This window comes from Bos indicus, chromosome 11, assembly GCF_029378745.1.
Source record: "Bos indicus isolate NIAB-ARS_2022 breed Sahiwal x Tharparkar chromosome 11, NIAB-ARS_B.indTharparkar_mat_pri_1.0, whole genome shotgun sequence".
NCBI classification, from domain to species: Eukaryota; Metazoa; Chordata; class Mammalia; order Artiodactyla; family Bovidae; genus Bos; species Bos indicus.
The window spans coordinates 45,598,782-45,887,139 of record NC_091770.1 but is presented as its reverse complement, the minus strand read 5'-3'; the positions used below and the strand labels follow the sequence as shown (position 1 = coordinate 45,887,139).

At 45.8% G+C, this 288,358-nt stretch overlaps 2 protein-coding genes, 2 long non-coding RNA genes, 1 other non-coding gene and 1 pseudogene across 8 annotated transcripts in view; 4 read left to right on the top strand and 2 right to left on the bottom strand.

Moving 5' to 3' along the window:
- Window positions 1–72,780, top strand: part of LOC139185654 (uncharacterized) — a 92,468-nt gene extending 19,688 nt beyond the window's left edge. Inside the window, exon 3 of the long non-coding RNA XR_011569151.1 lies at window positions 70,683–72,780. This is a non-coding gene — a long non-coding RNA (uncharacterized lncRNA). The remainder of the gene's footprint in view (window positions 1–70,682) is intronic.
- LOC109565749 (tubulin alpha-1B chain pseudogene) lies at window positions 27,437–28,672 on the bottom strand (annotated as a pseudogene).
- On the bottom strand, window positions 55,295–76,935 carry LOC139185653 (uncharacterized). The gene is made up of 4 exons (XR_011569150.1): window positions 76,847–76,935; window positions 73,564–73,709; window positions 66,699–66,912; window positions 55,295–55,950 (listed from the first exon to the last, which is right to left on the bottom strand). It is a non-coding gene; the product is annotated as an uncharacterized lncRNA (long non-coding RNA).
- A 2,479-nt stretch (window positions 76,936–79,414) lies between these two features.
- Window positions 79,415–79,540, top strand: LOC139186012 (U6atac minor spliceosomal RNA). The gene has a single exon (XR_011569589.1). It is a non-coding gene; the product is annotated as a U6atac minor spliceosomal RNA (small nuclear RNA).
- A 69,593-nt stretch (window positions 79,541–149,133) lies between these two features.
- NCK2 (NCK adaptor protein 2) lies at window positions 149,134–264,293 on the top strand. Of its 4 annotated transcripts, XM_070798769.1 has the most exons (7): window positions 149,421–149,646; window positions 214,939–215,119; window positions 234,002–234,115; window positions 237,395–237,636; window positions 244,437–244,650; window positions 250,105–250,814; window positions 263,066–264,293. In XM_070798769.1, the coding sequence occupies exons 4-7, from the start codon at window positions 237,411–237,413 to the stop codon at window positions 263,071–263,073; spliced, it is 1,158 nt and encodes a 385-aa protein (XP_070654870.1). In that variant the 5' UTR covers window positions 149,421–149,646; window positions 214,939–215,119; window positions 234,002–234,115; window positions 237,395–237,410; the 3' UTR covers window positions 263,074–264,293. The 4 variants fall into 4 exon arrangements, with proteins under 4 accessions (XP_070654869.1, XP_070654870.1, XP_070654867.1 ...); XM_070798768.1 differs by lacking the exons at window positions 149,421–149,646; window positions 234,002–234,115 and adding an exon at window positions 149,134–149,308; XM_070798766.1 differs by lacking the exon at window positions 234,002–234,115 and having other exon boundaries at window positions 149,423–149,646.
- A 12,669-nt stretch (window positions 264,294–276,962) lies between these two features.
- Window positions 276,963–287,745, top strand: LOC109565553 (uncharacterized). The gene is made up of 7 exons (XM_070799823.1): window positions 276,963–277,071; window positions 277,345–277,449; window positions 283,646–283,727; window positions 285,258–285,344; window positions 285,949–286,094; window positions 286,553–287,019; window positions 287,128–287,745. The coding sequence occupies exons 1-7, from the start codon at window positions 276,963–276,965 to the stop codon at window positions 287,254–287,256; spliced, it is 1,125 nt and encodes a 374-aa protein (XP_070655924.1). The 3' UTR covers window positions 287,257–287,745.
- Window positions 287,746–288,358: the final 613 nt, after the last annotated feature.

The window sequence follows — 288,358 nt, the reverse complement described above, 5'->3', positions numbered from 1 at the left end:
GAGCATCTGGTCCTTGTGGGTCATCTTTCTCAATACAGTGTTCTGTGTATATGAGGAAGGAAGGAAGAAAATAGTCTATGTGGAATATCTCTTAGAGATGCACATTTCTGTGTATAGGTGAGAGAGAGAGAGATTTCTGTGTGCATGTGGAAGGGACAGAGGAAGGAAGGAAGCTGATAATCCTTGTGGATTATTATTACAGATACAGATTTCTGGGTCTATATTAGTCCCAACCTCCTAATTCATCCCAGGGCCTTCTTTTTTTTTTTTTTTTAAACTCTTGGTTTTAATTCGAATTCTCAGAGTTTGTCTTTGGGTTGTAAATTCTTTCTTTTGTTTCACTTTTTTTAAAAAAAATTTTGCCTAGAAGGGACATCTTGTGTTACTGTCTTCCTTTGGCTGAGTTCTTTTAGGGTATGGTCCTTCTAGAGCTATCCCTGTGGTTACCAGTGGCATAATTTCCTTACTTTGGTTTTGGTTTTTATGGCTAATAGTCCATTGTGTATATGTAGCGTCTTGTTTAAGTTTAATGTGCTGGTACAGATTTTGCTCTCTCTCTGTGTCTGCTGTTGTGAGTCGTGCTGCAGGGCTAGGTCGGGTGCATGTGGATTTTTGAATGGCGGGTTTCTCGGGATCTAGGCCCAGACGTGGGAATGTCAGATCCTAGGCTTAGCCTCTCTGGATGGTGTATTTTCAGGCATTCAGAGACTGTCCTTTATACTGCATGTTGTCACTGTGCCTTCCCACCTATTGTATAGGGGTGTCCCCTTTCCTCAGGCTCTCCTGCCTTTAGTGTTTGTGGCCTTCTGAGGATGCTCTGATGGGACTTGATTTCTTGTTTTCACTTTAATTGCCATTCCTGCATTAGGGATGCTGAGCATCTTGTCCTGTGTTGGACATTTGGGTCTTTGTTTTTTTTCCATAAGCGGTGTGAGGAAAATTTACCCGTGACAGTTGGCTTCCTGAAAGCTGGTTGTATTTGGAATTTATTTCTGCAATTCCTGCCCCCAGGACAGCTGAGGACAGCTGTCATTAACAGATTCCAACGCTTGAGAAATAGAGGTGCCAGTAAGCGCCAGAGATGCAGTTGTAGTTACAGAAAGTGTCCACAAGGTGTCAGCACGTCCCCCAGGCCATCTCTGGTTCCTTGGGCAACCAGAGCCTTAAGGCAACTTGGCTTCCTGGGCTGTGAATTGGAGTGGAACGTGCCTGAGCAATAACTTAAGGGGTTGTGTCTCACTTCCTCCTCCTAAAGCTTCACCCCTCCCCTCCAGACTCATTCCAGCCGAGGCCACAGCACCCTGCTGAGGGGCCTAGGAGGCTGCACTCTCAGGAAGGAAGCTTGAGTTGGGGACTCCAGCACCCGAGGTCCTGGGGACTAGGTGACATTTCCAAGGTCCTGGAAGACAGAGGGTTGGGTCCCCCATCCTTTGGGTGCACTAGAAACTCTGGTCTTAGTCAGGGAAACCAGACAAAAGAAGTTTAAGAAGGGTCTCAATTAAGGTCTTGTTTCTTGGCTGTCTCGACTCCACCCCAGTTCAGGGATGGGACTCCAGTCTGCTCAGGCTCCAGGGATGGAGCAGCAGTGCAAGTCAGGAAGGTTGGAGGGAATAAACAAGGCAATGCTTTTATTTTCTTTAATTCCATGCCTATGCTATGTTGAAGTATATAATTTTGCAGTTTTCTGTTTGCCGTCAGTGTACAGCTGCCTGATTCATTTATGACACATACATACAGCATATCTGTTCTATTTGTATGCTTTTGCCATAGAGGTTTTTGCAGAAGGTCAGCATAGTTCCCTGTGCTGATCATCAGGTCCTTGTGGAGTATCCAGTATAGACACAAATTTCTGTGTATGTGTTATTCCCAGTTCAGTTCAGTCACTCAGTCATGTCCGACTCTTTGCAACCCATGAACCGCAGCACGCCAGGCCTCCCTGTCCACCACCAACTCCCGGAGTCCACCCAAACCCATGTCCATTGAGTTGGTGATGCCATCCAACCATCATATGCTCTATCGTCCCCTTCTCCTCTTGCCCTCAATCTTTCCCAGCATCAGGGTCTTTTTCAATGAGTCAACTCTTCGCGTGAGGTGGCAAAAGTATTGGAGTTTCAGCTTCAGCATCAGTCCTTCCAAAGAATATTCAGGACTGATCTCCTCTAGGATGGACTGGTAGGATCTCCTTGCAGTCCAAGGGACCCTCAAGAGTCTTCTCCAACACCACAGATCAAAAGCATCAATTCTTTGGTGCTCAGCTTTCTTTATAGTCCAACTCTCACATCCACACATGACCACTGGAAAAACCATAGCCTTGACTAGATGGACCTTTGTTGGCAACGTAATGTCTCTGCTTTTGAATATGCTATCTAGGTTGGTCATAACTTTTCTTCCAAGGAATAAGTGTCTTTTAATTTCATGGCTGCAGTCACCATCTGCAGTGATTTTGGAGCCCCCCAAAATCAAGTCTGACACTGTTTCCACCATTTCCCCATCTATTTGCCATGAAGTGATGAAACCAGATGCCATGATCTTAGTTTTCTGAATGTTGAGCTTTAAGCCAACTTTTTCACTCTCCTCTTTCACTTTCATTAAGAGGCTCTTCAGTTCTTCTTCACTTTTTGCCATAAGGGTGGTATTATCTGCATATCTCAGGTTATTGATATTTCTCCCGGCAATCTTGATTCCAGCTTGTGCTTCCTCCAGCCCAGCGTTTCTCATGATGTACTCCGCATAGAAGTTAAATAAGCAGGGTGACAATATACAGCCTTGATGTACTGCTTTTCCTCAACCTCCTAATTAATTCCTTGGCCTTTCCTTTTTTATTTTTTAAAAATTCTTGTGTTTGAATTTTTAGCCAATTTTTGTGTTGTAATTTAATTCCTTTGTATCTCTTTTTAAATTTTGCCTAGAAGGCACATCATATGCTCTTGTCTTCGCCTGTCCGGCTGATTTCTCTTAGTATGTGATCCTCCAGCGTCCATTTCTCTGGCTACAAGTGGAATACTTGCATAATTTCAGGGCCATTTTTCATTGCTGAAGACTAGTCCATTGCCTATAAGTACCAGGTCTTTTTAAAGCTTTAATCTAACTGTGGACATTTTGCTGGCTCTGTCTTAACTCTTATAAGTAGTGCTCAAGTGAATGTCGGGGTGCATGTGACTTTTTGAATAATGGTTTTCTCAGGATATAGGCCCAGGTGTGGGAGTGTCAGATCCTAGGGTTAGCTCTCTTGAGAATTTTTTTTTCTGCCGTGCAGAAGCTGTCAGTTCTAGTGGCTATTGCTAGTGTTCCTTCCGCAGACCATGTGAGGGGTTTCCCATTCCTCTCTGCTCTCTCTCGCATATATGGTTTTAGACTTGTGAGAATGACCATTCTGACTGGTGGGATTTGATTTCTTGTTGTCGTTTTGATTAGCATTCCTCCTGCAATAATTAGGGGTGCTGAGCATCTTGTTTTGTGGTGGTTAGGGTTTTTTTTCTTTCATTTATTTTATTTTTTATTTTAGGAATGTGTGGAAAGTTTACGTTTCAATTGTAATCTTGCAAGTTGGGTGTGTTTACAATTTATTTCTCTAATATTTACCCCAGGACCTTGCTGGAGGCAAGCTGTCAATGACAGCACCCCTGCCCCCTTGTGAATTGGAGGTGCTGGTAACCGCCTTTGGTCAAGTTGTAGTTACAGAAAATGTCCACAAGTCGGCAGCACTTTTTTGATGCTCAGTTCAGTCAATTCAGTTCAGTCGCTCGCTTGTGTCCAACTCTTTGCGACCCCATGAATTGCAGAACTCCAGGCCTCCCTGTCCATCACCAACTCCCGGAGTTTACTCAAACTCACGTCCATCGAGTTGGTGATGCCATCCAGCTGTCTCATCCTCTACCGTTCCCTTCTCCTCCTGCCCCCAATCCCTCCCAGCATCAGAGTCTTTTCCAATGAGTCAACTCTTCGCATGAGGTGGCCAAAGTACTGGAGTTTCAGCTTTAGCATCATTCCTTCCAAAGAAATCCCAGGGCTGATCTCCTTCAGAATGGACCGGTTGGATCTCCTTGCAGTCCAAGGGACTCTCAAGAGTCTTCTCCAACACCACAGTTCAAAAGCATCAATTCTTCACCGCTCAGCCTTCTTCACAGTCCAACTCTCACATCCATACATGACCACTGGAAAAACCATAGCTCACTCCGGGGCAAACAGAACCTTAGGGAAAGTTGGCTTCCAGGGTTGTGAAACAGAGTAGAATGTGCCTGAATGAAAATTTAAGGCCTTCTGTCTCTACTTTTTCACCATAAAGCATCACACACACACACACACACCCATGGCTTCCAAACTAATCCCAGTGGGAGCCACAGCACCTTGCTGACTGTGCTTCAGTGCCTAGGAGTCTGCACTCTCAGGAAGGAGGCTTGAGCTGGGAGCTCCAGCACCAGGAGACGTGGAGGTTAGGTGACTATTGCCCCAAGGTCTTCAAGGACTCGATCCCACTCGGGTCTCTGGTCCCAACCAGAGCACAGCAGACTCTATAGGCTTAAAAAGGGCTCAGTGAACACCCTGCCAGGCTGTCACAAAAACACAGCAGCCTAGCCTGGAGACGCAAGCCTGCACAGGCTCCAGGATGGATCACACTCCAAGTCAAGGAGGTCAGAGGGAATAAAGCAGGCATTGTTTTTCTTTCTTTTTCTTTGACATTATGCTGATGCTATGTTGGAGGATAGTCGATTTGCAGTATTGTGCTTGTCCTCAGTGTATAGCCGCTGGATTCAGGTATAAGGTATCCATGGTGTATATATATTGCGTTTTTGGACTTTTAACCGTAGAAGGTCGAAAAGAGTGCCAAGTGTCAGGTCCTTGTGAATTCTGCATCTCAGATACACTTTTCCGTGTACATAAAGAAGGAAGTTAGGAGATAGTTTTTGTGGATTATCTCTTAGAGATACAGATTTCTGTCTTTAGAGATACAGATTGCTGTCTATATATGGAAGGAAAATAGAAAGGAAGGAAGGGGATAATCACTGTACATTATCTATTACAAGACAGATTTCTTGTGTACGTAGGCACAGACATCCTAATTCATTCCTGGGCCATCACTTACGTTTCTCTGGAACCCTTCGTTTGACTTTGAATTCTCAGTCTCGTTTTGGGTTGTAAGCTTGTCACTTTGTATGTCTACATTTATTTTGCCTGGAAGGCACCTCATATACTGGGTCTTCCTCTGCCTGACAGACTTCCCTTAGTATGATCCTTCAAGGACCATCCCTGTGGCTACTACTGTCATAATTACCTAATTTCAGTGATGGTTTTTATGAGTGAGAAATAGTCTACTGTATATATGTACCACACCTTGTTTCAGCTTTAATCCCTCGTTGGAGATTTGCTGGTAGTATGTCTTGGCTCTCGGAAGCCGTGCTGAAGCTTTGTTGGGGTGTCCGTGCCTTTTGATCAATGGCTTTCTCAGGATACAGACCAAGGTGTGGGAATGTCAGATCCTTGTTTTAATCTCTCTGACAGCATATTTTCAGGCATTCAGAAACTGTCCCAGAGACAGTTTAGGGGGATTCTTTCTCCTCCAGGCGCTCTCCCGCATTTATCAGTTGTAGATTGGCGATGATGACCACTGTGACTGATGGGGTTTGATTCCCATTGTCGTTTTGAATGGCAGTCCTCCAGCAACTAGGGTTCCTTAGTATCTTGTCCTGTTGGGGAGGTTTGATTTTGTCAGGCTTTTTTTTTTTCCCCCTAAAAGGTTGTCAGGAGAATTTGCCTTTGACAATTGGGTTACTGAAAGTCGTCTGTGGTTGGAATTTATTTCTCCATTACCTGCCCCATGACATTTCCCGAGGCAGATAATGTTGATTTCTGTCATTAACAGAAATCCAGCCCTCGTGATGTGAGTTGCCAGTGAACACTGGAGAAAATGTTGTAGTTACAGAAAATGTCCACAAGGCGGCAGCATTATTCAGGCCTACATTTGATCCCTGGGGTAACCAAAACCTTAGGGAAAGTTCGCTTCTTGGGCAGTGAAATGTGCCTGAGCTAACCTGAAAGGGCTTGAGTCTCAGTAATCTTTCTCCCTAAAGCATCACACAAACAGCCTGTCCGGGCTAATCTTCCCAGGACCGCAGTACACTGCCGAGGTGCTTAGGTGCTAGTGCTAGGAGGCTGCACTCTGAGGAATGAGGCTTGAGCTGGGATCCCCAGCACCAGGAGAGGTCGAGGCTAGCTGAACTTTGCCTTCAAATCCCTTGAGGCCTTGATACCACATGGGACTCTGGTCCCAGCCAGAACATAGGAGACAGTAGACCTTTTAAAGGGTCAACCAAGGGCACCTTGCCAGGCTGTGTCAACCATACCCTGTTCACCAGTGGGACAGAAGCCTGTCCAGGCTCCAGGGAACGTGATAGCATCCCACGTCAGGGAGGTCGGAGATAAGAGAGTGCGCACAGCTTTCCTCTCCTTTTTACCATCTTGTCGATGCTGCCGTGCAGTACACTCGATTTGCAATCTCCTGGTTTTTGCCCGCGTACAGCCTCCTGACTCAGGCATACGTATTTATGCGGTGGGATCTCTCTCTTTTTTTTTTTTTTGCCATATAAGGATGAGAAGAGTCCCGAACATCAGGTCCTTCTGAATTATCTATCTCAGTTATACTTTTCTGTGTATACATAGAAAAAACTTAGGAGATAATTATTGTGGATCATCTCTCAGAGTTACAGATTTCTGCATATCTGTGCAAGGAAGGTAGAGATCGAAGGAGAGAAAAGAATATACCTTGTGGATTTTCTATTAAAGATTCACATTTCTTGTCTATGAGGATAAGGACTTCCTAACTCATTCAAGGCCCTTCATCACACATTCTTTTTTTCCTGGAAGCCTTTGTTTGTCTTTGAATTCTCTGAGTCTCTTTGTGGATTGTAAATTTTTTGCCTTGTATGCCTATTTTTCTTCTGCTGGGAAGGTATATCCTATACCATAGTCTTCCTCTGCCTGACTGACTTCCCTGTGCCTATGATCCTTCAGGGTCCATCTGTGGCTAACAGTGTCCTTATTCCTTAATGTAAGTGTTTTTAATGAGTGAGAAATAGTCTACTGTATATATGTACCACATCTTGTTCCAGCTTTAACCCCCTTGTTGGAGATTTTTCTGGTTGTGTGTCTTTGTTATTGGAAGTGTAACCCGGAAGGGTTAATTTTAAATGTACACTGGGTCTGCTTCTGTGACTTTAGCCCTTTTTGTGACAGTAAGCAAACAAAACGGCCTGCCACCTGAGCCGCCCACCTGTGAAGGACTGCAGGAAGTGAAACTAACACATTCCCCTGCCTGAGGCTTGCCATTCGAGGGGACATTTGCAAGGATTGAATAGTCTTTTTTTCTTTATTATCTCACCTCCCTCCATAAAAGGACCTGGCAACCAGGCCCTGACAAGATGATTATTTTGGGGTGCTAGCCTGCTTTCTTCTCAGTCAGCTGGCTCCCCGATTAAAGTCTCTTCCTTGCCTCAACACCTCAGCTCTCAATGAATTCATTGGCCTGTTGTGCGGCAATCGGTAAAAATTCGGCTTAGCCTGCCAGAAGCCTTCCTACTCGTGGCTAGCTGGCCCCAATTAGGGAATATAAGGGCAAGACCCTAGAAGCTGCTGGGACAATTTGTTGTCCGAGGTTCTTTCCTTCAGGATTCCCTGAAGCAGCGCCAGCTGCCCCCAGGGCTTGGCAGCTGAGACAAGGAACGGACAAACTTCTAGAGTCAAACTCGGTTTGTAAGAGAAGTCTATCCAATTCTACAGCGTGTTCAGCCAGTTCGTTTGTTTTGTGTGTCCTTCTGTGTTAAGAGCCTATGGGCTTGATTCTGGAGGGTAAGTCACTCAGGTGTGCACACCAGGAACATTTTTCCCCCCTAAATCTGGGCTTTTCCTTTACAGGACAAGCCAATTTGGTTGGGGTACCCATTTGCAGAGGTGGGTTATTGTTGGACTCTATCCTGAAGTGGTTCATTGGGAATGAGTTCTCATGGAGCAAGCCCACCCTCAGTTCAGTCACTCAGTAATGTCGTACTCTTTGCGACCCCATGGACTGCAGCACACCAGGCTTCCCTGTCCCTCACCAACTCCCAGAGCTTGCTCAAATTCACATCCATCCAGTCAGTGATGACATATAACCATCTCATCCTCTGTCATCCCCTTCTCTTCCTGCCTTCAATCTTTCCCAGGATCAGGGTCTTTTTCCAATGAGTCCGTTCTTCACATTAGGTGGTCAAAGTACTGGAGCTTCAGCTTCAGCCAGTCCTTCCAATGAATATTCAGGACTGATTTCCTTTGGGATTGACTGGTTGGATATCCTTGCAGTCCAAGGGACTCTCAAGAGTATTCTTCAACACCACAGTTCAAAAGCATCAATTCTTCAGCGCTCAGCTCTCTTTATCATCCAACTCTTACATCCATACACGACTACTGGAAAAACCATAGCTTTGACTAGACAGACCTTTGTTGGCAAAGTAATGTCTCTGCTTATTAATATGCTGTCTAGGTTGGTCATAACTTTTCTTCCAAGAAGCATCTTTTAATTTTATGGCTGCTGTCATCATCTGCAGTGATTTCAGAGCCTAAGAAAATAAAGTCTCTCACTATTTCTATTATTTCTCCATCTATTTGCAATGAAGTAATGGGACCAGATGCCATGATCTTAGTTTTTTTAATGTTGAGTTTTAAGCCAGCTTTTTCACTCCTCTGTTTCACCTTTATCAAGAAGCTCTTTAGTTCCTCTTCATTTTCTGCCTCAAGGGTGGTGTCATCTGCATATCTGAGCTTACAGGTATTTCTCCTGGCAATCTTGATTCCAGCTTGTGCTTCATCCAGCCCGGCATTTTGTATGATGTACTCTGTGTAGAAGTTAGATAATCAGGGTGACAATATATACAGCCTTGATGTACTCCTTTCCCAATTTGGAACCAGTCTGTTGTTCCATGTCCAGTTATAACTGTTGCTTCTCGACCTGCATACAGGTTTCTCAGGAGGCAGGTAATGTGGCATTTCAGACTCTTGTTAACTATGAGGGCTACTCCATTTCTTCTAAGGATTCTTGCCCATAGTAGTAGATTTAATCATCTTCTGAATTAAATTCACCTATTCTGGCCCATTTTAGTTTACTGATTCCTAAAATGTCAATGTTCACTCTTGCCATCTCCTGTTTGACCACTTCCAGTTGCTGACTAAAAAAGATGTATAACTTGAGAATTGTGAGTTAAGTTTTATTTGGGGGTAAAATGAAGACTACAGTGCAGCAGGCAGCGTCTCAGATAGCTCTGAGAGACTGCTCTAAAGTGGCAGTGGGGGAAGGTCAACATCCAAGGTTTTGGTGAAGGGGGAGTTCAATACCATGAAGTATTCATTTTCCAGAAGGTTTGTGTTAGTCATGAGGATCTGATGTCACCATGAAAGGATTTAGTGGTTCTCTAGATATGAGGAAATGCAAGGATGGAGACCATAAAATCTGCCCCTGAAACATCTAACTATCTAAAGACCTGTCCCACCAGATTCCCTGGAGCACAGAGTGCCTCCGTCCACCTGAACTTTCTCCAGGGCTGTTGAAGGTCAAATGCTATAGCAGCATGGTGTCTAATCTCCCTAGAGGCAGATGGCAAATGCCTTTGTTGTTCACTGGTTGGCAATGCTCTTGGTAAGTGCCAATTTGTAGTTGACACAGTTTACCTTGATTCACGGAACTTACCTTCCAGGTTCCTATGCAATATTGTTCCTTACAGAATCATACTTTACTTCTACCACCAGACACAGGGAACATCACCAAATGGCCAATACCAAAATCCAATTGATTACATTCTTTATAGCTGGAGATGGAGAAGCTGTACACAGTTGGGAAAAACAAGACCTGGAGCGGACTGTAATTCAGATCATCAGCTTCTCATACCAAAATTCAGGCTTGAACTAAAGAGAGTGGGCAAAACCACTAGACCAGCCAGGTATGACTGAAATCAAATCCCCTAGGACTATGTGGTAGAGGTTCAAGGGATTAGATCTAATTAACAGTGTGCCTGAAGAACTATGAATGGAGGTCCATAATATTGTACCTCCAATATTATGGAGGCAGCAAACAAAACCATCCCAAAGAAAAAGAAAAGCAGGAAGGCAAAGTAGTTATTTGAGGAGGACTTACAAATAGCTAAAGATGGAAGAGAAGTGAAAAGCAAGGGAGAAGGGGAAAGGTGTATCCAACTAAACGCAGATTTCCAAAGATCAGCACGGAGAGGCAAGAAGGCCTTCTTCAATGAACAGTGTATAAAAGTAGCAGAAAATAACAGAAGTGGAAAGACCAGAGATCTCTTCAGGAAAATTGGAGATATCAAGGGAACATTTTGCCCAAAGATGGGCACAATAAAGGACATAAATGGTGGAGACCTAGTAGACACAGAAGAATAAATGTGTCTTCTAATACACATTTAATAAAAGATAACATATAATATAATATATATTATTTACATATAATATATATAATTATAAATTATATTATATATAATATAATTTATATTATATATATCATATCATATAAAATATAAAGATAATAAAATAATAAAAGACTATATACCAAGAATAAATGGAAGGAATACACAGAAAAACTGTATAAAAAAGATCCAAATGAACCACATGATGTGCTAAGCCACACAGAGCCAGACATTCTGGAGAGTGAAGTCATGTGGGCCTTAGGAAGCACTGCTGCTAATAAAGCTAGTGGATGTGATGAAATTCCAGTAGAACTGTTCAAAGCCCTAAAGAATGATGCTATCAAGGTGTCGCATTCAATATGTCAGCAAATCTGGAAGACCCAGCAATGAACTAGAAAAGGTCAATCCTCAGCCCAGTTGCCAAGAAGGGTAGTACTAAAGAATGTGCTAACCATCTGACAATTGCACTCATCTCCCATGCTAGTATCAGTTCAGTTCAGTTCAGTCGCTCAGTCGTGTCCGACTCTTTGCAACCCCATGAATCGCAGCACGCCAGGCCTCCCTGTCCATCACCAACTCCCGGATTGAGTCAGTGATGCCATCCTGCCATCTCATCCTCTGTCATCCCCTTCTCCTCATGCCCCCAATCCCTCCCAGCATCAGAGTCTTTTCCAATGAGTCAACTCTTCGCATGAGGTGGCAAAAGTATTGGAGTTTCAGCTTTAGCATCATTCCTTCCAAAGAAATCCCAGGGCTGATCTCCTTCAGAATGGACTGGTTGGATCTCCTTGCAGTCCAAGGGACTCTCAAGAGTCTTCTCCAACACCACACTTCAAAAGCATCAATTCTTCGGCGCTCAGCTTTCTTCACAGTCCAACTCTCACATCCATACATGGCCCCAGGAAAAACCATAGCCTTGACTAGACAGACCTCTGTTGGCAAAGTAATGTCTCTGCTTTTGAATATGCTATCTAGGTTGGTCATAACTTTCCTTCCAAGGACTAAGTGTCTTTTAATTTCATGGCTGCAGTCACCATCTGCAGTGATTTTGGAGCCCAAACAAATAAAGTCTGACACTGTTTCCACCATTTCCCCATCTATTTGCCATGAAGTGGTGGGACCGGATGCCATGATCTTCATTTTCTGAATGTTGAGCTTTAAGCCAACTTTTTCACTCTCCACTTTCACTTTCATCAAGAGGCTTTTTAGTTCCTCTTCACTTTCTGCCATAAGGGTGGTGTCATCTGCATATCTGAGGTTATTGATATTTCTCCCGGCAATCTTGATTCCAGCTTGTGTTTCTTCCAGCCCAGCGTTTCTCATTATGTACTCTGCATAGAAGTTAAATAAGCAGGGTGACAATATACACCCTTGACGTACTCCTTTTCCTATTTGGAACCAGTCTGTTGTTCCATGTCCAGTTCTAACTGTTGCTTCCTGACCTGCATACAGATTTCTCAAGAGGCAGATCAGGTGGTCTGGTATTCCCATCTCTTTCAGAATTTTCCACAGTTTATTGTGATCCACACAGTCAAACGCTTTGGCATAGTTAATAAAGCAGAAATAGATGTTTCTCTGGAACTCTCTTGCTTTTTCCATGATCCAGCAGATGTTGGCAATTTGATCTCTGGTTCCCCTGCCTTTTCTGAAACCAGCTTGAATATCATGAAGTTCACGGTTCACGTATTGCTGAAGCCTGGCTTGGAGAATTTTGAGCATTACTTTACTAGAGTGTGAGATGAGTGCAATTGTGTGGTAGTTTGAGCATTGTTTGGCATTGCCTTTCTTTGGGATTGGAATGAAAACTGACCTTTTCCAGTCCTGTGGCCACTGCTGAGTTTTCCAAATTTGCTGGCATATTGAGTGCAGCACTTTCACAGCATCATCTTTCAGGATTTGAAATAGCTCATGCTAGTATGGTCATGCTTAAAATCTTGCATGCTAGCCTTCAGCATTATGCAAACCAAGAACTTCCAGATGTCCAAGCTGGATTTAGAAGAGGGAGAGGGACCAGAGATCAAATTGCCAACATTCACTGGATTATAGAGAAAGCTAGGAAATTCCAGGAGAACATTTACCTCTGTTTCATTGACTACACCAAAGCCTTTGACTATGTGGACCATAATAAACTATGGAAAGCTCTTAAAGAGATGGCAGTACCAGACCATCTTAACATCTCTTGAGAAACCTCTATGGGGGTCAAGAAGCCACAGTTAGAACTGTGATGGAACAACTGATTAGTTCAGGATTGAGAAAGGAGTACAACAGGGCTGTCTGCTGTCACCCTGTTTGTTCAATCTATACACTGAGCACATCATGAGAAATGCTGGGCTGGATGAGTTACAAGCTGGAATCAAGATAGGTGGGAGAAACTTCAACAGCTTCAGATATGTGGATGACACGACCCTAATGGTAGAAACTGAAGAGGAACTAAAGAGCCTCTTGATGAGGGTGAAGGAGGAGAGTGAAAGAGTCAGCCTAAAACTAATTATTAAAAAAACTAAGATCATGGTGAAAACAAGGCCCAGTTGTGAACGTGCCTGGTGGTGGAAGTAAAGTCCGATGCTGTAAAGAACAATATCACAAAGGAACCTGGAATGTTAGGTCCCTGAATCAAGGTAAATTGGGAGTGGTAAATAGGAGATGGCAAGAGTGAACACTGACATTTTAGGAATCAGTGAACTAAAATGGACTGGAATGGGTGAAATTAATTCTGAAGACCATTATATCTACTACTGTGGGCAAGAATCCCTTAGAAGATATGGAGTAGCCCTCATAATCAACAAGAGTCAAAATGTGGTATATTGTACAATTTCAAAAATGACAGAATGATCTCTGTTTGTTTCCAAGGCAAACCATTCAATATCACAGTAATCCAAATCTATGCCCCAACCACTAATGCTGAAGAAGCTGAAGTTGAACAGTTCTATAATGACCTCTAAGACCTTCTAGAACTAATACCAAAAAATGATGCTCTTTTCATCATAGGGGACTAGAATGCAAAAGTAGGAAGTCAAGATACCTGGAGTAACAGGCAAATTTGGCCCTGGAGAGCAAAATGGAGCAGGGCAAAGGCTAACAGAATTTTGCCAAAATGCACTGGTTATAGAAAACACCACTTCCAACAACACAAGAGATAACTCTACATGTGGACATGACCAGATGTTAATACCAAAACCAGATTGATTATATTCTTTGCAACTGAAGATGGAGAAGCTCTATACAGTCAGCAAAAACAAGACCGGGAGCTGACTGTGGCTCAGATCATGAATACCTTATTGCAAAATTCAGACTTAAATTGAAGAAAGTAGGGAAAACCACTAGACCATTCAGATATGACCAAAATCAAATACCTTATGTTTATACAGTGGAAGTGAGAAATAGATTCAAGGGATTAGATCTTATAGACAGAGTACCTGAAGAACTATGGATGGAGGTTTGTGACATTGTACAGGAAGCAGGGATCAAGACCATGCCCAAGAAAAAGAAATGCAAAAAGGCAAAATGGTTGTCTGAGGAGGCCTTACAAATACCTGAGGAAAAAAGAGAAGCTAAAGGCAAAGGAGAAAAGGAAAGATATAAACATCTGAATGCAGAGTTCCAAAGAATAGCAAGGAGAGATAAGAAAGCTTTCCTCAGTGATCAGTGCAAAGAAATAGAGGAAAACAATAGAATGGGAAAGACTAGATATTTCTTAAGAAAATTAGAGATAGTAAGGGAACATTTCATGCAAAGATGGGCACAATAAAGGACAGAAATGGTATGTACCTAACAGAAACAGAAGATATTAAGAAGACGTGGCAAGAATACACAGAAGAACAAAAAGATCCTAATGACCAAAATAACAACAATGGTGTGATCGCTCACCTAGAGCCAGACATTCTGGAGTCTGAAGTCAAGTGGGCCTTAGGAAGCATCGCTACGAACAAAGCTAGTAGAGGTAATGGAATTCCAGCTGAGCTATTTCAAGTCCTAAAGATGATGCTATTAAAATGCTGTACTCAATATGCCAGCAAATTTGGAAAACTCAGCAGTGGTTACAGGACTGGAAAAGGTCAGTTTTCATTCTAATCTCAAAGAAGGGCAATGCCAAAGAATATTAAAACTATCACACAATTGCACTTATCTCACATGCTTTCAAAGTATTGCTCAAAATTCTCCAAGCAATACTTCAACAGTGCATGAACTGAGAACTTCCAGATGTTCAAACTAGATTTAGAAAAGGCAGAGGACCAGAGATCAAATTGCCAACATCCGTTGGATCATCAAAAAAGCAAGAGAGTTCCAGAAAAACATTTACTACTTTATTGACTACTTTGACTGTGTGGATCACCACAAACTGTGGAAAATTCTGAAAGAGATGGAAACACCAGACCACCTTACCTGCCTCCAGAGAAATCTGTATGCAGATCAAGAAGTAACAGTTAGAACCAGACATGGAACAACAGACTGTTTCCAAATTGTCTGTATGTCCAGGCTGTATATTGTCACCCTGTTTATTTAACTTCTATGCAGAGTACATCATGCAAAATGTGGGCTGGATGAAGCACAAACTGGAATCAAGATTGCTGGGAGAATTATCAATAACCTCAGACATGCAGATGACACCACTCTTATGGCAGAAAGCAAAGAGAAACTGCAGAGCCTCTTAATGAAAATGAAAGAAGAGAGTGAAAAAGCTGGCTTAAAACTCAACTCAAAAAACTAGATCATGGCATCTGGTCCCATCACTTCATGGCAAATAGATGGGGAAACAATGGAGATATATATATATATATATATATTCATCCCTAGGTCAGAGATGGGTTTCTTACAGACAGTGTATACAGAGATCTTTTTTTTCTTTTGTATCCATTCAGCCAATCTGTGTCACTTCTCGCCTGTTAATGATCTGTGGGATCAGGAGCTCTCTAGTGGTCTGAAGTCTTAGAGTTGAGCCTCCTCCCTCAGGGGTTCAGGCCTGACTTCTTACCATAGCATCAAGATTTCACAGGCCACACAGCACAGAAGACAAAATCCCTAGACTAATGGTGAAATCAATCTCTACAGCCAAGATCATCCCCAAAGATTCACACACTTGTACAGAGGAAGAAAGAGTGGAAAAGACGAAAAAGAAAAAAAGAGTCAAAAGAGAAGAGAGCAATCAAGCCAATACTCAAACCCCTAATGAATATAGATACTAAAATTTTTAAATAGATTCTCAAAGACACAAAATCAAAAGATAAAACAAAAATCAAAAGCACAGAAAAAATTAAACCTCAAAAATACAAAGTAAAAAATCTAAAACAAAAAACAAAAACATGGAATTTACTTAAAAATAAGGTTTTTTAAAAGAGGAAAAATTGGGTTATAAAAAATAAAAATTAAAGAAGTAATAAAGAGCCACATTAGGGCAGTATGAGAAAAAAAAATATAAAGGGGGGAAGCAGGTAAATATGTAGAGAGTAGAAGCGAGAAGAATGTCCAAGTAAATTTCTCCATTTTCTGTTCCAGTTGACTTGCCTACTCAGAAAGTCTTCCAATATATCTGAGAAGGTCTCTAGACATATTGTGGGCAGTGTGGGCTCTGCTCAGACTCAGGTCTTTCTCCAGTTTGTATTTGCTCTCAAAATCTACAGTTGTCCCTAACATACAGTCTCAGGCTAAATCCTAGAATTTAATTTAAGTCACTGCAGCTGTAACTTTTAGGACAGTTCCCCCATCTTTCCTTTGCTCACACAGCCCCTGGTGTTCTGCTTTGGTTTGGGGCCGCCTTTGCTTTTAAGTCTCTCTCCCATGTCTGTTCACTGCCCAGACACAAGGGCGTGTAAGCAGCAGTTTATTCGGGTTTACTTGCTCAGCTGTGCTGAGGAAAGAGGTGTGTAGGGAGTGATCACTGCAGCTTGGCTGTTCAGGAGTCGCCCCAGCCTGAAGAAGGTCGTGTGCTTCCCCAGGGGAGTTGGTCCCAGGTTGTGGGACCCTTTGCAGAGCCAAGCCACTAAGGTTCTCAGGAAGCTGTGGGTGGTGACACTCACAGCTTGGCAGTAGTTGTGATCTCTGGGGCTGAGTTCATAGTGGTCTCCTGCCTTCCACCTCTGGCACCATGCCCGTCTCTTTGTCTCTGGGGCTGCAGACCTCAAGCAGCTCACCGTCTTTCAGCATCTGCTTGGGAGGGGTCCTTTGTTCTGTGAGTGTGCAGAATCAAAGTGTAGCGTTAGAGCCTTCTGGGAGGAATGATCCTTTGTTTCTCTGGCAGATTGAGAGTTTTCCTGGTTTGCCTCTGCTGTGCTGTGCCAGGCCCCTTAAAGTATCTTTGTGGCAGTCGGCACTGGCCCCCTCTCTAAGGTCTGATTCCTGAAGCCTGGGTTTTGGCAGCTAGCCTCTGCTCACTGTGGGCTGATGAGAGCACTTGAGCCACTCCTCAACTGGGAAGTGCTGTTTGGCTCAATCTCTGTGGTGAATTTTCTCCATTTTGCCTTTGGAGCACCTGTCTTGCTGCACTGCACTCCCCTCTGAGGTTCCAAAGCTCCCCCTGATCCCGCCTGTGAGGGGTTTCCTAGTGCGCAGAAACCTCCTCTCCTTCAGGACTCCCTTTCCCAGGGCACAGGTCCATATTCTGAAATCCTTTGTATCCCTTTTAGTCTCTATCTTTTGCCCTACTTCATTCCAATGAGATTGGTTTGCCTTTCTGGAAGTCTGGGGTCCTCTGCCAGTGTTCAGATGTTCTGTGGGAGTTGCTCTACATGCAGGTTATTTTTCGATATATTTGTGAGGGAGAAGATATTCTCCCCATCCTATTCTTCTGCAATCTTGAAGGTCCTCTTGATCATATGGTTTTTAACTTTCAATTTAAAAATTTTTTAATTAAATTATTTGTTTATTAATTGAATAAAATTATTTCAATTTTATTGAAGAATAATTGCTTTACAGAATTTTGTTGTTTTCTGTCAAACCCCAACATGAATCAGCCATAGGTATACATACACCCCCTTCCTTTTGAACCTCCCTCCCATCTCCCTCCCCATCCCACCCCTCCAGGTTGATACAGAGCCCCTGTTTGAGTTTCCTGAGCCATACAGCAAATTCCCTAGGCTATCTATTTTACATACGGTAATGTAAGTTTCCATGTTACTCACAACATACATCTCACCCTCTCCTCCCCTCTCCCCATGTCCATAAGTCCATTCTCTGTGTCTGTTTCTCCAATGCTGCCCTGTAAATAAATTCTTCAGTACCATTTTTCTAGATTCTGTATATATGTGTTAGAATATGATATTTGTCTTTCGCTTTCTGACTTACTTCACTCTGTATAATTCTAGGTTCTAGGTTCATCCACCTCATTAGAACTGACCCAAATGTGTTCCTTTTTATGACTGGTAATATTCCATTGTGTTATCTTTCAATTTTTTAATTTGGTCTATCATGTTGATTGATTTGCTTATATTGAAGAATCTTGGATCCCTGGGCTGAACCCCACTTGACCATGGTATATGATTCTTCTAATGTGTTGGTGGATTCTGTTCATTAGAATTTTGTTGAGGATTTTTGCACCCATATTCATCAGTGATATGGCCTATAGTTTTCTTTTTTTGGTGATATCTTTGTCTGGTTTTGGTATCAGGGTGATGATGGTGGCCTCGTAGAATAGGTTTGGGAGTTTTCCTTCCTCTGCAAATTTTTGAAACAATTTAAGCAGGATAGGCGTGAGCTCTTCTCTGGGTTTTGATAAAATTCGACTGTGAAGCCATCTGGCCCTGGGCTTTTTTTTGTTGGGAGATTTTGATCAGCTTCTATTTCAGTGCTTGTGATTGGTCTGTTCATATTTTCTATTTCTTCCTGGTTCAGTTTTGGAAGGTTGTGCTTTTCTAAGAATTTGTCTGTTTCTTCAAGGTTGTCCATTTTATTGGCATACAGCTCATAGTACTCTCTTATGATCATTTGTATTTCTGCATTGTCTGTTGTAGTTTCTTTTTCATTTCTAATTTTATTGCTTTCAGTTTTCTCCCTTTTTCTTTTAATGAGTCTGGCTAATGGTTTGTCTATTTTATCTCCTCAAAGAACAAGCTTTGAGTTTCATTGATCTTTGCTATTTTTTCCTTCATCTCTTTTATATTTATTTCTGCTCTGATTTTTATGATTTCTTTCCTTCTACTAAATTCGGGTTTTTTATTCCTCTTTTTCTAGTTGCTTTCAGTGTCTAGTGAATTTTTACCATGCTTCTTCATGTGCTGCATGTTTCTTTGTCTTTTCATTTTGTTTAATTACTATGTTTGGAGTCTCCTTTCTGCAGACTGCAAGGTCCCAGTTCATCTTACGTGTGGAGTCTCCCCCCAGTGTGTGCAGTTGGACCAATGCTTTGTGAAAGTTTCTTCATGAGGGGACTGGTTCCTGTGTTCTGGTGGATGGAACTGGATCTTGTCTCTCTAAGGGGCAGTACCATGCCCAGTGGTGTGTTATGGGGTGTCTGTGAGCTTGGTATGACTTTGGGCAGCCTGACTGTTAATGGGTAGGATTGTGTTCCTGTTTCTGCTAGTTGTTTGTTGTGTGATGTCCAGCATTGAAGCTTGCCGGCCTTTATATGCTGCCAGGTCTTAGTGTTAAGATGGAGGCCTTTGGGAGAGCTCTCACTGGTTAATATTCCTTTGGTTTAGGGGTTCACTGATGATCCAACATATTGGATTCAGGTCTCTCACTTTGGAGGTTCAGGCCCAACCCCTTGCTGAGCACCAAACCTCCACAAGTCACATGGTACAGAATTGTAAAAGAGAGAGAGAGAGAGAAATGAAAACCAACCTTGAAAAAAATTAACAGGCAGACAAACCCCCAAGTTAAACCATAAAACAATATTAATTAGACAGGAACACACAAAGAAACTCAAACTCACACTCAGAAAAGAAAGAAAGAATAAAGAGAAGAACCAAAAAAGAAGAGAACAATCAAATCAATAAACAAAGTCATAAATGAAAACAAGCACTAAAAACTTGAGTAGCAAAAATACAAAGCCAAAACATGGGAAAATACATTATAATGAAAATGTTTTGTAAAAATAGGAAGGAAATAAAATAAATGTATTTAAAAATAAAACATAAAAAGAAGAAAAGGCAAGCAAAAGATAAAAATTAAATGATTATTAAAAAGGAATAAAAATAGAACAAAACAAAAACAGAAAAAACTATATATAGATAAACAGACAGAGAGGTACTGAGAAGAATATTATCCTGTGACATTAGTTGTCCTTACCACACATTTTGCTCCAGTCAAAGCGCCTACTCAGAAAGTCCTCCAATATTTCTCAGAAGGTCTCTGGGCCTGCTCTGGGCACTGTGGAGTCAGCTCCTACTCAGATACGCCCTAACTGAAGCTTGTTCTTGCTTCCGAAGTCCACAATTGCCCCCAGGGTCCACAATCTCAAGCTAATTGTAAGGTTTAAATCCAAAGCACCTGCTTCTGCAGGAGTGAATTCTTTCGTTTCCTTTATTCACACGGCTCCCGTGTTCTTCTTTGGTACTGGTCCTGCCTCTGCTTGCAGGCTGCTCTCCAGCATCTGTTCTCTGCCCAGAAAAGAGGGAGTGATCAGATCAGTCGCTCAGTCATGTCCAACTCTTTGTGACCCCATGAATCGCAGCACGCCAGGCCTCCCTGTCCATCACCAACTCCCGGAGTTCACTCAGACTCACGTCCATCGAGTCAGTGATGCCATCCAGCCATCTCATCCTCTGTCGTCCCCTTCTCCTCCTGCCCCCAATCCCTCCCACCATCAGAGTCTTTTCCAATGAGTCAACTCTTCGCATGAGGTGGCCAAAGTACTGGAGTTTCAGCTTTAGTGTCATTCCTTCCAAAGAAATCCCAGGGCTGATCTCCTTCAGAATGGACTGGTTGGATCTCCTTGCAGTCCAAGGGACTCTCAAGAGTCTTCTCCAACACCACACTTCAAAAGCATCAATTCTTCGGTGCTCAGCCTTCTTCACAGTCCAACTCTCACATCCATACATGGCCACAGGAAAAACCATAGCCTTGACTAGACGAACCTTTGTTGGCAAAGTAATGTCTCTGCTGTTGAATATGTTATCTAGGTTGGTCATAACTTTCCTTCCAAGGACTAAGCGTCTTTTAATTTCATGGCTGCAGTCACCATCTGCAGTGATTTTGGAGCCCAAACAAATAAAGTCTGACACTGTTTCCACTGTTTCCCCATCTATTTGCCATGAAGTGATGGGACTGGATGCCATGATCTTCATTTTCTGAATGTTGAGCTTTAAGCCAACTTTTTCACTCTCCATTTTCACTTTCATCAAGAGGCTTTTGAGTTCCTCTTCACTTTCTGTCATAAGGGTGGTGTCATCTGCATATCTGAGGTGATTGATATTTCTCCCGGCAATCTTGATTCCAGCTTGTGTTTCTTCCAGTCCAGCGTTTCTCATGACGTACTCTGCATAGAAGGTAAATAAACAGGGTGACAATATACAGCCTTGGCGAACTCCTTTTCCTATTTGGAACCAGTCTGTTGTTCCATGTCCAGTTCTAACTGTTGCTTCCTGACCCGCATACAAATTTCTCAAGAGGCAGGTCAGGTGGTCTAGTATTCCCATCTCTTTCAGAATTTTCCACAGTTTATTGTGATCCACACAGTCAAATGCTTTGGCATAGTCAATAAAGCAGAAATAGATGTTTTTCTGGAACTCTCTTGCTTTTACCATGATCCAGCAGATGTTAGCAATTTGATCTCTGGTTCCTCTGCCTTTTCTAAAACCAGCTTGAATATCACGAAGTTCACGGTTCACGTATTGCTGAAGCCTGGCTTAGAGAATTTTGAGTATTACTTTACTAGCGTGTGAGATGAGTGCAATTGTGCGGTAGTTTGAGCATTCTTTGGCATTGCCTTTCTTTGGGATTGGAATGAAAACCGACCGTTTCGAGTCCTGTGGCCACTGCTGAGTTTTCCAAATTTGCTGGCATATTGAGTGCAGCACTTTCACAGCATCATCTTTCAGGATTTGAAATAGCTCAACTGGAATTCCATCACCTCCACTAGCTTTGTTTGTAGTGATGCTTTCTAAGGCCCTCTTGACTTCACATTCCAGGATGTCTGGCTCTAGGTCAGTGATCACACCATCGTGATTATCTGGGTCATGAAGATCTTTTTTGTATAGTTCTTCTTTGTATTCTTGCCATCTCTTCTTAATATCTTCTGCTTCTGTTAGGTCCATACCATTTCTGTCCTTTATCGAGCCCATCTTTGCATGAAATGTTCCTTTGGTATCTCTGATTTTCTTGAAGAGATCTCTAGTCTTTCCCATTCTGTTGTTTTCCTCTATTTCTTTGCATTGATCGCTAAAGAAGGTTTTCTTATCTCTTCTTGCTATTCTTTGGAACTCTGCATTCAGATATTTATATCTTTCCTTTTCTCCTTTGCTTTTCACTTCTCTTCTTTTCACAGCTACTTGTAAGGCCTCCCCAGACAGCCATTTTGGTTTTTTGCATTTCTTTTCCATGGGGATGGTCTTGATCCCTGTCTCCTGTACAATGTCACAAACCTCATTCCATAGTTCATCAGGCGCTCTATCTATCAGATCTAGGCCCTTAAATCTATTTCTCACTTCCACTGTATAATCATAAGGGATTTGATTTAGGTCATACCTGAATGGTCTAGTGGTTTTCCCTACTTTCTTCAATTTAAGTCTGAATTTGGCAATAAGGAGTTCATGGTCTGAGCCACAGTCAGCTCCTGGTCTTGTTTTTGCTGACTGTATAGAGCTTCTCCATCTTTGGCTGCAAAGAATATAATCAATCTGATTTCGGTGTTGACCATCTGGTGATGTCCATGTGTAGAGTCTTCTCTTGTGTTGTTGGAGAAGGGTGTTAGTTATGACCAGTGCATTTTCTTGGCAAAACTCTATTAGCCTTTGCCCTGCTTCATTCCGTATTCCAAGGCCAAATTTGCCTGTTACTCCAGGTGTTTCTTGACTTCCTACTTTTGCATTCCAGTCCCCTGTAATGAAAAGGACATCTTTTTTGGGTGTTAGCTCTAAAAGGTCTTGTAGGTCTTCATAGAACCGTTCAACTTCAGCTTCTTCAGCATTACTGGTTGGGGCATAGACTTGGATTACTGTGATATTGAATGGTTTGCCTTGGAAACAAACAGAGATCATTCTGTCGTTTTTGAGATTGCATCCAAGTACTGCATTTCAGACTCTTTTGTTGACCATGATGGCCAGTCCATTTCTTCTGAGGGATTCGTGCCCACAGTAGTAGATATAATGGTCATCTGAGTTAAATTCACCCATTCCAGTCCATTTCAGTTCGCTGATTCCTAGAATGTCAACATCCACTCTTGCCATCTCTTGTTTGACCGCTTCCAATTTGCCTTGATTCATGGACCTGACATTCCAGGTTCCTATGCAATATTGCTCTTTACAGCATCGGACCTTGCTTCTATCACCAGTCACACCCACAGCTGGGTATTCTTTTTGCTTTGGCTCCATCCCTTCATTCTTTCTGGAGTTATTTCTCCACTGATCTCCAGTAGCATATTGGGTACCTACTGACCTCGGGAGTTTCTCTTTCAGTATCCTATCATTTTGCCTTTTCATACTGTTCATGGGGTTCTCAAAGCAAGAATACTGAAGTGGTTTGCCATTCCCTTCTCCAGTGGACCACATTCTGTCAGATCTCTCCACCATGACCCGCCCGTCTTGGGTTGCCCCATGGGCATGGCTTAGTTTCATTGAGTTAGACAAGGCTGTGGTCCTAGTGTGATTAGATTGACTAGTTTTCTGTGAGTATGGTTTCAGTGTGTTTGCCCTCTGATCCCCTCTTGCAACACCTACCGTCTTACTTGGGTTTCTCGTACCTTGGGCGCCCAAGAGGGAGTGAAGGTCCAGGCTTATTAAGGCTTATCTGTTCAGTCAGACTCGGGAGAGGGAGGGGTATGGCAGCCACAATTGGAATGTGCAAGGAGTGCCTGGAGGAGTAGAGACCTGCCACATGTTGCTAAAGTCTGAGGCAGGTCATGAGCTCTCCCAGAGGAATTAGCCCTAGGTCACGATCCCTAGAAAGAGGCAAGCTGCATAGGCTCACAGGAAGTTGTGTTTAGTGATATGTACCTGCTCACAGGTTGGCAGTCACTGAAGCCACCGTCACACCCACCTCTGGGGTCACAGACCCCAGCCTTGTCTCATCCACACTTCTGGCACTCATGACAGCCTTGGCAATAGCAGGTCGACAGGTGTGCCAGTCTCTGGGTTTGGAGACCACAGCCAGCTCATCCCACCTATGGCACTTGTGAAGGCAGGATCCTACAATCTGGGAACACTTAGAGTTACAGGATCCAAGGAGTTAGTCCCCATAACAATAATCTCTTGCCTCTCTGCAGGCCCAGAATTTTCCCTGGAACCCCTCAGCTTTGTCATATTAGTCCCTCAGAGTTTCTTCACAGCAGTCAACCTCAGGCTTCTCCCTGGGGTCCAACCCCCAAAGCCTGAGCCTCAGCACCCAGGGCCAGTTTTACAGCAATGGACTTACACACAGCTTCTTGGTTGTGAGTTGCTAGTCAGCACTGATCTGTCTGTCAAATTCTCTCCTCTTTGTCTTCCACACACTTGTAGCTGCACTTCCCCTCTGAAGTTCTGAAATTTCCCCTGGTCCTTGCCTGTGAGAAGGTTTCTAAGTGTGCAGAAACTTTTCCTCCTTCAGAACTCCCTCCCCAAGGTGAAGGATCCAAAGGAAGCAACTTCAGCAAATGGAGTAAATTATTATAAGAGCCTTTTCTGTTGCCTCTTATCTACATTGTCTTGTACAAAAGCTTTATCAACTATGTAGAAAAATTTGACAAAAGCAGATAAGAAAGAAGCTAAAGGGTAAACAAACGCATTTAAAAATTTTATTTATTTTTAATTGAAGGATAATTGTCTTACAATATTGTGTTGATTTCTGCCATTCATCAACATTAATTAGCCATATGTATATATATGTCCCCTCCCTCTTGAAACTTCTTCCCATCTCCCACCCCATCCCAACTCTCTAGTTTGTCACAAAGCACGGTTTGAGTTTCCTGCATCATACAGCAAATTCCCACTGTCTGTTTTACATATGGTGATGTGCATGTTTCCACGTTACTCTCTCAAGTCATCCCACCCTCTCCTTCCCCCATCATGTCCACAAGTCTGTTTTCTGTGCCTGCATCTCCACTGCTGCCCTTTAAAAGGTTCATCAGTACCATCTTTCTAGATTCCATATATGTGCATTAATACATGATATTTGTTTTTCTTTTTCTGATTTACTTCATTCTGTATAATAGGCTCTAGGTTTAGCCACCTCATTAGAATTGACTCAAGTGCATTCCTTTTCATGGCTGAGAAATATTCCATTGTATATGTATACCACAGCTTGGTTGTGCATTCATCTGTCAAAGGACATCTGGGTTGCTTCTATGTCCTAGCTTTTTTTTAACAGTGCTGCAATTAACATTGGAGTACATGTGTTTTTTTCAATCATAGTTTTCTCAGGGAATATGCCCACTAGTAGGACTGTTGGGTCATTTGGTCATTTTATTCCTAGGTTTTTAAAAGAATCTTCATACTGTCCTCTAATACTTTGACCACTTGATATAAAGAGCTGACTCACTGGATAAGACCCTGATGCTGGGAAAGATTGAAGGCAAGATGAGAAGGGGATGTCAGAGAATGGGAAGGTTGGATGGCATCACTGACTCAATGGATATGAGTTTGAGCAAACTCTGGGAAATAGTGAAGGACAGGGAAGCCTGGCATGCTGAAGTCCTTGGGTTTGCAAAGAGTCAGACACAATTTAGTGACTGAACAACAAACAGTACTGTTCTCCATGGTGGCTGTATCTATTTACATTCCCACCAGCAGTGCAAGAGGGTTCCCTTTTCTCCCCACTGTCTCCAGCATTTATAGCTTTTAGATTTTTTGAGGATGGCCTTTCTGACCAGTGTGAGGTGATACATCATTGCAGTTTTGATTTGCATTTCTCTAATAATGAGCAATGTTGAGCATCTTTTCATGTATTTATTAACCATCTGTATGTCTTCCTTGGAGAAACGTCTGTTTAGGTCTTATGCTCACTTTTTGATTGGATTGTTTATTTTTCTGGTGTGGAGCTGCTTGTATATTTTGGAGATCAAGCCTTTGTCAGTTGTTTCAGTTGCTATTATTTCTCCCATTCTGATCTTGTCTTTTCACCTTGTTTATGTTTTCCTTTGCTGTGCAAAAGCTTTATGTTTTATTTGATCCCGTGTATTTATTTTTGTTTTTATTGCCACTACTCTAGAAGATGGATCATTGAGTATCTTGTGATTTATGTCGTACAGTGTTCTGCCTATGTTTTCCTCTAAGAGTTTCATAGTTTCTGGTCTAACATTTAGGTCTTTAATCCATTTTGAGTTTATTTTCATGTATGGTGGTTTCATGTTTGGTTATCACGTTTGTTTTCATGTATGGTATTCTAATTTCATCCTTTTGCACATAGCTATCCAGTTTTCCCAGAACCATGTATTGAAGAGGTTGTCTTTTCCCCATGGTATATTCATGCCTTCTTTGTTGAAAGTAAAGTGTCCGGATATAATGCACGGGTTTATCTCTGGCATCTCTCTCTTGTTCCATTGATCTATATTTCTCTTTTGTGCCAGCACCATACTGTTTTGATGACTATAACTTTGTAATATAGTCTTGAGTCAAGAAGCTTGATTCCTCCTGCTCCATTCTTCTTTCTCATGATTGCTTTGGCTATTTGGGATCTTTTGTGTTTCCATATGAATTGTGAAAGTTTTTGTTCTAGTTCTGTGAAAAATGCAATTGGTAGTTTGATAGGGATTGCATTTAATCAGGAGAAGGCAATGGCAACCCACTCCAGTACTCTTGCCTGGAAAATCCCATGGATGGAGGAGCCTGGTAGGCTTTAGTCCATGGGGTTGCACAGAGTCAGACACGACTGAGTGACTTCACTTTCACTTTTCACTTTCATGCATTGGAGAAGGAAATGGCAACCCACTCCAGTGTTCTTGCCTGGGGAATCCCAGGGACGGGGGAGCCTCGTGGGCTGCTGTCTATGGGGTCTCACAGAGTCGGACACAACTGAAGCGACTTAGCAGCAGCAGCAGCAGCAGCATTTAATCTGTAGATTACTTTGTGGGGTATAGTCATTTTCACAATATTCATTCTTCCAGTCCTGAAACGTGGTATACTCTCCATCTTTTAATGTCATCTTTGATTTCTTAGACAAGAATATTTTGAAAACTTATACCAGAACATTCTCATGTGTCTCCTTGATTGACAGTTGCTTCAGTTTTCTAAAAAGCTTGCTAGGATTGCTCTAGGCAGATATAGTTCATAAGCTTAAAAACATTCTTAGGAGGAAAAATCTTCACTAGTGCAAGTTGCCAATTTAATATATTAGTTTGTTAACATCCCTTATTGAACTATGATAAATATATATCAATCTGCTTACATGTGTCATTTTTAAAAGATTTTCTTAAAATTTTCCTGTAAGTCTACAATTCATTTTGCAGTTTTGTGCATTAGCAACTTTAAGCATTAAGCTTAAAGCATTAAATCCTTTGGACTAAATTTTCTTAAATTAATCATAATATTTATTGAATCATTAAATGACAATCTCTAATGGCAAGTCTAATACTACTGTAATTTTTGAAATTAAAACATTTTTATTTTTAGAAACATTTTGGGTTTACAAAAACTGAGCAGAAAGTACAGAATAGATTTATTTTAAATTGATGCCAGAATTTTTTTACCTTCTAAATTCTACTTATGATCAGCTTCATTGTCATTATCATCATTCTAATCATCAGATTGTCTTCATTCCTTTTTTTTTTTCTTTAAAATCTTTATGTTTGAGACAGAAGTGTTACAGGTACACATGGGAAAGCAATACATGATCACAGTTGAAAGTGAAGACAATCTAGTCAGAAAGTTTTTACACCTGTCAGCTAATGCTGAAGCTCTGATTACGATATGCTGCAGGGCTCAAAGAAATGGTAATTAGTATTCCTCTCCTTTCTCTCCCTTTCCTTCAACAGAATCCACACCAACCTCATAATCCTTCTCAAGGGCAACCATGTCCTCACAGGTCTCAGAAAAATCTCCTTCCTCCATGCCCTCACCCACATACCAGTGAACAAGGGCATGCTTGGTATACATCAGGTCAACTTGTGGTCTAGGCAAGCCCAGACCTTGGTGATGGCTGTGGTGTTGCTCAGCATGCACATAGTTCACTGGACTTTGGTCAAATCTCCAGCAGGTACCACAGTGGGAAGCTAGTAATTAATGCCAACCTTGAAGTGGGGCACCAGGCCACAAACTGGATGATGCACTTGGTCTTGATGGTGACAATGGTGGTACAACATCTTTGGGAACCACGTCACCATAGTACAACAGGCAGCAGGCCATGTATTTACCATCACGAGGGTCACATTTCTCCATCTGGTTGGATGGCTCAAAGCAAGCATTGGTGATCTCTGCTACAGAAAGCTGTTCATGGTAGGCTTTCTCTGCAGAGATGACAGGGGTGTATGTGGCCAGAGGGAAGTGAATGTGGGGATAGAGCACCAGGTTGGTCTGGAACTCTGTCATATCCACAGTCAGGGCTCCATCAGACCTCAGGGAAGCAGTGATTGGGGACACTATCTGGCTAATAGGCAGTTAAGATTCATGTAGGTTGGGTGCTCAATATCAAGGTTTCTACAGCAGGTGTCATAGATGGCCTCATTGTCTATCATGAAGGCAAAATCAGATGCTCCAGGATGGTGTGGTGGTGAGGATGGTGTTGTAGGGCTAAACTACAGTTGTGGAAACCTGGAGGGCTGGGTAAATAAATAATTCCAGCTTGGGCTTTTTGCTATAATCAACAGAGAGATGTTCCATCAGCAGGGAGGCAAACTCAGAACCAGTTCCCCCACCAAAGCTGTGAAAACCAAGAAGCCCTGGAGACCTGTGCACTGGTCAGCCAATTTCCAAATTCGGTCCAAGACAAGATCAATGATCTCCTTGCCAATGGTATAGTGACCTCAGGCACAGTTACTGGCAGCATCTTCTTTATCTGTGATAAGCTGCTCAGGGTGGAGGAGCTGGAAGTAGGTGCCAGTGCGAACCTCATCAATAACTGTGGGTTCCAGATCTGCAGACACTGCCCTGGGCACACGCTTGCCAGCACCTGTCTCACTGAAAGAAGGTGTTGAAGGTGTCATCTTCTCCCCCAATAGTCTTGTCACTTGGCATCTGGCCATCAGGCTGGATGCTGTGTTCTAGGCAGTAGAGCTCCCAGCAGGCATTGCCTATCTGGACACCAGCCTGGCCAACGTGGAAGGAGATGCTCTAACATATGGTGGCTATAGGTCAGCAGGTGCAGGCAATACGAGTAGACACCAGGTCCCGGTTACCACCCCCGACAAGCTAAGAGTCAAGGTAAGTAATGCACCCTGTCTTCACTCTTTAGCTATGTATTCACTATTTAGCTAATTCTCCAGAAGTCTGATGGAAATTCTGAACTTGATTTTTTCCACCTTTTGATGTATAAAAGAATAGGCTAGTCAGGCACATTATCAGGACAAAATAAGAATCAAGACAATCTCTTTTATGAATGTTAATAAAGGTATACAGATGCTCAACTTTTGAAAAAATTCTTTTGTAAGTAAGTAAAAGCCAGAGGAATTGACAGGCTCCCAGATACCGCTTAAGATCCTTGTTTAGTCACAAAGTCACGTCTGATTCTTTTGCAACCCCGTGGACTGCCAGGCTCTTTTGTCCATGGGACTGTCTAGGCCAGAATACTCAAGTGGATTGCCATTTCCTTCTCCAGAGGATCTTCCCAATCCAGGGATAGAACCCATGTCTCCTGCATTGCAGGCAGATTCTTTATCTGTGAGCCATCTGGGAAGGACAAGTTTATTGAAAGATGGATAGGAGTTTGTTTTGTGGAAAATATTAGAGTACATGCTGGAGAGGGTACAAAATAGGAAAAAAGGAGTAAAATGAAAAAGACCTCAAGAGAAATGACATTTTTTTGATAAAATAATAAAAGGGAAATAAATTCTAATATTACTACTAACTCAAGTACTTTTAAACTTTCAGAAACAAGGGAAGGCTGTTGTTTCTGGAATGGAGATCATTCTGGATTTGATAGACAATCTGAGACTCAGTAGTTCTAACATTAGAATGGAAAGTATACCTGTCACTGTGATCCTTCTGTTCTGCACACAAGAAAGCAGAAATGCTTAAAAAAATACAGAAACATAACTCTGCTAACAGCATTGATATCTACAGAAGAACAAATCATTTGACGTTACTTTCTTTATTAACTTACTCACATTGGCCAGTACTCCATCCTCATATAGGCTCAGACTGGAAGATGGTGGGGATTCAGTCATTAAGAGTTCATCAAGTAACATGCAAACAACAGTCCTTTCTTCTGGTTTCTACCTGTAAAAGATGCCTGGTTGTCCATAAAAATAATAATCAGCTTATGATTAAATGCATCCACATCTCTACATATATCCAAATAACAATTTTGCCTTTTCATACTGTTCATCGGGTTCCCAAGGCAAGAATATTGAAGTGGTGAATAGCTGGCTTAAAACTCAACATTCAAAAAACAAAGATCATGGCATTTGGTCCCATCACTTCATGGCAAATAGATGGGGAAACAATGGAAACAGTGACTTTATTTTTTGGGCTCCAAAATCACTGCAGGTGGTAACTGCAGCCATGAAATTAAAAGACACTTGCTCATTGGAAGAAAAGCTATGACCAACCTAGACAGCATATCAAAAAGCAGAGGCATTATTTGCTATCTGTCTATTCAAAGCTATGGTTTTCCCAGTAGTCATGTATGAAAGTGAGAATTGGACCATAAAGAAAGCTGAGCCCTGAAGAAGTGATGCTTTTGAAGTGTGGTGTTAGAGAAGACTTTTGAGAGTCCCTTGGACTGCAAGGAAATGAAACCAGTCCATCCTAAAGAAAATCAGTCCTGAATATTCATTGGAAGGACTGATACTGAAGCTGAAGCTCCAATACTTTGGCCACCTGATGCAAAGAACCGACTCATTGGAAAAGACACTGATCCAGGACAAGACTGAAGGCAGGAGAAGAAGGGGGTGACAGAGGGTGAGATGGTTGGATGGCATCACTGATTTGATGCACTTGAGGTTGAGCAAGCTCTGGGAGTTGGTGATGGACAGGGAAGCCTGGCATGCTGCAGTCCATAGGGCTGCAAAGAGTTGGATACGACTGAGTGAATGAACTGAACTGAAATAGCAATTTTAAATCTGGATAATTTAAAAGATTTTTTCAATTGACTAATTTCAACTGGAAATCCCATTTGAGAACTGATAATATTAATAAGCCATTGACAACTGATGTTAGTTAAACCCATATTGTTATTTCTTTGAACAAGGATTAAATCAGTAAGAACAAGGATGGAAAACAAGCAAGCAAATAAACACAAGGCATGTGTGCCTTTGTATTTATGAATGAGTGATCATTTACAGAAATCCCTGAACTAAGAACGTGAATCATAGTCTACCCTAAGCTGCCATAGGCCTCTAAGTTCTTATATTGACATTATCAACCCGTAAAACTCACAGTTTGTCCAGAAAAGGCTATTAATAGAAGTTTAACAAAAAAGACAAGTGTGCATATGAAAATATTGACTTTTTGAGAGGTCCTCCAGAAGTTATCTCAGAACTAAAGTCAAATTTGAGAACCCAGCACACAATTCTGTTGCTAAAATGCTTGTAAAGCTTTGATATACCTGGATTAATGTCTGCTTTCCTCCTATTCTTCTTTCAATTTCACTTGAGGTTTTTAAATTAATTTTTATTGGAGTATAGTTGATTTATAATGTTTTATTATCTGTTATACAGCAAAGTAAATCAGTTATACATGTTGCACTCATACAGACACTCAGTTGTGTCTGACTCTTTGTGACCCCATGGACCGCAGAACACCAGGCCTCCCTGTTCATCACCAACTCCAGGAGTTTACACAGACTCATGTCCATTGAGTCGGTGATGCCATCCAACCATCTTATCCTCTGTCGTCCCCTTCTCCTGCCTTCAATCTTTCCCAGGATCAGAGTCTTTTCAAATGAGTCAACTATTCACATCAGGTGGCCAAAGTATTGGAGTTTCAGCTTCAACATCAGCCCTTCCAATGAACACTCAGGACTGATCGCCTTTAGGATATATACTACATCTTTTTTTATTCATCACTCCCTGATGGACATTTAGGTTGCTTCCATGTCTGGCTATTGTAAACAGTGCATATATCTTTTCAAATTTTGCTTTTTATCTGGTATATACCCAGGAATGGGATTGCTATATTATATGGTAGGTCTATTTTTAGTTTTTTAAGGAGCCTCCATACTGTTCTCTATAATGGCTCTACCAATTTACATTCCCACCAACAAAGTAGGAGGATTCCCTTTCCTCTATATCCTTTTAATATTTGTAAATTTTTTGATGATGGCCATTCTGACCCATGTGATATGACACCTCATTGTGGGTTTCATTAGTTTTAAATAAAACTAATTAGTGATGTCATACATGTCTTCATGTGTTCTTTGGCCATTTGTATGTCTTCTTTAGATAAATGTCTTTTCAGGCCATCTGCCCATTTTTGACTGAGTTGTTTGTGGTTTTAATATTCAGCTGAACACGCAGTAAAGCTGCTTTTGTGAGCTTGGGTATTGGGCCCTGGTGGCAAAAACATTATTTTCCCCTTGTGACAGCTAGAGAGTTGCAGCCTCAAACCTGCCTCTGATTCATTTATCTTTTCATTACAACAAAAAGTTTGGTCAAGCATTTGAGTTTTCTGAAAGAAACAGTCTGCTTGTCCCTACTTGTTGGGAAGTCAACTGACAGTACAGTTCCAGCTAATCAGGGAAACAACCGATATGGAGGTCAACACTCGCAGAACTCTTTCCCAAGACGTGTTTCCTCATGAACGGGCGCAGCGTGTTCTATGCGTGTCTTTTACACTGCTCAGAAACTGCAGGGCCAGATGGCAAAAGCGGTGTTTTCCCACCTTGAGGCTAGAAGGTTGCAGACTCAAACCTGTTTGAAAAATACTCTGGTTCTTTTATCTCTTGATGTCAGCAACAACTTTTGTCTGCACCTGAGTTTTCTGAATGAAACAGGCTGCTTGCCACTCCTTGCTGGGGTCTTCACATAGTAGAGTTTGGCCTAATCAGTGAAACAACAGGTGTGACAGTCAACACTCACAGAATACTCTCTCCATACACCTTTATTCATGAAAGTGTGTAGTGTGTCCTAGGTGTGTGATTTACACTGCTTGGAAACTGTGAGGTAAGTAAGGTAAGTTGTTTTTGAGAGCCTGGGTACAGGGCCCTGATGGTAAAAACAGTATTTTCTCCCTGTGAGAGCTAGAGAGTTGCAGTTTCAAACCTGCCAGAAAAGCAGTCTTGATCATTTATATCTTAATTACAGCAAAATCTTTGGTCAAGCATTTGAGTTTTATGAAAGTAACAAGCTGCTTGTCACTGCTTGCTGGGAAGACATAGATAGTACAGTTTTGCCTAATCAGGGTAACAATAGGTATGGCAGTCAACTTCTTATACACTGCTCAGAAACTGCAGGGAAAGCTGTTTTTGTAAGCCTGGATCTTAGGGACTGATGGTAAATTCAGTATTTTCCACTTGTGAAAGCTAGATAGTTGCGGCCTCAAATCTGCCTTGGAAAAAACCTCTGGTTCCTTTATTTCTTCATTGCAGCGACAACTTTGGTCAGCATTTGAATTTTTTGAGTGAAACAGACTGCTTGCCATTCCTTGCTGTGAAGTCTTCACACAGTACAGTTGACTTAATCAGGTTAACAGAGGGTATGGCAATCAAAACTCACAGAACTCTTGGCTCAGACACCTGTTCTCATGGAAGGGTGCAGTGTGTCCTCACTGTGTCTTTTATGCTCCTCAGAAACTGTAGGGAAAGCTGCCTTTGTGAGCTTGGTTATGGGAGTCTGATGGCAAAAGCAGTATATTTCCCCTGTGAAAGTCTGAGAGTTCCAGCCTCAAACCCAGAAGAAAAGCACTCTGCTTCACTTATCCCTTTATTTCAACAAAAACTCTGGTCAGTCATTTGAGTTTTCTGAAAGAAACAGGCTGCTTGCCAGTAGTTGCTGGGAAGTCTTCAGAAAGTTCAATTTTGCATAATATGGTAATAAATTGTATGACAGTCAACACTTACAGAACATTCTTTCCAGACATCTTTACTCATGAAAGGGTGCAGTGTGTCCTCATTGTGTCTTTTACATTGCTCAGAAGCTGCGGGGAAAGCTGATTTTGTGAGCCTGGATAGTGGGACCTGATGGCAAAAGCAGTACTTTTCTCCTGTAAAAGCTAGAGTTGCAGCCTGAAACCTGACAGGAAAACACTCAAGATCATTTATCTCTTCTTTACAGCAAAAGCATTATTTTACCCCTGTGAGAGCTAGAGAGGGCAGGCCACAAGACCGCCAGAAATACACTCTGGATCATTTATCTCTTCATTGGAGCAAAAAATTTGGTCAAGCATCTGACTATTCTGAAAGAAACAGGCTACTTGCTACTATATGCTCGTAAGTCATCAGGCAACGCAGTTTCACCTAATCAGGGTAACAGCAGGTATGGAAGTCAACACACACAGAACACTCTCCTCAGACATCCTAACTCATGAAAGAGTGCGGTGGGCCCTAGCTGTGTCTTTTACACTGCTCGGAAACTGCGGGGAAAGCTGCTTTTGTTAGCCTGGATATTGGGGCCTGATGGCAAATGCAGTATTTTCCCCCTTTGAAAACAAGAGAGAGTTTCAGCCTCAAACCTGCCAGAACAACACTCTGGATCATTTCTCTTCATTATAGCAAAACCTTTGGTCAAGCTAATTCGTTTTATGAAAGAAACAAGCTTCTTGCCACTCCTTGCTGAGAAGTTGTCACACAGTACAGTTTGGCTTAATTAGGGTAATGACGTGTGTGGCATCAACATATACTTAACATTCTCCCCAGACATCTTTTCTCACGGGAGGGTGCGACATGTCCTAAGTGTGTTTTGTACACGGCTCAGAAACTTCAGGGGAAGATGCTTTTTTTGAGCCTGAATATTGGGGCCTGATGGCAAAAGCCATACTTTACCCTATGAGAGCTAGAAAGGTCAGCCTCAAACCTGTCAGAAATACACTCTGGATCATTTATCTCTTCACTGAAGCAAAAAATTTAGTCAAGCATATGAGTATTCTGAAAGAAACAGGATGAGAGCCACTACTTGCTAGGACGTCATCAGACAGTATAATTTGCCTAATTAGGGTAATAACAGATATGACACTCCCCACTCACAGAAAACTCTACTCAGACATCTTTACTCATGAGAGGGGCAGTGTGTCTTGGTGTGTATTTTACACTGCTCAGGATCTGCAGGCAAAGTTGCATTGCTGAGCCTGTATATTTGGGCCAGATGACAAAAGCAGTGTTTTCCTCCCTGTGAAAACTAAAGCGTTCTAACCTCAAAACTGCCAGAAAAACACTCTGGATCATTTTCATTATAGCAAAAACTTTGGTTGAGCTTCTGAGTTTTTTGAAAGAAACGGGTTGCTTGCTACCCTTTGCTGAGAATTTATCAGACATCACAGTTTTTTGGCCTCATCAGGGTAACAACAGGTATGGCAGTCAACACTCAAAGAACACTCTCCTGAAACATCTCTTCTCATGGAAGCGTGCAGTGTGTCCTAAGCGTGTCTTTGACACTGCTTGGAAACTTCAGTAAAGCTGCTTTTGTGATCCTGGGTATTGTGCTTGATGGCAAAAGCAGTTTTTTTTTCCCCTGGGAAAGCAAGAAATTTGCAACCTCAGACTCCCCAAAGAACACTCTGTTTCATTTATCTCTTCATTAAAGCTAAAAATTTGGTCAATTAAGTGAGTTTTCTGAAACAGGCTGCTTTCCACTATTTTCTGGGAAGTTATCAGATAGTACAGCTTTGCCTAATAAGGATAATAACAGATATGGCAGTCAACACTCACAAAACACTCTCCCTAGACATCTTCACTCATGAAAGGGTGCAGTTGGTCCTAGGTGTGTCTTTTCACACTGCTAAGAAACTGCAGAGAAAGTTGCTTTAGTGAGCCTAGATTGTGGGGTCAGATAGCAAAAGCAATATTTTACCTGTGGAAGCTGGATAGTTGAGGCCTACCTTGAAAAACAGTCTGGTTCTTTTATTTCTTCATTACAGCAACACAGAGAGTGAGAGACTTTTGACTGCTGTATTTTGTCCTAAAGAAGTAGCTGTTATGGGTATTGGCCCTTATGGTATGGTAAAAAAAAGCTTTATTTTGCACCTGTGGAAGCTGGAATATTGGAGCCTCAAACTTGCCTGAAAAACACACTGGTTAATTTTTCTCTTCATTGCAAGAACAGCTCTGGTCAAGTCTTAAGTTTTCTTAAAGCAACAAGCTCAACAATCTGCTTGGCATGTTTTACTGGGAAGTCATCTGACATACAGTTTCACATAATCAGAGAAACAACTGGTGTGGTAAACAGGATTCACAAAACACTCTCCCCTGACATCTATTTTCATGGAATGATTCAATGCATCATAGGAGTGTCTTTATACAGCTCTGAAACTGCAGAGAAATATGATTTTCTGAACCTGGGAATGGGACTAATGGCAAAATAAGTGTTTCACCCAGTGAAAGCCGCATCTGTAATTACAACAGTTTTCATGATTTTGAGTTTTCTAAAATAGAAAGGATGCTTCCAACTTCTTGCAGGGAAGTCATCAGACAAAACAGTTTCTTGTCATCAGAGTAACAACATGTATGGCAGTCAGCACTCACAGAACAGTCTCCAATGACATCTGTTCTCAGGGAATGGCAGAGTGTGTTCTAGGTGTGTCTTTAGACAACTCTGAAATAGCCAGGAAACTTGGTTTTTGAAGATGGGAATAGGCCCTTATGATAAAAGCTGTATTTTCCACCCAGGGAAGCTGGATAATTACAGCCTCAAATCTGCCAGAAAAGCACACTAGATCACTTTTCTCTTTATTACAACAGTTGTGGTCTAGTTTTTGGATTTTCTGAAAGAAACAGGCTGCTTGTCATATCTTGCTGAGAGTCATATGACATACCATTTCACCTAATCAGGGTAGCAACATGTATGGCAGTCAACATTCAAGAACACTCATCCCTACCCTCCTTTCTCATGGATTGGTATATTGTGTCCTAGGAGTGTCTTAAAAAAAACTAAGATCATGGCATCCTGTCCCATCACTTCATGGCAAATGGATAGGGAAACAGTGGCAGACTTTATTTTTGGGGGCTCAAAAATCATTGCAGATGGTGACTGCAGCCATGAAATTAAAAGACACTTACTCCTTGGAAGGAAAGTTATGACCAACCTAGACAGCGTATTAAAAAGCAGAGACATTACTTTACCAACAAAGGTCTGTCTTATCAAGGCTATGGTTTTTCCAGTAGTCATGTATGGATGTGAGAGTTGGACTGTGAAGAAAGCTGAGCACAGAAGAAATGATGCTTTTGAACTGTGGTGTTGGAGAAGACTCTTGAGAGTCTTTTGAACTGCAAGGAGACCCAACCAGTCCATCCTAAAGAAGATCGGTCCTGGGTGTTCATTGGAAGGACTGATGTTGAAACTGAAACTCCAATACTTTGGCCACCTGATACAAAGAGCTGACTCATTTGAAAAGACCCTGATGCTGGGAAAGATTGAAGGCAGGAGAAGGGGTCGACAGAGGATGAGATGATTGCATGACATCACCATGAGTTTGAGCATGCTCCAGGAGTTGGTGATGGACAGAGAAGCCTGATGTGCTACAGTCCATGGGGTCTCAAAGAGTCAGACATGACTGAGCAACTAAACTGAAAATTGGCTACTTGCCATTTCTGCTGGGAACTCATCTGACAAAACTGTTTCCACTAATCAGGGTAACAATAGGTATGGCAATGAAAACTCACAGAACACTCTCCCTGAACATCTTTTCTTGTGGATTGGTACACTGTGTCCTAGGTTTGTCTTTACAAAACTCTGAAACAGCCAGGAAACATACTTTTGTGAACCTGGGCATTGGGCCATTATGCTAAAAAATCTATATTTTCCACCTATGAAAGCTCGGTAATTGCAGCCTAAACACGCCAGAAAAACACACTGGTTCACTTTGCTTTTCATTACAACAACAGCTTTGGTCAGGATTTTGAGTTTTCTGAAAGAAACAAGCTGCTTGACACTTCTTCCTTGGAAGTCATGTGTGGTACATTTTCACCTCATCAGTGTAACAGCAGGTATGGCGGTCAGCACTCACAGAACACTCTCCCCTGACTTCTTTTCTGATGGAATGTCACACTGTGTCCTAGTGGTGTCTTCACACAGCTCTGAAGCTGCTGGGAAACATGTTTTTGTGAACTTGGGAATTGGGGCCTGATGGCAAAAGGAGTATTTTTCCCCTGTGAAACCTGTATAATCACAGCCACAAACCTGCCAGGAAAGCATACTCGTTCATGTTTCTCTTCATTGTAACAACAGATTTGGTCAAGTTTTTCATGTTTCTGTAAGCAACAGGCTGCTTGCCTCTTCTTGCTGGGAAGTCATTTGACAGTAGTTTCATCTAATCAGAGTAAAAGCCAGTATGGCAGCCAACACTCACAGAACACTGTACAATGACATCTTTTTTTCATGGAATGGTACAATGTGTCCTAGCAGTGTCTTTACATAACTCTGAAACAGCCAGGAAACATGTGTCTGTGAACCTGGGAACTGGGGCCTTGTTCAGTACAGTTCAGTTCAGTTGTGTCTGAATCTTTGTGACCCCATGGACTACAGCATGCCAGGCTTCCCTTTTCATTGCCAGTTCCTGGAATTTACTCAAACTCATGTCCATTGAGTCGGTGATGCCATCCAACTATCTCATCCTCTGTCGTCCCCTTCTCCTCCTGTCTTCAATCTTTCCCAGCATCACGGTCTTTTCAAATGAGTCAGTTCTTCACATCAGGTGGCCAAAGTATTGGAGCTTCAGCATCAGTTCTTCCGATGAATATTCAGGACTGATTTCCTTTGGGATTGACTGATTTGAAATCCTTTCTCTCTGAGGGACTCTCAAGAGTTTTCTCCAACACCACAGTTCAAAAGCATCAACTCTTTGGCACTCAGCTTTCTTTATAGTCCAACTCTCACATCCGTACATGACTACTGGAAAAACCATAGCTTTGACTAGACAGAACTTTGTTGGCAAAATAATGTCCCTGCTTTTTAATATGCTGTCTAGGTTGGTAGCTTTTCTTCCAAGGAGCAAGTATCTTTTAATTTCATGGCTGCACTCACCATCTGCAGTGATTTTGCAGCCCGAAAAATAGTCTGTCACTGCTTCCATTGTTCCCCCATCTATTTGCCATGAAGTGATGGAACCGGATGCCATGATCTTAGTTTTCTGAATGTTGAGTTTTAAACCAGCTTTTTCACTCTCCTCTTTCACTTTCATCAAGAGGCTCTTTAGTTCTTCTTCACTTTCTGCCATAAGGGTGGTGTCATCTGCATATCTGAGGTTATTGATATTCCTCCTGGAAATCTTGATTCCAGCTTGTGCTTCATCTAGCCTGGCATTTCACGTGGTGTACTCTGCTAGATGTTAAATAAGCAGGGTGACAATATACAGCCTTGGCATACTCCTTTCCCAATTTGGAACCAGTCTGTTGTTCTATGCCTGGTTCTAACTGTTCCTTCTTGACCTGCATACAGATTTCTCAAGAGGCAGGTTAAGTGGTCTGTATTCCCATCTCTTGAAGAATTTTCCACAGTTTCTTGTGATCCACACAGTCAAAGGCTTTGGCATAGTCAATAATGCAGAAGTAGACGTTTTTCTGGAATTCTCTTGCTTTTTTGATGATCTAGCTGTTGATGGCAATTTGATCTCTGGTTCCTCTGCCTTTTCTAAATCCAGATTGAACGTCTGGAAGTTCACAGTTCGTGTGCTGTTGAAGCCTTGCTTGGAGAATTTTGAGCACTACTTTGCTAGTGTGTGAGATGAGTACACTTGTGTGGTAGTTTGAACATTTTTTAGCATTGCCATTCTTTGGGACTAGAATGAAAACTGACATTTTTCAGTCCTGTGGCCACTGCTGAGTTTTCCAAATTTGCTGGCATTCTGAGTGTAGGACTTTCACAGCATCATCTTTTAGGATTTGAAATAGCTCAACTGGAATTCCATCACCTCCACTAGCTTTGTTCGTAGTGATGCTTCCTAAGGCCCATTTGACTTTGCATTCCAGGCTGTCATGCTCTAGGTGAGTGATCACACTATCATAGTTATCTGGGTCATGAAGATTTTTTTTTGTATAGTTCCTGGGTGTATTCTTGCCATCTCTTCTTAATATCTTCTGCTTTTGTTAGGTCCATACCATTTCTGTCCTTTATTGTGCCCATTTGTGCAAGAAATGTTCCCTTGGTATCTCTAATTTTCTTGAAGAGATTCCTAGTCTTTCTTATTCTATTGTATTCCTCTATTTCTTTGCATTGATCACTGAGGAAGGCTTTCTTATCTCTCCTTGCTGTTCTTTGGAACTCTACATTCAGATGTGTATATCTTTCCTTTTCTCCTTTGCCTTTAGTTTGTCTTTTCTCAGCCATTTGTAAGTCTTCTTCAGACATTTTGCCTTTTTGCATTTCTTTCTCTTGGGGATGGTCTTGATCCCCGCCTCCTGTACAATGTCACAAACCTCTGTCCATAGTTCTTCAAGCACTCTGTCTATCAGATCGAATGCCTTGAATCTATTGGTCATTTCTACTATATAATCGTAAGAGATTTGATTTAGGTCATAACTGAATGGTCTAGTGGTTTTCCCTACTTTCTTCAATTTAAGTCTGAATTTGGCAATAAGGAATTTATGATCTGAGCCATAGTCAGCTCCCAGTCTTTTTTTGCTGACTATACAGAACTTCTCCATTCGGTTGCAAAGAATATGATTAATTTGATTTCAGTGTTGACCATCCGGTGATGTCCATGTGTAGAGTCTTCTCTTGTGTTGTTGGAAGAGGGTGTTTGCTATGACCAGTGCATTCTCTTGGCAAAACTGTTACCCTTTGCCCTGCTTCATTTTGTACTCCAAGGTCAAATTTGCCTGTTACTCTAGGTATCTCTTGACTTACTTCTTTTGCATTCCAGTCCCCTAAGATGAAAAGGCCATCTTTTTTGGGTGTTAGTTCTGGAAGGTGTTGTAGGTCTTCATAGAACCACTCAACTTCAGCTTCTTTGGCTTTAGTGGTTGGGGCATAGACTTGGATTACTGTGATATTGAATGGTTTGCCTTGGAAAGGAACAGAGATCATTCTGTCGTTTCTGAGATTGTATCCAAATACTGCATTTTGGACTCTTTTGTTGACTATGATGGCTACTCCATTTCTTCTAAGGGATTCTTGCCCACCATAGTATATACAATGGTCTCCTGAGTTAATTTTGCCCATTCCAGTCCATTTTAGTTCACTGAATCCTAAAATGTCGATGCTCACTCTTACAATCTCCTGTTTGACCACTTCTAATTTACCTTGATTCATGGACCTAACACTCCAGGTTCCTATGCAATATTGCTCTTTACAGCATCGGACTTTATTTTCATCACTAGTCATATACACAACTGGGTGTTGTTTTCGCTTTGGCTCCATCTCATTCTTTCTGGAGTAATTTCTCCACTCTTCTCAGGTAGCATATTGGGCACCTACCAGCCTGGAGAGTTCATCTTTCAATGTCCTATCTTTTTGCTTTTTCATACTGTTCATGGGGTTCTCAAAGCAAGAATACTGGAGTGGTTTGCCATTCCCTTCTCAAGGGGACCTCCTTTTGTCAGAACTCTCCACCATCTCACGTAGTTTGCTCAAACTAGCTAATCATCTCATCCTCTGCCACCCCTTCTCCTTTTGCCCTAGAATGCCAGTAATAGCTGCCAGTGGCAGAATCCTTATAATGTGTTGGCAATTTTTTTTTCATAAGATGTTGTGTTAAACCACAGGAGAACATTTTGACCAACCCAATATATGTCAAGCTTAGTTCTTAGTGTTGTATCTGTACTATTTATTTAACCCTCTGGGAAATTATATGGGGTAGGTTGTTATTATTATTAGCATTATTTTTTTTGGAAGGAAAACCAAAGCTCTGAGAAGTTAAGTAAGTGAAAGGAGCACAGATGTTATAACAACATCAAGCAATATTTTCACTGCTCTCAACATTTTTCCAGGTCATTTCATACTGGACTCCAGTCTGCCTACTTGAAAAGACTCATGCTAATTTTCTGTTGGTCCCTACTTACTTTATTTATATTTTAAAAACAATCTATGCAGAGATTTTCTTGTGCTGTCAGATTGGTTCCGTTAATAATTCCATCTTTCTCTTAATTGACCTTCCTGTGATAATTTTCGGTGTAGTTTTGGTGTGTCTGTGGAGCTGTATCTATTTCGAGTATGGAATCTCAGGGCATATTTATCAATCACATGTGTATGCACATGCAAAGCTCTAAGAATTACATCCACTTCTTGCCCCAGTGTATGCTCCTTAGGGAGGTCTACCCCTTCTTGTGATGTGGGATCTGTCACAGCCTCTATTCTCCAGAAAGCAACACGTTAAGATTTCCTTTAGGCATGTTCTTCTTCCTGCTCAGATTCTGATTTGGATTTTATGTGACAAGTTGGTGAGGCTCCTGACAAAGCATTTGTGCTTAAAGGTGGAGAGCAAAAAAGCACAACCACTTGGATTCTTTGTAAGGAAAATGCACTAACAAAATTCTAAATAATTGTCCTTGTCTGAGTGTTGGATAAAAGCACCATGTAAGAGCATTGAAACTAAACCAATTAGCACTTTCAGATGATGACAACCTGACATGCATTCTAACAAAATGGAACAGTCTGAACCAGTCTTTTGCTGGTACACTGAGGTCAGATTCCCCACTTCTGTGAGAGCCTCTTTTCTTGATGAGTCTGTTTCTCCATTAACCTTTAATGAGTCTCCTTGAAATAATTGTGATACAGGTGTTTAGAAAAACAAACAACAGCAACAAAAACTTTATTTCTTATTGGGCTCCCCTGGTAGCTCAGCTGGTAAAGAATCTGCGTGCAATCTGCTTCAACTCCTAGGTTGGGAAGATCCCCTGGAAAAGGGAATGGCTATCCACTCCAGTAGAATTGCCTGGAGAATTCCACTGGACTGTATAGTCCATTGGGTCACAAAAAGCCAGAGACAACTGAATGACTTTCACTTTATTGTGTAAAAGCAGTAGAATGTTTATAATATTTTTGTTTTTCATAAGGTTGAGAAAAGAAAGACCATATCCATAGAGAAAGGAAGGCTTTGTTTCTTTTACAAGTTGTATATGACTGTTCCTGTAATAGAAGAAACACAAGCTGGAATCAAGATTGCTGGGAGAAATATCAATAACCTCAGATATGCAGATGACACCACCCTTATGGCAGAAAGTGAAGAGGAACTAAAAAGCCTCTTGATGAAAGTGAAAGTGGAGAGTGAAAAAGTTGGCTTAAAGCTCAACATTCAGAAAATGAAGATCATGGCATCTGGTCCCATCACTTCATGGTAAATAGATGGGGAAACAGTGGAAACGGTGTCAGACTTTATTTTTCTGGGCTCCAAAATCACTGCAGATGGTGACTGCAGCCATGAAATTAAAAGACGCTTACTCCTTGGAAGGAAAGTTATGACCAACCTAGACGGTGTATTAAAAAGCAGAGACATTACTTTGCCAACAGAGGTCCATCTAGTCAAGGCTATGGTTTTTCCTGTGGTCATGTATGGATGTGAGAGTTGGACTGTGAAGAAGGCTGAGCACAGAAGAGTTGATGCTTTTGAACTGTGGTGTTGGAGAAGACTCTTGCAAGTCCCTTGGACTGCAAGGAGATCCAACCAGTCCATTCTGAAGGAGATCAGCCCTGGGATTTCTTTGGAAGGAATGATGCTAAAGCTGAAACTCCAGTAACTTTGGCCACCTCATGGGAAGAGTTGACTCATTGGAAAAGACTCTGATGCTGGGAGGGATTGGGGGCAGGAGGAGAAGGGGATGACAGAGGATGAGATGGCTGGATGGCATCACTGACTCGATGGACATGAGTCTCAGTGAACTCCGGGAGTTGGTGATGGACAGGGAGGCCTGGCATGCTGCGATTCATGGGGTCACAAAGAGTTGGACACGACTGAGCGACTGATCTGATCTGATCTGATCTGATAATAGTCCCAGTACTTATGTTAGCATCTAGAATCATGATGCTAATTCAGTGATGACTCTAGTTAGTGGAGTTACATACCTCACATGCTGAGAAGGAGAGCATCATGACAAAACAATGATAAGGAAGAGAGGAGAGAAATGAGAGGAAGAAGCAAGAGGTCATGGAGATCCACCTTTCTCCAGGATCTCACCTGTCAAGCCAAAGGACCCCTCCTCTACTCTCCTCCAGTTGCAGGCCTCCAAGATTATCTACTGTTTTGTGCATCTTTAAATGCTTGCTTCCTGACACACATACATCTTTATCTTCATCCTGTGGTACATGGGACCCTGGTCATGGAACACTTTCCAGGAGATATACTTTCTTTGTTTTAATCTATTTAAAAAATTTTTATTTATTTATTTTTGGCTGTGCTGGGTCTTTGCTGCTGTGCAGGCTTTCTCTAGCTGTGGCAAGCAAAGGCTACTCTCTAGTTGTGGTGCTCCGGCTTCTCATTGCCGTGGCTTTTCCTGTTGTGGCACATGGGCATGGGAGTGTGGGCTTCAGTAGCTGTAGCAGGTGGGTTCAGTAGTCACAGCACATGGACTTAGTTGCTCTGCATACCACATGTGAAATCTTCCCAGACCAGGGATTGAACTCTTGTCTCCTGCATTGGGAGGCAGAGTCTTATCCACTGCGCCACCAGGGGAGTCCTGAGGCATACTTTCTGGGATTCAAATACATACACTGTGCCTTGTCTCAAGAGATTTTTGCTGTTGGGCAAACAAGGCTGTGGTTTCCTTGACATATTTCAGCAATTCAGTGACATGATCGCCGCACAGGTGGTCCCATTCGGTCATCGTCTGTTGAACTGCTGTGATACATGAGTAAGACATGTGAAATTTGACCTAAACACTAGAGCACATGGGTCTGGAAGGAAGGATGGTGCCTGAACTAAATGAAAACCTCTGCAACTTTCCCCTCATTTCCTTACCACATCTCACATTATCTAATGTGAATCTTTAAGGTACTTCTTATGTCAAGTAGTCTCTGTGAGGAACAGTCAGATAAAGATAAACATCTCTTCCTTTGGACCTTTTGCAAAGCAGACCCAATTGGAATGGTCTTTTGTAGAGTCCAAACTCTAAATATCAAGGACTTCAATGCTCAGCTCACTTTCCACTGTGCTGAGATGTAGGGAAAGTTGGCAGCGGGGTTTCTTTTTTGCTTATTTATATTTAATTGAAGGATAATTGCTTTATAGAATTTCATTGCTTTCTGTCAGACTTATGAATGTCAACATGAACCACCCATAGGTGTACATATGTCCCCTCCCTCTCAAATCTTCTTCCCATCTCCCTCCCGATTCCATCCCTCCAGGTTGATACTGAGCTCCTGTTTCAGTTCCCTGAGACATACAGCAAATTCCCACTGGCTATCTATTTTACTTATGGTAATGTAAGTTTTCATGTTACTTTCTCCATACATTTAACCCTCTCCTCCCCTCTCCCCATCTCCATAAGTCTGTTCTCCATGTCTGTTTCTCCATTGGTGGCTGGTTGGTGTTGGTTTAGTCACTAAGCCATGTCCGACTCTTGTGACCCCATGGACTGTAGCCTGCCAGGCTCCTCTGTCCATGGGATTCTCCAGGCAAGAATACTGGAGTGGGTTGCCATTTCCTTCTCCAGAGGATCTTCTCGCCCCAGGGATCAAACCCAGGTCTCTTGCACTGCAGGCAGATTCTTTACCAACTTAGCTACATTCAGTTCAGTTCAGTCACTCAGTCGTGTCCGACTCTTTGCGATCCCATGAACCACAGCACGCCAGGCCTCCCTGTCCATCACCAACTCCCGGAGTTCACCCAAACTCATGTCCATTGAGTCAGTGATGCCATCCAGCCATCTCATCCTCTGTCGTCCCTTCTCTTCCTGCCCCCAATCCCTCCCAGCATCAGAGTCTTTTCCAATGAGTCAACTGTTCATATGAGGTGGCCAAAGTATTGGAGTTTCAGCTTTAGCATCAGTCTAAAAATTACATTTAAAGTAATTTTGACATATATGTTCCTGTTGCTATTTTCTTAATTGTTTGGGATTTGTTTTTGTAGAACTTTAACTTCTCTTGTACTTCCTGACTATATACATCCCTTTAACTGTTGTTATAAAGCTTGTTTGCTTGTACTGAATTCTCTTAACTGCTTGTTATAAAGCTTTTGATTTCTCCATCAATTTTGAATGAGAGCCTTCCTGGGTAGTAATCTTGGTTGTAGATTTTTCCCTTTCAGTACTTTAAATATATCCTGCCATTCCCTTCTGGCCTGCAGAGTTTCTGCTGAAAGATCAGCTGTTAAGGATTTCCCTTGGATGTTACATGTTGCTTTTCCTTTGCTCCTTTTAATATTCTTTCTTTGTGTTTAATCTTTGTTAGTTTGATTAGTATGTGTCTTGGTGTGTTTCTCCTTGGGTTTATCCTGTACGGGACTCTTGGTGCCTCTTGGACTTGACTGACTATTTCCTCTCCCATGTTGGGGAAATCTTCAATTATAATCTCCTCAAAAATTTTCTCTTAACCTTTCTTTTTCTCTTCTTCTTCTGGGAACCTTATAATTCAAATGTTGGTGTGTTTAATATTGTCCCAGAGAGCTCTGAGACTATCCTCAGTTCTTTTCATTCTTTTTACTTTATTCTGCTTTTCAGCAGTTATTCCCACCATTTTATTTTCCAGCTCACTGATCCATTCTTCTGCTTCAGATATTCTGCTATTGATTTCTTCTAGAGTATTTTTAATTTCAGTAATTGTGTTGTCTTTGTATTCTTTAATTTTTCTAGGTCTTTGTTAATTGATTCTTGCATTTTCTGCATTTTATTTTCAAGGTTTTGGATCACTTTACTATCATTATTCTGAATTCTTTTTCAGGTAGTTTTCCTATTTCCTCTTCATTTATTTGGACTTGTGTGTTTCTAGTTTTTTCCTTCATTTGTGCTGTATTTCTCTGTCTTTTCGTTATCTTTTAAAAAACTTATTGTGTTTGAGGTCTCCTTTTTCCAGGCTTCAAGGTTTAATTCTTTCTTTCTTTTGGTTTCTGCCCTCATAAGTTTGGTCCAGTGGTTTGTGTAAGCTTCATATAGGCTGTAACTTGTGCTTGGGTTCTGGTGGTAGGAGGTGAGTTTTTCTTTTCCTCTGATGGGCAGGACTGAGTGAAATGGTAATCCTGTCTACTGATGATTTGGTTTGTATTTTTGTCTGGTTTGTTGTTTGGATGAGGCGTCCTGCACAGGGTGCTACTGGTAGTTGGGTGATGCTGGATCTTGTAGACAAGTGGTTGCCTTTATGGGAGTTCTCACTATTTGATACTCCCTAGGGTTAGGAGTTTTCTGGTAGTCTAGGGTCTTGGAGACAGTGCTCCCATTCCAAAGGTTCAGGGCTTGATCTCTGACCAGGAACAGAGATTCCACAGGTGGTTTGTTATGGCATTAAATGGGATTAAGACAAATACCCAAAAATGAGAAACCAAAGCTGACCCCACACAAATGGCAATTACAAAATCAGGTAAATAATAATTAAAATAATGGAATATACATGCATATGTATAGCCATAAGCAAAATCAAAACAGTCCAATGACAATAAAGTACAGTAGATTGACCCAGTGAACAAAGGAAGCCAAAAATGATATTCACCAATTAAGAATAAAACTAACTAAAGCACAAACTGGAAAGCAAAACTAAACAAAGGTATCAACTGGGGAATAAAGCAATGAAAACAAAACTAACAAATATGGTGAGAAAAAGAAAGAAAGACTAGAAATGCAAAGTTAAATAAAGGTAGATAAGAAGATTTATATATATTAAAGATTAACTGCCAGGGGAAAATAATATTAAAAGCAAACAAAGGAGTAAATGTAGAAAAATAATGTTTAAATAATTTAAAAATTAAAATTAAAAAAGAAAAAGAAAACTCTATAGAACTGCACAAAGCTAACAGAGAGGCAGAAGTTTATAACAGAAATAAAAAGTCTGACTGAAAAAAAAATCTCAAAAGCTTAAATAGATTTCATAGTGCTAATAAAATTGGCAACTACACAGGTGGTCGGGAGGCGGCGAAGAAAAAGAAAAAAAAATCCCAAAGAAACTACAGAACAAGTCAAAATATAAGAATAATGAATGTTTTTCTTGAGTCTCTGCTGTCAGCATCCTTTCCTTTGCTGGGAGTCACAGTCCACCTCACCTGCCTAGAATGCCCTCCAACACTGCTGGTCCTACTCCTTGTGCAGCTGGTGGGAAGGTTTTGGGTCCTCTTCCTCAGCTACACTGCCCCTGAGTTTCAGTTGTGATTTTATCTCCGCCTCTGCATGTGGGTCATCCACTGGGATTTGCTCCTGAGGCTGGCCCTAGAGACTTGGGTCTGCCCCAGTGAGTGCCAGGTGTGGAGGTGGTGTGGCTTCTTGGGTCACAGGGCCCCTGGCAGTACCAGGTATTCAGTGGAGCTGGCACCTAGGGCAGCAGGAAATAAAATATAGTGCTCTAGAAGGGTATGGCAACCCACTCCAGTATTCTTGCCTGGAAAAGCCCCCCCTTACAGAGAAACCTGGCAGGCCACAGTCCACGGGGTCACAAAGAGTTGGAAACAATTGAAGTGACCCCGCGTGCATAGATGCAAGACTTTCTTTTGCCTGTGGCATCTCCGCTTCAGTGAGCATTGAGAGTGAAGCCCCTTGGGTCTTGGGGACCCTGGCGGTGCCAAGTGTACAGGGACATCCACTGCCTCAGCTGCAGGAGTTATGGCTCTATCAGTCTGTTTTCAAGCCTCTAGCAGCTGGCGATCATAAGGCCTCTTTGGCTAGTCTTTCTCCATTAGCTCCACTCGTTCAGGCACTTAGAGGGCTCCCTTCCCTGGGGTTCTCCTCTGTTGTTTGGTGCCTCTGGCGTTTGAAGCATCACCCTGGGTGGGGTCCTACTCTGTTGTTCTGGGCGTCAGGTGCTTGATGAGCCAGCGTTTTGATTGTTCAGCTGCTGATGTGGGGAGAGAGAGAGCCTACGGTGATGGCTCCACCCTTACGCATGAGTTAGCAGTATTGCCTTTCTTCCATGGCTGCCTGGCTTTCTTCCACTGGCATTTCCCACCACAATCTCCTCCCTCATGGCCCCTCAGTCCATCTCTTCACAGTCAACAGTGGGATTGCTCCACAATCCTTACACTCCACCCCTCAGATGCTGCACCTTCTTGGGGACCTGCATTCCTGTCTGGCATATGAAAGCTGTGGCAAGGATTGTCTGATTCTCATTCCATTTAGGCTGCCACAGAACAACTGCTTCACTCTCAGGCTCAAATGTTTCTCCTCTGACTCAGACAATTGCCCCGATGCGGGGATTGGACCCCTGCTTCAGTTCCCCCACCTGCCGAGGGCAGGTCCAGTCCTACTAACACTCCCATTTTTCCCCCTAGTTCCTTTGCCCTATCCAATTTTGCATGGTTCTACATATTCTTTTCCTGTGGTCAGGTACTCCTGCCCAGTCTCAGTTGGTGATCTGCAAGCACTTCTGTGTCTGAAGGTGTGTTCCTGATGTATCTGTGGAGAGAGATGTACTCTATGTCCACCATCTTGGCTTCCCTCTTCAGTGGGGCTTCTTTAGAGTACATTTGCCCAGCTAATGAGCCCCATGAAGCCATCACACTATAAAAGCTGAAGCCCATTTTTCCACTTACATTCAGATAATCCCAGCCACTCACATCATACAAGAATGTGGCAGGACTCCTTCAGCGCTGCCCCCAGGAGATGACAGCCTGACAGCCCATAGGTGCGATGTGGAATTCAGCCCTCCTCCTGCCACCCCTGTAGGTGGGGCCGGCCTTGTGCTGGGGCCTGGACCCTGCTGTGAAATCTCACTGACTTTCCTGGGTTTCCCTTACCAAGCTGGCTTCCAGCCTGCATCTGGCCTCAGGATGCAGCTGCTTTGGGTCTTCCTCACACCAGTAAACCCAGGGTCAAGTCTTTTCCAGCTGCCCCTGTCATGTCTGCTCCTGAGGGACTGGCCCTTGTCAGGTGTGACATATACAAACACATTCGGCTGCAGTGGATTTGGTTTCCAGGGGTTATTTTTAGTTGAAATTAGCACCTCCCCCAATTTCCCATGTTTCTGTGTGCTGTGCTCGGTCACTCAGGCATGTCAGACTCTTTTGTGACCCCATGGACTGTAGCCTGCCAGGCTCCTCTGTCCATGGGAATCTCCCAGCAAGAATTCCTTCCTGCAGTGGATCTTCCTAAACCAGGGAAAGTGGGTTCTTAACCACTAGTGCCACCTGGGAAGCCCAAATCTTTGCTCTTCTATTTTTTTTTTTTTACTTTTTGGTTGCATCATGTGGCACGTAGGATCTTAGTTTCTTAACTAGCGATCGAACCCACACTCCCAGCATTGAGTGCATGGAGTTTAAACCACTGGACCACCAGGAAACTCCCAATAAGGTTGAAAGTGAAAGTGAAAGTCGCTCAGTTGGGTCTGACTCTTTGCAATCACATGGACTATACAGTTCATGGAATTCTCCAGGCCAGAATACTGGAATGGGTAGACTTCCCCTCCTCCAGGGGATCTTCCCAACCCAGGAACCGAGCCCAGGTCTCCCGCATGGCAGGCAGATTCTTTACCGGCTGAGCCACAAGGGAAGCCCAAAGCTCAATAAGGTTGGCTCTTATTAATATTACACTCTCTGAAGAGAAATCCAATTTAACCTTTGCCTTTCATAGACTCTTGGTTTCCTTTCTTCATAACTATTAAAAACAAAACAAAACCCTGGTCCAGTGTGGATGTTCAAAGTGTATTAACTGCAAAGAATTGGTTAGTTAAAATGTCACGGGAAAAATGAACATATTCCACCCCACCATGTTACCTCCTGGAAGATGTCCAGCTCTAAGTATCCATCACCACTGTTCTTTATCTTGTCTTTAAATAAAAATCTTTTCTTGACTGACTGTAAAGAACTTGGGGTTAGAAAAATTAGCAAGTTTAATGTTCGTGCAGAGTCAGAGGCAGTTGTCCCACAGGTATATTTTGGGCTTGTTTTAGCCAAGTCAGCTCCAGTGTTTGATGAGATCAAATTTTCAGCTGTTCTTCCGTAACACAGAGACACAGCACTATAGTGTTCATTTCATAGAAAATAAACCTGAAGTCTCAGGGTTCCCAAGGGCTCTCATCATAGACCGAAGAAAAGAAGAGACCAGAAAGGCATTATTTTTATAACATTCTTAGTTCTGATCTTGGGCTAAGCACAGAGATCTGGGTTTAAATGACTTCATCCAGGATGTGGGATAAAGAGGAATGGAACTGTGGAATATTTGGGATGAAATGTAAGCATTTGGGGAATGTATGTCAGTAGACGTGGCCTCCGTCCTCTCACTGCCTGTCTGGGCGTCCATCCACACCGCAGCACCGTTGAGCATGTATGAGGGAATACGGCCCAGCATTCCAGGGAAACCAAGACGGCAAATTAACCTCCATGCTCCTAGCATAGAGCAGTGCTAAGACGATACATACACAAACAATATAAATGCCAACAGTCGAGACATGAATGAAGACATTTCATAGTCTCAAACTTTGGTTATAATCACACTGTTGGAGCCCAGGGCTAAATTCTGAAATGTGTATGGTAGCACAGTCTGTATGGATACTTGTGTCTGCTAAGTAGTCATTTGTTGCTGGAACCAGAGAGAAGCTCTATTTTATGATCTCAGGCATGTTGAATGTTTATTCTACTAGGAGTTAAAAAAGAATTTCTTTCTTCGTAGTTTAGTTTTTACTCTGAGTTTAATAGGGAAAAAATAAAATGAAGAGGATAAATAGCATGCAAAAGAAGGAACAATAGTGCAGATTATTAATAGTTCCTTATAAATGTTAAGAGTATCAGACATATATTTTCAAAAATGCATTTGAGGGGGAATTCCCTGGTGGTCCAGTGGTTAGGACTCAGTGCTTTCACGGCCAAGGCCCTGGGTTCAATCCTTGGTTTAGGAACTAAGAACCCATGAGCCATGTGGCGCAGCTGATAAATGCATTTGGGAAGCTGAATAGTCGAGGTTCTATAAACTATCGGAATGATCAGCTAACAGGTTGCATGTTGTTCAGTCGCTAAGTCGTGTTGGACTCTGCAACCCCATGAACTGCAGCACATCAGGTTCCTCTGTCTTCCACCATCTCCCAAAGTTTGCTCAAGTTCATGTCCATTGAGCCGATGATGCCATCAAACTATCTCATCCTCTGCCACCCCCTTCTCCTTTTGCCTTCATTTTTTCCCAGCATCAGAGTCACTTCCACTGAGTCGGCTCTTCGCATCAGGTGGCCAAAATATTGGACTTTCAGCTTCAGCATCAGTCCTTCCAGTGAATATTTAGGGTTGATTTCCTTTACAACTGACTGGTTTGATCTCCTTGCTGTCCAGGGGACTCTCAAGAGTCTTCTCCAGCGCCACAATCTGAAAGCATCAATTCTTTAGCACTCAGCCTTCTTTATGGTTGTATAATTGTATACAAAAAATTTAAAAAAACCACATGAAAAATTGTGTCAGTCGATAAGTCAAACACTTAATCCTTTGACAAAATAGGTATGAACTAGCCCAAATCACACCCTTCAGATGGCCGGAAATTCTACTTCTGCAAGAAAAGGCTCAGAGTAAAGGAATTGTAGCGTTTGATGTCCTTGCATGAAAAGGTGTAAGTCAAGTCGTATCCACCTGAAAGGGGCCAACTCTTTATTTTGGAATGGTTTTTAAAAGCCAAAGGAAAATCAACTCTGCCATCTGGTGTATAAACAGGTTATTGCAGCTTTTTTCTTAAAAAAAAAATAAATAAATAACAGCTAACTCAGGTCTCCCTTTACAAAGAATTTTCATGACACCATGATATTCCAGCTGAGTGGTTTTCCCTGGGTAACTGAAGCCTGTTATAGATTTTTAAAAACTTGTTTATGGGAGTATTTCTAAGACAAGAACTCACTTACTGCCCATGGTGAACCCAAAGGCCCCTTTCTTCCGAGACTCAGATGCTCATATGAACATCAGTTACTGCACGGTCCCTCTAGCTCAGGGTTTCCCATGTGGCTCAGTGGTAAAGAATCTGCCTGCCAATGCAGGAGACGTGGGTTTGATTCCTGGGTCAGGAAGATCCTCTGGAGGAGGAAATGGCAACTCACTCCATTATCTTGCCTGGAAAATCCCATGGACAGAGGAGTCTGGCAGACCACATTTCATGAGGCCGCCAAAGCATTGGATATGACTTAGCGACTAAACAATAATGACAACCCCAGACTTAGTGAGAGTCGGCCCTGCCCTCAGGGAAACCCTGGCCTACACTTTTCTGGAGGGCAGCACAGTTGGGAGCTGGCCAGGCTGCTGGGGCTGGGAAACCAGAAACCTGAAGCCATGAGGCAGGGATGGGTCTGGTAGGAAACAGGTGACCTCCAGATGGCGAGGCAAACCTGAAAGATGGGATGGAAGGTCAGCAGGTCAGCTCAACAGGGGACGTTTGGGACAGGAGAAAATGAGGCCCCAAAAGGATGGTGATGGAGGGAAGGGATGAAGGGAGACAGAAGAGCTCTTAGTGGGATTGTTGAGTCATATGGTAATTTTATTCATAGTTTTTTTTAAGGAACCTCCGTACTGTTCTCCATAGACGCTGTATCAATTTGCATTCCCACTAACAGTGCAAGGGGGTTCCCTTTACTCCATACCCTCTCCAGCATTTATTGTTTATAGATTTTTTGATGATGGCCGTTCTGACACATGTGAGTTGATACCTCATTGCAGTTTTGATTTGCATTTCTCTAATAATGAGTGATGTTGAGCATCTTTTCATGTGTTTATAGTCATGAGGGAGGGACATACATATACCTATGACTGATTCATGTTGATATATGGGAGAAATAAACACAATATTGTATAGCAATTATCCTCCAAATAAAAATAAGCAGTTTAATAAAGAAGAGCTCTTAGATGGAGTCCTGTAGCCCTGCCCAGCCCTGGCCCCCACTCTCCTCCACTGAGATCACCCCAAGCCCCACACCAGCTTCATCCTCATTGCTGCCCACGAGGGAGTAGCCTGAGGAGGGCAAGAGGTTGGGTTCAACTGAGTCCCTCCAAATTCACAGCTTAAAGACCTAACCACCAGTTCCCAGAATGTGACTCTGGGTGGCTGCAGATAGAATCAGTTAAGATGAAGTCATATTGGAGGAAGGTGGGCGCTTAATTCAATATGACTGGTTTCCTTATAAAAAATAGAACTTTGGACATAAACAAGAACACAAGGAGAAGACCAAGTAAGCATGAAGGCAGAGATTAGGCGGAACACATTACAAGGCAAGGGCTTCCCTGGTGGTCCAGATGGTAAAGAACCCACCTGCAATGCGGGAGACCTGGGTTTGATCCCTGAGTTGGGAAGATCCCCTGGAGGCGGGCATGACAACTTCACTATAGTATTCTTGCCTGGAGAATTCCCATGGACAGAGGAGCCTGGTGGGCTTCAGTCTACGGGGTCGCAAAGAGTTGCACACGACTGAGCAACTACGCACATATTACAAGTCAAGTCACTAGGAGACACTAGTGGGGGCGGAAGGGCTGGGACAGAGACTCAGTAAGGAGGGACCATGTCTGTGACCCCATGACCTCTGACACCTGGCCTCCAGAACCAGGGACAATACACTTATGCTGCTTGTCATCTGGTGGATGGGCTTTGTCACATCAGCCTTAGGAACCTGATACAGCTGGGGAGGGGGTGGTGATGACAAGGTGAATGGTTGGTTCTTCTTGCCTTCTCTTCTCACACAACACTGGCAGCTGGCATTTCAGACGCGAGCCGTGTCAGGGCAGGTAGGGGCAATGAGGACAGTGTTTGGACCACGAGCAGCTACGTGGACAGCAGCTGGCCTCAGGCTTCCTCCCTGATTCTCTATCCACATGTTGGTCTCTGGGAGATGTTCTCCAGGCCTCTAGAAACGGGCTGACTGGCATCTGCCATAAATTAAGAGGCTTAGGTTTGCCAAATGCAAACTCAGGTTAAAGAGAAAGGCCTGGCTTAGGGCAGCTGGTGAGAACTAGGCCTCTGAGGGCTTCACTCCCATCCTGCCCTGCAGCCTCCAGACATCCCACATGCTGGCCATCCTGATGTACCTCTCAGATCGCAGCTCCCATTAGCTTCTGCACAGCTGGGGCTGAACTCCAGAGCATGTCCTCACATGCCCCCCTGGAGGGGGCCAGTCTCAGGTGCAGGACATGAGGAAGGGGCCTTCCAGTCACCTCCCTGCAACCCCTCCACACAAGCCCCAAGTCTCCCAACTGCGGGGCCGTCCTACCTGCAGTTCTGCACACCTGAACCCTGGTGGAGGCTTACCTGTGCCCCAGGGATTCCTGCTCGCCCAGGGCCTGCAGACCAGTTCCTACCCCACCATTCCTGCCAGCAGCTCCAACATCCAGGGGCTGCAGCTGCACTTCCCCGGGAGGTCTGCACCGGCCTTGGGGCGGCCCTTTCCAAGTCTGTCCCTCCTTGGACATTGTCCCTCCACCCTGGGAGCCACGGAGAAATCTCTTTACATCTTACATTTACTTTTTAAACTCACAGCATCATAATTCTTTCAACTAAACCTCCTTTATTTAGACCACTGTGAGGTCCTGTCACCCCTTTCTCTACCTCTGTGGTCAGCATGGAAAGGAGGGCCACACTGAGTAAGGAGGATCTTGAGTAAGGTCCAGGCAACACAGAGGACCACGTGGAGCATGGCTGGGCACAGGGCAGATACTCGGTAACTTCCTGCTCATCGTCTCAGCTAATGATATTGATAGATCTGGGCAAATTACAATTAAGATGTAATTAGATGACAAGATGAAGAATCCAAACAGCCAACTGGAAACTATAAAAAGCAATCAGATGATGATTCATATTGTTGTATGGTGGAAGCCAATACAACATTGTAAAAATTAAACAAAGAATATGAAAAAAGAACATAGCTGAGTCACTGCTGTACACCAGAAACTCACATATCATTGCAAATCAGTTATTGAGCCTGTGCTGTGTCTGGGCCTTTGAAGGTCTGGAGCTGAGTTAAAGCTTGCGGTGAGTACACAGCTGGCTGGGCATCATGGGAGTTTCCAAAGCCCCAACTTGGCCATCATACTCGTCCTTGTCCCTGGGGAATTGAGAACCGACGAATCAAAGCTCTTTTCCAGAAATGTGCTACAGAAGGACAGCATCGCCCCTGACAAGTCTTTCACATCAAAGTGGCTCCACATGCAGGCTGCAGCTCTGGGGGAGGACTGGAGTGTCACATCAAGAATGTCTTCTGCAAAGAGGAGTATGGAGATGAAATGAAGCCAACTGTGAGAAAATGGCCCAGCAGGAAAGACTAGGATGGGACTCTGACCCCGGGTGTGCCATAGCACGTGACTCCTGGGTGTGCCATAGCAACAGAAGTGCGAGGGCTTATTTGATTCTAGACAAGTCAGCAGGGTGGGGCTGTTTCCTGGGGCCATTTGCTCAGCAATGTGGAGTTAAGAGAAAGCACAGAGATCCAGGGAAATCTGGGCTCCTCTGCTCAGCAGCTCAGAGACTTCAGGCTCAGTAATGACTTATCTGGATATTGAGGGGCTCACTGATCAAGTGAAGAGAATTCTCACCTCTGTCAAGATTGTCTCCTTCTTTGGGATAATGACTTGGGTCTCTAGTATGCCACCTGGAACCCTGTGACTGCCCAGGCCTTGTGGCTCTGTGCTGGGTCCCCTGCTCAGTCCACCCAGCCCAGTCTGATGTGTGATCCTATTCCCTCATCAGTGTTGTTGTTCAGTCGCTCAGTGAGTCCGACTCTTTGTGACCCCATAGACTGCAGCATGCCAGGCTTCCCTGTCCTTCACTATCCCCTGGAGTTTGCTCAAACTCATGTCCGTTGAGTCAATGATGCCACTCAACCATCTCATCCTCTATCGCCCCTTTCTCCTCCTGCCCTCAATCTTTTCCAGCATCAGGATCTTTGCCCCATCGGTTGTGTCCACTCTTTATTCTGGCTGCCTGACAGTCAACACCCCCTCTGGTGACAGACACAGCAGCTGAGGCTGCTCTGGGTGGTATCAGTGGAACTGGAATTCAGTCAAGCAATTTCTTCACACCTGATGCAGAGAGCCAACTCATTGAAAAAGACTGTAATGCTGGGAAAGATTGAGGGCAGGAGGAAAAGGGGATGACAGAGGGTGAGACGGTTGCGTGGCATCACAGACTCAATGGACATAAGTTTGAGCAAATTCTAGGAGATGGTGCAGTCTGTCGTACAGCAGTCCATGGGCTCACAAAGAGTCAGACATGACTGAGCAACTGAACAAACAACATAGCTGATTTACAGTGTTATGTGACTTTTTGCTGTACAGCAAAGTGAATCAGTTATACATTCATCCACTCTTTCCAGATTCTTTTCCAACATAGGCCATCACAGAGCATTGAGTTGATTTCCCTATACAACACAGTAGGTTCTTATTAGGTGTTGGGGGCACACGTGTCCTGTTTACTATAGTGTCCCTGGTACCTGGCCCAGGTTAGGCAATCAATAAACATTTATGAAATGAATTAACAAATTTATGGACATGGAGTGGTGAGGAGGAAGAGGGTGGGATGTATGGAGAGAGTAGCATGGAAACATATTCACTACCATATATAAATAGATAGCCAGTGGGAATTTGCTGTATGACTCATGGGAACTCAAACTGGGGCTCTGTAACCACCTAGAGGGGTGAGAAGGAGTGGTAGGTCAGGGGGAGGTTCCAGAGGGAGGGGACATAGGGGTACCTATGGCTGATTCATGTTGATGTATGGCAAAAACCAACGCAATATTGTAAAGCAATTATCCTTCGATTAAAAATAAATTAAAAAAAATAAATGAATGCATGAAGAACTACAAACCAAGCCAAGAAGGGCAGTGAAGATACATAGGCAGGATTAATTTAAACATTCAACACGGTATTCGTACAAACTTTGGATTTTTACTGCTACTGATGCTGCTAAGTCACTTCAGTTGTGTATGACTCTGTGCCACCCCATAGACGGCAGCCCACCATGCTCCGCCGTCCCTGGGATTCTCCAGGCAAGAATACTGGAGTGGGTTGCCATTTCCTTCTCTAATGCATGAAAGTGAAAAGTGAAAGTGAAGTTGCTTAGTCGTGTCCGACTCCTAGCGACCCCATGGAGTCCTACCAGGCTCCTCCGTCCATGGGATTTTCTAGGTAAGAGTACTGGAGTGGGGTGCCATTGCCTTCTCTGTGGATTTTTACTGGAAACATTTAAATAATCAGATACAAGTCGGCCTCGCTTGTGTGTCTTTCCCGTCTCCCCTGGTGTCTGTTGTTTTTCTGCATGAAGTGGGAACGGAGAGTTCAACGTCAACAAGAACCTGCCCATCCTGGCCCCAGGGACTTCAGCAACAATATCTTGGAGTCGGGGGTGGGGTGGCCCTGGAATATTTTAAAACCCAGCATCCCCTCCCAGGGAGCGTGGAATGTGATTACAGCCTGGCCTTGGGTACAGGAGAGTGTGGCTTTGTGTTTTTTGGATGAGCAGTGCTCATGAATATTAATTCTCCAGCCTTCGAATAAATGACACCCCAGTGGGCCATGTCCCCAAACCACAGAGATGGGAGTACTTACGCAGGGCCTGTGGATGTGGAAAAGTCAGACAGCGCAGAGCGGGGAATCAAAAACCAGGGTCTGAGGGTGTTTCTGCAATTTGGAGATGAGCGAAGTGTCCAGGGAATCTTGGAGATGAGCAAAGTGTCCAGGGACTCAACAGAGCTAAAAACAAAGGCGGAACAACCCTTCTAAAGGGAGCCCTGAGCCCTGAGCACCTCATGCCACCCCTGACTCCTGGAATTGACTCCCACCCCCTGGAGACACTGTTTGCTGTGACTGACCTACTTTTCCACTGGAAAGATGCGCTTGCTGAAGTGTCCTCCCCCTTCGGTTATTTTAAAGCCTTCTTTTTCTAGCTCCAGCACAGCAGTGCTGGGGAATGGCAGTGCTGGGGAATGGCGCACGTTAGCCGAAGACAGTGAGCCATGCCACGGCTGGGCTGCAGAAACTTCTGGGATGATGGGATGAGTGCACTGGTCAATCCAGGACCATGGCTGCAAGCCCACCAGCCTGCTGGATGCCTGGGCATGTGGCTGCTCGTGTGACTGAGGAACTGAATTTTTAAAATTCAATTTAATTAATTTAACTTTAGCTACTGCAGCTATTCCAGCTATGGTTAAATTAAATAAAATTTAAAATTTCAGTTCCTCAGTCACACATAGCTGGGGCTTCCCTGGTGGCTCAGATAGTAAAGAATCTGCCTACAATGTGGGAGACCTGGGTTCAACTCTAGGGTTGGGAAGATCCCCTGGAGGAGGGAATGGCTATCCACTCCAGTATTGTTGCCGGGAGAATTCCATGGACAGAGGAGCTTGGCAGGCTATAGTCCATGGGATCACCAAGAGTCAGACATGACTGAGAGACTAACACACGTCACCAGTGGCGACAGTACCCACTACATCAAAAGAGCCCTGTCAGCACCTTGACTCAACTTCCAGCCTCCAGACTGTGAGATTATACGTTTATGTTCTTTGCAGTCACCAATTTTTGGGTCCTTTGTTACAGCAAAAGAACATACCCTGTGAAGACTAGGGACAAGCCATGTGACCCAGGCCTGGCCAGCAGAGCCCTCAGCCATCCTTTGCCCACCATGATCACAGGCCAGGAAGGGGTAAGGAACACATGCCAGGCTGATGAGGGGCACCAGTGCTAAGTGCTACATCACTTCAGTTATGTCTGACTCTTTTTGTGACACCGTGAACTGTAGCCCGCAAGGCTCCTCTGTCCCTGGAATTCTCCAGGCAAGAATACTGGAGAGGGTTGCCATGCCCTCCTCCAGGGGATCTTCCCAACCCAGGAACTGAACCCACGTCTCTTGTGTCTCCTGCATTGGCAGGTGGGTTCTTTACCATCTGAGCCACCAGGGAAGCCCTAGCGCTTCAGGCAGGGGTGTGTGCTAGTAACTTCAAGAATATCACAGCTATTCACAGGTGGACAGGGCCAAGTCATCTCCCTGAGAGCTAAACAAAGGCACCAGTGTTTGCCAAAACTACAGAGAAAGAGAAGTGTTGTTTTCTGACAGGTTCCTCAGGTGCCAGTGTTGGCTTGGAGCATCTGTTGATTGCCTGGATCCAGCCATGCCTACAGCCATCCCCCTTTTAGACACACAAGCTCCAAATTCCTCTTTTATTTTTCTTGGGTCATGCTTCCCTCACTTGTGACCAGAGAGTGATTGTGTCAGATGGACATTGTCACTGCAGTTCTGTGCTGCACTTCACTTGTGACCAGAGAGGGATTGTGTCAGACAGACCCCATCATCACTGCGGCTCTGCGCTGGGAGCCTGATGGGCCAGCTACCTTCCTCAGTCCCACCTTCGGCACCTGGGAAGCTGATGCTGTGGAGTAGTCAACTAAGAAACTGTTTAGTGACACTGCCAAATCATAGCCTCTTAGAACAGCTCGTGTCTTTTTCTTTATGTGCTTTCCAAGCGGGATGTGAGGTTAGCATGTCTGTGCTGGTGACTTACTCAGCAGGACCAGGGAAGGAGGAGGAAGGGGGAGGGAGATTCAGTTCAGTTCAGTTGCTCAGTCGTGTCTGACTCTTTGCGACCCCATGAATCGCAGCACACCAGGCCTCCCTGTCCATCGCCATCTCCCGGAGTTCACTCAGACTCACGTCCATTGAGTCGGTGATGCCATCCAGCCATCTCATCCTCTGTCGTCCCTCTTTCCTCCTGCCCCCAATCCCTCCCAGCATCAGAGTCTTTTCCAATGAGTCAACTCTTCTCATGAGGTGGCCAAAGTACTGGAGTTTCAGCTTTAGCATCATTCCTTCCAAAGAACACCCAGGGCTGATCTCCTTCAGTGTGGAATAGTTGGATCTCCTTGCAGTCCAAGGGACTCTCAAGAGTCTTCTCCAACACCACAGTTCAAAAGCATCAATTCTTCTGTGCTCAGCTTTCTTCATAGTCCAACTCTCACATCAATACATGACCACTGGAAAAACCATAGCCTTGACTAGATGGACCTTTGTTGACAAAGTAATGTCTCTGCTTTTGAATATGCTATCTAGGTTGGTCATGACTTTCCTTCCAAGGAGTAAGTGTCTTTTAATTTCATGGCTGCAAACACCATCTGCAGTGATTTTGGAGCCCCAAAAAATAAAGTCTGACACTGTTTCCACTGTTTCTCCATCTATTTCCCATGAAGTGATGGGACCAGGTGCCATGATCTTAGTTTTCTGAATGTTGAGCTTTAAGCCAACTTTTTCACTCTTGTCTTTCACTTTCATCAAGAGGCTTTTTAGTTCCTCTTCACTTTCTGTCATAAGGGTGGTGTCATCTGCATATCTGAGGTGATTGATATTTCTCCCACAATCTTGATTCCAGCTTGTGCTTCTTCCAGCCCAGCGTTTCTCATGATGTACTCTGCATAGAAGTTAAATAAGCAGGGTGACAATATACAGCCTTGACGTACTCCTTTTCCTATTTGGAACCAGTCTGTTTGGAACAGTTCTAACTGTTGCTTCCTGACCTGCATACAGATTTCTCAGGAGGCAGGTCAGGTCGTCTGGTATTCCCATCTCTTTCAGAATTTCCCACAGTTTATTGTGATCCACACAGTCAAACGCTTTGGCATAGTCAATAAAGCAGAAATAGATGTTTTTCTGGAACTCTCTTGCTTTTTTGACGATCCAAAGGATGTTGGCAGTTTGATCTCTGGTTCCTCTGTCTTTTCTAAAACTAGCTTGAACATCTGGAAGCTCATGGTTCGTGTATTGCTGAAGCCTGGCTTGGAGAATTTTGAGTATTACTTTACTAGCGTGTGAGATGAGTGCAGTTGTGTGGTAGTTTGAGCATTCTTTGGCATTGCCTTTCTTTGGGATTAGAATGAAAACTGACCGTTTCCAGTCCTGTGGCCACTGCTGAGTTTTCCAAATTTGCTGGCATATTGAGTGCAGCACTTTCACAGCATCATCTTTCAGGATTTGAAATAGCTTAACTGGAATTCCATCACCTCCACTAGCTTTGTTCGTAGTGATGCTTTCTAAGGCCCTCTTGACTTCACATTCCAGGATGTCTGGCTCTAGGTCAGTGATCACACCATCGTGATTATCTGGGTTGTGAAGATCTTTTTTGTACAGTTCTTCTGTGTATTCTTGCCACCTCTTCTTAATATCTTCTGCCTCTGTTAGGTCCATACCATTTCTGTCCTTTATCGAGCCCATCTTTGCATGAAATGTTCCCTTGGTATCTCTAATTTTCTTGAAGAGATCTCTAGTCTTTCCCATTCTGTTCTTTTCCTCTATTTCTTTGCATTGATCACTGAGGAAGGCTTTCTTATCTCTCCTTGCTATTCTTTGGAACTCTGCATTCAGATGTTTATATCTTTCCTTTTCTCCTTTGCTTTTCACTTCTCTTCTTTTCACAGCTACTTGTAAGGCCTCCCCAGACAGCCATTTTGCTTTTTTGCATTTCTTTTCCATGGGGATGGTCTTGATCCCTGTCTCCTGTACAAGGTCACGAACCTCAGTCCATGGTTCATCAGGCACTCTATGTATCAGATCTAGGCCCTTAAATCTATTTCTCTTTCACAGAGGGAGATTAGGGCCCTGCAAAGCCTCTTCCTCCCCTGCCAGATCTCAACCTGCCTCCAACCTCTCACACTATTTCCCTGGGCTAGGACTTTGCTGCTTTGAGTGAAACTCCAAGGTGAAGCCACAGAAGCCCAGGTTGCAAATTAGTCTGGAAAGACCTTGCTCATGGAGGAGGGGGAGTGGTTGGAATGAAACCTGCTGAAAGAAGGAAGCACATGACCTTAACAGATGTGCAACCCTTGATCCTGCTGGAAAAAATTAGATCATTGAGAAACTATGCATTTTACATCAAAAATTGGTACTTTTATAAAGTGAGTATAATTTTAGTATTTTTATTCTGTGCCCTCAGTGCAATTTAAATATGACACACTGATCAGGCACTCAATTTTGTCCTTAAGAGAAACAGCCAAACTTGTGACTGTCTAGAATTCAGCATTTCCTTGAACAACCCATGTTAATTGGCAGAATTTTTGAAGTATATATACATATATATAAACTTGCAAAAGTGAGAAGCTGATTTAACTTGAACAGATTAGCAGTGGGTATCTTCTAATACAGGGAACAGAAAACCAAACCATTTTTGGCCTTCGACCTTGAAAGCTGTTAGACAAAGCATGATTAAAAACTTGAATTTGGGAAAACTATATGGAATGCTTTTAGTGGCAAAACATAACCTAAACAATATAGGAAATGTAAAAACTCACAAGAATTTCTTAAAGTCTGAAGGAATGTTGCCTTCATGTAAGGCTTGATCCAGGGCCTCCAATGCTCTGATCAGAGTAAGTTTCTGTCTTTCCTCTGTCTCATCATACCCTCCCTTTTCTTGGCAGTGTCCTCTCCACTCACCCAACCCAGTCTGTTCTCTCAATCCCTCCACTATCCTGCAGCCAGTGGATCAGGAAGAGGTGCTCAGAGAAGCTTTGAATCTGGAAGGCAGAGTATGTATTGGATTGACAATAGAGAGAGCACACTGCAGCAGAAAGTATCCTCCCCAAAGGCATGGAAGCTTGAGGAGCTTTGAGTGGCTCCTAGTTGCTGGAGAAGTGAGTTTTGGGAAGACAGTGAGTTTTGGGGTGGGTAGGGTCTCTGCCCCAAGCTGAGCTGAGGAGGAAGCACTGTATCCTGAAGGTGATGGAGAACACGCCACATTGGGTATACAATGATAAAATCTGTGCTTTAGAAGGAAAACTAAAGAGACTGGTTCAGACTGGTCTGAACAATAAGGAAGTTTATCATCACACACGAGGCAAGTTCAGATGGAGGGCAGGTCCAGGCTTGGCAAGACCCGCAGCTCAAAGATGCCCCCACAGACCTGACTTCTTCCTACTTCTCTGCTCTGCCAGCCTTGGTGTGCACTTCAACCAAAGTCTGGCTCTCCTCATGGTCACAAGAGGGCTGCATGGGACAGGCAAGGTTTATGCCATTCCCTACACACCCAGTAGTAGGTGTCAGGAGGCTGTGAGAGGGAGAACGGCATCAGGAGGGGAAGAGAAGGGGTAATAAAAGGAAGAGAGGGGGCAGCCAGAGAGATAAAGAGAAGCCAAAGTGGGAGAGAGAGAAAAATTCTCTTCCAGGAGCAAACTCGAACTTTTTCTCAAGGAGCCTCAGGTGGGAGACCAACAGTGGCCATACAGCGGGCCCTTGCCTCAGCTAACGCCAGGGGGCTATTGTACTTGGGAACTGGCAATGTTTTGATTTCAGAAAGGAAACAGAAAGCCTGTGAGTCATAACACAGTCCATCCCCAGGGGCTCTGGGCTGATGTCACACTCAGCCATGGGAGGCCCGGGCGGGGCAGTGGCTGTGGGGCTGGACAGCTGGGTGGACACAAGGGATTTGGGAAAATAATGAGGCAGACGTGGAGCCAGAGCACCTGGAGAGACAGCAAGCCCGCTCTCCTGCCACTAGAGGTCATGAAGAACTGAGACCAAGTCCGTTCGTAACTGTAACTATTGAGGTATCCGCGATTCATTCCTGTGAGATGCTCCCTAGCACAAGGAGCTGCGGCTTCTATTTGCTTTAACATTTTGTTTCATATGCAGAAGCACGAGCTCCCCAGGCCTCCCTGACCTATGGAAGCGCGTGTTCCCCTGTGTGCATTCACCTGTGCATCTCCTCCGTTCACGTGTCTGAGGACAGGCGAGAGAACACACCTGGGGCTCCAGGCTCAGGCCCCCTTCAGGCCTGCATCCCACACCTGGGGGTCTGCCTCTTGCACTTCTTGCCAGGTGGGGAGGCCGCCTGGGGTCGCAGAGCACATGGAGCAGAACTTGCCCATGATCGGTTCCCTGGCTGGAAGGACAGACCAGGAGCCGAAGCTACTTGTGTTTCCTCCACGGCCAGCAGCCCTGACCCCTCTGGGCCTCTGGTGCTCCCGTCAGATTTTAAACTCCTTTTCCCAGGGTTTTAACGGTTGCTGACTTACACGCTTCTTTTTGTGGACTTGGCCTCTTTCTCTCTGACTGGCTGGTTTGCAGCCTTGCCTTGCAACAGATACTGCTTCCCAACTACAGGCACAGGTAAGATCCACCACCCTCCTCCAAGGCTGTAACTGCCTGGTCTTTCCTGGTTCGAACTTCCTGTGCCTCCTGCCAGCAGCCCCCACCAACCACATCTCTGGATCTATTGTGTGATGCTGACAGATGGAAGCCACACTGCTATCTGGGCCAAGTCCCCACTCTGAGATGACTGGTGCGTTTCGTCACACATGTAACCCTGTATGGTGACTGTGTTGTTGTTGTTCAGTTGCTAAGTCACATCCGACCCTTTGCGACCCCATGCACTGCAGCGTGCCAGGTTTCCCTGTCCTTCGCTGTGTCTTGGAGTTTGCTCAAACTCATGTCCAAAGAGTGGGTGATGAGATCCAAAATCTCATCCTCTGCCACCCCCTTCTTCTCCAGGCCTTGATCTTTCCCAGCATCAGGGTCTTTCCCAATGAGTCAGCCCTTCATATCAAAATATTGCAGCTTCATTATCAGAGAAATGCAAATCAAAACCACCATGAGGTACCATTTCATGCCAGTCAGAATGGCTGCTATCCAAAAGTCTACAAGCAATAAATGCTGGAGAGGGTGTGGAGAAAAGGGAACCCTCTTACACTGTTGGTGGGAATGCAAACTAGTACAGCCACTATGGAGAACAGTGTGGAGATGCCTTAAAAAACTGGAAATAGAACTGCTTTATGACCCAGCAATCCCACTGCTGGGCATACACACTGAGGAAACCAGAATTGAAAGAGACACGTGTACCCCATTGTTCATTGCAGCACTGTTTATAATATCCAGGACATGGAAGCAACCTAGATGTCCGTCAGCAGACGAATGGATAAGAAAGCTGTGGTACATATACACAATGGAGTATTACTCAGCCATTAAAAAGAATACATTTGAATCAGTTCTAATGAGGTGGATGAAACTGGAGCCTATTATACAGAGTGAAGTAAGCCAGAAAGAAAAACACCAATACAGTATACTAAGGCAATGGCACCCCACTCCAGTACTCTTGCCTGGAAAATACCATGGACCGAGGAGCCTGGTGGGCTGCAGTCCATGGGATCGCTAGAGTCAGACACAACTGAGCGACTTTCCTTTCACTTTTCACTTTCATGCATTGGAGAAGGAAATGGCAACCCACTCCAGTTTTCTTGCCTGGAGAATCCCAGGGACAGGGGAGCCTGGTGGGCTGCCGTCTATGGGGTCGCACAGAGTCGGACACAACTGAAGCGACTTAGCAGCAGCAGCAGCAGCAGCAACGCATATATATGAAATTTAGAAAGATGGTAACAATAACCCTGTATACGAGACAGCAAAAGAGACACTGATGTATAGAACAGTCTTTTGGACTCTATGGGAGAGGGAAAGGGTGGGATGATTTGGGAGAATGGCATTGAAACATGTATATCATATATGAAACGAGTCGCCAGTCCAGGTTTGATGCACGATACTGGATGCTTGGGGCTGGTGCACTGGGACGACCCAGAGGGATGGTATGGGGAGGGAGGAGGGAGGAGGGTCCAGGATGGGGAACACGTGTATACCTGTGGCAGATTCATGTTGATATATGGCAAAACCAATACAATATTGTATAGTTAAAAAATAAAATTAAATTAAAAAAAAATTGGAGCTTCAGCTTCAGCATCAGTCCTTACAATGAATATTCAGGGTTGATTTCCTTTAGGATTGACTGGTTTGATCCCCTTGCTGTCCAAGAGATGGTGACTACATGAAGCCAAAGATGCGGGTTCCTTTAAGGTTGCAGTTAATCCATTCACCTGGATGGGCTCAGGTTGTTCCTTTCCAAGTAGGAATAATCTCAGCCCAGAAAGATAGACAGTTTTAAGGATGAATGTGTGGGTAGGGGGTGCCTCAAATATAGACAAGAGAACTCACCTGGAAGAAGACTTGTTCACAGTAAGCAGCATCACTATGTCCATCGGCGGTTCACTAACAAAATGTCCCATTAATCCTCCATTAGTAGGGCCCATTGGGCATCTTTAGTGGTCTGTGGTTGCTCATAGGAAGCCAAGGTGCTAATGGATTGAAAACAGGATCTCACAATCCCAGCACGCAACTACTGAAGTCTGTGTACCCCAGAGTCCGCGCTCTGCAACAAGAGGAGCCACTGCAATGAGAAGCCCAAGCACCACAAGAGTATTCCCCATTCACCACAACTAGAGAAAAGCCCGTGCAGCAACAAAGACCCAGCACAGCCAAAAAGAAAATAAATAATAATAATAATAATAAATTTTAACCCAAAGAAAACAGAACATAGTAATAAAGAGAAAATAAAATAAAAATAAAAACAGAAGCAATATTGTAAGAAATTCAACAAAGACTCAAAAAAAATGGTCCACACACAAAATAATCTTAAAATAAAATATCCCATGACTGCATGTATATGATTGTTTTTGAATCCCAGAAAGATAGCCTTCTGCTCAGAGAACTGACTTTTCTTTGCAGCCTTCTTTCTGCTGTGTTTAGACTTTGGCATTTCACAGCACCTCTTCTAGGGGACAGGGACTGATTTCACAATGTCATTTGTATTAGGCGTCGCTTTGTTATTCAGTTGAAGTCTTCTGTAGGTGGAAGACAGGAGTGAGCTCTGGCTTGTTTACTGTCTGTTTATCTGGCCTGATGACGCCATGTTTATATAACAGGAGCTCAGGAGATGAATCAGTATTTCTCATGAAGCAACATGCTGCTCCTCTGTGTACAGAATAACTAGGAAAATTTGGGGTGATTGTAAATGACAGCTGCTCTGGCCCCTTATTTTCTATATTGGAAGGGTTCTGGCTTTTATTCACTCTGAATTCTCTAAAATGTCAAGTCTTACCCCTGTTGAACCCTAGCTTGTGCTCAGACTCTCAGTCATGTCTGACTCTTTGCAGCCCCCCTGAACTGTAGCCCACCAGGCTCCTCTGTCCATGGGATTGCCCAGGCAAGAATACTGGAGTGGATTGCCATTTCCTTCTCCAGGTAAACTCTTGCTAAATAATGTTGAATTATCAACATGGGAATGGGTGCTTTCCTGAGATTTTTTTTTTCATACTCCAGCAGCTTTAATTTCCTGCATCTCTTTCTTGTTTTCTACTCTCCTGGCAGCCCTCCAGTCTTCACCTCATCGTTCTGTAACTAAGCTTCCAGAAACAGAATGGTCCTCCAGGTGTGGTCTCCTCTAGTCTCTGAGCAGTGAGGTCACTCTTCTCTTCATAATGGTACCTTGTTCTTACCTGGCACACACACTCCTTCCAAAAGCCAAGCCAAAGTAAGTTACCAGCTCCTTCAGCAAACAGAGACCTGCCAGCCAAGTGCCCCTGGCCCCAGCCCCATATTTTTAGAAACTTACTTAACAGGCATGGTGTGTTTCTAACAGAAACCAATAATAATGACCTTGGAGGTTCAGGGTTCCTTTACTCTTGGATCTCAAAGTACAGGGGAAACTTGAATTTATAACATCCCTGGGGAATAGCTCCCCTGCTGTTTGGTTTAAGTGGAAGGTGGGAGGCTTTGGGGAAAAGTACCAACCCCCCACGAAGGCCTGGAGAGCTGCAGTCCATGAGGTCACCAAGAGTCGGACGTGACTGGGCAACTGAATGACTGAACAACAACACCCACCACCCCCCAGAGAGTGGGGCTTTTGAAACTGGATCCTGGGTGACATCAGGGAAAACGTGCTTGGTAATGGGGCCTCTGGAGTGTCATTTTTACTAAAAGATTTACTTAATTACTGTCCAATTACCAGGTGACTCTAATGGTAAAAAAATCCCGCCTGTCAATGCAGGAGACATGAGACACAGGTTCAATCCCTGGGTTGGGAAGATTCCCAGGAGAGGGAAATGGCAACCCACTACAGTATTCCTGGCTGGGAAATCCCATGGACAGAGGAGCCTGGTGGGCTACAGTCCATGGGGTCACAAAGAGTTGGATACGACTGAAGGACTTAACAACAACAACCAGCAAATCACAGGAATGAAAACAGGATACAGTGAGAAGGAAATTATTTAAGAAATAACAAAGAAGAGTTTCCTAGAACTTGAGAGGAGGCTTTCCTAGAAGGATAATATTTTCTAGATTAAAAGGGTCCACCTTGGACCCTGCCTGAAGTCTGAAAATGAGCCAGTCCAAGGACATCACTGCAGAATTTTAGGACCCCATGAAGGAGGAGACCCCAAACACTTCCAGGGGTGAACCAGCCATTCACAGGTCAAGACTTCAGGACAGAATGGCACTAATTGCCCATCCTTGTACCAGGCCTGGAAGGCGGGAGACAATGAAGCAGAGCTTTCAAAATTCCAAGGAGAAATGATTCTGATCCTCAAATTCTGTCTCCAGCCAGAAAATCAACCAAGTGTCTGGATGGAATACAGACTTGCTAGGATGTGTGAGATTCGCGGAAATTTGTTAGGAAGCCGCTTCAGGGTATAGCCTCTAAAACGGGGGAGGGAACCATAGAAGAAGAATTGGGATTCAGAAAACAAGGGCAGGACAGGGCATTTCCTCGGGAAGAGTGGACAGACACCCTGACATGTTTGGCTATAGAAACAGGAGATTTACACTAATAAATTTCAGAGTTTGAAAGTATGGTAGTAATAAATAGTTAAATGTACACACACACACAACCCTGGTACAACGGTAAGCTGCAAAGAAAATGTTGTGTAAGAAACAAAAAAAACAAATAGCTTGCACTGTGACTCAGCTGTGAACAGCATTTACGAGCATCGTTCTGTAAACACTGAACTGCTGTAACCAAATTATGTGGAAACTTTATTGATGCTGAGAGGATGGGAAGCCAGGAAACATGTATGAGTGAGGCAGGGGCACAGCAAGTGAGGGGGAGCGCTGTTTGAGGACAGACTTGGCATCTCAGGCAGGGGAGCCCCAAGGCAACGCCTAAATGGGAGACTCTGGGAAGAGGAGCAGAAGCGTGTTTTCTGGAGACAGAAAAGGAAAAAACCAGGGATATGCTCAACTGGTGCAGGTGGGCTGCCTCCCAAGAGCAGAGTGTGCTCAGAGGCTCCGTCGCTCTTCATAAAAGTTTGTAGAACCCCCGCAGGACTTTAAAATTGCACATAGGTAATTTGTGCTGGAGAAGACTCTTGAGAGTCCCTTAGACTACGAGGAGATGAAACTAGTCAATCCTAAAGGAAATCAAGCCTGAATATCTATTGGAAGGACTGATACTGAAGCTGAAGCTCCAATACTTTGGCTACCTGATGTGAAAAGCCAACTCATTGGAAAAGACTCTGATGTTGGGAAAGATTGAGGGCAAGAGAAGAGGATGACAGAGGGAGGATGAGATGGTTGGATGGCATCACCAACTCTATGGACATGAGTTTGAGCAAACTCTGGGCGATGGTGAAGAACAGGGAAGCCTGGCATGCTGCAGTCCATGGGGGTTGCAGAGCTGGGCACGACTCAGTGACTGAATAAAAAGGTACATTATTGGGATGGAAAAGCCCCAGATAGCTAAGTTAGGAATGATAGGGACATTGCTCTCCAAGGGCACTCAGGGGCCAGGGTGAGGACTCAGATGGGGCAGGTGAGTCAGGTGTGGGCATCCTGACTTCAGGCTTGGGTGGAGTGAACCTTCAAGGGCTCCTCCCTCCTTCCAGGGACCTACAGACCTCACTCTGAGGAACTTAACGTTCCGTTGGGAAACCACTGCTCTCCAGTCACAGGACTGGTCTATTGCTGCAAAAAAAAAAAAAAGAACAGAAAAAAAGGTAAGAGTGTGTTTCGAGGGTAGGACATATGGATCATAATTAGAATTAATGAATAAAAATTCCAGTGTTAGTCTGGGCAGCATGAGGATTCATTACAGATTTGATGAAAGAGATTTGAGTTCATTAAAAGTTAAATGTTCTCATTCCTCAGGACGTGTGCTCTCAGTTGGTGAGATGAAGGTCTCCATTCTCCAGCACGTCCTGCCCAGGATCCCTGGGCTGAAGCTAAAGCAGGTTAAGTACTGTCTCATCTCCCAGTGCCCCAGCCGTCCTAGAAGCCGTGCTCAATTTCTACGATGAAACCTCTTTAATCCTCTCTGTTTCCCCTTAGCCTGGCTGCAGGCTCTCAACCCTGTGAATTTTTAATTAAGCTTGAGCTGGTGATGCACATGCAGTTCTGTAGTCCCTGAGACCCAAGTGGTTTTTCTGCACCTCTTTCAATGGCCTTTTCCAGCAAGGCCTGGGGTATAGTTCTCCAAGAGATGAATGAAGAAGGCTCAGGGTGGAGGAAGAGAGAGAGGTGGTTATCATGGTCAAAGGCCCTGGGACAAAGCCAATTCTCTTCTCTGCTGGTTATTTGCAGGTGCCCCACCACATGGTCCCATTTTCTGCCTCCACTGTGCTTTGAATCCCAGGATCTAAGCTTTCTAGGCTCCTTTGCTTGTCCCCTGGCTTCTTGACCTCTGGTTAGCTCTGGGGTCAGCAAGGGAGGATGGTGGGCAGTAGCCAAGGGTCTCTGGCTTCCAGCTCTCTTGGGGCCTCACTCCACACTCCCTCTGCTGACCCATCAGCTCCCCAGATGCCAGTCACCACAGGAAACCCCTCCACACCCCCTGAATAGCTATTTAATTAAACTCACTTCACTTAGACTTTATGATTGGGCCATCTGTTTCCTGCCAAGACCCGAGCTGATAAGAGTCTGGTTTTAGCGGTGTCATCTATTTGTCTCTGGGTCTCCCCACCAACTTATGAGTCCCCAAGGGCAATGGCTCTGACCTATTCATCCATGTGTCCCAGGATCTAGAACATGGCTGGCATCCACAGGCATTCACGGTATATGTGACAAATGAAACACGCAGCTGCTAGGGAGTGTCTGCATGTGGTGCTGAATTTCAGAGAAACACTGAAGCTATTCAACATATGCAGACTAGGAAACAAGAGCAGAGACTATGACTGAGAAAGAAATGTTTACCACTGTGCTATTTCACAGTCACTAATGTTTTTTTAAGATTTATTTTTCTTTTGAACTTTTTATTTTGTATTGGGGGGTATAGCTGATTGGGTTTCCCTGTTGGGTAAAGAATCCCAGATGGTAAAGAATTTGCCTGCAATGTGGGAGACCTGGGTACGATCCCTGGGTTGGGAAGATCCCCTGGAGGAGAGCATGGCAACCCACTCCAGTATTTTTGCCTGGAGAATCCTCATGGGCAAAGGAGCCTGTCAGGCTACATTCCATGGGGTCGTAAAGAGTCAGACACAACTGAGTGACTAGGAACATAGCCGATTAACAATGTTATGATAGCTCAGGTGAACAGCAAAGGTACTCAGCGATACATATACATGTGTCCATTCTCCCCCAACCCCCTCCCATCTATGCTGCCACGTAACATTGAGCAGAGTTCCCTGTGCTGTACAGTAGGTTCTTGTTGGTTATCCATTTTAAATATAGTATCGTGCACATGACCATCCCAAACTCAACATCCCTTGTATGTGGAACCTAAAAAGAAATGATACAAATGAACTTACAAAACAGAAAGAGACTCAGAAAAGAAACTTATGGTTGCCAGGGGTAGGGGTGGGGAGGAAAGGAATAGTTAAGATTTTTTTTTTGATCTGGATCATTTTTAAAATGTTTATTGAATTTGTTACAATATTTTTTATGTTTTGGCCGAGAGGCATGTTGGATCCTAGCTCCCTGATCAGGGATGGAACCTGAACCCTGTGCACTGGAAGGTGAAATCTTAACCACTGGACTGCCAGGGAAGTCCTGTCACTAACTGCTTAGGCCAAGCCCTTTTCCACTCCAGACATGAACATGAAGATTATCTACAACCTACTAGCCTCTACAACCAACTTCACAGACTCTCACCTGAAGATGCTGGATAAACGTGTGAAACAGAAGCCAAGGCATACAGAACCTAGGGTGGGTTTGGACAACAAGCCCACCATTCTGGATGCTTTCAGCCATTAATAAGATATTCCATTTCTAGGGGCTTACAATAAAGTTCATTATTTATTGTTGTTGTTCAGTCACTAAGTGGTGTCAACTCTTTGTGACCCCATGGACTGCAGCATACCAGGCTTTCCTGTCCATTACCAACTCCTGGAGCTTGCTCAAACTCATGTCCATTGAGTTGGTGATGCCATCTAACCATCTCATCTTCTGTCACCCGCTTCTCCTCTTGCCCTCAATCTTTCTCAGCATCAGGGTCTTTTCCACTGAGTTGGCTGTTTGCATCAGGTGGCCAAAGGACTGGCACATCAGTTTCAGCACCAGTTCTTCCAATGAATATTCAGGACTGATTTCTTTTAGGGCTGACTTGTTTGATCTCCTTGCTCTCCATTATTATCTCACACAAAATTCTGGAGGCTCAGGGTCTTCTCTGATGCCTCATAAGGTTGACTTTTATCCTTGCTGCCCGCCCATAAAACCCCCACATTCAGAGCCCACCACACGACAGCCACTGGCCCAGGGGCCACCTTCACACCAAAGACAGGGAAGAAGGTTCTTCCCCTGCCTGGTTTTCTCAGCAAGGCCTCAGTACACGTACCTTCTTGTCCATTGGCCTCAATTGGCTCTCAGGCCCATGACCTGGCCACAGAGAGGGTGGGGAACGAATGCCTGCTGTTTTCAGGCTCCATGATGAGAAGTGATCACCACCAGCAAGAAGAAGGGGCTGAGGAGGGACTATTGAATAAACAACCAAGAGTGTTGGGAACACAGACCCAAAATTCAGTAGAGCACAGGTGCCGGATTCTCTGAGGGGTGTACACACACTTCATTGAGAAAGTTATCTCATAGACATACTCACATCCATTCTTCACGTGGGTTGATTTATTTGAGCAGAGTAACTCCGGGCGCAGAAGCCACGCCGACTTCAGCCTGCCCCTCCGGGAGATGCTCTGCTGATGGCCGTGTCACAGAGAAGGACAGGTGACAAGCGAATGTTTCGAGGGGCTTTAGGAGGATACACACAGATGAAAGCTGTCACGGGTCCTAAACATACACACACACCTCTGTATCCAACGCGATTCTCACACTATTCCCAGCTGTATTTTCATGGTTTATTATATTTACGTGCATTTTATGGTAAAGGCATCTGACACACCAGAAAAGTCAATATTTGTCAGTAATTCTGCTGTAGGTCTCCTTTTGCCAAAGTGCTGTTTAAGCAAAAAAAGACATCTCTGGGTTAAAGCTTAGGGTGAATATATCATGAAAGTCTGTGCTGTGTGCTCAGTTGCGTCTGACTCTTTGTGACCCCGTGGACTGTAGGCAGCCAGGCTCCTCTGTGCACGGGATTTCTCAGGCAGGAATATTGGAGTGGGCTGCTATTTCCTTCTCCGGGGGATCCTCCCGACCCAGGGATTGAATCCGTGTCTCCTGCATTGGCAGGTGGATTCTTCTAGTGCCACCTGGGAAATTCAGTCATGAAAAGTGAGGTGCTAATATTCTCTTTTGATTAATGAAAAGATGTAAGCTTAAAAAAAAGTTGTTTGAAAGAGGAGAGATCAAATGTTTATCAAGTTCCAAATGTGAGTCAGTTGTGGTGAGGTGCATGAACCTAGAGCCTGTCACACAGAGTGAAGTAAGTCAGAAAGAGAAAAACAAATATTGTATATTAATGTGTATATGTGAAATCTAGTAAAATGGTACTGAGGAATTTATTTGCAGGGAAGGAGTAGAGACACAGAAGCAGAGAACAGACTTGTGGACACAGTGACGGAAGGAGAGGATGTAAGATGAGAACGTAAGATATTATATACGACCACGTGTAAAACAGACAGCTAGTGGGAAGCTGCTGTATAGAACAAGGAGCTCAGCTCGTGCTCTGCAATGACCTAGAGGGGTGATATAGGGATGGGTGGAATGGAGGCTCAAGAGGGAGGGTATATACGTACTCATAGAGCTAATACATGCAGCAGAAATGAACACAACATTATAAAGCAATTATCCTCCAATTAAAAAGTAAAAAGAATAAAAGAACATTTATCAGGTTCCTTCTGCAGGCTACATATTCTGCATATAATCTCATGGCCCCATGCGTGGGGTGCGTACTGTGTGTATGTGTGTGATGTGTGTATCTGGTGTGTGTGTGAAGGCATGTATGTGATGTGTGTGTGTGTGTGTGTGTGTGTGTGATATGTATCTATGGGGATGTATGTGTGTGGTGTGTGTGTTTGGTGTGTGTATGTGTGTGTATCTGTGTGAGGTGTGTGTGGTATGTATGGGCGTGTTGTGTGCATGTGTGTATGTCTGTGGTTTGTGTATAAGTGTGTGGTGTGTGTGCATGGTGTGTGTATTGTGTGGTGTGTGTGTATGTGTGTGGTGTGTATGTATGGTGTATGTATATTGTGTGTATGTGTGTAGTGTGTGTGTATGTGTGTGGCGTGTATGTATGTATGATATGTGGCATATGTGAGTGGTGTGTGGTGTGTATGTGTATGGTGTCTGTATGTGTGTGGTGTGTGTGTATGATGTGTGTGGGGGATATGTACATGAGGGGGTGTATGTGTGTGATGTGTAGTGAGGGGATTGTAAGCTGCTTTTTACAGTGAGGGAGCTGACTCCAGGACAAATCCCACAGCTCATTGGTGGCCGTGTCCAAATTCACAACCAGGTTGGGGCACGATTTTTGTCCACCCCTCCCCAGACAGAGTGACTGTGCTACAAACATGTAACCTCACCGGAGCCCTCACATCCGTGAGCCAAAACTTCCCTCTTCCTGAGGGTGGAAACCCATTCCCTGAGCAATAGAGGGTCCCTGTGACTCAGATGGTAAAGAATCTGCCTGCAGTGTAGGAGACCCCAGTTTGATTCCTGGGTCATGAAGATCCCCTGGAGAAAGAAATGGCAACCCACTCCAGTATTCTGGCCTGAAGAATCCCATGGACAGAGGAGCCTGGTGGGCTACAGTCCACGGAGTTGCCAAGAGTCGGACACAACTGAGTGACTAATGCTTTCATTTTCCTTGAGCAATGAGCAGCTCTGGCAGGAATGACCACTTTCATGAAATTCTGTTGTTAAGTGCATGGCCTGTGGCACTGCAGTGTCCTCAGGCCTGGCCTGTGTTGAGGAAGTCACCAGCCGGTTTGCTGACCCTGCATTTCCAGTGGTAGCTGCTGGGGAGGAGGGGAGGCTGTCTTGGTGTGGGAGGTGCTCATGTCTAATTATCACTCACAGATACTCCTCCAAACTATCCCTTTACTGATTAAAATTCTACAGTTGACTTCCTTACATTCTTACTTAATTTTTTCTTAAAGGAGGATAAGAGAATGCAACCTGTCAGTACCTCAGCCTACAAGTGAGAGGACAGGTTCTTCTGCCCCAGACCCTTAAGTCTGGCTTCTCAGTCAGAGCCCAGCTCCAGTCCTGGGTCACTAGCCAGGCTGGGCCTGTCTGGGCTGTGTGGCCTCTTCCCGGCTGTCAAGTCTCTCTAGGTATCAGTTTCCTCTTTTATAGGAAGAAAGGGCTCACTCAGATGCTCTCAAAACTTGTCTCATGCTTTGAAATGTTTGATTCTAAGATTTGGGGGAAACAATAGCGTTTTCAGATCAGGGATCACTTCCAGATCACAGCACAATCTATCCCCACATGAACCTAAAGGAACCTCTGGGACAAGATAGTTCCTTCAGCTCCAAGCATGCCATCTCTAAGGTCGCATCTGAGATCTCTCCTTTCATGGGAGACCATTTATCTAGTCCTTATGTGTCCTTGATTCAGTCTGGTATGAAATCTAAGAACACAGTAGTTATCAAGCCATGCCCAGGGACAGACCCAGCTGTAATCCCTCCCTAAGAACAAATGAAGAGAACAAAATTAAGCAAGGAGATTTGTTAACTCTCTACAAGGTTGTTTGCAAAAGAAAAAAAAATACATGCGAGAATTTTCCTCTAACTTACCTCTAAAATAGATCTGAATCAGTGGTTTCTTCCCACAAAGGCAGAGCTGTAAAACGTTTCCCTACATCTCCTGTGCCTCTGTCCTGAGAACAGAGAGGTTGGCAGGTAGTGTGATCATAACCAGCAGACAGGATACCAAGAATATCTTAGGAACCCATTTCTACCATTCCCAGCCTTCCAGGGTGTACTTACAATACACGGCACTTGTCATTGCTGTAGTTCAGTCACTCAGTCATGTCCGACTCTTTGTGACCCCATTGACTGCAGCACACCAGGCTTCCCTGTTCCTCACTATCTCCCTGAGCTTGCTCAGACTCATGTCCATTGAGTCGGTGATGCCATCCAACCATGTCATCCTCTGCTGCTCTCTTCTCCTCCAGCCATCATTCTTTCCCAGCATCAGAGTCTTTTCCAGTGAGTCGGCTATTGCCATCAGGTGGCCAAAGTATAGGAGTTTCAGCTTCAGCAACAGTCCTTACCAACTGATTATAATGCCTGGGTTGGATGTGATAAACCTCTTAACACAATAGTTTTTAAAAAGTCTGTGCTCAACAACATGAATTGTGGGGTGTCACCTAATGTGCCTAGCAAATATTCCTGCCCAGAATGATTGTTCGAAGCCTTGATAACCAAAACTGAGCCTTAATGACTCTTCCCTCCAGGCAGAAATGACTGAGTCAAAGAGGAAAATAAAAACTGAGCATACTTATTCCTCTTCACAACTTTACAGTGTTAACCATTTGCCCCAAGGATGAATCTCAAATAATTACACTGTTAACCACTTGCCCCCAGGATGAATCTCAAATAATTCCATGTGTAACTGTGACTGTTTAATAATTGGTTCTCTGTTTCTCACCATTGCCATGGAGATGGACATCTTGGGCCACAGTGCCAGAGGCATCTCCTGTCTAAATGCATTCTGATCATCAGTGCAATTCTTGATGAGCCAGAGGCAAGCGCGGCTCGAACAGTGTGGTTGATGAGCCAAAGACTAGTGGTGTGTGTGCCATCCGATTCCTTCAGTGACATTGTCAATGCCAAGGCGGCAACTTGAAGGAGTTTTCAGTCAGCGTAATGCTCCTTCAAACACAATCTGACTCAGAGAGCTTGTCCATCAAATAGAAAAGTGGAGAAGCTCAGGGTGAAGGTTGAAGCTCTGGGGAGAATGGCCAGGTTGGTGGGGGGTGGGGGTTGTTCCCTGGTTCCCTCGGGCACTTCTGCAGGGCCCAGGATGCTGAGATCAGAGGAGGTGAGCACATTCTGCCTGCGGTGCTCTGGGAGGGGCAACAGAGAAAGCAACCAGCCCTGATTCACTTCTTAGCTAGAAAGGTTAGAACTAACCAGTCTATTTTTTTGTTGTTCATTTTAAAATTCATTTATTTTAAATTGAAGGATATCACTTTACAATATTGTATTGGTTTCTGCCATACATCAGCATGAATCAGCCATAGTTATACACATATCCCGTTCTTGCTGAACCGCCCTCCCACCTCTCACCCCATCCCATCCCTCCATGTTGTCACAGAGTGCCAAATCAGTCTATTTTTTAATTTAATAAGTCCACTAGAATATATACACACAGAAACAAAAGCAACATTTTAAAGACTGAATCACAAAGGGACTTCATTTAGAGACACCCAAGAGCTCAAGTTTGAAGTACAACGTGGAGGAAGGGTGGGGACAGAATGTCAGGACAGAAAGGTGTTAAATCTGGTTTATGCCAGCTAACGAAAGCTGCTCAGCCTCCAGGAATTTTCCAGGACAACTGTTCAACATTGACTTTATTAAAAATTAAACTATGTATCCAGGAATCGCACCCCTTGGTATCTCTCCAAATGAGTTGAAAACCCTCACACAGATGTTTATAGCAGCTTTCGTTATAATCACCAAAACTTGGAAGCCACCAAGATGTCTTTTGGTAGGTGGTGAATAAATAAACTGTGGTGCATCCAGACAATGGAGTATGATTCAGAATGAGAAAGAAAAAAGAGTATCAAGCCATGAAAAGACCTGGAGGAAACCTAAATGCATGTTACTAAATGAAAGAAGCCAATATGAACAGTATACATACTGTGGGATTTCAACTCTATGAGGTTCTGGAAAAGGCAAAACAATGGAGACAATAAGAAGGTCAGCAGTCGCCAGGGGTTAGGGTAAACAGGCCAAGCAGAGGATTTTTAGGGCAGTGAGATTGCTCTGAATGATACTATAGAGGTGGGTACGTGTCATTATACATATGTTCAAACCTATATAGCCTTGTGGACTACAGTACATAGGATCACAAAGAGGTAGCAGAGCACGTAGATTACAGAGGGCTTCCCAGGTGGCTCAGAAGTAAAGAATCTGCCTGCAACTCGCAAGACAAGGATTTGATCCCTGGGTTGGGAAGATCCCCTGGAGGAGGGCATGGCAACCCACTCCAGTGTTCTTGCCTGGAGAATTCCATGGACTGAGGAGCCTGCAGGCTACAGCCCATAGGATCACAAAGAGCTGGACATGACTCAGTGACTGAGCACAGCACAGAGATTATCCAACACCAAGAGTGAACACACATGTAGCAGTGGACTCTGGGTGATGGTGTGTCCATGTGTGCCCATCAGTTTCAACGAAGGCACCATCCAGGGTAGGGTGCTGGTAACAGGGGAGCATATGAGTAGGGTGGAGGCAGAGGACTATGGGAAAATCTCAGTGCCTTCCTCTCAGTTTTACTCTGAATCTAAACGGCTCTAAAGAAGAAAGTTTATTAAAAGCGAAACTGTAGTGTTGTATGAAAGAAGAGAAGGTTAACACTCTCCTTGACAAGGAAGGAAGAGGCCCTGGGGCCTAACAACTCGCATACAGTTAAGGCATTGCCACCTACTTCGTGGCATCTAACTACTGTTTTTTTCTTCGGCAGTTTTGAATGATCTGTGGCTACATGCAGCAATATATTTAAATCTGATCACAATGCGATTAATCATGTATTACTATTTGGTAATTAAAAGATAGTATTAAAATTTAAAGAATTAAACTGTAAATTTTAATTAATAAAATACATTAAATTAGAGGTAATAAACACTCAAAAGTCACCACTTCCTCCTTGTTTACCACATTTTACTTTTATCTATGTTCTCAAGTTTACTCACTTGTATCATATCTGTAGAGTAGAATTATTATGTATTGCTTGCTACTGGACTGCTCTTTCCAGCTCTGTGATAAGCAGCCTCAATTGGGTAGTTTGAAATTACATCGGCTGTCGTGGGAATACTTACACAATAGAAATCACTATGTACAGGATTTTTCCCCAGGAGGGTTGGTTATTAAACACCACACCACCGATAACATGTACAGTATGAGCTCAGATATTGGGATAAGTAACACATGTACATCTGAGGATGCTCATCAAAGGACAGCTTTTGGGAAAAGATTATGGAAACACAGATCTTCATATATGATTAAACCAAGTAATTCACTCTGAATGCATCCAAAGACCTCTTTAAAATGGTTCAAAGGATTCTCTCTCCTGAAAGCCAGGAACCCTCACCAATTTGAAGAATTAAATCACTCAAATTTGAAGAAGAAACAGCTGCCTCAAGAGCAGCCCTCTTGCCATCAGAATTACTCAGATCTTGTTCTGAGAGACAGAAGTTAATTGCCAAACTGTTTACTGTAATTAAGTCTATCAGCATGGTTTTCTCCTGATGAAAATAAAGATCGGTATATTGCATCTTCTGCGAAAGGAGTCTTTTATCTCCCCTAAATTAGAAATCTATGATTCTATGCAAGTTCTCTTCAAGACATGGCTTCCCCCACCTCAAAAATATGAAGGACTTAAAAAGATTCATATTTGCCACAATAGAGAAGCTGGTTGCAGGTACCATTAATTCACTGCAAGCACTATTGTATCCTGATACATCTCATCGAGGTTATTTAAGTGTGTCTGAAGAATGTGTCTTTCACAAGCCTTTGCTTCCAGTGATAAACTATGAAATATTGAAATAGAGTTATTACATACCCCCTATTATCTATCTAAATGTATCTATCTATGTATCTACCATTTATCTGTCATCTATCATCTGTCTACATATCTATCAATAGGAGAAAGCAATGGCAACCCACTCCAGTACTCTTGCCTGGAAAATCCCATGGATAGAGAAGCCTGATAGGCTGCAGTCCATGGGGTCAATAGGAGTCAGACATGACTGAGCGGCTTCATTTTCACTTTTCAGTTTCATGCGTGAGAAGGCAATGGCAACCCACTCCAGTGTTCTTGCTTGGAGAACCCCAGGGACGGGGGAGCCTGGTGGGCTGCCATCTATGGGGTCACACAGAGTCAGACACGACTGAAGCGAATTAGCAGCAGCAGCATTATCTATCTAAATGTATCTATCTATGTATCTACCATTTATCTGTCATCTATCATCTGTCTACATATCTATCAATAATCTATTACCTATCTACTTATTTATCATATCTATCATCTATCCATCATACCTATCATCTATCTATCTATCTTAGTGTCACACTACAGTAGCAATAAAAAATAATTCTTTGAGGAGTGATAGGAGTAGAAATAGCTATATTTCAATGATAATGAAGACCACAGATTTGGAGTATATATTTCCAGATATCTCACTATGTTTTATCTGTATCAAAAATTGTTCTCTATATGGTACTTTAAAACCTGCCTTTCTTCTGAATAATTTATTCCAGATATCTTTTTCAGGTCAATTGACCTTGGTTGCCACATTGGGAGGCGGGAGAGGCAGGAATAGCCCCAAACTGGCCCCTGGTGGCATACCTCATCACCTGTGGGCTTCATGGGAGTCCTCCCACGGTACTTCTGCCTGGCTCCGGCAGCAGCAGCTCCACGTGGTGTGGCCAGGGGGTGGGGTGGGTTATGTGTGGGTACAGCCTCGGGGTAGGTTGGATTCTGTGTGTGTGTGTGTGGACACACGGCTCTGGGGCTGTGGAGGCGGGGCTGGCAGTGGAGAGACGGGAGCAGCTGCACAGGCTGCCCCCATCTTTGGGTGCTGGCACAACGGCTGAGGAAGCTGAGCCCTTAGGTTGGAAGGTGGCCTCCCAGTTTGACAGAAAGAGAGAGAAGGCTAGAACCTGTGAACTGCTGGCCTGGTTTAGAAATTAAATATTTAGACATGTTCTGGGTGAGTTTCCACCCCTCCTCCCCTGGACTGGAAAATACTACGGGGAGACCTGAAGCCTTGTCTGTCTTATTTTTGTGCAACTTGTCCTCTGGCAGCATTTGCAAACCAACTGGGAAATCATGTGTTTCTAGTGCCGCTTTCAGACATGCAAGTTCACGTACAACCCTGGATTTCAAATACCTTGAATCACACTTGCCAGACTATGAAGAGCTTTCAAACACAGTTGACCTTTGAATAACAGGCGTTTCAACTGTGTGGTCCATTTACACTTGGATTTTTTTCAGTAAATCTGTCCTACAGTCTATATGCTCCCCCAGCAGGTGTATGCTAGAATACGGACCCTTGGATAAGGAGGGTCCACTGTAAAGCTATCCTTGTATTTTTCACTGCATAGGGGTTGGCAACCCTGACCCTTAGTTGTTCAAGGGTCAGCTGTGTGCCGTGACTTTACTCAGGGCTCTCTTGCTTTGAAAGGACAGTTGCTTTCTGTCTCTTTACACAGAGAGTGGTGTCCAGATTCAACAAGGCTGCAGGAGCCACGTCTTACTCACCTGCTCTCCAGTTTCTTTCTTAATGTCCCCACCCTGCTCTACTTTATGTATTTTGACTTTGGTTCAGTTCTGTCCTTATTATAGCCTTTCTGGGGCTCTTATAATCACAGGTTCTCCTCTGGGTTGGTGTGGTGGGAATGGCTGGAAGCTGTTCTAATCTGGAAGCTGTTACTTCTAACCTCCATGCTGTTACTTTGCCTCATTGTCACTGGCAGTCCTGTGACTCATGCAAATCGCTTTACTTCTGAGTGCCAGTCTCTTCCTCTCAGGAGCCAGGTGACCTATGCCCTCCCAGATCCACCCAAGGGGAGGTGCTTTCTCAGAAGAACCTCTCAGAAGGTGTAAGAAGCAGATAGATGTAGGGCACAGGAAACTCCACTCCATGCTCTGTGGTGACCTAAATGGGAAGGAAATCCAAAAAGGGGATATTTGTAAACGTATAGCTGACTCACTTTGCTGTACAGCAGAAACTAACACAACATTGTACAACACACCTAAACTCTAATTTTAAAAGATGTACCACGAGAAAAAAAATGAAAAATAATAAAGAAGAATTTTTCTTGAAACTGATGGCAGAAGGGGATGCTTAAAACAGCATGAATTTTCTGGATCCCAATGATAATATCAGACTTCCCAGGTGGCTCAGTGGTAAACAATCTGCCTGCCAATGCAGGAGATGCAGGTCCAATCCCTGGGTCACGAAAATCCTCTGGAGAAGGGAATGGCAACCTGCTCCAGTATTCTTGCCTGGGAAATCCCAGGGACAGAAGAGCCTGGTGGGCTACCACCCATGGGGTCACAAAGCATCGGACATGACTGAGTCACTGAGCATGCACACAACAACAATATTGAAATATTAACAAACAAATCTTGTTGACATTGAGTCCCTCGAGTCCTTCACTTTGTCCCAGGTTACAGATAGCAGTGTCACGGCAAGATCTGGTCCAGGCGGCTGGGACCTGGGGAGTTTATCTTCAATCCCACCACCTTCTCCCCCAACCTAGGCTTCTTTCCTTCTTGACACCCAGACCTTCCTTCCTGGGTTCCCCAAGGGCTGGCTTTCTGTCTTCATCTTTCTACCAAGTGGACAGATCCCACATCTCTGTGTGGCTACGGCTGCCATAAGGACAGCCCAACTAACTCAACTAAGGGAGGAAGAGTGGCCGGGGGTTTATGTGTAGCCCTGTTCTCTCCTCAAGGTGTTGACTGACCACCGGCAGAGTGGACCCCAGAGGGCACCGTCTTCCTGAGTCACTCTCTGGTGACCATCCTTTCTCATGGATACTGCAAACATCTGAGCATAATTCTCCTAGCTTAGGGATGTGTTGTTTTTACAGCAGTTGGAAGCAGGCTTGGTACCCTTAAGGGCCCTCCTCACCCACAGCAGTGGCGTCTGTCTTTATTTAGAAAGGACATGTAACTGCCTCTCCCAGCCCCACATCCGGATGCTCGAAGATGTCTGGGATGAACGGGCCAGGGGGTGACTCGAACATTATGGTTTTCTCGAGATGTCCTGGAGCCCCCCGAGGAAGGGCGGCTGAGCAGTTCTGTGTCCTGGGTGCAGTCTCCCCAGGCGCCCCGCTGCCCCAGGATAGGGCCAGGCTGCTCCCATGTCACCACCAATTCCCCTGCCCCCCATCCCCACAGCCAGCTCTCAGCAACCAACAACTTCCCCAAGGGTCTGAGGCTGTGGAGCCCGAGGAGGGCTGGAGAGGATGTGGGAGGCAGGCAAGGGCTGAGTTTGGGAGGGGCCTGGCCTGGGAAGCAGCCAGCTTCCTATGTGAGTGGATGCTCTTTGGCTGACTGGCCACTTGACCTTGGCCTGAGCCCCTGGGAAAGCGCACCCTCCATGCTCTCGATTTATTTCTGGCTTCATGCACGCTTCCTATTTATGTTAACGTTCCGACAGAAGAAGGCTTTCTGGAGAATTCTAAACCCTCTGCGTGACCCACCCCTGCTCCTGTGGGCCTGTCACTCTGCCTGCCTCTCACCCCGTCTCAAGATCTTTCCATTTGGGCTTTTAAATTCTAAATGGGCTGAGATATCTGATGCACAAAACCTTCTGGGATGTGATTCTGGAACATTCAGTCACACCTTTTTTGAACACTGTGAACTGGGAGCGTGTGTGCTCAGTCATCATGTCTGACTCTTTGCGACCCCATGGACTGTAGTCCACCAGGCTCCTCTATCCATGGAATTCTCCAGGCAAGAATACTGGAGTGGATTGCCATGCCCTCCTCTCGGGGATCTTTCTGACCCAGGGATTGAACCTGTGTCTCTTACGTCTCCTGCATTGCCAAGTGGATTTTTTACCTCTAGCGCCACCTGGAAGCAGAGTGGAGCTAAACCCACTCATGTGATGAGTTTGCATGCAACCAGGAAAACAGTAGATGTGCCGGGGGAGCTTTGTGACTTCCCAGAACACAGTGAGTCTGAAACCAGGGTCTCCTGAGCAGGCACTGGTTTACTGTGGCCAGGTTTTTTTTTCTGTAACTCGTAGAACAGAGCGGGGGAGGCAGGGGAGCCAGGGGAAGGGTGTCAGCGTGAAGGACAGTGTCACATGAGACAAAATGACAAAAAGAAACCAAATTCGTATGGGATGATAAGGGCTTCAGTCTAAAAGTCAATGACCTTGGTATGACCTCTCCTCTGGCCCTGTGAGCAGTGGGGCCCCTGGAGCACCAGGAATGTGTGGCACAGAGACACAGGGACCCAGAGGTGACCTCAGGACAACATCCTCTGATGTGAAGGCCCAGAGACCAGAGGTTCCCATGCTTCATCTTTGAGGAGCAGCTGAGGGTCAGGAGCAGGGACTTGGGAAGCAAGTGGGGTCTTTGAGACCCTCTGAAGCCATCCTGATAGATGCTCCAGCCTGGTCACTGTCCTATGAGATGGGGATCCACAGGCAGAGCCTCTGTTGAGTGGGCAGGCATGCCTCCTGTTTGTGACCTCACTAGACAGATGGTTGTGGACCATGGCATTTTCCCAGCAAAGAAGGTTTTGCTGACTTCCTCTGTTCCCAGGCTTTGTAGGGAGTGCTGGGCACAGAGTGGGGTCATCAACCAGGATTCAGCTGCTCCTTCTGTCCATTGGGCAGGTGCTGCCCATGCTTCAGGAAAGGGCTCCAGGTGAAGAGGAACCTGCCCACGTGTTAAATCAGAGACACAAACTACCCAAGGAAAGAGTCAGTGAACACAGGATGCCCGCGTGCCGTGGGTCCCATGTTTGTGCTCCTTCCCTCCCCAGCCTGTGAGTTCTCTTCCCTCGTCCATGCTTGCAGGGCACGTGGAAGGCAGAGCCTCAGGGATCAACCCTAGGAGATCCAGAAAAGCACTGTGTCTCCATCAACCTATCAGACTTTGCTTGTCCCATCTCTCAAGGTCTCCAAGAAGAGGGTCAGAGAAATACGGGGCACTGAGGTAAAGGGTGATAATATAAAGATGAGAATATGTGCCTTCAGAGATGGCACCCAGGGATGCAACCTCACACAGGACAGCCTGGTTACCAGTTGATGAAAGCCACAGAGAAACACAGAGAAGACAATGTGTCAAAAAATTAAAGGAAACGCATGGAACTGTAGCCAAGTGCATGATGCATTAGAGACAGAATGAAAACTATTGCACAGGTTGAAACTTTGTGAATGATCCAAGATTTAAAACAACTTGAAATGTTTTCAAAGTATTCCTTTATTGCTTGGAAATAGTTAGAGCTTTAAAAATATTTCCAAACCCTACCAATGAAGGACATACCTGGATTCTTAACCAGGTGATGTTTTTGAAATGCAGATTGTGAAAGTAGCTCTTTTAAAAGAAAATAGAATGCCTTTCATGTTTGACTTCTAAAACTTGTATATGTTTTAGCAATAATGTAAGACTGCATGGCTTGAAATGTGCAGAGATTCAAGAGTTTTAAATAAATGTATGCTTTTGGGGAAACGATATTTTGGTGGTTTATCTTTGATCTTCTGCTTGTCAGGCCTTCACATCTCAATGAACCTGTGGCAGAGGTTCCTGCCTTGGCCACTCACTGACCCACAAACACTGGAGAAGAAGCTATTTAAAAAGCCTTGACCCCTCCCTTAAATACATGGTGGAATTTGGACAGGTAATTTTAGATTTTTAAGCCCCAGAGCCGAGGTCCCTTGGGAACACAATTCTGAAGCAAGCTTTGTCCAACTGGTCTCGGAATATGATGCCTTGTTTCCTTGTCTTTATGGATTTGCATCCCATATTGGAGTATAGTTGATTTACAACTATATTGTGTTAGTTTCAGGGGCACAGCAAAGTGGGAAGTTTGAGGGCAAGAGGACAATGGGGCAGCAGAGGGTGAGATGATTGGATGACATCACTGACTCAATGGACATGAGTTTGAGCAAACTCCAGGAGCTAGTGAAGGACAGGGAAGCCTAGCATGCTGTAGTTCATGTGCTACATGTGCAGAGTCAGATACAACCGAGTGACTGAACAACAATAGCAAAGTATATCAGTTATACACACACATATACCCTCTCTTTTTTAGATTCTTTTCCCATATAGCCTATTACAGAGTATTGAGTAGAGTTCCCTGTGCTGTACAGTAAGTCCTTATTAGTTATATATTTATAACAGTGTGTATATGTCAAACCCAATCTCCCAGTTTATCCGGTAACCATGTTTGTTTTTTATATCTGCATCTCTTTCTATTTTGTAGGTAAGTTCATTTGTACCTTTCTTTTAGATTCCACATATCAGTGATATCCTATGATATTTGTCTTTCTTTGTCTGAATTACTTCACTCAGTATGACAATCTCTAATTTTGGTTTTCTGAGCAGCAACCACACAGTTCTTTGTTATGTAGGCCATCCTTTGGATAAAGTTATTTTTAAAGTATCACAGTCTCTTAATTCTGGAACCCCAGGTGGATCACCTATGGGAGACGACAGGGATGAGCTTACAGAGATGGAGGTGCCTTGGGTAAGCCTCCCCACGTTCCCCCATGGGTGGAGGTGGACATGGGGCCCCCCTTCCCCTGGTGGCTTCATCTTCTTCCCACCAATTGCTCAGCTTCCACAGAGCTTTAGCCAATAACTCCTGAGGACTCAAGATCCTGCCTGGTTAGAAACAAATCCAGGTGCTAACCTGCAGACATAAGTCATATAATCCAAACACTGAGATGTCACAAATCATAGTTTACATTTTCCCATATTATTTGCAAATATATAGCCTGGACATAACTGTCCCAACGGTGAGCAAGGCCATCCCAGAGCAAGAATTCTAGGTCGACTTTTAGGCCATGGCAGCCTTGTGTTAGGACATGGGCAGAAAGTCTGGCTATACTTTCTGTTAAGAGAGTCTATATTTTGTTGTCTTTGCTCTGGGGTCTGACACCACCGCCCGCAATGCTAGTGTTTATTGACTGTTTACACTGCTGAGCTGGTGGCTCCTGGCTTCTCAGCGACACTTCTTACATCACTGCCAGTGTTAACCATCCTGGCATGTTGCAGGTGAGAAAAATACAGACTCTTAAAAGCCCCTTGAAAGCCCCTATTCCAGGCTTGAGAAGCCACTGTTCTCTCTGATATCTTCTGTCGTTAATTCCACAGGTATTTTCCAAGGGCATCCTGCTCACCTGCAGTGGCACATCCTGTCCAGGGGCAGCGCACCCATAGGGTCCCACCAGAGACCCAACCTGACACTGCAAGCAGTGTGGAAAGGTCACGTGTGGGGGCGGGAAGAGCAGATGAGTGTTGCACTGGGCCCTCTGTCCCCTACTTTGATGACTCCCCTTCACCCACGAACTGAACCCACATCCTTATCTCAACTCCTGGTCTTTTTGAGCTATCAGTGGGGACTTCCCTGGCAGTCCAGTGGTTAAGATTCTGTGCTTCCAGTGCAGGGCTGTGGGTTCCATCCTTCATCAGAGAGCTAAGCTCCCACATGCTTCATGGCCAATAAACCAAAACACAAAATAAAACATAAAATAGAATTTGTATTATAACAAATTCAATAAAGATTTTAAAAATGGTCCACATCAAAAAAATTAAAAAAGCATCAGGGTAACCACGCAGGAGACATAGGTTTGATCCCTGGCTGGCAAAGATCCCCTGGAGAAGGAAATGGCAACCTACTTCAGTATTCTTGCCTGAAGAATCCCATGGACATACGAGCCTGGCGGGCTACAGTCCATGGGTCAAAAAGAATTGGACATGCCTGACCAAGTAAACAATAGCAACAGAAGGGAAAGAGTGCTGAGGTCAGTTGTAACATCTGGAAGAGACATTTCACAACCCAGGGAATGCACTTGAGGCTCCTTGGATGGGATCTTTACCGGCCAATATGTTATCTTCAGATGGGGACGGCTGGACCATAGATGCCAGGAAGGGCGGGCAGACAGCCTGTGTTTGGACCAGGTCTCCAATCTGTGTCAGTTCATCTACTCAGTAAACCCCAAAGCCCATGTGGGGTGTCTTATGGGAGCCCCATATCTGCTAAACAGTCATCAAGAAGGAGCCCCTGGCATGGGACCAGCCCAGGTCCTGCCCTGGAAAAGAGACTTGGGCTGGGGGCTAAAGCTGGGGGTGGGGGTGGTGGGAGGGACAAAAGGATCCAGAAGGAACCTCAGAGCTGGCTGAGGGTCAGATGCCTTCTGACAGCTGCTCCTACCTCTGGCCCAGCCTTTCCCTCGAATAATGTCTCAACAAGGCCGTGTGTTGTCCCCATCTCCTCCCTATTAAATGTTTGTGCATGGGAGAACAAACAAGTACAACAACAAAGTTATGCCCGCATATGACCAGCACTAAGGTCAAGAAGGGGCAGCTTCCTGGGGGAGCCCGGGCAGAGGGGACAATGACGCCACCACTGGCAGTGTCGTTTTAAGAGTTTGGTGGTGCACACACAGGGTCCCTATATTACCCTCTGTGTATTTTTAAAATAATTTTACTTATTTATTTACTTTTGAGTGTGCTGGACTTCTTAGTTGCTGCTCAGTTTGTTGGTTTTTCTCTAGTTGCTGTGAGCGCAGGTTACTCTTCATTGCAGTGCTCAGGCTTCTCATTGTGATTTCTTGTTGCAGAGCACAGGCTCTAGGCATTCGGGCTTCAGTAGTTGTGAGACAGCAGTCAGTAGTTGTGATTCCCAGGTTCTAGAACACAGGCTCAGTAGTTGTGGTACACGGGCTTAGTTGCTCTGAGGCGTGTGGAACCTTCACAGACTACAGACTGAACCCATGTCTCCTGCATTGGCAGGCAGATTCTTTACCACTGAGTCACCAGGGAAGCCCAGGATTGTGTTTTAAATGTCCACAATCAGTGTATTATTAAGAAGATATCCCTTTGGCTTCTTGACCCCCTAGACTTCGGTTCTGCACCCTACCGAGCAGCCTCGGCACCTGCTGGGTGTGCCTTGCAATTTATCCTTATGCTGTGTCTACCTGGGATCTACAACATACTCTTTCAGAAAATGAAGAAAAGAGCAGCTCATGTGTCTTTCACTCTTACAGCCTGGCCCTTCCACAGTTTACAGTAACAAAACCACACCAGCACTTTTAAGAAAACTGCTGAGGATCAGGCTTCCCACCATCCAGGCTGGAAATTGCCTTGTGTGCGTCTGGGCTTGTTAGCTGTCTGGTGCAGGGAGCAGTCCTTTCATTTTGTGATCAGCGTCTGGATCATTTTCGTCTCCATACTACACCCATGGAACAGCCCAGCACCCACCCGGCATCTTCTCTAGTCACAGAGAAACACTCCTGGCAGGTCAGCCTCACTGCTTCATCTTCTGTAGTGTCTGGCTTTGATTTCCCAGAGATACATCAGGCTCCTAGCTTCTGGGGAATCAGCTGACAATAGTGTAAATCTTTGGGACCTCCCCGCTTTAACTGCTCCAAGCCCTGTAGATACCAATGTACCATTTGGACTGTGTTTTCTTTAAGGCTTGTCTGAGCTCAGGCTAATGTAACAAAATACTGCAGACCAGGTGGCTTTAAGCTACAGACAGTGATTTCTCACTGAGTCCCAGATCAAGGCACTGATGGGTTTTTTTTCTGGTGAGCACTGTATTTCTGGTTTGCACAGGACTGTCGGCTGTGTCCTCACATGGCAGAGAGAGATACCAAGCTCTCTGATGTCTCTTCTTATTGGGTGCTAATCCTGTCATGGGGGCCCCACCTCACAACCTTATCCAACCCCAGTTACCTCCCAAAGACTCCATCTCCAAATATCACCCCAGTGGGAATTAGGGTTGTAATGCGTGAATTTTGGGAAGACATGATTCAACCCAGAGCAATGTTCAGACCACCTTGGAGCTTCACAGTTTCCATGTCTTGGCGTTTAGCTCAGCCAGTCCCAGCATCCATGTGGAGATGGCTTCTTTTGCCTCTGGGAGGAGGGAACCAGGCCTTTCTATGCCTGGGGCTGTGAGTACAAGGAGATTACCATGTGAAACCAGGCCCAGAATCCACACTGGCCTTCCCTCCTGCTCCCTAGTAGCCCCACTGTGTGTGCGCCCCATGCTAGGACATGGTCACAGTGGTCCTCCCAGGCCCCTCTGCCCCCAGAGCCAAGAAGTAGCAAGTGTGACGGAGGCTCCCAGATCCGCCAGGGCTGCTGATGGCTCCCTGGGACTCACCCTGGGCCGTGGCCCTGCACCTTCTCAGAAGGAGTCCACACCTGATGTGGTCAGTGTGGGGTGTTGGGTGGCTCGACCCCCGCTTCAGTCTAGAACATCTCCAAAGGGCCTCCCTGCCCTGGAGCTCCCTGGGGTTGGCTGAGGCATGCGCCCTGTCCCTCTTCTGTCCTGTCCCCTCTATGCCCTGTTTTCTGGCCAACCACACAAAACCCACTGGAACTAAGTTTGAAGCTGGAAAGAACTATGTGGGCTGAGATGGCAGGTTGAACCCACATGTTTTATCTCCTCTCTGTGCCCCCTTCTCCTGTCCTCAATCTTTCCCAGCATCAGGGTCTTTTCCAATGAGTCAGCTCTTCACATTAGGTGGCCAAAGGATTTACGTTAAACCATCTGCATGTATTTCAGTTAAGCAACAATGAAACAGCAAGATGGAGGTTTTAAAGAAAATCCCTTTTCACTTCTCCCTACTCCCCCTGTGGTTAGAGGAAACCTCAAGCAGGTGATACAGAAGCAGGAGCCACATTATCAGCACAGCAGAACTCTTTCTCATGGCTCACTAGACCCTTCAGACCGTTCTGTGGGACCCCAGGACTCCAAGGACCGGAGTTTGGGAACCACAGCATAAACTAAGGGCTAGAGACTTCATCTTCTTTAGGCAGTGTGTTTCCTTTCTGGGGAGTGTGGTTTTCGGTTTTTACCCCACCAGTCCTGGGCATGTATGCATGCCTGCTAAGTCACTTCAGTTGTGTCTGACTACAGACTATGGACTGTAGCCTGCCAATCTCCTCTGTCCACGGAATTCTCCAGGCAAGAATACTGGAGTGAGTTGCCATTTCCTCCTCCAGGGCATCTTCCCAACCCAGGGATCGAACCCATGTCTCGAGTAGCTCCTGCGTTGCAGGCAGATTCTTTACCATTGAGCCACTGCCGGTCCTGTGCATGAGTCTAATCCCAGCAGCCATCCAATCATGGCATCATTTGAAACCAGAGATATGAGGGACTTGAATTAAAAAGAAGAACATATCCTACAATAGTTCATGGATGGAGACCCTTGAGATGCTCCTGGGGTTTGTGAAGTTCGTGAGCGTCCTTCAAAACCAGCGAAATGCAAAAGCCTGGCTGCACTCCAGAAGGACACCACTGGTGGGATTTTCCATCCCAAACACCTGGAGCTCCGTGGGGAGCTTCCATGGGGAGGGATCTGGTGAGAAAATATCACCTCGCAGAATGAAGGCATTTTAAAGAGGTTCAAATGGCGATAAGGACGTGGAAGAGATTTGGGTGGGCCAATTTACCAATGATCTGGAACAATCAGGAAAATTGGTGGCTGAGAGCAGCATGTCTGTCAGTCATTCCACAGCAGGTGTGGGGGAGGCAGGCGCAGTCCCTCCTGAGTGTCCCAAGCAGTGATGGGCAGAGAGGACGTCTAGGGAGACAGAGAGAGGGAAGACGCACGTGATGTTCAGTGAGCAGCATCTCAGATCTGTGTAACACAGGGCTTTTCACAGCATGTTCTGTGGAAACCATAAAGATTTGATGAAGCAAGAGACTGATGACCTTGTATGGGACAGCTGGCATCGTCAACCAGGGTCTGAATACAGTGACAGCGCAGCTTCTGTCGATGCTGTGCTGCCCTGTCTCCCAGTCCCCACATGGAGCAGTGTGTAGCATGGGTTTCACTTGGGTCCCTGACTCCAGGAAGATGGGCCTGGCAGGTGGTCTCCTGATCTCCGAGGGGGAAGGGGAAGCAAACTCCCAGGCCTGGGGTCTTCACTAGTGAGTGACTGCAGCAGACACAGAGCCGAGGTCCCTCCTCCAGCTGTGTGGGAGCCTATGTGCTGTAACAGCCTTTCAGGTGATTCTGATGCTCAAGTTGGAGAGTCCACACCCTCTCTGACTTCCTCCCAGAACAACTAACTCAAGTTCACAGGGACCATGAGGGAGGTGTGGCAGGGGACAAGGTTCAAGGTGATGCTAGCTTAAAATTGTGGTGTTGGAGAAGACTCTTGAGAATACCTTGGACTGCAAGGAGATCAAACCAGTCAATCCTTAAGGAAATCAACCCTGAATATTCACTGGAAGGACTGATGCTGAAGCTGAAGCTCTAATACTTGGCCATCTGATGCGAATAACTGACTCATTGGAAAAGACCCTGATGCTGGGAAAGATAGAAGGCAGGAGGAGAAGGGGACAACAGAGGATGAGACGGTTGGATAGCATCAGTGACTCAATGTACATGAGTTTGAGCAACCTCTAGTGATGATGAAGGACAGGAAGCCTGGTGCGCTGCAATCCATGGGGTCACAAAGAGTCAGATACAGCTTAGTGACTGAGCAACAACAATTAAGGTGGGAAGGTCCTGACACTGCCCTAAGATGAAAGTGCTGCCAGAAGTAGGATTAAGGGGAATCAGCACGAGAAAGAGACAGAAGAAGCCGGGGAAGCAGGAAGTCATCTTAAATGCACCTGGGATTTAGTTCTAAAGAGTCATGGTGAGCTGACAGGTCACAGCCGGAAGAAGACTGTTCTTACTCACAGTTCCCAAGAGGTGGGGGCTGTACAGGGGAAACACCAGGGGAGTGTGGAGGTGGAGAAGCCGGTGGAGGGCCTTTGTTGCGGTTTTCCTGGTAGGTGGGGAGGCAGCTTAGGGAGGCTGAGTAAACTCAGAATTAGAGGGTCTGAATAATGCCAGCAGGCTCTGGGCTGCAGGGCTGGTCTCTGGTCTCTGGGACCCAGGGGACCTTCAAGGAAGGGGGCATAAATGGCCTAGGGCATGAGTTACAGAGAGAAGATGGCTGAATGCGTGGGCTCTGGGCTGGTCGGTTGCACATCAAATGTTTGGTCCTCTAGGAAATAACGAAGCCTGGGAGGGGCTTCGAGGTCCCAGGTTGTGGAGGTCCTGAGGTGTCCTGAATGTTATTCAAATAAAGCATTAGGAACCCTCCAGCTTACACTACCAGCTCCGCATGCAGCAACAAAAAAGAACCAGGGTTTAGGACAAGGGGTTTGTTAGTTGACTGTAAAGGAGAAAGGCCTCTTTCACTTTTAATGAAAAATAAAGGAAACTCAGGTGTGAACAGTGGGGAAGAAGTCACACTCTGAGTAACTAAAGTCTACAATATAAACAAGAATGGAGGGAATCTGACTGTCATTTGTTTCTATGTAAACCTCTTCCACCAGAATAAGAAGTCCCAGAGGGGTAGCACGCATTCCCTGGAGGCTCAGCCAATGTACCTGAACCGCGGAGTGACTGAGTTCCTACAACACAGCAGATGCTTGTTAGATGTTGATTAAACCAACAAGGGGATCAACTTGGCAGGATTCTAGAAACAGCTGCCTTCAAAGTAGTTAGTTTGAATTTGTTATCACCTTTCAAACAAAAATATTTGGGAGTACACTTGTATGTTATAACATGAACCCAACTTTCCATTTCAACGATAATAAGGCCAATTATTTAAAGAAACTTCAAATATGTTGAGAGTTCTGTCATTCACTCGTGTGTGTGTGTGTGATTGTGTGTGTGCTCAGTCATGTCTGATCCTTTGTGACCCCAAGGACTGCATCACACCAGGCTTTCCTATGCTTCACCATCTCCCAGAGTTTACTCAAACTCATATCCATTGAGTCGGTGATGACATCCAACAATCTCATCCTCTGTCACCCCCCTTCTCCTGCTCTCAATCTTTCCCAGCATCAGGGTCTTTTCCAAGCAGGAAGGAAATCCAATGGGAAGCTAGGAAGTAGGTGGTGGTCGAGGGAGAAGCTGAAAGGAGATAACTCAGAGCAACGTGGGGTCCACAGCATAGGAACCAGTGCACTGTCTCCTGCAGGAGCCACTGTGCCTGTAAACCAGCTTCAACCTTTCCCACGAGTCATGCAACTCAAGAGTCGCATCCCCAGAGAGGAGAGTCCTATTGGTCTGACTCAGGTGGCATGTCCATCTCTTGGTCATTAGAGAACAGGACTGATGACTAAGCACCATCAAGAATGTTCACTGTGGGGACTTCCCTGGAAGTCCAGTAGTTAAGACTTCCCCTTCCAATGCAGGGGGTGTGGGTTCGATCCCTGGTCAGAAAGCTAATGTCCCACATGCCTTGAGGCCAAAAAATACAAGACATAAAACAGAAGCAATACTGTAATAAATTCAATTAAGACTTTTAAAATGGTTCATATCAAAGAATCTTAAAAAAAAAAAAGAATGCTCACTGTGCAGGAAGGGGAGTTACTCAGGAAAAAATGACAGGATATTGTGGCTCAGATGGTAAAGACCCTGCCTGCCAATGCAGGAGATACGGATTTGGTCCCTGTCAGGAAGATCTCCTGGAGGAGTAAATGGCCACCCACTCCAGTACTGTTGTCTGGAGAATCCCATGGACAGAGAAGCCTGGTGGGCTACAGTCCATGGGGTCGAAAGGAGGGACACAAGTGAGTGACTAACACATCAGAAATAAAGAAGGAATGGAGGATGAAGCGGCATTCATCAACCACGACCAGCAAAGCTTCATGTCACCCCAGTGCTTAGAAAAAGGAGCATTTGAAACACAGTCGTTCTGCACTGTTCATGGATCTGAATTTCTGCACATGCTCATGGATCACGTTCTCACTCTGAATTTGTGAGTTCTCCTCCTCACTAGATCGTGTTTGCGACCACCCTGATGAGCAGCCTGGTGCTTTCAGGTCCTTCATAGACATGTGTGGGGCAAGTCTGTGCTGCCTGGCATCAAGGACACCAGCTGGGGTGGACCAAAATCACGCCCTGACTTCTTGGTTTAGCTCCCAGACTGGAAACAAGTGTCTTCCTTCCAGCCTACCACTAAACTTTTGTGCTTTTTGTTGGTGACTTCATGTTTATTATTTTATTAATTAATTACTTTTTTGGCTGCATTGAGTCTTCACTACTGTGTGGGCTTTCTCCAGTTGTGCGAATGGGGGCTACTCTCTAGTTGCAGTGCGTGGGCTTCTCACTGCAGTGACTTCTTCCGTCGCGGAGCACAGGCTCTAGGGTGCGTGGGCTTCAGTACTGGTGATGCATGGGCTCAGTTGCCCCACGTCATGTGGGAACTTCCCAGAGCAGGGACCGAACCTGTGTCCCCTGCATTGGCAGGCGGATTTTTAACTACTGGACCACGAGAGAAGTCCCTGACTTCATATTTTAAATGGCCCTTGTGAGTTGTGTTGAGGTGCTGTCCGTGTTCCCAGGAACAAGAAGGTTGCAACTTGCTGTTGGAGAAAATGTGTTGTGAGTTGGATGAACTTCCTTCAGGTGTGAGTTACGGTCCTCTTGGCTGTGAGTTCAATGTCAGTGGATCAACACTATAAGTTGAATAAGGTGTCTTTAAACAGAAACACACATGAAACAAGGCTGTGTATTGCTCAGATGACCAGAAGCTCCCAGGAACTGAATATGGTCTTACTCCTGGGAGCGGCAGTTCAGTTCTCACCAGTTCAGTGTTCAAGGTGACGTTATAGATAGAAACCACAATGAATAACAAGATTAGGCTGTATGCATGTTGCGATGATTGGCCTTTGGACTTAATTTCCACGCTGCACCTCTCTCAGATTTATTGTGATTTCATTTCACTTCAAACTAGCCATTTTCTCACTGCTCTTGCATGTTTATGAATTGATTGCCATTTGATTGTGTGCTGTACTCTCATCTTGAGCCTCTCATCCCAGGGTAAGGAGGGGAGAAAAGATGGGGAGACAGGCAATACAGAAAGAAACATCAAGAGCCTCCCTGGCAGGTTAAAGAGACAGCAGTCCTCCCATTTAAGGAAAGCAATCAGCTGAGCTCATACAAATACTGCATTTCCCTTGCAAATGAGGCTCATCATCAGCTTCTTTATGATTTCTCTCTTAGCTGGAGTGAGCTTCTTTCTTACAGCTCACTGTGTCCTCCTAGAAAATTGTCTCAGACCTGAATTATGTTCTCAGCCACACTGAATTATGAAGCTTGCCACGAGGTTGTGTGTGAGCACGTGTGTCGGAAGGAGCTGTCTGGTCCTGTGAGATTTCTCCCAAGAAAACGTGTACCCTGGATTTATAGAAATATTCTTTTAACATATTTTATTTACCTTCAATATGAAACCTATGAATGCCAGGCTTATAATTATTAAGAAACTTTATCAAGTGACTTGGCTCAAAATAAAATCTAAACCAAAGAGAGAAAGAGTCTGAGTGCATGTAATTATCTAGTTATCTCCTGATAGCACCACCTGACTTGATCAAATGCCCCACTCTAGACAGACACTGTTTTACAAAACAGCTTGTGTTTTTATGGGAATTTTTTATGCAACTGTATGGGTAGAAAATTTGTTTTAAATGACAATATTTTCAAATTTCAAGTAATCTTATTCCATAGACATTAATATGAAAATAGGGTCGCCTGCACTGTAGGTAGATGCTTTACCAGCTGAGACACCAGGAAAGCCCATGAAACTAGGGAATGAGAACGTGTTAATAATTCACAGAATGAGAAATAACCAATAAGCACATGATGAGAAGACCAAACTCATCCATAAGGAAGTAACATGCAAATTTAAACAAGTTACAACTGTTCATCCGTTAAATTGATAAATACCATTTATTAAGTAATATTTAAGTAGTGTTTATAGAGGAGTAAACCAAGAGGCACACTCAGAAGTTGCCAGTTGGGGGGACTTCGCTGGTGGTCAAGTGGTTAAGACTTCACCTTCCAATGCAGGGAGTGTGGGTTTGATCCCTGGTCAGGGAGTTAAAATCCCACGTCACTTGTTGCCAAAAAAAAAAAACAAAACTCAGAAGCAACATTGAAGCAAGATCGATGAAGACTTTAAGAATGGTTTGCATCAAAAACAAGCAAAAAAAGAAAAAAAAGAAATTACCGTAGGTATGTTCTCATGATGGGAAATTTGGCAATGTATGTAAACACTTTGAATTATGAACATCTTCATAAATTTATCCTAAAGAATGTCAAAGCCATTTTCCTTAAAGAGCTGTATGTGTGCGTGCTCAGTCTTGTCTGATTCTTTGGGACCCCAAGGACTGTAGCCCTGCCAGACTCCTCTGTCTGTGGGATTCTCCAGGTAAGAACACCAGAGTGGGTTGCCACTTCCTTCTCCAGGGGATCTTCCCCACCCAGGGATGGAACCCATGTCTCCTGTAGCTCCTGCATTAGCAGGCAGGTTCTCTACTTGGGAAGCCCAGTTAAAGAGTTCCGTACAAGGATGCTCAATGAAATGTTGTTTACATAGTGAAAAATTGGGAACACACTGCATGCCCAATAAGAAGGGAAAACTCAATAAATTGTGGTCTCTCTTAAGGATGAAATGTCATAATGTATCTATTAAGATTTGTGTTTTGGAACAATGGGCAAGGTAATCAAACCACAGTGATCATTGCACTCATCAGACAGGTAAAAATCTAAACCTCTAACAGTTACAGTGGGAGGCGAAGCAAACTCTGTGCATAGCTCATGAGAATAAGGCTGTGAAAACCACTTTGGGGATGAATTTGTCCCCACTTTTCCGAGGGGGCTATGGTCCAAGGTCTCCAGTGGGGGCCTGATTACCAAATCCTGTACACACTACGGGCTTGGCTGGTGGTGCAATGCTAAAGAGCCCGCCTGCCAATGCAAGAGATGCAGGTTTGATCCCTCATTTGGGAATATCCCTTTGGAGAAGGGAATGGTAACTCAATCCAGTATTGTTGCCTGAGAAATCCCATGGACAGAGGAGCCTGGTGGGCTGCAGTCCACCAGGTCACAAAAGAGTCAGACATGGCTTAGCCACTAAACAACTACAACAAATACACTATGTTTCCTCCTATACATACTTATTATAAAATTTAATTTACACACTAGGCATAGTAAGAGATGAACAGCAGTAACTAATAAAATTGAACAATTATAGCAATATACTGTAATAAAGGTTATGTGACTATGCTCTCTCAAAATACTGTATGGTACAAATTTAATGTCTTTTCCATCTTAACTGAACTCTTACCATGCCCTGTGGCTCTAACTTTTTCCATTTGAGGTGTGACAGCAAAACCAGCACAAATGTCTTATTCCTCTTCACTACTTCACAAATAAGTTTGCTCTTACTGTAGATCTTAGCAACCTCAGGGTACTATATATATATATATATATATATATATATATATTTCTTATTGAGAATTTTGAGCTTCATACCTAAAGGAAGCTCTTTACTGCTTATCTCTGGTGTATCTCAGCTGCCATCTCACTTCTCTTGCACTTTGGGGTCATTATTAAGTAAAATAGGGGTCACTTAAACACTAGCCTTGTGGTATTGCGACAGCCAATCTGATAGCCGAGATGGCTACTAGGTGACCAATGAAGGGACAAACCGGACAAAGGGGTGATTCACAAAGGATATCCCCCGTTGGGACAGAGTGGGATGACAGATGTGGGATTTCATCACATTACTCAGGACGGTGCACAATTGAAACATTACAAGTTGCTTAATTCTGAAGTTTTCCACTTAAACATTTCAGATGGTGGCTGACCATGGCTAACTAAAACCTTGGAAAGTGAAACTGGAGATGAAGGGGAATGAAGGCAGGAAGGTGGGCTGGCAGCACCTTCGTGCAGTGAGTCTAGGGTGACCCACTGCATAGCAGGGAGCCTAGGGTGACTTGAGTCCACATGTGGGGAACTCCAGACAAAATACTATCTCCCAGAAAAAAGGTGGACAGAAAGCAAAACAGAGAAAACTGTGTAAAGACATCCTTTGTTTCAATTTAAAAACATGAAAAATGATATTGTATCTTGCACAAGAATATCAATATATGCAAGGCGGGTATGAAGAAATGTAATCACCAAAATCTGCAAGAAGGTTGACTCTTTGTGGTTGGGAAATGAGTAAGAACCAGAAGGCGGGGGTGCATAGGGAGATTCAGCGAGGTTAGAATATTTCATTTTGTTAGAAAAGTAACGCTTATTATTGACAGTTTGACAAATTTAGAAAAGCACACCCCCTAAGATCACTTATTCCATCTCCTGGGAGTATCTTTCTATATTTTATCTGTACACATAAAAAATATTTTTCCAAGATTAGAATCACACCATATAAACTGCTGACATTTGCTATTTTCAAATAACATATTATTTTCCCAAGTCATTAAAAAATTTACATTATAGAATATCTCATTTCTTTGCCTGGGAGGTATCTGCAAGGATATTCTTCTTATCTTTTGTGAATTTTAAATAATGTATAATTTTTAAAAGAATATGTGATGGTATGAAAAGATACAATAGAACATCAATTGAAAAAGGCAAAAGACAGAATTGCATTCAACAGAATTCTATGTGTGTATACACACACTCCCAAAATGTTCGCAGTCATTACCTCTAAGTGTTGGATTGTGAACGATGTGCACTTATTTCTTCTCACATTTATGCCTCTCTAAATTAAATATCCTCTGTCTACCACCAGAAAATGCAATTTTTATTGAAATACTTTGAATGTATAACGTGTTTGCTATTGGGCCTTTGATTGCTTTGTGTCTTGATCACAGTTTTGGATTAAACTGCAAGCTTTCTGGCCACTCTAAGTAAATATCTGTTATAGTAGAGCTGGAAGGCTGCAGTGGCACCTTGGAAGCCTCTCAGCTACAAAGTTAGATGCCCTCGGAGACAGAAATCATCATCAGTATCAGAATCAGAGCTAGTCTCCTATTAATAGTTACTGGTCTTGGAGAAACCATTCATTGAGCTGAAGGACAAGCTATCAAGGGGGCAGGAAGAATGCTAATTCCACATTGAAGTATAGTTGCTTAGGCTTCCCTGGTGGCTCAGTGGTAAAGAATCCACCTGCCAATGCAGCAGATCCAAGAGACACAGGTTCAATCCCTGGGTCAGGAAGATCCCCTGGAGAAAGAAATGGCAACCCACTCCAGTATTCTTGTCTGCAGAATTCCATGGACAGAGGAGCCTGGCGGGCTACAGGCCATGGGGTCACAAAGAGTCAGACATGACTGATCATGCACACACACACACACACACAAACTCATAATTGCTTTACAATGTCGTTTGTTTCTGCTGTACGACAGTGTGAATCAACTATCAGTATACATATATCTCCTCCCTCTTGGAACTCCTTCCTCACTCCCCCATCCCACCCCTCTAGGTCATTACAGAGCACGGAGCTGAGCTCCCTGTGCTATACGGCAGCTTCCCATTAGCCATCTATTTTACACATGGTAGGGTGTAGTATGTCAAAGCTGCTGCTGCTGCTGCTGCTAAGTCGCTTCAGTCGTGTCTGACTCTGTGCGACCCCATAGACGGCAGCCCACTAGGCTCCTCTGTCCCTGGGATTCTCCAGGCAAGAGTACTGGAGTGGGTTGCCATTTCCTTCTCCAATGCATGAAAAGTGAGAAGTGAAAGCAAAGTCGCTCAGTCGTGTCCGACTCTTCATGATCCTATGGACTGCAGCCTACCAGGTTCCTCCGTCCATGGGATTTTCCAGGCAAGAGTACTGGAGTGGGTTGCCATTGCCTTCTCTGATGTCAAAGCTACTCTCCCAATTTGTCCCATCCTCTCATTCCCCACAATGTCCACATGTCTGTGTCTCTATTCCTGCCCTGCAAGTAGGTTCATCTGTACCATTTTTCTAGATTCCACATACATTAATATAGGATATTTGTCTTTTTCTTTATGTCTTATTTCATTCTGTATAATGGATTCTGGGTCCATCCACATCTCTACAAATGACCCTATTTCATTCCTTTCAGTGGCTGAGTAATATTCCATACATTAAACCCCCTGCACACACTCCAGGGAAAGAAGGGGTCATCTTCTGAAAACAGCCTTAAAACAGTTCATAGTTTTGATGATCAATTGAGGGAAACACTCATTCAAAATGCTTTTGACCTGGTTTTTCATTTTTCTTTAGTATCTTTTCTCCAAAAAGCTTTCACACATGAGAGGATTTGAGAACAAAAAGGAATGACTGATGGTCACGTGCTGCATAGGTTAGACAAAGCCTGGAACCCCAACCCCAGAGCATCATTTGAGTCAGATTTGGGGAGTTCTATGCACAGAGGCCAGGGCACAGAAGGGTGCAGGGGCCTCCTGCATCTGTTTGTTCAGCCCCAGAACCTTCCTACCGAATTCTGTCACAGATCATGTGGGCCACACAAATCAGCAGAGTAACAGGGTTCAGCTACCTCTACTTATTAACTGCAAAATACTCCTGGTGAGCTAGAAACGTGCCATAAATAATTGAGTGCTTGGTGCTTTGTTTTCAAACCCAAGTTAGTGAGGCCTGAGATTCATATTCTTGGAAAACTGACAGTATTTTCCTTTCACCTGTCTGGGTCTGGGTTTTTCCCCTGTCTCTGTGACCTTATCACTGCTCCCCGTGGGGCTCACTCTGGAGTCACCCAGTGCTGTGGCTGCTGGGCAAGCCAGGAGCCAGGGCTTGAACTTAGGGCAGGTGAAGAGCAGCCACCTGTGGGCCTGTTGACACAAGGGTTCATGAATGCTGGTTCATGAATGTTCTGAAGGTAAGATGTGACACTCTTATTCACATCTTCATTTTTCAGGATTTTATTGGAGTCTAACAAATACAGAGGTTTCCCAGATGGCTCAGTGGTAAATAATCCGCCTGCCAATGTAGGAGATGTGGGTTTGATCCTTGGTTTGGGAAGACCCTCTGGAGGAGGAAATGGCAACCCATTCCAGTATTCTGTCCTGAAAAATCCCATGGATGGAGAAGCCTGGCGGACCACAGTTCATGGGGTCGCAACGACTGAGTATGCGGACACAACTGAGTAACTAATGTTTTGAGAGGTGAGACTACCTGCATCAAATTCCACATAAGTGCTTCTCTTCAGAGTGCAGACACTGCACTCCTAATATCTGCTGGAAGGGGGATTTTCACGGAGAAAACCATTCTGGGGGGTGATGTGGAGGTGCTGTAAGGCTGTGTGCAGAAACCCACACCACCTATTAGGAGCTGCCGATCCCGCCTGGTCACCCAGGGAGATCTTGTCTTGCATTCTGTTTTCAAAACATGCCTCCAGTTTACCACACAAACAGGATTTTCTTCAGTGCCTCCATATTATTATTATTATTTTTCTCCATTCTCTTCAGCCAGCTTATCTTTCCACATTTTCTCTTCTTTTAATCCCATTCCTGGACTGACATCTGGGTCAGCATGTCTTCATTTCCAAAGGACACGAGCTTACTAACCTTACAGCCAAAATACAGACACCCATTCGCCTCTTCCAGGCCCTAAATGCCATGGTGAGGATTAACGTTGTTACGGCCACTTTCTGGAGCAAACGTCCTCAGCTGTCAGTCCGCAGACTCTCAAGGACTGAGAAAAAAGTTCATCTTCTAGAAGGATAATGTTGCCCTACTTACAGCCTGAACATCAGTTTCTGATAGTCATTGTTATGATTTTTATGATTAACATTTGGCAGCTCATCCATTTATTCATTTGCTTACTTATTCATCCCAGACGTTGGGGTTTCTGCGTGTCCTTATGAGACTTCTCCAGTGCCTGTCAACTCTGAGCTGCTGTGCTGGAGGACAGCATCAAGGAGCTGATAGGAAAATCAAAGGAGTGTCAGTGAATTCCCTTCTCAGCACAAGGGGTGAACCAGAGAGTTAAACGGAGGAAAAAAGAAACAAAGAGAAACCTGGGGTCAAATTTCTCTTCAAACGTGAATGCAGGAGACCCCCAGCCCTGCTCCAGTCTCCAGGCTGGCCGGCCGGGCCAGTCCTCACCCTCCATCCCACACAAGACACACAGGCTGAACCCAAGTGCACTGGCTTGTACTGACCACTCTAAGGTCTCCCACAAAGGTGTCCCGCAAAGTGTCTTATTTCCCAATCTCAGTTTATGTCCTTTCTTCAAATTGTTCTTTTTTTAAACTTTTTATTTTAAACTGGAGTATAGCCTATGAACAATGTTATAGTAGTTCAGGTGAGCAGCGGAGGGACTCAGCTGTACATGCACACGTATCCATTCTCCCCCGAACTCCCCTCCCATCCAGGCTGCCACATAACACTGAGCAGAGTTCCCTGTGCTATACAGTACGAAATTGTTCTTATCTGTTTAGAACTTGTTATCATCATGGTATACCTTGCTTGAACATTATCTAAACCAACAAAATATGAGCACAAAAGGAAAGAATGTGGTTGTTTGAATGAGAAGAAAGTTGAAAGCTTTGGCAAGAAACACCAGGCTGAACCCTCCATAACCCACTGCTGCTGGTGCTGCTAAGTCACTTCAGTCGTGTCCGACTCTGTGTGATCCCATAGATGGCAACTCACCAGGCTCCGCCATCCCCGAGATTCTCCAGGCAAGAGCACTGGAGTGGGTTGCCATTGCCTTCTCCGCCATAACCCACAATTAGCTTATATTTATGAGAACGATATATTTCAAGCAGGCACTGTCCAGTCTTTTATTAAAAGGGCAACCTTTAAGATCTTTTGAAAGGGTGTAAAGGTTAATAAAATTTGTAACATATGCAAATAACAAGAAGAGCCAGTTCGTAAAAGAAGTGCATACTAAGTCCTGACCAAATCTTTGTGGCCCCATGGATTGTAACCTCTGTCCATGGAATTTTTCAGGCAAGAATACTGGAATGGGTTGCCATTTCCCTCGCTGGGGGAGTCTCCCCCATCCAGGGATGGAACCCAAGTCTCCTGTGGCTCCTTCATTGGCAAGTGGATTCTTCACCTACTGAGGTACCTGGGGAGGCACCTGGGAAACCCCAGCATGAATGCACAGCACATTGAAATGTTCATCAAAAGTAGTTATCACAGAGATACAAATTAAAACCAGAATTTACCATTTCATATAAAATTGGCAGATGAAAACTAAGACTCAGTGCTACAAAGGGCTAAGTGAGGGCCACTTTTATTCACTCTTGAAATGAATCTGTACTGGAAGAGATTCCTGAAAGGCACTTGGTTTACTTGTAACAAGAGCCTTCAGTTCAGTTTAGTCCAGTCACTCAGTCATGTCTGACTCTTTTCAACCCCATAGACTGTAGCATGTCAGGCTTCCCTGTCTATCACCAAATCCCAGAGATGCTCAAACTCTTGTCCATCAAGTCGGTGATGCCATCCAACCATCTCATCCTCTGTCGTCCCCTTCTCCTCCTGCCTTCAATCTTTCCTAACATCAGGGTCTTTTCCAATGAGTCCGTTCTTCACATCAGGTGGCCAAAGTATTGGAGTTTCGGCTTTAGCATCAGTCCTTCTTATGAACATTCAGGACTGATTTCCTTCAGAATGGACTGGCTGTATCTCCTTGCAGTCCAAGGGACTCTCAAGAGTCTTCTCCAACATCACAGTTCAGAAGCATCAATTCTTTGGCGCTCAGCTTTCTTTATAGTCCAACTCTCACATCTATACATGACTACTGGAAAAATCATAGCTTTGACTAGACAAACCTTTGTTGGCAAAGTAATGTCTCTGCTTTTTAATATCTGTCTAAATTGGTCATAGCTTTTCTTCCAAGGAGCAAGTGTCTTTTAATTTCATGGCTGCAGTCACCAACTGCAGTGATTTTGGAGCCCATGAAAATAAGTCTGTCACTGTTTCCACTGTTTCCCCATCTATTTCCCATGAAGTGATGGGACCAGATGCCATGATCTTAGATTTTTGAATGTTGAGTTTTAAGCCAGCGTTTCACTCACCTCCTTCACTTTCATCAAGAGACTCTTTAGCTCTTCTTTGCTTTCTGCCATAAGGGTGGTGTCATCTGCATGCAAGTGAAAGTGAAGTTCCAGAGTCATGTCCAACTCTTTGCAACCCAATGGAATGTAGCCTACCAGGCTCCTCTGTCCATAGGATTTTCCAGGCAAGGGTACTGGAGTGAGTTGCCATTTCCTTCTCCAGGGGATCTTCCCAAACCAGGGATCGAACCTGGGTCTCTTGCATTGCAAGTAGACACTTTACCATCTGAGCCACCAAGGTAATTGATATTTCTCGCAGCAAACTTGATTCCTGCTGTTGCTAAGTCGCTTCAGTCGTGTCCGACTCTGTGCGACACCATAGACGGCAGCCCACCAGGCGCCCCCCCTCCACCCCCGTCCCTGTGATTCTCCAGGCAAGAACACTGGAGTGGGTTTCCATTTCCTTCTCCAATGCATGAAAGTAAAAAGTGAAGTGAAGTCGATCAGTCGTGTCCGACCCTTAGCATGGACGGCAGCCTACCAGGCTCCTCCATCCATGGGATTTTCCAGGCAAGAGTACTGGAGTGGGGTGCCATTGCCTTCTCTAGGGGATCTTCCCAAACCAGGGATCGAACCTGGGTCTCCTGCATTGCAAGCAGACACTTTACCATCTGAGCCACCAAGGTAATTGATATTTCTCCCAGCAAACTTGATTCCAGCTTGTGCTTTATCCAGCCTGGCATTTCACATGATGTACTCTGCATAGAAGTTAAATAAGCAGGGTAATTAGAGAAAGACTAGAGATCTCTTCAAAAAAATTAGAGATACCAAGGGAACATTTCATGCAAAGATGGGCTAGATAAAGAACAGAAATGGTATGGACCTAACAGAAGCAGAAGATATTAAGAAAAGGTTGCAAGAATACACAGAAGAACTGTACAAAAAAGATCTTCATGACCCAGATAATCACGGTGGTGTGATCACTCACCTGGAGCCAGACATCCTAGAACATGGTCAAGTGGGCATTAGGAAGCATCACTACGAATGAAGCTAGTGGAGCTGATGGAATTCCAGTTGGGCTATTTCAAATCCTAAAAGATGATGCTGTGAAAGTGTTGCACTCAATATGTCAACAAATTTGGAAAACTCAGCAGTGGCCACAGGACTGAAAAAGGTCAGTTTTCATTCCAATCCCAAAGAAAGGCAATGCCAAAGAATGCTCAAACTACCGCACAATTGCACTCATCTCACACGCTAGTAAAGTAATGCTCAAAATTCTCCAAGCCAGGCTTCAGCAATACGTGAACTGTGAACTTCCAGATGTTCAAGCTGGTTTTAGAAAAGGCAGAGGAATCAGAGATCAAATTGCCAACATCCATTGGATCATCAAAAAATCAAGAGAGTTCCAGAAAAACATCTATTTCTGCTTTATTGACTATGCCAAAGCGTTTGACTGTGTGGATCACAATAAACTGTGGGAAATTCTGAAAGAAATGGGAATACCAGACCACCTGACCTGCCTCCTGAGAAATCTGTATGCAGGTCAGGAAGCAACAGTTAGAACTGTTCCAAACAGACTGGTTCCAAATAGGAAAAGGAGTACGTCAAGGCTGTATATTGTCACCCTGTTTATTTAACTTCTATGCAGAGTACATCATGAGAAACGCTGGGCTGGAAGAAGCACAAGCTGGAATCAAGATTGTGGGAGAAATATCAATAACCTCGGATATGCAGATAACACCACCCTTATGGCAGAAATGAAGAACTGAAGAGCCTCTTAATTAAAGTGAAAGAGGAAAGTAAAAAAGTTGGCTTAAAGCTCAACATTCAGAAAACTAAGATCATGGCGTCTGGTTTCATCTCTTCATGGCAAATAGATGGGGAAACAGTGAAACAGTGGCAGTCTTTATTTTTGGGGGCTCCAAAATCACTGCAGATGGTGACTGCAGTCATGAAATTAAAAGACACTTACTCCTTGGAAGAAAAGTTATGACCAACCTAGATCCATATTAAAAAGCAGAGACATTACTTTGTCAACAAAGGTCCATCTAGTCAAAGCTTTGTTTTTTCCAGTGGTCATGTATAGATGTGAGAGTTGGACCATAAAGAGAGCTGAGCACAGAAGAATTGATGCTTTTGAACTGTGGTGTTGGAGGAGATGCTTGAGAGTCCCTTGGACTGCCAGGAGATTCAACCAGTCCATCCTAAAGGAAATCAGTCCTGAATATTCATTGGAAGGACTGATGCTGAAGTTGAAACTCCAATACTTTGACCACCTGATGCGAAGAGGTGATTCATTTGAAAAGGCCCCGAAGCTGGGAAAGATTGAAGGTGGGAGGAGAAGGGGATGACAGAGGATGAGATGGCTGGATGGCATCACTGACTTGATGGACATGAGTATGGGCAAGCTCCACGAGTTGGTGATGGACAGGTAGGCCTGGCATGCTACAGTCCATGGGGTGGCAGAATTGGACACAACTGAGCGACTGAGTTGAACTGAACTGAAGCAGGGTGACAATATACAGCCATGACATCTTCTTTTCCCAATTTGGAACCAGTCTGTTGTTCTATGTCTGGTTCTAACTGTTGCTTCTTGACCTGCATACAGATTTCTCAGGGGACAGGTAAGGTGGTCTGATATTTCCATCTCTTTAAGAATTTTCCACAGTTTGTTGTGATCTACATAGTCAAAGGTTTTGGCATAGTCATTAAAGCAGTAGATGTTTTTCTGGGACTCTCTTGCTTTTTCTATGATCCAGCGGATGTTGGCAATTTGATCTGTGGTTCCTCTGCCTTTTCAAAATCCAACTTGAATATCTGGAAGTTCACAGTTCACATACTGTTAAAGCCTGGCTTTGAGAATTTTGAGCATTACTAACATGTGAGATGAGTGCAATTGTGCGGTAGTTTGAACATTCTTTGGCATTGCCCTTCTTTGGGATTGGAATGAAAACTGACCTTTATCTTTATGTGCATATACATAAGGATATTATATAGCCGTTAAACACCAGATATTTGAACTATGGTAATTGATATGTGGACTTTATAATTTTTAGAGAAAAATAAGTTTACAAAATTATATGGGCAAGATGATGTCACTTTTTTATTTAAAAATTACTCTATGTATTTATATTTATGAATCAGAAAAAAAAAAAAAAGGACTAAGGAAATACCCCAGAATATTGACAAGGATGTTGAGATTGTTTTTTTCTTTTTGTATTTTTACTTACTTTCCTAATTTTATGCAGTGAAGATCTGTATATCATATGTGCTACATTTATAAGAAAAATAGTTTACTTTTAAAAAGGAGCTAATAAGAAGCAAAATGTCACAGAGACACACAAACACTACACACTGCAGAATGAGAAATGGGTGAATAGAATACAGATTCATCTCTAATTCAGGGTTCCAAGAATCATGACTCCTGCTTAGCCACGTAAAACACACATTATTTTTAGAAATGGAAGTACTGAAAATGGTCTTTTTTAAAATTAAGTTACAATATTATCCAAGTAATGTAAGGTTCAGAAGTATACAACCTTAACAAAATTTCCTATCACACAATAACCACCCTTTTTTAACAAATAATGAGTAAAAGTTAGTAAATGTGATTCAGTACAAAGTTCAATTAGATTAAAATGCTTATTCACTGGGGAGACAACTTGGCTTCAGGCTTTCTCCCTGAAAAGGGCATGGCAGTTTTAGAAAACCACATGTTTATTTGGAGCTAAAAATGGGTCATGGCTGCCCAAAAAAGCTAGTGCAATTTTAAGCTGTATTAATAAGAGTACAGAGTCCATTACAAGGGTGATAATTGCCCCAGTGTTCTGGGCACAGGCTGGAGCACAGTCCCTCAGGGCCACTGCAGCCCACACCCACCCGCTGCACACCAGCATGGAGGCCTGTGCCTGGAGGACCTGCAGGTCAGGGCTACTCAAGGCTGAGAGGAGGCGGAGTGGCCTGTGAGATCTGTTTTCCAGATCTAAAGAGTAGTAAGGGAAAAGGTGAACACAGTTGAGTGTATAGCTTAGAAGGCAGAGCTAAAATCCAAAGATGAAATTTACAAGGAGGAAGATTTCAGCAACTACACTCCACTAAATTTAAATTAATTTAAAAAAACAACAAAACAAACCACAAAATTTGCCATATGAAAATAATTAGATGTTGTTGTTTAGTCGTTCAGTCATGTCTGACTCTTTTTTGACTCCACGCATTTTAGCCTACCAGGCTCCTTTGTCCATGGAATTTTCCAGGCAAGAATACTGGAGTGGATTGCCATTTCTTTCTCCACATTGGATGTTAAATTAGATATTAAGATGTAAGAATTAATAAACTTAAAAAAATAAAATAAAAGGAGGAAGATTTCAGCAACTACACTCCAATAAAATTTAATTTTAAAAAACAACAAAATTTAACATATGAAAATAATTGGATATTAAAACTTAAGAATTAGTAAACAAAAATAATAGTAAAGTAAAAGGAGGAAGATTTCAGCAACTGCTGCTGCTGCTGCTGCTGCTAAGTCACTTCAGTCGTGTCCAACTCTGTGCGACCCCAGAGACGGCAGCCCACCAGGCTCCCCCATCATTGGGATTCTCCAGGCAAGAACCCTGGAGTGGGTTGCCATTTCCTTCTCCAATGCAGGAAAGTGAAAAGTGAAAGTGAAGTCGCTCAGTCGTGTCTGACTCCTAGCGACGCCATGGACTGCAGCCCACCAGGCTCCTCCGTCCATGGGATTTTCCAGGCAAGAGTACTGGAGTGGGGTGCCATTGCCTTCTCCGTTTCAGCAACTACACTCCATTAAAAATTAATTTAACAAAACAAACAACAAAGTTTAACATATGAAAATGCTTAGATACTAAAATGTAAAAATTAGTAAACTTAATAAATAATAAAAAGAGGAAGATTACAGCCACTACACTCAAATGAATATTAATTTTAAATAACATCAGTAAAACAGCAAAAAATAAATTCAACATATGAAATAATTAGATCATTAAGTGCAAGAATAAACTTAATTTAAAAAATAAAAAATGAAATAAAAGGAGAAAAGTTTCAGCTCTGTTTCAGCAGGCCTTCCAGGAAAGGGGAGTGGTGAGCGCCCACTGTCTCTGCACCAGTCAGAGGCAGGGTGAGGCTGTAAAGTTGAGGTGATTGAACTCTTATCTCATGAGAAGGGAGCTACAAGTGCTTATTGGCAGACTTTAGCGTTTGAGAGACCTTGGCAGGGCTCAGTTGGAAACAATCTCCTCCCTTTGCAAACCAGAGCAGGGAGACCCAAGCGGTCTACTTCCGAGGCGGGCCCTTCCCCGTGGCTGAGGCAGGGAGGGTCTCCTCATGAGGACGTGGCTCTGCGACTTTACTTTCACTGGAAACGGAAGCCGTCTGTGTTTCCACCTTGCATGCTTGTGGGGGGATGTAGGGTGAGTGGAGGATAAAGAGATTCTCTGAAGTTCCTGATATTCTTGCAGCGATAATGTGAGGAGAGGAACAGGGTCCCAACCCTGACACTGGGGGGTTTATCTCTAGTTGAAAAGAGGAGAAGCTACACCGAATGAAAATAATCCCTCTGCAAGGCTATCTCTACGAGTCAAAGAGTTGGTTCAAACGCCAGGTCTCCAGGGATTCTGAGGAAGAGAGGCTGGGCTGGGGAAGGGGCAATGCATGACTTCAGGGTCAAGTAAGAGACCAGGGGCAGATGGGAAGGAGAGATCCAGAAGCGAGGATGGAGGGAGGCAGAGAGGAGGCCCAGGTCAGCCTGGTTGCAAGGACCTCCTTTCCTTCCCCTTCAGAGGTCCTGGGGTCAGAGGTCTGGAGTCCTGGGTCAAGTAGATGTGGTCCCAGGGGAGGCAGCTAACTCATGCACAGATGGCTATGAAGGCAGTTCTCACAGCCCCCTTCTCAGAGTGACACTGCTGAAGCCCCTGGCAGGTCTGGGACTTCTCACCAGGATGTTTGGGGATAAATGTGCTGCAAAGCCCACCAGGGGAGCCCACCAGAGAAAGTGCTAAGGCTTGAAAAGTGTATTGAGATCACCCCAGTACAGGGCAAGTGAGACAGGGGTTCATGGTGGTGATGTCTGAAAATGAATTTCTGCAGGATGTTGGTGGGATTTCAGAAGCTCAAATTTACAATGTTGAGTCTGCCTGCAAAAGTATGGAGCCCTATATTCCTGTTTTAGAAAAGTATTTATGATTTATTTGGCTGTGCCGCACAGTATGTGGGATCTTAGACCCCTGACCAGGGATCAAACCTGTGCCTCCTGCTTTGGAAGTGCCAGGTCTTAACCACTGCACCAAACAGAAACAGACTCACAGACTTAGAGAACAAATTTGCAGTTGCCAGTGGGGAAGAATAGGGAGAGGAGAGAGTTAGGGAGTTTGGGATGAACACGCACACACTGCTGTATTTAACATGGATAGCAAATAAGGTCCTACTGTACAGCACAGGGAACCCTGCTCAATGTTATGTGTCAGCCTGGATGGGAGGAGGGGTTTGGGGGAGAATGGATACATGTATATGTATGGCTGAGTTCCTTTGCTGTGCATCTGAAACATTGTTTGTTAATTGACTGGATGAACAATTTGTAGCTGTTGATGACCAGGATGAAAAATTTATATGGGGAGGTGTCAGGAGAACATTTCAGGAGCCCGGGACTCCAACCTGCCGGCTCTTTCCAAGCTGGAAATACCTTCTCCTGAGCCACGGTGATGGACGTGAGGAGAGAAGGACTCAGGTGACCCTGTAGGACCACTGTATGTGTGTGTGGGGGGCTGGGGCGATGGTGCTGGGTGCCTGCTGCTGCTGCATCTGAACCTATTTCCAGGTTTCTAACACAGGTGACTGGGAAAATAGTAACCAGAGGGGAGGTAAGTTTTATGTTGCAGAGAAGACAATGAAATTCACTTTCACACTTGACATTGGATCCCCTCAGGAGCCAGGTGGCCCCGAGGGTGTGAGTCCATCTCTTCACGTCCTTCACTGTCACGTGGCCGCATTTCACGTCTGCCTGGTTTCACGTCTCCCGAGGCCACACCCTCCAGGGCCTGTTTGATGGAGCCTCAGGCAGCCTCTTGGCTTCCTAGGTGGTATGAGTGGTGAAGAATCCACCTGCCAATGCAGGAGACATGAGTTCAATCTCTGGGTCAGGAAGATCCCCTGAAGGAGGAAATAGTAATACTCCAGTATTCTTGCCTGGAAAATCCCTTGGACAGAGGAGCCTGGTGGGTTACAGTCGATGGGGTGGCAAAGAGTCAGACACGACTGAGCGACTAAACAATAGAAAACTGTCTCTATCCTGCCCACCTTTCCTTTCAGAGGCTGTAAGTGAAGTGAAGTGAAATGAAATGAAGTGAAAGTCACTCAGTCACGTCTGACTCTTTGTGACCCCATGACTCCATGGAATTCTCCAGGCCAGAATACTGGTGTGGGTAGCCTTTCCCTTCTCCAAGGGATCTTCCCAACCCAGAGATTGAACCCAGGTCTCCTGCATTACAGGCAGATTCTTTACCAGCTGAGCCACAATGGAAGCCCAAGAATACTGGAGTGGGTAGTTTATCCCTTCTCCAGTGGATTTTCCCTCCCAAGAATTAAACCAGGGTCTCCTGCATTGCATGCAGATTCTTTACCAACTGAGCTATCAGGGAAACCCCTCAGAGGCTGTAAGGAGACAGTCAACCCCAAGTGCTGCCTGAGGGGGCTTCTGGAAAGTATCATCCTGGGGACATGACACCCTCTGACAACCCGCCTTCCTTTATAGGGCAGCGTCTGGTATGCTGACCCCAGCCATCGACGTGAGACGCTGGCCCTGCAGTGCAGCCCAGCCCCTCAGTGGTGAATCAGTGCATTGTGGACACAGGTACCAATGTCCCCTTTGCTTTCTTTTTATGAAGAACTCTGTCTTTTAGGGATTGTACTTACATGCTACTGTCAGGGAGATCTTCCACCCATCTCAGGAACTGAAGGATAAATACTCAGCAACGTTTCAGCACAGTTGCCTCTTTTGTTTGTTATAAAACAAAATACAGCGGGCCAGTTTCCCAGCCGGTAGAAAAATGCCTGTGTCTTGATAGAAATAGGCTTCGGTTTCATGCAAAGGAAATTTGAGCGAGGACAGGGCACACAGTCTGTACACAGCAGTTCCACGGTGCTGTGATCGCTCTAATATTCCTGGTCCCGGGGGCTCTGAACACAGAATCCTGCAGTTTCTTGAATCAGACATTGGGGAAACCAACTGGAGTTTCTGGGTGTTGACAGCAGAAGCGTTTCCTGGGCCATGCATCCCCTCTGGGTGGTGAGTGAGGGTGCATGGCTGAATGGATGCGAGAATGTTCTGCACCCCAGATGCCAGCCTGGCCTCACAGATCCATGACCCCACAGCCTCAGACCCACAAGTGGTCCCACTGTGGAGACTTCACTTAGAACAGAAAATTCAAACTCTTGAGCCCTTACTTTCCTTTGTAAAGGTTCTCTACTAACCACCCTGCAACCTTGATGAATTTGTAGTCAACAGGCCTTATGCCATTTCATCCTTTTAAAAAGTATTTATTTTATGTATTTATTTTATTTGGCTGCACTGGCTCTTAGTTGCAGTATGTGGGATCTAGTTCCCTGACTAGGGATTAAACCCAGGGCCCTTGCATTGGGAGCACAGAGCTTAGCCACTGGACCGCCAGGGAAGTCCACACTGCTCATTTTTGGGCATCCTGCTTTATCTCTATTGAAGAGAAAGTATCTAACTAATACATGGCCTTTCATACTGGAATGTTTTTCTGGAGCCCTTGATCTTGACAAATGGAATCCCAGAGGTAATTCTTGGGTTTTTTTCCAGAGCAGATTAGGAGGAGTCTAGAGTGAGTACTTCATTAGCAAGGCAGACTTTGCAACCCCATGGACTGCAGCACACCAGGCTTCCCTGTCCTTCACCATCTCTTGGAGTTTGCTCAAACTCAGGTCCATTGAGTCCATGATGCCACCCAACCATCTCATCCTCTGTCAGCCCCTTCTCCTCCTTCCCTCAATCTCTCACAGCATCAGGGTCTTACTAGTAAATATTGTACATTATTACAATCAACCATCCTTTAAAAGATCATTTAATCATGACATCTTTTCATGACTTGACACATCCTTGGTCTTAGCTGCTCAGTTGAAATAACGAAAAGAGGCTGCTTTGCTGGACTTGAACAGCCTTCACAAGACCCTCACATTGGATGTCACCTGACTGGGCGGGTCCCGGTCTGTGGGTTTGTAGGTTTGCAGTGTTTTTGCCCTTCCAGGCTGGTGAGACATCACCCCTGTTGGACGGGTGTCTATCTTCATGTGACCAGGACAAGAGGTGGAGCCAGGAAGATCTAAATGCCAAGGAATTTTTTTTCCAACCATATTCTGCAGATTTGGGAGGCAATTTTTATTTTTACTTCAAATTCTCTGAGCCATGGATTTCTCACAATTTAAGAATCTGCTTAGCATCTTTAACAGCCATTTTAGGAGAAACTTCTAAATTTTCTGGCCTCTACTCTAGATAGAAATTTTAATCTCAGGAGCTGAGTGCCTCTTCACCATGTTAAACTGTCCTCTCACCTTTTGACTCCTGGAAAACAGAAAACGTTAAGTCTGAGGATCAGCATATCGACTCCTGGAATGAACTTGGTTAGAGGAGCCTTGGAAAGATTCCTGGAAGAAAGAAGGTGAAATGGTCTATCCTTTTGACAGTCCCACCTGGTGTGTGGGTTATTGGTTGTTGTTTTTTTTTTTTTTTTTTACCCTTCAGAGTGAATGCACAGACTTGAGGATTCTGAGTGAGGTGAGTTTTTATCTTCCCAGCTTTAGATCAGATCATCTGCCCAGCACAGAGTTGAGATTTTTCCACTCTCTGTGGAACTGCTGAAGCATGGAAGGTAATCCTGTTAGCATCTGGACTAAAATACAACTAAAAAGCAATTCAAACCTACACATTAGGTTTGGTTAGAAAAAATTTTAAATTTTAGACTTTGTTTATGAAAACCAATCATTTGTCTCAATTTTTGTATTCTTCAAAATAAAAGTAAGGGAAAGAGCACTATATGAAGAACTGATTGTTTTTTCTGGGCAGTTAGTTCAGAGAGAAGAACTGGAGTTCCATGAGTGTTGTTTTTGTTGTTCAGTCGCTAAGTCATGTCTGACTCTTTGCGACACCATGAACTGCAGCACTCCAGGCTTCTCTGTACTTGACCATCTCCCGGAGTTTGCTCAGACTCGTCCTTTAAATCAGGGATGCTATCTAACCATCTCATCCTCTGCCGCCCCTTCTCCTTTTGCCTTCAATCAGCAGATAAAAAATCATAGAGCGTTAGGGATGGAAGACATGACAGGATCATTTAGCTGAAGTCCTCCTCTCTGGCAGAGGGATGGAATGAAGCTCAATGAGCCCAGCGAGTCTGCCATCCCCACGGCCCCTCATCCATGGACCTTCCCATCTGTCCACTCTCAGATATGGCCTGAAATCCAGTTCAAGAGGACCAGCACTTGTAAAAGCCTCACCCTGAAGCCTCCTGCTTAATTTGCTTGCAAACTAAACTCTCCCCAGATAAAAGAGCCCTCCCTCCCTGGAGCTCACTGTCCCCCTCCCCCGTGGGTTCTGCCGTAGTGACCGTGCTTTTAGCATCATACTCAAGGTTGGTGGCACCCAGTGGGACTTGTACCCAGCACTTCTGTGGCTCGATCGACGCTCTTTCCAAGCTGCCTCCTGCTGGAGGAAAACAGTGAACAGACACAACAGCCTGGGCTAAGTGGGCCTTCTTATTAAAGAGCCCCTCTGGGCTCCCCACCCTGGAAACTGTCCAGAGAGCTCAGCATCCACTGCGGCCCCTTGGCTGCCCCTCCCTCCACCCCATGTCCAGTGCCTTGCAAACCAGAAACATTTCTTTTTTTTTCTCTAGAAACCAGAAATCTCATTTTGAACCAAACAGTTCCAAGTACTCTACAATTCTTGACATCACCCTGAAGTGATTGGTCACCTGCCTTTCCAGTTAGTTTTGCCTTTGAGATCTTCACTGGGAGCATGTGATTCTAATGCCCTGGGAGAGAGACCGTGGTGTCTCAGAGATGTTTGGAGACTGTTTCTGCCTCTGTCTCTTCCCAAGGGTGCCCAGTCTGTTCTGATGCTCACATTTTATTCAGAGTCATCTCTATAATAAGTATTTGCTGCCAACATCTTGCGGCCTCTGAGATGAGCCGGCTTTTCTCAGGGCATCTTTACGAGGATGTCAGAAGTGCCCACTTCTCCACCCTCTTGTCCACTTCATCTTGGTCCTAAGTGATACGAAAAGAAGTAGAGGTTTGGCAAATATCCAAGTAATTTGATTAATATAGACAGGCTATGTGAATAATTTAGATTGCAAAGTGGACTTTTTTTAGACACTAAGCCACTCCACCTTGCCAGTGGTGTACATTTATCAAATTAGATGGAAAAATGCCAAGACTCCATTTGCTGTCATCCTGTGAAGTATAGCCTGAGGAATGGACGAGACCCTGGGTGGCCTGAAGCAGGGATTGGACAAGAACTTCAGTTTAACATCCCTCCTTTAAATTCGGGCATTATTTTCTTTTCCCCAGAGGTTTTCAAACTGGATTTCAGTCACGAAATCCTTTATACAAACAAAATTTTAGGGATAAGCCCAAGAAGTAAACGGAGCAGCCCAGGTTGGCCACACACAAAACACTGTCTCCCAGCCTGCCCGTGATTGACAAGCCCGTGCTTTTATCCATTTCCTCCTCCTGGAAACCTATCTCAGCTCTGTGGCACTTGGGTGTTTGTCAGGTCTTCTAAAGACGCTCTGAAGCCTTACTTCTCAGAAACTTCCACCACTTGCTCTTCAGCTAGGAGCAAGGAGTTCAGAGAAAGCCAGTTCTCTCACACAAGAGCCATTGGTTCCTGCATTCTAATACCCAGGCACCCAGTGTCCACCTCCCTGGATGCGCTCCACCCGCCTAGCTGATGGGCGAGCCCCACTTACCTCCCTGCCACTGCCGGATCCCTTGGAGTTTTGACTCTTGGCAAAAGAGTTTTGACTCTTGACCCTTGGTGGCTCTTGGCACACAGAGAGCCCTTGGGGCTTTGACTAGCGGCTCTTGGTGCCCGGAGAGCCCTTGGAACTTTGGTGGTTCTTGGTGCATGGAGAGCCCTCTACAGATATTCATTAATGAATGCCTGCGTCCTGCATCGTATGTGTGATTTCACCTCTGTGATACCCTCTTGTCTCAGTTACTTGAACTGAGTAATGTGTGTTACTCAGGATAACAATCCAAGGCTTGTTATCCTGAGTGTTATTCCAACTCCAGTGAGTTTAAAAAAGTTTTTTGAATCAGGGACTTCCCTGGTGGTCTAGTGAGTGGTTAAGAATCCACTTGCTAATGCAAGACAGAAGGTTTGAATCTGAACTAAGTAGATCCCACATGCCTCAGAGCAACTAAATGCGTGTGCTACAACTATTGAGCCAGTGTGCTAGAGCCCGGGAGCCGCAATTACTGAACGCGTGTGCTACAGCTAGCCTGAGTACCCTAGAACTTGTGCTCCACAAGACAAGCCAATGCAACGAGAAGCCGGTGCACTGCAATTAGAGTGGCCCCCACTCTTTTCAACTGGAGAAAGCCCAGATAAAAGCAACAAAGGCCCAGCTCAGCCATAAATAAATAAATAATATTATTTAAAACAATAAAATAAAAGTTTTCAAGCCAAATAGCCAAATCTTACAAAGATTAAGGATGTGTTCATTTTCCAGGGCTGCCATAAACAAGTACTGCAAACCAAGTGGCTTAAACAACAGAAACCTATTTGTTCACAGTCCTGGAGGCTGGAAGTCCTCAATCAAGGTATCAGCAGGGTCGGTTCTCCTGAGACCTCTCTCCTTGGCTCCCAGACGGCCACCTCCTCTCTAGGTCCTCATGTGTCCTTTTCCCTCTGTGCGTGCAAATGTCTGCAAATTTGGACACAAATGTCTGTATCCAAATTTCCTCTTCTTAAAAGGACACCAGTTGTTTTGAGCTTTAGATCCACTCTAAAGACCTCATTTTGCTTGATCATCTCTTTAAAGAACTTTTCTCCAAACACAATCACATTCTGAGGTCCTAGGGGTTAGGATCATATTAATTTGGAAAGCAAACAGCTCTGCCCAGGACAGAAGTCCACTTGACAAAACCTTTGTTCTGGTTTCTTTCCAGGAACATCTTCCAAACTATCAGTCTTAAACGTCCCTGCCAGGCACCTGCTGGGGTCCCTGTAAGGACAGACAGCTCACTTTTTGCAAGCCAGCACATTCTTTTTTAAAAAATTTTTTTTTTTTTTTATTGGCAGGTCGTTGATTTACAATGCTGTGTTAGCATCAGGTGTAGGGCAAAGTGATTCAGTTACACATGTACATATTTTTACTCTCTTTTAGATTCTTTTCCCATATAGGTCATCAAAGAGTATTTAGAGAGTTTCCTGTGCTATACAGTAGTCCCCTCCTGTTTATTTTATAAATGGTGGTGTATCTATTTAAGGGCTTTCCTGGTGGCTCAGAGATGCAGGAGACCACCTGCAATGCAGGAGACATGGGTTCCATCCCTGGGTCTGGAAGATCCTCTGGAGAAGGAAATGGGAACCCACTCCACTATTCCTGCCTGGGAAATCCCATGGACAGAGGAGCCTGGCGGGATGCAGTCCATAGGGTCACAGAGTTAGACACAACTGATCGACCTAACCACCATCACTAGAGTGATGAGAGCTAGATTTTCAGCACACTAGAGTGATGAGGGCTAGAGTTTCAGCGCGTGTAGAACCACAGTGATCATCCTTGAATGTTCTTTGCCCTCTTGCTCTGGGAACAACTGTGGGGAGGGGATCTGCTTCTTCAGCCACATGTGAGCTGCACTTAGCAAGGGACTCAGCTTCTTCCTGACCCTCAGCAGAGGAGGCACCTGGATCAGCCCGGCTGAGAGCCCCAGTTCAGAACTGCTGGTAGCACAGCCCGAGAGGCCCTTTCCTCATGCAGATGTGACACCAGCTCCCAGCCAGGATTCTCCCAGGGTGGCTGCAGCTGGGAACATCCCCCTCCACTTCCATCCTCCCCACCGAAGTGTGGTTCCAAGTCCCACGCAGGACACAGCGTCTCCATACGCCTCTGTGTCGCCAGCATTTCCACAGCTCCTCAGTGTTGACATGGGATGAATCCATCCCATAAATTTGGTTTAAGAACAGACAGGCCTTTGTTCTTGAGAATGGAGTCTTGCAGCAAGAGAAAGCCGTGCAGGCAGGCCAAGGTCAGGGCGCCTGCCTCACATCACCCACTTCTCTTGGCAATGTCTCCAGCCCCAATGACCCTGAGGGGCAGTGTGCAGACTGGAAATGGCCTGCTTCCTCCTGGCCTTGACCAAACTGCATGTCACTATCCCCCACTGACATTAATGTTTAATATCACGGCAGCTTAAGCCTTTAAAGGCTTGATTCTCATCCCAACAATCCTGATCAAATGCCTCCAATGCTCATCATGGTCTCCAGACTCAGGCAGATGGTGGACTCTTGCCTTTCACACTGTGGATTACATTCCATCCACCCCACCCACCCCCAGCAGCCTGGCTCTGCCTCTGAGAGGCCGGCCCTGTGACTTCTGTTTGAGTCTGGACAGTGAGAAGCAGCAGCAGGAGACAGAAATATGGGAAGAGAGAGGTCTCATTTTTCTGTCCCCACCCTGCTCAGGGTCACTCCAGGACGTCAGGGTGATGGGCTTCTGTCTGCACCCCATATCCGGATGCTCTTGCATCTTTCTCTGAGGCCCCCACCACTGCCCATGACCTTTTGATCTGGCTAAATTGGATTCAATTTCCTTCCAGGACTGTCATGATGCAAACCCTCTGGAGAAAATACTGGAAGAGAAAAATCTGGTCTTCATTCTCTCTGACTGTCCCAAGGTGAACCCTGGGCTTCAAGGAGATTCCTCTACCCCGGGGCACCAAAAGTCAGAGGCCTTCAGCTCAGCTGCATGTCAGAATTCCTCAACAGAAATGTCTTGGAATATCAGTTCCTGGGCCCCACCCTCAGAGCATCCTACCTCTGTTGATCTGAGGTTGGGGGGAATCCTGTGTGGCAGAGCACTGGGCAAGTGGACAAGGTGGGGCAGCCCCAGGCCCGGGCATTGCTGGGGACCAGCCCTGGCTGATCCAGGGTACTCGAAGGAGAGACGGCGTCAGCGAAGATCAGGAAACAATTGCTTAATTAAACGTTAATTAAGGATATAAAGAGTGATAGAATGAGGATAGCTCAGTAGGAAAATTCAGTGGAGAAAAGAGGCTGAGTAGCTTGGTTTACGCGGGAGACCAATAAAACTTCAAGACAAGAAGTTTGCACCACTTACGTAGGCCACAGGCGTCCTTCCGTTCTCCCGAAGGAGAGGAGACACTGAGGCCTCCCTGGTCGGATCTTAGAAGCCCAGGCATAATTAGTAAGCATGGTGGGTTCCGCGCTCCAGATGGAGACTCAGCCAGAGTGAGAGAGAGAGAGACATGGGGAGACCAGTATTTCGAGAAACTGATCCCAATTCTTTATTTTCCATGGTCTACTTTTATACACTGAGATGTTATGCAAAAGTCACGCGGGGTCAGCAGTCCTGACTTTTATCAAAGTCAGGTGCTTCATACAAATGTATACAGAGGTCTTAGGGGTGTTACATCATCTTCTGGCCAGGGGGGCCTGCTGACAATTTACGACCCTCTCCTTGTGACAGCGGTCAGTCAATCAGGACACTTATTTCTCCAGGGCTGATTATTCTCAAAACAGACGCCACCCAAATAAAGTTACATTCCTACAGGGTGAGGGTGTAGTGGGTTTTAGTTAAGGAAAGAATTTACTTAGCCTAAGGTCTAGCGTGATTAATATCAAAAGTTAATTCTATATATTCATTAATGTGTGTAAGGGCAGGGGATATGGAGACTTAGCAACAAACATTGGCTCAACAAATGAAAAACCCTTCACCAACACAATTTCTAATTAGCCCACTATACTTATAGTTTTCTAACTTCTCTAAAGAACCTGTTTTTAGAGGGTTTAAAGCATCTCGTGCCTCTCATGGTTGGGAGGCTGTGAGCAATCACATGTGGCCGGACGAGCCTGTCAGGCAGGCTAGAGAACCTTCAGAGGAGTTTGTAGGTTAAAACACTCTTATCACGCCCAGGAATTATTATTAACTGGAGCTCTAGGTTAACTCCTTCTCCGAAAGAGGTGGTGGGGGATAGCCCCCCGTAAAGTCAGAGATGTAGGTGAGAGCACAAAGTAGTAAAGTAGGCAGGCTCTGGTTATGGGGGTAGATGCTTGAGGATTTCCAGGGGGACTCCTGAGGCTCGATCCCGCCTTTGCGTATGTCGAGCCTCCTTCCTCATGACCTTTGTCACAGGCGGAGTACCTCACTCTGGCCCCCAACATCTCCCCCTTTTTTATTTCTTAAAACAACCAGATGCAGCTCAGTCGCGAGCTTCCGAATGCTCTGCCGGAGAATCCTGACAATACAAGGAAGAATGATTATGAGAAGTAGAATTAGAGACTAGGGATATTAGACAGAATATTTTTTCCAGAAATAAAGTTAGAGAAGGTGTTAAAAAAATCATTAGCTGCTCCAGTGGTGGTAAAATCCAGTCGAGAGTGTTCCAAGGTCTGTATTTGATTATGAAGTTTCCCTAAGTCCAGGCCAATATCAGAACTGTTCCAAACACCTGAGATATGATTTTTAATCTTTTCCCATTCATAATCTGTCTCATTTACCTTCAAAGATGTCATGCATATCCACCTGTAATCAGCGTGGCATGTCAAAGCCATCTTCACCTTTAAAGCCTGTAACTCAATCCCAATATGCATAATTGCTTCTTCTAAGGCATCTACTCTCATCTCCAATTTTCTCTAGAGTTAAAGAAACAATTTTAGACATGGTATCAACATATTGGGCAGTATGCACTTGTTGAGTCAATGATATTGCTGCCTCAGTAACAGAAATAATTGTTGCTATCAAAGCTGATATTCCTAGGATAAGCAAGACCACAAACCGTCACGATCACATTAAATCCTGCAGTTGTTGTAACACAGTAAGACCATAGCTATCATATAGCCGCCGCCTCCGTTTGCGCCTTCCAGGGCCCAAGAGTTCCTCACTCTGGCCCCCAACAGGGCATCACTTGTGTAAAGTCTTCCAGGTGATACTGACACATGGGCAGACCCAAGAGACACTGTCCTAAGCATTGCTCTTCCTGCCACTCTGCTTCAGAAGGTCCTTTCCCTTCGCCACGGAACAGCCCATCTGCCTCCTTCTCATCATGGAATCATCATGGAATCCCCTTCCAAGCCCGTCTCATGTGGGCTTTTCCTTGAAACTTTCTCCCTCCTCCAGCCCAACCAGGCCTGATGCCTTGGTCACTCGAATACTCATAGTGTTTACTTCCCGCTATTACTTCCCCTCTCGGGCCTCATGTGATGGTGGTTGGCCAGGTAGCCTGACCACACGATGATGGTGTGTGCTTAGAAAGGACCTCACGGACATCTTGCCCAACTTCTGGCTCTGTGAGGGAGCAAGGCTCAGGCAGTATTGGGTCTGAGTTCGCAGCTTGGTGTCCTGTTATCCCTTTTCTAAATTAAAAAGGCTGGAATTGATTCCAGTTCAAATTCTAAGGCCACTCTTCTTGCACCTCCCTAGCTGTGTACTTCACATCACTTTAAAATGCTTTGCAGAATGGGACTTCCCCGCAGTCCAGTGGTGAAGGCTCTGCGCTCCCACTGCAGGAGGCATGGGTTCAAGCTCTGTCTGGAAACTAAGATTCCACAGGCAGCACTACATGGCCAAAATAAATAGATAAAATGAAATGTTTTGTAGAAAATCAATTCTATAATCACGTTGTAGAACAGAAGCATGTTGTTCAGATATTACATCTGAGTATTAATTAACTGCTACAAATCACAATCCATAGCTACAAATACAATCCAATATTTTCAAAACAACCCAATTTTTTCGATAAAAAACCCTGATTGACTTAGATTTCAGTTTCTAAGTTTACTACATGAAATACACTTTTAAAGAATAAGCTGCTACACTTTGGGGGCTTCCCTGGTGGCTCAGATGGTTAGGAATCCACTTGCAATACACGAGACCTGGGTTCGATCCCTGTGTCAGAAAGATCCCCTGGAGGAGGGCATGGCAACCCACTCCAGTACTCTTGCCTGGAGAATCCCATGGACAGAGGAGCCTGGCAGGCTACAGCCTACTGGGTTGCAGAGTCAGACACAACTGAGAGGCTAACACATACTTTGCTTCTGGGAGATGAGGTCTTTTGCTGGTTTCTCTCACTGGGCTCGGGCAGTGGTTTCAGTTGAACAGTGAATGAGCAGCTCCATCATCCTTTCTTACCTTCCTCTCCTCCCCAAATGCTCTAATCCCTGTAGCTGTGCTCTAAAGTCTTATGTATTGGTCCCTGATACTGTAATTACAATAAACGGATAACCAGGGATGTGGAAAACGACCATTTGCTCCTTTGTAAAGTTCTTCATGTCTTGCTGGTCTGGATGTCAGTATTCCTACCTCCACGAACTTAGGGTACCAGGGGACAGAAGATACACCATTCTCTGCACCACTAAGGATGAAAGATCTGGGACAAATAAATGGGCGAGCTGTCCATGTAAGATGCCATTGACCAGCCACCTGCGCCTGAAAACATCAAAAGATATGTGTTCTAGGACCTCTGAGGTGGGGAGATCCAGTTCATCCTTGCTTCCTCCCTGGGAGTTGCACATTGACTCCATTTTCACCTCCCGTGGTTGTCCAGAGTGGATTCTGGATCCTAGGTCCAGGATCCTTAATAGTGGCCACGTCACCTTGCTCCTCCTCTTGTATAATTTATTGGGTTACTTTGCACCCAAAGAGGCATTGTGTTAATTGCTCAGTCATGTCCGACTCTTTGCAACCCCATGGGCTATAGCTCGCCAGGCTCCTCTGTTCGTGGGAGTCTCCAGTCATTACCATTCCGTAAGAAGGGAGTTTTTCATTTGGCACAAGGCGCTTTTATTGTGTAGCTGTAGCACAGTCCAGGAGCTTGAAGACGTGGTCTCTTTAAGAGTCAAGTTCAGTGGTACTCCATCAGCTCTTCTGGGAGCCTTTTCTGAACTCCTCAGTGACTTCCATGGCAGTAACTGAAGTTATTTCCTGTGACAGAAACTTCATTACATGATCCCCTTTTGAAACGCCATGATGTTTCTCAGTTGAAAAAGAGTAATGAATAGTATCACATATATTCTCATGTTACAAGCTGAAATCATTTTTTAGATTCAATTGCTTTCGTCTAAATTTTTTTTTTTTACTGTGCAGAATAAAATAGAAAATCTATTATTTTCAATGCCTGCAAATTTTTTTTGGGGGGGGATTTCTCACCAGTTCTAGAAGACTCAGATCTTAATAAATACTACTAAGGATGTAGGGGTGTATTTACTGTGACATGAAGGGCCATCCCCTGTGAAAATAGAACCAGATGTCTATTCTCAGCAAAACAACACATTCAATGTTGGAGGAGGCTCGAGGGCTGAGACCATCACTTGGCAGTAAATTTAGATTTCCCTTTCCTAGCTGAGGTCATGTTCTCTTTTGATGTTTAAAATAAACTGTTTCATTTGGTCTCTATGATCCTAATTTCTGGTAGAGGAAATGTTTGAGAACTTGAAAATCAAGTTCTTCTTTTTGTCCTTGGAGAAAATCAGAGACAGTACACACAGGGGTAAGAAGCAGAAACCTGGCCTCTGTTCTGGGCTCTTCAATTCCTAGCTGATTGCCTCTGAGCAAGTTGCCACCAGAGCCTTGTATTAAAGTAACAATCTCAGTGTTGCTGTGACCATCAAACAAGCTGGGTAATTAGGAACAGCCACAAACATTTTGTTGATTTATTTTAAAAATGTTTTTGAATTATTTGGCCATACCTCACAGCATATGGGCTCTTAGTTCCCCAACCAGGGATTGAACCCATGCCCCTTGCATTGGAAGTACAGTGTAGAATCTTAACCATTGGACCTCCAGGGAAGTCCCCAGGAACAGCCATCAGCATTTTACTTAATAAAGGCACCTACTTTTCAACCCAGTAGTTTTACTTGCGTTTTCTTACAGGAATTTATGTTACAGATATACTGACACGATTGCACAGATATGCGTGTGTACAGGCTTCCCAGGTGTTGCTGGTGGTGAAGGACCTGCCTACCAATGCAGGAGTCAGGAGAGATGTGGGTTCAATCCTTGGGTCGGGAAGATCTCCTGGAGCAGGGTATGGCAACCCAATCCAGTATTCTTGCCTGGAAAATCCCATGGACAGAGGAACCTGGCAGGCTACAGTCCATGGGGTCGCAAAGAGTCAGACATGACTGAAAGGACTTAGCACGCATTCACATGTGTGTGTATACATACCTGCTGCTGCTGCTGCTAAGTCGCTTCAGTCGTGTCCGACTCTGTGTGACCCCATAGACGGCAGCCCACTAGGCTCCCCCAACCCTGGGATTCTCCAGGCAAGAACACTGGAGTGGGTTGCCATTTCCTTCTCCAATGCATGAAGGTGAAAAGTGAAAGTGAAGTCACTCTATCGTGTCCGACTCTTAGCGACCCCATGGACTGCAGCCTACCAGGCTCCTCCATCCATGGGATTTGCCAGGCAAGAGTACTGGAGTGGGGTGCCATCACCTTCTCTGATACATACCTACTAATATGGAAATATTCATGTCTGTGTATGTGAAAAAAAAAAACACCAGAAAGAAAAGTAGAAAACCAATTACAATGTGCTGAAAAGGATGATTATTCTTAATATATGAAGAGCCCTAAAACTTAATCAAGGAAAAAACTCCATATTATAAAAATGGGCAAAGAATATAAGTTCAGTTAATTAAAGAAGAAATTGAAATACCTGCTATATAACACAGGGAGCCCAGCTGGTGCTCTGTGATGACCAAGAGGAGTAGAATGGGATGAGGGAGGGAGCCTTAAGAGGGAGGGGATATATATACTATAATTATGACTGATTCACATTGTTGTACGGCAGAAACCAACACAACGTTGTAAAGCAATTATCCTCCAGTTTAAAAAAAAACATATGAATATGTGTCAACATTCATCACACAATGTAAGTAAAATAAGTATATACTATGTGTACACTATAAAATTGGCAAGATTTTTAAACATGGTAATAATTATCATCAGATATGTGAAAATGAATTTTCGATGCCATATTGATGGGGATGTAACTTGTACACACTTTCTTGAGCATATTTTAACAGTATGTATCAGACATCCCAATCTTTGCATCCCCTCTAACAAAAGAGTTTCTCTTCTAGAAATCTATCCTGAGGAATTAAATATATATATACTCAGATATTTGCCTACTTTGGAACGATGTTGATAATAGAAGGGTGAAAAGGAAATGATTCAAACTTGCAACAATAGGGACTTTCCTGGTCATCCAATGATTAAGACTTCGCCTTCCAAAGCAGGGTGCGTGGGTTCCATCCCTAGTTGGGGAGTTAAGATCCCACATGCCTTGGGGCCAAAAAAACAAAACGAAAAACAGAAGCAATACTATAACAAAGTCAATGAAGACTCGAAAAATGGTCTACATCAAAAAAAATTTTTTTTAATTCTTCAATAAATTCTGTGTGAAAGTGTTAGTTGTTCAGTCATGTCCAACTCTTTGTGACTCCCTGGACTGTAGCCCACCAGGTTCCTCTGTTCCTGGTATTCTCCAGGTGGGAATGCTGGAGTGGGTAGCCATTCCTTTCTCCAGGGAATCTTCCCGACTCAGGGATTGAACCCAGGTCTCCTGCATCACAGGCAGATTCTTTACCATTTGAGCCACTGGGGAAGCCCTCAATAAAAGACAGAAACACTATTCAGTCATTTAAAATCAAGTGACACAAAGTGTTGGTTGATAAGAAATTTTCCCTTTGCCCTTTTCTCCATCCTGACTCTGCTCTTCTCTGAGATCTCAGTTTCCTCACTGAAAATCCAGAAAAAAAGTCCAGAAGACATAGGAAAGCCTCTCTTCCCCCTCCCCCTGCCCATATCTCACACTGGCTACATTCTGTGAGTCGGAAGCATGCTTCGTAACTGTCATTAAGCTATTATTTCATTAACTAGCTCTTGGTCTATGGCTCCAACTGGAATACAAGCTCTAGAAGGACCAACAGAGAAGTTGGGTCTGGTTCATTCCCCTTGTATAGTCTGGTACCTTGAATACTGTGAGCAGGAGAAAATAAACTTTAACATATTTCATTCTGGGGGGAAAAAATCTTGCTACGTATGCTGGAAGATAATACTGTGGAATATTAATCTTTGCATTTTTCTTTCTTAAAGTTTTTTATATGCGTGTTTCTCCAAGTTTCATTTCGTGGTGTTCAGATTGCTAAGAGGTAAATTAGAATTGAAGATGGCTGTAGCAGGAATGGAAAGAGCAAGAAACAGCCGACATAATTTTTTGATCTCTAAAATAAGTTCTGGAAGCTGACATCAGAAGTGATCATTTTGAAAGCCAGAGTTTCTGATTTACAAGTGTCAGCTTTTGGTTAAGAAAAGATTCTTGAGACTCAAAAGCGAAGGCCTAGGAAGATTAAGGTCTTGAGTTTGCCTCCACAAACTGAATGGAAAAATAGGAGATCCAGATAAAGGTCACCTGGGGAGGTGTGGGGGCTGGGAGCCACCTTGAGCGGGAGGAGGAAGCTACTGGGGCAGCTGTGGGGTGGAAAGGCCAGGCCACACAGATAGGAGCGGCACTTCTGGTCACCTGCCGTGGGGACCTGTGGATGATGAGCCCGCTCACCATCCACTCCAGGACCCTTATGCCAAGGGACCATGAGAGCTGAGCTTTCTTTGGGGTCTAGCAAGTAGAACTTGGCCAGGTTTTAGTTTTCTAACATATAAAATGTGATTAAAATGCCTGACTTCCAGGGCTCATGCAAAGAGTTCATTTGTGATACATATTTGACAAAATAGATGGTTGATACATGAATGCTGTGACAGCCCATATCCTTTAGACTTTTTGTTTTGATTAGTTTTGTGAATCACATGGACAGGGGAGCTTGGCAGGCTATAGTCCATAGTGTTGCAAGGAGCTGGACACAGCCAAAGCGACTTAGCATGCATGCACATTTTACAAGTAGCTCTCTGAGTCATTGGGTTTCCTTTGCAGTGATGTTCAAGCACAAACCACCTGTGGGCCAGAATCTTTCCTTGCAACAACCACTTGGTCTTGGGATTTCCTGATGGTCTAGTGGTTAAGACTCCAAGCTCCCAATACAGGGGGCGCAGGTTTGATCCCTGGTCTGGGAACTAGATTCCATATGCCACAACTAAGAGTTTGCATGTTGCAACTAAGACCTGGTGCAGTCAAATAAATAAAAATTAAAAAGAAAAGCAAAATCATTATGTCTTAAGTGCCATTAAACTGAATAAACCGAGGTAATTGACTTTTATACAATTCTCTCATAGAAAAACACTAGAAGACCTCAAGTATGGTAATTTTAAATCCTTATTTTTGTTATTTTTCTTATTGCACTGAGACTTCAAGTACAACAGGGACTAGAAAAAGTGTTAGTAAACATTCTTGATTCTTCCTGACTTTAAAGGAATAAATATATCAGAGATTACAAAGGGAAACCGAAGATCGGTCATTGGTTTGTTTTTCATTTGTGGTAATGAAAATGCAAAGGATAGAATTTCAAGTTCTACTTTGTCTACTTACCAGCTTTAGGATCTGATTTAGATTGGTTAAACTTTTCTGCTGCTGCTGCTGCTAAATCGCTTCAGTCGTGTCTGACTCTGTGCGACCCCAGAGACAGCAGCCCACCAGGCTCCCCCATCCCTGGGATTCTCCAGGCAAGAACACTGGAGTGGGTTGCCATTGCCTTCTCCAATGCATGAAAGTGAAAAGGGAAAGTGAAGTCGCTCAGTCGTGTCCGACTCTTCGAGATCCCATGGACTATAGCCTACCAGGCTCCTCCGTCCATGGGATTTTCCAGGCAAGAGTACTGGAGTGGGTTGCCATTGCCTTCTCTGAGTCTTCACTTATTCAGCTATAATATAAGCATAACACCAATACATAAAGTTGTGAGGAACACAGGAGAAAAGTCTATGAATAGCATCAGGCAGCTACATACTCATACCTGTCCCCCACCCCCGCCCCCACCACCTGATCCAGTGCCTTGTCCCATCTGTGCAATTCTCTAAGGGCTTAAGGCTATCTTTGAATGAGCTATAGAATTGGCCATAGACTCTTCCTCCACTGCTTTTACAAAATGAATTTATCAGTAAAAGTCATTTTCTAGAATGTCCAAAGACTCCCCAAGAGATTCAACTGTAGGGAATAGAATTGGCCGATGGATGTAAGAAAAGTGTAGCTGAGCTGTACAGGGAAATAAAAGATTTCAATCCTACCACCTTTCAAAGGCTTCCTTCTGTTTCTGGGCTCTTACGTGACATACCTGTGTTATAAGCCTATCTGATTCATCAGATTATTATTGTTCCCTCGTGTAAGTTATTTCCTCCTGCTATTTGCTGGTAAAATGGATTTCAAGGGGGTGCAGACTGCCTCCAGACCTCTCAATGGATTAACCCTCCTGTTGAAGATGGAACTTAGAAGCTGATGGAACCAGACTTCTCCTGTCCTCAGAAATTACCTAGTGACACACCCAACGGTGAGCTGAACTCACTGAGTTGTATGTTATTTTTTTTTAATTGCAGTAAAATATACATAGGGGTTTCCCTGGTGGCTCAGATGGTAAAGAATCTGCCTGCAATGCAGGAGACTGGTGTTTAATCCCTGGATCAGGAAGAGCCCCTGAAGAAGGGAATGGCTACCCACTCCAGTATTCTTACCTGGGAAATCCCAAGGACAGAGGAGGCTGGCAGGCTACAATCCATGAGGTTGCAAAGAGCTGGACGTGACTGAGCAACTAACATATTTTCATACTTTCAAAATATAAATAGCAGGAAATGTACAGTTCTAACTATCTTTGAGTGTACAGTTTAGTGTCAGTAAGAACATTCATGCTGTCCTGCAACTTTCACCACCATCCACTTCCAGAACTTTCTCATCGTCCCAAACTGAAACTCTGCCCATTAAACACTCACTCCTCCCCCTGCTCCCTGCCCCTGGCCCCCACCATCTACTTTCTGTCTCTATGAACCTGAGTCCTCTAAGCACCTCACGTAAGGAGAATCACACGGCATTTGTCCTTTTGCGAGTGGCTTCTTTGAGGACAGGTTCTTCATGTTGTAGCATGTGGTACAATGTCTTTCCTTTTTAAGGCTAATACTCCACTGTCTTTTTTTGTTTTTTGTTTTTTTTTAATGTGGACCATTTTTACAATCTTTGTTGAATTTTACAAACTTTATTGAATGTGTTACAATTTTGCTTCTGTTTTATGCTTTGGTTTTTTGACTGCAAGGCATGTGAAGTCTTAGCCCCTGACCAGGGATTGAACCTGAATTGCTAGCATTGGAAGGTAAAGTCTTAACCATTGAACTGCCAGGGAAGTTCCTACTCCTGTGTCTTTAAGGCCACATTTTGTTTGTTCATGCACCTGCTGTTGGACCCTTGGGTTGCTTCTTTTCGTGATTTTTGTAAATAATGTTGCTATGAACATGCCACTTGAGTTTTGAATAAAGATAGGTAAGAATTTGAATAATATTTTAAAATAGAAACCTTGAGTGATTAGTGTTGAACCAAATGGGACACGGAGTGACTGAACTCACAGGACTACTGGGAGGGGCTCAGCCACGTTCCCAAGCCTCTGGTCTTAGTCACTGCAATTGACTCATCATTAGCTTGGTCCGCGTTCTTTCTTGGGAATAATTGTGGGAGGGAATTGTCTTGGGGAACCTTCATTCAAGGTCTGCTCATCAGGGTGTTTTCTGGACTCCCTTCTGAGGGATAGGGGCTTCCTGGAGGGGAGATGAGAGGAAGCTAGATCCAGCTTCCAGGAACGTTTCATTTCATTTCGCATCACATGCTTGCCAATGTCACTGTAGCATCGTCTTGCAGGGAAGGATGCTGGTCTTGGGATTTCTCTGGGTTCACGCAGCTGGTGATTGGTGGAGCTGGGACTCAGCTGAATCCCAAACCAGCTCCACTCCCACCTTTAATTGAGCTCCACCGGATTTATAGAAATTAGGAACAATTCACAATTCATATCATATACACCAGTGATTCTCAAAAGTGTGGTCCACGGACCAGCAGTGTCAGCACCACCTGGAAATGTTAGAGCTGCTTCTCTTCAGGCCCACCCTCGAGTTTTGACTCTGACACTCTGGAGGTGGTCCAGGCATTCTGTGCTTTATGAAGCGCCCCCTGCCTCGCCCCTACTAAGGGATCCTCCTGTCCTCTCAAGTGTGGGAGCCCTGACCCAGGAGGCTCTGTTGGGGGAGCGGTGGATGCTCAGTCCCTCCACACCCTCCAGGTAACAGAGGCGATGGGCTGGGAACCCAGGGAAAGGTGATGGGTAGTGAAATTCCAACACAGCCTGGCAGTATTTTGATCCCAAAGAGCTTTAGGTCACCTAAAGGGCAGTGCTAACTCTAAATTTTAATTTAGCCAATGACCCTCCTCCCTCCACACCCCAGCTGTTGCTTCCTGCATTGACTGACCTCAGGCATCCAGCATTTATTGAATAGACAACACCTTCCATCTCTGAGGAATGTCCATTTCGTCATCAGCTGATACCTCTCCCCTCCCCCACCCGACCACCTTTTCCTGTGCTCATGTGCATTGGAAATTTTGGACACAAATTTTAGTTCTTTCTACACATGGAATTTGGGGCAGATTCCTAGCAAAGCAGAAGACAGATGCCCAGGAATTTACCCTCCAACCATCGGATTTGTGCCATTTCCTGATCGTCTCTTGGGGACCAGAAGCAATGAGATGCAGGGTTCAACTGTCTGAACGAGATTCAATGGCAATTTTCAGTCAGTCAGATGTCAACAGAGGTAAAATAGATGTATATGGTGACTTGACATTTCAAAGCTCTGAAGATATGATGGTGGTCCTTACACGATCACATGGAGAAGGAACACCCTTGCACATGAAATGACCCACCGTGACACCCTACAGCCTCTATCTGTGGAAGAATTCAGTGAGTGAGTGGAAGGGCTTGGACATGAGCTGGTGAGATGGTCGGCAGAGAGTGTCAGGGGTGAGTCTGGAAGGAGGGTGTTTTCTGGACTCCCTCCTGGGGACTGGGGGCTTCCTGGAGGGGAGATGAGAGGAAGCTAGATCCAGCTTCCAGGAACGTTTTGTTTCATTTCGCATCACATGCTCGCCAAAGTCACTGTAGCACTGTCATCATGCAGGAAGGCTGAGAAGAGCTGAGATGGAGTCATAGTGAATTAGGGTCTTTGAAACTGGGCAATACAACTGACTTAGCAGGAGCTGCCTGTGCATTTAGGATGCAGAAGCCTTGACGGGACAGGGACGTTCACACTCTACTTAGACCAGATAAACCTGCAGAGCCGGGGAGGTGCAATGCTTAGAACCAGGTCACTGGTCAAAACCCGCCTCTCTGGTTACTGACCAGACCTGGGGGGTGGGGCCTCCCCCAATCTTGAGGTTTGTTTCTCTCTGAAAGACTGTTGTGTAAACAACCCCTCCAGTGCCTGCAGGCCTGGCTGATGCTCTGAAACTGTTGGCCAGTCTCTTGTTATATAAATATGCAGTCTGATTATTTGAGAAGCACAGTAAATGTTCAGGCATCTCAGATATCCACAAACTCTTTATGAACCCTCTCAGCGTGTGGATTCATTAAATCCATGACACCTCGAATGTTATCACAGCCCAGCAAAAAGGAGAAGGGAAATTAACACTGACTGAGCGCACAGCACCGCAGGCACACGTGTGTCCCAAGCTTCCACAGACCTTACACACACACTAAGCCTTAGGACAATGTTTTCATTATTCCTGGTTGTAAATAAACAGAGGTGTAAAAATATGTGTCTGGGTTCACAGAGGCAAGAATTTGAGCCAGGATGCCTGTTCTCTCTGCCTTGAAGTTCTGTCCATTTCCTTTGGTAGTGTCTCACACTCAAGGTCCAGCCCGCACTTCTCGCTTTGTGCCCAGAGCCCAATGTGGTCATGCCCTCCCTAGCTTGGCTGGGAACCAAGCTCCCTGTCTTAATTGGAGTTCTTGCTTGGCAGAAAATGCCCTGCTGTCATTTTGGATTAGCTCACGAACTGGCTCATTTCAAATGCAATAAAAAATTAAATCACAAGCATGTAAGTCAAGACAGGAAGGCATCACAGCTGGACTTTTTATGACAAAGCGTCACCAGCAGTTGCACGTCAACTGGAAAGCCAGGGAATTCCCTGGTGGTCCAGTGGTTAGGACTCTGCCCTCTCACTGCTGAGGGCCCAGGTTCAATCTCTTGTTGGGGGAACTAAAATTCCACCAGCCACCAAGTGGTTCAGCCAAAACAAACAAAAACATACTCACAAAACAAACTGAAAAGCCAACACCCATATGTTACTTTTACAGTTAACTTTTCACAATTAATTTTGAAAAAAAGAAAAATAATAGACTTTGAAAATTTTTTGTTGCTCAAACAGTATAACTCAACCACAGAACAGTCTAACTCAACTACAGAGTTGGACGCAACTTAGTGTCTAAATAACAACAACGATTTATTCATTTATTTCTGTCAAAAAGCCAGAGATATGTTTCCAAGTCTTTAGAAATAAAGTGGAAGACATTTGGTGGGGAAGAAAACAACATATGCAAGCATGTAATAGCTGACACCCTGAAAATGATTCAAATCAGAGGTGTCAGTTTTAAACAATTCCTTATTTTGTCAATCCTGAAAATTTGAAGTTTAACACATCACATTTAAGAGGAGTGCAATTGTATTAAATGCAAAACTTCTGTGCTTTTATTGTTTATTTATTATAACACTTTGCAATCTGAACATGGCAAATGGAGACACTTAGGAATGATTTTGGGCACCCAGATGCGAGAAGCCTGTCCACACTCTGTCTGCCTCTCAGACCACCTGGCTCCCTTTGTCACCGGTCTGCTTTTGAATTCTCTCCTTGGTTTACCTCTAGGCTTCTTCCTTGGGCTTGTGTTGGCCAGCCTTCATTCCAAGTGGAAGATACACCCCCTGAGTTTACAACTCAGGAACAGAAGAGCTGAGTGTCTCTAAAGCACTGGCGAAGTTTACAAGCCAAAAATCACGCCTGTTTGAAGAACTGCCTGGAGAAGAATTCTAAATCTCTGATGCTTCATCTTGAGGGTCTGATGGAGGATATGTTGCCAACCGTTTGCATGATAAACAGCTGATTACCATAATTCAGAACCCCCTGCATTCTAGGTCAGGAGTGACTTCTAAAGACTTAAAAAGAAGGCTTAAGATGTAAGAGAAGGAAACACCAACTTCCTCCCATCATCTGTCTTGGGTTGAAGGTAATAAACATTTATAAATTTGGGCTAAAAATACATGCCCCTCTTTAGTTCATGTACAAGCCTTAAAATAGCTGCTGGCCTGACACCTTCCCCCTCCTCCCTCCCTCCTCCCTGCCCTGTCCCTTCACTCTGCATTGAGAGGTAGAGCAGCTGAAACCTCAGGGGATCCAATTGCTCTGGCCACTGTGATCACCAGACAGTCCTGCAGGATCCCAATGGCCCAGCAGTCGGGTCCAGACCAGCCGGTAAAGACTGCAATTCCAATGGAATTTTGAGCAAAAATAGATCTGCTCCTGGGTCATCTGGAACCATATAGGCTTTGAGTTTTAATGCAAATTGATGAAAGCCAGGGTGTTCCTCGCTCATTTCGATGTCATGCTCCAGGAGTGTTCAGAGGAGTGACACCCCACATGGTCCCCAAATTGAGACTCTTATCTCCTCTCATCTACTCTGCATTTCAGGATGTGAGTGAACTCATCACACAGGTTCTTCTGTGTTGATACACGGTTTCCACACATGTATCCAGGGTTTTATTTAACTGCATGTGGGTGCGTGCTCAGTTGCTTCAGTCGTGTCTGACTTTTTGTGACATCATGGACTGTAGCCTGCCAGTCTCCTCTGTCCATTAGATTCCCCAGGCAGGAATACTGGAGTGGGCTGCTATGCCCTCCTCCAGGGGATCTTCCTGACCCAGGGATCAAACCTGTGTCTCCTCATAGGCAGATTCTTTTCTGCCAAGCCACCAGGGAAGCCATTTAACTGCATCACACAGATGCTATTTTAGCAGTGGCAGCTGACAGGTAACCAAGCTTCGCCCAGGTGGCTCTCAGTGCAGTTTCTGCTAAGGGATGAGGCAGGAAACCGGTGCACAGAGATCTCAGCACTGTCAGATGCCACTTCTGTGGCGCTGGAGCAAGCCTGGTCCCGAAACCTGGGCATACACCGATTAGCAAGCTCTGGAAACTGCCATGCAGCCGGGTGGGACAGCACAGGCTCAGGTGCAGCAGACCTGCTGCACGTCAACCTTGATTTGGCACAGGAATTCTTTTAACCTTAAAAAGTCACTTTGTATGCAGTGAGGCATGGTAACATTCTGACAAGTGGGGACAAGATCTGATTACAGAGCAGGATTGGCCCTCTAGTACCGCGTGCCCTGCCGTTTCCACAGGGAGCCGTTGGGCTTGCTGTCTCCAGCTGGATGGGGGGAGGGGAGCGTCTTGAAAGGATCTTGGCGTCTGTGATGCTGAGAGAGGTTGTCCTCCTCCATACCCATGTTCTGACTCAGGCAGTTACAAAGTTCTGGCAAGACGAAGACAGGAAGCCATTGTTTCCTTTTCTCTTCTGAACAGAGTAGTGTCAGCCACACAGACAACGTACTGTGCAATGTGGCTTCCTCGCCCAGGTTGCTGTCTGCAGGTAGGAGCTGGATTTGCTTGGATAGTGGGGACCATCAGAGAAGACCAAGGATTCTGCATCTTACCCTGCAGGAGGCAGTCTCTGTGCTCAACGACATTTACCTCCTGATGTTAAAGCCCTTGTAATAGCCTCCTTTTGAGGGCACAATGGACCTAGTCCCTTGCTCCTAATAAAGAGAATATGGGGTGGGACTTTCCTGATAGTCCAGTGGTTCAGATTTTACCTTCCGTTGCAGGGCATGCAGGTTCAATCCCTGGTTGGGGAGCTAGGCCAAAACACCAAAACATAAAACAGAAGCAATATGTAACAAATTCAATAAGGACTTGTAAAAAATGGTCCACATCCAAAAAAAAACAAAGAGAGAGAGAGAATATGGGAAAAGTGATGTCATGTTCAAGATTAGGTTACAGAAAGGCTGTGGTCTTTGTCTTGGGTACGCTCTTCTGCATGGTCCTTCTGTCCATGCTGAGGGGAGTCATGGGCCATGATGTAAGCTGACCAAGAAGTAGTCCATGTGGGAAGGAACTGAGGGAAGCCTCCAGCCAATAGCCAGTGAGGAGTTTGAACTCTCAACTCAACAGCCTGTGTGGCTGAATCCCACCAACCATGCTGGTCAATATGGAAACTGGGAGACTGAACCTTGTACCCCATCAGATGAGACCACAGCCCTGGATGGCTGCATGACCATGCCCTCAGGAGAGACCTGGCTCAGATGCACCCAGGAAACCGTTCCAGGTGTTCATCCACAGAAAGTGTGATTTCACCTGTGCATGTCACTCTAAGTGTTACGTTTGGGGGTAATTTGTCACACAACAAGAGATAACTGATACATAGCCTGGGGCACAGCACCCTGATCGGAGATAGAAAAATTTCAATTGTGTGATACAAGGTTTGCCCAGAATTCATCCTACAGATATTTCACAGGGCAGCACGGAAGACTCAACTATTGTCCCACTTAATAATTCTAATAATTTACTCCACTAAAAGCTTTTTATTAATTAACAAACCATCCCCAGATGACCTGCTTTCCTTTTTGTTGTTGTTGTTGTTCATATTCTACCCACCCTTTGGTAGAAGTAGACAATCATCAGAGAACCAGAGCAAAAGCAGCTTGAGGAAAGAGACATGGGGACTTATTCATACAAAGTGAATAATCAGAAAAGTTGGCAGGTCTGATTCAGACAGTGACTGAATAATGCAACTAGATCCCGCTAGGTAAAGCAAAGCTGGGACAGTAAGACAAGAGTTTGTGTGTGTGTTTGGTATATATGTCCATTTGGGTAACATTTCTGTCTTCTTGTTTAATAATTTTGGAAAATTGAGAGGTTCAAGTTCAAATTAGAGGAACAGAGTCTTTAGAATTGAGGAAAAATCAATTAAAAATCAATTGTATTCATGCTCAGTCATTTCCAACTCTTTGCAACCGTTTGAACTGTAGCCTGCCAAGCTCCTCTGTCCATCGGATTTCCTAGGCAAGAATACTAGAGTGGGTTGCCATTTTCTCCTCCAGGGGATCTTCCCAACCCAAGGATTGAAACTGAGTCTTTTGTATCTCCTGCTTGGCAGGTGAATTCTTTACCACTGAGACACCTGGGAAGCCACAGAAACCAACACAATATTGTAAAGCAATTATGCTTCAATTAAAAATAAAAAAATTTTAAAAACCCAGTTAGTCTAAGGATTTCAAAATATTTTCCCCCAGAAGTATCTTACAAAGATAAAATCTTAAGTAAACTCTAATATGTTAAACAAAAAATATGGTATTTTGTTAACATAAATTTATTTACACATTGGAAAAGACTCTGATGCTGGGAAAGATTGAAGACAAAAGAAGAAGGGGATGACAGAGGATAAGATGGTTGGATGGCATCACCAACTCAAGACACATGAATTTGAGCAAACTCCAGGAAATGGTGAAGGACAGGGAAGCCTGGCATGCTACAGTCAGTCCATGGGGTTGCAGAGTCAGACACTTACACATTCAAATCCATAACACTGACTCATAAAATCAATCACTGAGATCTATAGAATGAATACAGAGTTTAGGATTAGGACTTATGGGTCTCAGAGGCAGTATGCCCTTTCAGTATAGCTGAACAGAATTCAAATGATGATAATTCACAAAGACAAGTAGTTTCAAATGGTAAACATTTTAAACACAACTTTTTAGCAAGTGAGGATACATATCCATTAAGCCAATTCAGGACCTTGATGGAGAAATAGTAAGGCATTTTTTATCTAACAATATCAGAGAAGTGCTGTTAGTTCTTAACTGATAGTTGTTTAATTTGATGGTGGTTGATCAAACACTTAGCTCATGTTAATGATCACTGGGAAGGAAATACTTTTCAAATGTAACCTTGAACAATATAAAATTATATTAATTTGAAAAAATCAGACACAGAAATGCAGAGTCCTTTGTCAGATGGTCATTTGAAGTTTCTAAATACCATGATCTGCTTTGTTTTGCATGCTGAGTCCAAACTTAAGCTCTCAGTTTCAATCCTGACATTGTAATTATAATTTAAGGCATGCTAGCATAGGGGGCCCTCAGTTGCCAAATTTAGTTCTTTAAAAATATCAGCAAGATGTGCAAACAGCACAGGCCTGCTAGGTTTGAGGATTTTAGCTAAAGATACTCCTGTTACATAATAGTAATGGTGCCTCTCAGTGTAACCCGTGACTTCAGTATGAAGAGAAAATTCTGCAATTCACCACATTTATCACCATAAATATCTGAGAAGCTCGCAGTGGGAAGACAATCCTTTAATAAAAGCCGTCAATTTGTATGATGCTACCCAACACCAAAAAAAAAAGTTACTTTCTTGGTAACAACCAAGGCCTGTTATACAAACACTAGCACATATATTGGCAATAATTTTTATGGGAGCAGTTTTCCTCCACTGCTATCACACATTACACAGACACTGCCACCTTTTTATAAGGTTATCTGTGGTGTGTTATTGGTGTTCTAAGCAGTTACAGCTCCCTTCTCCTAAAATGTCAGTGGTGAGTGTTTAATAAAATGATAAATAGCTTCTTGTTTGCTGCAAGAATACATACAAACCCATAAAAATGGAGAAACCACCAACATCCATATACTTGCCTATTCGCAATATAAAGATTTTACTTGTCTCACTCTTCAAGCCGATGGCTTCAGAACCTTGGACCTGTGTGTGTTCTCAGGTTCCACTTTAGACCCTGTCCTTGGACAGTGATAGTCAACTTATGGTACAAACTCTTCTACCAGCCTGAATCTCATTACTAACACCAATAGTACAGGATTCAGCAGCATTTTTTTTTTTTTTCTTTCAAAAGTTAAGTACTGCAAAGGGTCTGAGACTTTACCTGACCTGTGAGGTAATAAGTTACCTTGCATAGACTCAAGAATGCCACCAGAAGATACAAGATTCTTGGGTCAGAGACAAAGGGTTTAGTGCTCCCAGAGAGCAAGAGGTGTGGGCTTTTATCTGGACTGAAAACCCTAGAGCTCAGGGAACTTGAGCTTCTTACTACGGGCAGCAAGCCATCAAATCTGTCACCCACTGCCCTGTTCATAGTCCTTGTTACATTAGACAGTAAACAGACCTGCCCACTGGCCTGTTAGAAGATACTACCTGTGTTTCCCAAGGCTCTTTGCCATACAACAGCTTTGAAAGGACAGTCTGGAATAAAGGTGGTCAGAGCCTCTGGTTGCAGGATGAGCAGAAACACAAGAGACCCATAACCACCTCCCAGTGCCCACCAGCCAGTGAGTTCTTGCTCTGTCAGTTCTTCTCCTGATATTTCTGTCATTTAACTTGAATGACTCTGAGGGCACCTTTTTGTATTCACATTTCAGTTTTGTCTGGGTATCTGGAGAATTTTTAAAGTACGTCAGGGGAATTCTGTACTTTGAGAATTGCTTCTCCAGTTCAGACCCTTATTCCATAACATCTTACCAGTTCGGACCCTTATTCCATAACATCTTACGGAAAAACCTGAATTAACTTTTTGGCCAAACCAATACAATACAATAAGGGAGCTGAGGCATGAAGTTAAGTGGCTTGTTTGGTCACAACTATGTAAGTGTCAATCCAGGTAATGGAATAATTAATATAAATCTAAGCAGTACCCTTTTCTTTAAGCAGCCAAATACCCTTTTCTTTAATTTAGAAACAGATTGTTTAAAAGGTATTAGGGCAAAGGACTTCCCTTTATTAGGGCCAAAGGACTTAACTTGGAGTTCCCCATAAGCAATGTCTGAGATTGGGATTACAGCACAAGGTTATTTGGGAGTGGAGCCCAGGAAACATTATCAGGGGAGCAGCAGAAGGAAGGGATGACAGAAGGTTTTTTTATGAAACAAGTTACTACTGCGGACACCTGGAGGGTCATCGCACTGGGAACCCTGCGAGCCAGTGGAACACGCGCTCTGGCTATCCCACCCAAGGGAAGATGGAGCTGGTCTGTTTGGCAGACAGTTTCCATCAGTCAGTGGCTGGAGGACTCTGGGAGGTGTCCTATCCTAGTACCTCTAACCTTCACTTGGAGAGAACAGACTCTGAGCCAGGGAGAGCCTGGAGCACCATGCTGCTGGCTGCAGAAGCGGGGTCCACAGGCAGGGACAGGGTGCTTTCCTGGATGTGAGTGGATGCCAGCTGTGTCTGCTACCCTCAGCACAGCCAGCCTTCATGGATAGTATGCACCTGTGTGCATCTGCTCTAGTCTAACTCTCCATCTCTGCATTGGGGTAAGTTCCTCAAATCTGATAGGGAGAGTGGTAGATGATGATAACAGGAAAGGATTAAAGAATACAGAAAGTGCTGATCAAGGTGAGGAGGGAATGCCTCAGTTCAGTTCAGTTCAGTTGCTCAGTTGTGTCCGACTCTTTGCGACCCCATGAATCACAGCAAGCCAGGCCTCCCTGTCCATCAACAACTCCCAGAGTTTACTCAGACTCATGTCCATAGAGTCAGTGATGCCATCCAGCCATCTCATCCTCTGTCATCCCTCTTTCCTCCTGCCCCCAATCCCTCCCAGCATCAGAGTCTTTTCCAATGAGTCAACTTTTCGCTTGAGGTAGCCAAAGTACTGGAGTTTCAGCTTTAGCATCATTCCTTCCAAAGAAACCCCAGGGCTGATCTCCTTCAGAATGGACTGGTTGGATCTCCTTGCAGTCCAAGGGACTCTCAAGAGTCTTCTCCAACACCACAGTTCAAAAGCATCAATTCTTTAGTGCTCAGCTTTCTTTATAGTCCAACTCTCACATCCATACATGACCACTGGAAAAACCATAGCCTTGACTAGATGGACCTTAGTTGGCAAAGTAATGTCTCTGCTTTTGAATATGCTATCTAGGTTGGTCACAACTTTTCTTCCAAGGAGTGAGCGTCTTTTAATTTCATGGCTGCAGTCACCATCTGCAGTGATTTTGGAGCCCCCCAAAATAAAGTCTGACACTGTTTCCACTGTTTCCCCATCTATCTCCATGAATTGATGGGACCAGATGCAACGATCTTCATTTTTTGGATGTTGAGCTTTAAGCCAACTTTTTCACTCTCCACTTTTACTTTCATCAAGAGGCTTTTTAGTTCCTCTTCATTTTCTGCCATAAGGGTGGTGTCATCTGCATATCTGAGGTTATTGATATTTCTCTTGGCAATCTTGATTCCGCTTGTGCTTTTTCCAGCCCAGCATTTCTCATGATGTACTCTGCATATAAGTTAAATAAGCAGGGTGACAATACACATCCTTGACGTACTCCTTTTCCTATTTGGAAACAGTCTGTTGTTCCATGTCCAGTTCTAACTATTGCTTCTTGACCTGCATACAGGTTTCTCAAGCGGCAGGTCAGGTGGTCTGGTATTCCCATCTCTTTCAGAATTTTCCACAGTTTATTGTGATCCACACAGTCAAAGGCTTTGGCATAGTCAATGAAGCAGAAATAGATGTTTTTCTGGAACTCTCTTCCTTTTTCGATGATCCAGCGGATGTTGGCAATTTGATCTCTGGTTCCTCTGCCTTTTCTAAAACCAGCTTGAACATCTGGAAGTTCTCCAGGCCTGGCTTGGAGAATTTCGAGCATTACTTTACTAGCGTGTGAGATGAGTGCAATTGTGTGGTAGTTTGAGCATTCTTTGGCGTTGCCTTTCTTTAGGATTGGAATGAAAAGCAACCTTTTCCAGTCCTGTGGCCACTGCTGAGTTTTCCAAATTTGCTGGCACATTGAGTGCAGCACTTTCACAGCATCATCTTTCAGGATTTGAAACAGCTCAACTGGAATTCTATCACCTCCACTAGCTCTGTTTGTAGTGATGCTTTCTAAGGCCCACTTGACTTCACATTCCAGGATGTCTGGCTCTTGGTGAGTGATCATACCACTGTGATTATCTGGGTTGTGAAGATCTTTTTTGTACTGTTCGTCTGTGTATTCTTGCCTACCTGAAAATAATTAAAAATATAGGTAGGAGGAGTGGGATGAATTGGGAGATTGGGATTGACATATATACAGTATTGATACTGTGTATAAAATAGATAACTAATGAAACCCTGGTGGTTTTCCTGGTGGTTCGGTCAGTAAAGAATCCACCTTCAAAGGAGCAGACCACCTGCAATGCAGGAGACCCAGATTTGACCCCTGAGTCAGGAAGATCCCCTGGAGAAGAAAATGGCAACCTATTCCAGTATTCTTGCATGGGAAATCCCATGGACAGAGGAGCCAGGCGGGCTATAGTCCATGCGGTGGTAAAAGTCGGATGTGACTTAGCAACTGAACCAATGAGAACCTACTGTATAGCACAGGGAACTCTACTCAATGCTCTGTGGTGACCTAAACGGGAAGGAAATGAAAAAAAAAAGTGATAGATGCATACGTATAACCGATTCACTTTGCTGAACAGTAGAAACTAACACAACATTGTAAAGCAATTATACTCCAATAAAAATTAATTTAAAAATAAAACATAGGCAGAAGATGAGAGCAAGATAGAGAAGCAGAGGTCAAGAAGAACAGAGCAAAGAACCCTGGGTGTGAATCTAGTTGAAGGGACTCTGCAGAGGATGAAGGGCTGTGAACAGGAAGCAAATGGCAGACTCTCTCCTGAGTCCCTGTCCACAGAGCTTCGGCCGAGTCAAAACTGTCTTTCTGTTACAGATTAGAACAGTGACTCCAAAATTTTGAGTGGGAGGATACCTTTAAACATAAACATATTTCTTTTCAAATATCTTCATGTGTTAGTGACAGTAGTTTAAATATGATTAGCCAACCATGGGACTAAAAGCTACAGTGAATTCAGTAATATCACAAAATTTGTGCTTTATTCCTCATGATGGCATCTGCATGTACTTGAAAAATAGCAGGTAATAATGACTGTGCAAGAGGGGAGTTTTCTCAGATGGTAGGTGGGGAGAGCATGCGGGTCAGGGACCCACCACAGTGGCTCCTGGGTGAAGGCAAGCCTCGGTCTCAAAGGGGGCCATGGGAGGAAGGCCCTGAAAGGCCTACCACGGTGCTGCCTTAGACATGCATCCTCTGGGCTTCCCTCAGCGGGTTGTGAGGATCAGACAAAGGACTTGGCAAGTGGTAAGAATACAATGAATGAGCAACTACAGCATCAATAACTTAAGCAATATAAATAGCTAAACATATATTACATTTAAAAAAACACTATTTCCAAATTTGTTGTTGTTCAGTTGCTGAGTCGCTAACTCCGTCTCCTGCTTTGCAGGTGGCTTCTTTACCATCTGAGCCACCAGGAAGCCCTTTCATTTACTATAGTGCATTTTAAAGAGGAGATATCAACTTGCAATATGTATTTTTTAAAATTTCAACTTATGTTCCAGCTAAAGGGGCTTTCTGGTTAATCCTTACCCAAAATGAAATTTAATTTAGCAGAACAGCCCTATTCCTGAGGCACCCTGATTAACCAAGGTTTTATTATGAAATACAGAAATGTTTCATGTGTGATGTTCGTTCACCTAAAGGCAGATTTCAAAATGGAAATGTCAGTAAAATCCTCTTAGTTTTTCTGAAGTTATGGAGCTCCTGTTAAAATTTTTCCTATCTAAAATTAATTCCACTCTGCTGCTAATAACAAAAAAAAGTTTTTTTTGAAGTGTGATCACTTTTCTATCTCAAAGGAAGCATGCTTCAAGTTTTAAAGTTCTGATCTGTGTGTTTATAACCACAGGAAGTATTCCTTGGCAAAACACATCCATTGATGGAGGAATGCATAAAGAAAATGTGGTACATATATACAAAGGAATACTACTCGGTCATAAAAAATGCCATTTACAGCAACATGGATGGACCCAGAGATCGTCATACAGAGAGAAGTCAGAGAAGGACAAATATCATATGATATCACTTATATGCAGAATCTGAAAAAATCGTACAAAGGAACTTGTGTATAAAACAGACATAGGATAATGGATGTAGAAAATAACCTTATGGTTACCAGGCAGGGAAAAGGGGAGGGATAAACTGGGAGATTGGGTTCGACACACTATACATAAAACAGATAACTAACAGAAACCTACTGTATAGCACAAGTAACTCTGCACAATGTTTTGTAATGACCTATATGGGGAAAGAATCTAAAAAAAGAGTGGAGATATATATATGGATATATATATATATATATATATATGTACAACTGATTCACTTCACTGTACACCTGAAACTAACACAACATTGTACATAAATTATAGTCCAAAAAAAAAAAAAAAAAGATTGCACAGCACACTAACTTTCCTCTAATTTATTTTAACCCTAAATTGCAGTCGACTTTATGGTGTTGTTTTCTCTGTTTTTCTTTAAACAATTGGATAATGCGTATCTGTTTCCTGAAGTCCTGACCATAATTCAAAGCTAGAAGCAGGAGAATTATATTGATCAGATGGGGAATACAGCTTACTTTATTTGGTTTGTATGAAATTGACTCTGTATTTGTGTGTGTGTGTTTTTAAAGCTTAATCCTGTCTGTCCCTAAGAGATGGATTTCATGGGTTTCCAGCCAATTCTTTCTCGAATCTGAAGAGGTAATGGAGATGTACTTGGGAGTTTTGGTGAGAAATAGACAAAATGTGGATAAAATGAAGCACTGAAATCTGAAATTCCATCAGCATTTATTTTGAAACTCCTTTTTTTTTTAAGATTTTTTTTTTACCTGGACCATTAAAAAAAAAACTCTTTATTGAATTTGTTACAACATTGCTTCTGCTTTGGTTTATTGGCCAGGAAGCATGTGGGACCCTAGCTCTCCAACCAGGGATGACCAGAGATTGAACTCATACCCCTTGCACTGGAAGGTAAGTCTTAACCACCAGATGACCAGGGAAGTTCCTGAAATTCTGATAGTGAGTTCATCTAGTTCCAGTTCAGTCACTCAGTTGTGTCTGACTCTTTGCGACCCCGTGAACTGCGGCACGCCAGGCCTCCCAGTTCATCACCACCTCCCGGAGTCTACTCAAACCCATGTCCATTGAGTCGGTGATGCCATCCAACCATCTCATCCTCTGTCGTCCCCTTCTCCTCCTGCCCTCAATCTTTCCCAGCATCAGGGTCTTTTCAAATGAGTCAGATCTTCACATTAGGTGGCCAAAGTATTGGAGTTTCAACTTCAACATCAGTCCTTCCAATGAACACCCAGGACTGATCTCCTTTAGGATGGACTGGTTGGATCTCTTTGCAGTCCAAGGGACTCAAGAGTCTTTTCCAACACCACAGTTCAAAAGCATCAATTCTTTGGCACTCAGCTTTCTTTCTTTATCCAACTCTCACATCCAAACATGACTACTGCAAAAACCATAGCCTTGACTAGATGGACCTTTGTTGACAAAGTAATGTCTCTGCTTTTTAATATGCTGTCTAGGTTTGTCATAACTTTCCTTCCAAGGAGTAAGTGTCTTTTAATTTCATGGCTGCAATCACCATTTGCAGTGATTTTGGAGCCCCCCAAAATAAAGTCTGACACTGTTTCCACTGTTTCCCCATCTATTTGCCATGAAGTGATGGGACCGGATGCCATGATCTTTGTTTTCTAAATGTTGAGCTTTAAGCCAACTTTTTCACTCTCCTCTTTCACTTTCATCAAGAGGCTCTTTAGTTCTTTTTCACTTTCTGCCATAAGGGTGGTGTCATCTGCATATCTGAGGTTATTGATATAAAGGCCTCTTTTCAGTCCTCTTTGCTAATGCTCACAGCCCTCTGTTCTTGGCAAACTCATGAAGGTTTGGAGTTTCCATCCATCATTAAAGATGTATTAAGTGTCTGCCTTGTCCTGGGTCTGTAGGAAAAGGTGCTGGAGCCACAGAAGAGAATCTGACATGGTCCTGCCCTCAGGCTGTTTACATCTGAGTCGAGAGGGATAACACAATTCAAGGGCAATAAAGCTCTTTATACAGGTGGAAGACCCACAGCACTAATGCTAGTTTTATAGCCAAAAGTCACTTGAGGGCAAATACTATGACTTGCTCATTTCTGGCTTCCTGTGGAGTACTCTCCCATTTAGTAAGTCGGCAATAAATATTAATTAAATGTAACCGAATGACCAAAAATAGAATTGTTTATCCCACACAAACCAATTTACCCAACTTTTCTGTTTCTGATATGGGCACTTTTTCTTTGCCGATACTCACATCCAAATCCCTCGGCGACACTGGAAGCCTGTTCTTTTCTGCCCCCACATCCAGTACTGTCCATTCCTTTTGAGCTTCTCCTCTCAACTTTTCTAGACCTGTTCCCATCCAGTCACACCATCCCAGTTTGAGTTATTACCTTTCTAACTTCCAAACTTCTATTTTTATTAAAAAAAATTTTTTTAAGTGTTGTAAACTTCTGACAGCTCAGCATTTTTTGGCAAAGACACCAAATGAGTTATCCCGCCACCACAATGATGCCCACACTTAATTCCTGCTGCTCTGGAGCTTAGAACCCTGAAGACAGAGCCCACGCTAGGTCTTGCCAAGGACAAGCTTGGGGAGAGGGAAGGAAGAAGTCGAATTGCAATAAGGTTTCTCTCTGGAGCTGAGATGCCTGATGGCCTTTTGTTGCCTGTGATCATTGGAGGAGGAGCTCCATTGGGAAGTTTCATTTTGAACCTGATTAAACTCAAGAAATTGAGTTTCCTAGAGGAATGGCAGATGAGCTGGGAGCTCCCTGAGGCTGCAGGTTTGAGAGTTAATCCCCGAACATCAGACCGGAAATATACAAAAAATGATTGAGCCTCTCTAAAAAGAAAGGTAGACATTAATGAAAACAAACGGGCCAATATTGTTTCAGGTATATGACTGTTGGAGGTTAGGAGAACATGCCAAAGAACAGATGTGGGCAAGTCAGAAAGATAGTGATGTTAGATAAATGAACAGATAGATGACTGCATTTCAGGAAACAGCAGAAATGCCATGTGCACAGAAAACTGTGCCAGATAAAGACTGAGAAAGAGATGTTGGGTTTCAGACAGAGAATGTCCTTGGTGAGTTTACAAAGACCCAGAGAAGGAAGAGGAGTTCAACTCTCAATTCAGTGAAGGTTACAAAGCAGAGGAGTAGCAAAAAAACTGGGTCAATGTTGTTATACCTATTTTGAGTAAACTAATTTAGAACTGGGCCAGACCATTTACTATAAACTCTGCTTTCCTTCTTAGGAAGACAAAGTTTTCACAAAACAACAGACTGAGGGAGCTTCTTTCTCAAAGATGTAGAACAGGTGGCTGTCTCTGATACCCTGACCTTGGACTGATGGTGGCTCAGTGCCCTGATCCCCCTCAGCCACTGACCACTGAGTGCTTCCTACTGCCTGCAAGTATGCCAGGGACTTCCAGAGGAGCTGGGCAAATATTATCTCCATGTTGGATAGATTTTCGATAGGGTAAGAAACCCTTGTTCCACAGTTAAAGAAGCAGACAGTCAAACACTCAACTGGGACTTCAAAGCTATACTGGTTCCAGGACCCTCCTTGGGTACTTGTGTTGGGGAAGAGGCATTCATTCAGTGACATCACCTTGTCACCTGGGGTAAATTACGATTGCTTTAATATAATGAGAGGCCAGGAGCCTAAGGAAGACCCTCATTAACATGGATCCGGGCTATTACACCAGGATATCAGAATCATTTGAATAGTAGTATTTCCTTTGGGGAAGCCACATGGGGGGAGATTGATGACAGACATCTGGATACATGTGCCTGTTTAAGGAACCCTGTGTCTTGCCCCTCCTCTTGGGTTTCAGTCTTCCAAGTGTGTTTACAGGTAAGCATGTGGCCAGGTGGCCGGACGGTCCCACCACCAATGACAACTCTTGGGACCTACATTCCTGCAGTTCCACCCAGGATTTCGCCCCGTGGGCGGGTTCGAGCTGGACACAGAGGCAGGCACATTGTGGTTTCCTCTTCTGCTTTTAAGAACTGCTTCCGAAGATAATGAGGGAGTCAAAAAGTGTCTGGTTGGGAAAGTAAATAGATACGAGGAAAATAAATAAAAATGCCCAGAAGCAACTACACAGAGGAAGTGACATTTTTCTGTAAGTCACTTTTCTGATGGACCGCAGGCCTGCTCCGCCGAGGGTGTCGTGGGAAGGCTTCCGGGAGAGGGGGCGGTGGCCAAGCCCCAGGGCGTCCTGATAAGAAAATCAAACAAAAAGGGGATGGACCGACCACCCGTCGGTCCTTCGAGGCCGGGTTGCTGCTGTTCTCGCCTCTCCCGTCTTCCTATTCGCTCCCGGGCGCGCAGGGTCGGAGCCGGGCCTCCCCTCCCCTCGGCGCCCGGCACGGCCCGGCCCGGCCCAGCGCAGGGTCCTCTGGGCCGGGCGGCGCCCGCGTTTGAGCCTCGAACCAGTCCCGGCGCCGCCCGAGCCGGGCCGCCGTGCGCGCCCAGGTGGGTCCCGGGCGGCGGGCGCGCGGGCCTGGGCGGCCCCGGCGGCGTCACTGGGCGGAGCGGAGGAGGACGAGGAGGAGGAGGAAGGGCGCGCGGCGGGCGCAGCCGGGAGGGGCGGGGGCGCCGCGGCGGGAGCGAGGCCGGAGCCGAGCGGGCCGGCGGGCGCGGGGCTCGGCGGCTGGGGTCGGCCGGGCCCGCGGGGTCCGCCCGGGCCGGAGCGTCGGCCGAGCGGCGGGAGGAGCGAGCGGCGCAGACAAAGAGCGGCGCCTGGGCGGGCGCAGGGCGGCAGCCGCCCGGGACCCGCGCTGTTGCCCCGGCCTCGGCGGGCGGCGCGCGAGGTAAGCAGGGGCCAGGGGCCGGGGCCCGGGGGTCGGGGCTCGGGGGCTGTGGCCCGGGCGGAGGCCGCCAACTTGGGCGGCTCGCGGAGTTGCGGGGCAGCCGGGGCGGGGCGCGCCGGTGCCGGAGCCGGGGCTGGGGGCCGGGTCCCTTGCGCGGCCTGGCCTCGCGGCCGCCGGCACCTCCGGCTCGCCCCCTCCCCGGGTCGGGCGGGTGGGGCAGGCCTGTGCGGTGGTCCCGGAGCGGGGACCGGGGAGGCCGGGCGCGCCTCCAGTAAGAACCGCGTGGATCGCCGGCCCCGCGCAGGCAGGACCGGGAGGCGAGCGCGGCCCGCACAACTTCTGGGATCGGGACTGTTGGCGACCCCGCGCGGAGCTGCTGTCACTTGGCGTCCGGGAGGCTTCCCGCGGCCCGGGGCGCTTCGTGCCCGGCTCCGCGTCCGACCGGGGATCGCCGGCCCCGGAAACAAAGTTTCTCACGATCGCGCTGCCCTGGTAGATTATTCTGGGCGATCGAACCACCCAGCGGTTCTGGAAGAATTCGGTGTGTGATTGTAGGCGTAGACGGTAACTCCCTCGTGAGAGCATTCGGCGTGGAGCGAGTGGGGGGCGTGATTGCAAAGCGCTTTCGTGTGTGGACCGAGGCGGTCGCCCTGAAAGGGTTGCGCGTGTGCCGGGGCTCTGGGGCTCACTGGCAGCTCGTCCGCGTGGGGACAAAGGGGGAGCCGGCGCGGGGCGACCTCTGGCACTCAGGCTAGGTCGGGTCCCCTGTGTTTGCCTTTGTTTATTTTGCCAACAGGTTTGGGGCTGAGCCTGGCAAGTTTGGGTATGCGCAGGGGATGAGCAGGCCTCAGCGTTGGGCCCGCGCAGGCCCACTCCTGCCCTTGACCCCACAGAAAGTGAACCCCCGAGAGGCTACGGGGTGTGGCCTGGGGATGGGGAACCCAAAGGTAGGGGAGTCCCGCCTGGTCCCGGCCCGGCTTCCTCCTCGGCTTCGCCGAAGGGATTTGGCAGGAATGAGAGTAATTTGGGGCGTGTTTTGTCCCTCTACATCAGGTATCGTTGGCAACAGGGCTTTTCAAGGCTAAAAGCGACTGAAAATGAAATCAATCTGGGTGCTTTGAATTATCACAGCAGACCTAAACTTTGTTTCCAAACACTGCCCTTAATTCATTTACCCGGTGTCCCCAGAGATTAATAAACGGGTAAATTAATAACAGGAATCGAGCCTGGGCCAAGGGTTTAGTAAATAGGAGGGCAGTGGTGAACAGGAGATGAAGTGAGTTCAACTGCAAGACTGAGCTGTCCATGTAGGTTTTTAGATGGTCTGAACAGGGATTTCCCCAGATGTGGGTGTTAACCATGATTCTGAAGCAGTGACCAGGAGGGAAAATCCTACATTGATGTTTCTCCTCTCCAGGTTGATTAGATGTAGTATTGATTGACGGAGAAGGCAATGGCAACCCACTCCAATACTCTTGCCTGGAGAATCCCAGGGACAGAGGAACCTGGTGGGCTGCTGTCTATGGGGTTGCACAGAGTCAGACACAATTGAAGGGACTTAGCAGCAGTATTGATTGAAGAAAGTGGCCAGATCTTAGTGGTCCTCTGGCTGCAGCTAGCTGAGGCTGAAATTGGAAACTTAAAGCAGTGGTAAGCTGGTGGTAACAAAGAGGCCTCATCTGGGCTCCAAGCTTCTCAGCTGTTCCCTAGACACATTGCGGGATTGGTCCTGGAAAATGGGATGAAGTTGGGTGGTGAATTGCATCCAGAGAACAGACTGACCCAGCACCTTCTCTCCCCACTTAAGGTGGGGCCTGATTAAGGTGATTTCAAGTAGCTGTGCTCACTTGTCAGGCTCTGAGGTTTTCTTTATCACATGCCTTGCACTTCAGGTCTCTCCATCTCTCATCTCTTGGAAGCTGTGATGTTTCCCAGCCTCTGTTGTTTGCATCAGGCAATGACTGAGATTTTCCAGCAAACGCATCATATGTACACAGTATTTGAGAAGTGCACTATTATCCATGTTAAACATACCCAAAATCTTTCTTGTGTGTATACAAACTGAATAACTTTTTTTTTTTTTTTTTAATTTTTCATTGCTCTGGGTCTCTCTTGTCACCCACTGCTTCCTCTTGTTGCAGAGCATGGGCTCTAGGCACACAGGCTTCAGTAGTTACTGTATGTGGGCTCCTCATTCAGTTGCTGCTCCTGGGGTGTAGAGCACAGGCTCAGTAGTTGTGGCACGTGAGCTTAGTTGCTCCACGGCATGTAGGATCTTCCTGGACCAGGGATCAAACCCGTGTCTCCTACATTGGCAGGCAGACTCTTTACCTCTAAACCACCAGGGAAGCCCTGGATAAAATACCCTAAAGTCTTCTTGATTGTCTGGAATGACCAGATTCTCTTCCTTGGTCACGTCAGTTGCCCCAACTGGATGAGGCTGTGTTACACCATTCTCCAGGAAACATGCATGCTTGTAACTACCCAGCATGGCCAACAGTGTGAGCCGAGGGCGAGGGCCACACATGTTTGTCCCACACGAAGAATGGAACTGAAGGCTGCTCCCTAGAACTGCATGGCAGGGCAGTGGACCATGCTTGGAAATCTAGTAAGCTGACTTTTCAAAAATGGACAGGAAACTCCCCACAGCTTGCGAAATTAATTTTCCCATCCAGATGAGTGGCAAATGGCACTTCCAAATGGTTTCTCTTTCCTCAAATGAGTGATGGAAACCCCATGTTTTCAGAGGCTCAAAGTGATACTGTGATGATATTGTTAAATGCTTAAGGCAGCTTAGAAGGACAGGACAGCCTTTTAACAGTTTTAAAAGTATGCAGCCAAAGTAAAAACAGTTTATTTCTTTAGGCCATTTTAGTGGCATTGTTTTGAAAATTAGACTGTTTTCTTCTCCTGCATTTCACTTTGAATGGATCCCAAAGTATGTCAGTTTCTGAAGGTGTAATTGACGTTCGTCAATTATAACTGCTTCCCTCTCCCTGCCCTAACAACACACACACAGGCATTTGTCATAGTCGGCCCTGTGGGTTCTTTGTGTTCTTTCCAGAAAATACTGATTGAGCTCGTGATTTTGAATTCTGAGTCTGTCAGTCATTAAGGCTCTAGGTTCATAAGGTTTTGTCCACAGTGCATCCAGGTCCAGACAATGGGGGGATTTGGTCTGGTGGCCTCTCTGAGAAGTTCTCTGTCCAATGAATCATTTATAGTCCTGAACCTAAAACTAAAAAAAAAAGAGAAAAGGCAAGATGAAAAACAAACCCAACTGCATAACCCCCTGGTGGGATGACTGAATATTTAACTTTTTCAATAGAGTGTCTGTGCATGTTAACCTGAACTGGAAACTCTGGGCAGAGCATTTGTTATCCTGACCGTGGGAAGCTGGTCATTTAGTGTCCTTTTCTTTTTATACCGTTTGTGTTTTTAAATGTTTTTAAGAAAAGAAGCTTCAAGTGCACTCAGAAGGGAAATATTGCAGTTTCTCTTTTTGAGACAGTTTTGGAAAGTGGGATGTTTTTGCTGGTCGGTGGTTAACGTAAACCTGAAATGCCGAAGTCGGATAAAAATAATAGATGCTCATGTTCCGATGATAGATTACAGTTTACCAATTACTTTCCCATTCACCACCATATTTAGTATTAAGAGAACTTGGGGACCTGGGCTCTGGCCCTGACGTCAGTGTGAGGACCTGGAGCCCAGGGACAGTGGCAGTGTGACAGAGCCCCCTGCCCTGCTCAGGAGGAGGAGGTGACCCCAAAAAGTGCTGGGTGAGGTGGTCCTGGGGAGGCTGTGGATCTGCCGGCAGGTCCCAACGAGGCCAAGTGTGTGGCCCCTGCCTGGCTGCTGGTGGGACCAGGGTCAGTAGGTGACCTCATGTCCTGGTTTCAGTGTCTGAGCCTTGTCGGCCTGGATGGTCTCTGTGGGTTGAAGGGCGCTTGTCCCGGTTTAGCGTATGCACGTCCACTCAGACTGTCCTCACAGATCCACAGACAGCATCAAAAGGAAGCTGATTTCTTGCCATTCTGGAGGCTGCAAAGTGATCATCAAAGTTCGGGCAGACTAGGTTCTCAGTGAGGCTCCGTTGGCCGCCTTCACTTTGTGTCCTCAGGTGCCTTGTATGTTTGTCCCTCTTCCTAGGAGGTCACTGCTTCTCTTGGGTTAGGGCCCCACCCTTCTGACCTTGTTGAACTTCAGTTGCTGCAGAGGTTCTGTCTCCAGATGAGTCACTTGGGTGGTGGGAGCTTCAACACTTGAGTATGGGGACAGTTCTGTCCACGACAGTCACTCTTCAAAACCAGGCTGATGATTTAAGGCATTTCATGGCTTCTGTCTCCCAAGTGCTTGAAGACACCACTGGGGCGGGAGAGGGGGGTGACAGATCAGTTTCCCTCACAAAGCCTCATACTGCTGTGGCAGGTGGGTGCCGGGCCCAGATGCTTCAGGTCTTGAGAGAGGACAGCCCTGACCAATGCCCTTTGTGGACATTTCCCCTTAGCCCATGTTGGCTCAGCTGCAGCATGGTTTTGGGACCAGGATCAGCATCAAATAGGAGCTATATGCAAGTATTGAATTTTGTGTGGAGACGAAGGCGTTTCCTGTGAATGGAACCCACGGCCCGGAGTATCACTGGGACTGCCCTGTGACTGTGGGTTCGCCGGGAGCCAGGCAGGTACAGGCGGGTTTGGTAATGTTCACTCCGATCACATGTGTGTTTCTGGCCAGGGCGAGCGTGAGCTGTTCCAGGTGGTCACCTGTGTGACCACAATTGCAAACCTGTCCATTCATGACTCACTCGGTCATTCAGGCGAATCATGCGACTTCTCCCCACTCATTTCCACCGGAAACTCTGAACATCTTGGCTGGGAGTACTATCTCCTGACCTGCCTGCCTGGGTTAATGTCCCTAGCATTGCCTCACTGTGTCATCCTGGATTCTCCCTCACTTCCCAGATCCCACATCTTATCAGTTTTACCTCTGAAGATCTCTTCCATCTGAGCCTGAGGTACTTACTCCTCTCTCACTGGCGCTGGCAGACCCCTCTGTTTACCACACTCGCCTGATCACTGCACCCTGGTACCCAAACCTGGCTGAGGTCCCAGCATTGGCTCTCCATTGCCCTCGGGTCAGTGTCACCAGTGCTCAGCATGGGCCTGCACCATGGGCTCCTCCCTGCTCCCCCAGCCTCTACGTATACCTCCCACCCCTGTACAAGGTGAGTGAAAGCCTGCTAGTTGTGATAACAGAATACCAGCGTTTATTGTCAGCTTATTTTTAAAGACTTGTGTACTTCGGGGCTGATTCATTGCTACCCTTGTAATAACAGCCTCGTGACACACAGAAGCTTTGTACCCCAAAACTCTGCTGGACCCTTCAGGAAGGAGGAGAAGCTGGGGCCAGAAATGCTATGTCTTTTTTAACATGGGGTATTTCCTGCAAACACCCCTTGAAGAAATCAATTGTTAAGAGCAGTGCTGTCCCCTTCAAATATACACATGTGAGTCACAGATGGGATTTTAAATGTCTGGTAGCCACACTGGACTCCCCAGGTGGCTCAGTGGGAAAGAATCTGCCTGCCAGTACAGGAGACAGGGGTTGGATCCCTGGGTTTGGAAGATTCCCTAGAGAAGGAAATGGCAACCCACTCCAGTCTTCTTGCCTAGAGAATCCCATGGACAGAGGACCCTGGGACAGTCCATGGGATCGCAAAGAGTGGGACATGAATGAGTGAATAAACAACAACAGTAACCACATTAAAGATGTAGGAAGAAACAAGCAAAATTAATTTTCACAATGTATTCTGTTACCCAGTAGAGCCACAGTACTTTTATTCCCAGTGTTCAACATAAAACCCTGTTAATGAGATGATGCATATTCTTCTGTTCATGTGCAGCCTGTGAAAGCCTGTGTGCATTCTTCATCTGTGGCATGCCTCTTCCCTCCCCACATTGGGGTGTTCACTGGCCCCCTGAGACCGGTGACTGTGTGGGAGAGCACAGGTCTGTACACTTTCATAATTCAAGCTTCATTTAGTCTGGGTTTTCCTAAGTTGAGATAGCTAAGAAGACATAGTGAGAGCAACCTGGAATCATAATCATGGTAATTATTATTCTTTAGCGGAAAGGTATAATCTCTGTCATGCTAAGGAAGACTGTAATATTCCATGTACTCATGCAAGTTTAGAATATAGAACCTGATTTGCTTACCTATAATCAGAATGCTTGTATATTTTACAAACGTTTTAAAATGTATTTTGAATTCTAGAGGTTAAATTACCAATGTGAAATAACTGTTTTGGGGTGTTAGTTTTCAGTGTACTTCTGATATATGTCAAATACTTAATTTCTAAGTACAGAATCTAAAGTCATAGTTTGTTTTTTTTTTTTTTTTAATATTTTTTTATGTATTTATTTTTGGCTGTCCTGGGTCCGTGTTGCTTCTCCAGCTTTCTCTGTCTTTGGTGCAAGGGTTTCTCATTGCAGCATCTTCTCTTGTTGCAAAGCACGGGCTCTAGGGCTCTGGGACTTAGTAGTTGCAGCACGTGGGCTCAGTAATTGCAGCTCCTGGGCTCTAGAGCACAGGCTCAGTAGTTGTGGCTCATGGGCTTAGTTGTTCTGAGACATGTGGGATCTTCCCAGACCAGAGATCGAACCCACGTCTCCTGCATTGGCAGGTGGACCCTTCACCACCGAGCCACCAGGGACGTCCTAAAATCATAGTACTTTAGGGATCATTAGGTTCTTCCCTAACACACACACATCACACACATTGTAGTGATGGTACTAACCATATTACACACAATATTAGCTCATTCAGTGCTCACAGAAGTTGAGTGTGGTTAGTTGCTGTGTTTCTCTTCAGAGATGAGAGTAGAGAGACCTAGCAGGTTAGGCTGCATAAGGTTCCAGAGCTGGTCAGCAGATCTGGAATTCAAACCTGTCTGATTGCTGAGGTTCTGCTTTTATCCCCTAAGCCAGACCACCATCTCTTCATTAAAAGAAAAGACATAAACAGAGCTGTAAACTTTTATGATGGTGTAGGACTGGAGAAACATGATGGAGAATCACAACAGTGGGTGGAGCTTGGGCGTCACTCATTCTGGACCTCTTATCAGCCCTGGACTCTGGAAGGACGTATGAGCAACCTCGGCTGCTCCAGTGGTCCTGGTGGGTGTGCTCTGGAGGTGGTGCAGCGGAGAGCATCCCCGGCCTTGCTGCTCCTCCCCCAGCCTGCCTCCTGAGAACCACAGGCCAGGGAGCCCCAGACGGACCCAGCTCAGAGCTGGGTCTCAGCTGTTCCGCCACCCACCCCAGCTCAGAAAGCTTCCAACTCAGATGGCTGGACCCACCCCACAGAGCGTCTTCAGGGGTGCCTGAGAATTTGCTTTTCTCATGAGTTCTCAGGTGCTCTGGAGTTTTGGAAGACTGCTGCTCCAAGGTCTTGGTAGGAACCTTGACATTGACTGTCATCTTAGGCGAGGCTTGTAGTACCAGACCATCCTAAACTTCCCCTTCTGTTGTCAGAGGACCCTTGTGGCCCTCTGTGCTGGGCAGCCTCCCTTAAGGGCAGATGGAACTGAGGTATAACTGAGAGTCTGGTTCTTTGCATATTAGCAGGTCAGAAAGGCCACGGTCTCCAATGGGCTGTAGGGCAGGCAGGTGCTCTTAATTCACAGGCTTAGATTTGCAGTCCAGCTGCTGATCCTGTGGCATGTTCCAGGAGGAGTAGCAGCAAAGATTTATTTACTTAAACAAGCTTAATAATTCTCCCAGCTGCGGTGGGGGCGGCCAGCTGGGGAGGAACCTTCCAAGAGGGAGAGATGGGCCTGAGATGCTTAGTAAGGCGCCAGTGGCTGACTCCTTGGACAAGCCCTTCAGCATCTGCATCCATCTTCCTTAAAGGATGTGCCTTAGTTTTGTAAGCCTGTGAGTTTTGGCTGAGCATTTAAGGATGTCTGCAAGTCAACAGGTATTTTAATGATGTTACTTGTGAGCCTGGCTAAAGAAGAAAAGAACAGTTCTCCATCCCTCTTTCCAGCTGGGTTTGTTTTTGTTGTTGTTGGACTTTTTTTTTTAAGAATTAATACAAGAGTTTAATAAGGTCACTGGATACAGACCGAAGTTATACAAATCAATACCCTACCAGTTATGTAACATTATAAAATATGATACATGAAAAGTACTCATTTTATTAGAAAAATGTTTCTAATAAAATATATATTATGCTTCATTAGAACACTAGCTGTGTTCATTTTAAGGACAGTCCCTTTAAAAGCTCATGTCCCTGTTTTCAAATGTGTGTGTGTTGGGGGTGGGGACACGCTGGATTGGTGATGATGAGCTCTCTTGTTACTCTGAGTGACGGGAATCAGTTTGGGGACATGGGTATTAAAAACCACAAGCTGCTTGAGTATTTTTAAGAGACCAAGAAATATCAAGGGATTCAGGGAGTTACTTTAGAAACAGTTTCTGGACATTGGATCTAGGTGAATAGTGAGTTTTCATCAAACTGCTTTTTTTTAAGGAACATATTTAGGAACAGAATCTAAAGACAGATATAAAAAAAGACTTTTCCTTTCTTTTGATTCTTTTCTGTGTATTTCATGTTTGTGTATGACTTCCCCACCCTGATGGTGCGACTTCAGTCACCTGCCTTCCTATCTGCACTCAGGTGGTTTTTCTTTAGGAGTACAGTTACCCCTGTCCATGGACCAGCCTGGCTTGTGTGTACAAGCTCTCCTTCCTTTATTCAGCCATCTCTGCTGCTTCATTTCCCTTCTTGGAGTCTCCTTCATAGGTCTGTTTCATGTGGTTCAGGAGATAAGACTCGGAAGTGACTATAAAGAAATTATCCTCTTTCAAAAAAAAAAGTAGGGGAAGGACAGCAGACCCTCTGCTGTTGTCATTGTCAGGCTGAGGGGGGCCTGCGTGGAACTGAGGCTCTGTTGAGGATCCCAGGTGAGGACTCTGGTGTTTAATTGTTGCTGCTTGAACTTGTCTGTGCCTTGCACCCCCAAGCTCAGGGCTGAGTGGGGGGAGGGGAGGGAAGGGTGCCCCGCTTTCTGGAGGAAGGAGATCCTCTTTTTCTTCACGTCTCAGATCACAGAGGGTTGTTATCATCAAGAGCAGAAAATGTTTCAGCATAGTGCATCTTCCCACAGTGCAACATAGTGCAAATTCCCACCTGTGGATTTTCCTCGCTGTTAGGTTTGAATTGAGAAATAAGTGATTCACTTTTGCAAATACAAAGTAAAAATACCTTTTCAAATGTTGATATTAAAAAAAGAAACTTGAGACTTGACCCACTACTCTTGTATATAAATTAGTGGTTCTCAGCTGGGGGTGGTTCTACCCTTCTGGACAATTGGCAGTGTCTGGGGACATTTTCCAGTTGTCCAGACTTGAGAGTGGTCCTGGTGTCCAGTGGGTCAAGGCCAGGGATACTGGCCCATCTTGGCAATGCACATTACATTCCCGACTTCAAAGGGTTAACTGCCCAACGATGTCAGTATTTCAGCAGCCTTATTTTAAGTGTGTACTGCTGTACTTGGCTTAAACCTTTCAGTTAATGGCTCACGTATTCTTTCATACAGTTGCCCTCTTGGAGATCATCCCTATCCCGTCATCCCCAGAATTTTTATAAACATGAAAAATAATGCCTATTTAGAAAGCTGAAGGCAAAAGGGGAAGGGGGCGGCAGAAGAAGAGATGGACAGATAGCATCATTGACTCAACAGACATGAATTTCAGCAAATGCTGGGAGATAATGAAGGACAGGGAAGCCTGGCGTGCTGCAGTTTATGGGGTCGCAAAGAGTCAGACACAACTTCCCAATTGAACAACAACAGAAAGCTGAAAAGTATGTATCTCTGCAGTTAAATATAAAAAGGAGAAACTTTAACTGACATATCATGGTTTATCTGTTGGTGGAAAAGTAGGGCATGCATTGTTCTTTAAATTTTCTACTTCCGTTTGGACCATAGAAATATGAAATGCTGATTTTGTAGGACGCATTAGGAAATCTAGCTGAACTGTGGTGACAACACATTCTCCTTAGAATATCCACTAAAAGGAAAGTGATGGGGTCCCTTATCAATTGCTTGTAGTAAGTAATTGATTTTCAGAGTTTGGTTTGGTGAAATACATCTATTTACTTAGGCTCAGCATCCTTACAATTGGTGATGGTCTACAGAGAAAAAATTCCTTTGTTATTACTAAAGTTTATTAGGTTCTAGGTTTAGCCTACTCTTCTTTGAGCGAGTCACATCTGTTAGCTTTTGAATGCTTTATTTCCTTTTTTGTAAGGTCTAAAATAAACCCTTCAGGGGAGAGAGAATGAAAATATCACAAATTAGACGTTATCCAGGGAAAAGGAAGGGAAAAATGATAATTTGGCTGTTAGTTTCTGAGTCTCAGGGTCTGGCTCAGGGCAGAGCTGCTTGTTAGCTGCCTGGTCTGGACTATGATATTCTGTGTACGTTTTCTTTTTTCTCTTATGAGCAGGTCCTGACTTGAGAAAGTCAGAGAAGCCTAGATATCCAGAGGGCGGCCAGTTAGAAGTTTTCTTGGCTTAATCTTGATCTGTTTTCTGTAAATCATTTCCTGTTGCCTTGCTCTTCCTTTTTGCTTGGTCGCCTCTTATCTGCTCTCTTCCTGTTCTGTTACCAGGATAAACACAGAATCAGCACTCAGGGCGTTTTTGAACTTTTCTTGGTGGAGGTGGTTAAGGTACAATGAGTCTTTTCTTTCCTTAGCCTCCCATCCTCGAGGGCACTGAGAAAGACCTCTGAGAGCGTCGTAGTAACTCTTTGGAAAGACCTCTTAGACAGTCATAGTAATAAGTCTTTGGACAAGCTTGGAAATTTGGCAGTGGTGTGCTGGCGGGCTGGGTAACACTGTGTGTTTCTAATTGTTGTGTGTCATTGTATCATTCACTTCTGACACTGGTGGAGGGAGCAAGTGTTACTTGGCCACCGTGGAGAGGGGCAGCTGAGGGGCACAGGGGACAGGGGTTGGCTGCAGGAGCCCTGCTGCCAGGTGATGCCCCAGCTCTGGAACTACAGATGCAGGACTTTTGTAGGGCTTTGCATTTACAGTATTGAAATCCCCTCCTTCCTCAAAATAAACCATTGGCCTGAATGCAGTAACGTCTTGACTTTTGATTATAAGTGTGTGCCAAGTCGCTTTAGTGGTATCTGACTCTATGGACTGTAGCCCACCAGGCTTCTCTGTCCTTGGGATTCTCCAAACAAGAATACTGGAGTGGGTTGCCATGCCCTCCTCCAGGGGATTTTCCTGACCCAGGATCAAACCTGTGTCTCCTAGGTCTCCTGCTTTGGCAGGCAGGTTCTTTACCACTAGCACCACCTGGGAAGCCCAATTATAACAGGGGCTGGATTAAAACAGCCTCATCCTGAACTTCATAAATAGCTGGTCTAAATGTGAACTTGAAAGGTCTGGCTTCCTGTGAGCAGTAGAGGTACGCATGCTCTTTTCCACCTGCTAGTAGTTTTTTTTTTTTAATTAATTTGGCTGTATCGGGTCTCAGTTGTGGGACTCAGGATCTTTCACTGTGGTGCACAGACCCTAGCTGTGGTGCTGCATGGTCTTTGGTACCCCTCGGCATGTCGGATCTTAGTTCCTCCATCAGGGATTGAACCCCTGTCCCCTCGAATACTTAACTACTGGACCATCAGGGAAGCTGCTCGCCCCCCCCCTACACACACTGCTGGCTTGTCCAAGGTGCACAGCTCATTTCTAACTCCTCTCCACCTCTGTTTTGTGTTCTGGGAAGCAGAAGCTTAATTCTGATTTGTGTGTGTGTGTGTGTGTGTGTGTGTGCGCGCGCGCGCCTCTGTATACCCTGTTTAGGAATTGCAACTGTGCAGTTCCTTTTTCAAGAAGGGTCTTCAGAGCAGCCAGCCTGCATGGTAAACTGAAGATGCTGTTCCTTTTTTGTGAATCTGGCTGGAGGACCGCGTGTGTTGAGGACAAAGCTGGCTTCTGCATCCTGCTCTGACTCACAGATCAGATTACCCCCCAGTTTGTTGTCACTAAGTTGTTGAGTGGTGGCTGGAGAGGAGCTGTGGCAGGAGCTGCCAAAACACACAGGGGGACCATACAGACCTGCTCTCAGGGAGCTTGTCAGCCCAGCCTGGGTAACTTTACCCGTTCATGATTGACTCTCATCTCAGTTAACACGTTTCCAAGATGAGTGTCATGCCTCTGTGTGGGGTTCTGTGGGAGGTGCGAGGAATACCCATGCGAAGTCCCCAGGCCAGTTAATATTCATTTCAGATACCCCAGGGAGGGACTTCCCTGGTGGTCCAGTGGTTAAGGCTCCATGCTTCCACTGCAAGGATTGTGGGTTCAATCAACGGTAGGGGAACTAAGACCTCACATGTCTCAAAGCCCAGCAGAAAAATTTAAAAAAAAAAATTTTTTTTTTAAATAAAACATCAAATATTTCAGGGGGAGTGAGACAACCCTGAGACCATAGGGTGTCTGCTGAGCAGGGATTGTTTCACTTGCCCGTGGTAAAGCTCTGTGGTTGCTGTAGCTGGTCAGCACCCTGTCCTCCACCAACCACCCCTCTCCATCCACCCTTACTAGGATAGTGCTGTCATCCAGAGTCTGCTTGAGGCCATGCTGTCGGTTTACTTAGGATAAACAGATGGTTTTGGAGTCAACTAGTCCATAATTTGCAGATTATATAAACTCTGTTTACGTGTGATTTATTTGCTGAAGACTTTTATCTAAAAAAATAGCAAAACTACTTATTGCTGCTTTTAGTGGAATGCTGGGGTCAGGAAGCCCACTGATACTTCCAGTTCCCTTTTTTAAGTTGATAATGTTGTAAATGCAGTATGCCATTACATTTTAACCTAGGAAAGATTTATTTAGTCAAATAACTCCTTTGCCTGGATTCGTAATGAATACTGTAAGTCAGCCCGGATCAGGCATTTTGCAGGCTTGTTTTTTATCCTGATAGTCTGTTCAAAGTGTTTCTTTAGTTTGTTTCTTTTGAAATGTAAACTGTATTTTACTTCCTTATAGATTTTTTTTTAAATCTTTTTCAAATGCAGTGTTTCTATTTGTCGACCTCTGCTACATCTAGTACCAGATTGTTGTGCCCTGTTGACGGTAAGGTGGTGGACCAGTTTCTGTGTGTATGTTTAGCATCTGGAAATACTTGAATCCTTAGCATTCAAAACAATTCAAGTCACAATTAGTGATTTGTCTTTTTGTTTCACACTGAACCCGTTTACAGTTCCTTTCGCTTCTGATGAGGTGGATTAGTGTAAAATAGTTTTTGTGATATACTGTAATTAATTTGTGATACACTGTAATTAATGCTTAGTGTTTAAATAAACGTAATTTGAGAATAAAGAGAATTTAATTTGCAATACAGATTTTATGTTGCAATTTTAAAAATTGATTGGAATATATTGATTCCTGGCTCTCAGAGACCTTAACAGGAGAGAATTTAATGCATGCCAAATAATTTTTCTTGGGTCTTGTTCAAGGGAGCAAGATCTTTTGTTTATCAGTTCGTGTATTTATTATTTTACACTTTGTAGTACATTTATTGTTTTATTTATAGAAGCACACACAGATATTCTCTGAAGAACAAGAGTTGTACAAAAATTCAACCATATAATTATTCTATTGTGTTAAACTAATCAGTAAGTGTGTTTACGGAGAAGGCAGTGGCACCCCACTCCAGTACTCTTGCCTGGAAAATCCCATGGACAGAGGAGCCTGGTTGACTGCAGTCCATGGGGTCTCTAAGAGTTGGACACGAATGAGTGACTTTACTTTCACTTTTCATTTTCATTCATTGGAGAAGGAAGTGGCAACCCACTCCAGTGTTCTTGCCTGGAGAATCTCAGGGTCAGGGGAGCCTGGTCGGCTGCCGTCTATGGGGTCGCACAGAATCGGACACGTCTGAAGCGACTTAGCAGCAATAGCAGCAGCAACAAGTGTGTGTATCTCCTTCTGTTGAGTACAGTTTTTTTTAACTTTTCCAAAGTACACTTTGTAATTGTTCAAAGGTATTCACATTATGCTTTGCATGTATGGATTTATATATAGTATGTATAGTTGTTTAGTTGCTCAGTTGTGTCTGACTCTTTACAACCCCATGGACTGTAGCCCGCCAGGTTCCTCTGTCCAGGGGATTTTCCAGGCAAAAATACTGGAGTGGATTGCCATTTCCTTCTCCAATAATGTGTACAGTACATATATATTTAAAAATAAACCTTTAATTTTAGAAAAGACTTAGATTTATAGAAAAATTCCAAAGAGAGTATAGAGTTTCCACAACCACCATCCCGTCCCCACTGTAAATAGCATCTTCCATTATTCTGGTACATTGGTTGTTAACCAAAGTCCATACTTTTTTGGATTTTCTTAATTTTTCCTTAATGTTCTTCTCTTGTGCCCCAGAATCCCATCGTGGAAACCACACTGCTTTTACTCGTGGTGTGTCCTGAGGCTCCCTTGGCTGTGACAGTTTCTAGATTTTGCTTGTTCTGATGGCCTTTTCAGTGTTGAGGAGGACCACCAGTCAGGTGTTTTGTGGAATGCTCCTCAGTTGGGGTCTGTCCAGTGTTTTTCTCATGATTGAACTGGGCTATGGGCTGTTGCATCTTGTCAGGGTGCATGGTATCATCGAGGCTTATCCCCACTGACCCTGAACCCCCGGCTGAGGTTGTGTCTGCCAGGCTGTCTACTGTGGGTCCTCTGAGGGGTGACCGGGTACTTCCCTGTCTATATTGAAGTCTTGGGAAGGAAGCCTGATGCCCTCGGAGGTCCGGTGGAGGGAAATGGGGTCACATTCATGAACCCTGCCCTGGACATGTCAGTCAGGACCAGAAGAGGGAAGTCCTTTGGGCCAGGTTCATCTGAAATGTTTTCTTTTTCCATGTTATTGTAATAGATATTTTGTTTTTTATTATTAGAGGAAAATTGCTTTACAATGTTGTGGTTTCTGGCATATGACAATATGAACCAGCCATAATTAAACACATATTCCCTCTTGAGCACCCTCCGTTCCCCCATCCCACTCCTCTAGGTTGCCACAGAGCACCAGGCTGAGCTCCCTGCACATGTGTAAGAGCAAGTGAGAGTGTGTGACAGAATGTCTGTGGACTTTGTCCAGTTTGGGCAAATAAAAACCAGCAGATCTTCCTGGTTTCGGCACACGCCCGATCCTTGGTGCTCTGAGACGGACTCTTGGGTCCTTTGGAGCCATCCTGTGCTCAGGCGGACCCCTGGTAGGATGGGGGCCTGAAATCATTCTTCTGAGGGAGGAAGTGCTCTGTGGTGATGGTGCTCCCGCTGAGATCTCAGCCCAGAGCAGGTGTGCTCCCTCTGAGGATTCAGCCTCTCGGGTGGCCCCTACCACCTGCCCAGTTGCCCTGGTACAGCTCCAGGTGTGCGTGCCAGTAGGTGTGGGCCTGGGAGCTGGCTTGGGGAGGGCTGATCAGGGGAATGACCTTTCTCTTGGGTACAGAACAGGTCAGGGTTAAAGGCAGCAGCCTATTTCACTTTCCTGTTTGTCCCTCCCCTGCCCCCTAGTGATGGTATGATTCTGGGTAGGGGTGGTGGAAGGCCCCTTGTGGGGACTCGACTTACCCTTCTGCCCTCCCTAGAGCTACTCTGATTAGAGAGAATCACTTACATTTATTCACATAAATATAACCTATATTGGTGCATTTTGTTCATTAAAATTGACTGCAAATAAGCATCTACAGTGACCTTTTTGGGTGTTATTTTCTTTAAGTCCATGCCTCTGTGTTAAAGTATAATTTACAATTTCCATTTTGACCTGTGGGTTTCTGAAAATTTTTTAAACCCTTTTTCTGAGTTTTTGCTTTGACCGACATTGTTTCTGTGAGTGTCGGCGTTTGTGCGCAGAAGAATCATGACCATGAGGGCTCCCACTTTGTTGGAAGCATTTAAGGAACTGGCTGGTCTTGGTTTTCTTCCTGGCAAGTCTGCTGGAAGCATCCTTCCTGTGTAAGAGCAGGGGTGCACAAGGTGATCTCTTCCGCTTGGTGGAAGAAGCCTTGCCAGATTCCGGAAGCAGGCAGCAGGTGGGTGGCAGAGCGTCGGCCCCAGGGGGCTGGTCCAGCTGCCTCCGCACCTCCTGTTACAGCAGCACAGGGGCCTCTGCTCTGATGGGTCCCTCTGCAGCCCCACCTGAGTCTGAAATCTAGGAATTTGTTGAATCTGACGGCCCCAGTTCACGACATCCTGTGACATTCTGAGTGGTTCTCCAAAGTCGTTCTTAACCCAGGGGCCCTGCCCAGAGAGGATGGACTTTAGGAAGCCTATGACCTTGGCGTGAAAAACTCACATTTCTATCTTCATTGGCTATTAGCTGAAATTGTGTTTCTTTCCATTGGGATTGTACACAGCACAACCTCAATTCACGGCCTTCAGAGAAAGAACTGGGGCTTTTCTATCACCTTGTGGTGGGTGCAGACAGGTTGGGATTCAGGCTGCTCTCATCGTCCTTTATTACACCTGCCAGACCCTCTGGGTCAGTGTATTAATAAAGGAGCACATGTTACTATAAGGGCTTCCCTAATGACTCAGTGGTAAAGAATCTGCCTGCAATGCAGGAGATGGAGGTTCAATCCTGGGTTGGGAAGATATCCTGGTCAAGGGGATGACAACCCACTCTAGTATTCTTGCCTGGAGAATCCCATGAACAGAGGACCCTGGTGGGCTACGGTCCGTGGGGTTGCAAAGAGTCAGACGCGACTAAGCCCGCACGCATGTGTTTCTATGTCTCTAGTTCTTCTTTTTAAATAATACTTCAGTAACTGTCTTTTAATACAGTTGCATAAAATGAAAACCATTTCAAAGCATCCTGAGAAGGAGGGCCTGAGCCTCTTCTCCTGATGTGGGATGGGGTGTGTGGCAGGGGGAGGGGCCAGGCTGATGGGTCTTGGGTGCTGTCTTGTCTGATGTTGGAACTGCTGGGACCTAGGCTTTGGGCCAGAGATGGTCCACACAGGCATTGTAGAATGTAATTTAATTTTACTGCCTCATGGAACTCCCTCTAGTCATGGAGTGCATATCTAGAATCTGCCTGCAATGCAGGAGATGCGGGTTCTATCTCCCCCTCAGTGCATGTCATAAAATCCCTTGCCTATAAGAAAAATCCAAAAATAATTTTAAATTCAATAAAAAGCCTAATCGTTGCTTTTGTAAATTTATTTAAATTGTTATAGTGGGAAGGTATATATCAGTTTATTATCTAAAAAAGCTAAAGTAACTAGTGTTGTGAGGTTTATGTTGATTTACTATTCTAGTGTTTGGTTTGCATTGTGGATTTGGGACTTAGAGATTTGTAGTAACTTCTGGTATCAGGAAAATGTCACTGACTTTTAAAAATTTCTTGCATGAAAGAGTTGGACTTTCTGGTTCTCAGGGGTTACAGCAAAATGGTCCTTGGAGTTTTTGACCTTGTATTTAGAAGAAATATTTTATAAAATTAGAAGTATTTTGGGAAAGGTTTGGGCTTCCCTGGTGGCTCAGACAGCAAAGAATCTGCCTGCAATGCAGGAGACCTGGGTTCAATCCTGGGTCGGGAAGATCCTCTGAAGAAGGGAATGGCTACGTCAGTATTCTTGCCTGAAGAATTCCATGGACAGAGGATTCTGTAGGCTACAGCCCATAGATTTGCAAAGAGTGGGACACGACTGTGCAATGAACACTTTAACTTTCATGTTACAAAATTAGAAATAGTTGGGGAAAAGAGTTGGAACATGGAGCTGTAAATGCCAGCTGCTGGGTGGTGTGGAGGAACCTTCCTCAAGCCTGAACAAGGCAGTGACAACCACTGATATTTACCTAACATTCCATCTGCTGCGTCTGATCTGATCTTCTCTGCGCCCCTGCGGGCTGCCTCATCCCTGTGTAAACAGGGAGTTTATCCAAGTGCAGTCCTGGCAGACTCTCTGGAGCATTTTTCTGTGTGGGTGTGTTATACGTGAACTTGTGTGTGGTGGCCCTTGGCAGTGGCTGGCTGGGTGTCTTTGCTGGACAGGTGAGTTGGGGGCAAACGTCTGCATCTCTGATGCACCCCCAGGGCTTGGTGGGCTGTGGGCTGCCAGGACCACATCCCTGAGGGCGCCATCCTGCTGTGCCTCCAGCTCCTGGCTGCCCCCCTCCCTGGGAGCTGGATGATCATGGTCAGTTGCTCTGGTCTCCCCAGGGGGATTTGTGACACTGACAGGTAACAGTCTGAAAGTGCAGGCTGAACACACACATGCTGAGTAAGACCTGGTATTCGGAGACTTATCTTTTCTGGTACTCCTCTTTTTTGTGGGATTTCTTTTATTAATCAAGGCAACATGCTAACTCTTCTTAAAAAAATTGTTTTCATTTTTTTATTTGGCTGTGCTGGGTCTTAGTTGTGGGACACGAGCTCTTTAATTGCAGTATATGGGATCTAGTTCCCTGACCAGGAATTGAACCCAGGCCCTGCATTTCTTGGGCTCCAAAATCACTCCAGATGGTGCCTGCAGCTATGAAATTAAAAAACATTTGCTCCTTGGAAGGAAAGTTATGGCAAACCTAGATGGTATATTAAAAATCAGACACATCACTTTGCTGACAAAGGTCCGTTTAGTCGTGAACGAATATACAAATGTAAAAGTTGGACCATAATAGCTAAGTGCCAAAGAATTGATGCTTTCAAACTGTGGTGCTGGAGAAGACTCTTGAGAGTCCCTTGGACTGTAAGAAGATCAAACCAGTCAACCCTAAAGGAAATCAACCCTGAATGTTCATTGGAAGGACAGAAGCTGAAGCCCCATTTCTTTGGCTACCTGATGTGAAGAGCCAACTCATTGGAAAAGACCCTGTTGCTGGGAAAGACTGAGGGTAGTAGAAGAAGGTGACAGAGGATGAGATGGTTGGATGATGGCATCATCTACACAATGGACATGAGTTTGAACAAACTTTGAGAGATAGTGAAGGACAGGGGAGTCTGGCGTGTGTCAGTCCGTGGAGTCGCAAGGAATTGGACATGATGAACAACAGCAGCAACAAGTGTTAATGATCCTATTGGCTTTATTCCCTGATTCATGTGTCAGGCAGCTTTCCATCAGTAGACAGAGGAGTCCTGGGGAGCTGGACAGAATGAAGGACTTTATGGGCAAAAGGGAGCAGAGACCAGGAGGTCAATTTGGACAGAGTGGGTTGGTTATTAAGGTCATTATTAAGGTCATTATTAATTATTAAGGTTATTAAGGTCACAGGTTGGTTATTTCCTGTGTGGAACGGACAGCAGGGGTCTGCCAGTCAGGTGACCTCACTAGTGCTGGTCACATGATCCCTGATGGACTGAGTTCAGATTCTGTTTGTGGGAGAGTGGAAACTGTATTAAGTCTCCACTTGGTGATGTGGGGCTTACACTAGGTGATTCCACTTCAGGACCATGCTCTTGTTTTTAATAGCATAGAGCAGGGGTTGGCAAACTCTGACCCTGGCGCCAAACCCACTCCCCACCTGGTCTTGTGAGTGGTCATATTAGGACCTGCCCCGGCTCGGCCATTTACACGTGGTCTGTGGTTGTCTTCCTGATTCCAGGCAGGGCTGAGTCATTGCCTTAGAAACTAACTCCCAAAGCCTGAGATATTTATCTGGTCCTTTTCCAGAAAAAGTCCACCCACCCTGTGTACCAGGAGACAGGGAGGTGAGGTGAGATTGGAGGTCTTCCTCTGTCACTTTGCTGGTAGGAGCCCAGCGCTTTTTCCTGTGATAAGAGACAGGGATGCTTGTCACTGCGGGGGGTGGTAGGGTAGGGATGTGGAGGGGTTGGGGGAGTGGGGTTGGGGTGAAACTGCCCCACAAGCCTGGGGGGTTCCAGCACATCACCTACAAACACTGAATCCATATCAGCACCTCTCCGTATGTTACCCAGAGCCTCCCATCCTGGTAGCCACTTTCTTTCTACATGTTAAGATTGGAGATGCCTACAGGATTCCAGGCTCTGAATTTTCAGAAATGAAGGCATTTAAAAATAGCGCCACACACACACACACACACACACACACACACACACTCACTCACTCACTCAGTCACTCATTCACTAGAACTGTAATATAAGCTGCAAACATGAGCTAAGTACCTGTGCTCAGTCATGTCCGACTCTTTACAATCCCATGGACTGTAGCCCACCAGGCTCCTCTGTCCATGGGATTTTCCAGGCAAGAGTACTGGAGTGGGGTGCCACTGCCTTCTCTAGGGTATCTTCCCAATTCAGGAATGGAACTCAGGTCTCTTGCATCTCCTGCATTGGAAAGTGGGATCTTTATGACTGTGCCACCTGGGAACTTTAAATTTTTAGTAATCCCATTAAGAAAGCAGAAAGATATTAATTTTTGTAATGTATTAATTTAGCTAGCACAGTATCATTTTAGCTTATAAAAATGGCTAGTGGGATTGGTGATTTTTACATTATTGTGTGTGTGTGTGTGTGTTTTTCTTTTTCAGTCTCGTCTCTGGGACCTGGTGAGACCCTAGAGCAGGACACGGCAGACTGACTGCATCTTAGCGTTAAGTGGCCATATGACCAGAGGCTAGAGAATGGATGGGTCTCATGTTTTCTGATACCAGCTGTGTGTTCTGTAATTTAGTTGAATTCTGATACCAGCCAATAGAGGTTGGTGCTATCAGTTCAGTTCACTCACTCAGTCATGTCTGACTCTACGATCCCATAAAGCATGCCAGGCTTCTCTGTCCATCACCAATTCCTGGAGCTTGCTCAAACTCATGTCTGTCATGTCGGTGATGCCATCCAACCATCTCATCCTCTGTTGCCCCCTCTCCTCCTGCCTTCAATTTTTCCCAGCATCAGGGTCTTTTCCAGTGAGTCAGTTCTTCGCATCAGGTGGCCAAAGTTGAAGCTTCAGCTTCAACATCAGTCCTTCCAATGAATAGTCAGGACTGATTTCCATTAGGATGGACTGGTTGGATCTCCTTGCAGTCCAAGGGACTCTCAAGAGTCTTCTCCAACAGTTTAAAAGCATCAATTCTTCGGCACTCAGCTTTCTTTATGGTCCAACTCTCACATCCATACATGATTACTGGAAAAACTATAGCTTTGACTGTATGGACCTTTGCTGGAAAAGTAATGTTTCTGCTCTTTAATATGCTGTCTAGGTTGGTCATAGCTTTTCTTCCAAGGAGTAAGTGTCTTTTAATTTCATGGCCGCACTCACCATTTGCAGTGATTTTGGAGCCCAAGAAAATAAAGTGTATCGCTGTTTCCATTGTTTCCCCATCTATTTGCCATGAAGTGATGGAGATGGATGCCATGATCTTAGTTTTTGAATGTTGAATTTTAAGCCAGCTTTTTCACTTTCCTCTTTCGCTTTCAGCAAGAGGCTCTTCAGTTCTTCTTTGCTCTGTGCCATAAGGGTGGTGTCATCTGCATATCTGAGTTATTGACGTTTCTCCCGGCAGCCTTGATTCCAGCTTGTGCTTCATCCAGCCCGGCATTTCACATCATGTACTCTGCATATAAGTTAAGTAAACAGGATGACAGTATACAGCCTTGATGTACTCCTTTGCCAATTTGAAACCAGTCTGTTGTTCCATGTCTGTTTTTCCATGTTCAGTTCTAACTCTTGCTTCTTGACCTGCATACAGATTTCTCAGGAGGCAGGTAAGGTGGTCTGGTATTCCCATCTCTTGAAGAATTTTCCACAGTTTGTGGTGATCCATAGTCAAAGGCCTTAAAGTAGTCAATGAAGGAGAAATAGATGTTTTTCTGGAATTTTCTTGCTTTTTCTATGATCCAGTGGATGTTGGCAATTTGATCTCTGGTTATTCTGCCTTTTCTAAATCTAGCTTGAACATCTGGAAGTTGTTGGTTCATGTTCTGTTGAAAGCTAGCTTGGAGAATTGTGAGCATTACCTTGCTAGCATGTGAGATGAGTGCAGTTGTGTGGTAGTTTGAACATGCCTTGGCATTGCTTTTCTTTGGGATTGGAATGAAAATTGACCTTTTCCAGTCCTGTGGCCTCTTTTGAGTTTTCCAAATTTGCTGGCATATTGAGTGCAGCACTTACAGTATCATCTTTTAGGATTTGAAATCATTCAACTGGAATTCCATCACCTCCACTAGCTTTGTTTGTAGTGATGCTTCCTAAGGCCTACTTGACCTCACACTCCAGGATGTATGCCTTTGGTGAGTGATTGTACCATCATGGTTGTCTGGGTCAGTAATCTTTTTTGTATAGTTCTGTGTGTTTTTGCCACCTCTTCTTAATCTCTTCTGCTTCTGTTAGGTCCATACCATTTCTGTCCTTTATTGAGCCCATCTTTGCGTGAAATGTTCCCTTGGTGTCTCTAATTTTTTAAAATAGATCTCTAGCCTTTCCCATTCTATTGTTTTCCTCTATTTCTTTGCACTGATCACTGAGGAAGGCTTTCTTATCTCGTCTTGTTATTCTTTGGAACTCTGCATTCATATGGGTATATCTTTCCTTTTCTCCTTTGCCTTTAGCTTATCTTCTTTTCTCAGCTATTTGTAAGGCCTCCTCAGACAATCATTTTGCATTTCTTTGTCTTGGGGATGGTTTTGATCTTGGCCTCTTGTACAAACCTCTGTCCATAGTTCTTCAGGCACTCTGTCTATCAGATCTAATCCCTTGAATCTATTTGTCATTTCCACTGTATAATTGTAAGGGATTTGATTTAGGTCATACCTGAATGATCTAATGTTTTCCCTACTTTCTTCAATTTATAGGTCGACCCTATAGATGAAGGGCTTAGTAGATGGCAGGGGTTGAGTCTGGACCCTGCTATGCTTCTGACCCACTAGCTATAATTTCGGGGTTCCCATGACCCTCCTCTTCAGGTTTGAGAATTTATTATAATGACACAGGGTCAGGGAGGCACTTTATTGTCAATGGTTTATTGCAAAAATACATCTCAGCAGCAGCCAGAGGGAAGAGGGGCACAGTGTTGTGGTGCTGGCTGGGGGTCAGTGATGGTGAGGCAGAGTATAGGCACCCTCTCTGGGCACACAGCCCTCCCAGCACAGCAGGGTGTTGGCCAACCCATGGGCACCTAGATCTGGTTCTGGAGTATTCATAGCCCAGTCTCCAGCCCCCTCCTCACCCTGGTGTCCCACCTTCCAATCTCAAGGTTGGTTTTTCCTGGCCAGGCCCCATGCTCAACTATGGGTGGTGGGAGAGGGCAGCCTTGGGCCACTTCATCAGCATCAGCTTGGGTGTGGCGTAGGAGCTGGTTATCAGTAACCAGAGACACCCCCATGACTGAGGACATGCCCACCTTCAGGGGGTCCGTGCTGGGACCAGGCCACGCATGCGTTTGAGCGATGTGAGGATGCCCCGCGCTGCTTCCCGTCCCTCCTCCCCGGGGCCGTGTCCCCTTGGAGAACACCCCTCCTCTGTGGAACAGCTGACATGGCTTATGTCACATTCCTCTCCACCCCTTGAACTAACCGTGCCTCTCACCCCCCCTGTTCTTGGTTCTCAGGAAGCAGACGCAAGAAAAAATATAGTAACATTTCTAGGGAAGCTCAGAGATAAGTGCAGCACAGAAATTGTGACCCTGCTTCTAATAACTTGAAGAATCATTAAACTGTGGAGGGGCTGTGGCTGCAGCTTTTCTGAGACATGGGAGGTATGGAAAAGCTGCCACGCCTTCCGCTGTGTGTGGAACCCCGGGGTCAATTAGATCTCAGTCCGGGCAGCTCCTGTCCCAGGAGCTGGGCAGTCAGGCTCCTCCCTGGGTGGGAGGACCATGTGCACAGAGGCACTGCCAGGAAAACTGGTTTAGGAGGAAAAGCAGAGGAAAGCTGGGATTTTTATTTCTCACGTAGGCTTCGGTCTGCCTTCCTTGTGTGACGTGTCTGCATTCTTAACGTTTACTTCTTAGCTCTTCCTTAAGGCTTTTAAATCCAGGGTTCGGGAAACAGTTCATGTCTTGGTCTCCCGGGAGGACCGTGTCTCAGGCCTGTGGTCTTGCCTCTCGAAGCCTCTGTTGCCTGCACTGGAATATGGGTTGTTGTGGAGATGAAAATGAGGCAAAATGAGTAAAAGCAGAAGTCCAGGAGCTGTGTGAGTTGAACACAATTGCTAAAGAAATTTCTAAGAATCAGCACTAAAAAAAATGTAATATTTTACATGTGACTTGGGTGAAATTCCTTAAGCCTAAAGGGCATGATTAAAATTTCTGTTATTGGAGCTTGAGTTAGAAGTGGACCTAGTTCTAAGCTCTAATGTTGAAGATCTTTAAAGAGTGGTATTTGTATCTGGCTTTTATTTTTCTGAGAATTACAGCTACATCAGTGATCAAATACAGTGTTTTTCCATAGCTAAGAAGTACTGAAACTGACTGTATGTGTGTGATCAAAATCACAGCTAAAATAATTTCCTTGTTGATAGAAGGCTACAGAATGTCTATTTCCAAAGAGTGTGCTCCAGAAACAAGGGCTATTGATTGGTAAAATGAGGAAGACCTGCTTTACTGTTTGAATCATCTGTCACGTCACAGAGGGCTGCCTGCCTAGGATATGGATATTGATATTTAGGAGTCTGAGTTCATTATTTTACATTCAGACATCTTACTTTTAACAGGTCAAGAAAAATATGTTTGAAGAACATATTTTTAGCCTTTTTATTTGTTCAGATATTCAAGAAAGTCATTTTGGGGAAGTAAGCTATAGTGCTCGTCACTCAATCGTGTCTGACCCTTTGCTACCCCACGGCCCAGCAGGCTCCTCTGTCCATGGGCTTCTCCAGGCAAGAATACTGGAGTGCGTTGCCATTTGCTTCTCCAGGGGATCTTCCCAACCCAGGGTTGAACCTGTGCCTCCTGCATTGCAGGCAGATTCTTTACTGTCTGAAGCACCCGATGCTTGGATGGCAACACTGACTCAATGGACTTGAATTTCAGCAAACTCTGGGAGGTAGTGAAGGACAGGGAAGCCTGGCGTGCTGCAATCCATGGGGTCGCAAAGAATCAGACATGACTTCGGGACTGAACAGCAATAGCGAAACCATAGTGTCTTAAGTAGGTTTTTAGATGGCTGATAATTTGGGTTTTCTGTGTTGACAGTCCTGCTGTTAATCTCACTGTCTCTATCCTCCTCCACAGTTTTCGTTCTGACTCTATAGGAAGAAACACAAAACTGAGTTATATTTCGGGCGGATATTTTAAGAGCTGTTTCCCATTCTTTCTCATCACATGGCTTTGGTGATTTATTTTAAATGTTATTTTCTTGTGAGGCAAGGATAAATTTCTTAAAAGCTAGTGTTTCTTAAATAGCGGCTGTCTTAGCTGGAACAGCTATTACAAAATACCACAGATTCGGGGAGGGGGATGCTTAAGCAGCGGACCTTTGTTTCTCACTCTTCTGGAAGGAGACTGGAAACCACAGTCAAGGGAACAGCAGATTTAACTCCTGGTGGGACCCACTTCCTGGTCTGTGAAAAGTGAAAGTGTTTGTTGCTAAGTTCTGTTCGACTGTTTGCAACCCAATGGACTGTAGCCCGCCAGGCTCCTCTGTCCATGGGGATTCTCCCGGCAAGAACACTGGAGTGTGTTGCCATTTCCTCCTCTAGGGGATCTTCCTGACACAGTTCAGTCAGTCGCTCAGTCGTGTCTGACTCTTTGCAACCCCATGGACTGCAGCACGCCAGGCTTCCCTGTCCATCACCCACTCCCCAAGCGTGCTCAAACTCACGTCCATCAAGTCGGTGATGTCATCCAACCATCTTACCTCTGTCGCCCCCTTCTCCTCCTGCCTTCAATTTTTCCCAACATAAGGGTTTTTTCAAATGAGTCAGTACTTTATATCAGATGGCCAAAGTATTGGAGCTTCAGCTTCAGCATCAGTCCTTCCAATGAATATTCAGGACTGATTTCCTTTAGGATTGACTGGTTGGATCTCCTTGCAGTCCAAGGAACTCTCAAGAGTCTTCTCCAACACCACAGTTCAAAAGCATCAATTCTTTGGCACTCAGCTTTCTTTATGGCCCAACTCTCACATCCATACATAACTACTGGAAAAACCATAGCTTTGACTGTATGGACCTTCACTGGCAAAGTAATATTTCTGCTTTTTAATATGCTCTCTAGGTTGGTCATAGCTTATCTTCCAAGGAGCAAGTGTCTTTTAATTTCATGGTTGCAATCACCATCTGAAGTGATTTTGGAGCCCAAAAAATAGTCTGTCACTGTTTCCATTGTTTCCCCATCTATTTGCCATGAAGCGATGGGGCTGGATGCCATGATCTTAGGTTTTTGAATGTTGAGTTTTAAGCCAGCTTTTTCACTGTCCTCTTTCACTTTCATCAAGAGACTCTTTAGTTCTTCTTTGCTTTTTGCTATTAGGGTGGTGTCATCTGCATATCTGAGGTTATTAATATTTCTCCCGGCAACCTTGATTCCAGCTTGTGCTTCATCCAGCCTGGCATTTCACATCATGTACTCTGCATATAAGTTAAATAAGCAGAGTGACAATATATAGCCTTGACGTACTCCTTTCCCAATTTGGAACCAGTCTATTGTTCCACATCCGGTTCTAAGTGCTGCTTCCTGACCTGCATACAGACCTATCGGGAGGCAGCAAGGTGGTCTGGTATTCCCATCTCTCTCAGAATTTTCCACAGTTTGTTGTCACCCACACAGTCAAGGCTTTGGCGTAGTCAATAAAGCAGAAGTAGATATTTTTCTGGAATTTTCTTGCTTTTCCTGTGATCCAGTGGATGTTGGCAATTTGAGCTCTGGTTCCTCTGCATTTTCTAAATCCAGCTTGAACATCTGGAAGTCCTTGGTTCACTCTTGAAGCCTGGCTTGGAGAATTTTGAGCATTACTTTACTAGCGTGTGAGATGAGTGCAATTGTGTGGTAGTTTGAGCATTCTTTGACATTGTTTTTCTTTGGGATTGGAATGAAAACTGACCTTTTCCAGTCCTATGGCCACTGCTGAGTTTTCCAAATATACTGGCATATTGAGTGCAGCACTTTCACAGCATCATCTTTTAGGATTTGAAATAGCTCAACTGGAATTCCATCATCTCCACCAGCTGGGATCAAACCCGCATCTCCTGCATTGCAAGCAAATACTTTACTGTCTGAGCCACCAAGGTAGTCGCTTCCTTTTTGCTGTGTCCTCCTAAGGTGGAGGGAGGGCTTTGGCCTCATCCCCTTCCTCTGAGAACATTTATCCCGTCAGGGGCCTCCCCCTCATGACCTCAGCTAGACCTGGAATCACCTCCACACGCCATCACCCTGGTGCTTAGGTCTTCAGTGTTTGCATTTTGGGGAGACACAAACATTCAGTCTTAACAGGAGCTACTGAGACTTGTTGTGACTTCATAACGCTTTCTACAAAAAGCATGGGCCTTCTTTAACAAAAGCCAGACATGGCTCAGATGGTAAAGAATCTGCCTGCAATGTGAGAGACTCAGCTTCGATCCCTGGGTCAGGAAGATCCCCTGGAGAAGGAAATGGCCACCCACTCCAGTATTCTTGTCTGGCAAATTCCATGGACAGAGGAGCCTGGCGGGGCTACAGTCCATGAGGTCACAAAGAGTCAGATACAACTGAGTGATTAACACTTTACACACTTGGTTTAACACAGTTTGCCACTGCTCCTAACGTTACTTTCTTCCATCTCAAGTGAAAGCCCTTCTGCTGTCAGAGACTCCCTTCTCCTGTGAGGCCCACCCACCCTCTCAACTCTGTGCCTCTCCTGCAGCTGTTGCCAGGGTTTCTGGCAGACTCGCTCCCTCCTGGGGCAGCTGGAGGGCCTAATTTTCCATCCCCTCCCTGCCACCGTCCAGATACCCGCTGCTGCGGAAGCATCCAGGACTTCAGCTTGAAGCCTTGGGGAGATCAAGCAGGTGCACCATCCCCTGTTTGAAGCCTCACCTGGAAGCCCTACTCACCTGCAGCAGGTGTCTGGTGGGGAGGTGTCCTGCTGGGAATGCTAATGGGGCTTATAGAGCAGTTTCTCCTCAGCCTGTTGGGGATGCTTGTCTTTTCTGGCCCCAGGTTGGAGAACCTTGAGTGAGACTGTTGATTTTAATGTTCTGAAGGCCCAGCAAACACTCTGCTTAATCCCCAGAGAGAACCTTTGGTCTGTTGACACGAACACAACTGTGTCCCACCCATCTGTCCGTGGTCGATGAGCGTGAAGCCTAGAAACAGGAAGGTGTCCTGCTCTCTCCTGTGAGTGTGGGCAGCGTCGTGGTTCTCAGTTGTATCCGTCATGCACTCAGCCATCCATCCCAGACTTTCCAGGAGGGCCTGATCTCCAGGCGTGGACCACCCACCCCAGCTCAGGGCCAGCCTCGATGCCCAGCCACCCTGAGCCTGGACGTGTTGCTGGGGGCTCCACTTGGGGCCCTCCCTGCAGAGGACACAGCAGGAGGCGGCACAGCTGTGGGGCCTCTGAGTTCTGTAGTCTGAGTCCTCCTTTCTGGAGTCAGCTTCCTGGCCTCTCCCGTGGTCACAGAGAGGTCATCTTGGGGGTGTAGCCTCCCTTCTCTGGACCTCCATTTCTGGGCCCCCTGACCCCCTGAAACAGCTTTCATTCTGCATGTCCTTCTCCAGGGATTCACTCAGTCCTTGCGTCCCCCATGTCTGGGGAACGGCCAGGACCCATCCTGCTTCACTCACTCCACCCCTCCTTGGACCGCTGCCCCTCGTCTCTGGTGCTCTGCTCATGACCCCCTGTGATGTGTGTGCAGCCTGCAGAGCAGGTGTGTGCAGCCAGGTTCAATGGAAAGATCTGTGCCCTGTCACACCTACAGCTCCCCCGCTTCCTGGTCCTATAATAGCACCCCAACCACAGCGTCTGGCTCAGCTCATACAGGTATCATGAGATGCCACACATTGGGTGCTTATAAACACGGGCGTTTACTTCTCACAGTCTTGGGGGCTGCACATCTGAGATCCCGGGGCCAGCTGGTCCACAAGGGTCTCGCCCTGTGTCCACTTGGTGGCAGGCGCCAGCAGCCCTTGGGGCCTTCTTTTAAGGCACTAAACCCCTTCATGAGGCTCCACACTCACCATCTGACTGCCTCCCAGAACCCCCCATCCCCCACCAAGTCCCATCACCTTGAGGGTAAGGAGTTCCGCACAGGAATTTGGGGGGCACGTCAGGGTTCATGAATCATATACTGTGGCTTCTGAGCGTGTGGTTATCTCTCCCTTGAAAGATTTCGTGCTTCAGTGTCCTGTTGGACACGTATGCGAGCATCTGCTCTCTGCTGAGCACTGTTCTAGGCTCTGGTGTCCTGTAAGGGGAGGAGATACTTTGCTCCCCAGGCCTGCGCCCAGCTCCTCTGAGAGTGAGTGGTGGTGTGGACTTCTCTGGGTAGTTCAATGGTCATTTGTTTAACTAGTTCAATTTGTTTAGGAAAAAGAACCCTGATTTGTATCATAAGAAAAGTACCAGAGACCCGAAATGAACTCCACGTCCAGGAACCCTAACTGACAGGTGTCTGCGTGAAGGAGGCTTCAGGTGTGGGGTCCTCCCCACAGCAGCCCTCCGTCTGCCCTGTGTGGAGATGTTCTGACCGACACTCAGTCTTTTCTGTTTGAGCAAAAATAAGGCTGACGATGAATCAGAATCTGGTGGCCTGTCTGGGTAGGATGTATTGAAAGTGAAAGTGAAGTCGCTCAGTCATGTCCCACTCTTTGCAACCCCATGGAGTGGGGCTTACCATGCTCCTCTGTCCTTGGGATTTTCCAGGCAAGATTACTGGAGTGAGTTGCTATTTCCTTCTCCAGGGGATCTTCGCAACCCAGGGATTGAACTCCGGTCTCCTGTGTTGTAGGCAGACACTTTACCCTGTGAGCCACCAGGGAATCCCTAGAATGTATTGCTGCTAAGTCGCTTCAGACGTGTCCGACTCTGTGGGACCCCATAGACGGCAGCCCACCAGGCTCCCCTGTCCCTGGGATTCTCCAGGCAAGAACACTGGAGTGGGTTGCCATTTCCTTCTCCAATGCATGAAAGTGAAAGTGAAGTCGCTCAGTCGTGTCCGACTCCTAGCGACCCCATGGACTCCAGCCTACCAGGCTCCTCTGTCCATGGGATTTTCCAGGCAAGAGTACTGGAGTGGGGTGCCATTGCCTTCTCCGAGAATGTATTGAGTGCTTGCTTAATGCTGGGTACAAGCCAAGCACTTTACTTATTTGATCCTATGTGTGTGTGTTTAGTTGCTCAGTTGAGTCAAACTCTTTGTGACCCCCATGGACAACAGCCTGCCAGGCTCCTCTGTCCATGGAATTCTCCAAGCAGGAGTACTGGAGTGGGTGGCCATTTCCTGCTCCGGGAGATCTTTCCAACCCAGGGATCGATCCCAAGTCTCCGGCATTGCAGGTGGATTCTTTATGGCTGAGCCAGCCTGGAAACCCCATGATTGATACACAGTATATCATCAGTAAAGCAACTTTTCTTTGGAATTGTGTGATTATCTAATGTAACACGGTTACAAAGTTTTATATGATGTGTAATTGAAAAAAGTACTTTATAAAATTGCTACCAGATGGAACTGTTAAGAAATTAAGTAACGTCCCATTGTCCCAATATCCTGTGGTCTGCTTTTGACTTAACTATTTTTCGTGAAAATACTAATCAGTGATGTTCAGGTGCGGGGAGCAGGGGCACACAGTTGACAAGAATTTGGTTGGTTTTTAGATTCCTAAGAGATAGTTTTGAACTACAGAGCGTGGTAAATCCCAGCAATCACTCAGCCCCAGTGGTCATCTTCTGGGGACCAATCTTGTCCCATCTTTGCTGCCTTGTGCCCCTCCCGACCATCATGTTCCTGTTACTTGTAAAGTGGACTCCAGGCACATATCATTTCTTGATACATTTTTAACCAGACTGTAATTTTTAATTTCAAATTGGTTTGTTTGAAATTAATTCTGTTTCCTCCCACTTGTTTATTCTTCTCACATGTCAGGATGGTCCCTTGATATTATGTTCTTCATTGTCTCCTTTGGGTTTTAAACATTATTTATGGGTTTACGGCTTAATTTAAATAGCTTCTTTTGTATCTCAGTCTACCTTTCATCTGAAGAATAATCAGTTAATTATACCCTGTTGAAAATTAGTTCTTTTCCCTCTGTGACCCCCATGCCTCGTTGGCCTAACCAGAGCACCGCCCCCTCCCCATGTATGAGCTTCATGGGCTGCACTGATTCCCTGGGACTCTTTAATGTGAATGTTTTTTCTTTGTACGCTTGTCATGCTCATAATCTCCTCATCTGTGAATGAGGTGGGCTCGCTGGTTGTCAGAATTCGCATTTGGTTTTGTGGTTACAACAACAAAAACCAGTATGAGGCATGATTCCCCCCCACCATCCCACGTTGCTTAGGGAGTTGATGACACCCACCCAGGACGTGGTTTGAGGAGAGTGGAGTTTGAGGGCCCGTGGTATTTTGCTTTGGCCTATTTGGCACAGCACTGTGGGTGTCCCTGACCCCGGGCAAGGTGGGTGTGGGGGAGGAGGCCACATGTGGCCCACCTCCCCTGGGAGCCCAGGGTCTGCACTGGTGTCTAGTGTGACCCGTAGCTCTCACTTCCCCTTCCTGTCCTGGGTGGGAGTGGGAGACGCCCTGCTTCTGTTCCAGCTATAACGGCCACACCTCCTGGATTTTCTGTAACAAACTCCCTTCCTACTGTTTCCCCTTCTTTCTGTAAGCATTCCAAATATCTTGCAATTTCAACGTCCTCTGGAAGCAGCCAAAGAAATTTTGGGGGCGGGTCAGGATCGTTTGTCACTTCACTGGGCATTTGGCTGGTGGGCCATTCCTATGGCCGGGGCAGGGCCAGCCAGCTGTGGTCGCCGGCTGCTTCCTGTGCCTCCCCTCCCCTCCCCACCCACAGAGCATGTGAGTGTCCTTGCCGTCCTCTGGCCCAAAGAGGAAACTTTGATACTTGGAACTTGACTAGGGAAGGGAACTTGCGAATTTTCTCCATGTTTGGCCACTGAGTGACTGATGCAGTTTGCCTGCCTACCTTTCACGGCCCCTCTGCTTCACAAGCTGGTTATGGTACCCCTGTCCTGCAGGGTGACATCAGCTTTTCCCAGTTTCCAGAGATCTTAGCCATCAAATCACAGGTGACAGGTGCAGAGTGACACACCTTCCTGGCCTCTTTCTGTTTCAAGTCCACTGGGAGTCACCACTGCTGTCTCCCTTTCCCAGGTGATCTCTGCTCTACCCAGGCCATGGGGTTCTTCCTTGGGGGTTCTCTTAGGAAACGAGAATCTCTTGGGTATTTTGGACAGGGAATGTGTATGAAATGTGTAAAGGATCGCAGCAGCCATGGGGTAGGAAGAGTCACCCAGAGATGGAAACCAGAAGCTGCTGCTGTCCCTGGTCTGGGAGCAAGTCCAGGACCCCTGCCCTGGGTCACCAAGCAGGAAGCAGAGCTGTGGGCCACTCGGCCCCCATGCCCCCAGCCCTGGAAGCAGCTGGAGCCTCCCTAAGTGGCGGCGGGGGTGGGGACAGCAAACGTGCCCTTCCTCTGGCTGTGTTGCACCAGGACTGCTGTCCTGCAGAACTAACCAGAATTCGTCTGGCAGGGACCTGGGGAACACAGCTTTCTGGTTTTCTTTTCTGGCAGCACAGAGTGTGGCCAATGCCTGCATCCTGACACCAGCAGGCCACGCGTGGCTGGGGGGACACTTGAGGTGCTAGCGGAGCTAGTGAGCCACCTGCCTGCGGTGGGCGAGGGTGGTAGCTGCCGTGTGTCTCCCCTATGGGGTCAGCAGAGATGGTGGAGGGTCCACTCATCTGCAGACCCTGCTCACCAGCTGGTGTGGAGTCGTGAGCCAAAGCAGGGCTGTCACAGTCGGCCTGGGCTGACAGGTGACTGCACGCTGCTCCAGTGTGGCTGGGCTTGGGGAGCAGGTCGTGGGCGCCAGTGTGCATGTTTCTCATTCGGGTGCCAAGTGTGAGGACTCGGGGCCCTGTGGTTTCCCTGGCATGTCACATGATGGGTAGAGGGACAAGCTTGTCTTTGAAGCTCTGGTGCAGACAGTTCACCAGCGACAGACAGGAAACAGCTTCAGGTGCCCAGAGGATGCTGAGTCCCCAGGGGAAGGGGTTGGGGTGAGGGGTCATGAGGGTCAAACCAGGGCAGGGGGCTTTGCTCTTCCATCTACCTCTGGGTCCCATGTGACCTGAGGAGCTGGCTCGTTTCAGGCCAGACTGTGAGGCTCACAGCTTGTGGGCACCTGTACCTCTGTCTTCCCCAGCAAGCTCAGGGAGATGACAGCCGCCTTCTCCAGCTCCCTGAGCAAGACAGGAAGTTGTCAGGGGGCAGGTGTCTTGTGAAGGGATGTTGGCAGGGGACCCGGTGCAGGGCAGGGCTTATAAGGGCGAAGTAAGCCCCTGCCTCAGTCCCCCTTCCAGTATGCATGGTGGGAAGTGGCCTCCGCTGGCCACGGTGGGTGTGTGTCTGGCATTGACCCTGCTCTGAAGCCTGCCTCTCAGGCAGGGCAGTCAGTAGACCATCCCCCTCAGGGTGGAGAGTGCAGTCTGACCGGATGGTTGCCCAGGTCATAACCATGTGCAGGGGACGGGGGAAGAGCAGCACAGGGCAGGGGGCAGCGTGGGCTCGGGCAGCCTCCTGGTGGTGTCTCCAAGCTTGGCTAGAGTCCTTGTACCCTACTGCTGGATGGGAGGGAAGGAAGGATGCCCTTGTAACTGGTTGTGCACATAAACTGGGATAAAGATTATTTTTAAAAGAGCTTTACGAATATGCTCTAAGAATATAGTCTTCTAAATGTGGAAGTCTGGTTTTAGAATATTTGAATTGAGCAACTTTTGGGAATAATTTTATTAGGAACAGTTAGTGTTTATAAGAATACCTCCTGAAGAGACAAAAATGCCAGCATTCAGGACTTTTTCATCTTTGCTAGTGTTAAGTTGCTTGAGTCATGTCCAACTTTTTGTGGCCCCATGGACCATAGCCTGCCAGGCTCCTCTGTCCAAGGGATTCTCCAGGCAAGAATAAGAGAGTAGGTTGCCATTTCCTTCCCCATGGGATTTTCTCAACCCAGGGACTGAACCCTCCTTTCCTGCATTGGCAGCTGGATTCTTTACTGCTGAGCCACCAGAGGAGCCTGCTTTAGGATAGTTCTCTTCTAATCACTGTATCGTCCTTTGTCAGAGTGTGGCAGCATCTCCTCTACCCCCTGCCAGGGGAGGATGCAGCGTCACAGCCCAACTGGGCATCCTGGACAGAGTTCCGTCTCAGAGTCCAGACAACTGTGGAGGACATGCTGTGAGCTCTCACCCAGCTCGCAATGGAGGAGGCGGGGGTGGGGTGGGGGCGGGAGAGGGCAGGAGGGGAATCTAATCCCCACCCCAGGGGAGGAGGGATGCAGGAGGAAGAAGGCGGAGGACTCTGATTTATCTTACTAACCAGGTTTGATGGGCTTCCCTGCTGGCTCAGCAGTAGAGAACCCACCTGCCAATGCAGCAGACTTGGGTTCAATCCTTGGATTGAAAATGTCCCCTGGAGAAGGAAATGGCCACCATTCTAGTATTCTCGCCTGGGAAATCCCATGGACAGAGGAGCCTGGAGGGCTGTATGTAGTACATGGGGTCACAGAGTCAGACACGACTTGAGTGAGCATGAGCATGAACCAACTTTGGCTCCAAATCTATTGATGAGTCCATGAAGTAAAACACACACTCACACACACACACATCCTGGGCAGAATGTTGATTTTGGGGAGCTCGTATGTCTGTATGATGGGGTTAATTTTCTTTGCTGTAGAAAATGAGGAACTGATGTGAGAAAAACAGCACATGAGAACTACCGTCCAGGGGACCGTGTGTGATCAGACCTCCCTTGCCGCCTCATATCACACGTGTACCCACACACTTGGTGCTTGAGAAGTCTCTGGGCTTTGTGTGTTTGCTATCCTGAAATGATTTAATTCAGTTCTACTCTGACTTTCATAAGTGACTCCTCCTTCTGTTTATTTACTTTTGCCTTTCCTATATGACATGACGTTATTTTAACCAAGCATGTTTTGAATGCACGAGAAACGAGGCGTACTTTTTTTTTGAGGTATATGTTTTTTAATAGGAAAAATGTTCTGATTGCATGATTAATCAAGAAGAATGAGTTTTACTGTAGTAGACTATTTGATAAGTTTCAGAAGTGAAATTTTCAGTATTTAAACCATTGCTTCTCAACCTCTAGGATAAGTTGGGGCCTGATGTCATAAACATGTAGATATCCATCACCGTGGTTTTGTACTTTGGCTTCATATGTGTGAATTTGTGTAAAGGATGGTGCGCGCACACACACATGCATGCACACATACCCTTATTTTCATTTGGTCTCTGGCTTTAAATTCCTATGTCCATCCACATATCCTGCTTCTCCCGTGCCCCTCAACCTATCCAGATGGGATGGATAAGATGACCATGTTTCTGTCTACATGGGGACCCCTTTGAGAGTGGAAGGTGCTGAGCCTGCAGCTGCAGAGCAGAGGTGGCTGAGGTCACCAGAGTCTTGAGCAGCCGGGCGCTCCCTTCCCGTCGTCCACGCAGGGCCTCTGTCTCTTGCCAGCTGTGTGTTCGTGTCTTCCTGCTCCAGACCTTTCTCCCTCTCATCCGCCTCTTCACTGGGGTCGACCTTCTGATACATAGACTTACTTCACTGGTCCCCAAGTCAAGGGGCTCCTTACACATCTGATTCTGCCTCATCATCCACTGGGTAGCCCCTGTATGGTGGGGTTCCACAGTGGTCATTCCCAGCCAGGAAGCATCTGCCCACCCCGACCTCTGCAGGTGCAGTTCCCGACGCCTTGCCCACCTCCACTGCCGCCTTGTGGGCCTAGAATGGCATCTCCCCTTCGAAGGCTCTGCATGACCCCCGGGCTTTCCTTCTCCGGTTAATACACGTCGTCTCCTAATTCCCCCACTCCGTCTCCTGGGAAGTGGGCACCAGTGTGCTGAGAGCCTGGTCCCCTGACCTGGATCCTGGCCCTCCTCTTGGCACTGACTTTGGGCTGGTAAGGCTCTTAGTGCCTCAGTTTTCTCACCTGAGAAAGGGGGACGATAGTAGTAGTTAGTTCCTGGGATAGTTGTGAGGTTTGTACAGAGCAGGGCCTCAGAGAGCCTGCTGCTCGGCAGGCAGTAACCCTGCAGTCGGTGCTGTCCGTGGCCAGCGGTGGCCGTGCCCTTTCTGCAGCGCTCGTCCTACATATGTGTTCCTCCAGCTGCTGTCTGTGTGAGTGTAGGGGCTCTGGGAGCATCATCAGGCTCGAAGGCTTTGCCGAGTCACTTTGTGAGTGTGCATGTTTTATATATAGTTTCATCACTCAGTCGTGTCTGTTTTGAGACCCCATGGACTGTAGCGCACCAGGCTCCTCTGTCCATGGGATTTCCCAGGCAAGAATACTGGAACGGGTTGCCATTTCCTCCTCCAGGGGATCTTTTCGGCTCAGGATTCAAACCCTTATCTCCTTCATTGCCAGGCGGGTTCTTTACCACTGTGCCACCTGGGAAGCCCCATATATATATACGTACATGTATATTATTCCCGGCTTGTTTCTTACTGCAAATAGCTTGAGTTGCAATTCCACATGTGCAGCTATGGATGTGAGCATATCTGAGTGACCTGAAGACTTGAGGCCACCTGATCCCTTGAGTGGAGGGAGGGTTTCTGACGAGACAGAGAGCTGCTTTCCCAGGTTGGACGTCTGTCCCCTTCTCCTTGTGTCCTATGTCCTGGAAGCTGGGGGCAGGAGTGGGAGGGGCAGGGAAGGATGACCACATGCCAGCCAGTGGCACGACTGGCTTGTAAGGAAGAGCCTCATCCGATATAGAGAGTGAGCTGTGAGCTGGGGATGGGCTGCTGTGGGGGTCCCACTTGATGGTCTCTTCCTCTGCCTCCCTCATCAACATTTCTTACAAATTTAATTTAAAAAATTGGAATATAGTTGGTTTACAGTGTTGGGTGGTTTCAGGTGTACAGCACAGGGATCCGGTGATGCATCACTGGTTTGGGATAGTTTGAGTGGGAAGGTTGCCTTCCCGCACTGGTCGTGGGCAGGCAGGCTGCACGCACCTGGGGGCTTCTGCTGGGCCCTCCTGCTCGGCTCCCCAGCCACAGCCAGGAGGGGCCAGTTTCTCTGCCACCCGGGTTCCTGGTGCCACGTCTCCCGCTCAGATGATGGTTGGAAAGAAGGCTTCTTGAGGACTCAGGAAGAAAAAAGCAGTCTTTTCCTAACTATTGAACTTAATGCAACTCCTACTCACAATCTTCCTAGGCAGTGCCTGCTGCATGTAACATCCCATGTTCCTGACTGCCCACTCCTGACTTTATTAGTAGGTAGTGTCTGCTTCCCATACTTCTCTTTCTTTTTACTTCCTTAGAATAGTTTCATTTTCATGGCCAATTTAGCTCAACTCATATGATGTCTAATGTTAAAACCTGGTAACTTCTTAGTGTTGCAGGATCCTGCCCATTGAAATTGTCTGGCTGCAGCTGTCCTGTCTGTGGAGAAGCCAGGGCTCGGGGTTGGTGGGGGTGGGGGTGGGGTGTACAAGTCATGCCTCTTTTCAGCACTAGTGGCCACAGAGCAGGCGTCCCCAGAGCTGACCTCAGGTCATCTGGGCTAACCCAGCATCCCTGACATTCCTGATTAGAAGGCTGTTTTCCATGGGAGATGGGGCAGTAATGCTGACTGCTGTGCTGCATTCATGGGTAGGGTATAAGCTGCCCCTTTATTTCAAGACATAACAAGCCCCACTTGCAACTGATCCATGAGCACAGGCAGCGAGCTGCTCCAGGGCAGGCCCTGTGGTGGGTGCCTCTGATCCATGGAAGGGAAGCTGCCTTCCTGAGTCTTGTTGGCCAGTGAGGGTCAGTGGAAGGCAGAACCCTGAGGTGGTTGTCACCCTTCTGGGATCTTCCCTGACGCACCCTAGGAAGGATAAGCCTGGATCTCGGTGGCTGCTGAACTTGGACCCAAAAGACAACAACAAGTCTTCACATTGGGCTCTCTTAGTTCTTCAAATTTTTTATAATTTTTATTTATTTATTTTGGTTGCACTGGCTTTTCGTTGCTGGGCACTGGCTTTCTCTAGTCACGATGAGTAGGGACTGTTCTCTAGCTGTGATGTGCAGGCTTCTCATTGTGGTGGCTTTTCTTGTTGGGGGAGCACAGGCTCAGCAGTTGTGCGTGGGCTTAGTCGCTCCACGGCATGTGGGATGTTCCCAGACCAGAGATTAACCCGTGTCTCCTGCACTGGCATGTGGATTTTAATCCACTGCACCACCAGGGATGTCCTGGGCTCTCTTTCAACTGTGTTCTTTGAGAAAGAACAAGCAGGGTGGCGAGAATGTGTCGAGTGCTGTTTAGAAGCCTCCAGGGTTCTCTGTCAGCTGCCTGAGCCTGGCTGGCCCCCAGTTCCTGCTCTCCCCGCCCCCTCCCCGGGGAGCCTGTGCTTTGTCATTCACTGGAGAAGGCTTCCCTAAGTCCCTTCTTGCAAGTGGGTTTGTTGTGAACGAACAAGGGTGTCCCAAGTCCAGGGGCATGGATGGCATGGCATACAGCATCACCAGCTCCTGGTCAGCCCCTGCTCCAGGGAGGCTGTGCTCAAAAATGCCAGTGGTCACTGCAGGGATCAACTGTGCGGGGATTCAGATCCTCTCTAAACTGAGAGCCTGAGTTTGTGTTTTATGAGAACATCTTGTTACTGTTTAAGGAGGAGGCACGTGCGGATACGTTTCTGTCTGCCAAGGATGGAGGCAGTAGGAGATGGTAAAATAAGATCCGCATCATCCTGGGATGTCTGCCTCCCCACGGGCATCTCTTCTCCCACAGGTGGGTGGAGATGGCTCAGACAGGAAGGGGAAGAACACAGCGTCCCCTGTGATGCTGTTGGCTGATGGTAGTTCAGGACCGCTGGGGCATGGGGTTTGCCTGAACCCTGATCACTTCTGAAGGGTGCTTGATAATCCGTGAAGTGCTTTGTTTTCTGTCTGCTGGGTGTATAAGAAGATGCAGGTTAGCTGCAGGCAGAGGTGGCGCGGGCGCGCGAGGAACTGGCCCGAGGCGCGCACGTGCATGAGCGCGCGCGCACCCCGCCTCCAGCCCCGGAGCGGCTTGCAGCCGGCTCCGAGAAAAAAAAAAAAAGATGATGATGCAGGTTAGTAACTGCTGGTCCTGGCAACATTACTGTTTGGTCAGTGTTGATATCTGGTTTTTCATGCGTACCCCCTGGAGGTGCTTTTCTGGACTCATTCCTATTAAAGCTTTTATTTTGTGGGAGTGAATGATCAAACACTTCTTCTGGTGTTGCCTCAGAGCATTATAAATTCCAAAGAGCTTTTTTTTGTGGTCACTGAGTTGAGTGGTTATTGCAGTTTCTTTCTTTCCTTGGATAAATTTGAGATCGTTGTCTGGTCCCAGGTGTTTTTAATTTCTTTGATCCATCTCTAAAAGAGAATGCTTCGTGTTTTATGTATGGCTTTACAGCTTTTTTTTTTACACTATTTATTTATTTGGCTGCTTCCAGTCTTAGTTCTGTCACTTGGGATATTTCCTTGCAGCACAGACTTAATTGCTCCAAGGCATGTGGGATCTTAGTTTCCCAACCAGGGATCAAACCCATGTCACCTGCATTGTAAGGCAGACTCTTAAACCACTGGACCGCCAGGAAAGTCCCTTACAGCCATTCAGAGCCCTCAAATTATTAAACTTGAAGAGAAAATCATTTGGTTCTTTATGGAATTTGGCTCCTCGGTGCCACTTAGTTGTCACTGGACTGTGGGGTGTCAGCCATCGAGCCTGGAATTCCATGATTTATTTATTTAAAATAAAATTTATTAAAATTTGTTTTATTTAAAGTAAATATATAAATCTGAGCCACCAGGGAAGTCCATAAAAAACTCCAGCTGAGCTATTTCAAATCCTAAAAGATGATGCCGTGAAAGTGCTATACTCAGTAGGCCAGGAAATTTGGAAAATTCAACAGTGGCCACAGGACTGGAAAAGGTCAGTTTTCATTCCAATCCCAAAGAAAGGCAATGCCAAAGAATGTTCAAACTACCACACAACTGTACTCATCTCACACGCTAGCAAAGTAATGCTCAAATATTCTCCAAGCCAGGCTTCAACAGTATGTGAACCATGAACTTCCAGATGTTCAAGCTGGACTTAGAAAAGCTGGAGGAACCAGAGATCAAGTTGCCAACATCCACTGGATCATAGAAAAAGCAAGAGAGTTGCAAAAAAACATCTGCCTCATTGACTGTGCTAAAGCCTTTGACTGTATGGATCACAACAAACTGGAAAATTCTGAAAGAGATGGGAATACCAGACCACCTGACCTGTCTCCTGAGAAATCTGTGTACAGGTCAAAAAGTAACAGTTAGAACTGAACATGGACAAACAGACGGGTTCCAAATTGGGAAAGGAGTACGTCAAGGCTATATATTGTCACCCTGCTTATTTAACTTTAATGCAGAGTACATCATGAGAAATGCTGGGCTAGAAGAAGCACAAACTGGAATCAAGATTGCCAGGAGAAATATCAATCACCTCAGATATGCAGATGACACCACCCTAATAGCAGAAAGAGAAGAACTAAAGAGCCTCTTGCTGAAAGCGAAAGAGGAGAGTGAAAAAGCTGGCTTAAAACTTGCATTCAGAAAACTAAGATCATGGCAATCCGGTCACATCACTTCATGGCAAATGGATGGGGGAATAATGGAAACAGTGAGAAACTTTATTTTCTTGGGCTCCAATATCACTGCAGATGGTGACTGCAGCCATGAAATTAAAAGACACTTGCTCCTTGGAAGAAAAGCTGTGACCAACCTAGACAGCATATTGAAAAGCAGAGACATTACTTTGCTGACAAAGGTCCGTCTAGTCAAAACTATGATTTTTCCAGTAGTCATGTATAGATGTGAGAGTTGGACCATAAAGAAAGCTGAGTGCCAAAGAATTGATGCTTTTGAACTGTGGTGTTGGAGAAGACTCTTGAGAATCCCTTGGACTGCAAGGAGATCCAACCAGTCCATCCTAAAGGAAATCAGTCCTGAATATTCATTGGAAGGACTGAAGCTGAAGCTCCAATACTTTGGCCACCTGATATGAAGTACTGACTTATTAGAAAAGACCCTGATGTTGGGAAAGATTGAAGGCAGGAGAAGGGGGCGACAGAGGATGAGATAGTTGGATGGCATCACTGACTCAATGGACATGAGTTTGAGTAAGCTCCAGGAGTTGGTGATGGACAGGGAAGCCTGGCATGCTGCAGTCCATGGGGTTGCGAAGAGTTGGACATGACTAAGTGACTGAACTGAACTGAAGGGGTTTTTTTTTTTTTTTTTAAATGTGGACCATTTTTAAAGTCTTTTTGAATTTGTTACAGTATTGTTTCTGTTTTATGTTTTTTGTCCACGAGGCATGTGGGATTTAGCTCCCCAACCAGGGATCAAGCCCATATGCCCTACATTGGAAGGCGGAGTCTTAACCACTGGACTACCAGGGAAGTCCCAAAGCTGGAGCCTTTCAGAAGGATGGCCGCAGTCTGGTCTTGGAGGTATCCCTGAGTTCCCAGGCACTAAGTGTATGATTTTCCTGGGACCTTGGAAACAAAGTACCACACAGTAGGTGTCTGAAGACAAGGGAAACTGTGCTAGCACTCCCTCTGTGACCTGTCGGGCCGTCGATCCCTCCTGGCCCCTTCCAGCTTCTGTTTCCCAGATGGTGGGCTTCCCTGATGAGAAGTTTTTTTCTCCTGAGATGTTCTGGGAGAAAGCAGTCATGGTGTGGTCATGGGGAGAGACATAGGGCGTGTAATTTCTACTATCCCAAAAGATGGAAGGGACTCAAGTCAAAAGGCAGCTGGGGGAGAGCTGGGCTTTAGTTTTGCTCATGCTCTGCACAGACCCAAGTGGCTTTTCCTGCCCAGCCCAGGGGAGAGGTCAGACTGGCCACAGCACTGGTGATGTGGAAGCCACCGGGGCTTCTCTGACTGCGGGCCACTCCTGCTCCTCTCTGGACATGAGGTTCCCGGGGGTTCCTCCTGCTCAGGTAAGTTTAGTGAAAGTTCATTAAACCTTGCAAAGCACCTGCACCTGCCTGCTGCCCTGTGCATGCTGTCTCCCTGGATTAACTTTTCTCCTTAACAGGAATAAAACTACCCTTAAAAGGATGCAACTACTGTTGCTAGTCCTCATCTCTTGTCGAGTAAGAGCAGGAGCATACTGTTTCACATTTCTATGTATTTAAATAGCTGCAGCATGTATCCCAGTTTGTGTAGCTTGTGTCAGACTCTTCTGTTGACCAATGCAGAGCCTACCAACCTCCCCCAAGTGTGTTCTTCTAGGACTTTCTTCTTTTTGTTGTCTTTCAATGTTCTTTTTTTAAAGATATTTTTTGATGTGGGTCATTTTTTCAGTCTTTACTGAATTTGTTACGATATTAATTCTGTTTTATTTTGGGGTTTTTTTTTGGGCCCCGAGGCATGTGGGAACTTAGCTTCCCAACCAGGGATCGAACCCAAACCCCGCAAAGGAAGGCAAAGTCTTAACCACTGGACCACCAGGGAAGTCTGTCTTTCGATATTCTTTTCCCATAAAATGCATACTTTCCCCCCACTAGTTTCCCATTTCCTCCTCTTTGTTCTAAAGTAGCTTACATCAGTCATAAACCATTGCCATTCAGTGCTCTGTGCTTTGAGACAAAAACCATCTGTACTAATTCTGTGTGTGTTTGATGGAGGAGGAGGAGCGGGGGAGCCCGTGGATCTCTTGGTTACTGGTTTGCGTTCTTTAAAGTGTGTTCAAGTTGCATTTCATCATTTCAGAATTTTCAGTGGATAGAGACAAATTCCTACTTAGTATATGATGAATGTGAACTATTTAATGCATGTTCTCTGACCATCTGCCCCTCCTCCAGGCCTTTAGGCTCCTGTGCTTGGGCTGGTCCAAGAATTGAAATTGTCCCCCTTCATCAGCTGATTGACCGGGCCCCCCCAGCCCCCCAACCCTGTATGGGGTGATGACCAAGCCAAGGGTGCACTTGATCCCAAGTGTTCAGTAACTTCTTTCATTAAAAAAAAATTGACCTATTAATATTTCTTTCGATTCAGATAAGAGAGTTCTTTTCCACTGAAGAAGTTTCCCAGGGTCAGGCTGATGAAGATGATTCTCCTGCCAGAATTTGTTAATACCATCCTATTAATATGGCCAGTAGAAGGGTCTGAGAGACAATGAGTAAAGCATTATTGCCCATCAGTCTCTTAGGAGGATCAGGCTCTGAGGTTCTTAAATTTGTCCCAATTTAACCAGAGAGCTTTTTAAGACAGAAAGCCACTCTTCAACCCCCACCCCACTTGGTTTCTGTCTCAGGAGTCCAGAGTGGCCTCAGTTATTTGCATTTCTAAGAAGCTTCCAGGTGATGCTGCTGCTGCTGCTGCTACTGGTCAGGGCATGGGTGGAGCCCCTAGATGAGGAGGAAGAGCCAACTTTGCACAGGTGGCTGTCGGCTCTGACTTCTCCCTGCTCTGATGGGGGGAGTGTCTGCTCGGAGTCTAAATCATAACATCCTCTGGCGTCCCTTAAATGCACAGAAACAGAACTGGCTGGCCTTCAGACACCTTGGCATTTATTGCTTTTGCTGCGTGAAGGGTTATCTCCTGTTGGTGCGGTGGGAGGAGTTAAGAGTTGATTTGTGAGCTAAATACATGGCACCCAGTTCTCCTTCCTTGGAGCCCACAGGAGGGCCTGCATGGATTGATAAAAGTAGCCATTAGGAAACTGCTCTGTCATGAAAACTGGTTGATCCTATGACAGTGACAGGCTCTTGTCTCCTCACTTCCTGCAGCTTGTATAATCGCTTACCTCCTATTTTTAGTGGCACTGCTGACTCAAAATGGGAACTGATGCCAGGCTCTGCTTCTCAGTGCCCTGTCTGCAGGGGGCTGGGCTCTTAGGCGGGTGAGGCCGGGGGCTGGCCTGCTGGAAAGTGGATCCCTGGGCAGGGGGCCTGGGAGCCCCACCACTTCCGCTGACCCCTTATTGCTCCCGCCAACCCAGGCCACCACCCAGAGGAGCCCTCTGGGGCCCCTGTTTCAGGGCAAGGCTGCATGGAGTGTCTCACCATTGATGGGGGTCTTGCTGCCCTCCAGCCTGTCTTCACTCTTAGGGGACAGCTCAGCACCACGTGGGCTGGAGGCACCTTTGGCCTCTGTTCTGGGTGCAGCTGATGGAGGTAGAGCCAGGTGGAGTTTGTCTTCAGTTGCTTGGCCCCTTTCTGTAAGTCCAGGTGGCTTGTGCTGCCAGCTGGTATGTAGTCAGGGCATGGTTGGAGGATTGGCCCTTCAGCTTTGGCCTCTTGAGTCGTGCCCCAGGAGGGGTCTAGCCAGCTAGCCCGTGCCCATGTATCCACAGGGATTCACAAAGAATCAGCTAGAACCCAACAGTCCTGCTTTTGCATCAATACAGATATGAACCTGAGGATGGTTCTCTTGTCACTGGAGCTTGGCAGGAGGTGAAGGACTCTGCCTTGGTGCTGCCCCTCTAGCTCAGGACACCCTGGGGCTCTGGAAATATACTGGACCAAAGTGACCATAACTGGAAGGTGCTTGATACCGTGTGAGCCACCCTGAAAACCTGTGGCCTGGGGCTTACCTGTCCTGCACCTACCTTTTCTCCTCAGTTAAAAGAAAGGCTTAGAGCAGAAGAGTTTTCATCCTTTCCTTTAGGATTTAAATCTAGTAATTTGTAAGAGTGATGGCTCAGTGGTAAAGAATTCACCTGTCAATACGGGACATGCAAGAGACACTGATTCCATCCCTGAGTCAGGAAGATCCCCGGCGGAAGAAATGGCAACCTACTCCAGTATTCTTGCCTGGGAAATCCCATGAACAGAGGAGCCTGGTGGGCTATAGTCCATGGGATCACAAAGAGTCAGACACGACTGAGTGACTGAGCACACACACACATGCACAATTTGTAAGAGAACATTGACTTCATCTGGAGGAGCCTGGGGAAGTAATGTCAGTTACAGCCACACTGTAAGGAATTGGCCATTTTTCCTCTCCTCCCTGTAACCTCGTCTGCCTTCGCACCCTGGACTAGTAGCAAGCTATGTGGACTTCAGGATGCCTGTCCTGAGGGACTGGCAGGGGTTGAGGGTGTGTGGGGTGTGGGCTTAAAGAATGCACTTTATCCTTCTCATGTCCTTACCAGCGAGCGTTTCCAGTAGTGGGATCTTGAGTCCCTGGGATGTCCTTACACTTTACTTGTACAATCGTGTGTATTGTTTAGCGTATGTTTATATCGCTTTGTTTTATAAGGTGAACGTCTCCAGAGTAAGGAGCATGTGTGATTGGTTCACTTAATGTCTGAGCTGATCACAGTGACCTCTGTAAGGAAGGGCTTCATGTAGGTTTTCATCTTATAATTTTATGATTCAGAGAAATCAGTGCCTGGTATCCTTCCTGCAGCCTGTGACTGGGAGGAGCATGCAGAGTCTGATTGGTGTGAACGTGACACAGCTGCTGTTAGTCACTGTTTTCATAGGACACTAAATGCTTAAAAAATTTTTTTTTAATTGGAGGGTAATTGCTTTACAGTGTTGTGTTGGTTTCTGCCATACATCAACATGAATCAGCCATAGGTGCATGTATGTTCCCTCCTTCTGGAGCCCCCCTCCCACTTCTATCCCATCCCACCCCTCTGGGTTGTCACAGAACACCAGGTTGAATTCCCTGTGTCACATAGCCAATTACCACTGGCTATGTAATTTACATACGGTAGTGTATACGTTTCGTGCGACTCCCTCAATTCGTCCCACCCTCGCCTTCCCCTGGGTTTCCTTGGTGGCTCAGTCGTAAAGGATCTGTCTGCAACGCAGGAGACGGGGCTTTGATCCCTGGGTTGGGAAGATCCCTTGGAGAAGGGAATGGTAACCCACTCCAGTATTCTTGCCTGGAGAATTCATAGACAGAATCCATAGACAGAAGAGCCTGGCAGGCTACAGTCCCATGGGGTCGCAAAGAGTCGGACACAACTGAGCGACTAACACACACACACTCCTTGCCTTACTGTGTCTACATGTCTTTGTCTCTATTGCTGCTCTGCAGATGGGTTCATCTGTACCTTCTTTCTAAATTCCACATACATGTATTAATATATGATATTTGTTTTTCTCTTTTTGACTTACTTCACTCTGCAGAACGGGCTCTAGGTTCATTCACCTCACTAGAACTAACTCAGATTTATTCTTTTTATGGCTGAGAACTATTCCATTGTATATATGTACCACAACTTCGTTATCCATTCCTCTGTCGATGGACATCTAGGTTGTTCCTATGTCCTGTTAACTAGATGTTTTAATATCTGTTGTATATTCAACCTTTGAGTAAATTCTTAAGGCTGTTGAATGAACTAATTTCACTTTCAACCTGTTAAAAAGACATTTTTTTTTTTGGAAGTATGTTCAGCAGCTGACAGAAAGGCCTTAGTGTCTTAGCAGTTGACTGTAAACAGCAAGCTTCCAAGTGTGTGCAAGGCTCTGAGATTCCTCTGCAGCCTCTTCCTCTACCCAGTGAGGCCTTGACACCTGGAGGGAGAGGAGGTTCCCCTCGTGCCACCAGCAGCACACTCTGTCCCAGAGCTTTGAGGGCCTTTGTGTATAGAGAGTGGCCTGGAAGTTTCTGCAGGCCCTTCAAGCTCTCGCATTTTCAGATTCTCTTCATTCTCTCATTGCAGAATGGGATTTCTTAGTTAACAGGATAATCAATTCAGTGTCGTTTTCTGAAGGTAGAATCAAAGAGGGAATCATGAATATGTCAGCTTCAGGACTCATCAGTTAATTGCTAGTCTCCTTTCATCTAAACTGCCACCCTCTCCAGCAACTTTTATTTAAAGCAGACCCTAAATATCCTTTCATCTGAAAATATAGCAAATATTCCACTAGTAAAAATTCCTTAATCATACCAAGTTGGTGTTCAAATTTTCTGGCTATCTCAAATATTTTATTGAAAATTTGCTTGTTCAAACCAAGATCCAAATAAGGTCTATAAATCTTCATTGTTGTTCAGTCACTAAATTGTGTCCAACTCTTTGCAACTGGACTGCAGCACACCAGGCCTCCCTGTCCCCTACTATCTTCTGGAGTTTGTTGAAGTTCATGTCCATTGAATTGGTGATGCCATCCAGCCATCTCATCCTCTGCTGCCCTCTTCTCCTTTTTCCTTCAATCTTTCCCAGCATAACGTCTTTTCCAATGAGTCGGCTCTTCTCGTGGAGCTTCAGCTTCAGCGTCAGTCCTTCCAGTGAGTATTCAGAGTTTATTTCCTTTAGGATTGACTGGTCTGATCTTGCCATCCAAGGGACTCTCAAGAGTCTTCTCCAGCACCACAATTCAAAAGCATCAGTTCTTCGGCGTTCATGTCCATAGATTACAGTGGAATTATTTATTGACTTCTCTGCCCTCTGATTTTTTTTTTTTTTTCATTGTGGTTTGATTGGTTGGGGAAAACAGGTCTTTTGTCCCCACTTTGGGTTTCCTACCTGTGGTTTGGCATAGAGGCCCCTGGTTAGTGTTCTCCTGTGTGTCCTTGTGTCCTGGAAACTGCTGGCCACAATGGAGATCCGATTTTGGCAAGATGACTCGGTGATGTTGTGTGTGCTCCTGTTGGAGTGAAGCTGAATCTGGCCTCTGTACCATGATACCGAGTTAAATCTTAAGACAGAGTTTTGGGTGAAGTAGGAAAAAATAGCTTTATTGCTTTACCAGGCAAAGAGGGCCATAGCGGGTTAAAGTCTGCAAAACTGTGTGTCCTGCCCTGGAGCAGGTAATGAGGAGTGTTGTAATCCTGGTTCAAAGAGGGCATGGTCAGCTCTGGACATTCTTCTGATTAGCAGGTGGAGAGGTAAGTAGGAATCAGCATCGTCAGCCTTGTGGTTCCAACAGGTCTGGGCTGTCCTTGCTTGTGGGCAGCAGACAGTTAACCTCTCCCAGTCGGTGGGGGTTTCAGTGTCTGCAGAAAAGCTCTAAGGTATTGTTGTATGTGTCCCTTGAGGGGAACCAGGACCTGCCCCAAGGCTACACTATTGTTTCTTGACTGCTCCTCCCTTGTCTCTGCATCCCCTCCCTTCCCTGATTAGCAACTGTTTGAGCTTGCCCACTGGAACTCAGGGAGACCTGGAGGCTGAATGAAGCCTATTTCCTGTAATCAAGAATCAAGAAAGCAGGGGACACAGAGGGCTTTCCTGCCCAGGAGTTCTGCAGGGTCCTGCTGGGTATCAGGGGCATATGGGAGAGGGCAGGTGTGGTGGTCTGGGCTCAATCCATGGTTCATCATTCCCATGGGATGCTGGCGCTCAGCCCAGACTCCCATGCATGCATACCAGCCTAGGGCTGTGCGTAGGGGCCTGTTTTGCAGGGAGGTTGGCCCTTTATTTGACAGTGTTCACAAGTGGTGTTGCTTCCCCAGGACTGTCATGAGCGAGGTTTCTGTTTGGTTTTAGAGAAATCAGGAGCTGTGATTTCAGGAGCTGACCTCCTTGCTATTATGGGAAACACCCAGCCGTGGCCAGTGCCCACTGCCCAGGGTTGGTGGGGTAGGAGTTGAGGGGCTCCGGGCCCCTTCCACTAGTGCCTCCCCTCCTAGCTGTGCTCCCTTCATCAGAAGATGGAATTTGGGGACCCTAGTCCAGGAGACATGGATGCTCAGTACTCGTGAGCATTTAATCTGGGCCTTTTCAGTGGCTAAAGGTGTAGACTTAAAAAATAGTCACAACGTACAAGTTGAGAGTTATGTTTTATTCTGGGGGGAGTTTTTAGAACTTCAGGAGACAGCACCTCAAGTGACCCCGAGGGAACTGCTCCAAGGAGATGGGGTAGGAGTCAGGTTATATAGAAGTTTGCAACAAAGGGCAGGTAGTCTGAACATCAAAACTATTTTTTGTGAATTAAAGAAAACCAGGTATCTCATGTTAAGGAATTTAGTGCTTTTCTGTGTACGGGAGGATGTAAGATTCTGGGCTCCCTGAAATCTTTCCTTTCATATGCATCTCAGCTATCTGGGGCCAGCTTCCTTCATTTTTCTTTCTTTCTTTTTTTAATTTTAATTGGAGGCTAATTACTTTACAATATTGTATTGGTTTTGCCATACATCAACATGAATCCGCCACGGGTGTGCACGTGTTCCCACTCCTGAACCCCCCTCCCACCTCCCTCCCCATACCATCCCTCTGGGTCATCCCAGCGCACCAGCCCCAAGCATCCTGTATCCTGCATCCAACCTGGTTCTTCAGAGCTCCTCGTAGGGAGTGGCTGCAAGCCTGGTAGCTGCTGGATACCAGGTATTGTCCTCCTTTCTGGGCACCCTCCAGGCTCAGGAATTCGCATTTGGAGGGCTAGAATTGCTGGTGGCTGTGACATCCTGGTTTACTGATATGGCAGGAAATACTTAAATTTCTCAAAGGTGGTTTCATTTACTTGTTTTTTTTTTTTTTTAAAAACATAATCTATTGTAAATTCACAGTATTTCTAGTTCAGAATTAGAATTACAAGGTGTTTTAGTTCTTTGATTTTATATTTATATCTCTTTTCTCTTATGCTGAATATTCTTATCCCTGGGAACATGAACATAATTACCTATTTGCTTGATTATCTCACTTTATTTATACACAGCCCATAGAAATGTTTAGAATAGCTCCACCAATATTTTTACTCACACTGTGAGTAGTGAAAACAGCTGAAGATGTTTTTGTCCTCAGGATTTATCCCACTAGGAAACTGCAGCCAAATGACTGTGTTTCAGAGTCTTCCGGAACAATTCCCCTGTGTGTTCATGCCACCACTTCAGTATATAATTTGGTTAATTTGTTTCCATTTTGCTTTTGATTTTTAGAACTTAAAAAATTACTATCAGTTTATAATTATGTAAACCATTTTCATGGTTCCAGAGCCAAAGAGGTGTCTGCAGAGAGGTCTGCTTTGTGTTTCTGTCTTCTCTTCTTACTCCTTCCATCACTATTTTTAAAAGGGTTATTTTTCTTTCTCTCCTTTTATTTATAGCCTTGTAATGCAAAGTACATACATGTCTTCATAAGTTAGATATTTGTTTTTAAATTTTTATTGGTGTTTAGTTGCTTTACAGTGTTCTGTTTCTACTGTACAGCAAAGTGAATCAGCTGTGAATCAGGTATACATATAAACCCTCTGTTTTGAATTTCCTTCCCATTGAGGTCACCGCAGAGCAGACTTGATTGCTCTGTGCTCTATAGTAAGGTTCTTATTAGTTATTTATTTTATACATAGTATCAATAGTGTTTATTTTTAATACTTAATGTTTTCTTAGATAAACAATAGCACAGTCTACACACTTACCCCAAACTAGAACTGGAAGATTGTCTTCTAATGATGAGGCAAGTTGTAGCTTAGTTAATCATGACCTTGAGTTAAACTGAGTATACCTGTCGATTCAGTTATTTTGGAGTGGGTAATTACAGCAACTAGGGCTTCCCAGGTGGCTCAGTGGTAAAGAATCTGCCTACCAATGCTGGAGACACTAGAAATGCATGTTCGATCCCTGAGTGGAAAAGATCCCCTGGAAAATGAAATGGTAACCCACTCCAGTGTTCTTGCCTGGAGAATCCCGTGGACAGAGGAGCCTGGCGGGCTGCAGTCTATGGGGTCACAAAAAGAGCTGGACATGACTAACCGACTGAGCATACACAGTTACAGCAACTGCCGCCTGAACATTCTAATCACATTCCAAAATATTAATAGTTAGAAAATACATGAATATTTCTGTCTTGTTTTTGCTGTTGGAAAAAAAAAAAAGGAAACTTGGTCTGTTTAATTTACATATATTCTAGTTCAGTGGGTCTCGGCCCAGTGATTTCATCCCCGGGGGACGTGTGGCAGCATCTCAGATGTCTGGGGATGTTTTTGATCATTGTAACTTCAGGCGGGGGGAGCCCTCAACTCCTGCAGTGAATAGGGAGCTCCCCCAGCCAAGAAGTATCAGCCCTGTATTTGCCTCTGGTCAGAGCCCTGCACGATGGAAGGGGCCTTGAGACTTTGGGTCACCCCCTTCCCTCCCTCCCTCTCTCTGTCCCTCATCCCTTTCCTCCTCCCTTCCCCCTTCCCTCCCCTCTTCCCCGCCTCTCTTCCTTTTCCTCCCCTTTCTCTCTTCTTTTCCAGTAAAAGTAGATTTTTACGACTAGGAGTATAGGAAAACCATTTACAAAGACAAGCCAGAAGGACACCAGCAACTGTGCTTTACCACCTCGTGTGCAGAGAGTCCAGCACAGGAAGCCCTGTTCAGTTCACCCTGGTGTAAATCCCATGTGCGACTGCGTGCTTTGAGGGAAGCTGATTCTGCTTCAGGATGGGTCTCAGGAAGACGGATGTCTTGTTTGGTGCGAGCACATGGACCACCACCTGTAGGACAGTAGTGCTTGAAGTTGAGGTTGTGATGTGCTGACAGCACTGTGGCTTCACAGTGGATCCTGACGTGCTGCTCACTTAGAAAGATGACCATTCAGAGGCACATGTGGGTGTGGGCAGCAGTGGGCAGCTGGCAGTTCTGTGCCTCTTAGGACATTCTCTTGTCATTGACAACATTCTGCATTCCTCTGGGGGTCGCTTTCTCATCTCTGGACTTTCCATGCCAGAGTCCTATGAGATGCTCATTTTCAACTAACAAAGAGGGTGAGTGGTCCTATCTCTGTGTGGTTTAATATGATGTGGATGGGGGGCTCACTCCTTTTCTCACACTGGGGACCCTGAGAAGTATCAACAAGGTGCCTGGTTGCCCCCAATCATTACCAGAGTGGGGCGCCTGGAGTGTGATCACAGGGCATTGGAAGCAGGTATTGGAGGCAGTAGTGTCTGGTCCAGGGATGGGCTCGCTGGCCTCGGATCTTAGCATCCCTTCTGCCTGTGGTGATGGAGGAGGCAGGTGGGTGGTGCCCTTCCTCTAGTTTCTACATCACTGCTCTTCCCCAGGTACCACCCACACTCCAGCAGGTCAGTTCACCCAGCTGCACAAGTCACTAGTCGGCATGTGTCTGTGGCATAAGAGAGCACAGTACAGGTTGCTTCTGTGGAAAGAAAGAGGTGTCTTTAGGAAAGTTAGCCGCTAAGGTGACAGCTCACTGGTTTTTAGCCCTGGGGAGCTGGGTTTATCTGATCGTTTTGTTAAACATTTGCCTGTGAACTTCAACTCTTGAGACTGCTTTGAGGGGACCCGTGGGGGTGGAGAGCACCCTGTTGTGGTTATGGGGTGGTCCTGCAGAAATAGCCCAAGTCACCAAAATTCCTTTTGATTTTAACTTTATGGTCCAAAGACACAATATTTATTGTCCTTTAGGCCCTTGACTGGAGTCTTATACCACCTCCCCTCCTCGTTCAGCGTTTCCCCTGCCTTCCAAGGATAGCCTTATAAGCCTTGGACACTGAGAACCTGAAGGGCTCACTTCTGTTTCAGCATTTCTACTAATTCTGGGGGAAGCCCTTAAATATTGACAAGGGTCTGAAGCCTTGGTTCATTTTTTTTATTTTTTCGGCACAGAAATAAATGGTTTGTGCTATTTTTGAGTGGTGGATATTGAACTCAGGGTGTAGGGCAAAGTGGTTTCCATGTCTTTCTAAAGAGGAGAAGCAGGCACCTCTAGTGGCAGATGACCTTCTGATGGGGACAGGTGGGAGGCAGTTCTTAACCATTCCTGGGCAGGTGTGGGTGGTCACGCTCTGGGCAGCTAGCCTCTTGGGCTTCAGGATTGACAGGGGTGGTGGTCCTGGCCTTGCAGGATTCCTGCCCAGTGGTGGGGGAGGCATCTCCTAGCAGTGAAGGAAGACATCATGGGTTCACCATCAGCCTCCTGTGATCAGACTTACGGGCAAGTGCCAAGCCTTTTGTAACCATAATCAGTTAAGACAAAGCAAAGGGCTGTAAACTGCAGAATTCTGTTGGTGTCTGCCTTCTCGTAGAAACAAGATGCTTCTGGGACTTACCTGGTGGTGCAGTGGATAAGAATCTGCCTGCCAATGCAGGGGACTCCGGGTCGATCCCTGGTCTGAGAGGATCCCACATGCCGTTGAGCAACCAAGCCTGTACAACCACTGAGTGTGCCCTAGAGCCCATGCTCCACAACGAGAGAAGCCACCGAAATGAGAAGCCTGAGCACTGCAGTGAAGAGTAGCTCCCCCCACCAAAACAGAACAACACGACAAGAAAGAAACAGGATGCTTCTAGAAAAGAAAACCAGTTCGGAAATCTGGCACTGAAAACCTTTCAGTGTTGTAGTGTGGACTCGCTAGTTTATGGTTTTATAACTGGCTAAAGGTTCTGGCGTTAACTGCAGGTTTCCAAGTGGTTTCATCGCCCTCAGTCGGGGCTGACTGCAGGGTGACTAGTTGTGTTCATCTGATTCAGTTCATTTCCTAGGAGAACCAATTACAACCCCATTTTCACTAATTTACGGTCGTAATCCATCTATTTCAGAGCCAGGATTAAATTATCGCTTACCTCCAGAAGATGTATGTTTGAACTTAAGTATCTGTGGGATTTTCATATTCTATGAAAGACAAAGGGGTGAAAGTTAGCTCGTTGTTAAGTTTTGTTTTCTTCTATTTACTGTTATTATTTTGTTGGAAAATTTTTACTGCATGTATTTTTTTCAAAAGACAACTGAAACCTCTAACATCAGGAGAAGCCTTCCTCCTGTCTCAGGCACCCACATGACTTCATTGGAGCAAGACCACTGCTTCTTGTGTGTACAGCTACTGTTCTGGAAATAGCTAACTACCAGCTTAACTTCAGCTCCTCTCTCCATGGGATTTTCCAGGGAAAAATACAGAAGTGGCTTGCTGTTCCCTTCTCCAGGGGATCTTCCAGACCCAGGGATCGAACCCAGGTCTCCTGCATTGCAGGCAAATTCTTCACCATCTGAGCCACTGCTGCTGCTGCTGCTGCTAAGTCACTTCAGTCGTGTCTGACTCTGTGTGACCCTGTAGACGGCAGCCCACCAGGCTCCCCCGTCCCTAGGATTCTCCAGGCAAAAACACTGGAGTGGGTTGCCATTTCCTGATCCAATGCATGAAAGTGAAAAGTGAAAGTGAAGTTGCTCAGTTGTGTCCAACTCCTAGCGACCCCAAGGACTGCAGCCTACCAGGCCCCTCCATCCATGGGATTTTCCAGGCAAGAGTACTGGAATGGGGTGCCATTGCCTTCTCCGAATCTGAGCCACTAGGGATACCCAACTACCAGCTTTACTCAGGTCATTTCACTTTCTTGTAATACAAAGACATCTCTCCTTTACTTACTTTTAAAAAATAAAGTCATTGAATCGTACACTTTAGTTGGTGAATTTTTATGGTCTGTGAATTGCATTTCAATTTAATAAAAAGTAACCTTAGAGTCTGGGGACTGATTGGAAGAGAAAAGATGAAGAGTGGAATACTTTCATCTTTATGTCGTCAGAGGTGACTACAGAGGTTCCCCAAAGATCTTTGCAGCTTGGGTTAAAAACATATTTTTATGGAGCATTTAGAAGGAGGAGCCTGTGATGAGCCTGCCAAGGTTCCTGAACATAGTTAAGTTCACTGGGGTGATGAATCTCAGCGTGAGGAGGGTGAACAGCAGGTCGGTAATTGCAGGCAGCTTAACCAGGCAGCAAAATGGTAGTTAAGTTTCTTCATAGATAAATACATATGTGGAAAAGAATCTGAAATGTCCTTACCTTACTTTTCGGAGTTGAGAATGTAAGTTTGAAGTCCTGTCTCTTTAGAACCTAGAGACATCTGTCTTGTTTTACAAGTGGATAGTTTTCAATGTGTGTTCACTCAGTCTTATCCGACTCTTTGTGACCCCATGGACTGTAGCCCACCAGGCTCCTCTGTCCATGGGATTCTGGAGTGGGTTGCCATTCCCTTCTCCAGGGGATCTTCACGACCCAGGGAACCTGTGTCTCTTGGCATCTAATGCATTGGCAGGCAGATTCTTTACCATTGAGCCACCTGGGACTTCCTGTCATTCAGTGTCTGGTGCTGTTTAATCAAGCTGTTCCTCTCCGATAGCATCTCAGCCATGTCCTTTCTGTCCATTTTGACATGTCCTGCCTGCATTCCCTGTAGAGCCATGCCCGTCCACTTGGGTGGAGGACCATTGTGGGGAGTGATGGCTGGGAGTACAGGTGTCCCTAGAGTGTGGGCTGTTAGTTTGATTCTCCCCAAGGAAAGTGTCAAGTGGGTCCTGCCCTTGGCCATGGTCTGTACCACAGCGTGGATGGTGGCCTGGAGACAGGTGTGTGGGGTTTGCAGGTGAGGAGTGGATGGAGGGGGGCGGGTTGTCCAGGCCTGAAGCAGAATGAGAACTCTTGAGAACCTGCAGCGTTGGACTGCAGGTGGTGTGGAGGAGTGGACCAGGAGGGTCACCAGGGGCACATGTCTCTGCTTCCTCTCAGAAAGCCACCTGCCAAGTGTAGTGTGAGGGGCCAGATGGGCTGTGCAGGTGTGAGGCTGCCTGTGGGGGACGCAGACTCAGTCAGTGTTCTCACGTGCAAAGCATCATCGGCATACCCAGTCTCTGCAGTGGACATCCCTGCTGAGGCCACATACCATGTGCAGAGACGATGAGGGGTGACCCACAGGGGCCTGAGGTCCCCGCTTGGGCCCACTCCTCTGTCTGTCTGCTTTGTGGGGGTGAAGCCTACGTCTGTCTTGTCTGTTGTATGTCCAGCACCCCGCATAGTACTCAGAAGGCTTCAGAAATACTTGCGGAGTGACTTGTCTTGAAGTCTGTCCAGAAGAGAGAACTTTTAGGAAACTTGTCATTTTTTGACTTAGGAAGGATTTGCTTGCTGAAGAGGCCCTAAAGGACCTTGCAGCTCCTCTCACTGTTGGGAGGTTAGTCTCAGGAAGGACAGATGAGACCTGCTTTCTAGTCCATCATAAACCACCTTTATGTAAAACTATTATGTTCATATAAGACACTGCTCACTTGTCTCCTTCAGAGATTTTAAAATTCTGCTCAGATACTAATGGGTACTTTGGATGGGACACATCTATTTTAGAAGTTATCTAGAAAAGTTGAACTGAATTTTTTTTAGGCAAGTTTTCTTGCAGCAGATAAAGCAGCACTGCCATATCACCTCATGTCTGACTTCGGTCCCTCACTGGACTGAATCCCCTAAGAAGGATGGCATCTGTATTGTGCTTTATTTACATACCGTGTCTGCACAGAGCAGATATGTGTCACATTTCCATTGAATAAGTGTGACTTCCATTTATTTATAGCAATGAGGTGACTGATACTCTCTCCAAGGAAACCCGGTGTCTGAGGCTAAATGGCAGTCTCTACAGTGCCCAGCTGGAGAAGGAAATGGCAACCCACTCCAGTATTCTTGCCTGGAAAATCCCATGGATGGAGGAGCCTGGTAGGCTACAGTCCATGGGGTCGCAAAAAGTCGGACACGACTGAGCGGCTTCACTTCACTCACTTCATACTTTATCACTGGAGAAGGAAATGGCAATCCACTCCAGTATTCTTGCCCGGAGAATCCCATGGACAGAGGAGCCTGGCGGGCCATGGTCCGTGGGGTCGCAGAGAATTGGACACGACTGATGTGACTAAGCACGCACGCACAGTGCCCAGCTGCTAAGATGTGCACTGGGCTGAGCGTCCCCTGGAAGAGAGTCTTTGTGTCCTTTGTCACGGGTGAAGGCGTGGCCAGCCTCATCACCTGCGTGCCCCTTCTTTCAGACAGGCCTGGTGTTCAGATGCTGAGGGTTTGGAGATAAATGTTCTTGATTCTGTCCTTCTCACTTTCTGTTCTTCCCTTTGCATCCCTTTGTTCTTACCTGGGGCTGATGTCATAACCAGCTGCAGGTGGTCTGATTCAGCAGGTCTCAGTGGTTCTGTGTGCAATGAACAGGCAGTAGGGAAGGGGAACCCTTCCATTTCTGAAATGTGTGGTTAGAACACTCCTATTTCAGCTCTTACACATCATCCGAAGATAATTTTTGTCTTTTTGTTCAGTCATTAGGTCATGTCTGACTTTTTGTGGCCCCATATACTGTAGCACTCCAGGCTCCTCTGTCTTCCACTCTCTCCCAGGGTTGGCTCAGATTCATGGTCTATTGAGTCGGTGATGCCATCCTGCCCTCAGTCTTTCTCAGCATCAGGGTCTTTTCCAGTGAGTCGACTCTTGGCATCAAGTGGCCAAAGTATTGGAGCTTCAAGATCAGTCCTTCTGTTGACTATTCAGGGTTGATTTCCTTTAGGACTGACTGGTTTGACCTCCTTGTTGTCCAAGGGACTTTCAAGAATCTTCTCCAGCACCACAGATCAAAAGCATCAATTCGTTGGTGCTCAGCCTTCTTTATGATTCAGTTCTCACATCTGTACATGACTACTGGAAAAACCATAGCTTTGACTCTACTGACTTGTGTCAGCAAAGTGGTGTCTCTGTTGCTGTAAATTTGAATAATGAATCACAAGGTGCAGAGGAGGTTTAACTCGTTCCCTAACTTTCTTCTGTCTTTGTGTTCATGTTTTCACGGAACAAGTTACATGCTTGGAGACCGTGGTGAATTTCAGGATTTACTGATTTCAAAGCATCCTCCTTAAGGAGTAGGCCAGGGAAACACTGAATTCTGAGAGGGCTTGAAATCATGTCCTGAGTGTTTCCTCTGCACAGAATGGCATCGTGGAGCCCAGTTTGTCGTTTCTCTGTGCATGTAAGTGAATGGATCTCAGCTTTTCTTTGATGTGTACAGTGGATGAGGGTTGTTGGAGGAAACCTGGCTGCATGAGGAAGTGGGTTTTCTTTTTGCCAGGTGGCCGTTGAAATGTGTTTCCTCTGTGCCCAGTTGAAAGGCTGGGCATGTAGATTTTCATGCTCTTGTCGTGTTTTAGCTCTGAAAGTGCTTACACAGCTAATCTGGCTTTTATGTTTATTTCCACTTGGAGCTCAGCGGGAGGCTCTTTGGAGATATTCGGACAGAAATGACTTAATTGGATTTCAGCCCAGACGCAGCATATGAATGGCTTTATGGATGGCATTAATTGGGCCGTTGCCATGGGAAGTCATCTATACATTTTTGAGCTTGAAAGTTTAGAAGTCCTCTTTGATTCATTCAGTCTCTCTCACTGGCTTCTTGCTAGTTTATTTGATCAATGACATACTCAAGAAAAATAAATTTATGGCAATAAAATGAAGACATATGGTTCGTTAGCAGAACCATCATTTGGTTTTGGCACGGGTGCACTGATTTGTGATGAAGGCTCCATGTTGACACCCAAGAGTTGGATCAGGCTGTGTGTAAGGAATTCAGGGTCTCTTGGGTTGAAATTTGGGAGAAGAGGATTCTAAACCCTGGAGCACTGAATGGTGCCATTGTTGTTCAGTCGCTAAGTCATGTCTGACTCTGCAGCCCCATGCACTGCAGCATGCCAGGCTTCGCTGTCCTTCACTATCTCCCAGAGTTTGCTTAAATTCATGTCTGTTGAGTCAGTGACGCCATCCAGCAATCTCATCCTCTGCTGCCCCCTTCTCCTTTTGTCTTCAGTATTTCCCAGAATCAGAGTCTTTTCCAGTGAGTTGGCTCTTGGCTCTTCGCATCAGGTGACCAAAGTATTGAGCTTCAGCGTCAGTCCTTCCAATGAATATTCAGGTTGATTTCCTTTAGGTTTGACAGGTTTGATTTCCTTGCAGTCCAAGGGACTCTCAAGAGTCTTCTCCAGCACCACAGTTTGAAAGCATCGAGTTTTTGGTGCTCAGCCTTCTTTAAGGTCCGACTTTCACATCTGTACATGACTACTGGAAAAACTGTAGCTTTGACTTTGAGGGCAAAGTCATGTCTCTGCTTTTTAATATGCTGTCTAGGTTTGTCGCAGCTTTCTTGCCAAGGAGCAAGTGTCTTCATGGCTGCAGAGATTTTGGAGCCCAAGAAAGTAGTCTGTCACTGTTTTCACTTTATCTCCATCTATTTGCCCTGAAGTACTGGAACTGGATGCCATGATCTTAGGTTTTTGTACCTTTGTGGCAGATTCTATAGAAATCACTGAGGAAGTGTAAGTTTATTGGATGATGAATGTCTGATAAGAGTCATTCTGTCGAGAGCCTGCCATGTGGCTGAACCATATGGATGGCAGCATGTGGAGGTCCCTTGCTGGAGGCACTTGAATGGGGGCGGTTTGGTTATAAAAGAGCAATCGCTGCAGGAATGAAGGACGTTCCTGTAGAATGTTCCAGAAGAGGGGACCTTTGGGTTCATTCCTCCTGGACGATGAGTTGGTTTTGGCTGGACAGTAGTTTTAGGAAGCTGCAGGTGTGAATCTCTTCCTGAATGGTGGAAGAAATGGACATAAAGGCACAAAAGTAGGAAAGTATCTGGCATTTGGGGAAAATGTGGGTGAGTCATATTGACCATTTTTCAGAATATTCAAAAGCAGCTAAATATACTTTAAAAACACAATGATATTAAAATTCATATTCAATTGGCATGATCATGAGTTTGTTCTCTGAAAGTATTTTTTTTAACCATTAGCCACATACAGTTAGAAATGTCATTTAGATCACCTGTGTGTATAAGTTATCTCAGATGAGAATTCAGTGTCTATATCTTCTTTCTTTCCTGTCTTCCCTTCCTTCTGTCTTTTTCAACAAAAGAGGTTTTATTCAATAGTGTGTTTTCATGTTTAAGGTTTATCTTGGTCAGCATGCTTTTTATTTGTGGTGTAATTACCTGGACAACAATGAAATCCTGTGGACACTTCGTAAAGAATGCAGGTGACCCTTTGCAAAATATTTTGTGTAATTGGACTATCCAGTTATGGCATTGAGATGTGTATATATACACAGGTATGTGTATATAGGGTTGTATACACACACCTACATGTATGCTGATTCTGAAAACTGTGATTTGGGTCAGTGGAAATAGGTTCAGAGAAACACCTATGATGCCTTTTGGAGGATGGGGACTGTTGTATTAAGAGGCTAACATCAAATATATACACAGAATCTTATAAAGCATTAGAACAGGTGTTACTAATGTTATTCCTATCTGCTAGAATTCTGAGGCAGCGACCGTAAAATTTAAGTCCATATTAAGATTTGCCTTATGACTTCCTTGTCATGGTACTTTAGATAAATGTATTAATGCATTTTGGTCCCACATCATCAATTTTGGGTAATTCTCACATCCACTCCCGTGTGCTGAGCTCACAGCTACAGATTAGGGGCGTCGAGACCTCGTCACAACTGAGGACGTGGAGGAACAGGACCAAGGAGGGAGGGGCATGTGGGGGCTGAGCAGGTCTGGGGCCCACGGCTCCTGCCACGTCTTTTGGTCATGGCGTGTGTGGTCGACCCACTGCCGGCAGTTTTGTTCTCTGAGAAGTTCTAGAAGACTTGAAGGCAGATGTGTGCATTATTTCAGAACACAGAACCCTCAGAGCTCGGCATCTGACCAGTGATCCTGCTCCCCACACCTCCCCAGCCACATCTCCTTGAGGCTGTTCAGAGTTAGAAACTCATGCTCTTTCTGCCCCATTTTCATTAATCAACTTGTGATCCTCACACAGATGCAGTCCGCTGATAACCAGTGTTATCATTTAAATTGATTCCAGCCCATGGCAGAAAAATCTGGTGTTTTCCTTTTCAGGACAGTTTTATCTTGAGTAAAAGTCCAAATTTGGTGGGCCTTTCTGAAATGTGGACCCCGCATCTGACTGTTAGCACTGCGCACAGGGTAGTAAGAAGCAAGTGGGGTCCTGTCCCTGGAAGCATTAATGTTGTTTTTTTCTTTTTAGTAAAAGAAAAAAGATAATTGCCTTTAGCTTGTCCTGCAGATGAGGGGTCTGGGCAGTTCACTGCGTGTGTCTTGCATGTTTGTTTCATACTCGTGTACTATTTGGTCATGATACTCATCTGGCATAATCCAAGAGTCTTGAGCTTATGTGCAGTGTTCAACAGTCAAACAGTGTAACTCAGTAATTTTTTTCTGCATTGACATCTAAGAGAAATAGTGCCTTTGTTTTTATTTATGTATATACTTTATTAATTTTAACAGTGTGTTAATTTCTGCTGTATAGCAAAGTGACTCAGTTATACACATATATATGTTATTTTTTATATTCATTTCCATTATGGTTTATCATAGGGTTTTTTTTAACTTTTTATTTTATATTGGAGTAGAGCTGATTAACAATGTTGTGATAGTTTCAGGTGAACAGTGAAGGGACTCAGCCATACATACACATGTATCCATTCTCCCCCAAAGTCCCCTCCCATCCAGGCTGCCACATAACACCGAGCAGAGTTTCCTATACTGTACAGTGGGTCCTTGTTAGTTATCCATTTTAAATACAGCAGTGTGTTCATTTCCATCCCAAACTCCCTACCTATCCCTTCCCCTCATCCCTCCCTCCAGCAACCATAAGTTCATTCTCTAAGTCTGAATCACAGGATGTTGAATATAATTCCCTGTGTTATACAGTAGGACCTTGTTGTTTATCCATCCTATAGATAATAGCTTATATCTGCTAACCCCAACCTCCCCAGCCACCCCGATCCCACCCCTTGGTAACCACAAGTTTGTTCTCAGATTAAGGTGGCATGTGTGGTCATGGACTTGCGTCTTAGAAACTATGATACTGTCCTTCCCTGATTTGAGAGGCAGAAGCCGGGCTCCTATTGTGGCAGACACTCCAGACTGATGGCGGTGACAGATGACCTTTGCCCAGGTCTGGAGGTTCTGGCCCTTTAGTGGTGATCCATGTGGGGAGAAAGAGTCCAGTGGGGCTCTGCAGTCAGGCGGGCCTGGGTTTGAATCCTGGCTCTGGGCCTGAGGGTCTGGTGGTTTGGTTCCTGAGCCGACGATGAGTTGTGTCTCCTGGGTTGCTGTGAAGGTGGAGCCACCAACACAGTGTCCCTGGGACCTGTCCAGTTGCTTCTCTGCTTCTGTGGGTTGGGCGGTGGAGTGCTGGTCTCTATGGGGAGCCTTTAGGGGATTCATGTCATCTGGGCAGTAGGCAGGACTGCATGTCCATCCTGCCCAAAGAGTGGGGGGGCTCCAGCCTTTGGCCTCAATGGAAGGTCATGAGCCTCTCATTAATCCTGAAGACTCTACTGCAGGGAAGTCTGTCAGTGACGGACACCAGCCCTGAATGGCCAGCCCACTGAGGTTCAGAGGAAACCGCCCAGATGGCCCAGAAAAGCAGCCAGGACAGGCTCCGTGGGGCACCTGGAGTTCAGGTGGGGCTGGGACAGATGGTTTGGGTGTCTGGAGGCCAGGCCCGTGGGGACAGGCAGGGCTGCTGGTTGGCAGCCACCTGACCTGAGCACCTTCACTGGTGTCCTGGCTAAATGCCCCCCGAGACCAGGGAGAACCCCAGGTTGTGCCCAGGCTTTTCAAAACACAGTCAAGAAAAAGAAAACCTCAGTATTGCAGAGAATTCAGATAGTCCTTTGGTTTTGCCGTGGTAGAATGATCGGGGTCCAGATCATTGTGGAGAAAGGGGTGCATTTAGTATTTGTGTTAATATCCTTTACTCTGTCCTCATCGCTTTAATTCCTATGGGGAGATGCAAGTGGTGCTTGTGGGGAAATGCCTGTAAAGACAAGCATGCACTGTCCCCTCCTGCCTGAGCAGGCTGTGAAATGTTCTCCAGTGACCACCTTGGCCCCAGTGACCTTAAACCTGGCAGTGTTGCCAGTCAGAGGTGGTTTTCTACAAAGTGTATGCTTTCCTGGTGGATTCTATCACAGGTTGTACTGAAGACCTGATCTGAAGTGCTCGTCCTTAACAGAGGCTTTGAATAGTCCACGTTAAACGTGGCAGTGGGTGGACTTCATGGAAACCCAGCAAGGGAACAGCTTAGTCTCTGTGTTCACTTCTGAGGAAGGTGTGTGGTTCGTGCACTGACGCTTGGTCAGTGAGATGCTTTTCTTGAAGAAAACACCACCCCTCCGTCTCACACAGTTGGATCGCAGGTAACGAGGCCATCTTTGTTGTTGTTCAGCTGCGTCTGACTCTTTGCGACCCCATGGACTGCAGCATTGCAGGCTCCTTCTCTGTCTCCCGGAGTTGGCTCAGATTCATGTCCATTGAGTCAGTGATGCCATCCAACCATCTCATCCTCTGCTACCCCCTTCTCCTCCTGCCCTCAGTCTTTCCCAGGGAGGCTCTGGTTGGAACCTTGTCATTGGCTCAGATCCTGGGCATCCACCTGGATGGCCACAGCGAGTGTCAGAGGACAAGACTTCCAGACCCAGGCCGTGGCGCTGGTGAACTGGGAAGGAAGATAAATTCTCTGGCACTAGGCTTGCTGCTGGTGTGGTAGGTTCAGCTTTGGAGGCTTGCGTTCCTCACTCCAAGCCTGCTAAGGAGAATCTCTGCCTCTATGAGAACATTAAGTCCTGTGGCAAAGTGAATATTAGTATCTCTTCCAGAAGGTTATTGGGAGGATTAAATCACACACACATATACACACACCATGAGCGCACCGTGCGTACAGGGGGCAACTCAGACAGCCCCCCAGACGCCCAAGGGCCTTGGCTTGAGCTCTGACTCCAGGCACATTCACTTTCCAATGAAAATTTTAAAGCTACAACTTATGTCCAGAAGAACCCCTGAAAATACTAATACAGAAGTGGTGTTTGCAGACACAGCAGTATTTAGCTAGTGGGTTTCTCCAGTAAGTGGCATGTGTCAGGCCCACAGTGAGAAATCGGAATCCTTGGTCAGGCCTGGAGTCTAGATAGCAAAGCATCTGTTTTCTGTCTTGTTTCTGAAAACACACGGCAGAGAGAAGGCCTCCATCCTGGTGCGCGTCTAAGATCTCGTCCAGGTCTCATATCCCTGGTGTGTCTGCCCAGCACCTTTCCCTTGTGTTAAATCATACATTCAAACAAAACTAAACAAAAATCATCCAAGCCCTTAAAATAATACCAGAGAATGCATAAATGGAATTCATTTTTTAATCAACATTTATGAACTTGCCTTAAAGCCTTCCCTGAATTATCCTTTTCTATTTGACTAAAATAGAACTCGACTCTTCTGTGGGGTGTTTAATAATGTTGTGAGTCATCATCATGGTTTGATGAATTAATAGATCTTGTACAAGTGAATGGTCAGGACAGATCCCTTCAGGCTTTGAAGCATAATTAAAGATGCCAGTGAACCCTCTTGGAGTCCACAGTGCCTCAGGGTCCCCTCAAAGGACAAATCAGGACTGAAAATAGGTACCCAGGTGTCAGGGGCCATAAGGCCAAGTCCCACAGCCGGGAGGGAGGGGGTTGCGGGACCCTCTGTCGGCTCCTCCTCTGTAATTTCAGGATGCTGTCTTCAGATTCCTGTAGCGATATTTTCTTTTTAAAAATTTTTATTGGAGTCTAGCTGATGTACAATGTTTTGTTAGTTTCCATTGTACAGCAAAGTGACTCAGTCATACACATGACATATACATACAGTATAGCCTCTCTTTTTCAGATTCTTTTCCCATATATGTCATTAGAGTATTGAGTAGAGTTCCTTGTGCTATACAGTAGGTCCTTGTTAGCTATCTATTTGATATATAGTAGTGAGAGAGAGAGAGAGAGTGTGTGTGTGTTCATCCCGATAAGGACGAAGCTGTGGGTCTGGCGGGGCCTTTCTCAGTGAATGGTCCACGCAGGAGATGAAATCTCTACATGATATCCATTCTCTGCAATTCTTCTCCCTAATTAGGCTCCCAGACGGGCTTTTTGAATTTCCACTTGGCAGCTGCTCTTTTGTTTTCAGCAGGCTTGGAGGGTGTGGGCAGCGGTATTGTGGGGAGGGGGCTGGAAGAGATCTGGGAGCTTGGGTCCCTCGGTTATCCCCAAGGGGGTCCCCACCTACCCTCTGCCTCCACGTTGACCCAGGGTCTGGAAAATAGAGCAGGGCAAAGGAGTTTTTGTTTGGGTCGAGGTCAGTAAATATAAAGCACATTTTTTCCTGGGGTCTATTAAAAATATTTGGAGAAGGAAACGGCAACCCACTCCATTATTCTTGCCTGAGGAATCCCATGGACAGAGGAGCCTAACAGGCTACAGTCCATGGGTCACAAGGAGTTGGACACAACTGAGTGACTAAACAACAACAACAAGTAAAATATTGGTTTCAGGTAAACAAATAATCAGTTATTTCTCAAGCGGTAACTTAAAATCCAGCAAGCAAGCTGCCCTGATAAATGGTGTCTTCTGTCTCTTTTCAGATTTCCTACGTTCCTTTTCTTCGAGCAATTTCCTGGATTGTCACTCTCTGCTGAGATTTGAATTGGGTAGGAGAATTTGGAGAACTCCAGCAGCTTGGTGACTTCAGGTGCAGTCAGCTGAGGAACTCAGCCTTTGAGGAGCTCTGTGTTGTGTGTCACCTCTCGTAACTGGGTGCCGAAGGTGAGTGTGGCTTTCCGCCTGAGACAGGCAGGAGGAGTGACTGCTTTCGCCTTAGATGCCCACGTTGCACTGGGCGTACGCTTTACGTTAGTAAAATGGCAATAAATGTAGCTCTGATTTGTTGAGCCTTATAAAATGTAAGTTGCCAAGGGATGTGGTTCAGAAGTTAGACTCACTGTTCCTGCTTTGGTGCATGGTGGCAGCAGGTAAGCTAGGAGGCAGGACCGTGGGTGCCTCCAACCTGTGAGATGCCTGGCGCCTGAGCTCCTGGCTGGACAGGTAGCTTGTGTCTGTGGGAGATGGGCCTTCTCTGTGTCGTGTGGGATGGGTGTCCAGAATACGTAGGAGCTATCTTCAGGGTGAGCTCCATCTTGTGAGGCTTCATCCTAGCTTGGATGCTGGGAAGATAAGGTTGCATCAAAACATCAAATGGATAAGGATTCCGAGGGAGAGTTTATGTTTTCCTATGAGAAATGTTCTCGTGTGTTAAAATTGTACTTGTGACACAGCATATGGCTTGAGATTCAAGGCTCCTGGAATAACAGGTACTGGACAAAAGAATGTCTCTACAATAGGCATTTCTCAGCCCTAACATGATTTTGGACCATTTGATTTAGATGATACAAGATGCTGGCTGGCAGTCAGTTCCTCTGGGGTCCTGGCTCTGACTGGGCAATAAAGTGCTTTATGAGAAGGTCCAATTCATCTTCAGAGTGTTGTCTCCTAAGTGGAGGTTTGTTGTTCACTCACTGTCGTGTCCAACTGTTTGCAACCCTGTGGATTGCAGCACACCAGGCTTCCCTGTCTTTCACCATCTCCCGGAATTTGCTTAAACTCATGTCCGTTGAGTTGGTGATACCATCCAACCATCTCATCCTTTGTCACCCTCTTCTTTTGCCTTCCATCTTTCCCAGCATCAGAGTCTTTTCCAGTGAGTTGGCTTTCCTCATCAGGTGGCCAAAATATTGGAGTTTAAGCTTCAGCATCAGTCCTTCCAGTGAATATTCAGAATTGATTTTCTTAGGCTTGAGTGGGCTTCCCTGGTGGCCTAGATGGTAAAGAATCTGCCTGCAGTACAGGAGACCTGGGTTCAATCCCTGGATTGGGAATATCCCCTGGAGGAGGGCATGGCAACCCATTCCAGTTGAACATAACTGAAGTGACTAAGCACAGCACAGGATTGACTACTTTGATCTCCTTGCTGTCCAAGGGGCTCTCGAGAGCCTTCTCTAGCACCACAGTTTGAAAGCATCAGTTCTGCAGTGCTCAGCCTTCTCTGTGGTCCAATGCTCACATCCATACATGACTACTGGGAAAACCATAGCTTCGACAGTACAGACCTTTGTCAGCAAACTGATGTCTCTGCTTTTTAACACACTGTCTAGGTTTGTGGAGGAATAACACCCAATTTATGAGCTTTCCTTTCAAGGCTTATTTTGCTTCTATTATTCACAAATTCCTTTATACTATTCTTTAAAAAAATTTTTTTTTGTTTTACAATAGAGAATATAATTCGGAGAAGGCAGTGGCACCCTACTTCAGTACTCTTGCCTGGAAAATCCCCATGGATGGAGAAGCCTAGTAGGCTGGAGTCCACGGGGTCTCGAAGATTTGGACACGACTGAGCGACTTCACTTTCACTTTTTCACTTTCCTGCATTGGAGGAGGAAATGGCAACCCACTCCAGTGTTCTTGCCTGGAGAATCCCAGGGACAGCAGAGTCTGGTGGTCTGCTGTCTATGGGGATGCACAGAGTCGGACACGACTGAAGTGACTTAGCAGCAGAGAATATAATTGCTTTGCAGTGTTGTGTTTCAGGTGTACAGCAAAGTGATTCCGTCTTATATAAATACATACATACATTTTTTCAAATTCTTTTCCTTTTTAGGTTATTACAGAATATTGAGTATAAAGTTCCCTGTGCTATACAGTAGGTCCTTGTTAATTATCTATTTTTATATTAAGTAGTCTATGCATGTCAACCCCAAACTCCTAATTTATTTCTCCCCCTGACCTTTCCTCTTTGGTAATCATAAATCTGGCTTTAAACTATTCTTGAACCCGTGACTTCGGACTACAAAATCTCTTGGTTTGAATGTTGTAGATTTCTTACTTTAATATAAATTAGAGTTTTCTTTTATTTGGTCTAAAACTGCTACTAAACTTTTTGTAAATCAGGTTTTTCTCCTCAACCCCCTTTTTGTTTTTGAACCACCTGGATTTCAGTTATGTTCCCCTTTGATGTGTGGCCAGGAGAAGGTAATGGAGTCAATATGTCATGTTTCTTAGAGTACGATGGTGAATTCTGCTTTACTATTTCCTTGGAGCAAGCGACACTCTTCCCACCTGTTTGGGGAAGAGGCGGGGCATCCATTGTGATTTCCAGGTCAGGTCCTGATTTGGAATTGAGAACCTGGAGCTCATCTCAGCAGCTGATCCAAGCCCTCCTCCTCTCTGTGTCCCCGTAAGTGACCCCGAGACTGCCTTTTCCCCACAGGATGTTGCTGGCTCTCTCTGGCTTTACGTGCTCCTGGGCAGTGAACAGCCACTCCCAGGTTTCTCTTCCAGACCTTGTGTGAGTGCACGGCATTGGGTGTTTCATGTCCAATCCTGGGAGGTTTCCTTTTCATAAAAAAATCTTAGCTGTGACCACTCAATTTTTTAAATAGTCGTTGAAGGGAAACCTATTAAAACTTGCTCATTTGTAAGTATAGTCATATATCAATCGGTTTGTTAGATTTCATGCGAATATAAGCTAGAAATTAGTGTAAATCCTTGAATCTAGTCAACAGAATTCATTAGTGATTCATCAGTAATAGAGTCTTGGCATGACTTCTTTAGAAGCTCGGTCATGGGTGACATTAGCAGACTCTAAGTGACTGTCAGGGTCCTCTTCCAGAAGGTCATAAGTCAGGGGGAAATCACAGGCTTAATTGAGGAAGTGTTGATGTGTTCTGCATAAGTGCCCAGCGAGAGTCTGTTATCATCATGCAAACAAGAGGTGATGCCCGGTGGACAGTTATATGCAGATTATCATGCAAAGATACTTAGAAAAATATTTGTATGCATGTAATTTTAAATAGACTTTTAAGTTTATGACAGACACAGCGAAACCATGATTTTCTTATTAAGAATTGCTTTTGTGGTTTTGAAAACTGTCCAGTGGGAAAATCAGTAGATCTGTCCTTTCACGTAATAAATATTGACTGTGAGCACAGCTGGATTCTAGGCTACTCTTCCTGCTGTGACTGTTTTAGCAGCTACAAAAATAGATGGAATACAGTTGTTCCAGACTCTTTTTCTCGTGGCCTTGTGGGATAGGGTGTGACCCTGACAGCTCTGGTTTCCGGATTACCGCTATGTCAGGTTCTTAGAGCAAGTCTCGAGTGCCCGAGGCAGGGAAACTGAGTGAATTTTAAAGAAGGGGACTTGGAGCAGGAGCATCATGGGTCTTAAGGCACAGGGCTGCTGCTGCTGCTGATTAGTTGCTAAGTCATGTTGGACTCTGCAACCCCATGGACTGTAGCCTGCCAAGCTCCTCTGTCCATGGGCTTCTCCAGGCAAGAATATTGGAGTGGGCTGCCATTTCCTACTTCTGGATCTTCTGACTCAAGGATCAAGCCCAGTTGCATGGCAGGCAAATTCTTTACCCTTGAGCCACCTGAGAAGCCCATGGTAATCAGTCTGCACATCATTTAAGCAGTAACAGGTGGGGACTGGCATATGCTATTGGGCCAGTGGTCTTTGATGTGCCCACGGGAAAGGTGACGGTTTGGTCAGCCTGTCACTTGCCTTGTCCTGGAGAGAAAGAAAACAGTGCCAACCTGGTAAGGTGCTAAGTGAGGAGTCAGCCTCGGAAACATTTCCACGTTACTGGGCACCCCAAGTTGGTGCCACCTCAGCTAGCCGTCCCTGGGGCTGGACCGAGGGGAGCAGTCTTGAGGGATGTCAGCTGCATCTCTGGGTGACCTGAGGGGCCCCCGAGCCCCCTGTATCCAGGCCTGTAGTCCCTGCGCTGCATTCTTTTCTCCCCTGACCATCCCTCCCATGTTGAAATTAAGGAGCCAGGTCCTGAGAACTCCCCGGCCTTGACTTTGCCTGATTTGAGGGGAGTGGAGATCATGGGAGGAGCGTGGAGACAAGCCCCTTCCATTTGTACTGGAGTGAACTTAACAATGTAGAGTCTGCCCTTAATTATTCCCTGGATAACTCAGCATTGACAGTGACTCACTATTGTTGGAGGCTGGCTGGTATTTCCTGGAGATGGAGGATGTGAATAGTTCGTATGTTGTGCTGAAGATTGTTTGAAAATCTACTTGAGGACTTTTTCAGGAGAGCAGTCTAATAGGTGGAAGGACGTGGGTGTTATACAGGAAGACGGTGCATAGATGACAAGACATATGGGCACAGAAAAATAATCCAGACTGGATTTCATGCTGTGGCAGTTGCTGATGTGAATACCCAAGGTGTAAATGTTAGCATAGGCATCATTGTAATGACCTTTTCTGTTATCTTTTTAGTCTTTATTTCATTTATTTTTTCTCTGATTACTATCCTTCCTTCTACTAACTATGGGCTTCACTTGGTCTTCTTTTTCTGGTTCCTTGAGGTGTAAAGTTTTCTTTATTTGGATCTCAGTTTTTTTTTTAACGTGGGTTTTTATCACTCTGAACTTCCCTGCTAGAACTACTTTTAATGCATCCCATTAGTTTTGGTCTATTGTGTTTCCATTTTAATTTGTCTCAAGATAGTTTTGTTATTGAAATAGACTTGATTTACAATGTTATATTCGTTTCACATGTACAATGTAGTGATCAGTGTTTTTTATGCATTGTGAAAGTGAAAGCAAAAGTTGCTCAGTTGGTCAAACTCTTTGCGACCCCCATGGACTATAAAGTCCATGGAATTCTCCAGGCCAGAATATTGGAGTGGGTGGCCATTCCCTTCTCCAGGGGAATCTTCCCAACCCAGGGATCGAACCCAGGTCTCCCACATTGCAGGCAGATTCTTTACCAGCTGAGCCACAAGGGAAGCCCAAGAATGCTGGAGTGGGTAGCCTATCCCTTCTTCAGGGGATCTTCCTGACCCAGGAATCAAACCAGGGTCCCCTACGTTGCAGGCGGGTTCTTTACCAACTGAGCTATCAGGGGAGCCCTTTATACATTGTACTCCATTTAAAATCATTACAAAATAATGGCTATATTCTCTTGTGCTTTAGAATACATCCTTGTTGCTTATTCATGGTAGTTTGTGTCTCTTAATGTCTCATATATTTTTTTATTTCTTCTTTGACCCATTGGTTGTTCAGTAACATGCTATTTAATTTTCATATATTTATGAATTTTCCAATTTTCTTCTTATAACTGATTATTGTGATGGGAAGAGATGTAATTTCATTCTTAATTTTATTAATACTTGTTTCTGGCCTAACATATGATACTGTATATCCTGGAGAATGTTCCATGTGTGCTTTATAAAAATATGTGTTCTGCCTGCCCCTATTGGATGAAATGCTTTGTCAATGTCAAGTCCATCTGGTCTAGTGTGTAGTTTAAGTACAAATTTTCTTATTGATTTTCTGCCTGGATGATCTATCCATTGTTGAAAGTGGTATATTGAAGTGCCCTACTATTACTGTATTGTTGTCTATTTCTCCCTTTAGGTCTGCTAATATTTGCTTGAAATATTTGTTGTTGTTCAGTCACTAAGTCATGTCCAACTCTTTGTGACCCCATGGACTGTAGCACTCCAAGCTTCTCTGTCTTTCACTATCTCCTGGAATCTGCTCAAATTCATGTCCATTGAGTCCGTGATGCCATCTGACCATCTCATTCTCCGTTGCCTCCTTCTCCTGTTGCCCTCAATCTTTCCCAGCATCAGAGTCTTTTGCAATGAGTTGACTCTTGGAATCAGGGGCTGAAGTATTGGAGCTTCAGCTTCAGCATCAGTCCTTTCAATGAATATTCAAGGTTGATTTCCTTTAGGACTGACTGGTTTGATCTCCTTGCAGTCCAAGGGACTCTCAAGAATCTTCTCTAGCATGACAATATGAAAGCATCAGGGGTTACTCAGTGTCTAGGGTTGGCTGTAGCCTTTGATGTTCTAGTAGATGTAGTGGCTAGAGCTGCAATAATTGGTTTAAATAATTGCCCAGTAAGTACTGAATGTTGCTTAAAAAAAAAAAAGTAGTGTTGATTCTGCCACAGTTAACCTACTTGTGAATCAGTGGAGGCAGATGTAAAGTACCAGGCACTTACCAGGGGCTTGACTCAGGCTTGACCCCTCCAGGACACTATCTGTGGCTGAAATACAGGTCTTATTACCCCCTATTGCATAGGCAGAGACACTGAGCGAAGATGGTTCCCAGGGTCTCAGAGTGGAACTCACACAGCAGCGTTCTGCCCTGCCCGTGCACTGCTTCCAAGCTGGTATTCCTTCCGTTTCCTGTCTCTGACATCCCACAGAAGTGACATGGCGGAGACTGGTATCGGAGTGCCTTCCTTAAACCAGGGACTCCTCACCACTCTGAGAGATAAAACAACTTGGCCACAACCCAGTGCTCGTAGGACAAAGTGGGCTGTGCACCCACATCTTTCTGACCCAAAGCCTTTCATTCTTGCTCGACAGTGAATTTTATTTATTTTCCCTTGCAAAATCTCCAGCAACAAAGGTTGGTTTGGAAACCAGTCCCTTTGGAATCTCAAGGAATGCATGAAGGAAGCCTTTGGAAGGGGTTGAGGGTGGGAGCCAAGACCTGAATCCCCCAGAGGCTTTGTTCCTCCCGAGACCCCAGCGCCAGCTCAGTAGTCTTCGGACCTGCACTTGTATCCGTCTCAGGGGTCACTGTGTGTTTGTGGCCCCCAGTTGACCGTCTGACCTCTGAGAGAAGTCATTTGTGGAGGCAGAGGGACCTCCTACCCTTCCTGTGTGCGTGATCATCCCTTGTGTCCCCTGCGTTTTCCATAGTACCTGTGTCAAGAGCAAAGCCACAGAAAATCAAGATTGATCGTTTCTTTGTGCAGCCACAAAATCATCCTTTTCTGCTGGTTGAGGTGATGGTCAAAGCTTAGGCAAGCATTTCCCTTTTCTGTCACAGCCAACATGCCCCATCAGTGTGACTTGCTTGAAGGCTGGACACAGATTGTTGCTGTTCAGTCTCTAAATCATATCCGACTCTTTGCAGCTCCATGGACTGCATCTCGCCAGGCTTCTCTGTCTTCCACCGTCTCCCGGAGTTTGCTCAAACTCACATCCGTTGAGTCAGTGATACCATCCAACCATCTCATCCTCTGCTGCCCCCTTTTCCTCTTGCCCTCCATCTTTCTCACCATCAGGGTTGTTTCCAGTGAGTCAGCTCTTCACATCAAAGGTGGCCAAATTAAAAACACAAAAAGCAAACCCTTGCCCCTGCCACCCCCATTCTTTTCCTTAGGAAAGATTATAGAAATGAATTCATAGCTTTACAGTCATGTCTTCACTACTCTCTGAATTGTACCTTATAGTTTGCAAATGAATTTTCTTATAAATTCTAAGATCAGGTGATGTGGCTATCTCCCCCCCATTTTATAAAAGGTGGAAAAGAGCCTGAAGAGTTCACTTTATTTGCCAGGACGGCCCAGCAGATGGTGATGCCTGACTCAGGGCTGCATGGGGGCTATGGGGGTGCTGACCACACAGACGCTGTGCTGGTCTCAGCGTCCCTGGACCGCGTGTGTACAATTCTAAGAAACAGGCCACTCCAGCCACTTGGAGCTTTAAATAGAGCGCTGCTGCACTTGAGGTTCCAAAATTAGGAGAGATGAAGAATTCTTCTTGGCATCCTTCCTCCAGAAAAGCAAAAACATATTCGTCCTGTGTCTGTGTGTGTTGCCGGGTAGGGGTGTCAGCTTTTCAAAAGCAAACTAGACCTCAAATGGGTAAATTTTTTGGAGGTAATGGGTGTATTTATTACCTTGTTTTGGGGATCAAGTGTATATGCATATGTCCAAACTCATCCATCTATACACATTTAATACATGTCCCTTCTAAGCGTACGTCAGTAAAGCTGAGAAATGCTGAGCCCATCCATGGCCGGATGAGAGTTCCTGTATGGACCCACTGCAGTGTGTGCCAGTCTGGAGGTTTTTTTTTTTTTGCCTACACTTTTTCTGAAGTGTAGAAAACCGCAATGAGCAGCCTGGTGGTCCAGGAACACAGTTGGAGGGTCACTGGTGGCTCCGGGGGTCCTACCTTCTCCTGTTGCGAGCCTGTCTCAGTGCAGAGAGTGGAAAAGCACCTTGAGTTTTAGGTTTCTGCTGATCAGAATTAACTTTGCTGTTGGCTATTATGGAAACTATTTGATTTCAAGATGTTGAGATGGTTATAAAATCATATTGAGTAGTATGGTATGAATTGAATGAGTAACTGATACGAAAGGTATGAATAACTGAAACCATGAAAGATCAGTTTAAGGGGAGCAGTTTTTGGTGCTGTGTTAACGAGAAAGACAGTAGCAGAAGCAGTTTTGAATGGAGGCCAGTGGCCCTCAGTGCTTGCTGAGGGGGGTGACCGTGTCTACCTGCTGGTCCCCAAGTGGGGGCCAACCCTGCATCTCACTGTGAAATGACATCTGCCTTCTGAGCCTCTTGGAGTCGACTTTGACCAACAGTCACATTGACATGTGAATTGATGGAGTTGGAGGCTCTCTGGCCTGCCCTGGCTCTCCCACCTGTGTGCAGACCTCCCCAGGCATAAGTGGGCAGGCCATGGTCAGGGGCAGCCCAGGGCAGCCCCCAGCTCACTGGGGGAAGTGGAATGCTTCATCCACAGGGGGCATTTCTGTAGAATGCTGCTTTCTTTCTGGCGCCCCCCACCCCGCAGTCCAGGACTCGGGAATGAGTGGGAAATGCAGGGAATCTGAGGACCACCCTACTCCGGCCCCCAGTCAGCCTCGCTTTGGTTGGAGGGATTGGGCATGAAGAGCCTGTGCTCTTAACCTGAGTTCTTACAGTAGATTTTGTGACGCATACAGAGATAACAGTTTGCCAACCAAGGTCTAGATAGTCAAAGCTAATGGTTTTTCCAGGGGTTGTGTACAGATGTGACACTTGGGCCATAGAGAAAGCTGAGTGCCGAAGAACTGACAGTTTTGAACTGTGGTTCTGGAGAAGACTCTTGAGAGTCCCTTGGTCATCAAGGCGATCAAACCAGTCAATCCTACAGGAAATCAGCTCTGAATATTCATTGGAAGGACTGATGCTAAACTCCAGTACTTTGGTCACCTGACAGGAGGAGCTGACTCATTGGATAAGACCCTGATGCTGGGAACGATTGAATGCAGGAGAAGGGCACAGCAGAGGATGGTTGGATGGCATCACCGACTCAGTGGACATAAGTGACTAAGTCGTCTGACTCTTTGCGACCCCATGGACTTAATTCCTAAACAATAACAGCAACAAGCAACTCAGTATCAAAAATGCATATAACCCAAGAAAAACAGGGACCAAAGATCAAAATGGATATTTGGCACCCACCCCCAGATGTGGTGGGCTTCTCTGGTGGTTCAGACAGTAAAGAATCGTCTGCCAGTGCAGGAGACTTGGGTTCAATCCCTGGGTCGGGACAATCCCCTGGAGAAGGGAATGACTACCTACTCCAGTTCTCTTGCCTGGAAAATGCTATGGACAGAGGAGCCCAGCTAGCTTCAGTCCATGGGGTTGCAAAGAGACAGACACGACAGAGCGACTGACACTTGCACTTTTTCAAAGCCCCTCTTTAACTGTCAGAAGCAGGGTTGCTCTGGACTGAGCGCAATTTCTGTGCTGCAGATGAGGCGTGGAGATGCCTCCTGGTACTGTGTCAGCATCCAGCTTTCCATCCAACCCCACATCATCTTCCCAGGCAGAACTGCCTTCCTCCTGTTCTGGCACAATAGGAGGATCTCCACTGCCTCCCAGCCTCCCTGATGCTCACATCATCAGCCTGGCCCATTTCTGTCCATCTAGTGTTAAAAGGCATTGCCCCTGTGGTATCGGATCATGGACACAGTGAGCTTTTCTGAGTTGATTCATCATCTATGCTGTCCTTCTGGACAATGAATGACTTTGTCTCCATTTGCTTTCAATTGAGTTGTTGTTCTGTTGCTTCTTGAACTGCAGGACTCTTTATATATTCTGGGAACCGGTCTTTTGTCATTATATATACTGGTTACTTTACAAGTATCCTATTTTTAAAATATTTTTTGACGTTCTTTGAAGTCTTTATTGAATTTGCTACAATATTGCTTCTGTTTTATGTTTTGGCTTTTTTGGCCTCAGAGGCATGTGGGAATCTTAGTTCTCCAACTAGGGATCAAACCTGTACCCCCTGCATTAGAAAGTGAAATCTTAACCACTGGAGCATCAAGGAAGTCCCAATTTCATCATATTTTTTCTATTTCTTTATTTTTAATTAGAGGATAATTGCTTTACAACATTGTGTTGGTTTCTGCCACACGTCAGTGTGAATCAGCCATAGGAATCCATTTATCCCCTCCCCCTTGAGCCTCTGTCCCACCTCCGTCCCCACCCCACCCCTGTAGATGGTCACAGAACACGGGATGGAGCTCCCTGAGTCACATAGCACATTCCCGCTGGCCGTCTGTTTTACGTGTGGGGTGTATACGTTTCCATGCTACCCTTTCAGTTCGTCCCACCCTCTCCTTCCCCCACTGTGTCCACAAGTCTGTTCTCTGTGTCTGTGTCTCCCTTGCTGCCCTGCAAATAGGCTCATCAGTGCCATCTTTCTAGAGTCCATATATATGGGTTAATGTACGATACTTTTTTTTATCTTTCTGACTTATTTCACTCTGTATAATAGGCTCTGGGTTCATCTACTTCATTAAAATTGACTCAAATGTGTTCCTTTTTATAGCTAATATTCCATTGTATATATGCATACCACTACTTCTTTATCCATTCATCTGTTGATGGACATCAGGTTGCTTCCTTGTCCTAGCTATTGTAAACAGTGCTTCAGTGAACTTTAAGATACATGTGTCTTTTTCAATTATGGTTTCCTCAGGGTATGTGCCGGAGAACACAATGGCACCCCACTCCAGTACTCTTGCCTGGAAAATCCCATGGATGGAGGAGCCTGGTAGGCTGCAGTCCATGGGGTCGCTGAGGGTCAGACATGGTTGAGCGACTTCACTTTCACTTTTCACTTTCATGCATTGGAGAAGGAAATGGCAACCCACTCCAGTGTTCTTGCCTGGAGAATCCCAGGGACGGGGGAGCGTGGTGGGCTGCCGTCTATGGGGTCACACAGAGTCAGACACGACTGAAGTGACTTAGCAGCAGCAGCAGGGTATGTCTAGTAGTGGGATTGCTGGGTCATATGGTAGTTTTATTCCTAGTTTTTTTAAGGAATCTCCTCCAATCTAACATCCATAGTGGCTGTATCAATTTGCATTCCCACAAACAGTGCAAGAGGGTTCCCTTTTCTCCACACCCTCTCCAGCATTCATTTGTAGATTTTTTTGGTGATGGCCATTCTGACCGGAACAAAGTGATAACCTCATTGTAGTTTTGATTTGCTTTTCTCTAATAATGAATGATGCTGAGCATCTTTTCAAGTGTTCATTAGCCATCTGTATGTCTTCTTTGGAGAAATGTCTATTTAGATCATCTGCCCACTTTTTGATTGGGTTGTTTGTTTTTCTGGTATTGAGCTGCATGAGATGCTTATATATTTTGGAGACTAATTCTTTGTCAGTTGTTCCATTTGCTATCATTTTCTCCTATTCTGAGGGATGCCTTTTCACCTTGTTTATAGTTTCTTTTGCTGTGCAAAAGCTTTTAAGTTTAATTAGGTCCCGTTTGTTTATTTTTGTTATAATTTCCATTAGTCTAGGAGGTGGGTCATAGAGGATCTTGCTGTGATTTATGTCAGAGAGTGTTCTATGTTTTCCTCTAAGAGTCTTATAGTTTCTGGCCTTACATTTAGGTCTTTAATCCATTTTGAGTTTATCTTTGAGAAAGTATTCTAATTTCATTCTTTTATACGTAGCTGTCCAGTTTTCCCAGCACCACTTATTGAAGAGGCTGTCTTTGCCCCATTGTACATTCTTGCCTCCTTTGTCAAAGATAAGGTGGTATCCATAGGTGTGTGGGTTTATCCCTGGGCTTTCTGTCTTCTTCCGTTGGTCTATATTTCTGTTTTTGTGCCAGTACCATACTGTCCGTGTGTTACATACTGATGACTGTAACTTTGTAGTGTAGTCTGAATCAGGAAGGTTGATTCCTCCTGCTCCATTCTTTCTCAAGATTGCTTTGGCTGTTCAGGATCTTTTGTGTTTCCATACAAATTGCCAGTTTCATCATATTTTGATCTGGGAGGATTGGTAATTCCCATTAGAGAATCGAGATTTATTTGAACTAGAATGATTTTTTACTGTGTCAGCTATGCATACCACTATTTATATACTTTAATGCTTTCCTATAAAAGGGAGTCTTATATTCTTACAGCTCTGCTATAAGGATTATGTGTATGCTTTGTATTGCTTCAGTGTTCAACATCCTGTTTTTAAATTTGGGGACTGTTAAGGATAAATGCAAAGTTTTCAAATCATTTTATTGACAGGTATGTCTCCAGGTCTGAGACAGCGCTTCCTCAGTAGTTTAATGAGCTTTGCTGAACTTTCATCTTTCCTTTTCTGTTGCTGCTCTTATCAGTTGTCAGAAAAAGTTGGAATTTTGCCCTTCCTTATTGATCTGTATTTCATGAATATTTATGTATATTCTGTGTATTTTCCCCCTTTTTCTCAAAGTAGCTGAATGACACAAAATTTTAAATTTTAATTGAAATTATTCCATGGCTTCCCTCATGAATGAAGAGCCCTTATTATGTAGAATAACAATGACGGTATCAAAGGTGAGTGCGAAAGTATGTGTTAGCGATTCAGTTGTGTCTGACTCTCTGCGACCCCCATGGACTGTGTAGTCCACCAAGCTCCTCTCTCCATGGGATTTCCCAGGCAAGAATACTGGAGTGGGTTGCCATCCCCTTCTCCAGGGGATCTTCCCTACCCAGGAATCAGACCTGCGTCTTCCTGCATTGCAGGCAGATTCTTTACCACCGAGCCACCAGGGAAGCCCCTATCTAAGGTGAGATTGTTTTAAATAAAGTTCCTTAATTGTGATTCTGGCTGCACATCAGGACTTAAGCACAAGAAGCAGCATCTCAGTGTCTTGTGTCCATGAGAGTTCTGGTGGTGGAAGCCACACAGCTGCTGGCAAAGAGCACCCATGCTGCTGTTCATGTGCTCTCTGGGTACACAGGCTCAGGCCCTTACAAGTGCTCGGTTTATGAGGAGACACAATCCTTGTTTGCGAGGAATCTTATTCAGCGAGAAAACAGACAATAAAAATGTACGTGAGATCCCAGTAAGTGCCAGGGAGAGAGAAAGCAGAACAGGAAAGTGTGTGTGTGTTGTGGGGGAGCAGCTGTGGGTGCAGCGGTTCTTTCAGATGAGCTGGGCGGACACTTGGTTTCATCAGGGTGGGCTGTGAATTTGGGGACGGGGGGAGGGGGCAGGGGAGGCAAGAGGAGCAGAGAGTGTGAGCTTGGAGGAAGAGCTGGCCTCGGATTGTGTTCTCCTGTGGTGGGAAGGGCACGAGGCTTGAACGGAGGAGACACAACCTACCGTTCGTCCGTTTAGGAGCATCACAGGCCACTGCTGGGGAGGCAGACTGCGAGGGTGGAGACTGACCCAGTTGGGGAGAAAAAACTGTATGGTCTGGGCCCAGGTGGGGCTGGCTTGGAGCTGGGCAGTGGAGGGTCTGACGGTGGTAAAATTTGAGAAGTATTTTGAAGGTGAACTGAACTGAAATGAAATGAATGGGGTGCATGTATTCTGCGAGACGTGCCAAGATTTTTGCCTTTTGGGCACGTGGACGGATGTTCATCTTATGCTCATGGACTCAGAGGGGGCCTGGGGAGACAGGGGGGGTGGATTTTGTGGTCACTCTTTGATTGGTTTTCTTTTGCTGTGGTTTGGTGTAGATGGTGAAGAGTTCCGTTTGGGTGAGTTGGAGAACAGTTGGAGGTGTCTCAGAGGTGGGGGAGGGGTCCACGTCTTGGGGGGCAGGGCTGGAAGCTGCACTTGGGAGCAGCTTGTTTAGAGAGGGAGCAAAAGGATAGAGTCGAGGCCCCCCAGGCAGCCTAGGTCAGAAGCTTGAGGAGGGGCCTGTGAAAGAGGAGGAGAGAAAGTGAAGTAGGGCTGGGTGCTCCAGGCAGCGGAGCAGAGGGCAGCCCTTCAATGGCTAATGGACAGTGTCTGCTGTCAGCAGGCAGGAAAGACAATCCAGGAGAGAGAAGAATGACCTAGCCAAGAGAAATGGCAGTGACCACAGGACGGGTTCCTTCTTGGAGAGCAGGGTGGGCCCCATTCAGCGCAGATGAGGCTTTCCTTCCCCAGGATCCCCTGCATCGCCTGAGGTTACCTGTTCACCTGTTCACTGTGTGGGAGAGCCCGTTATGTGCTGACAGCGGCTGCTGAGGCTGCAGCCACCCGGCCTAATGGGAAGGTCAAGGAAAGGCACTGATGATTCAAGGTTAATATGCACCTGCCTCATCACCCTTCTACAGAATGACTGATCTAGCCAGCCTCAAAGAAGACCAGGGTCATAAACAGCTTTAAAATGTTGCCAGTCCCATTTGTAATATAAACTTACATGGATGAAATATGATTTATTGAATTCAATTCAAAACAGAGACAAAAGGACCAACAAATCGAGTGTGATATTTTACCTCTAGCATATTACCCTGTAATTTCAGAAAAATACCTGTGTGCACACGTAGATACAGACGTATCCAGATATAGAGCTAGGAGCAGATAATTGGTTTAGAGAGCAACCGGTAAGAAAAGAGACTGACTACATGGGGGGGAGAAAGTCATCCTTACCTTGATGTTCAACATACATTCTGAATTAGTCCAATAAGGTAATCTACTTCAATATGGGTCTTAAGGCTTTTTCTTTATAAGAGCTCGTGCTTTCAATGCAGTCAATCAATTATAGAAATTCACTCAAATAGAGGTTTTCAGTATGACAACCCACTCCAGTATACTTTCTTAGAGAATCCCATGGACAGAGGAGCCTGGAGGGCTACAGTCCATGGGGTCACAAAGTCAGACACGACTTAGCAACTAAACAAGTAGGAAGAATATTAGCCTGGCCCCCAAAGATGTCCACATCTTCCTCCTTGGAAACCTGTGAATATGTTAGGCTATGTGGGGAAACATGGGGGGAAGGAGGTTACTGATCAGCTTATCTTGAGGGAACACCCTTGTAGGCCTTTGTGACCAGAGAGGCCCTGTGAGCAGGAGAGGAGGCAGAAGAATAAGAGAGGAGCCTGCCTGGACCAGGGCAGTGCCCAGAAGCTGGAAGACGTAAGGACCATTCTTCTCTGGACTCTCCAGAAGGGACATGGCCCTGCCCATACCTTGACTCAGCTCCAGTGAGACCCAGCTGGGACTTCTGCCCCACAGAACTGTAAGGGAATGAACTTGGGCTGTTTCAGGCCACTAAGTCTATGCAAGTGCCTACAGCAGCCCACGGAAAAAGAATGCCACAAGTAACCATGCCAAGGTCAGCCCAAACAAAAATAACACTTTCATTGTTTTCTCTCATTTATCACACTGTTTTCCCCCCTTTGTTTATTTTGCAAATACTTTAAAATAGTACACTTGCTTTAAGGAGACTCACTCAGGGAAACGGTGTCAGAAGCAACTTTAAAAGACCTAATAAATTCTTTATTAAAGTTTCAGGTTGCGTGGTAGATAAGACTTGCCAGATGCCAACTCATTTTACAGGAGTTGGCAGGAGCCTGTGATGCCCTGAGGGGAACAGAAAGGCCAGTTGGTGGCTTTCTGCAAGCGTATCACTAATTACAGCTGCTAGACTTCAACTTCAAGTAGGACATGATATAGAATCTCATGTTGCTCCAGGTCTCAGCAAGTTAATTAAGCCATGACGCGAGTCAAGGTATTACTGCTTCCCTAAGGCACAAAAATACACTACATGTAAAAGAGAAAATAAACAACAGAACGGGCTTGGCACACCTTCCTCCATGGGGACGGGCACACGGTCAAAGATTGTATTTAGTTGCTAAATTGTGTCCAACTTTGCAACCCCATGCAGCGTAGCCTGCCATGGACAGACTCCTCTGTCCATGGGATTCTCCAGGCAAGAACAGTGGAGTAGGTTGCTATTTCCTCCTCCAGGGGATCTTCCTGACCCAGGGATCAGAACCCATGTCTCCTGCCTTGGCAGGCGAATTCTTTACTGCCAAGTCACCAGGGAAGCCCAGTCATAGGAGGAGCTACTAGCATCCCCCTGGTGCCCATGGGGCTGTTTCCTGACTGTGAGCTCATCCCAGGTCTGCAGTCACCCTGTGAAGCAGAGACGATGGATCTACAGAGACACTGAATGAATGATGAAACTGGGGCTTAGAGATGTAAGATAACCTGTCCACATCCACAGGCTGGAAAGTGCCTGAGCCAGGATTCAAACCCACGAGAAGGGTCTCATCCCAAAGCCTGAGCGTCCCCCACTGTCCTCTCTTACATGCTAGTACTGGGCAGGAGATTTTGGCAGTCTGGCCCCCTGACACTAACCATCAGTGCCATAGCATGCACCGTGCTTTCATGCTGACTGTGATTCCCGTTCTGTGTGTGGGCACGGGGCTCAGAGCTGTTTTCACAAACTCCTGGAGGAGGTGGTCTTCTTGCCCCACACGACAGAAGGGCAGCTGGGCTGAGGTGTACAGCCGACTCCAACCCAGGCTTGTATGACATGAAACCTCGACCCTTAATCACGACATCACTGGGCTGCTTCCGGGGGTCTGGGTACCTCCTCGAGCGAGGCAGATACTGCTGTCTTGTCCTACAGAATGAGAGGAAGGCCAGGGGGATGCACAGAAGGCCCAGCTAAGCACATGATCCCAGATTATTGTTTTTAATGTTAATTTTTATTTGCTTGGCTGTGCTGGGTCTTAGTTGTGGGGTCTTTGATCTTCATTGTGGCAGGTGGGGTTTTTAGTTGCAGCATGTGAACTCAGGGTTGCTGCATATAGGATCTAGCTCCCCATGCATCGATCAAACCCAGACCCCTTGCACAGTGGGCAAGAAATCTTAGCCACTGGACCACCTAGGAAATCCTGAACCCCAAACTCTTTATTCAGATTTTTTGTTTGCAGTTATGACCAAGTGGTTCAGCTTGGCCCCCGAGACCCCTTTGGGAGTGTTCATGAGCATTTTGGGGTGTTGGTTGTTCTGAGAATTATGTAACCCAGCCCTAAAGCAGCAAGCTGAAGTTAACAGGCTCCTTTTTAGAGAGTCCCAGAATAGGATTGATATTATTTTAGGAGTTAGTGACAACTGCAGGGCCAAGAAAGTTTTATAACTATTCCAGTCTGTTTAGGGTTTTTTTTTTTTTTTTAATCTTTTTCCACCCAAGACTTGAAAAAGCAGCTTAGCATGTTAGATTTTCTGAGTTTCTTTAATTCAGTATAAAATAGGGTTTTTCTTGCTAATCTGTATCACTAACTCTTAAAATTGTATGACTGGTCGCATGACATGAAACATGATCTAGCTGCAAAATATTAACTTTGTGGCTCTTCTTTCTGTTGGCTATAGGTAGGTGAATACTAGCTTAGTGAATGAAGGCAAAAATTTGATTTTCTTGACCTGCCCAAGCTAGAGGGGTAAATGTACACTACACTTTGTATCTGACCTCGGTAAGTCCTAGACCACATCAGAGTCCCATTTCTGACATAAAATTTCTGTAGTCAGTTAGAAGGTACTTCCTCAGACTTCCTTCTGTTATGGCTTTTCCGTATTAGGAATTTAAGTCCATTTGTACATCTGGTTTATATTGGGGAATAATCTTATTTCAGCGCCAGCCTCTTCTTATTACACAGTTCATCCTACACTCATATCAGACTTCTCATCACTGGAAGGACTGGCTCCTCTTGGCCTCCTGGAGCAGTTTCCCAGGACCTTGGGTGGAACCCCCACTCTCGCCCCCCTATCCTTACTAACAGCTTCCTCCAGGATGCCGTCCAGCCAGCAGCCTCTACAGCCTGAATGGCCAAGGGAAGACAGAGTGGGGTCTGTGGCCTGGGTGCTGGTGGGCGGGGTGGGTAGACCTGTGCACTGACTGTGATTGGTTGTTGATGGGGGGTGTGGTTATTGTTGTGGTTGTTGATGGAGGAGTGTGGTCATTGGGGTGAGGTGGTTGATGGAGCGCTGTGATTGCTAGGGTGAGGTGGTGGTTGATGGTGGGCTGTGATCACTCACCCAAGAAGTGAGCACAGGAGCACAACCCTGGGCTCAAGTCCTGGCTCTATTGTTCAGCAAGTCACTGAATCTCTGATTGTCTCTCTTTAAAGTTCACACTTCCCCAAGAGGTGGGTGTTTGGAGATTAAACGAGCACCCTGTGCACACCAATGTCCTCCCCTAGACTGAGCACTCACTTCCAACACTCCCTGCTCCGGACCCAGGAGGAGCACCTTCAAGGAGGGCTGTCAGAGTCACCTGAGGCCTGTGATACCCTAGGGATGTTCAGCCCCCGCTCCTAGGGGTCCCAGGTGACCGATGAGGGTAGAGCCAGGCACAGCATGTTCTAGGCTCCTTTCCCTGTGATTGTCAACCTGCACTGAAACCTACCATGCCAGCCAGAGCCTAACTTACCAGCTTTTTCATGCAGTTAAATTGTACAGAAAATTTATAGATTGCTTTGACTGGTCTTGAGTGATGTGCTGTTCTTGTTAAAATCTCTCTTTAAAACAACTGTAATTTAAGACACAAACCTGGTACCCCAATAAAATACTGTCTGAACCCCATTCCTTTTACTGCTCAGGCCCCTCCCTTCACGACTGAAAAAAGAGAAATGACCTCCATGACCTTCAAAAATCAAACCTGACAGTGAGTTCAGTACATGTGGAGACACCCGTGGACTTGAGATTTTCTGAAGGTAGATAACAGTATTGCCTACAGTTTGGAAATGAGCTTTGTGTAAACTGTCTCCCTGGATATTGTGTACATTATGCATAAGGTTTATTAATCATCTCCGTCCCCAAAGGTTTGTTATCTGTAAGTCTGGAAGTTAATTCATGAAGGAGGAGAACATGTATTATTTATAAGTGTCTTTAGCATCTAGCAGCAGAGAGTATCATGTTATTTAAAAATGGGATTCATTCTTCTGTGGAGTCAGTGCGCTAGGTCCCCTCTGTCATCCTGAAGTAGCCCCTGTAAATAATGAGAACTCCTCCCTGTCAGAAAAGGAGAGGGTTTGAGTCAAGAGCCTTTCCATTATTCATGTCTTCCTAGTTTTGAGTAAATGTGTAGTCATTTAAAGGACTGAATGTTGAATTTTTCTGTTGCAAACATACTGGCCCATCTTCTACCTGAGAAGTTAGGAAATAGCTCATAACTATAGTCATTGTGGAGCTTCCCCGGTGGCTGAGTGGTAAAAAATCTTCCTGCCAATGCAGGAGATGTAGGTTTGATCCTTGGGTTGGGAAGATCCCCTGGAGGAGGAAATGGCAACCCACTCCAATATTCTTGCCTGGAGAATTACGTGGACAGAGGAGCCTGGTGGGCTATGGTTCATGGGGGTCACAAAGAGTTGGATATGACTGAAGAACTAAACAGTAACCATAGTTATTGTAGTCATTCAGATACACTTTTACTATTTGTTACTTCGAGAACTGACTTTCTGAGGTATGTAATATACTGAATTCTTTGTTGTTTTGATAAACTTTTAGTTTTGGAGTCATTTTGTATTACGGTTCACTCTTGGTATTGCACATTTGTGGGTCTTGACAAATGTGTCATGACATGTGTCCACAATAGTGGACTGTATCGTGCAAAATTGTCAGACTGCTCTAAAAATCCCTGTGTTCCACCCAGTCATCTTTCCCTCTGTCGCTGATCTTTGCAATGTCTCCATAGTTTTGCCATTTCTGGAATGTTATGTTCTTGGATTTATTGAAGAAAACATGACACTTTTTAAAGCATGATTTAGCTGATTTTACTCAGGGAAGTACTTTGAGGGACTTTTGCCATAGTTGAGAGAGACTGGGCTCACATCCACCTACAGGAGGGAAGAGGGAGGGAGTTTGTAGTCCAGGAGTGAGGGGGTAGGGAGCACAGAGAGGAAGCATCAGAGGTGAGAGGGCGTTTCTGGCTGTACTGACCTCACAGGATACCTCCTAAGAAGAGGCGTCACCTCAGGATTCTTGCTAGAATGCAGAGAGTTGATGCCTAGTCTGCGCAGAGAATTCAGAGGAGTCTGACTCAAGTTTGGTCACAGAAAGAGTCTTTGTGAGAATCACAGTCTGCAGCCTTCTCGGGTAGGCTTCTTCCACGTAGTCTTATATGCATCTGAAGTTCCTCCATGTCTTTTCATGGCTTGACAGCTCATTTCTTTTTATCACTGAGTAATATTTCACTGGGGCTTCCTTGCTGGCTCAGTTGTAAAGAATCTGCCTGCCAGTGCAGGAGACGCAGGTTCAATCTTTGGATTGGGAATATCCCCTGGAGAAGGAAATGGCAACCCATTCCAGTATTCTTGTCTGGGAAAATCTCACGGACAGAGTAGCCTCGCAGGTCTTAGTGAGTCAGACACAACTCAGGAACTAAACAACAACAATCAATAACATTCCATTATTTGTCTGGACCGTAGTTGATTTACCCATCACCTCCTGATGGACAGCTGGATGACTCCCAAATCTTGGCAGTTATGAATGAAGCCACTATAAACATCTGTGTTTCAGGTTCCAAGAATAATTTTATATTTATGGAAAAGCTGCAAAGATAGTGCAAAGCATTCCAAATATCCCCCACTCGGTTTTCTAAGTGCTAACATCTTGCCTGACCAGGGACATTTGTCAGAAGTAAGAGTTGATTAGTGGTAAACTATTGAGTAACTTCACTTTGTTGCTGTTGTTATTTAGTCACTCAGTCATGTCTGACTCTTTGTGACCCTGTGGCCTGTAGCCTACCAGGCTCCTCTGTCCATGGAATTTCCCAGGCAAGAATACTAGAGTGGGTTGCCCTTTCCTCCTCCAGGGGATCTTCTCGACCCAGGGATCAAACCCATGTCTCCTGCATTGGCAGGCAGATTCTTCACCTCTGAGTCACCAGGGAAGCCCCAGACTTCACTTGGATTTCACTATTTTCATATTTGAGGATTCAGTCCAAGATACTACTTCAGTTTGAGTGTGTCACAGGCATTAAATATGTTCAGAAAATTCAGCTTATCCTGAGAAAATGGATGGATGTAACGATGTCAGCTATAAGAATCTGGTATTACTTAACCAATGAACAGAAGATGAAATGGTTGGATGGCATCACTGACTCAATGGACATGAATTTGAGTAAACTACAGAAGGTGGTGATGAACAGGGGGGCCTGGCGTGTTGCAATCCATGGGGTCATAAAGAGTCGGACACGACTGAGTGACTGAACTGAACATATTTAATTATGGTACGGTTATTTTATGTAGAAGATTTTGGAAGGCTTTTGTTGTTTTAAGCAAAGCATACAGAGTTCCCACTGTGCAAAATTAAGATTTGCTTGATAAGGTCAAGCATTTTGTCCTTTCTAAACAAAATACTAAAGCTTGTTGAAGGAAGGTCATCTTAAGGTTTTTTCAAGACCCCAGAGACAGCCAGTTGCCGACTTGTTTTTTAAATCCTTTTATTTTGTATTGGAGTATAGCTGCTTAACAACGTTGTGATAGTTTCAGGTGAACAGCAAAGGGACTCAGCCATACATGTACATGTCTCCATTCTCCCCCAAACTCCCCTCCCATCCAGGCTGCCACATGATATTGGGCAGAGTTTCCAGTGCACTACAGTAAGTCCTTGTTGGTTATCCATTTTAAGTATAGCAGTGTGTACATGTCCATCCCACACTCCCTAACTATCCCTTCCCCCAGCCTTTCCCCTGGCCACCGTAAGTTCTCTTAAGTGTCTGAGTGTGTTTCTGTTTTGTAAGTGAGATTCATTTGTACCGTGTCCTTTGAGAGTGCACATGTAGGGGATGTCATACAGTTTCCCCTTCTCTGTCTGACTTGCCTCAGTTCGTATGATATCTTTAGGTCCATCCATGTTGCTGCAAATGGCATCACTTCATTCTTTTTGATGGTTGCCAAGTAATAAAAAGCTGTCAGGGTGTAGTTTTCCAAGTGGATGCAGTGGTGTTTGGCCAGGGCTCTAATGACTCTCTTCAAATGTTTTGCTGGCAGAAGTACTCCATGAAAGATGACAGAGGAGGTCATCGTCATAGCCAAGTGGGATTACACAGCCCAGCAGGATCAGGAGCTGGACATCAAGAAGAACGAGCGCCTGTGGCTGCTGGACGACTCCAAGACGTGGTGGCGGGTGCGCAACGCAGCCAACCGGACAGGCTATGTGCCGTCCAACTACGTGGAGAGGAAAAACAGCCTGAAGAAGGGCTCGCTGGTGAAGAACATCAAGGACACGCTTGGTGAGTGGTGGGCGTAGTGGGCCCCTGGGCTGTACCCCAGCCCAGAGGGGGAGCACTCTCAGGGCAGGGGGTGGGAGGGGTTGTCTTTTTCATTTGTGTTTGAGGAAAAAAAGGCATCTTTCTACTTGTCTTTTTTAAAAGTCTCTGGACTTTGAGATGCAGTGCAGAAATAGCCTGTCATTTCCTCAAGATGTTCAAGTTTGGAGGATTCTGTAAGCTGACCCTTCTGTGTGTTTTGAACCTCCACCTCCCCCCCTTTACATCTCAGTCTCCTGGCATCAATGTTCTGGAGGGGCCTGAGATGGGAATTAGCCCCTCCAGGCACGTCCACAGCTCTGCCCGGGTCATTCCATCCAGTCTTTTTTCCCACTAAATCCTGTGCATGGGGCCTTTGTGAGTAGAGGAGATGGTGAAAAGCACCTGGAACCTGGCGAATTGTTTCCCCCTGTTGAATTGGCGGCATTTCATACCACAATTGCTCATGGTGGCAGCTAAGGTGGGGACTCGGAGCGGGTGGTATGATGCCGAGGCCGCTGCGGTGACTCACAGGGGGCCAGCTGGGCACCTGGCTTTCTTCCCATGCGCCTGTCCCCTTCCCTGGTGTCTGGACATGAGAGAGGCCACCTGGGTCCACTGGAGTTGATGGTGTCCAGTCTCGCCTTCGTGTGGGCATCAGGCTTCCTTGCAATAGTCACGGCTGCAGAGGGAGTAAGAGTTACTTCCTGAAGGTCAGGTCTGTGGTATCTCCTTCTGTGAGCACCATATAGTGACCCCTGAGACCACTGGCTGTCACGGAAGAGTTTGCTCTTGAAATAGGTCAGTGTTATCACCCACATTACATGTCCTTGAAGTTTTCCTTTTTATTTCTAACCTGAGAATTAGTTTCATTTGAGGGAGGGGAACAGGTAGGGAAACTGAAAGGAAAATTAAGCTCTGAGTGTGGTAAGTGTTGCAAAGTATTCATCTTTCATTTTCTGCAATCTTAAAGAGTCCACTGACTTTCTTTGAAACCATGTGAAGCCTTCACCCACTGGAGAGTAATTTTGTGTCATGGGTTAGGTTATTTCCATGACTCTGGAAGAGAAATGAGACACTGGCCTGTGTGTGGATCATATCAGCTACTGTAGACTGTGCCCAATGGAGAAATTCCACTTTTCATGAGCAATCTGATTCTTTTCCATGAAAGTGACTGCATCACTTTTCCATGAAAGTGACCCCCGTTTGTCTTTTTTTCCAAGCTTGTCACTTGAAAGAAAGACTGTTGTCCTGTGTGTATAACTCTCCATTAACTGTGACCTAGAATTTCGGAAAGCATGAGTAGGTAAATACTTTAGGAGTGCCCTGAACTTGGTTTTATTTTTTCTTTTCCTCATCCACTCAAGTCCCTTTTTTTGGAGATGCTCAACATTGTTGATTTGTTTTGTCTTCTTTCTTATACTTTTTAAAAAATATATTCTGAAGATTCTAGTAAAGAATAATGTTGTTTAGTCACTAAGTCATGTTTGACTCTTTGTGACCCCATGGACTGTAGCCTGCCAGGCTCATCTGTCCATGGGATTTTCCAGGCAAGAATACTGGAATAGGTTGCCTTTTCCTCCTCCAGGGAATCTTCCCGACCCAGGGATCAAACTTGGATCTCCTGCATTTGCAGGTGGATTCTTTACCACTGAGCCATAGGGGAAGTGCAATAAAGAATGAAACATCCAGAAATGGGATGGATTGCTGGGGAGTGAAATAAGGTGAAGGTAGCCCTCCAAGTTACCCACAAATCCCCTTGAACAGCTTGTCCTTCCTCCCTTCAGCTTTTAGAACGAGAAGACAGCTGAGCTGTGAAGCACATCTGTGCTCGGGTTCAATTTTTCAGGAGCCGTGGTCAGTCTCTGGGACTCCCAGGACTCAGGGGGCATCACTCAGCCAGCTTGTCCACGTGTGGAGTGCCAGGTTTTCTCCCCCGCCCCAACAGATGGCCACCCAGCTCTGCAGGCTCATGTCTCCTTCCACGGAGCCAGCCAGTTCCATTTTGGGAGAACACAGATTGCTAGAAAGCTCTTCCTTAAATAGAATCAACATTCGCTCCTCTGTAACTCTCTCCGTGCAGCTCTCCTTGGCACTTGAGAGCTGTGCTGGGGAACCGTGCTCCTTTTCTGGGGACTGACCACCCTTCTCCACCCTTCCTCCCCCGTCAGGCCTTGGAAACGTTTGCGCCAACCGTTATTTACTGTAGAAACACCAACAAAGTTATGTTCTGAACATCCGTATCAATCCACAGCAGTTAATGTTTATAGTCTAAGCAGTGGTCCTCAACCTTTTTGGCACCAGGGACTGTTTTCGTGGAAGACAGTTTTTCCACCGACTAGAGGGGAGAGGATGGTTCCAGGATGATTCGAACACATTACATTTATTGTGCACTTTATTTCTATCATTCTTACATCATCTCCACCTCAGATCATTAGACGTTAGATACCCGAGATTGGGGACCCCCGCTCTAAAGGGTCATGGGGTTCAGTATTCCCATCGCCTGGGAGAAACGCCCCCCTTCGTGGTTGGTCTTTTTCGCTTTGATGTGTTTACCCTGCTCACCCAAAGCCTTGCTTTTCTTGGACAAAGAGACCTTGTTGTCTTGGCTTGAGTCCTCCATCGGCCCCTCAAGCAGTGTCACTGAAAAGGGAGGCACCCGACAAGAGGTGGAGTGACTTATCTCTCCATCATCAGACCTGATGTGGCATCAGTGTTGAGAAGGAAGGTGCGAAGACTTTCCCCATCCTCTCCTGCCTCCCGCTGGTCTTTGGAGCTAAGCCTTCCAAGGCTTCCAGTTTAAATCGCTGTGACCTGCGTGCTGTTGGAATTCCAGTGTGATCCTAGATGGATTACAGAGCCAGTGGATTTTCTCTCCACCATGCATCAGAAATAGTGAAAACAGGCTCAGAAACCACACCACATGTGTCAACCTTCTAATAGCTACTCATGACATCATCCATGTTTGTGATTCTCCTGCTATAGTTAAAGCCAGATTAAGATTTCCCCGGCAGACACCTGGCTTGGCACAAAACAGCACAGACTTCCCAGCAAAGTCCCTGTGTACCACATGCGTGGTGACATCTCTGGTTGCAGACAACTGATCCACAGAGCCTCTCTGGCTTTTTAACATTCCCGCACTGGGTTGAGGTTGGTCGCCACTTTAATTCAGTCGCTTCTCATCCTTTGTTAGGCAGAAAGCAGTGTGTGTAGGCATGCTCAGTCGTGTCCAGTCTTTGCAACCCATGGACTGTAGCCTGCCAGGCTCCTCTGTCCATGGCATTTTCCAGGCAAGAATACTAGGTTGCCACGCCCTCCTTCAGGGGATCTTCCCGACCCAGGGATCAAACCTGAGTCTCTTCTGTCTCCTTCATTGGCAGGCAGACTCTTTATCATTAGTGCCACTTGGGAAGCCCCTAGACAAAAAGCAGAGCCTTCCCCCCGAAGAGCTCTCTGTTAGGAAACAGATAACATTCTTTCTTTTCTTTTAATAATTTATAGTTAAGTAAAACAACATGAGCACTTCTTTGCATACAGGCAGTGCATTGATGCATACATGCAACCATAGATCTCTCGTATTCAGCTCATGATCATGAACAGTCAAAGAGAACTTTTCCACTGATAACAAGGAGCCGTCCTTATGAATTGCTTCTCCTGGCAGAGTGCAGGTAATGTTTTAAAGGCTCAGCACATCCCTGGGCTCCGACCTGGCCTTGGTATTTCCATGACCTGACTCATAAAACCATGCAGGTGAGGTGTTGTCAAGCCATGTGCTAAATCTTCTTGGCTGGGGAGGTATTTTATTGAAGAGCTATCTTTCTTGCTACTTCTCGAGAGTAGCTGGACCCTGCTGCAGTCCCAAAGGTTAGCTGTCTTCTCAGTGGTCACCTTAGGCCCAGGTACTGACCAGGCTGCCTATAGAACCACGGCTCCATTATAACCTGTTAGTAGCCACCAGTGGAAGGTTGGCTCCAAGGCCCACATGTCCACTGCTGACTACCTCCCACGGTGTCTTGAACCAGCAGTGGGCTGCCACCAGGGCTGTTCCTTAGCCTTGGCCTCTATGTGACCTGACCTGAGGCCAGTTAGTCACCTGCCGGTGGTTAGCACCAAGACTCCACCTCTCTGAGTTCATGCCAGACCCGGGAGCAGAGAGAGGCTGCTGAAGGACCACTGCTCACTCTCTGAAGTACACCTTGTGCTGTCTGGGTTGAGGCTTGTGGTTGGACAGGGACTGGTCCCGGGAGTGAAATTCCCAGGTTCCTCAAAGTGTATCCATGTGGGGTTGACTGAGCGACTTACTTCTGCAAGAAAAGGCACAGATGGGACAACTTGGGATTTTTTTTAAAAACTTTTTTATTTTATATTGGAGTATAACAGATTAACAGTGTTGTGGTAGTTTCAGGTGAAGAGCAGTGGGACTCAGTCGTACATGTACATGTATGCATTCTCCTCCTAACTCTCCTCCCATCCAGGCTGCCACATAACATTGAGCAGAGTTCTCTGTGCTGTATGTAGGTAAATTTGTTTGTTTGTTTTTTTAACCAACTCGAATATCAGGATTTAACTGGGTGGGCATTTGACAGGACTTTATAGCAAAGATAGGCAGCCAGGATGTTAAAAGGAAATTCTAGTGGTATGAGGTTCTCTATTTTAGAGATGAAAAACCAGGGTCTTATTCATAAAGCTTGAGTGGTGTGTGAGTATGACAGTGAACATGTGTTGGTGTTAAGGCCCTGGTTTTGATGGCAGAGTTGTGTTGAGGAGGAGGCTGTCTGTGTGTGTGGAAATGCACACCAGGTATTGAGGTAATGGGACAGGATACCGGCAGCTTGCTCTCAGACAGCTCAGGGAAACAGATATCCTTTGTGCTGTTCTTACAACTTTACCAAACATTAAACCAAATGGACAGATATAAAGTGGCCTAGGTTCTATTCCTGGGTCCGGAAGATCCCCTGGAGAAGGAAATGGCAGCTCACTCCAGTATTCTTGCCTGGAAAACCCCATGGACAGAGGAGCCTGGCAGGCTGCAGTCCATGGGTCGCAAGAGTGAGTTGGACATGACTGAGTGACTAAACCACCATCACCATTCAGAGATCAGAGGATCACCGAGCACCTGCTGAGATCAGACCTGAAAACGAGGCTGCCACTGGGCGTGAACGTGCCAACTGAATCTTCCCCAGAACATCCCCAGGCCGTGGCTCAGGACTTTCTGTAATCATCCAGCAGTCCTTTGTGGGTCTGCAGCAGGCAGGGGAGGAAATCTTGCTTCTTGCTGGACCAGTCCAGGCTGCTTCAGCCAGTTCAATAAACACATCTTTGTTACAACAGAGACAGGAGAGAAAGACGGTCAGAAAGCACCTCGGGGCCCCACCTCTGTGATGCTGCGGCCTTGGGCTGCCCTTTCGGGCCCCACAGGTCTGTGGGTCTCTGCTGTAGTCACAAACATCCATGGCAGGTCTGACCAGGGCAGGCAGCAGGCAATCTGTCCAGATGAGCCCAGGGCAAGGAATGCCACGGTCCGTGATTATCTCAGGCTGATCTGGAGTTGTTCCTCCTTCTCTGTCCCTTGGAAGTCCCTCTAAGCTCCTTGATTCCTGCTGAGTCACCTCTGGGAACAATAGCCCAAGGCTTTGAGATGAGTGTCGTTGTGCTGTGGGGCCAGCCCTGTGTCCTTGTGCATGTCAGGAGTGAAGCCCAGTGGGACGGAAGAAGGGGTAGCGCTCAGCCCCTGGGTCTTGAGTGTGGGTGGACCGGAGGAACTACCCTGGCCCGGATGCGTGGGGCTCATTGGAACAGTGGTGCTGTCCCCCGTGGGCCACTGGAAAGGACTGGACAGTGCCCCTCGGCTCCTCTTTTATCCTTCTAGAAGCATTGGTGCATCCAGTCACTCCTGGCCCCACCTGCAAGGCTGTGTTGGTTTTCTCCCACCCGTGCTGTGCCCTGGGACTGTAGAGGACTAGCTACTTCATGAGCATCCTTTACTCTTGGCCCCGAGGGACTCACTTATCAATAACTAACCCGGTTCCTTTAATGTTGAGGGGAGCGGGAGCTATTAATGAAAATGATTGAGAAGCCAAATGTCCCAGGAGTACACCTCTTCCCTTTCTGTAAATTGATTTCCATTTTGGCAGCAGTCTCTTTGGCAGCAAGCACATTCTCTTGTCTTTGCCATTCACAGGCTTTTGGTATGACATGATTTCCGTACTCAGGTAGCCCTCAGAATTGTCATCTCTTTCAAAGCCTGTCTTTTATCAAACTGTTCATTGAAGGAAGGCATACTTATTTAAAAAATTTTTGGAAAATAGGATAAAACAGAAATCACTTGTGATCTTATCACCCAGAAGTAATGACTTTTGGCGTTTCCATTTGTTGGCTCAGTATACATGTAGAATCAGAATAAGATTGCGGAGGGGACTTCCTGCTGGAGTCAGTACCGGCTGTCACCAGGCAGTTGGTGCTCAAGTATCTGCCCTTTCTGCCAAAGCCTGATTTCAACACATGCTAGAAAGGAGGTTTACTATATGAGTTTGGTCTCCTTGCTTGGTCAGTGGTCAGGATGCTCAGTGTTTTTGTATTTTCTATAAACAACCTAAGAGGAGAAGCTCATTCTTTACATTTGTCTTATACGTAGTTTGGTTTTCTAGGTTGAATGTCCATAAAGGATAAGAAAATTACTGATAGTCTTTCTACATGTCATTTAAACATAACTTCCTAAATGAAGTCACCATCTAAGGAACCAGTACAAAAAAGTACTTTTTTTTTTTTTTTTCATTTCAAAAAAGTACAAAACCAAACCACTCCCCTGATGCTGAAGCTCCACTACTTTGGCCACCTGATGCAAAGAGCCGACTCGTTGGAAAAGACCCTCAATCTGGGGAAGATTGAAGGCAAAAGAAGAAGAGGGCGACAGAGGATGAGATGGTTGGATGGCATCACAGACTCAATGCACATGAGTTTGAGCAAGCTCCGGGAGATGGTGAAGGACAGGGGAGTCTGGTATGCTGATGTTCATGGGGTCACAAAGAGTCAGACATGACTGAGGGACTGAACAACAACAAGCCACCCCCTGAGTTTGTATGTAGCGCATGCAAAGAATATTGAGAGAGATCAGTTTGATTTTAAACATCCAGCTTCTCTAATTATCTCTTTACCATGTTATAGCAAGGACTCTGGGTTTTCAGAGCCACTTTTAACACTTGAGGTTTACCTCTTCAGTCTCTGCCGTATAATCTATACAGTTGTGCGAACCTGAATTACATATAACATGCCATAATTTAGAACTCTCTAGCTTTCTGTCTCACGAGATCATTCACAGTACAGACGACCTGCCAAATGCAGTGCCCACAGACAGTGGAGACGTCTACAGAAACTGTGGTGCCAGCACCCAAAATAAACTTGGATTTGTTTCCGTATATCATGAGCGTCCAAGTATTTAGAACAAAAAATGTAAAACAACTCACAACAGATCAGTGGGTGGATAATTAGAGAGAAAATAGAGACAGATTGTTCAGAAGAATGCTAATGGGAGAAAAGCCAGGAGGGGCCATGGGAAGGAGGAGGGGCTGCCCCCTCGAGAAGCCGAGGAGAAGCAGGTGTGCGGTGACATGGGGGTTGTGAAACCAGATGCGTCATCCCCTGGCCCCTTGTGCCCCAAGGAAGGACGAGGACAGCAGGTAAGGTATTTCCCAGCAACTGGCACCTAAGTTGCTTCTTATTAAAATAATCATTTTTCTACAGAACACCCTTTCTTGACTCAAGTTACTCAAATGGGAGCCTTCAGTTATAGAAGAAACGTAGACTAAAAATGCTGAGAGTTTAAGTAAAGCCTTCTTGCCGTGTTTCTAACTGTGCTTCCCCATATGGCCTGGCTCATTTTTAGACCCCATGCATATGTCTCAAACGTTCCTTTCCCCGATTACACATTCACGCCTGTTCCCAGGAGCCAGTGTGGGTGCGGGGAACATTGTTCAGGGTGGGTGCCATGGAGCTGACTGCAGAGCCCCTCAGGCTGCTGGCCAAGCAGGCTCCTTCTCTCCTGCACCCCCACCCTATGCCCACCACAGCTCTAGGTACAGGAGGGCAAGTGGGCATCTGGAGAGCTCCTGCTGACCTGAGCTGGCCAGGGTCTGACTGTCAGGCATCAGTGATTTTGGGTAGGCGGGATGTTCCTTTGCTCCTCACCAAGCACTTGTTCACATCATCTTTGTCTCCAAGTCATTCCCTGATCTCTCCAGGCTGCTGTCGCTTTTTCTCAACTCTCAGCTTCCTTTCTCTGCTTCTGAACTCATGGATTCTGTGAGCGTCTGGATTGTCCCAGTGGTTCTCACAGCTGGGAAGCCTCTGGAGGTCACATCTTGGGGAGTGTTCAAGCTGGGGCTGTGCCTACGTTTCCTCCTGGAAGCCAGCTGTCCTGGAGTAGCTGCTGGCAGGGAACCTTCATCTATTTTGTATTTTTGATTTTTCAGGAGCAAAACAGAAGCAAAACAGTTGAGGGTCTGACTTGGGAAATTTACAAGTGGGCATTTATAGTGGAGCGTGAATTGGTGGTGAAGTGGTCGAGGTGTCTTTCTGCAGTGATGTGAGGTAATGGTCCTGTCATATTAGCCCATGTGTTCAGCCAAACTCTAGTGACAAGAGTTGGCTGTAAGAACCAGATGGACCACTTACAGTTCTTCTGTGGTTGTTTCTTATAGCCTAGTATGTACAGTTGAGTTTGAAAAGTGAGGTTCATTTGACAGCTTGGTGTCTCTGTAGAATCCTGGCAAGACCCTGGAGATGACCTGGCCCAGAGCTCTTCTGTGACCATCAGGCAGGTTGACATACTTGTCCCGGGTAACAAAGTGCTTCGTGGCACAGCTGGGAGCAGCCCAGGGCCAGGGTGGGTGGCGGGAATTGGGGTCTGGAGCCCAGCCCCTTAAGACCTCTCTTGGAGCCTGCATGTGCCTCGTCACCAGCGTGTGCCTCGTCCAGAGTGGCATGTGGTCCTAGAGCCTTGGGAGATGGAGTATCTCTTTTACTCCCTCCCTGAAGGCCCACTTTGCACTGAGGAGCATCTTCTCCTGGGACACTTCAGAGGGGCCCTCGTGTCTCAGCAGCTCCCAACCCAGCAGGCAGGACTGGTCAGCTGTGCACCCCCCACCACCCAGTCCCACAGGAGCATTTTAGGGAAAAACAGACACATGCACATCTCTGGAGAAAGCACCATCTGTTGTTTTCTCCATTGGACCTTTGTCCTCACCCAGAAAGGAAAACAACGTATGGACTGATAATAGCAGTAAACACCACAGCCACAGTTGTACAGCTCCTGCTGTGCGCTGGACACTGCACATGTCCTTTCCTCAGGCTTCGGACTCTCACAGTTGCCCCACCTACCCCTGCAGGGCCACTGACATCCTCGTGCTACAGATGCAGAAACCCAGTAGAGAGAGTGCAGAACCGCCAGGCCACAAGCCAGTGGGGCAGGAGCTGAGCTTGGAGCCTGGTCAGAGCTGGGGTTCAGTTGTCTGCCAGCCAGTCACCCCACAAATGTGTTGACCCTGTGTGCACTCTGTTCTTCGTTATTGTATTTCATTTTACCGAGCAGGTGTGGGCTCAAAAAGTTGCTCTTGTGAGCCTCTGCCAGTGACAGACGCTAAGTGATGCTTCAGAAGGTCATAGTGAATGCTTGCCACCTCCCAACCACCGCCCCACCCCCCCAGGCACATCACATTCAGAGATGCTTGTGCTGATGGATCGGGTATATGTGTTGAGAGGTACTAAATATGTATTTTTAATTACAATTTATAATGAAAACCTTTCAAAAATTCTTTACCCTGGCATCTGTGCTACCATTTGACTTTCACATTTGGTAGAAAATCCTATGCTTCTGAACCAGTTTTTTTTTTTTCCAGGCTTACACATTCAGTTATGTTATTTGACTGCCTGCTCATGGGGAAACGGGCTCTCTTAGGAGCAGGAATGGAAGTTCTGCTTCTGGACTCGTGGATCCATTGATGGTGTACTTTGCCCCAACACATCTCCCTCTGTGCCAGCTTCTGGCAAGTCTGCCCATGGGAAAGGGGACCATCTGGGCACATGGATGGTGACTTGCTCCTTTGTCCTGTCAGCTCGACCCAGGCCATGTGGGTTTGCCACAGGGATGGGAGGTCCCATCCATCCAACAGCCATCCATTTCTCCTTCCTCCCTCCGGTCCTAGACATCCCCTCCCTGAACTTGGGGCTCCGTATGGCATATAATAGCACATTTCATTGCAGGGTAAGGTGTAAGCCTAAGGTGCACATGCCTAGGAATAAAAAAAGTAAAATCTCCTGGGTTTGCTGCAACTTGGGAGAGTGGGGGCACAGAGGGTGGGTCAGGAAATGGTGCCCTCAGGTTCCGGGAACATAGCCTGGCTAGAGTAGGGCCTCCCGCCTTGGCCATGGAGTTGCTGGCTTACAGACATGTGGTGCCTGGACAGGGGAGGATCTCAAGGCATATGGAGGAGTCAGCAGTGTGTACTTAGGGGTGGGGGGCAGGGGTGGGTATCAGGCTGCTCCTAATTAACCTGAGCTCTCCTGGCAGCCCAGGTGTGTATCCCTGAAGAGATCAGTCTGCAAGGACTGATGAGGCAGACAAACTTGTGATGGTGAGATAGAAAATGGAGCTTGTTAAACTGGCAGACGTTAGTTGAATGCCCGCCCTGAACCAGGCCCCAGGCCCTGGGAAGATGAGTGCAGCAAAGGGAGAGGGCGCTGGGCAGGTGGGTGTGTGCTCCGCAGGCCTGGGGGCCCCAGTCGCCCATGAGGAGGACCTCACAGTGCTGCTCATGTTTTTGATGGGTCTGGTGCTGAGCACATCCAGGGATCAAGCCCCATTTTCCTCTGGGGGGAAGGCACCTAGCGAGTGAGTGACAGTGGTGCTGAGCTGAGTATGTGTCTGGGGCAGAGAATGCCAGCCTGGGTGGGTCCACTCTGGAAGCCAGTGCCCACCTCCCCATGGTCCAGGCCATCATGACAGCTCCTCTTATTCCTTTGATCTCCCCACCCAACAGGGGAGTAGGAACAAAGGGAATTCTCAGGACCAAGCTGTGTGCTGTTTGGTCCCTCAGTCATGCCTGACTCTGTGCGACTCCATGGACTGTAGCCTGCCAGGTTCCTCTGTCTGTGGAATTTCCCAGGGAAGAATACTGGGTGGATTGCCATTTCTTCTTCCAGAGGATCTTCCCGACCCAGGGATCTAAGTCTCCTGCATTGGGAGGTGGGTTCTTTACCACTGAGCCACCAGGGAAGCCCAAACTGTCTTTACTGCAGGGAATTAAGGGAGAAAGAAGTACAAGCTATCCATAGAAGTGCATTGTTGTCCTTCTGGGAAAAAAACAAAGATCTGCCAGTGGCCACAGTTTCCCTACTGTGGAAGCTCCCATGCTGGTGTAGCTCGGAGGCATGGTGGGCAAGTGGCCACCTCTCAGGAAAGCCCAAGAAGCACAGCCAACCCCGCAGTCCAGGGGCACGTCCCCAACTCAGGCATCGTGCCTTCCTTCCTAGGCTCGCTTCTACAAGGTTGCAGGATTCTGTGCATTTTAAGCAGGTTAAATCATTTTTACCCTAGGGCTTTTCAAGCTGTATTACACCTCATGCACAGGAAGTGATGTTTCAGGTGACAGCTTGGCCCTGACTCACACATGTAACCGAAGCAGCAGTTCTATGTTTGATGCACTCTGACATCTTCTGTTTTGTTTCCTTTTAAAAAGAAGACAGTGCATACACACAGGCTGCTCAGACCCCCTTAAACTGATTTTCTGATCCACTTGTGGGTTTGCCACCAGAATATGAAAAAGTCTGCCTTAAATTTACTGCATGCGCTGTTTTTTCTAAATCACTCATCACTGCTTGTGCGAAATCTGTGCAGTTTTGAAAGACGGGAAGGAAGGAGAAGGGTATGGGTTTCTCCCCAGGGTTGCCACCCTGGGAGGGTGCCGAGTATCCCCAGAGTGGAGGACAGGTGGTGGCCGGCAGAGCAGGACAGGCTTGAGGGGTCTGAGAGCCATGGAAGGTCTTCAAGGTCATTTGGTCCAATTTCCCACCCACAACACAGAAGATACCTCTGTCCTGATGCAGAAGATATTTGTGTACCGATGCCTTTTTGTTTTGTTTTCCTCCTAGTGGCATATGGCTGCTCTCATCATTTTCAGACTTTACACTGTTTTATCCTCATGGTTTGCTGGTGCTCTGGCTTTTTTCTTTTTTTTTTTTTTAAAGGAAAGCAGAGATGAGATATGGTAATTCCCAGCTTTCAGGCATTTGGCCACTGTTACTTCTGTTGGTGACTGGCTGGTCACCAGCCAGGGGGCCAAGTCCGTTCTGCATCAGTGTGCAGGCGCTGCCCCTCGGCTGGGGCCCTGCGTGGAGCCCTTGCGGGGTCCCACTCAGCTGAACCTGGTCCCTGCGCTGAGCTTTGCTGTTTCTCTACAGGCCTCGGAAGGACCCGCCGGAAGACGAGCGCACGCGATGCCTCCCCGACGCCCAGCACGGACGCGGAGTTCCCCGCCAATGGGGGCGGCGCCGACCGCATCTACGACCTCAGCATCCCCGCCGTGGTCAAGTTCGCGTATGCAGCAGAGCGCGAGGACGAGCTGTCGCTGGTGAAGGGCTCACGCGTCACCGTCATGGAGAAGTGCAGCGACGGCTGGTGGCGGGGCAGCTACAATGGCCAGGTGGGCTGGTTCCCGTCCAACTATGTGCTGGAGGAGCTGGACGAAGCAGCCGGCGACGCGCCCGGGGGCTCAAGCCTGCGGCCTGGTGCCACGCTCAGCAATGGGCAGGGCGCGCGGGCGCTGCAGGTGGTGCAGACGCTGTACCCTTTCAGCTCGGTCACCGAGGAGGAGCTCAACTTCGACAAGGGCGAGACCATGGAGGTGATCGAGAAGCCCGAGAACGACCCCGAGTGGTGGCGCTGCCGCAATGCGCGTGGCCAGGTCGGCCTGGTGCCCAAGAACTACGTGGTGGTGCTGAGCGAGGGCCCGGCCCCTCACGCTGGCTCCGGACCCGCGGGGCCTGCTCGTGCTGGCCGGTTCGCAGGCCGCGAGTGGTACTACGGGAACGTGACTCGCCACCAGGCCGAGTGCGCACTCAACGCGCGGGGAGTTCAGGGCGACTTCCTTGTGCGGGACAGCGAGTCCTCGGTGAGTGCAAGATGGGGTGGGTGGGCAGAGGGATGTGTATGTGTCTGGGTGTGCACATATGTGGGCATCTCTGTGTGTGCACCAGGCATATAGGGCAACTTCTTCCTGCTTAACAGCAAGTCCCCAGTGAGTATAGGGTTGGTGGGTGGAGGGGTGTGCATGTGTGTGTGCATCTCTGTACCTGTGTACCAGGTGTGCAGGGCGACTTTCTCATCAAGACAGAGTCATTAATGAGTGTGGGGCAGGGTGGGTGAAGGGGTGTGTACACGTGTCTGGGTGTAAACAGATGTGCATCTCAGAGTGTGTGCATGTGTGCAACTTTCTTGTCAGGACAGAGTGCTCAGTGAGTGTGGGGCGGGGTGGGTGGAGAGGTGTGCATGTGTGTGCATGTGCACATCTGGGTGTGCATGTATACACACATCTAGGCATGTACATATGTGTGGGTATGCACTGGCTGTGCAGGACGGCTTCCTCCTCAGAGCAGAGAACCCTCGGTGGGTGGGTGGCGCACAGGAAGGAAGCAGAGAGCATGAAAGTGTGTGGAGGTGTGTGAATGGCCTCAGACAGCAGGGTTATGTGGGGCTCATGTTAAGCAAGATGAACACAGATGCTCTATACAGCCTGTGTCCTGAGGCCCCAGCCCCACCTTATGCTGACATCCACTTGGACTGCCCAGCCTCGGCTGTATCTCTACTCCGCAAGGTGCGTTCTTGTAGGTGAGATGGCAAGTACAGAGTGTCTCAGCTTCTGGAGATTTTGCTGCCTCTTGAGTGGGATCACCCCTGTTCTGTCCTGCAGACCCAAACATCATTTTCTCCCATGGTTTCCCTGTTGATGACCCAACCTTGTTTCCTCTCTGGGTCTGAGATGCATCAGATATTCTCAGCAAGGCAGACACCCTGTTTCTGACACAATCTTTTGTTGGTTGGTATGTTTTTCTTTTTAAAATGTGTAATCCTCAGTAAGTCTCTGCCACAGGCACCACTGAGTTTATCTCTGAAAAGCTTTTGAAGCACTCAGGAACAGAACTAAAAAAGGAAAAGGACAATTGTTAAGAGAGGGGTTTGTGTGTACAAGTTGAGTCAGCGGTATGAGGTCTCTCGACTTGGAGCATACCTGTTTCCAGCACAGATTTGGGGTCTGTGTTTCAGGTGTGTGGCCAAGTCTGTCTGGGGGAACTGGGCTGTCATTCCAGGTACCTTTTTGTGTTTTCATTGTGGAGGTCCTAAGCTGGTTTTTCAGTCCTTTTAAATACACCTGCCATGTGTATTTAAGTGAAGCAAAAGTTTTGAGGATGGAGTCCAGTGTGAGTTTTGAGGATAGAGTCCAGTATGATCATTTTCTGTTGGTTCCTATAGACTTCAGTTTAATTGTATAAATGCAACCCGTAAGACTAGTCAGCCCATGCTATGTACTGTAATTGTCCCCTGCAAATGTTGATACTACGATTACTAAGTGCACAGTCAAGATTCCTATTGACTGATCTAGAGGGAGTTCAAGCCCACAGAAGTGGTTTCCCTTCAGACAGGGGGGCAGCTGTGATGGGATGGAAACCGGCCCCCCAGTGGTGGCAGCAGCTCGTGGTGGCAAGCACATGGGACTTAGACAGTAGCTGCATCTGAAATCCGGGCAATGAGCTTTTCTCATCCAGTCAATGGTTTCTGGCAGGACATCACATTAAGTTGTTCTCATATGAAGTCTGCTCCGTGCACAGATCAGGAGGCTCCAGAGAATCGGGTCCAGAGCACTTGCAACCCCCCTAAGCAGAAACTCAAAGAAAGCACCAGAAACCCGTCACAGTAGGAGGTGATCGAGGGACAAGGATGATTCAGAGTCAAGGAGTCTCGTCCTGATTTAGGAACGTTGGGTTTGAAGAGGCTTCTTAGAAAGAAGAGGGGTAAAAGCAGCCCCCGGAGTGGAGACAGTGCCCCCAGGTTCTTCTCTATGGGGCTGGGGAAGGGAAAAGTCTTTAGCAGGAGGCAGATAGTATCACTGGCTTAGAGAAAACCTGTGACTTGTCCATGAGACAAGCACATACAGGCCATGGTCACTGTCAGACCTTGGGACAAGGTCCTTTTAGAGGTAGAGGAAGGTAATTTTCTCATCTACACTCCACTCCCAGGAACTTGAAGAAGCAGCAGTGTTACATTTGTCTCGGGTTATGAGAGGAGAAAGCCTTTTCTAAATAACTAAAGTATTGCTTGTTTATTTTAACCATTGGGGGCGGGGGGAGCCTTTCCACATTTTGTTCCTTCTGTTTTAATTTAGAAAACTGCGCTACGACAGCTCATTGTGGGCTGGGCCACTGGCTCTCGGGGTGGGGGAGAGGCTCTCTCGGACTTGCTTAGCTCTGCCCCTGCCATGGCCCCGGCTCGGCCTGAAGGCTGCCATGTGGCCCAAGGGTGTGCTGGACTGCTTGTCTGGCTGGAACCCGCTGTTACACGTGGCGCTGTCTGCTGTGTGCACACCTGTCTTGTGCCAAAGAGACACTCAGGGACTCTCAGGCATGCTGCTGCTCTTCTCCTGATGGCAGGGCGAGCCGGCTGCGCTGTCTTCATGCTTGTAACTAGGTCTTTGCCCACCTGTCATCTGCAACCGTGAGGAGCCGTTCAGATGGACAAGTCCATCGCTTATCCATTTTCTGCCTCCACTGCCTCTGCTTCCTGCCAGCACCTTCCCGTCTTCTTTCTGCCTGTTGTCTTTTTCCCTGTTCACTCTGGCATCTCTAAGGTGAGAGCCTACCGTTCAAAGCTGTGTGAGCCCGGAGCTCCACAGCCTGACCCAGCTTCGGGGTCCCGTTTCTGCAGGACCCACAGGCATCCTCATTCAGTTTCCTTTTCCTTCCTCTAGGTCTCTGTACTCAGGGCTCACCTTTGGTCATTGCAGGACCTGTGATTCCTCAGTAAGCATAGCTGCTTTTTTAGAGTGCCTCTTCAAGATGCATTTCATTTTTTTAAATATCCTGAGCAATTTCAGTATAAATGAGCAAGATTCTTGCTTGATACTTTGCATTTAAAAATATTCCGTATTTTTCTGTATTGAAAAGTAAAAAGATCTGAGTTCTGGGAAATCTGTGCTTGGGCGGAGGGCAGGAGGGGTGGACATATATTTCAGAACAACAAGCAAAGCATTGGCATATCCTACGATATCCAGGGTCAGTGATGTGTGGGTATTTCAAAGGCGTGTGTTAGACATGGTTTATCAGCCAGTGAATGAACCAGATGACCCTGCTTTGGCCCTTTTCTATCTTTCATCTCAATATCGAGTTTTCTCTCTCCCCCTCTCTTGCTCTCATTCCTCGCCTCTAATTGTCATTTACCTTTAGCAGCTAAAGATGGAACAGTGTCAGTTTCTTTGTATTTAATCATTATATTCCATCCATATCTCATTAAATCTAGAAAATTCAAAATTCCTACCTGCCTTCTCATCTAATGCTCATCATAAATCCTTATGTATTTGTTCAGACTTATTCTGTGGATACAGCTAGAAAACTGTATTACAGTGAAGAATAACCAGTAACTAAATTTCTGTGTACTCTGTAAACTGTCAGTGTTTTATTTTTTCAGTTGCTGTAGAAAGTGGCAGCTTACAACTAGGTTGAGGTCTGCAAAGCATCAGCCTGTGGTGTAGGAAGCCGTTTTTCTCTGTAAGATGTTAAAGATCCCAAAGAGGTCATCTATTTCCCTGTATTTTGTGTCCCTATGTTTTTGTGTCATTTATTACGAAGGGCTTTGGATGGAGTTTTATCTCTGCTGTATTATGTGTAAAAGAAGGTGAAGAGTGCTGAATCCCCTTTTTTTGGAGGGAGATGCTGTAGAAAGTGGAACAGAGGGCTGCTTGTTACCTGAAACCTGATTTGTGGTGAGAGCAGAAGGAGGCGGTGCAGGCGGCTGGGCTGTGTAACTGAGTGCCCTGGGGGGATCCCAGTCACGTGGCCGAGGGCGGCTCAGTGGCTCCTCCTGGTCCACAATGGGAGGAGACCTCCCGCTGCTGTCTCCTGCATGCTGCTCAGACTCTGCTCTCTCCTCCTGTGGACCTTTGCATACATCTGGAAAATTGTAGAGTACAGCTGCCCCCATCCCCCCAGTACCCCCTCCCTGCCCAGTCTAGGCACACACACCGTTCACACCTCACTCCTCCTCCTTTCCATCTGGGAAGCCTCTATGAGCCGTGCTCCTGGGTCCCATGATGGGGCCTGTGCTCACAGGTGTAACCGCCTTCATTCGTGGCTGTGCTGCCCCCATGGCAGCCAGGTCAGCACTGGAGTGCATGGTATGTTATCCTGTCGGCTGTTGAATCCCAGCACTGCGTGAGACCGTAGAAAATATTCTCCACATTCACTGATGATGCAATTGTCCAGCATGTGTGTGTAGATTCAGAGTGACTGGGAGCCAGCAGCAGCCAGAGGAGGTGCCAGCATGCCCAGCCCTGTCTCTGTGCTCATTGACCCCTGGGCTTGTGAACTCAGGTCAGACTTGGTAGCCTCTGGCTCAGGATTGCTGCCACCAGGGGTCCAGACAACCTCTCTTCAGGCTGCAAGTGTAACATGAAGAGAGATGAGTGTCCAATAAATCAGTGAGAACTGAAAAACAGCTCTTTCAAACTAGAGTGCAAGTGTGAGTGTGTGCATGCTCAGTAGCTCAGTCCTGTTCAACCTCATGGACTGTAGCCCACCAGGCTTCTCTGGTGAAATTTCCCAGGCAAGAATGCTGGAGTGGGTTGCTATTTCCTACTCCAGGGGATCTTCCCGATCCAGGGATCGAACCTGCATCTCATCTCCTGCATTGGCAGGCTGATTCTTTACCACTGAGCCACCTGAAAACTCTGTCAAATACTTCATCTGTAACAGTATTCAGAAACATTTTCATAAAAAACCCCAGATCATTAGCTCCCTTGATGTAAGTGTTTATTGATATACTTGCTGTTGTTGTTTAGTCGCTCAGTTGTGCCTGATTCTTTGCGACCTCATGGACTGCAGCATGCCAGGCTTCCCTATCCTTCACCATCTCCTGGAGCATGCTCAAACTCATGTCTGTTGAGTTGATGATGCCATCCAACCATCTCATCCTCTGTCACCTTCTTCTTCTCCTGTTCTCAATCTTTCCCAGCATCAGGGTCTTTTCTAATGAGTCAGCTCTTCACTTCAGGGGCCCAAAGTATTGGAGCCTCAGCATCAGTCCTTCCAATGAATATTCTGGGATGGCTTCCTTTAGGATTCACTGATTTGTTCTCCTTGCAGTCCAAGGGACTCTCAAGAGTCCCTCCAGCACCACTGTTCGAAAGCATCAATTCTTTGATGCTCAGCCTTCTTTGTGGATATACTGCTTGCATGTAAATTCACAAGTACCTGTTAGAAATGATTCCCTCCAAGAATTAAAAGCTGTAGTGGAAATTAAAAAAAAAAAAAAAAACTGTATCTTGGGACTTCCCTAGTGGTCTAGTGGCTAAGACTCCGAGCTCACAATGTGGGGGACCCAGGTCCAATCGCTGGTCAGGGAACTAGATCCTGCATGCTGCAACTAAGACCCAGAGCAGCCAAATAATATTAAAAAAAAAAAAAGAAATGGGTCTAATAAATTTTAATATATGAGAAAGGTGTGTACAGCTGGCACATGTATTAATAGCACCAGTGTAAACCTTTCTATCTTCCTACTCCATTTCTTGTTAGCCATAACTGCAGAAGGACTGTGAACAGGCTAGTGTCCTAGGCTGGAGGGCTCCATTTTCATTTACAGAAGAGAGGTAATTCAGGCTTTGCTCCCAGTAATCTGCTGATCACTGCAGTCACTTAGCGAGGAGAAAAGAACATAAAAATTGCTAGGGTTTCTTTGAACTGTATCCCTTGTTTTTAAGAGCACTCAGGCACAGGCAGACCCAGAGCGAGGGGTGGGGGGCCCGCAGCCCCAGTAGGCACACTCCGGCCCTCCCAGCGAATGTTTTCTGCCCTGATTGTGGTTTCTCGGGGGCTTCCCTGGTGGCTCAGATGGTAAAGAGTCTGCCTGCAGTGTGAGAGACCCAGGTTCAATCCCTGAGTTGGGAAGATCCCCTGGAGAAGGAAATGGCAACCTACTCCAGTATTCTTGCCTGGAAAATCCCATGGACGGAGAAACCTGGCAGGTTACAGTCCATGAGGTCACAAAGAATCGGACATGACTTCAGTTTTCTGTGGTTTCTCAGCCAGTGAAGGGGAAACACCTTGTCCGATGAGATGAGCTGAGGAGCCCAGATGGAGGGAGGAGGGTTTGCATTCTGCTCTGCTCGGCTCTCCATAAATATTTCTTTCCTGGAGGCTGGCAAGCCCACCTCTTCTCTCAACTGCCAGGAGTCTTTACTGCCTGTCCTTTGAAAACAGTTCCTTCTCGACTTGCGGAGAAATTCTGCAAGAAGTGTTTACATTTTGGTCTCAAGATGCAAGCGAGGAAAGTACTTGCCCACCGGAGATGGTGTCTGAGGCATCTCACCGACCTCTAGGGGCCAGTGACTGCAAGTCAGTCCCACCCCAGATGCTGGGCTCGTGGGCTTCAGTCCTCTTCTCAGTGTGGTTGAGCCAGCAGTCAAGTTTCTGTGACATGCTTAGCTTCAGAGTGTTGCTGAGTCTTCCTGCCCAGTGCCCATGGCCAGTGCAGACCAGTGTGGCTAAATTAATTTAGCCTGTAAGGACCAAGACTGATGGCCCCAACTTCTCAGGGATCCGCTCCCCGCCCCCTACCCCCACCTCTGGAGCAGCCCCTTTTCTAGTCAGATCCAGGGGGCTGGCTTCTTGAGAAGGGAAGAGAATGCTGGCTGTGCCACCCAGGGGGGCCCCTGCAGGGAGTATCTAGAGCAAGGTCAAACCCCTCAGGACAGAGTCAGACAGGCTTCCCCAGCCTGGGGGTGGGCTTTGTCATGGACCTCCTCCAAGGTGCGTCTTAGCACATGAATCACATTCCTGTCTTGTTCTCACGGCCCTGACTGCTTGAAAGCACTGTGTGTGGTTCACTCAGACCTCATCTCAAACTGCATCTGAAGCCCCTGGACAGCCCTGCCCCTGAGCTGCTCATTCAGGGGGTCTGCGGTGGGGCCTGAGAATTCGCTTTTTCTGACAAGCACCCAGGTGATGCTACTGGACTTGGGAGCACAAATTGAGATGCCCTGGCCCAGTTCATCCTCAGGCTTCCTTTAGAACTTGGTGACGTGTAACAGTGCACTTTAGTACATAGATCAGAAGCACAGAGAGTTCTCCGAAGGTTCGGCACCCCCTGCTTGGTATAAACTCAATTCCTCCCATGTCCTTAAGTTCAAGCTCCTGCTCAGGAGCCCACAAAATTAAAATTACTGTCTCTGCTACAGCAACCAGTTTTACTGCCGTAATACATATGTACAGGAGACATATCAGGAGGCTAAATTAAGGTGCTTAAATGAAAAGCAAATTCAGAAAGTCATCTGCTGATTGTGGGGCATAAGTAAAATTGAGTCTATCACACAGTGACCCCATCTCACGCACGCCGTCTCACGCATGCCGTCTCACGCACTCCCTCCGTACGATGCTGCTTTGTCTATGAACTGATTAAAGAGTCTCTAAAACTAGCTCAGTGCCCGGCTGGTCCTAAACGTAAAACTGAAGTCGCCTTCTATCTTTATCAGAAGGCACAGGCTTTTGGCACAGAACATATATGCTTCTAAAAATGAACAGATCTTGAAAGTACACATTGCTTCTTGAAAACCGGAAACCCCAAGAGAGAGCTGAGCATGTATATACTGCTAACGTGTATATACTGCTAACGTGTATATACTGCTGGACACAGGGCATGGTGACTGCTCAAGTCTTCACCCACCAGAACTGACTGCAACGTGACAGGGGCCAAGGGGCTAATGCTCAGGCCGTCCTGTGCAGAGCACGTGTCGGGCGGTACCTGTTTACTTTGTTCTGTTTTCAGAACCATATACAGCATCCAGCTTGGGTGGGAATACTCATAACACTGAGGCCAGCTCACATTCATCTTGATCAGTCTTGTGTAAATGTGAAAATAGCAGTGAGAATAGTGCAGTTGATTACTTAAAATGTCCTTCTGTGCCGTTTGAGTTCAGTTCAGTTCAGTCGTTCAGTCATGTCCGACTCTTTGCGACCCCATGAACTGCAGCACGCCAGGCCTCCCTGTCCATCATCAACTCCCGGAGTTCACCCAGACTCACGTCCATCGAGTCAGTGATGCCATCCAGCCATCTCATCCTCTGTCGTCCCCTTCTCCTCCTGCCCCCAATCCCTCCCAGCATCAGAGTCTTTTCCAATGAGTCAACTCTTCGCATGAGGTGGCCAAAGTACTGGAGTTTCAGCTTTAGCGTCATTCCTTCCAAAGAAATCCCAGGGCTGATCTCCTACAGAATGGACTGGTTGGATCTCCTTGCAGTCCAAGGGACTCTCAAGAGTCTTCTCCAACACCACACTTCAAAAGCATCAATTCTTTGGCGCTCAGCCTTCTTCACAGTCCAGCTCTCACATCCATACATGACCACAGGAAAAACCATAGCCTTGACTAGACGGACTTTTGTTGGCAAAGTAATGTCTCTGCTTTTGAATATGCTATCTAGGTTGGTCATAACTTTCCTTCCAAGGAGTAAGCATCTTTTAATTTCATGGCTGCAGTCACCATCTGCAGTGATTTTGGAGCCCAAAAAATAAAGTCTGACACTGTTTCCACTGTATCTCCATCTATTTCCCATGAAGTGATGGGACCAGATGCCATGATCTTCGTTTTCTGAATGTTGAGCTTTAAGCCAACTTTTTCACTCTCTACTTTCACTTTCATCAGGAGGCTTTTTAGTTCCTCTTCACTTTCTGCCATAAGGGTGGTGTCATCTGCATGTCTGAGGTTATTGATATTTCTCCCGGCAATCTTGATTCCAGCTTGTGCTTCTTCCAGCCCAGTCTTTCTCATGATGTACTCTGCATAGAAGTTAAATAAGCAGGGTGACAATATACAGCCTTGACATACTCCTTTTCCTATTTGGAACCAGTCTGTTGTTCCATGTCCAGTTCTAACTGTTGGTTCCTGACCTGCATACAGGTTTCTCAAGAGGCAGGTCAGGTGGTCTGGTATTCCTATATCTTGAAGAATTTTCCACAGTTTATTGTGATCCACACAGTCAAAGGCTTTGGCATAGTCAATAAAGCAGAAATAGATGTTTTTCTGGAACTCTCTTGCTTTTATACTATTTTAAATTTTTTGTATTAAAGTATGGCCAATTAATGAGGCTTTCCTGGTGGCTCAGTGGTAAAGAATCCACCTGCCAATTCAGGAGATGCAGGAGACTCAGGTTCGATCCCTGGGTCAAGAAAATCCCCTGGAGGAGGATATGGCAACCTATTTCAGTATTCTTGACTGAGAATCCCATGGACAGAGGAGCCTGGTAGGCTACAGTCCCTGGGATCACGAAGAGTCGGACATGAGTTAGCAACTAAACAACAGTGGCCAATTAACAATGTTGTGATAGTTTCGGGTGCATGGCAGGGGAACTCAGCCATACATATACATGTATCCGTTTTCCTCCAAACTCCCCTCCCATCCAGGCTGCCACATAACACACTGAGCAGAGTTTCTTGTTTTATACAGTATGTCCTTGTTGGTTATCTGTTTTAAATATAGCAGTGTGCTGGTTGATCTGATGAATCATTCATGAGGACTCATTTCTTTTTTGGGGAAGGGGCATAAGAGATCAAGTTGGGGAAATAATTTTCAAGTTCTATGTCCCCCTGCTCCTGCTGCTAAGTCACTTCAGTCATGTCCGACTCTGTGCGACCCCATAGACGGCAGCCCACCAGGCTCCCCCATCCCTGGGATTCTCCAGGCAAGAACACTGGAGTGGGTTGCCATTTCCTTCTCCAATGCATGAAAGTGAAAAGTGAAAGTGAAGTCACTCAGTCGTGTCCGACACTCAGCGACCCCATGGACTGCAGCCTACCAGGCTCCTCTGTCCATGGGATTTTCCAGGCAAGAGCATGGGAGTGGGGTGCCGTTGCCTTCTCCCTGTATCCCACATCTACCCCTAATCCTCTAATGGGTGTGATTCTGGAAATAACATACAACCCAAAGCCTAATTGGATCTAAAGCTTCCTATCTCTTCCTGAAATTTTATCCCCCCAGTGTTTTCTGGGTTTCCCCCAAGGCATTGGGCCCTGAGTTTAGTATAGAGATAAGATGAGGTTTTCCCCTCAAAGATTTATTTGGTCTATTTTGGGCAAAGGGACACACAGTTACTAACTAATTGAATATGTCTATCTCTGTGATACTGTTTTTAAATTTATTTATTTTAATTGGAGGATAATTACAATATTGTGATGCTGACAGTTGTGACTGTTGGGGACCAGTGGCCCACCCCAGATCTGGGTTCTCCTAGACACCCCTTTCCCTGAGTTGTCATTAGTTTATATAGAGTTGTCTCTCATTTTGCAAGATCTGTTCACTTTTGATCAGACATTTGCAGAGTCAGTGTAAAAACCAGTGAAGGGATGCTTGTTGGTTTTGTCCTGGTGGGAGACATGTGAGCAGGGGCTGGGTTGATAGGTCATCAACAGCAGTGAGTTCCTGGTTTGGGGAAGGGTGAAAGTCTGGGCTCAGAATTCACTTTAGACCTGGATCATACAGCTCCCACTATCTGTTGGGCTCTCTGTGGACACAGCTGTGGATTAGACGCAGCCCTGACCCACAGATGTGTCAGAATGTCTTCTGCTGGACAGTAGCCAAGGAGGTGTTTTCAGTGAAAACAAATCCATGTAGCAATGCAGGAGATGTGGATTTGATCCCTGGGTTGGGACAATTCCCTGGAGAAGGAAATGACAGCCCACTCCAGTGTTCTTGCCTGGAGAATCCCATGGATAGAGGAGCCTGGTGGGCTGTAGTCCATGGGGTCTCGAAGAGTCAGACACAACTGAGCGACAATAACAACAAAGCCAAGGAGAGCGGAGCTTATCCAGTCTGGGGATGCAGAGGCATCTCCACGTGGCCATTCTGTGCTCTGAGACCCTCAGGAATGGTTGAGCAGGGAGAGGGACAAGGGGTGGCTCAGAAACGGCAAGAACAGGAGTGACAGTGAGACGGGGGCAGGGGCGACATTCCTTCCATCTCACTGGTCGGGTCTGTGTCACCCATCATGTTCCAGTCTCATTCCTTGAAGTTATCCACCTTTCCTAGCACTGCTTATTGAAGGGACCATCTTTTTTCTGGTGTATATTCTTGCCTCCTTTGTCACAGAGTAATTGACCCCGAAAGTGTGGATTTATTTCTGGGCTCTCTATTCTGTTCCATTGACTTTTTTGTAAATCAAAGATTATAATTGTACAATATAGAGAAGTATAGAACAAAAGACAATTATTGGAGGATAACTACCCTACAGTATTGTGTTGGTCTCTGCTGCACATCAACATGAATCACCCACAGGTATACATATGTCCCTTCCCTTGTGAAGCCCCGTCCTGTTTCTCTCTGCATCCCACCCCTCTAGGTTGTCACAGAGCACTGGGTTGAGCTCCCACTGGCTCCCGTACACATATGGTAATATATATGTTCCATGCTATTCTCTCAGTTCGTCCCACTCTCTCCTTCCCCCAGTGTGCCCAAAGGTCTGTTCTCTCTCTGTGTCTCTACTGCTGCCCTGCAGATAGGTTCATGAGTACCATCTTCCTAGATTCCATACACATGTGTTAATACACAATATTTGTCTTTCTTTTTCTGACTTCACTTTGTATAATAGGCTCTAGGTTCACCCACCTCATTAGGACTCATTCACATGCATTCTTTTTCTTTTATAGCTGAGTAACATTTCCAATTGCATATATATATACCACAGTTTCTGTATTCATTCATCTGTCTGTTCCATTGACCTTGGTGCCTATACTCGGGCCAGCACCATGCTGTTGGCTGAGCTCCTAATAGTGGTAGAAGCCAGAGGAAGTGTATTTCTAGCCACTGCCTATGTACAGACCAGTTTCTACAAATCCAAGAACTAGCTAGGGAAATGAAAAACGTGCATTGGTTAGCATCGGTACTGTACGTTTCAGAACAAGTCTCCGTTTTCAAATAGCGAAAGTACATTTTGCACCGAAAGTACTGAGTTCAGTGTCACTTTTCTTCGATCCAGAGCACGAGCATCTCACCAGCCTCCGGGTGGTTCTAAAGATCAGGAGGTGGCTGCCCTGGGTGTGGACCGGAGCCCAGGCTCCCCAGCCGGTGCACGGAGCCCAGTGGTAACCTGTGTGTGTTCTCTTTCCCCCACAGCCCAGTGACTTCTCCGTGTCTCTCAAAGCATCAGGGAAGAACAAGCATTTCAAGGTTCAGCTGGTGGACAATGTCTACTGCATTGGGCAGCGGCGCTTCCACACCATGGACGAGCTGGTGGAGCACTATAAGAAGGCCCCCATCTTCACCAGCGAGCACGGGGAGAAGCTCTACCTCGTCCGGGCGCTGCAGTGATGCCCCGGGAAGGCGCCCTGGCTGGGCTCTCCTGCAGGCCCCGTTCTCTCCGCCTGGTCCCCTCTTTGTCCAGGTCGGTTATTTGCCACCGCCCCACTCTTTGCCATCCCGGGCCCTCCCGGCTGGTTTTCGTGATGAGAGGTGGACAGAGCGAGTCGGTTCACTTTATTCCTCCTCCGTGGGAGACAGCCTTAGTCCATTCACACCGCTCGAGCCAGCAGATCCCCTTACAGACCTCGGGCGCCATGTGGATGCACCAGAGCTGCCCTTATGTCCATGAGCCACAGAGCAGGCGGCACCTGCCTGGGGACCCCCAGTCCTGACCCCAGCAGCCCTCCATCCGTGTTGTTTGCGCTCCCACGGCTCCCAGGCTCTCCGGGGACAACCCTGGGCGCTGTTAGCAATACTGGAACCACCGGGCAAGACGGGAGGGAAGATGCTGTCCAGTGCCTTTGGGGCTGCGCTTGCAATAAAGAAAAGAGGTCCTGGAATGCCGGTTTGCAGAAGAGGGGCCAGAGACTGGGGGAGACGGTGGTTTCGGAAATTCCCCCCCAACGTGCCATCAGCAGAGTGCTCTTTCCTCTTGCCCTTCGGCTCGTTTCAAGCTCACAGTGATGTATTTAATTCTCAAAGTCATAAGTACCTGTAGCCATTTGTTGACACTAATGCAGATGATTAAGGAAAACAGGTGATCTTTGGGGAGGGGAGCAACCCACACTTCACACACACACACACACACACATACACACACACACACCCACACACCCACACACAAAATATATATATATATATAGTATTTGCTTTACAGGGAAATTTTTCAGGGTTTACAAAAGGATATGTGATTGGTAGTAAGAGACACAGAATGTTTATGAAGAAATTGCATTTTCTTTTCTCTTTACATCTGAACTCCTTTATAGTTCCAATATACAGTCTTGAGATGGCACATTCCTACAGTTGAGGAAGGGGTCTTGAGACCTCCTAAACTGCATACTCAGTTTTTTGGATATTGTAATAAAAAAGTATTATGACGAGACCCTGTGTGTGTTCATCTTTTGCCAAGCCTGGACTGAGCAGTGGGTAAGGGGTTCCTATAAGCTTGAGCATTCAGTGCCCCCAGGGGAGCGCTTTGAGGAGGACTTCTAATAAACTTATTACTTGTGTGTTTTCTTTTTCTTCGACCACATTTTTGTATCTTGAAATAATCAATTTTAATTAGCATGACTCCAAGAGAAACCAGAATCTCAAGTTTGGTCTTAAAATTACTCTTTGGAAATTATATACGTCACCAACCTGTTATCAGCTAGCCTTCTCTCCTCTAGCTTTCCTTTCCCATCTCCTGCCTGCCTTTCATGCACTGGGGAAGCCATTATCCAGCCCCTCTGAGTGCTGGGCACTGGGAATACAGAGCCAGAGAGCACTGGCTTGCAGCAGACATGTGCTCATCTCCCCCTCTTTGCTGGACTCAGCATCCTTGTCCCAGCTCCTTGAGGTGGTTCTGTGATCATACCCATCACACAGATGGAGAAGGTGAGTCACCAGATGATTGCATAAGGGTGTGGCTGCTGCCTCCTGGAGCAGGTGGCAAGCCCAGGGTCTGGCTTCAGGACCACACCTCCCCCCAACAATGCCGGCCTTGGGAGGCTCCTCTCTGCGAGTTTATTGTATCTTTAGTTGCCTTTGTTATACATTTGATGATAAATTAGAAATTTGGTGTCTGGTACCTGAAATTGATGGGGCTTATGTGACTCAATGATAGAGAATCTGCCTGCCAGTGCAGGAGATGTGGGTTCAATCCTTGGTCAGGAAGATCTCTTCGAGAAGGAAGTGACAACCCACTGCCGTATTCTTGCCTGGGAAATCCCGTGGACAGAGCCTGGCGGGCTACAGTTCATGGGGTCTCAAAAGAGTCGGACACGACTTAGGAACTAAACAATCTGAGGTTGGGGGCACCCAGTTACATAAGAGTGGACCTCTAGGTGAGTGAGGCAGACCATCACCTTAGACAAAACAGGTAGATCCTGGGCCTTGTCATGGAAATCCCACTTCCTCCCAACTTTCAGATCTTCCTGTTGTGAGTTCCACCTGGACCTCATGCAGGAGTCCCTCTATACTGAGAGTGCCTGGACACCAAAATAACTGATACAGCCATTCAGGAAGAAATAAAGGACACATTACAAACACATGTTTTGGCTTAAGGAGCCTCTTTAAGGTTTATGGTTGTAATTGACAATTATTTTTAATCTCAGACAACTGAGGAGGGGATCTCTAGCTCCCTGGGGTCGATCAGAATTTGCATCTATGAGGTTCCATGAGGAGGGGTTAGGGGTGTCCAGCAGGGTCCCTGTGTGGTTTGAAATGTGAATCACCAGCAGTCCATCCAGGTACACTTGTGCTGTCACCTTTCTGCACACCCAGAGGTTCCCTGGACAAGTCTTGCAGTTCCCTTCTTTGCACAGACATTGGAGGACAGTAACACCTGGTGGTTTGTGGTCTGTGTGACTGCTCATATGTTTGCGTTAAATGTGCCTTCATTTTCCAGGAAGAACCTGTGATTTACAGTCTAGAGCCACCAGGATCCCCACATGTGGCTTCTGCAGAATGCCACAAACTCATGTTTCTTGGGCACTCAAGCTGTCTATCTGCTCTCCCAAAGTGCCTCTCAAAGGAAACTCTTAACTGGACACGTCTTGCAGTTCCCTTCCTTGATATCTCCTGAAGATACGCCGTTTCCAAAGCATTTGTGGTGCTGTACTGCTGTGTCTTTGGTTTCCATGTGCTGACTGGTTCGTGATCTGATCATTCACCATTCCTCCCACCCAGCACCAGAATGCCAAAATAGTAAGACCAAAGTTCAGATGGAGAGTGTAACAGAGTTGGAAAGTTTTCTTTTAAAATTCTACTTTTCAATAAATATGGGTCTGGTTTTGGCCAGCTGCTCCCTAGAATCCAATGTTTTTCATCAGCAAGTATGCGACTCGTGTATTTAGTATTTCTGCTCTAACGCCTGGCCCAGGTGCCATCTGCTGTCCCGGGAAGGGCCAGGCCATCCTTACTGGCCCCGTGACCTCAAGCACATTATCCAGCCGTTCTGAGTGTTGGCTCACGAGTCAGGAGGGCTGCTTTCACCTCTGTAGTTCACAGGGTTGTGCGGGGTTGATGCGTGGCGCTCGGGACAGGGTCGTCCCGTGTGCGCAGGACCACGGGAGATGCCAGTCAGGCTTCCTTGTGTCAAGTGGTCCACATGACACTGTCCTCGTCCTAATCCCCGTCGGCTTCCTCGGGAGCCCCATCCAGAGCCCTGGATCCAGGAGGCCCTCTGGGGCATAGTCCTCACTCCGTGGTTTCAGAGCCAGCCCATCCCGGCTTAGAACTCAGCCTCCTCCGGTGTTCAAGGAGGTTCCAGCTGACTCTGCATCCTGGAGCCACCGCCTCTCCTGCCCAGGAGCCACGCTTGATCCCGACCTCACCCTGCGTCCTCACCTCAGCTGACTGGCAAGCCCACACCCTTGGAAGTCACCCTCTCCTGAGCCCCTTTGTTCTCTCTGTGTTATGTGGAATGAAGCCCCCCACCCTTCTCAGCCTGAGCTGATAGCACCAATAGCCATCAAGGGTCAGGCAAAAGTTGAAACTAACGTCCTGAAGACTTATGCTGAGTCTCAGCTCCTGTCACTGTGACAAAATACTGTAGCCAAGCGGCTTAGAAACGTCGGATTTATTCCTGACAGTTCTGGAGACTGGAGGTCTGAGGTCACCAGGTCTCGTGGTCAGGCTGTGGCCAGGGCCTGCCCATTTGCAGACATCCACCCTGAACCCTGCAATGGCAGAGAGAGCCGGCTTTTCCTAGGCTGTTCTGACGAGGGTGCTCATGAGGGCTCTACCCTCCTGACACCATCACATAGGGGTAGATGTTAACTTGAAAGTGGAAAGTGTTAGTTGCTCACTCATTTCCGACTCTTGGCGACCCCATGGAGTGTAGCCCCCCAGAGGCTCCTCTGTCCGTGGAATTCTCCATGCAAGAATATGGGAGTGGGTTGCCATTTCCTTCTCCAGGATCTTCCTGACCCGGAATCAAACCTGGGTCTCCCACATTGCAGGCAGATCTTTACCATCTGAGCCACCATAAAAGGTGGGGTGATGCACCTTCTCCCAGCAGACAGTATCCCTGGCCAGATATAGTGACTCAGACCTGGAGGGTGATAGCTCCAGCCAGGAGAACAGGCTTCTCAAGAGCTCAGGTTCCAACCTGGAGGGCAGGGGTTCCTGGACCTTCCCAGGCGGTGGGGCCTTGCAGGGCAGGTACTGTCCTGACCCCCGCCCCTGTGTGCACACCTGCTGCCCTACAGCCTGCCCTTTCTGGGGTCGTCTAGAGAGAAATGTCTGATCATCAGGACTAGAATGGGCTTTTTCTTTTAACTGTATATTTATTTACACATTTATATGTATTGTAGAATATTGAATAATATTGGTAAAAATAGCAAACAACACTAAATACTAGTACAATTAAGTTTTTCTTTTTGTGTAATTAAAAAATAGAAGTTCTGATGTGCTTTTCCTATACACCCCCTGGGATGGATGCCTGATCAGTCCAGTGAGGACAGTTGGCAGAAGTCATGGCCCATGATTAGGCCAGAGGACTCGAGAATGAGCTTTTAAAAAAAAAATTCTCTTTGCCTGCACCTTCACTTGCATTTCTCCAGCTCAGCTCTGAGCTTCACAAACGAACTGGAGAGTCTGTGTTCCTTCCTTGAGGGATCCTGTGACTTGACCATAAGTCACTGCTGAAGATGGATGAGCCCCACAGTAATATAAAAGCTCACTGTGACAGTGTCTTAAAATGCATGGCCTCCTTGGCCAGGGATGGGCATTTGAAAAGCCTGGTGGGCTACAGTCCATGGAATCACAGAGTCAGACACAACTGAGTAACTAAGTCACCTCAGCTTGGGGACTGGGTTCTACAACAAAGTTGGGAACCAGAGGACCAGAGCCTTGTACTTGAGCTCCCACTGATGGTTGAGGACCTGGGGCTTTCCAAGAACAGGTCAGGACCTGTGGAAGCCTCAAGGCCAAGGAAGAAGTGGTGCTCCCTCTCTGCTCTTCAAACCCTGCGACCTTGGTGTCCACACTGGATGTAAGCCTGGGCCTGACCCAGATCTCTCCAGTGGTGTGATCTTTGCCGAGTCCTGAAACTTTTGCACCTTCACGGCCTCAGATGCATGCATGCAGAGCTGCTGCCAGTCATTTAGGGACAATCTTAGACCTGATAAACATCGTTCATGTAGAGAAGGTGAGCTGCTTTGCACAATAATGTAAAATGCTTAGAGCCTTGTATAACCTGCTAAATGGTCCTAATGAAAGAGGACATTGGTGGCTCAGTGGTAAAAGTTGGACACGACTGAGTGACTGAGCACAACCCAGCCCTACCTCCATCTGTTCCCATCCTTCTCCTCCTCACTTGAATCACTTGCTCCTGCCTTTCTCGGGCAGTACGCCACCCCCACTCCAGTTCGCACCACTTCTTTCTCCCCTACTCTTGGTACATGATGCTCTGCTCCCTATTCCCCCTGTGCTCTGCTGCACTAAGTGGGAACTGCTAGCCTCTCTGACTTCCCTAATTCCTTCCCTCAACCGCTCATCCTTCCTGGACATGGGCTTCCATGTCCTCACTTCACTCCTAGGTCCATCCACTCCCTCCTCCCCATGGAGCCGTGGCTGTCCAGACTCTAGATCCAGGAGTGCTCCCACTGCCCTCGACTCTTTGCTCCTCAGCATCTCCTGATCCAAACTGCGTTCTCACAATTCCACACACAGCCTGTACCTGGCACTCTGCCTCCCTCTGCGACCATTTTTTGTAACTCAAGTGACTCTGCCCATCAGACCCATGTCCCAAGCTCACCTGGTTTCCTCGTCAAAAAGCCTCTCTCGGAGGACCTCAGGTTTATCTGTGCGGGCTGCTAGCCAGCATTTCTGTGTCTCTGTATCAGCTCTTTCCCATCAGACTAGTTTAGGCTGAACAATATGAAATTGCCTTTCTTCCCCACAGGTCAAATGGTTGAATGTTGGCAGTGTCTTAAGGTTCAACCTAAAAACTTTTCTCAAAGTTCTTAGCACTGTGCTCCTTGTATGTCATAGGTTCTTAGCAAATATCTGTTGACTGATTAACAACAGAGAAAGAGAACCTATAAAATACAATGGACATGAGTTTGAGCCAGCTCCGGGAGATAATGAAGGACAGGGAAGCCTGGCATGCTGCAGTCCATGGGATCTCAAAGAGTCAGACAGGACCTAGCTACTGAACAACAAGAATAAAATACAAAGGTCACATCCTTCTCTCTGGTGTAATGAGAGTTAAACCAAACACACCTTAAAAACACTCTAAGGGAGGCCTTGGCACAGTCACTTGCTGGCTAGAGAGTATATTCTTGGTCCCAGGGGTACTTTGATTTCATGCATACTTTGAATGGGACAGACCATCAGGCCCCTGTGTCTCCATCTCTGATAAGATCACATGTCATCTGGGAATGAGCTAGGGTTTCGTTCAGTAGAGCTATTATTTCATATCTGTCTAATCTCCACAGAATCTCTGGAAAATTCTTTAAGTGTATGTTAGTCACTCAGTCGTGTCTGACTCTTTGTGACCCTATGGACTGTCGCCCCCCAGGCTCTGTCCACCGAATTCTCCAGGCAAGAATACTGGAGTGGGTTCTCATTCCTTTCTCTAGGGGATCTTCCCGACCCAGGGATGGAACCCGAATCTCCTGCATTGTGGGCAGATTCTTTGGCATCTGAGCCACCAGGGAAGCCCCCCAAAATCCTTTAAACTAGGCACTAAATGTGGCCTGTGACCATTGTGAGTTTTTTTAAAAATTGTGGTAAAATACTGATAACTTTACCAGCCTCACTATTTTTAAGTGTTTGGCTCAGTGACACTAAATAAATTCACATTGTTGTACAGTCATTCCCACCATCATCTCCAAAACTTCTTTTTCATATAAAATTGAAACTCTCCCCCAGCCCCTGGCCCCTACCATCTACTTTCTGTCTCTTTGTATTTGATTCCCCTGGGGACCTCATAAGAATGAAATCATGCTGTATTTGTCCTTTTGTGAGCTTATTTTGCTCGGCATAATGTCCTCAAAATTCATCGATCTTGTAGCAGGTGTCAGAAATTCCTTCCTTTTTAAGGCTGCATAATAGCATCACCGACTGAATGGACATGAATTTAAGCAAACTCCAGGAGATAGTGAAGGACAGGGAAGCCTGGCGTGCTGCAGTCCATGGGGTCGCAAAGAGTCGGACACGAGTAGCAACAATATTCCACTGTGTGTATATACTGTATTTTATTTGTTTATCAGTTGATGGATACTTGGGTGGCTTCCACCTTTGGTATATTGTGAATAGTGCTGCTATGAACAGGGGTGTGCAGTATCCCACTTTTAATTCTCTGGGGCACATACCCAGATATGAAACTGTCAGATCATGTGGTCAGATAGTTTTCTATTTTTAATTTGGCAGGGAACCTCCATACTATTTCCACAGTGGCTGTACCATTTTATATTCTCATCAGCAGGGGAGAAGTCTTTCTATTTCTCCACATTCTCGTAACACTTGTAGTTTTCTGATAGCAGCCATCCTAATCCATATGGCAGTTGTGACACTTTTATAAGGCTTGGAGAAAATGCCACACCATTAGAACTTGGTCTCACGTCCACAACTGCCTGTGGAAGCTTACATTTCAGTGTCCACATATCCTCATTGGCAATTACAAGAACACTCAGCACTATACTATCTTGAAAGATTAATTTTTATGTATCCTAATCCACTGGTGTAATGCATAGAATACGTTTTTACCAATTATTGCATTCTGGCCCCTGTGCTGGCTTGTGTGCAGATTAGCGCAGAGCTGGTATTTGTGTGGGGAAGTGTGGGGAAGGCCCCCCAGTGGAGACAGGGTGAAGAGAGCAGGGGAGGGGGACTGTACAGTGATGAGGGAACCAGACTCTGTTGGTACCTGAAAAGAGAAGGGAACGGTGGATACAGCTGGTACATAGACTTGGTGACCCAAATAGCGGTAGGATATCTGCATGGTGGCTCCCGTCTCCCTAAGAAGTATGAGGCTCACAGTGGGATATTTTTGTGCTTTTAAGGCTTTTGAATATAGAAAAGAAAGATTATTCAAAAGGAAGTTAGTTCAGTTAAAAAAAATAGTTACCAAATTCTGTTTCTTCCTTAAATTTTAAAATCCAACTTACAAATCTTATTCTATTTTCAAACTCAACATTGAGCAATTCCTTTTAATTACTTTGATTAATGTCTATTTTCATTTAAAAAATTGAATTAAATAAACTTTAAGTATTTAAATTGCATTTATATGTTTATTAATCAAATTTCCTTTTTTAAGTGCTTAAGTTATACAATTAACAAACCTTTCCAAGTACTTAAGTAATCCTTGAAAATCTAATTAACTATGGTTAAGCCCTCCGCTCTCTTAAATGCTGTTTATATATTTACTGACTCCAACCTAAATTCAAAAGTTTAAAATCAATTATACATTTTAAATCAACAGGCCAAATTCTCAAATTTTGTAAATACATTAACCCAATAAATACAGATTTTATTTCAAAAATAGTAATGCTATAATTTAATTCAATTAAACTGCTATATATTTGGGCTTCTCTGGTGGTCTAGTGGTTGGGAGTCAGCCTGCCAATGCAGGAGACACAGGTTCGATCCCTGGTCCAGGGGGATCCCACATGCTGCAGAGTAACTAAGCCCGTGAGTCACAACACTGAGCCTGCTGACCTAGAGCCCATGCTCTGGAACAAAAGTAGCCACCGAAATGAGAAGCCTGTGCACTGCAATGAAGAGCAGTCCCTGCTCACCCAACTAGAGAAAGCTTGTGTGCAGCAATGAAGACTCAGCACAGCCAAAATAAATAAAAATAAACAAATACACATATTTAATTCAAAAATCTTCCTAGGCTTAAGAAAAGAAATTGTTGTCATCCCCAAGAATGCTACCATAACTTTCCTAAGAGGAATCTGGGTTCACCGTTTGGACTGGGGGATTTTTATGATGGGGGAAGTCCCGGCCCAGACATCCACCAACTAGGTTCCAGCTGAGACCGCCTCCGAGGGTGGACGGCTCTAAGCTCCGCCTCTGCCGTGCCGCTGTCCCCTTCCAGGCAGTGCCTATGGACTCCAGGGGCCCTCTGGCTGTTTCTCTGCTCCTGCAGGCCTGCAGTGGCTTCCACCTCATTAGATGCTGCCAGCCTCCAAGGTGGCCCGTTCTGCAGGGCTTCTTTCCCCACGCGTCCTGCCAGGGCCACACCCTTAAATGGGCATCTTGTACCTTGTGCTTGTGTTCAGTCGCACAGTCATGTCCGACTCTTTTTAAGCCTACAGGGCAAATATTCAAAAGGGATAACTAACAAGGACCTACTTACAGCACAGGGAACTCTGGTCCATGTTATGTGGCAGCCTGGATGGGAGCAAAGTGTGGGAGAGAATGGATACATGCGTATGTATGGTTGTGTCCCTTCGCTGTTCACCTGAAACTACCACAGCATTGTTAATTGGCTGTATCCCAATACAAAATTAGAAGTTTAAAAATTGAAAAAAATTAAAACAGAGCAAGACCCTGCAGGGTTTCCCAGGGGCAGTCTCAAGTAGGTCTTTGCACATGACAATGGGGGATAAAAACGGGAAATACATTCAAATTATCCACTAGGTTAAAAATCATTGCAGTATCTTGGGACCTTGCTAACCCCCTCTTAGACTTCAGATTTCAAGGTCCTTTGTCTGAAAACCCAGTTAAAAAGTACAGCCGATACACACCGACTGGATGAGCTTTCCCGGTCACTTTGGACACCCACAGACCAGCCGTCAGACCCACTTCTCTTCCTCCCCGCCTCCCTGCTCTCCATGACCCCGGGTCCTTCCTGAGGACAGATTTACACAAAGGCTTCTCTCACAGCCGTCTCTCTGTCCCTCGAGGTCCCTGGGCTGAGTCCCTGGGTAGCAATGGAAGTCGCAGTTAAAGGCAGCGACACAATCAGTCTATTGTGTGAGCTGTAAGTCATCCAGAGGGCAGTGGGGCCCAGGGCTGAGTCACCAGGCACACCTGCCTGGCCCCTCCCTCAGAGCTTGGGTGGGCGGGGCTTTCTGGATGCCTGGCCTGGGGCCACGTCTCCGCCTCCTGCTGCCGCTTTCCTCCAGACTCTGCCTTCTCTCCACCAGCACTGAGGGGCAGAGTGCAGGCCCTGGAAACAACAGCATCCAGCCCACCCCAGTTCTTGAGCCAGTTGTGACCAGAATTGGGAGGCCCCACACCAGAGTTAGAGGCTGGGCAGAACCTGGTCACCTGCCAGGTCCAGACTCAGGATGTTAGGGCTAAGCCCCGTCCGGCCTTTCCTGAAAACTTCAGGCCACAGCACTTCTAGCCAGATTGAGCAACTGGGCAGCTGTGCAGCAGCCCAGGGTCTGGAGGCTGGGGCAGTGAGGCTGGGGTGTACAGGGAACCCAAGGATGACAATCAGAACCAGACCTGGTAAAGAGACCGACTGGGTGAGCCCTGAGGAACCAGCGCCTTCAAAGGGTTTAAATACAGAGCAAATGCACTGATATAGTTGGTGTCCAAGGCAGGGCTGGCAGGCCCAACTGACAGGGATCTGGGAAGGAGTGATAGTCCAGGAGGGTGGTCAGAGCTGGGGGTAAGTTCCACAAAGACAGGACGGCATTCTGGGGGATCCAGGGCAACTTTGAAGTGAGCCTGCAGCTGACCTGAGCTGCCAATCCCGGCCCGAACTAGCCTTGTGCAGCTTCTGGGCACTGGAAATGTGATGAGTCTACACAGACGTAGTGAATGAACTTATGGTTCCCCGGGGGGATGATGGAGGGAAGGGATAGCTAGGGAGTTTGGGATGGACATGTGCACACTGCTATATTTAAAATGGGTGACAACAAGGACCTACTGTATTCCACAGGGAGCTCTGCTCAATGTCATATAGCAGCCTGGATGGGAGGAGGGTTTGGGGGAGAATGGATACATGTATATGAATGGCCAAGTCCCTTTGCTATACACCTGAAACTATCACAACATTGTTAATCAGCTGTACGCCAACATAAAATAAAAAGTTTAAAACAAAAGAAATGTGGCGAGTCCAGGTGAGCTGAAGTATAAATTTCACACCCAGTAGTGAAGACACACTGAGAAATGGAAAAAAGCTCATTAATATGTTTCTATACTGATAATATATGTTGAAATTCTGTCTAGGTAGTATTATAATATGTTGAAATGAAATGTATTGGATTTAGTGGGTTAAAGAAAATGCTGTGTTGAAGTAAATTCCAACCTCTTTTCTTTTCCCCTTTTAAACTGTGTCTATGAAAGAATTTAAAATGACATAATTGGGTCGCATTGTATCTTATGGGACAGAGTTGCTCTGAGCTGTTTATCTGCCTGAATTCCCCAGGTCCCCCAGCTGGGTCCCTCTGTCTCCTTCCAGCCGCTGCCCCACTCTCACTCCTGAACAATTCTGTCCTCAGAGTGTAGTGTGGCCTTGACAGGGACAGGACACTCCAGAGCAGGAATGGAGAGAAAACAACAAAACTCCTGGAAAGTAAAAAATGAGGCACCCTTATTAATAAATTTATCAGAGGAATTGGGCAGTAGTTTGAGAAAATCTTCTAGAATGGAGAAAAGAGGTAAGAAAACTATAGGATGTATGAGAGGAACTAGCGGTAAGCTATGAAAAGGGGAGAGAAAAGGCCCCAAGTTCAGGGAGGTGGAGGAGAGGGTGCTGGTCTGTTGCCACAGGAAGTTGATAGAAAATGTCAAAAACTGAATACCCAGAATAGAGCAGTCTTACCACTGCTGCTGCTGCTAAGTCACTTCAGTCATGTCCGACTCTGCGTGACCCCTAGACGGCAGCCCACCAGGCCCTGCCGTCCCTGGGATTCTCCAGGCAAGAAGACTGGAGTGGGTTGCCATTTCCTCCTCCAATGCATGAAAGTGAAAAGTGAAAGTGAAGTTGCTCAGTCGTGTCCAACTCTTAGCGACCCCATGGACTGCAGCCTACCAGGCTCCTCCGTCCATGGGATTTTCCAGGCAAGAGTACTGGAGTGGAGTGCCATTTCCTTCTCCCAGTCTTACCACATTTATGTGGATATTAGGTGCAGAAGAGCTGCTAGGTTCTCGTCTGGAGAGAAGATGGAGGGGGCACTGCAAATCCAAGAAGGGGACAGACCAGCCAGCCCACCACCCCAGACCCCTTTTCCTTTCTTGTAACAGGAGATACAATCCCAGGCAAAATAAAGACAAAAATGTGAAAGGCAAAGCTTTTAGAGGATGCCTTAAACTATATTTTTGTGAATTTGAGCTGGAAAAAAATTTGTAAAATGTGGAAATCTTAAGGTAAATAGTAGACAAATGCAACTCCATTAAAAAGGAATTTCCGTTTCTCAAAAGAAGTTTGTCAGCATTTTCCGAGCTGGGTTTTATAACCACATTAATGTAGGTTGTCTCTGTCCCTTTGTCAAGATTATTAATAAGGTGTCTATATATGGTGGGTCTATTCTGAACTCTATTCTGTTTGCTAATGTTTATGCCAGTAACACACTGTCTCTATAATAATTAGTATAGTAATTAGTATGCTGTGCTGTGCTCTGTGCTCAGTCATGTCTAACTCTTTGTGACCCTGCGGACTATAGCCCACCAGGCTCCTCCATCCATGGAATTCTCCAGGCTAGAATACTGGAGTGGGATGCAGTTTCCTCCTCCAGGGGATCTAGTAGCTCTGTAATAATTTTTGACAGCAGGTAGCATTAGTCTGGCTTTCCTGGTAGCTCAGCTGGTAGAGAATCCGCCTGCAGTGCAGGAAACCCCGGTTCGATTCCTGAGTTGGGAAGATCCCCTGGAGAAGGGATAGGCTACCCACTCCATTCTTGGGCTTCCCTGGTGGCTCAGACAGTAAACAATCTGCCTGCAATGCAGGAGACCTGGGTTCGATCCCTGGGTTGGGCATGACAATGCCCTGGAAGAGGGCATGACAATCCACTCCAGTATTCTCACATGGAGAATCCGCATGGACAGAGGAGCCGGGTGGGCTACAGATCATGGGGTCACATGACTGAGTGACTAAGCACAGCGCAGTGGCATTAATTCTCTGTTTGTTCTAAGTTGTTCTGCCTATTCTAGGTCCTTTGTGTTTCCATTCACATTTTAGAAACAGCTGGTTAACTTCTACAAAAATAAAAAAAAGGTTTGTTTGGATTTTGATTGGGTCTGTTTTGGATGTATAGATCAATTGAAAATAATCAAGCCTTCCAGCCTATGAATAAGGTCTATATTTCCATCAATTTAAATCTTCTTTGATTTCCCTCAGCAAAGTTTTGCAGTTTTCAGGGCACGGATCTTTTGCATCTTCAGTCAGATGTATTGGTAAGTACTTAATATAGCTGATGTGATATTAAATGAAATTGATTTTCATTTCAATTTCCAATCGTTTGTTCCTAGGATATAGGTATGTAAGATTTTTGTGTCTGGATTTTGTATGCTGCAGCTTCTCTAAACTCATCAATTCTAACAGCTTTTTTGTGAATCCCATCAGGTTTTTTAGTGAGACAATTCCATTATCTGGGATCTAAGAGGAGGAGGTGTTACAGAACGAGGGGGCTGCGCTCACCTGGCAGGCTTCTAGGAGGTGATGACAGAATGGGTGAAGCTGCTGCTGGAGGCAGGCCTGGGGCTCCTTCCTCTGCCTCCCCCAGTGCCTCCTATTGGCCACATCCGGCCAGAAGCTGGCATCACTTCAGGTCCACCCTCTGATGCAGAGTGGGGAGATTTCATCTGGAACCAGTCATGTGGCCACAACGCCTGCGTGGCTGTGTGAGGAGAGTGGGTGTGTGGACTGGGAGCAGCAGGTGCGGGCTGAGCACAGGCCCTGCAGCCCCACCTGCTCACCGTGGGTGCAGCTGGGTCTGCTGGGCAGCTCTGGAGATCTGCTCCTCCTGGAGTCTGCTCCTGCTCTCCCTAGCATCCTGAAAGCCACCTTACAGCCTGTCATAACCCCCTTTTGCTTCAACCAGCTCATGTGGGCTCTGTCTCGCAGCACACCCTGAGGAATATGACTGCAGCATCGGCATTGTCTTGGAAAGCAAAGGCAGAAGCTGATGTCCAGATGCAGCTGAGTGGTGAGGCTAGACCAGAGGGGCAGTGGGATGCTGACTGCAGAGGTGTCCCAGCTCAGGCCTGGCCTAACCTGGGGTCCTGGTAAACATGGGCCTGGATGGACCAACATTTGGGCAAAAAGCATGAATTAGGCCCCTCTGAGCTGCGTGAAGAGTGAATTCTAGGTGGTTAGGCCTGGCCGGAATCCAGCATCCATCCCCACTTTGCAGCAGAAGAAAGTGGATGGTGCATATATACAACGAAATACTACTCAGCCACTAAAACGAATGAAATAATGCCATTTGTAGTGCCATGGATGAACCTAGAGAGAGTCATACTGAGTGAAGTAAGACAGAAGGAGAAATACCATATGACATCCTTTATATGGGGAATATAAAAAGAAATAATACAAATGAACTTACTTAAAAAACAGATACAGACTCACAGAGAATGAATTTATAGTTGCCATGGGAGAATGATGTGGGGAAGGAATACTTAGGGAGTTTGGGATGGACATGTACACTCTGCTGTATTTAAAATGGATAACCAACAAGGACCTGCTGTATAGCACACAGAACTCTGCTCAGTGTTATGTGGAAGCCTGGATGGGAGGGGCCTTTTGGGGGAGAATCAGTACACATATATTTATGACTGAGTCCCTTTGCTGTCCACCTAAACTATCACAACATTGTAAATCAGTTATGCGTGCATGAGGGCTCAGTTGCTTCAGTCGTGTCCCACTCTTTGCGACCCTATAGACTGTAGCCTACCAGGCTCTTCTGTCCTTGGGATTCTCCAGGCAAGAATACTGGAGTGGGTTGCCATGCCCTCCTCCAGGAGATCTTCGTGACCCAGGGATCAAACCCGTGTTGCTTATGTTTCCTTCATTGGCAGACAGATTCTTTACCACCAGCGCCACCTGGGAAGCCCCATCTGCTATACTCCAGTATAAAATAAACGTTAAAAAGAAAGAAGTAGATGATAGAAAACCTATTTAGAATTACAGGAAGTCACATGTTAAACACTGTGACCAGCTTCTGGTACATATGTGGCTCTTAGTCAATTGTGCCCAGGATGGTGTTACAGAAGAAGAGAGTGGAGTCTGCTATTTTATCCAAATTGGAGACTCATCTTGATGCCCATGTGCACTGGGCCATCACTGGACGTGGCCATCACCTAAAAGCCAGCAAGAAGCAGCAGTTTCTGGAACTTGCAGGGAGGAACAGGCATCAAGAAATCCAAACGAAGGCTCATGACCATTTTCTCTTGTGTTAAACTTACGTAAAAGCAGCTTTCCAAGGACCCTATATATACCAATCCATGAAGTACTTCTCCAAATAAAGCAGGGAGAGGCTGTTTAATTATAACAGGGCAGATAATACACAATACATCAAACATTTGTTTTACATCCAAAAACCCTAGAAACTGAAATCAACAGCTTCATGCAAGAACGCACTCACTTGTGGGGGACCAGCCATGCCAAGCACATCCGCAACAACTCATTTTCCTTCTAATTCATTTCTGGGATGGAAACATGAAAAGTGGTTTCAAGAAGGAAAACGATTGGGTGGAAATCTGACCGGTTTTCGCAAGAACTGAATCACTCTTTTGTTTCCTGCCCTGCAGAGTGAGACTGTCAGCTGAAACTGGGTCTCTGCTGTATCCACACGGCCACAGGCCCGCTCAGAGGCGGAGGAAACTGCGTGTCTGGCCATGGCCCTGCTCTGGGATGGGACACCAAGGAGAAGGAAGGGGAGACCCTCCAAGGCCGGGTGCTGCCATCTCAGGACCATGGGGGAAGATTCCAAAGCAATGTGGTGCTGAAGGCAGATGAGGTCCAGCATGAATTAGGACTGGACTTGCACTCAGTTATCATGAAGATGAAAGAAACAAAAAGGAACAATGAATTCAACCAATGAGGGCTTTTATTAAAAATCCAAATCAACCAATTTTGTCCACATGTGCAGACCCAGAAAAAGCTTGCCTTCCTGGTCCACACTTAGCCCTAAGCCTGGCGCATGTACCTGCTCTTTTATTTTTTTTATTTTTTTTTTTAGGTGAGAAGTGTATTTATAGTGTGGGCCATCTCAGAAGGCAAGTGCAGATTGTGCATGCCAAGTCGCTTCAGTCGTTTCCGACTCTGTGTGACCCCATGGACTGTAGCCCGCCAGGCTCCTCAGTCCATGGGATTTTCCAGGCAAGAATGCTGGAGTGGATGCAGACTGTGCCTGCTCTTTTAATAAATGATTGTTAAGTGATGATGAAACCAAAACTGAGAGTAACAAAGTAAGAGTAACAAAATGCCTGGGGTGGCAAGACCAGCCTATCGGTGGCATTTGTTTTTTGTAAAAACGGGCCAGATATGGAATCCTGATGACAGAAGCTGGGAGCAGAAGCTGTAAGCATCTATGAGCCCAAATGGAGCCTCTAGGAGGGATCTCAGAGTGGTAGGAGGTGCAGAGGGCAGGGACTCGGGTGGAACATCATAGCAGCCACTGTTAGCAAAATGGATGGAAGGAAATGAACTTCTTGGCTCCCTTCCAGCCGAACAGCCCCAGTCCACTGGCAGCCCCCTGCCACCAGCCACAGACCTTATCCTCCCCACCCCCCAACTCTGGAAGGCCCAGAGCCAGGATATGACATAATACAGATGATTACTGAGTAAGATCCTCAATCCAACACTTTGCAAGTCTTAAAGCTGCCTATTGAAAATTGATTTTATTTTCCCTGAGTTAAATGAATTAGGCCTCTTGCTAAAAGGCTCCCTCTCGTACTCCCAGTACACAAATTACACATATTTTTTGAGATCTCCCATGATCATGAACATCTTGGCTGTATATTGTCACCCTGCTTATTCAACTTCTATGCAGAGTACATCATGTGAAATGCCAGGCTGGATGAAGCTCAAGCTGGAATCAAGGTTGCTGAAGAAATATTAACAACCTCAGATACACAGATGACACCACCCTAATGGCAGAAAGAGAAGAGGAACTAAAGAGCCTCTTCATGAAAGTGAAAGAGGAGAGTGAAAAAGTTGGCTTAAAACTCAACATTCAAAAAACAAAGATCATGGCATCCGGTCCCATCACTTCACAGCAAATAGATGGGGAAACACTGACAGACTTTTATTACGATCGAGGTTGGAGGTGACGTGATGAAAATGGATGTCGGGGAACAACAGGAGGGAGCCCTCTCTGTGGATCAGTCTAGAAAAGAGACAATAAGTATTTCCATTCCTAATCCCAGGTGGACATGACAGACTTTTCCATTTTACCAGAGTGCACTGCTGAGGACAGACAGATGCTGAAAAATCTGCCCCCAAACTCTTGAAATGTAAAACTAACTCAGACCTTGTGTCCCAGGCTGTGAGGACAATGGGGCCATTTCTCTGCCGACTCTGATGTCCTGGTGAGCACAGTGACTGTGGCCATGAAATTAAAGGACACTTGGAAGAAAAGCTATGACAAACCTGGGCAGCATTTTAAAAAGCAGAGACACTACTTTGTTAACAAAGGTCCATATAGTCGAAGCTATGGTTTTTCCAGTAGTCATATACGGATGTGAGCGTTGGACCATAAAGGAGGGTGAGCACTGAAGAATTGATGCTTTCAAACTGTGGTGCTGGAGAAGACTCTTGAGAGTCCCTCAGAGAGCAAGGAGATCAAACCAGTCAGTCCTAAAGGAAATCAACCCTGGATATTCACTGGACGGACTGATGCTGAAGCTGAAGCTCCAACACTTTGGCCACCTGATGTGAAGAGCGGACTCATTGGAAAAGACCCTGATGCTGGGAAAGATTGAAGGCAGGAGGAGAAGGGAGTGACAGAGGATGAGATAGTTGGATGGCATCACGGATTCAATGGACATGAGTTTGAGCAAACTCAGATACTGAAGGACAGGGGAGCCTGCTGTGTTGTGGTCCATAGGGTCACAAAGAATTGGACAAAACTCAAAGACTGAACAACAATAACAGTGGATGGACAAAAGCCCTGAGGACTCCTGCACCAGGAAAAGCCCCCTCGGAACTTGCGAGCAAGGTTTTTCAGGATACACCACAGAGTACAAGGAGAACCAGGCACTGGAAGGCAGGCTTGGGGCTTTGTGAGGGGGCCTTATCCAAGGCCCTTCTGAGAAGGCCCCTTGTGGGAGGCACATTTTTGAGTCGAGGAGCACCTGCTTGGGTGTCTCTGACTCTGGACAACCAGGAGGACCTGACATTTCCAGTGGAAACTCTGGAAGCCCCCCAGGGCCTTTCCTTGCTGGAGTCTTAGATTCAAAAAAGGTGTGAATGGGGATCTTCAGTTTCCTTCTAGATCAGGGCCAGTTCAATAGACAACAGTGCAATTCACAGATGTCATATTAAATTTCCCAGTAGCCATGTGCATTTGACATTAATTTTAACAATATATTTAACACAATAGACCAATATAATTTTATCTCAACATGTAGTCAAAAATTATTATTGAAATATTTTCTTTTTTAAAACCTAGTTTCTTTATGGGAGAAGGCAATGGCACCCCACTCCAGTACTGTTGCCCAGAAAATCCCATGCATGGAGGAGCCTGGTAGGCCGCAGTCCATGGGGTCGCTAAGAGTCAGACATGACTGAGCGACTTCACTTTCACTTTCCACTTTCATGCATTGGAGAAGGAAATGGCAACCCACTCCAGTGTTCTTGCCTGGAGAATCCCATGGACGGAGAAGCTTGGTAGGCTGCAGTCCATGGGTTCGAACAGAGTCGGACACAACTGAAGAGACTTAGCAGCAGCAGCAGCAGTTTCTTTTTATTTTTTAAATTAATTTATTTCTTTATTTTACTTTTTGGCAGCATGTGGAATCTTAGTTCTCTGACCAGGGATCGAACTCACAATCCCTACATTGGAAGCAAAGAGTCTTAACCATTGGACCACCAAGGAAATCCTCGATATTTTCTTGTTTTGAAATTTTCTAAATAAAAATTATCTTCATAATCCAGGGTATATTTGACCCTCAAACACACCTCAGGTCAGACCAGACTCGCTCCAAGAGCTCCATGGTCTTGGGTGGTGATGGTTCTGGATGAGACAGCCCAGCCCTGGATTGCCAAGCTCAGCCCTTGCAAGAGAAAGGAAGCCGGGCTCCAGGCTTACCCTGACCTGCGGAAATATTGAGTTCAATTTTGATTTCCTCTCTTAGATGGTTAATTTTGTTTCAATTTGACTGGGTTGGGGGAAGCCTCCTTAGCTGGTCAAACATCATTTCTGGGTGTGTCTGTGAGGGTGTTTCCAGAATATGTTAAAATCTAAATCTGTAAAGTCAAAACTACAGTGAGCTACCATCGCACTCTGGTCAGAATGGCCATCATCAAAAAAATCTACAGACAATAAATGCTGGAGAGGCTGTGAAGAAAAGGGAATCCTCTTATCCTGTTAGTGGGAGTGTAAATTGGTGCAGCCACTAGGGAGAACAGGAAGGAGGTTCCTTAAGAAACTGAAACCAGAGCTACCATGTGATCCAGCAGTCCTTCTCCTGGGCACATATCTGGGAAAGACAAAGCTCTAATTTAAAGAGATACATGCTCCTCGGTGTTTATAGCAGCATTCTTTACAATAGTCAAGGATGGAAGCAGCATATCAACAGACGAATGGACAAGAAGATGTGGTACATGTATACAATGGAATACCACTCAGCCATAGAAAGTAATGAAATAATGCCATTTACAGCAACACAGATGGACCTAGAGATGATCATACTAAGTGAAGTAAATCAGACAGAGGAAGACAAATACCATATGATATCATATATATGTGGGATCTTAAAAAAATGATACAAATGAACTTACTTACAAAAATAGAAACACAAAGAGCGAATTTATGGTTACCAAAGGGGATCAGGGGAGGGATAAATTAGGTTGGGATTAACAGATGTACACTACTATATATGAAATAAATAACCAACAAGGACCTGCTGTACAGCACAGGGAACCATACTCAATATCTTGTAATAACCTATAAAAGAAAAGAATCAGAGCTGCCCTCACGCCTCTTTCTGTATTTCTGCCTTCTTCCCACTCACTGTCTCCTCCCAGGGGCTGGAGGTCTTAGGAGCCAGGGGATGGTCACCCAGCCACACTCCTCATTCCCCACCCACTGCTCTTTGTCATTTTCACTGGGACACCCCCTCCCCCAAGACCCTACAAGACCAAGCTGCTGATCAATTTATCTTGATTTCCTTTTGCAGCAGAAGTTCCCAACCTTCCAGGGCTGTCTGGAGAAAAACGTGTGAAGATCCAGAAGAAGTCACTTCAGGGCAGTGTGGGACGGTAGGTATCAGGCCAGGCCTGATGGCAGGTATCATGACCTGAGCAGTGAGGTCCCAGCTGCAAGACCTCCAAGGAGCCCTTCCTGCTCTGTGTTCCAGAATGAAAGCCCCATGTGCGCATGCTCAGTCGTGTCTGACTCTCCCACCCCCTGAACTATAGCCTGCCACGCTCCTCTGTCCATGGGATTTTCCAAGCAAGAATACTGGAGTGGGTTACCATGCCTTCCTCCAGGGGATCTTCCCAACCCAAGAATGGAACCTGCGTCTCCTGGGTCTCCTGCACTGGCATGCGGACTTTTTACCACAGTGCCACCTTGGAAGCCCTAAAGTGCCATGGGATGGCCTTAAAGGTGTTCCCTTTACAAGGCCAGCTGTCCAAGCAGCTGGAGAAGCCCAACCAGGCACCTACGGTTCTGAGCTCCCACAAGTCTGAGCTCGACTTGCTAAGTGATCTGGTTCCCCACCAAGGCACCAGGATCCACCACTGTCCAGGGACTTCAAAGCACCGAGAACATTTGCAGCTCACGGATGGGTCTCCAGAGCCCTGAGAGCCTGGTCCTCCTGCTTGCTTTGCCCCAGGCATACGAGCCCCAGGCTGCCCCCTCTGCTCATACCCCGCCTCATTTACCACTTTTCCTTATTCTGTTGGGTTTTTTTTTGAGCCTTCTCAAAGGAGTCTGAGGAAAAGGAGGCAAGGGCGACCCAGCATCACGGCTGCCATCTGACAGGCTTAAAGAGATTGCTAGGTGACAAGTCTCAAATTAACATCTGAAAAAAAAAAAAAAACAAAACACCTGTATTTCAGCGGAAGTGGACTTAGATGAGTCAAAGTCTTGCTGGACCCTGGAAGGGGGCTCCGTGCCTTTTTGGAGGACAGCCTGCTGGTGACTGGTGAGAGGCTGAGTGGAGTGGGGAGATGGCAGCTGAGGCCCCCACCCTCCACTATCTGTCTTATCTTCTCATCAAACACTCATGCTTTCGATATGACAGGTTGCTATTTCCATGGGGGTTTTTAAACACAATATCCAGCATTCTGTGACTTCCTGTCTTCTGAGAGCGTGGGGTTGAGGAGCTGCCCCCTCACCTTAATGAGCACCGACTCTGCCTGGTTGGGTCAAGGCCTGGATCCATAGCTAAGCTGCACAAACCTCGGGTTGAGCAAGGATCCTCAGGCCCCCTCTCCACTCTTACTTCGAGGATTCACAGGGGCCCTTGTCTCTGCAAACAGAGCCTTGCTGGGTGCAGGTAGGGAGGCTCAGAGGGGAGACCCAGCCACCTGCTCACTGCAGGGAGGGAAAGCCTGTGACTCCCCATACGAGGGGCCAGACTGGCTCCTGCATCTTTCAGTCCTCATCCCAGAGCATCACCTCCCTTCCCTCCCCTGACTTTACATCCTGGAGGAGCACGTGGCCCGAAAAGTGGGTCTCATCCTTTCCCCTTCCTCCTGCTCCAAGCTAGCTGTGTCCATCTCTGTGCTCCTTCCTGCTTCCCCGGGGCTGACATGGTGTCAGCATGTCCCAGGTTCCCACAGACCCAGGCACCTGCTGATGTCGCCACAGGACCGTGTGATCGCAAGCTCCCAATCTAAGCTTTATGGGAATGTTGCTGGAAAGCAAGGGTAAGGTCAAGAACGCTTTAAAAACAAAACAAAACAAACAAACAAACAAAAATGGAAGGAACAAGGCCGGGTATTCTGGAAGACAGAATGGAAACACCCTGAGCAGGAAGTACAAGATGCCAAGGGCGACCAGCCCCTGGATCTGATGAGCAAGGTCAAGGTTGGAGAGACTGCAGGAGAACAAGAAGGGCTTTTCCAGATCCTGATTTGTCCCGAAGAAACTAGGAAACCCCGAGTTGTGGGCTTTGACTGGACCCAGCCTCAGGGACTCCAGGGGGCTCACTTTCCAGAGTTGCCAGATGTGCCCATCCTCACCTTGAGGATGGAGGTGACTCAGATGAGGAGCAGAAGGATAGACGGATTTATCTGGTGACAATGGAAATACGGAAGTTGTTCTTTATTTCCTGGACTTGGAGATGTGCTAAGGAGCTCAGGAAAGACGCCTGGATGGAGCAGTAGTGGGGGAAGGGGTGGCAGGTCATCTGAACACTACTCTAGAATGTTGACTGAATACCTGGCCAGGCTGAGCACTGGGACTCAGAACATGACGTGGACAGGGCTAGACTCCAGACCTCCTTCCCTTTGACACTTATGCTCTGGGAAGGGAGATGAGGAACAGCACCAACCTCCCGCTCTGGTCTGCAGGGAGTGGCCTGGGGACAGACATCCCAGAACTTGTGAAGCTGGGAGGACAATGGGGGTCTCCATCACCCCACAAGGAGAAGATGCCGGATGTAGCGATTCTAGGCTGTGCGTGGCTGGTGCCTGGTTTTGGGTGAACACTCGGGGCGAGCGAGGGGCACAGAGGAACACAGAACAGCCCCACCTCTCCATTCACATCTGCTGGCCTGTCTATGAGGTGCAATGTGCTCACAGATTCATCTGCTTTAACAATTCTAGACAAATTCTGGAATGCTGGATCCATAAGAAGGAACTAAGAAAATTAGAGGTTCCAGGAGAGGCCTTTTTTCTTAAATTTTTTTGATGTGGACCATTTTTCAAGTCTTGTTTGAATTTGTTATGATATTACTTCTGTTTTTTTATGTTTTGGTTTTTTGGCCTTGAGGCATTCGGATCTTAGCTCCCCCACAAGGGATCAGACCTGCACCCCGTGCACTGGAAGGGGAAGTCTTAACCACTGGACCACCGGGAAATCCCAGGATAGTTTTTAAATTGTCTAGTTTGTGGGGGGGGGGGGGGGGGGGGAGGCGCGCGCGCCTGTGTGGGAGGGGGCGGGTGGGGAAAGACAGCCGGCGAGATCCCGAGGCGAGGCTCGCGCCCCTGCCCCCACCCTGGCCCCCAGCTCCCACCCAGTCCGCCCGGCTCAGCCACGATCAAGGCGATCCTCATCTTTAACAACCACGGGAAGCCGCGGCTCTCCAAGTTCTACCAGCCCTACAGTGAAGATACACAACAGCAAATCATCAGGGAGACATTCCATTTGGTATCTAAGAGAGATGAAAATGTTTGTAATTTCCTAGAAGGAGGATTATTAATTGGAGGATCCGACAACAAACTGATTTATAGACATTATGCAACATTATATTTTGTCTTCTGTGTGGATTCTTCAGAAAGTGAACTTGGCATTTTAGATTTAATTCAAGTATTTGTGGAAACATTAGACAAGTGTTTTGAAAACGTCTGTGAACTGGATTTAATTTTCCATGTAGACAAGGTTCACAATATTCTTGCAGAAATGGTGATGGGGTGAATGGTACTGGAGACCAACATGAATGAGATTGTTACACAAATTGATGCACAGAATAAACTGGAGAAATCTGAGGCTGGCTTAGCAGGAGCTCCAGCCCGTGCTGTATCAGCTGTAAAGAATATGAATCTTCCTGAGATCCCAAGAAATATTAACATTGGTGACATCAGTATAAAAGTGCCAAACCTACCCTCTTTTAAATAAAAAATTAAAAAGGCCACTCCCAGGTAAAATCCAGGGGAAAAAGTCATCTAAGTTTACCATGCAGTTGTTTACCAAAAATAAAGGAGGAGAGTCTTAACTTTTACTCTTGGATTTAAGTCAAGGTACTGTATAGACATTATATAAAATCAGTATGGAAGTTCAATGTTGCTTTTCTTGCTCAGTGGTTTTGAAGAAATTAAGTAGTTCCAGTGTGATTTTTTTTTTCTTCATTTTTTAAACTGCATTCCTGTGGCCACCTAAGGCATGCCTGTATGTATTGGCTATTACAGTATTTCAAAAGTGTTCAGGACATTTCTTTAAATTGTGTACAACCCAAAATGTTGGTGTTTTGTATGGATCACAAGTGCAACATTCCTTAATAATTTCTGTTATTTGTCACAATTGTTATTTAAAGAATGAAGTATGTATTGCATGAAAACATTATGACCTATTTCTCTTAGTTTAAATAAACTCCAAGGTAACCGGAAAAAAAAATAAATAAATTGTCTAGTTTGTTCAGTTCAGTTCAGTTCAGTCGCTCAGTCTTGTCCAACTCTTTGTGACCCCATTTAACAATATTGGTCTTATATCCTGAGATGTGAAAAATGCCTAATCATTTGTTCAATAGTATAAGGATTATTTAGAATCAGAAAGCTAGGAAAATGCTGTCTGCATACAACACTACTCATAGGACACCCCACCAGGCTCCTGCTTCACCTCTGGGGTCCCTGAGTGGAAGTTGGTCTCTGCCTTTCAGGAAAGCACAGGTAGTTTGATCAGGCCCAAGAACATTTGTGGGTACTGGTCAGGCATCAGGATGGACCATCCTCACCTCACACTGACGCTGGGATGAAGGGCCCCCCGAGGCACAGGGTCAAGCAGAGAGACTGTGAGGGCATCTGGCTTTCCCGCTGCCTGGCTGTGTGGGTCTTGCACCTGGAGACTGGACTAGCACCACAGGCTGGCTTTCCAAAGTGAGCTTTCAGAATCCAGAGGGTTTTCCCTGATGACCTTAGAGAAAGGGTAGAAAGTTATTAAGTAGCTAGTGACGCAAATGTGGTGTTTAAAATGCCCTTGGATCTTGGAGTTACTCAGAATCAAC

Bases quoted from the DNA above. Each gene is read 5' to 3' on its own strand.
- NCK2 (XM_070798768.1), top strand. From the start codon at position 237,411: ATGACAGAGGAGGTCATCGTCATAGCCAAGTGGGATTACACAGCCCAG. The intron at 237,637-244,436 runs GTGAGTGGTGGG...ATTTCAAAAAAG, and splicing joins GAACATCAAGGACACGCTTG to TACAAAACCAAACCACTCCC. The intron at 244,651-250,104 runs GTATGCTGATGT...GTTTCTCTACAG, and splicing joins GTGAAGGACAGGGGAGTCTG to GCCTCGGAAGGACCCGCCGG.
- LOC109565553 (XM_070799823.1), top strand. From the start codon at position 276,963: ATGACAGAATGGGTGAAGCTGCTGCTGGAGGCAGGCCTGGGGCTCCTT. The intron at 277,072-277,344 runs GTCCACCCTCTG...TGCTTCAACCAG, and splicing joins AGAAGCTGGCATCACTTCAG to CTCATGTGGGCTCTGTCTCG. The intron at 287,020-287,127 runs GTTCACAATATT...GAGAAATCTGAG, and splicing joins TAATTTTCCATGTAGACAAG to GCTGGCTTAGCAGGAGCTCC.